Source organism: Mustela erminea, chromosome 10 (assembly GCF_009829155.1).
Source record: "Mustela erminea isolate mMusErm1 chromosome 10, mMusErm1.Pri, whole genome shotgun sequence".
Lineage (NCBI taxonomy): Eukaryota > Metazoa > Chordata > Mammalia > Carnivora > Mustelidae > Mustela > Mustela erminea.
In genome coordinates, this window is record NC_045623.1 from 19,575,116 (window position 1) to 19,863,473 (window position 288,358).

Genomic DNA, 288,358 nt, shown 5'->3' on the forward strand with positions numbered 1-288,358 from the left:
TATTTTGATTCAATATATATAATATATATATACATTTATACACATATATATGTATATATATATTTTGTTACGTCAGATAAAGATTAAATAATAGAGGGAAAGAGAGAGAGTGGAAGAATTAGGTCAGGAAAAAGAACAAAAAAAAAAAATAAGAAAATACATGTTCTAGCTGGTGTAAAACTCAAATATCATCCAAACAAGCTCTATCGCCTAATTTCCCAGTCACCCACATTCTTCATCCAGTAGTCTTTCACACCAGGATGGCTTACATAAGTGCCTATTTAACTGTTAGAGAAAAACAACAAAAAACTGAAAGCCAAGCTTAAGATTTATAATTTGCTTTAATTAATTTAATTTATTATTTTTAAATTTCATTAAATTTATTATTTTTATTTAGTTATTATTATTTCATTTAATTATGGTTGGCTTTATAATTTTGTTTTAACTACTCCTATCAAGCAAGTGTCCTCCTTTTGCAATTAGAAAACAGTATTGGTGCATGTAGGAAATATAGTGTCAAGGGTAAAAAAGCAAATTAAATTATAAGGAAGGTTATTATAAGTACATATGAGGATCTTATACAGTCATCAGTGTTTTTATTTGATTCATCCCAATAGCTATTACCATGGTGATGCAAAAAGGATAAAGCAAGAAGCATGTGGGTTTTCAGGGGCAATTAAAATGGGATCCTAGGGGGAAAAAACAGTGAGGCATTGGAGAAGGCTAACCCTGGGAGAGACTGTGGAAATCACCTAATTTTCCCACCAAATTTACTAATAAGTGATAAAATATGAATGTATACAGTTGCCTCCTACTTCCCAACACTTATACCTCATTTCAGTTCCTTTTCTCTAATTGTTTCATTTAGTATGTTCGAGTCAAAGTTAAATAATAATAGTGACAGCATTTGTTTATATATATGTATATATATAAATGTATATGTATATACATATATATGTATATACACATGTATTTTATATATTTATTAATAATTCTATAAAATACCATTTCAACATCTATGGAGACACTTTTTCCTTTTGTCTATTAACATCACACTAGCTGTATAACATTGATTTAGTAGAGTTTCAGTATTTTCTAAATCTGTCATGCCCTTATTCCCCTTTTTCTTATGTGACTATTGGAAGTCAACAGTTTCAGTAATCTGTCAGGCATATATTTTCATTTCTGCACTGTTGTGAATATTGCCTGTTGGCAAAACCCATAAGGATGAACCAAGTGACTACTGAGGATCTCAGATCTTTGATCTTCTTGGTTTCCATAACATTTTCATCCATCACTCTTCAGCCATAAAACTTGATTTTGTTATCATCAATAATAGTACCTCATTCAAAATCTTAACTTACACCTTCTGATTGTCTTATTTTCTATTTTTTTTTAGCTCAATATTCCAATCCAGCATTTCTTCAACCTCAGTGAGAATCCTTGTTCTCTAACCTACTGGCTTTAACCATTGATCCTTTCCTCACACCGTAACCCCTCATGTTTTCCTGATCTCTCTTCAATTCCATGATCCATCACTGTAAAAATATCTTATAAATGACACTAAATCCTGTATCCTCTTATAATATTTTCCTGGGAGAACAATAGCTCTAATAAGTCCCAAGTACTCAATTATCATATGTATACAAATGCACATATACATATACATATATAAAGTATGTCTTTTTAAGAGCATTTGCACATGTTGAGTGGACTTTAAATTTAGGAACACACATTTCAAATGGGGACCCACACTATCCAATAATCCTACTGGATATCCGAAGAATATTCCCCATCCTAAATAGTAATTCAATACCTCTTTTCTATAGACCTTTATCACTTACCTTCTCCTCAATTTCCGCTGATGATCTAACTTCTTCTTTTTAAAAAATAGAGTAAAAAAAAAAAAAAGTCTTATCTTAGAAGCCTGCCTACATAGGAATATTCCCCTCCTTGCGCCAACAAATATTTCTGTGCTTATCTCAGACAACTCATACTCTCAAATATGCACAGGACCCCACAAACCTTTGCCATTAAAGGAATTTGTACTGAAAATTTCCATTTTTCTGTATCATTAATATTCCCTCTCTCCTGGATTATTCTCATCAACTGCTGTAACAGTTCCTGTTTCAAAACAAACTAATCAGAACTCAAAACAACACAACATATTACCTCCACATTCCTCTACAGCTTTCCCTTCCCAATTTCCTTTTTTCTATTTATTTATTACAAAGTGTTTGAAAGTCTTTCTAAACTAATTGAGCTTGTTTCTTCGTATGTCATTTTCACTTTAACCCACTTCTTAGTCCAACAATTACTTGAAACTACTTGGGTTAAGGCCATCAACATCTTCGATCTTCTGAAATCCTTTATGCAGCATGTGACACTTTTTGATCAATCCCTCTTTCTTGATATATTTCCTTCACTTGGATTCTACGATGACACTGTCTCCTTATTATCTTTTCCTTCTCAGGCTATTTTTCTTATTGTTGTCATTGTTATCCATACAGCCTTTCCCTATCTTTAAAAGGAGCATCCCCCAGATCTTGTCCTCAGTCTTTTTCTCCTATTTGTACTTTATTCCTAAATAATATACTTTAATGGTCTGGGTGTTATATTCCAGTTATTTGTAATGACATCAAAATATAAGTGCTTAGATTAACTCTTCCCTGAGTCCAACTTTACATATTCAGTTGTCAATTTGATAGAACAAGATTAAAAAACTTAACATGGAACATGGTTTCCCAATCTCAAAGATCTAATCCTACAGTTTTCCCAAACTCAATGAATTTGTCTTTCCATTGAAGCTCACTTAAATTTACTCCTTTGTAATCAGTAAGAGAGGTACACATACTAAAATTTTATACTATTTTGTTGACCTTGAGTATTTGTGTCCTTAGAATGCTTTGTCACTTACCTTAGATATATTCAAGATGAATTGCTAAATAGTAGGTAATGCATGTAATAGGCATATAACCAACAAAGATCCCTTAATTTAATTTTTACTGAGTAATTTTTACATCTAGTCTATACAAATTCTGATGACATATTTTGAACATTAACAAATAAAAAGTTTAATAAACATTAATTAACACACTTTTCCCCTTAAAAGTTATCAAGGTTGTAAACAAGATGGCGTCATAGGAAATGGCTCATTTAAGAAAGAATAACCTGGAAATAGTGTGCTGAGTAACTTGTGATAGGAAGTACTGGAGAGGGGAACAGATGGTTATAAATCTATTGAATCCAGGAGTAAGATCACAAAGATTTTTTTCAAAGATGTGGTAATTACTTATCCCATTGCTTGGTTAATAATCTTTCACTGAGTATCTACTATCTGTATCATTATGTGCTACTCAAATTGTGCTACTGAGGATAGGGTTTGATATTTGGCAAAAATGGGATAAAAATTTCACAGAAATCAGTTAAATAAACTATGTTCAACAGAGCCTTTTCTACATGGTAGAGAGCATCAGCAGGGGGTGGGGAAGTAAGGGGAAGCTCTTTGTGTAGGCGATCTTAGCTTCCTGTTTCCTAAATGGACATGGTGTTAAAATTCTGCCTTCAAGAGTAAGACCTCACCAGGCAGAAATTGGGGGCATAACAAAAACCCTCCTATACATCCCAAGTATGTCATCCCAAAACCCCAGCAAAATTACAAGACTTGTTTGCAGAACTTGTCTTTTTTCAAGCCAGAATACTGGATCTAATGTCTGTATCTGAAAAACAGTTTATTATGCTATCAGCATTATCTAGCTACTTTGCTCAACAGTTACATAATAATGACTAAGCATTCGATATACACAGTTGCATCAGGACTATATAAAGATGGTCTGTCTGTAGGCTTGCATAAGCAGTTATTTACAAGGTCTAGAAGCAACTGATCATGGCATTCCTTGGCAGGGCTCCCCTTAGGTAAGCATTTCAGAAATATGCAAATAAACAATTAGAACACAGGTACTAAATTAATGCTCACCAAAGCAAAGATTAAAAAATATGTATAGGAGATACATAATTTTGGTAAAGCAGATATATTCAAAGCATGTTTATTCTCTTAATGTGGTGTTATGAGGATTAGAAACATAGGCTATGTTGTATAGTAGAGGGAAAATTTTATGTCTTGAAAGATGGGAAGCAGCGAGGCAAGTTTTGAGACTAGTGCTGCCTGTTTAGATTTAAACATATTTCATGTCCAGTGTATCTGCAAATTTGAATTAGAAACTCTTACAGAACCTTGATTGCATGACTATAAAACTGATTTATTAATAGATATAAGAATCAATAACTCCTTTTCACATAAGAGCAAATAATATGTGTGAATATCTGAGTGCTATACTTTATGTTTGGAGATCTATCTCACTGCAAACAGTCATACATCTAGAAAGTATTTCTAAGTGCTGAAATTTGCCGTTCAATTATGGAATTAGTTGATATTATGAAAGAGCAAGAAAGAAAGAGAATTCTGTTGAGAATAATCTAAACTGTTTCTTTATATTTTTTATTCAGTGAAATATTGGAAATACCCAAAACTGTGCAAAATATTTGGCTTTCCTTATTTTTATTTTTTTAATGGTAAAAAAAATTAGTAATAGTACTGGTACCATCAATGTCAAGGATACTTAGTACTTAATAAATAACTAATAAAAAAAAGACTATTTCCATTTTTCTTGTTAAATAAAATTTTGGAAAAATCTCCATGTACACACACACGAGTTTCTTCTATCTCCTTCTTTTCCTCCTCTTTCTCCATCTCTCTCTCTCTGTCTCTCTCTCAGACACACACACACACACACACACACACACACACACATTCCATAGGAGGAAGCCAGAAATTCTGGCACTCATGTCCTGGCAGACTGAATCAAGGACTGTGATCCCATAGCCAACTCATACATCATGCCAGGTTAGCATTCCATGGGTTTTCTGATTTGGGGAGAGGGGGAACATGCAATCTATTACCAGATCTGACTGAAAAGTTTTGAGATACAGTATCTCTTTAATGGTAAATCTATTTTTAGCACTATGTTTTTAAGTAGAAAAAAATGTATGTTGAATCAATTCAAAAGCCTTTTCATTAACAAAATATATTAACAATAGTTTCTAGGGGCACCTGGATGGCTCAGTTGGTTAAGCAACTGCCTTTGGCTCCAGGGCATGGTCCTGGAGTCCCAGGATCAAGTCCCACAGGCATCTCCCTGCTTGGCAGAGAGTCCATTTCTCCCTCTGACCCTCACCCTTCTCGTGCTCTCTCTCTCTCTCTCTCTCTCTCCTCTCTCTTTCAAATAAATATATAAAATCTTTTAAAAAACAATAGTTTCTCTACCTTGACATATTGATAGGATAAGTTATATTTTAAAAAGTCATTCTATAAAATACCTTTAAGTTTAAAGACTGAGCTGGACTTGAACATGGTGTTTTACTACTGAGGTAGCTTCAAATTCAATTTGGTAGTATTTTAGATAACAATATTTTCATCCATCAAATTTGTTTGGTTAGTAAGTTTTCTGTTTGTGAGTGCATTCTCTTGTTTTGATGTCGGGATTATGTCAGCATTATTATTAGCTTCACAAAATTAACATTCTATTACATAGGTAGTAAACAACCACTGGATTATTTGTTCAGTCTCTTTCCATTGAACCACTCTCTCGCTTTAGATATGGGTATCAATAACCACATTTGTTTTAGGTCTTAGCTCTGTCCGTAACTTTTTGGATCAAGAGTGTCCTATTCAGATTCTCTCTACTGAAAACTTAGACATGGGGTTAAAGACATTGGTTTTTGTGGTTTCTCAAAATTAAGAAAAATACATTCAGATGTTAAGACTTCACTATTGAGGTAGAAAATACTGGTCCTCATTTTAAAAACCTACCTGCTGTGATCTTTAATACATAAAACAGAAACTCAATGATAACTGAAGCTCTCTCTCAGAGAGAAGCAATATATATTGCTACTGAACTAGAAAACTAGGAAAAGAACTCTAATAATTTGATTCATTAAGAATATATTAGCTTTAGGAGAAAATAATTTTAAGATAAAATTAAGGAATACACACGTAGTGATCTAGTCCTGTGACAGGTGAGATAAAAGTCCATTTATATAAGATTCTACACTGTTTAGGACTATCCAGCTAATATCTCCAACCACAAGCAGGAAAAGATGCTGATTTGGTTTTGTGATAACAGATTTATCTCTTAGCATTGAGAACATTCATCAAAGATGTTTAACGATCTAAGTAAATTCATAAGATTTCATCCCTTGATTAAGAAAAACTACAAGGTATATGAACCCAGAAAATTCACAAAAGGCTATTGTAGGATCAACTAGGTAGTAGTTATCAGGTAGAGAACTGTGTTCAGTTTTCAAAATACCGGACATTCCAAAATGTTAAAGAGTGAATATAACAGCGTCAATCAAGTTTGCAAAACAAGTTTTATTCCCAGGTTGCTAGATGCAAGAGGAAATTCAACTTCTGAAAATGTACTTCATATGATTGTGTTAACAGGATTCCATTTAAATGAATGTAAGCCTACCAGATTACTGGGCAGAAAATAAAATTTAAATATAATTTCTCCATTAAAAAAAAAAAAAAAAAAAAAAAAAAAAAGAAAATACTGGTCCTCACATGGCTGCTTCAGTAAAGGTAATATTTTCCAACCTCCACTGTACCAGATGTGGCTTTATGCTAAATTCTCATCATTGAAATGTTTGTCTTGGTCTTAAGACATTATGTGACCCTGTGCTTCCAGGCATCTCAAATTGTTGGACCATAAAAATACCTACAATCCAGCCTGAACTGTTGAAGACAAAAATTAGAGGGTATATAAAAATTGGAATTTAGAAAAGATCTGGTCTTTGAATGATTGCCAACTTGTGCTATTCACTTTGGGAATTTAATATCTGAGAGGAAAAAAAATCTTTTTTCTAAGCTTCTTTATTTTGGGCCTCTTTTTTAAAATAGCAGCTTAGCATTTATCCTAAGTAGGTCAAGCATATGAAGTAGTAAATACTATAAGATAGAAAGAGAGTAAGAAATGAAGTGAACTGAGAAAGACAGAAGGAGGACTGAGACATACTATCCAAAGTACTAACTTCCATTTTTCCTGTTTCTTATGTAATTATTGATTCTGGAACCAAGTATATTCTTATAAAATGGTTTCCCAAAGTCAGGCTCTGTAGGTTATTGAAGTTCCTCTTTTTCATTTAAGCTAGATTGAGTTCTCCTTCCAAAAAAATCATTAGTAACCTCAATATTTGATCCAAAGCCCGAGATTGCAAGTAACACCCCAGAACCATGCCTGGATAGGGAGTAGAGAGAATGGAGCTCCTTTTACTTTGGCATGTGAAACTGGCTCCATATGTACATTAACTGAGTAGTTTTTTACTACCTTTGGCATCCAGATGACATGCTCTCATAAACTAACATTTTAGGAGACTTAGAAGCCAAATATAGTAAATTGTTTTGATTAGATTTCTACATAATGGAAAATAATACACTTGAAGTCCAAAGCTCCTTTGGCTGGAAATAGCAAGAAAAGTATATCAATGCTTTGATATTACTGAGATCCAAATTAATTTATAATAATTAAATAATTATTTATAATAATTAACTTACAATAATTAAAATAATAATAGCAATTTACATGCATGATTCCTGAGAGCCAAGTAATTTATATGCATTGTTCTATTAAATTTTTGTGCAAATTCTAAAAGGTAGATTCTTTTATCTTTCTTCTTATTTCTCTGAGCTAACTGAGGTCTACACTGTTAAGAAATTTATCCACAGAATTGGATTTGATTCCAGTTCAGCTTTGTGTAACAACCACTACATTTATAACCACTATACTATATTGGACATTATCAAGAAATTAAAAATGTGCTTTGCTGAATTGAAGTGGCTCAATTCCTCCTTCTTTTTGTGCCTATGGTACAGAGTGACTCATGGCTGAAAATGAATAAAATCCTAGAAATATGAAATAATAGGACCCAAAACACTTCCTGTAACTATGTTGAACTCCTCATAGAAAATGTGGAGATTAATCCACTTTCTATTATTAAATCACATTCTACCACTTTACCTTGTACAAGGTTATTTTGACATATTAACTCTGGTCCAGCTACTTGTTTTCCATATACATCTCCAGACTAAAGTTATTAAGGATCACTGAAAGATGTTTTCCAGTACTATGTGGTTTTTAACCAATTAAAAACAAATCCAAACATTGAAAGCTGTTAATATACTAGATGCAATTTTTTAAGCTTATATTTGAAGTCCAATAAGTCAACATACAGTGCAATATTAGTTTCAGGTGTACAATATAGTGAATCAACACTTTCATAAATACCCAGGACTTATCACGAAGAGTGTACTCCTTAATCCCCATCACCTATTTCACTCATCACCCCCCATTCCTCCACTCACTCCAGTAAGCATCAGTTTGTTCTTTATAGTTAAGAGTCTGTTTCTTGGTGTGCCTCTTTCTCTTTTTTCCCCTTCGCTTGTTTCTTTTGTTTCTTAAATTCCACAGACAGGTAAAATCATATGGTATTTGTCTTTCTCTGACTGATTTTGCTTAGCATAATAACTTCCAGTTCCATCTACATGGTTGCCAATTCAAGAGACTTGATCTTAACGTAACTAGGTATTTACCCAAAGCATACAAAAATATTGATTTGAAAGGGGCACATATACCCTAATGTTTGTAGCAGAATTATCAACAACAACTGAATTATGGAAACAGTCCAAATGTCCGTCAACCCTTGGGAAAAATATATATTACATACATATTTTTTGCTTGACTTCCAGTTCAGCAGAGTTCCTTGATTTTCTTTTTTCCCCATTAATTGCTCTTTCTGAATCTCTTTATAACTTGATACTGTATTGTGCATCCCCTCTATTCTGAACACTGTGACAACCAGGCTTATGGTAAATTACTTAATCCCACAAGCCATAGATGAATAGGCAGGAGTCCTTGCCAGACCCCAAATCAGTCATTCAGTCTTACTCCCCAAAATTTAAAATTAGTTTTGAAATGATCACTCCCTACTAGCTGTTTACTGAAAATAAGCTTCACACTTGGGGCCACATTTGTCAGTGTATCTAGTGATAAGCAGAATTTTGAGACAGTTCCAAGATTTCCATTCCCTGATGTGAATGCCTTGTATAACCCGCCCCCACTTTGTAAGTGTGGAATGTGCATGGGGTTGAGAATATGACAGATTTCTTCTGATAATCAGATAAAATTATACTGACAAAGGAGGAAGGAGTTTGCAGGTATAACTAAAGTTCCTGATCAGTTGACTACAAGGAATCAAAAGAAAGCTATCTCTGTGTAGGTCTGGCCTGACTGGTCAAGTTAGTTAAGTGTAGTTATTAGGTGAAGCTACAAAGCAGTTGGCTGTTCCTGAAAGATGAAATGTGAAGGATGAGAGAGTTTCTCCTGTTGGCATTGAAAAATCCTGCTGCCTTGAAGACATGGATAGACATTTCTCTAAAGAAGAGAGAAAGATGGCCAACTGTCCCATGAAAAAATGGACACCATCAATTATCATTAAAGAAAGTCAAATCAAAACTACATTGAGATACCACCTTATACCTGTCAGAATGGTTAAAATCAACAACACAAGGAAACAAAAGGTGTTGGTGAAGATGTGGAGAAAGGGGAACCCTCTTGCTCTGTTGGTGAGAATGCAAACTGGTGCAGCCACTCTGGAAAATAGTATGGAGGCTCTTCACAAAGTTAAAAATAGAACTACCCTTTAATCCAGCAATCACAGTACTAGGTATTTACTCCAAGAGTACAAAAATACCAATTCAAAGAGATACATACACCCCAGTGTTCATGTCGGTATTATCTACAATAGCCAAATTATAGAAACAGTCCTAGTGTTCACTGACTGATGAATGGATAAAGAAATGCAGTCTTACGGGGCCATAAAAAATAATACAATCTTACCATTTGCAAGAGCATGGACGGAGCTAGAGAGAATTATGCTAAGTGAAGTAAGTCAGTCTGAAGAAGACAAATACCATATGATTTCACCCATGTGTGGAATTTAAGGAACAAAACAAATGAGCAAACAGGGGAAAAGAGAGAGAGGGGCAAAGCAAGAAAAAGACTCTTAACTATGGAGAACAAACTGATGGTTACTGGGGTGGAGGGGGTGGGGGGTGCGTGAAACAGGGGATGGGGACTGAGGCATGCACTTGTGATGAGCACCTGGAAGTGCTGAATCACTATATTGTACACCTGACACTAATAGTACACTATATGTTAACTAACTGGAATTTAAATAAAAACTTTAAAAAAGAGAAAAAGAAAAATCCAGCTGTCTTTATTCTTATAGACACAAGGACCTGAATTCTGCAAACAACCAGTGAGTGTTCAAGGGCACCCGCAGTCTCAGCCGACACTCTGGTTTCAGGCTGGTGAGACCCTGGTAGAGAGCCCAGTGAACCTACTACGTCCAGACTCCTGACCTCTGGATACAGTGAAATCATGAATTAATGTTATTTCAAATGATTAAGTTTCTGATAATGTTATTATCAACAGAAAATGAACACATTTTTGCAGAAGTACAGGAAACCAAACAGGAGAGGTGGAAAGAACTGAGGGGGAGAGAGAGTAGTGAGGAGGAAGAGGAAGGTAAGGAAGAGGGAGAATGTGATCAGAGCTAAGAAAAAAAAAAAATCAGCTAGGGCGCCTGGGTGGCTCAGTGGGTTAAGCCGCTGCCTTCGGCTCAGGTCATGATCTCAGGGTCCTGGGATCGAGTCCCGCATCGGGTTCTCTGCTCCGCGGGGAGCCTGCTTCCTCCTCTCTCTCTCTCTGCCTGCCTCTCTGCCTACTTGTGATCTGTGTCAAATGAATAAATAAAATCTTTAAAAAAAAATCAGCTAAACTAAAGAGACTCATAGAAAAACAAAGGGAATATATGCATCTATTTCAGCTGGCTTTTCAGTTCCTGATTCTAGAATCTCAAGAGACTTGTCTGCAATTTTTTTTTTCCTTATGATAATCCTAACTAGCACAGGGAAGTCCAACAAGCACAGACTCCTAAATTAAGCTAGCTTGTATGGGTTTTTATTACTTGGAATTGAAAGGCCTTAACTAAGACCTCATAATATTTTGTTTCATAAAAAGAAATAAAATGGAAATAGTCTCTTGCTGAAAAAGGTGAATTGATAACAGTGCTTCATAAAGTCCGTGTGCGAAATTGGTATAAGTAAATATTAATTCATGGAGTGACTCCATTTATTACATAAATTCTCTCACATGAAGAAGCTGGATTGGTGCTCTCAAAGATATTTTTTGAGGGGGGACCCACTAGCTCTCACCCCATCTGATTCTATCACATTCCTCACATGGGACACTATGACCATTCTAGCAAATAAAAAAGCTAACAAAAACTTTTTCCCTTTCCCATTTGCCTGATTAAAGTATTCAAACAAGTATTTGGTAAATTCATATTTTGTCCCCAAAGGGGCATTAAGAGGTAGCAGATGATGCTTGTGTCAAACACATATCCCCTCAGCCTCTACATAGATAGATACAGAAGTGCTCTGCAGAGAAATTTATCATGCTCCCCCTACAGCCATGGATGAGCACGTTTAGCTCATGCACACAGGGAAAACTGGAAGTCCCTGAGTTTGGTATCTCAGTGACAGATGAGTAATGGTCAATACCATATGTCAAAGTTCTTAGAATAATGCTAAAACACACTCCACAAGGTCTCCCAAACTTGCCAGTTGCGCCCTTACTGCCCACCAAGGAAATATGCTTGATGATGTGTCTTCTGCCTGCCTTCTCTTTACTTCCCCGTTTCCATGCTCTCTTCTGCTGTTCTCCCCCAAAACCTCCTCACAACAAGCTTTTGCCTCTAGCATTTGACCAAAATCACACTTCCATGTTCAGTAATAACATTTCTATTCCTAGATCAGTGAAAACTGGGACTAAGGAGGAAGAAACATTTCTGCAAAGGTTGGAGCCTTGGAGGAGGACTAACCAGCTCTGGATAACCCCCCTCCAAAAGCAGATGAAAAGAGTGAGAAATCCTATGGCTTTTCTTCTCTTTCCATTTTCCAGTCTTCGAGGAGAAACTACCATTGGCAGAAACTGCCAAAATGTATTTTGCAGGGGGAATCTGGGTAATGAAGTTTTCTGCATTTGTGAACAGAGCAGGGGAATCACCAGAAATGTATCTTCCACCAAGCAGGCTGGAGCAGGCAGGAAAGTTCTGAATTCTTCTCAGACCACTGACTGCATGGTCCATAATTGATCAAAATCTTCAGTTTCTGCACTCTGAAGAACATCTCATGGAGCTCACACCTCACATGAACTCCTCCCAACAAATAACAGCCAGTAGCAGGGATATTATGGCAAGCCCATTGCAGGGGTGGGGGGATGGGGAGTGGGGCAACCCTCTGATAGTGACTTTGGCTCATGGGGATTTTAACAAAACTTTCTTAGAGCTTAGAACTACAGCACAGCCAAAGACTTTTCATATTTGTTGTTTCCTTCTTGTTCCTTTCTTCTTCAGTGGGTAGACCTACACCATGGTCGTCCTGGCTTTTCCTACATCCTCAGGTTCATTCCCCGTATTTGCTCATGGTGTTTCCAGTAAATATCTTGCATCTCTAATTCCACTTTGTTCTGTCTGCTTCTTAGAAGGCTCACACTGACACTCAGACTTAGTTACAAATAGAAGATATGTAGCAAACCAGAAGAATGTATTTGTAACATAAAATCAGATCGAGGATGTGAAATTAAAAAAAAAAATAACCCTATAAAAATGAAGAAAAGATATAAACAGAAAATTCAAGAGAATGAATGCAAAATGGCTAAAAATGAAACAAAATATTCCATGTATGGGATATTATCCTGGCTAGTCAAAAATGGAAAACATGAACAATCAATAATGAAAACAGGTTAGTCACTCTCTTATTTCACGGGTAGAAGTGTTAAATATTATAATCTTTCTCTATAAATTTGTCAATAACTACATTTTCCAGGGCCCCCATAACAAAGTTCCATAGACAGGATGGATAAACAACAGAAATTTTTTTTCTCACGGTTCTGGAGGCTTAAATTCTATAACCAAGATGTAGAAGGTTTGATTTCTTCTAAGGCTTCTCTCCTTGGCTTATAGGTGCCTACCTCTACACTGTGTACTCACATGATTGTTCCCAAGTCTGTGTGTTGCCTGTGTCCTATTCTCCTCTTCCCATAATAACACCAGTCATGTTGGAGTACATCCTCCCTGACATGACCTCATTTTTCTTTAATTACCTGTTTAAAGGTTTAAAGGCCTTATCTCCATATTCTAAGGCCTTATCTCCACATTCTAAGATACCATGTGTTAGGACATACAAATTTGGGGGGAACAGAATTCAACCCATAACAACTATGACGTTTATAAACAGACATACCTTTTAACTCAGAAACCCCACAGAAAAACACATTTTTTAAAGATTTTATTCATTTATTTGACACAGAAAGATACACAGAGAGAGGAAACACAAGCAGGGGAGTGGGAGAGGGAGAAGCAGGCTTCCTGCTGAGCAGGGAGCCCAATGCGGGCCTCGATCCCAGGACCCTGGGATCATGACCTGAGCCGAAGGCAGATGCTTAACAACTGAGCCACCCAGGCACCCAGAAAAACACATTTTGTGGTTCCCTTCCTTTGGGAACTTACTCCTAATCTAAATCACAGCAATCTTTTCTATCCTACTGTTTCAGTGGGCATCTCCATGCTCTCCTTCACAATGCTGGGATTCAAGTCAGATTATTCCTCTTCCTTACCCAAAGCTGATTGCTTTCACCACTATATATGACTAGGTGTTATTACTAGATCTTTCCAAACATTCCTAAAAGTTACTCTCTCTTGTTTGGATGTTGACTTGGACAGCTGAATATGATCTTCCTACCATATTGAAAGAAACTATCTCAGCTGACCTAAATAGAGAAAAATGGGAGATATGGATAGATGCCTGATGACACTGTTTAATCCATAAATCTAATAATTCTTGAATTACATGCACCTTTTTGTTTCCTAGTTACATTAACCAGTAAGTTGTTTTTGTTGTTGATCTAATTGAACTGAATTTTTTGTCACATAACCAAGGAGGCCTAACTAACACACACATGTGCTCAAAGATTTAGTTCCAAAAATACTCAGCAAAATATTTTTAAGTTAAAAAGCAGAAATGTTTTGAATTCCTTAAATATTGCAAATATTTAATAAACTGTGTTATAGCTAGACTGTGGAATGAGGTGAATCTATATGCAGTGATATGCAAAATGATAATATATTTATTAAATGAAGAAAGCAATTGTGAAATAAAAGTATGATCCTATTTCTATGTGTATGAATATATATGTAAGTGTATAAAATATGAATATAGTGCTTATTATGGCAGAAGGAATGGGATTGGAGATGTCTTTGAGATAAAAATAAGATTTTCACCACTTATTAGTTATATTTACATTGTTTCTTTATATTTAATGTATGTTCTCATGGTACTTTTCAAATGATACTTTGCACTTCTGAGTTACTCCAGATCACATTATCAGATCATATAGTAAGTGCATAAGTTTATAGGTACACATATTTAAGTTTGTAGGATGCAAAATAATGCTCACCAACCACCATGGCCATTCCTTAATTTGTGAAACTTGGGAATATATGATTTACATGGCAAATGGTATGCATATTTGATTAAGATTAGAGGCCTCGAGATGGGAAGATTATATTGGGTTATCCAGGTGGTCCAAATCCAATCACGTAGGGTCTTAAAAGCAGAGAACCTTTCCTAGCTTCAGAGAACCAGAGATATGACAGCATGATTAGGATTCCATCTACTGTTGCTGGATTTGAAGAGAAAAGAAGGGGGCATAAGCCAAGGAATGTGTATGTTCTCTAGAAGCTAAAAAAGCCACAAGAAGAGAGATTATTCTCTAAAGTCTCCGGAAAGGAATGCAGCTATGCAGGAAATAAATTAATTTAATTAATTTTTAAAATTAAATTAAAAAAACTTTAATTTTTGCTAAGTCAGACCAGTGTTCAGACCTGCATAACTATAAGATACAATATGGTAAGATACGGTGGTCCCCCCTTATCCATGGGTTATATATTCCAAAACCCGCAGTGTGTGCCTCAAATTGTGGATAGAACTGAACTCTAAAACTTAATTTATAAATTAGACATGGTAAGAGATTAACATTAACAATAAAATAAAACAATTATCACAATATACTATAATAGAAGTTATGTGAGTATGGTCTCTCTCAAAATATCTTATTGTACTATACTCATCCTTCTTCTTGTGATGATGTCAGATGATAAAATGCCTATATGACAACATGAAAAGAAGTGAATAATGTAGGCATTGTGACATAGGATTTGGCTACTATTGACCTTCTGCTTTCTACTGTGGTTGACCTTGGATGAAACTGTGGAAAGCAAAACCACACATAAGAAGGACTACTATAATAAGGTTGCATTGTTAAGCCTACAAGTTTGTGGTTATTTGTTACTGTAGCAATAAAAAATCAGTAAGAGTTCAAAATATTACCAGAAATTATATTAAAACTATGGAATTTATCTTGATATAAGCATCACTGCATTCATTTCTTATTTGTATGACTTTTGTAAGCCCAGATACTCCCTATGCCTCATTATTATAGAAAATAGGGATGCCTAGGTGGCTCAGTTGGTTAAGTGTTTGTCTTTGGGTTAGGTCATGATCCCGGGGTCCTGGAATCAAGTCCCATATAGGGCTCCTTGCTCAAGGGAGAGCCTGCTTCTCCCTCTGCCTGCCCTGCCTGCTGCTTCCCTTGCTGTGCACCCCCCCCCAACAAATAAATGAAATCTTAACAAAGAAAGAAAGAAACAAACAAAATCAGTGCCTACAGAAAAAGCAAAAGCACTCTGTTTACTGTACAGAGAAACATAAACACAATATAGGGTAGAAAATGTGTGCTTCAGCTTGAATCTTAGACTAATTAAATAACTTGCATGCTTGAACTTCAAGTTATGGAATATTTCATCAAGAGGGAGTCAAATAGGAAAATGCCCTAGATTTCAAAATGGAACAAGGTCCAGATGGATTCACAGAAAAGTCATAGTTCCCCTCTGAAAAGTGCAGATACAGATTGTTAACTAGATATAAGGGAGTCATTCAATGGAAACTCGAAAATGCATAAAAAAAAAATAAGTTTCAGCCCAAATCTCCTGTGAGCAGGAAATTGTTTTTTAACTAAAGTAACATGAGCTTAGGGAAGAGAAAATTAATTTTGCAGCTGCATTTATTATAACATTGGAAAGAACAGAAACAAACCAATGGCAAATGACTTTATACAGTCTGAGATCATACAGTTGAAGGATACCTACATAAGCAATATCTGTAGCAGATATATTAATGAGATGAAGCAGGTGAGAAAGGGTAGCAAAAGAAGCGAGATAAGGCTTCACTTTCATGGTGAGAGTGTTGAGTAAAAGAATATCAAATGCAAGTATAATAATGGAAATAATGAAAATTGCTGTCTACATTCTCAGATGTGGCATGATCAGTGTACCAAATATTAAGAAATCACACATCTCAATTATTACTAGAACAGGAAGCATATTAATTAGCAAATTAAAATATTTTAAATATATTCATGGATAAGCTGTTGATTCCTGCTATTTTGCTTTAAACTCTACTATATAATTGGAATGTATAAAAGAATCTGTCATTAGTTACCACTATATTACCGTATATGCTAATAGTTCCTAATTATTATTTATTTACTATTTCATTATATACCATAGAGCTTCAGAAATACATATTCTAAAACTTGTTAGCCTTTTGAAATTCCAGAAATTAAGGGTACTTGGGTGGTACAGTTGGTTCAACGCCCAAGCCCTGGTTTGGGCTCAGGTTATGATCTCAGGGTCATGAAATCTAGTCCTGAGTCGGGCTCCGCAAATATTAAAAAAAAAAAAAGAAAGAAAGAAACTCTAGAAATCAAACTTTTTTTCTTCACTGAACCCAGATAACTTTTAGCTTTTCTTTCTGTTCCACATATTTTTCTTTCTTACTCCTTTTAAGCACACACTCTCAACCACTTCCTGTAAAATTGTACTTTTCATTTCCAGCACATGGTTACCTGTTCTCTTCTGATTCTCCTCCCTCTCGTTGTCTCTTCTCTTCTGCATTTGAGCATCTACTGTGTGCCAACGACTACACTAAGCCTCAAGGGCACACAGATGAATAATAACCTCTGTGACCTAGCATTCTTTGCAAGGCATGTAAATAAAACCAAAAATTATAATAGAGGGTTGAAAGTATTATAAGAGAAAATACTATGGGAACACAAAGGAGAGACAGAATACTTGTGGGAGTCGGGCAAAGCCTGCGAATAAGGCTGATGATTGAATTGGGGTTTAATCCACATGAAAGTTTATCAGGTGAAAAAAGAAACATGGCTCTGCTTCTTTGTGTACTTTTTTTTTTCAAGATTTTATTTAGTTATTTGACAGAGAGAGATCACACATGGGCAGAGACAGAAAGAAGGAAGCGGGCTCTCCGCTCTGCGGAGGGGCGGAGAGCCTGACGCGGGGCTCGATCCCAGGATGGGATCATGACCTGAGCTGAAGGCAGAGGCTTTAACCCACTGAAACACCCAGGCACCCCATGCTTCTTTCTGCACTTTTGGCATCTAGATTGTGTGTGTGTGTGTGGTCATCCCAGAACCCTGAAGGAATGAGATACCCACATTTTTTTTTCTTTTGATAGCTATAGAACTCACAATTTTGGTATTTTTTCTGAATATAGTGGGATAAAGGACTCTAAGAAAATATACTGATGGATTCTAAGAAAATATTCTAAAAGTTCTTTCCTTTATTTGCTGTTTTTCTGTTCTGCTTATTGCCACAGAAGTTGAACTTCAGATGCTGAATTCATAGTGGACAACTTCTGTTGCCCCTAGTTTTGTCTAGAAGTTTGGATTCTGATCTAATACAGTGTAAATAATTATGACAGCATGAAATTAGTTAATACATATAAAACATTCAGCACAGCATTTCACACGTTAGTTCTTAATCAGCAAAATAATCTAACTTAGATGAAGAAGGTCTACAGCAGAGAGTAAGAAAGAGATGATAGTTTGCAATTTTAGTTTTGAATATAAAACTTCACCATTTAACTGACCCTTATACCAACAAGAACTTGTATATTCTGAAAAAATATATATGATCTTTCTCCATTACGGGATAAAAACATGAAGTCCTTTTTCTAGAAGTTTGGTTCTAAAGAAAAGACGGAAGTTGAGGATGAAAAGTTGGGGTGAGATAACATGCTGATTTAAAATTTTTTAAAAGATTACATAAAGAATGTTTGTGGATCGAAGGGAGAAAAAGTCAAGGCTATGAGTCAATAATTAGTAACCAACAGATAATTGTTTCAGGAAAACCCAGAGGGAAGGATAGGGTATGTGATCCAGGAAAAACCTCTTATTACAAAAGGGGTAACACCTGTTCTCAGATGGAAAGGATTTAACCTGCCTTTTTTTCTTCCTCTTCTTCCTTTTTTTCCTTTTCTTTTCTTTTTTTTCTTTTTTTTTTTGTAATAACTCATCTCTTAGGGAATTTTTCTTTCTATAGGCAAGATAGCTAATCTATCTAGATTGTGATTCTGTATTCAAAATTCATTATTGACACAGCCTAATTCTGAAGAGGTGCAAAGCTCCAATACAACTGTTGGTTACTCCCACAATCATTTTTGTGAATGATTATGTACCTATGTCACATTTCTAGTTGGGGATATTTCTACTTTATATGAATCTGTATCTTATCACATTTCCTTTGAGATTAAGAATAGAGATATCATTCACTTATTTTTGACAACTACTGATTTCTTTATTCTTGTACTGTTTTTTAAAGTCTTTCCAAAATATGTTCAGTTGCCATGAAGAATTACACAGAACTTAAGTGAGAATTTAATAAATCTGTACAAAGGAAAGTACCTGCCCTTGCTTTATTCTGCATTATTTCCTCTGAGCTATTTCTCACATGCTAATAATGTGCATCTAATTTAGGAAGCTTTTAGGCAAAGTTAATTTTATCATTATTGCATTCCAGGTTTTCTGCCTCCCACCTAGGGTCTATGTTGTGTTTTATTCTACTTTGAAAGCACTCGTTTTTAAACTGTTAAAGTTGAAGTTGTACATAAATTACTTCATTTAGCCACCATCTGTGTCTTCTTATCTGTGCATTAATTCTTAATTTTTTATTATCTGTTAACTTAATCATGATGGAAATTACTGGAAAATAAAAATAAAACATCAAGTTCATAAATTCTTTCCACATGACATATTCCTAATCATACATGTAGAAATCTAAGAAATTTGGAGACTTGAAAATGCTTAAGAACATGTGACAACAAACATGTTCTAACAGAATCAGCCTCTGCAAGACAGAGATTGCCATCTCATGGCCTATAGCCCACATCCTGCTACAGATGCCAACTGTTTATTTTACACAGTATTTTTAAAACATTTAAGGTGTGTGCCAACAACTTAAAATATGAAGTTTACGTGTAATTTTTAAAACTCTAGCTCTTCTTATATTTGTAAATAATGTATCTGATAAGGGGTTGATATCCAAAATACATAACAAACTTATAGAACACTATAAAAACAACAGACCAAACAATCCAATTAAAAAATGGGCAGAGGACCTGAATAGATATTTTTCCAAAGAAGATATATGCTCTCTCTCTCTCTCTTAGGGAAACAAACAAACAAACAAACAAACAAAACTACTGAAATGTTTCAGGCATGATATGATTGAGTGACAGTGGAGATGGAAAAAAATGGATAAATTTGAAAAACAAAAACAAAACTCATGACATGACTCATCAGTGCTCAGTGGGCTGGTTATGTGGGATTCATGACAAATAGGTGAAGAAGGAAAGATAGGGCTGCTTAATGAGATAGAGAACCTTGGAGGAGGACTGGGTTTATCAAAGCAAAGATCCTATGTTAAGATTTGGAAATGATGTGTTTGAAGTCTACTGAAATCCTATTCTCCATGGAGAGGTTTTGACTGGAGACCCCAAAGATAAATACTATGGGGTAGAAGGAGAATGAAAATGCCTGCAAGAGAAGGGTAGCCCAGGAAAGGGAATAAGAGGGAATAAGAGGGAAATAATAAGAAAAATCAGAATAATGAGCACACAGAGAAACTAAGAAAATATATCACTAAAACTGGAATTTTCAGAGTGGTAAATGCTTATAAGATGTCATATAAAATAATGAAAAATGTTCATTGTATTACAGAGATAGAAGTCATTGGTCAAAGTGCCTCTTATAATTAAACTAAAACGCAAAATGAACTCCATAATTTAATACTATAAGGTCCTAATAATAGTTTTGAATTTATTCTTCAATAAAAAATTTTAAAAAACTGTAATATTTTCAAATTTGGTCTGACTTTATTTTATTCCTCTTTTGATTTTACATTTGACTTCAGGTTGGAAATTAAATGGATCAAAACCTTCAAAATTAGACTATTGCTTTTTCTCCAAAGAGAATCCCTATATATTTATTTTATGGTTCATCTATCATTCTTTATCTCATTTTCCCTACTCCCACGTTACCTATAATTTACTGATATCTAATGTAGATCTTAAAACCATTTATATATCTCCTTGTTAAGAGTCATCTTCATGATCTCATATCTATAAAATTACATTAATGTAAATATAGCTGTGGGTTTTTTCCTCTTAATATTGGCTTTTGATCCATCCCGAGGTCTATGTTGATGTATGTAGATGTAATTTATATTTACTGCTGTAAGATGTCTTATTGTTTCTATAGATCACATTTTATTACCTATTCATTTACTGCAGAACATTTTGATTATTTTCCTCCCTTTGCTATTACAAAATAAACACACTTGCATTTGCGCACAGATACACACAGAGTCATGAATATCCTCATATATATGTGTTTCTTTATTTACTTGGCTTACATTTTGCTAAGATACATAAATACTGGGGCATATGGAGTTCCTGGCTGGTAAAATATGTATAATTTAAGATTCATTAAATACTCACAAAATTATTTCCAGAATGGTTGCATCCATTTTTATAAGCTTTCCTGTGCTAGGGCCTGAGGACATTTATTATAATTTAGAGAATATTTGTAGGTTTTACATTCAGAATTTCTCATGGTGTACTTCAAATTTCAAGTCTTTCTTAAAAGATTTTTCAATAGATATGTTTCCGCAGATATGCTCTGAAAAGAATTATCAGATTTCATACATACTAATTCTTCTTATTAAGAATTCTTCCAGATATCTCTTTTATTTTATTTATGTATTCATTAACATAAGTGTTTATCAACTTACAGTATTTTTAGCTTTCCTATCTCTTTCATCGAAGCACTTTGTGCTCTGGTCAGCGCCTCTGAATACCATGGGGTAAGAGAACTGTTTATTCCGATGTTGCTCTCCTGAAACCGATTGGAGAAAAGAAGAGCATGTGTGTTCTTTAAAATGGTGGTGTGTATGGGGATGGTGAAGATTGATGGATGTTTTAATTGACCTATTTCATTACTTATTAATTTTTTTTTTGCCTTGAGATCTCACTTAGAAGGAGACAAGGTACAGAACATCCTATGAAGCTTTTTATTCTAGAATGCACTTTATAAATTGCTGAGAAATTATCTTATACTAAAGAACATTCTGAGATTGATTTATGTTCACAAAAATTTTACATATCTATAATTGAACAACAATAACAACAACATACCCACAGGCAGAAAATGAAAACTGAGTTGATTTCCATTTGTTCCAGTCGCTTCAGAGAAATATTTTTTTGGATGAAACTACTGCTCCTTTTTTTTTTTTCTCTCAGGGGTGAAAATGTTCCCTTACATTTTAGCAGTAAAGTAATGCATAAAAGACATCAAGTTAAGGTGCAGAAAGGCACAGTCTTATCCAATTTTCGTTCCCAACTCTTATTGAAATGACAAGTAGAATATTTAAGTTTGAAAAAAAAAATCTGAAATTCTGCTTATAGTTAGAGAAGGATGCTACCCACATGTAGGAAACAATAAAGAATTAATATTAACTATAGGGCATATAGAACTAGACTTGAGAAGGTCACCAAAAAACACTTTATACTTGCTTCTTTTCCTGAGAAACAGTACCATCCCTGGGAAGTTAGTAGAGAACACCTAAGCGGAAGCCCTTTACTGATTTGTAGTAAGATAAGGAAGCAAGGGAAGTTTTGCATTGTACAGGGAGTTTAGGACCTGAGCATCTTTCCTCCCCAAAACAGTGTAGTGTTTGAAGCCAGTGATTATGTTTATACATCACCGTTTTATTGGTGGCTAAAATAAACAGAAAGGCAGCCAGGAGTAGAGGGGTAACAGGTGTGGGTACAGAAAAGGGTGCAGCAAAACCACAAAGTTGCTTAGTTTGGAGTCTGCCCAGACACAAGATGGACATAATAAATTGAGCACCTTTACTGTAGATTCACCATTCCTAAAGAAGGAAAGAAGACAGATATGAAGTTCCTCTGTTAGGTTACTCTAGATTTTCTCCCAACTAACCTCAGCTAGCTTGATCTTTGAACACATATAACAATTTTACAGCAACCATTTCTCCAGCTCAACTTTTTTTTTTTTTTTTTTTTTTTTACTGGACTTATGTGAGGTTCATCTAATAAGATGAAGAAAAACAGTCTTTGGCTCTGACACATGACTTAATGACATGAACAAAAGATAGAAATATTGTTTACTATAGAGGTGGCAGTCACATGAAATTAAGATACTTTTGCTTTTTCCTTGTTCTAGGTTTTGTATCAGTCTGGACATAGAGACATGTTTTTAGAATCCTAGAGCATAAAATTTTGGGGGTTGGTTTAGGATTCCTTCACACTTTCGGATATATTAATTTAAATAATGTTCAAAACATGGTTCAAAGATAGCAGATTAGCCTATTTGCCACACCAATAGGAAAAATCTACATACCAGTCTTCTAAAATCTTTGGAATCAATCAGTGTAAGCATCTTTTTGGGAATTAAAAAAAAAAAAAGACTACTGACTATTTAATGGTGGTAGTTCTACAGGTTCAGAGCAAGATGAAACACTTGAATATTTCTTCTTCGTCCCACAAAAAGAAACATTCCTCTCTGGTACTCCAGGACATAAGCCCATGAATAAAATGTGTGCCATTCTTAAAAATGCTAAATGTGCACATTCTTTGTCTTTTCTTTTTCTTTTTTGTTAATGAATGTGATAGGACACAATCCTGACCAACGGAACCTTGCTGGGTAACTTCTGGGAAATGTTTTCCTATATAATAAAAAGATAGTCACCAGAGTGCCTACTTCCTCATGCTAAACCACAGTTGTTCCTAAGTACGATGCTAAGAAAGATTGCAGCCATCTTATGTTCAAGAGGGAGACATCACTAACACACTAAAGATTTCAGAGCATCTATATGCTTGATATATGACTGTGTGCATACCTTTAGAACTTCTCACCCTGATCCTTTTGTGACACGAGACAAGACATAACTCTTTATATGCCAGTTTTCTGGCCTCTGCTGATTCCCTGGCAGATGTTGATGCTGAAGCTGAGGAATGTTCTAGTTTTCAATGTTTTCTGAATACATCTTCGCTGTAATTCCAAATGTCCTGTTAATCAGTTACCGGTTTCATTTTTTTGATTTCTTCATTCTGTCATCAGAAACAAAAAATGATACAAATGATATCCCTGAATAGATCTTTCTAGTATTAATATTATAAAATACAGAAGAATAAACCCCCTCATTTTTAGCCTATAAAAATATCCACAATGACAAAAAGGAAGAAAAAAAATGGTTATACCATTCAAGGATAAGAAAAAAAAAAAAAAAAGGAAGCTTTGAAAAAAAAATCTTGCTGTAAGAAAAAGAATAAATGCTAAGAATTTATCTCTCTGTGTTTTCAATGTAATTCAATATAACTTGGATCCTCTGTAACAGATGAAATGTGGAATGATAGACAAAAGATACATGACAAAAGTTCTGACTGAGAGTCTGACTAAAATAAAACAGAGATGGATGAGATAGGAAATATCGAAATTAAATTAAATGCAACAGCAGGGAGAAAAATCCCTTATGCTTTAGGAAAAGGAAATAACAGAGTTGATGCTATAGAAAGTGATATGAAGGGAAAATAAGTCCCAGAATGGGGAGGATGGTGCAAAGGAATGAAAATAACAAGCAAAGAGGGTATGTTTGGAGCACCAAGAATAGAATTAAACCTGGAGATAATTGGTGCTCCCTAGAGAGACCTCAGAGCACAGTGAAATTGAAGCTATAGTAAGAAATACAATTAAAAAAAAAAAAGTCAAAGAATGTCACATGTCTGTAATTTGAAAGGGTTCAGCAGGGTTCCAAGGAAGATTAATAGAACTATATCCCTGTCTACATAAATTATGGTGACTTTCTTTAAGTGTTAAAAATACAGAAATAATTGTATAAAACTCCAATCAGAAAGTTATAAAAAATGAAAAGGGGAAAACCTGTAGGATATCCATAAAGGAAGAATATTAGGGGTCTCTTTAATATTCTTACCTATAACGTTCAATCAAGGAAATACTAAAACAATAATTCATCTACATAGTTTTAAGGAAAAAATTTGAGACACAAGAATTTCATTCCCTGACTGCTTATCACATATTAGAAATGGAAGAGTATTAACAGTATTAAGCTCTATCATAATTACATGTAACTTAAATATATATATGTATACATATATAGATATAAGTAGATATAGATATCTTAGCCTGAAAAATGATTTACGAGCTCTAATAAGGTATGTTATAGTATAAGACATTTGTTTTGGAATAACTTCAAATCACCTGGAAATATAATTAAAACAAAGTATTATAGATACTACTTCAAAGCTCAATACAAATGTCCCCTATTTCTTTACCTCTTTCCCATTTTTCCCCCAATACTATGTCTTCTTTGAACTCTGATCTCCCTGGAAACAACATTGTCTGCTGGTGTTCATTCTAGTGAAGGTTGCTTGTTTTCCAATAGAGAGTATATCCAATTTTCATTTAAAGATTAGGTGTATCTTCTTATTTCACAAATGCCTCCTCTAGTCCAAAAATTAATATTATAACATCATAAACAAATTACTTCTTATTTCAGACATTAACATCTGCTTCTACCACTTTTTTTTAAAAAAAGATTTTATTTATTTATTTTACACAGAGAGAGATCACAAGTAGGCAGAGAGGCAGGCAGAGGTGGGGGGAAGCAGGCACCCCATTGAGCAGAGAGCCTGATGCGGGGCTTGATCCCAGGACCTGAGCTGAAGGCAGAAGCTTTAACCCACTGAGCCACCCAGGCAGCCCTCTACCACTTTCTTTATCTCAAGTCTTGCTATCATCTGGGTGGCTTTACAATTTATAGTGATGACTCAGAAAATACCCTAGTTTCTCAAATCTTTGACTTCCTCATCTAGAAGGGTTTTTTTATCAACACTTTTCTTCTGCCATATGAGACCTCACAGCTCTAATTCTGAAAAAAAAAAAATGTGTCCACTCTTAGACCACACTGAGTTATGATTTTATATCTCCAAATTTGCAAAAAAAAATTGGCAAGGATATAAAGTAACAAAAACTCTTACATAATTAGAGAAAGGATGAAATAGTTCAAGCATGTCACATTGTCTTATGAATTTAAAAATGTGTTAATCCTATTATAGGAATATACACTGGAGAAAACTTTTCACATGTGCCAAAAATAGTCATAACTATGCTGTTTATTTTTCATTAAAATATATTCTGAAAACAACCCAAATGTCCATCATAGAAGATCGGCTCATTATGTTGCGGAATTATGTTGGACAACTGGACATTTAGTTTTAAGATAACTGTCCACAGTCTCCCACCTTTTTCTCTGTAACACATCATATGTCATATGTCTGCTGACTTCTTGGTATGTTTAGCCAATCAGAAGGGCTGGTGATTTGAGACTATGAAGAAGCTTTCTCTAGTCCAAAATATTTCCTCTTCTCTATGTGCTTCCTATGGTATCTAAATAGAAGCTATCTCTAGACCATGACTCAATCTCTCTTTGGCCTTAGGTCTACAAAGCAGTCACAACCAAGGCTCTGGGACCTATTATATCACCTCTTTCCATTATCCCTCCAGCCCTGAAGGTGGCAGTGGCTTCTGATATGCCCCCAAACATATTGTTTGGGTTGCAAAATGACTGCATGAGTTGTAAAACTTAACCACATCTCTTTTATTAAGATGAGGGCATTATCTGGGATGGAATAGGACCCTGAAACTTGAAATATAGAAATTTGGGAGGAACTAGATTAAATGAAGCTGGGAACTTTAGAACCCCCAAATCCCCTTTAATGTTCCTTATCACCAAAAATAGCCTCATTTACCACTATCTTTGGAGACTAGCCTGAAAAACTGTAATGACCTGACTAGAGGCAGCTGCCTCCTAAAAAAGGTATCTATTCTCTCCAAGACTCACCTCCACCAACTTTGTTGAAACTGTCAGAATTTATTACTAAGGGGAGTATCACAACTTGTGCATCATGGAGAAAAAGCTTATTCATCAAAATAACTGTGAGACATTACTGGTTTTAATTGTGAGATATCTGAGAATACACATGAAAACGAATGCTTAGGGTATTAGTCTGGGAAGGATGAATTATAAATGAATTATAACATTGGATCAGACCAAATTTATTCATATTCATTTATATGAGATTTTGGATTTAATGTTCTAGCTTCAAGATGCTGGGAGTGATCTTGGTTGGCTGACTGATGCCTGGTATTCAAAAATGGTCTACATGAAATGAAGTTGGCATGCCACAATCTTTCTAGCATAATATGGAGGGAAATAATTAAAATACTTAAGAAAATAGAAATGTTATATTATGTGCTGCTGCTCATTCTAACCTGTACTGTGTCTCTTAAAAGGGAAGAATAAATGAAACAAGATGGGATTGGGAGGGAGACAAACCATAAGTGACTCTTAATCTCACAAAACAAACTGAGGGTTGCTGGGGGGAGGGGGTTTGGGAGAAGGGGGTGGGATTATGGACACTGGGGAGGGTATGTGCTTTGGTGAGTGCTGTGAAGTGTGTAAACCTGGTGATTCACAGACCTGTACCCCTGGGGATAAAAACATATGTTTATAAAAAATAAAAAATTAAAAAAAAAAAAAAGCGTTTAGAACCCTTATCAGAAAGACACTGAGAAAAGGTTAAGACCAAACCAACTTTCTCAAAAAAGTTATTTTGGTGGTTGTGTTGATAGTAGGAGATGCTGCCAATGAAATGGGCTCCAATGACTTTACTAATGTAAATGGTAGGGAATTAGTTTGAAAGGAGTTGAGACTTGTGATGGTAACATGAGAGGACTTAGAAGATAATTTCTTTCTAAATAAAAGTTGTTTTTGTTTTGTTTTGTTTTTTTATTGGACTGTCACAGAATCTGAAGATTTGGCTATTGGGTCACAGTGATTATGTAACTTAGCTGTCCATTTAAACTAAGTGCTATGTGATCTGCTGAGCCAAGGGTGGAGGGGTGGTGGGATGCAAAAGGAATTCCCTATTAAATGGAAACAGTATATGTTAGATAGTCCTTGAGTAGAGTTTGAAGACACAAAGTAATTCTGACTTCAGTAAAACTACTCCTACACTAATTTCTATGATTTTATGGGCAATTCATTACTTTTGGTTGATGTAGGAAGAAAAATATCTCAAATCTGATTTATAGATAGATTTGTTGGCACTAGATTATAGTATAGCTGACCCTTGAACAACACATGTTTGAACTGTGAGGGTCTACTTATACATGGATTTTTTTCTTGATAAATGCAGTATGGTATTGTAAAAGTATTTTCTCTTCCCTATGATGTTCTTAATAGCATTTGCTTTTCTCTAGCCTACTCCATTTTAAGAATACAGTGTATTTAGGGGCGCTTGGGTGGCTCAGAGGGTTACATCTCTGCCTTCGGCTCAGGTCATGGTCTCGGGGTCCTAGGATTGAGCCCTGCATCAGGCTCTCTGTTCAGCAGGGAACCTGCTACCCCCACGCCCCCACCTGCCTGTGACCTCTCTCTGCCTATTTATGATCTCTCTCTCTCTCTCTCTGTCAAACGAATAAATAAAATCTTTTTAAAAAGTATATAACAAAAAGTGTAAAACAGTGTATAACACTTATAACATACAAAATACAAAATAGTGTTATTCATTCTTCATGCTATTGGTAAGGTTTCTGGTCAACAGTAGGCTAGTATATTTAAATTGGGGGGCAGTAAAAAGTTACTGTAGATTTTACAACTACATGGACATTGACATCCCTAACCTCTATGTTTTTCATGAGTCAGTTGCAGTCTAAAATCATATTACAGCTCTACTCAAAGGTGGCCCTAAAAGACAGTGGCAAATAGAATTTCTTTCAGCGAGCAAAATTTCAGGCAATATATCTTGTGTATCTGATTGTCTCCTTTGCCTGGAAGAAGTGATAGCCAAAGGAATGGGGGTTTTCATGGATTCACGAGCAGTAGCCATTTGCTAATTGATCAGGGACTTGAGACAGACAAGATTTGGTGATAAGGAAGTATTATATAAAAATCATGTGAATTGACTTCTCTAAATGGGCCTAGTCTATGAGTATAGCTTTCCCCTATTCATACTCATCAAAAAGATTTTTAAAAATAACTTTTTCCATCAGATAAAGTGACCCATGTTTTAGATGTCAATTACCTCCATTCTTTAACCATCTACAAAGTGGTCATGATGTAAAAATGCAAACTATGCACAGCCTCAATAACAGAGCTTCCCAACACTAAAGATGATTTCACTGCTCATATCTAAGTATCAAGGCTGCTAAGCACCTGATGTCGTCCTGTTATAGGAAGATCAGTCAGGTTATTGGCGAAAGAATATGGAAGGGATAAGGGATATGAATTTCCTTTTACTGCCGTTTACAATGCTTCTGTCACTACCACTACTCATAGTTTTAGGAAGCCATTTACAATCCTAATACCACAAATTGTATTGCTGTAACCAAATAACACATTTCTTAAAAACAAACAAAAACAAAACAAAGAAACAAAAACCAATGCTCATGGATCCTGGATTTCACAGATTATATCAAATTTACCACCATTAGTCAGCTAACCTAATATAATTATGGAAGATTTAATTATAGCACCTGCGAAAAATAATATCCAGTGAAGTTGGGGTACTGTCCTATACCATGTAGTATATGCTTTAAAACAATGACAATTAGGGTGTTGTTTCTTCTACAGCCAGAATACCATAAGGAACAGAGTGAGTGGTCCCTCTACTATACCATGTAACTATCAGCTTGCAAAACGTTGCTTTTTTTTTCCTACAACCTTAGGCTCTTTTTGTTTAGAGTTCTTAAATCTTAATGGGGGAAAATTTTTCAAAATGAGAAACAACATTGGTTTTCTTTTAAGGTGAGGCTGCCAGACAGCTCCTTACACTCTTGAGCCAATAGACAGAACAGGGTGATCAATTTCGAGTACCAGGAGGAAATAAGGTTGGGGGTTCTAAGTGGAGGAAGGGAAAACTCTGAGTGTAGCCTAAATGTTTTCCTGGCACTTCTTGGTACTTTTTTTTTTTTTTTTTTTTTTTTTTTGACAGACAGTGATCACAAGTAGGCAGAGAGGCAGGCAGAGAGAGAGAGGGGGAAGCAGGCTCCCTGCTGAGCAGAGAGCCCAATGTGGGGCTCGATCATGACCTGAGCTGAAGGCAGAGACTTTAACCCACTGAGCCACCCAGGTGCCCCATTTCTTGGTACTTTTATGATTGAGAGATATCAGTGGAAAAAGATAGTAATTCAATAAACACAAGGTTATAAAGGACTCAAATACCTCAAAAATCAGTTAGATTAGTTAGATTAATAGAGAATCCTAACCAGCTGAGGGTGGGTATAGGTAAAAAAGAGGGAACGATAAATATCATCTAGAAAATTTTGACTAATTACAAAACATGGTCTGCATTATCAGTGTATATGTCTGTTGGATATACATCAAACTAATTTTTATCTATTTATGTGTACGTTTATTTGAGTGCCCCTCTCTTCTTCCTATGTAGAAAGAGAATTTTTAGTGATACTTTACTTTCACAGATCATGAAAAAATCAGTAGAAGTTACACTCATAGCTGGTAAGGAAGAATACATATTCCTTGGAAGCTCTGGAATCAAGATGGCTACGATGGTTCTTAAGATTTCAGATCTACTTTCTTTGTAAAGATAAAGTGTTTCCACCTGTAATAGATATCACCTTATATTAGTCAAAAACATGACTAATTGTTGTTGTATAGTTGAAGGATTAGAATTGATGCAAAACCAAACAAGGGAAATATGCACTAGATATGAATATATATATTTTTTTATTTTTTTATTTTTTTAGATATGAATATATATTTTTAAAAAGCAAGATAATAATAAATGTGAAAGTACAGAAAATACTTCAAGAGGGTACAGGAACAGCACAGAATGGGAAAACATGAATTTATTCAATGATTCTGGTGATGTTCTAATTCTTCTGTTGGATTTTGGGGTTTGGGTTATTCTATTATCAATGCTTTTTAACTTCCATATACACCACATACATTCTATAATATGCATAAAAAATTCTTATCCTTCCTAGCGTTTTTTAACTTTTTCTTATGTTATGAGATTATTTTAATCATCATTTTCTAGGCCCTTTACTCTGTCTCATTTGGCTTCCTATTATCTTCAACTTTTTTGTCCAAAATATTACATTTTTCTTAATTTCAATTTTCATTCTTATTTTTTTACCAATGTTGTCTACTCTGATTTCTTTTTGCATCAACTGAAGTGATACTTACATGTTGACTTCCTCTAAAAACAACAATATAACTTCTTTTCCTATCTCTCCAATGATAATGAAATACCACCATCCATCTACCTCATTACCCACATCATCCTTTATTCCTCTTAATCTTTCAATTTTCCCAATCCTCATATTTGTAACACTGGTTTATCTCTCCAACATTTCTTGTCTAGATTATTGCTACATTTCTCTGTTACAACATGCACTCTTAAGCAAAATCCCATTCTCCAAGGTATATCAAAGTGATCTTTTGAAAATGTACTCATAAACTTTCTTTAATGGTACCTTATAAAATAATTATGATAGAATATTGTGAAATAATTTTAAAAGTTTTATGAAACTATGGAAATATATCAGAAAATATTTAGGATATATTTGAAATTAAATGCATATCACAAAGAGATTATGTAATTTGATTCTAGTTTTGTAAATATAATAGTTATGTGTATGTATAAATTAATCTATCTACCTATCATCTATCTACATCTATTTTTCTTTCAAACATATCTATCATCTTTCCATCCATACACAGAAAATACTGTGAAGAAACACAACAATATATTAAGAGTGTTACTCCCTGAATTAAGGAGTCCAGAGCCATTTTTCCTTTTGTTATCATGTTCCTGCATTTTCCAAATTATCTACAGTTCATGTCTGTACTTTTAATTTTTTTAAAATATGTATCTATTAATAGAATAGGACAAGTAAGTTAAAAATAAAAAAAATATATGATTTCCCCCTTTAACCTTCTAGTTGATAATGAATTTCCCTACTTTTCTTCAAAAACAACTAGAAAACTGAGGGAAAAAAGACACCAATATTAGATCCTATGAGATTCTGTCTGATTTAATCCTTGTTCCTTTGTATGAAGTAAATGTCAGCTAACTTCACTTTGCCAGATGTGAGGCATTTATCCATGAATGTTTGCTCATTTGACAATATTAGCTCTGGCTTAAGTCAAATGTTACTTATAGGGGAAGGGAAAAACACTGATATTTAAAGCAACCACACACATATATATGTCATGCGCACACACACACACACACACACACACACACACAATTTTCTCCTTATCTGCTTAGATTATATCCAGCACTTTTCTCCCTGCTTGCTCTTCAAATATAATTTTGAGGTTCTTCTTTGCAAATTATTCTATATAGATCCTACCACCTAATTATTAGTGAGGTATTACCAAAGTGTGGTAATGTGACCAGCCACCAAAGTTCTAGAAGAGTTTAAAGATCTCTACTAAGAGATGATGGCACTAGACGTTTTTCTCTTTTACATCTCTGTATATTCCCACCCTGCCTCAACCAGCAAAGCTCGAAACTTTGTCCCATGGACAAATGTAGCTTCTAGAATCTTTTAATTGGCATACTTAATAAAGGATGTTTTCCCACTGTTCACATGCTTTAGCCATGTCTATGCTGAGCCCTCTCTTTAAGCACATATGTGCTTAAATGTTTAAATAATGTTTCCACCATTATTGATCCTGGAAATATCATGTGCAATAGGAGAAAACCAAGACCTCAAGGAGCTCTCACTCAACTTGCCTTAAAATAAAACCACTGGCATATCACAAGCAATAGCTTTATATTTATACGCATATACTCATTATTTAATTAAGCCTTCCATTGTTGTGGCTCATGAAAATTTCCTTCTTTCTTCTTCCTTGAAGATTTTTTAAAGGAAATTTAGAATGGCTACTCCAAGCTGATTTTCATGAGAAGAAAGGAAATCTAAATTCATGTTATGCTTACTTTTGCCTAAGCTCTAACATAAAATCCCAAAATAATACTTTTTAAAGATCTGTAGTAGAAGTCATATTTTCATTTGAGAAATATGTGTACCCATATAACCTAAAGATTTATTTTCATCATAAGGACAATGGGGTATCCATCATTACTTAACTTCTGCTTCTATACACAGCTTTAAGGTCCTAGGAAGACTGCATGGGAAATTAAGATTAGAGCAGAGGGTCTGTAGCGGCAATAGTATTCTGTTAACTGGTTGAAAAGGCAATCAATCAAATGTGAGCTTTGAGATCAGACGGACCTAGATTTGAATATCCCCTCTGTTGATTACTCATATATAACCTCTGATAAATTATTTTAATTCAACTGGGATGATAATGATGACTTTACAGGATTTGGAGAAGTATTAAATGGGATAGTATATATAAAGTTGCTATCAAATAAAAATGAAAGAACTCAATTATTGGTAGTTTCTCTCTTTGCTTCTATAATAGCACAGTCCGTTAGGAGGAGCTTACTATTTAAGCGTACAGTTAGGAGGAGCTTTACTGCTTTAGAAGACAGTGACTAGAAGACCCTTCTGAGCTCAAATCATACCCCTTGCCCAGTGATACTTTGCTTTTAGAGATGGTGAATGCATTGAATGAGTTTTGATATATATAAAACAGAAGCTGAAGTGTAGTTAGCAGTATTATTAGTATCATCAGTAGTTAGTATAATTATTATTCTTAGTAGTAGTATATTTAATAAACAAAAGGAGCCCTCTCCAAAATCAATATTATCATCATATTTAATAAACAAAATAGTCCTCTCTCCCTGGAGGTAATCTCTGTGTAGTTGCTATGTCTGTGAATTTGGTAAGAAATTGGATGGAAACAATCCAATTTCTTTTCAATCCTTATGCTAAAGTAGATTAAGAAATCAATCAATATTTATACACAAGCCACTCCCCCTTTATTCAATCCTAGTACTTATTCTTACTTGAAATCTCATGAGAAAACCAAACTAGCTTGTAATTACACAGAGAATTAATTCTTCTGAAACAAAAACAATAGCATAACCAAAACCAGCAAAGATCACCATTACTTCTTTGAATCAGCAGAGTATGCCCTTCCCATCTCATAGATTCCATAAGTATGCATAAGACATTTATAATTGCATAGACATTAATAATGCTTAACAGCATTATTAGCTCTGTTACCTCCCACCCTCTTTCTCTTTTCTTTCCAACCTTCTTACTCATAAAGATACAATTTCTCGAGAATTTCTTGAGTAATTATTTCTTCTCTAAGAGTTATCTTTCAGGCTGCCTACCTCTAATAATTTACTTTATAGCCTCTGATAATTTATAACCTCTGCTGTCCTACTTTAGTGAAGATTTAAGCTAAATAATTTGGCCAAGTAGTTTATTTTTATTTGATAAATCCATAAGAAATATCTTAACATTATTATTATTTTAGATACCAATGGAAAATATATCTGTAAGATTATTTCTTTTTAGCCTCATTTTCAAAATAAGAATTGCAAAAACTTGTGGAAATGTAATATGTCTGTATATAAATAGAATAGAATAGAATAATTTTCAACCAATAATCCTTAAAAATATTTTTCTTTTTCTATACCCTTTAAAGGCTGCTTTAGTAGTTAAATGTATTTTCTAAGTAACAACACACATTGTCAGGAATGGATAAGGATGATGGGGTTTGCAATGTCTTAAAAATGGAGATTAGTTGTGAACACTCGTGTATGCATGTGTGCACACTTAGTCAAATACATTTTTATTGCACATTCCTTACTTCAGCCTAATACTCATCCATGTCAAACTCTTGATTATATATGGTGAGAGGGATGAGATAGATTGCTGGTTGAAGCTTTAGCGGCAGATAGAAGCACAGCACCCTGAGGACTTCAGGAAAGCTTTTTACTCAACTCTCCTCCCTCAGGAGTTTATATTTTCTGTTTTATCTCTGGGATTGAGTTTAGTGACAAGCACACATGGAAAGGCTGTGAGAAATGCCATGGGAACTGCTTAACAGCATTCAGATGAGGGGATGGCATTTGAGTTCCCAGCATCTGGCCTACCTCTTTTGCATTAGAAATCTTAATCAGGTGAACTTATAGGGTAGTTGGAAAAAGAGACCAGCTACATATCTGTTTTCACCAGTAAAGGATGCATCCTATTTTCAAATCAATTCTAAAGGTTAGACACCTGAATAATTTTCATTTGATTGGCATGCTTAAGGTAGTGACATGGCTGGTTCTTTGAAACAATATGTAGAACTCATATTTTTGTACAATTGTTCTACTATATGGGGACCCATTTTATAAATTATATTTTTGCTATAGTCCTCTTCTCTGTAATTCTGGTCAATTTACTCTACATTAGGGCCAGCACATTTCAATTTTTACTATTGTAGTATTTATTTGGAATTTTATGAGAGACAATTAAGCAGCTAACTATGATCTATAACCAACAACCACGTTTTATTATTAATATTCTGTGCTTGAAATGTGTGCACATTTGATGGTAAATTATATGTAATTTAAATCAAATGCTGCAGTGATTTTTCCACCATTAAATATTCCTAGAATTTCAAGTCTACCTGAGCTGCATAATGGTAAGAGCAATGCAGATTATTTTCTCTTCATTCAGTGGTAAATGCAATATAATGCATTCAGTAGTGTGAAATTAAGAAAGGTACAAGAAATGAATAAAAAAGCAAATGACTGAATTGGAAAAGTAATAAAAATGTAATCAGTGAAGTGGTGAGGTAAGTAAGGTACTTTGGAATGTTAGCACTCTGAATTTTTAAAATATAAAATAATTCAATTTTGCATAGTACTTTAAAATTCACATAAAATGACTGATTTAAATTTGAAAAATCTGCAGTACAAAGAATTAACCTCCCCCTCCCGACAAGATGTTTAAGGTTAAATATAACAGAAACATAAATCTTCTGTAAGTCTTATTAAAGGAGAAATAATCTGCAGTATCTGAGTTAGATTTCTTTCAACCCAAAACTCCGATTCTGAAATGCTAGCATTCTGACATGGTGACAAATTGCTGGAACAAATGCTAAATAGTTAAATGGACAGGTGATGGATGGCCTCATAAGCCTTGCAGGGCAGCCTTTGTAAGATACTAATTGGTTCTGTGAAACTGGTTTTAGTCAATAAACTCACGTGAGAGATTTTTTTTGTGCTGGACATCTTTAAAGAATGTGGTACTATAGTGACAAAATACTGGCAACGTATTAGGCCACCAACAACTTTATCTTATCCACTATGCATGATGTCCCTTTCCTTAGACCTAGCTATATTCAAATGCTAAATATTCATTTTTTTATGCTCAGTGAGAAGATTCTTTATGGGTTCTCTATTTCATCCTTTGATTTTTGAGACTACCTATTTTTCTCACTACAATAATTCCTCAATTTTTTCTTCTTACAGGAAACTACTCAACTTGGTCTTTTTCAACTAAAGTTTAAGTTTTAAGAAATAAAGTTTTAAAATTTTTTCAATAGGATTAGAATAAAAAAATTTTCTTATCGTATATGTGAAAAATTAGATCTAATATTTTTAGGACAAATAGATTCTTTTCTTTCCTTTTAAAGATTAAAAAAACACAGATTATTAAATTCATTCTCAAATTTCCAGAATATTGTTTAATGGAAGGAAAGAGGAAAGGAAGGAAAGAAGAAGAAAGGATGGAAGTAAGGAGGGAGGAGAAAAGGATTACCTTCCAGTTGATCCAGTTGACTGGGTCCTTGTGAAGTCATTGAGAAACTAAATCCATACTTCCTAAGACTGAGAGATGAATGCTAACATATCAATCTGTTCCTTCTTTGCAATTGCCCCAGATGTTTTTGTACAATAACAGAGAAAGTTGGTTACCAATTTCCATAGTCTATTGGAGAAGAAAAGTTTTTGTGAACCCAAATTGTTTCCATTTTCAAAATATCCCAGACAATCCCTCTTTCAAGACTGAGCTAGGTATATGAAATGAAGTGATTCCTTGTCCACAAATATCCCATCTATACACAAAGAAAAAAATGAGACACTTTGCAGATGATAAGCAATCAGTTTCTGCAAACGGACTGCATCAGTTTAAACTTAACTCTAGAATCACTGTGTGACAGTGAGCAAGTTACTTTATCTTTTTGTGCCTGTTTCCTCATCTGTAAATGTGGGATAATACTAGTATTAGATTCATAAGTTTGTAATTGATTTATATGTAAATCACTTCCACCAGCATCCAGAACATACTAAACACTCAATAACTTTCAACTATAATTGCTATTATTATCGTTGTTGTTGTTATTAATATCATTGTCTGTATTTGTTTTTTCTCTTTTTAATGAATCTAGCTTTATAAACCTTATGTGAAATAAAGTTTTTAATTGGAGATTTAGGGTTATTATTGTAATCATTATAAAGTGAAAACAAAAGTGAATATGTATATGTTAATATAAATTCTATTCCCCAATGTTAATTGCATACCTATAAAATAATTTCAGTTTTAAGGATACTTCTTTTTAGCACACCTATTCTCTGAATGCATGAGATACAGCCAAATCTATGCTAGCCAAACGAAATGAAAGTTTATTGAATTAACTTAGGAACTTCTGATAGTCTGTTGAAGTATCCTGCTAACACTAATTCTCTGAAATTGAATTAACCTGACTGCTATTTTAATGTTATGAATTTTATAAGAAATCACAGCTTTTTCTGCTTTTCATGAACAGCATAATTTTAACCATAACCATAACACAAATAAAAGGAAATTTGCTCATTGAAAGGAAACAATAAAAAAGTATTACACAAGTTAAAAATACATTTAGCTGTCTGTAACATCAATGTAAGTAAGAATCAATCCTGACTTACCATGTCTTAAATAAAAAGTCAATATTTTTCATATATGAAAAAAAGGAAGTTGGTGGCTTGTGACATTAGTTTGAGCTAACATTTGTAATTATGAGCAGTGATGGATGTTAACTAGATTTACTGTGATGATCATCTCACATTATATAGAAATATTGAATCATGTTGTACACTGGAAGCTAATATAATGTTAAGTGTCAATTATATCTAAAAAAAAATCAGAGAAAAAAGCTCAATGATAATGGTCTCAGAATCTCAGTGTTTCTCTTTTTCTTTCTATCGTGGTGGCACAAAGGCTGCAGCAGCTCTAGGCTTCATGTGAGAGTTTAAAACAAGAGGACAGACATAAATGGCACCAGCCACATCTGTTCCAATGAAAAACATTGTAATAGCATTGTATGATGACAGATGGTAACTACACTTGTGGTAAGCATAGCATAACATATAGAGAAATAGAATCTCTATGTTGTATACCTGAAACTACTGTAACATTTGGTGTGAACTGTACTCAAATAAGTAAAAGATATATAACCCAAGTAAGACTAAACTTTCAAATTAAAAACATTTCCTCAGTAAATGAAATTCAAATGGATAGGCAAGCCAAAACCAAGACTGAATCATCCATTTCTGATGCATTCAATAATAAAATCACTTAAATTTAATTATGGATAATATCAGCCATATTAATGCTAATGGCAGTTCTGATGTATCCTTCCAGAAATTAGCATTGCATATTTTGAATTCTCATTTCATTTTACACATTTATTTATTTACCAAAAACAAAAATAAAGTTGTATTTATGCTAATGTAAGAATCATTTTAAGGGTAGTTGTAGTTCATTCAGTAACTAAAAAAGAATTATAATTTCATTTTTGTGAACCGAATATATTCTAATCTTCTTCTGTCACTTGGCTCTATTACCCTCTCTACTATGTTTGAAATAGGTGAGGGAGGTTAATAGCTACCAACTTCTAGTTATAAATTAAATGAGATGTAGGGATAAAGAGCACAGGGTAGAGTATATAATAAAGTAAATATATATATACAAACATAAGTCATGTAATAATAAAATAATCTATCATAATGATAATAAAATGACATCCCAATTTCTACATATATTCTTATTAAGTGAATATTATGAAAAATAGTTTATGTCACTGGCAAACAATCTAAATTTTTTGTTGATGTTGAAACATCATGTGAGATTTAGCTATCTATCACTAACACAATTTAAGAGAGATGAAATTCATGAGTGAGGTAATGTATCATCTTTGTATTGTTTTTAAGAAAATTAAAGTCACTTTGGCTCTTTATTACAATCAGAAATATAAAGAGAGAAAGCTGATATAAGGATAGTGTAAGTTTTCATCCAACATTGGAATTTTTTTTTTTTTTTGACAGACAGAGATCACAAGTAGGCAGAGAGGCAGGCAGAGAGAGAGAGAGAGAGAGAGAGAGAGAAGCAAGCTCCCTGCTGAGCAAAGAGCCAGATGCAGGGCTTCAACCCAGGACCCCAAGATCATGACCTGAGCCGAAGGCAGAGGTTTAACCCATTGAGCCACCCAGGCGCCCCTGGAATTTTATTTCTATATGCAAATTAATAGTGCTTAAATACAATGCTTTTCATTAAAATTAACAAATTAGTATGAACATCATAATAATTATTATAAAAAAGATTATTTTAAACTTTTGAACATGCAATGCCTCACTGGGAACAGCTAAAAAACAAAGAAGCATAGATAATGGGACAGAATACAAAAAAGGAGGTCAACAAAATTTAAAACTGGTAAAAATTAAGCACTAAGGAATTTCACTCCAGTAGGAGCTGGAGATTATATTCTTCACACATGAAATTCAAATATTATACAAACATCCCTGCCTTTGTGTCCTTATATGATTGTGATTTAGATTCTTGTCTCTAAAAGTTTTGACCACAGTCAAAAATTGGTTCTTTTTTTAAACAGCTTTATTAAAGTATAATTGACATATACATAGTTTAACACATTTCAAGTGCACATTTTGAGGTTTTTATGCATGTTTACATCCATGAAACTCAGCAAAATCAAGATGGTAACTTGTTCAAAAGTCCTTATAGTCCTTCTCTCTTAACTCACCTCTCCTCCTCCAAGCAACCACTTATCTTGTCACTATAGATCAGTTTGCATTTTCTAGAGTTTTATATAAATAGAATCATAAACTATGTACTTATTTTCCCCTGACTTCTTTCTCTCAGCATAATTATTATGAGATTTATCTTGTTGTATGCATCAGTAGTTCACTCTAGTTTACTGCAAGTAATATTCCATTGTATGGATATACAGTGAGTTCTCATTATTCATAGTAGTCATGTGCTATAAAGTCCAAGCAGACTGAATTAGCAAATACTGAGTCACTGCCCCTAGGGAAAATACAGGTTAGGTTCCTGCCAGCCTTCGGTCACAACATTTTCATCAATGAATCAATACATAATTCTGTTTTATGTGAGTTTCTGTTTCAGGGCACCTTATTTAATATATATTTTGATTCATTAACATTGAATTTATGGCACTATAATTCATACTGGAAAGTAACTTAGCTGATATACATATTTTCTCCATGAGGCACGCATCAGACAGCATTTCAGTAGTGTTTGGGGGCCATTTAAACAGCAAAATCACCAACAAAAACACAAAAAATGCAAAAGACATGGCACTAAATACAGAGCAGAAGGTTGAGCTGCTTATATTATGGGAGCTGAAACAAGAATTTGTTCAACCTCAGCTAGAAAAATGAGCTCTTCGGGCAACTCAGATGTTTTCACTGCTCTGTGCTCTCAAATGTCCTTCAGTTCCCATGTAAACGCCAAAAGGATTCATTTGAGGGTTACATATAAATTTTAGTTGGTAGTGGAATTGGCAAATGTGGAATTCTCAATTATAGAAACCACAAATAATGAGGGTTGTCTCTACCATATTTGTTTATACATTCACCCACTGCTAGATATTTGTGTTGTTTTATGAATTTTATCTATTGCAAATAATGCTTTCATGAATACTCATGTACAATTATTGGTATGGATGCATGCTTTCTTCCCTTATAGATAAATGGCCAAGAGTGGAATGGCCAAAAGGTATAGATTGTAGGCTTAAGTTTTAAAAAACTGTCAAACTGTTTTTCAAAGTGGTTGTAAGATTTTACATTCTCACCAGTAAGGTATAAAAGTTTTAGTTGTTCCAGAGCATTGCCAACATTTGGTACAATCAGTGTTTTCAATTTTATCCAACCCCATAGGTGTGAGGTTGCATCTCAAAGAGATTTAATTTGCATTTTCCTAACAACTAATGATGTTGAGCAGCTTTTCAAGTTTTTTTTTTTTTTTTGCTATCCTTAATCTTTGTTGAAATGTCTTTTTAAATTCTCTGCCCATTTAGAATCTTTTAAATTGTTTTCCTATGAAATCTGAGAACTTGACTGTAATCTGAATTCAAGAAATATGCTTAAGTATTATTCTCTCAAACTTGTCTTTTTATTTACTGTCTAAAAACATAAATTTGTAATTTTAGAAAGTGTGTTTCATCAGTGTTTTTCTATAATGAACTAATCCTTTGGTACTTTAAGTTACTTAAGGTACTAAGGTACTTTAAGGTACTTTTAGCATAAACCAAGGTAATACAGCAACAATGTTCTCTTATGTTTTATTTTAGGATTTTTATAGTTTCAGGCTTTACACTTATATCTAATGATACATTCAAAGTTAATTTTTTGTACATACTGAAAGGTACCAATTGAAGGGCTTTGTTTTGTTTTCATTCTTTTTTGGCACAAATTTTCAGTTGTTTCAGAAACGTTTGTTGTGAATAGTTACCTTTTTATTTCTTTTTTTAATAGTTACATCTTTTATATTGAATTGCCATTACAATACATTTACAAATATAAGTTGTTCAGATATAGGTGGGTCTATTTCTGAATTCCCTAGTCTATTTTTTGACTTCTTTGACTGTAATTTTAGCCAAAACCCACATCTTTCTGATTAGTGTTAATTTTAGTCTTTCAATTTTATTCTTTTTCCAAAGTTATTTCAGCCCACAATAGGAAGAAGGACTTTTTCCTTAACATTTAAGTGTTTCTGAAGCATGGCCCACGCAGGGGTTGCCTCCATTTTGAGGAGGTGGATTGTTGCACTGCCTTTGTCTTGTTTTATGTCCTCCAGAACATGGAGACCAGTCTGACCAGCAATTCCACCTCCTGTCAATGGGGACATCTTTCTCATGGGTGACCTCGCAGGCTGTGCTGTGGACTCTTGTAGGACAGATGGACTCACAGCGTGATTCATGTGTAGGTCAGGATGTGCAGAGCCCAGGGCCTCTTCTTTGGCCCAGAGAATTGCCCCAGGTCCATCCCCACCCCTTCGTTGCAGATGGCACCTTCTCAGCCTGGTCCTTCGGTTTTATGCTGCTGGAACTTAGGTGTTCAGGTGGCCGGAAGAGTACAACCTAGCTGCCTATTTTGACTTCTTGGGAGATAGACTGACCCTTGTTCTAATGCTTGGTACACTTCAGTGTAACTATTTCAGCTATTCAATAACATTAGCACTTCCATACAAATTTCAAAAAGTGTAGATTTCTATAAAACAATCATGCTAGGATTATTTTTTAATTAGGATTGTCTTGAATTGATACATTTGGGGAAAATTTGTATCATAAATACTGAATACTCTAAATCAAAAAAAGGTAAAAATCTCACTATTTAGTTGGGTCCTTAAATTATGTCAGTAAAGTTTTATAGCTTTAAATGTGTAAGACACCACATATTTTGTTAGCTTTATCCCAAAATAATATTTTTATCCCACTGAAATACTACTTTAAATTAAACTTCCGATCATTGATAGAATAAAGTTGTAATAGAACTGTTTTTATGTATTTGATGTTATATTGCCAAGTTCACTTATTCTAGTAGCTTTTCTTCAACATAGATCATGATGCTTCATACAAACAAAATTTTACAATTTTTTATTTGCATGCCACTTATTTTATTATATCTTATTTCACTGATTTTAAACTTTGGTACAATGTTAAACAGGAGGACTGAGAGCAAATATCCTTAGACCACTCCTAATCTTAGGCGGAAAGCATTCAGTCTTTTTATTTTTTTTTTTAATTAAGTATTATTTGTTTCAGGGTTACAGGTCTGTGATTCATCAGTCTTATACAATTCACAGAGTTCACAGTAACACATGCCCTCCCTGATGCATCAACCAGCTGTTCCATTCCTCCTACCCTTCTCCACTCCAGCAACTTAGTTTCTTTCCTGAGATTAAGGGTCTCTTATAGTTTGTCTCCCTCTCTGGTTTTGTCTTGTTTCATTTTTCCTTCCTTCCCCTATGATCCTCTGGTCTTGTTTCTCAAATTCCTCACATCAGTGATATCATGTGATCATTGTCTTTCTCTGATTGACTTTTTCACTTAACATAATACCTTCTAATTCCATTCATGTTGCTAATGGCATGATTTTATTTTTGATGGCTGCATAATAGTCCAGAGTGTGTGTGTGTGTGTGTGTGTGTGTGTGTGTGTGTGTGTGTAAAATCACATCTCTAGCCATTCATCTGTGGATGGACATCAAGGCTTTTTCCATAGTGTGGCTGTTGTGGACATTGCTCCTATAAACATTGGCGTTCACATGCCCCTTCGATAACTACATTTGTATTGCTGGGGAAAATAGTAGTGCAATTGCTGGGTCATAGGGTAGCTCTGTTTTCAATTTTTTAAGGAAACTCGATACTGTTTTCCAGAGAGGCTGCACCAGTTGCATTCCCACCAACAGTGAAGGAGGGCTCCCCTTTCTCTGCATTCTCACCAACAGGTTAATTTTGCCATTCTGATGGATGTGAGGTGGTATCTCATTGAGGTTTATATTTGTATTTCCCTGATGCCAAGTGATGTTGAGCACTTTTTCATGTCTGTTGGACATTTGGATGTCTTCTTTGCAAAAATGTCTGTTCATGTCTTCTGCCTATTTCTTGATTGGATTCTTTGTTCTTTGGGTGTTGAGTTTAATAAGTTCTTTATAGATTTTGGATACTAGTCCTTTATCTGATATGTCATTTGCAAATATCTTCTCCCACTCTGTCAGTTGTCTTTTGGTTTTGATGACTGTTTCCTTTGCTGTGCAAAAGCTTTTTTTATCTTGATGTAGTACCAATAGTTCATTTTTGCCCTTGTTTCTCTTGACTTTGGTGATTTTTCTAGGAAGAAGTTGCTGGGGCCAAGGTCAAAGAGGATGCTGCCTGTGTTCTCCTCAATGGTTTTGATGGATTCCTGTCTCATATTTAGGTCTTTCATCCATTTTGACTCAATTTTTGTGTGGTATAAGAAAATGGTCCAGTTTCATTTTTCTGCATGTGGCTGTCCAATTTTCCCAATACCACTTTTGAAGAGACTGTCTCTTTTCCATTGGACATTCTTTCCTGCTTTGTTGAAGATTAGTTGACCAGAGTTGAGGGTGCATTTCTGGGCTCTCTATTCTGTTCCATTGATCTATGGGTCTGTTTTTGTGCCAGTGCCATGCTGTCTTGATGATTACACTTTTGTAATAGAGCTTGAAGTCCAAAATTGTGATGCCACCAGCTCTGGTTTTCTTTTTCAACATTCCTCTGGCTATTCAGAGTCTTTTCTGGTTCCACGTAAATTTTAGGATTATTTGCTCCATTTCTTTGAAAAGAGTTGATGGCATTTTGATAGGGATTGCATTAAATGTGTAGGTTGTTCCAGGTAGCATAGACATTTTCACAAAGTTTTTTCTTCCAATCCATGAGCATGGAATGTTTTTCTATCTTTTTGTGTCTTCCTCAGTTTCTTTATAGAGTATTCTATAGTTTTCTGAGTACAGATTCTTTGTCTCTTAGGTTAGATCTATTCCTAGGTATCTTACGGTTTTGGGTGCAATTGTAAATGGGATTGACTACTTAATTACTCTTTCCTCTATCTTGCTGCTGGTGTATAGAAATGCAACTGAGTTCTGTGCACTGTTTTTATATCCTGACACTTCACTGAATTCCTATATGAGTTCTAGCAGTTTTGGGGTGGAGTATTTTGGATTTTCCAAATAAAGCATCATATCATATGCAGAGAGTGAGAGTTTGACTTCTTCTTTGCCAATTCAGATGCCTTTTCTTTTTGTTGTCTGATTGCTGAGGCTAGGACTTTCAGTACTATGTTGAATAGCAGTGGTGATAGTGGACATCCCTGCTGTGTTCCTGACCTTAGGGGAAAAGCTCTCAGTTTTTCCTCATTGAGAATGATATTCTCTGTAGGTTTTTCATAGATGGCTCTTATGATACTGAGGTATGTACCCTCTATCCCTACATTACGATGAGTTTTGATCAAGAAATGTTCTATACTTTGTGATATTTTTTTTCTGCGTCTATTGAGAGTATCATACGGTTCTTATTCTTTCTTTTATTAATGTACTATTTCACAATGATTGATTTGCAGATGTTGAAGCAAGCTTGCAGTCCTGGAATAAATCCCACTTTGTCGTGGTTAATAATCCTTTTAATGTACTATTGGATCATACTGGCTAGTATTTTGGTGAGAATTTTTGTATCCATTTTCATCAGGAGTATTGGAGTGTCATTCTCCTTCCTGATGAGATCTTTGTCTGGCTTGAGGGTCAAGGTAATGCTGGCCTCATAAAATGAGTTTGGAAGTTTTCCTTCCATTTCTATTTTTTGGAACAGTTTTGGGAGAATATGTATTAATTCTTTTTTAAATGTTTGGTAGAATTCCCCTGGGAAGCCATCTGGCCCTAGGCTCTTGTTTGTTGGGAGATTTTTGATGACTGCTTCAATTTACTTATTCGTTATAGGTCTGTTCAGGTTTTCTATTTTTCCTGGTTCATTTTGATAGTTTATATGTCTCTAAGAATGCATCCATTTCTTCCAGAATGTCTAATTTCCTGGCATATATTTGCTCATAATACGTTCTTGTAATTGTTTTTATTTCTTTGGTGTTGGTTGTGATCTCTCCTCTTTCATTCATGATTTTATTAAGTCTAGGTCCTTTCTCTTTTCTTTCTGACACGTCTGGCCAGGGGTTTATCAATCCTAATGACTCTTTCAAAGAGCCAGCTCCTACTTTCGTTGATCGGTTCTACGGGTTCTTTTGGTTTCTGTTTCATTGGTTTCTGCTCTGATCTTCATTATTTCTCTTCTCTTGCTAGGTTTAGGCTTTATTTACTGTTCTTTCTCCAGCTCCCTTAGGTGTAGGGTTAGGTTATGTATTTGACTACTTTCCTGTTTCTTGAGAAAAGCTTGTATTGCTATATATTTTCCTCTTAGGACCACCTTTACTGCATCCCAAAGATTTTGAACAGTTGTGTTCTCATTTTCACATGTTTCCATGAATTTTTTCAATTCTTCTTTAATTTCCTGATTGACCCAGTCGTTCTTTAGTAGGATGCTCTTTAGCCTCCATGTATTTGAGTTCTTTTCAACTTTTCTCTTGTGACTGAGTTCTAGTTTCAAACCATTGTGGCCCGAAAATAGGATTCAGTCTTTTAACATTAAGCTCAATGTTAGGTTCATTTATTGTGCCCATTACCAGAGAGATGAAGTTCTTTTTTATTGTTAGTTTCTTTTTTATTGTTGTTTGTTTAAAATGGGAATGGATGTTGGATAAGTCCCACCTAATCATAATGCTTTATTCTACTTATATATGATTGGATTAAATCAGCTAGAATTTCCTCTAGAAATTTTACATCTTTATTTACAGAAATTGTTTGTAGTTTTCTTATTCACTGTAATTTATGTGGTTTGCTATCAGAGTGATCATGGTCTCACAGAATGAGTTAGGAAATACTCTTGTTCTTGAATATTCTAAAAGAGTTTGTGTAGAATTAGTATTATTTCCTTAATATTTTCTATTGTTTAATAGAATTAATAAGTGAACAAGTTGGGCTTGTATTTTCTTTATGGCAATATTTTCAACTTAATTTTTTAATGAACATTGGGTTATTCAGTTTATCTATTTCTTCCTGAGTTTTGAGGTTAGAATCTCCCAAGCAATTTGTCCACTCTAAGGTAATAAAATATACTCATAAAAAATTGTCCTAAATATTCCCTTATTATTTTTTAATATATGCAGAACCTCTTGTGATGTCCAGGAATAACCAGTGTTATTCCTGATGTTAATAATTTTGTCTTTTTTATCCTGATCAGTCTGGCTAAGTTTTCATCCATTTTATTAATGTGAGAAAAACAGCTTCTGGTTCTGTTTTCACCAGTATTTTTCTATTTTCTGTTCAATTGACTTTTGTTCAGTCTGACCTTTATCATTTTCTTTGTATTAGTTTTTTTTGGATAAATTTACTTTTTTTTTTTTTAAGGCGGATGCTGAGACCATTAATTTGTGCCCTGTTTACTTTCTAAAACAGCCAGTTAAGGACTATAAATTTCCTTCTGATTGATATGCTTTGTTATCATTGTCATTCAGTACAAAATACAAAATACTTTCAAATGTCCTGTTAATTTCTTCTATGTTCTATAATTTACTTAAAATTGTGTTTTTTGAATTTCCAAATTTTGGGGGGAATCTCCAGAGATCTTTTTGTCATTGATTTCAGATTCATAGAATATATTTTGTATGGGTTGAATCTTTTTTTAATTTATTGAAACTTAATTTATGGCCCAAATTATGATCTGTACTATACTGTAGCTTTTGAGTTGAATGTGTTTTCTTTTTTTGAGTAGAGTGTTCTGTGAATGTCGTGTAGGTCAAGTTGGCTAATAACATTGTTTAGGTATTCTATATATTTAATGATTGTGCATTATTCTACTAATATTTAAAAAGAATTATTAGAAGCTCTAGTATACTTGATAATTTATTTATTCTTTCATTTAATCAGCTTTTTTTTTCAATATATTTTGAAGTTCTTAGGTACAGCACCAAAAATCCAGGATCCATAAAAGAAAAAAAACATAATAAATTATAATTAACAAAATTTATGAACTTCTGGTCTTTAAAATACTCTTTTCAGATAATGAAATAATAAGCCAAAGACTGGAGGAAAGTAATCTCAAGTCACATATCTGATAAGGGACTTGTATCCGGATTATACAGGAAACATAAAACACCTTACTATAAAACAACCCATTAAAGAGGTGGGCAGAAATCTGAAAAGATATTTCATCTAAGAAGACAAAGAGATGACAATTATATGGCAATTACATGGAGAGATCTGAGAATCTCTTATATTTATTCATTGGGAAATACAAAATAAAACACAGTGAGATATCATCACACACCTATTAGAATGGATAAAATTTAAGAGATGTACCAAAGCAAGTGTTGGAGCAACTGGAGCTAGTGGAAATGTAAACTGCAATTCTGGAACACAGCTTTGCAGTCAGGAAAAGACAAATGACATATGATTTCACTCATATGTGGAATTTAAGAAACAAAACAAATGAAGCAAAGGGAAAAGAAGAGAGAGAGAAAGAGAGAGACAAACCAAGAAACATTCTTAACTACAACCTGATGATTACCAGAGGGTAAGTGGGTAGGGGGATGGGTGAAATAGAGATAGGGATTAAGGAGTACACTTGTGATGAGCACAGGGTGATTATGGAAGTTTTGGGTCACTCTGTTATATACCTGAAACTAATATTACAGTGTAAGTTTACTCAATTTAAATAAAAACTTTAAAAAAAGAATTAATTATAAAATTACCAAATGATCCAGCTAATCTACTGCTAGCTACTTACATAATAGGAATGAATGCCTCTGTCCACACAAACTTATGTATGAGTATTTGTAGCATATTTACTTAGAGTAGCCAAACATGCAAAATAATTCAAATGTCCATTGCTAAATAAACAAATATGACATATCCATATAATGCAGTATTACCCAGCAACAAAACAATGAACTATTAAAAAACAGCATGAATAAATCTCAGATATAAAAAGTACATTTTAATGACTACATTTATTTAAATCCCAGAAAATGCAAACTGATCTATATTGACATAAAACAGGTGAGTTGTTGCCCAAGGGTCAGAAGGAGAAGTTTGAGAGAGGGGTTACCTAGGAATATGGGGAAGCTTTTAGGGTGATAGATATGTTCATTATTGGAATTCAAGGGTATCTATGCGTAATCAAACATACCAATTTTTTTTTTTACTTTAGACTTATCAGTTTATTATATGTCAATTATATCATAATGAAACTGTCAAAAGAAAAATTAAGCCAACAAAGAATATAGGACTTAAATGTTATCCCTTTCATAAATATTAGCAACTCTAAGAATAAGCATTTAAGCTTTTAAATATATGTGAAACCATAGTGAGATTATCATGGAAGTATTATAGACATGAAGAATCAGATGCAGTAAGCTTAACCTCCAATTTAGTGAATTAATTCCAACATATACACCTTTATTATTAGTCATTCAATTATTATTTCAATTTTATTTTGCCAAGTAGTTTAATATTAGTGATATATTTTTCTTAATTATTTCTGCTTCCTTATTTTATGCAGTGATAATATTTTCCCAGTTGTCTGCTATATAACTCTAAATTTTATTCAACCAGTATTTCATGTACATGGAGAATGATAGAGGCAATAATATTTTGGCTCTCTCTTTCTATGAATCTGTTCTTCAGTGTCTCGTCCCTTCCCTTCTCTCCCACTCTCCCCATACACACACAAACAAAACAAGGATAGAGAGATTTCTAATCAGATTTGTCACATCTAAGGATATATTTGTATTTTTGCTATTATTATTGGGAATGGCTACTGATCCTTAATAATCCAAACATATGTGATGTGTAGTCATAGTCCTGGTGCTGCTGATTAGATGGTAAGCTCTACCAGTGACAAGAACATAAATAATTATCCATCTTTGGAACTCATTTGTGGACCTGCCACATAGTAGGCATTTTAATATTTTTATTAAATGAATGAAAATAATTTTAACATTCGGTTTTGGTGAGATTATGACAGAACTGATATTTCCACACTGTTATTGCCATAAAGTAGTAGAAGAGTCATCATGGCATAAGCAATATATGGAGGTAAATAAGCACGGTAAATGTGCTCATAGTCACCTCCTTTTTAAAGATTGCTGTTCGAGGATTTTTGCAGGAAGAAACTACTGGGCACCTCCACTGAGACTTTATACACATTGTTGCAGATCCTTGAGCTGGCTGTAAAAAATAGGTAATATTTATATCTCATCCTCCAGGAAAATGAATCCTGGAGTCACAGAATGAGTGGATCAAATATGGATATTTTGAGTATTTGTTCTTTCCAATTATTTTGTATTTAAATAAAAGTAAAAAATGATAAAGGGAATATCGTGTACAATTCTAAATGACCAGGTAATTGGAGACTGAGATATTTTTCAGTGCCACACCACTGGAAAAATTAGTGTATGGGTTTAAAATAGATAGATAGAAAGACATATGAATACATGATTACATCCTGGTTGCAGCCCAGCATTTATGGGACCAAAATAACTGCCCTGTCTGAAATTTTCTTTCTTTGATGGTCCATTCTTTCCTTTCAAGTATTCGTTCCCATTTCTTAGAGCTGAAATTCCATACTTCAAAATAAAGTACTGTGGGCATTGTCTTATGCTCTCTGGGAAACATCCTTATGCAAGTACAATATATCCCAAGTATCATAAGTAGCAGCTTTCCTAATTCCCGGGTTGAGGCTAATCCTGGCCACTTCAGCTCTTATAGCTCCTCAGATCTGACACTGCACCTCCACACCTAGAGCATTTTCTCCTGGACATTAATTGGCATAATAATATGCTTAAATATTAAAGAACTTCAATGTATAGAATTGTGGAATCGTTAGATTTTATACCTGAAACAATGTAATACTGTATGTTCCACTTGAATAAAAAAATTAACAATAAAAAATAAATAATGAAGTAAAGGAATAACTAATCTTAAATAAATGAGCATCATATTTTTCTCAAGTAACCATAATAGACTTTGAGGTAAGCAGACTGTATCTTTCTTTAAATCCAATGATAGCATATATAGTTTTATAAAAGTACATTTTTCAACTGAACAGTCTTATGCACGTTGAAGATGTATAGGAATGAAATTTCAGATGGTAGATTGCATTAATGTGACTCAGAATTGCAAATAATAAATGTCAATAAGAGCAATCTATTCTCATCAAAAGTGCCTTGAATTTAAAATTTGCTATAATAGAATTATTATTCCGTTAAATATCCATATAATTTGCTTCAAAATCAAAGTAAAAGCACACTGCTGACTTCTGTGTATGAGTTTTATATAAATAGGAACTTTATCCTGCAGTTTAGCAGCTAAAGACATATAGTAAATTGAACTGATTTGTAGTTGAGTTTTTAGATACGCTTCTCTTGTTTCATGCGGTGATCAAATAGGGGACACATTATAGGAGTTAAAAGCTAAGCTGTTAAAGAGGACGAGCTGGATTTGTAGCCATCCGAGAGCCCTACAGTACTGCAGCATACTTTCTTGCATTTAATCAGACTGTGGCTCTGCCAGATAGGCCTTGGGTCTCTAGGAACTGATCTATAATAAATATTTTATTTTATTAATACTAAGAATTGTGGCCATACACCAAACTGAACAAACAACTGTTAATGTGATTTCCAATACAATGCTTTATACTTATTTGCCATAAAAGCCAAGGGTAGGCTTATCTACAATATTGACCTATAAAGCTTAACTACTGAGTCAGATAAGGCTGAGAGACAGAAGCTGTCTAACTAAAGTTCAATAATTTTATAGAAACATTTGCTTTAGTTTTTGTTGATTTTATAAAATCTATGTTCTGAACATAGTTTTAAAATTCACACATTCTAACATATACCACAATCTATTCATGCCCAATCATGACAATTATGAAGGTTTGTATTGTCGTGATATATGATGGGTCATTTCCAATTAGCTTTTATAAAACTGGAAGACCAAGTTCCAAAAATGCTATTGTTATTTTTAAGAGTCATACTATAAATATTCTTTTTTCTTTAAAAATTTTTAACAGTTTGGCTCTATTCTCTCTTATTTAATAATTGAGGTCAACTAGTATAAAGCCAAACCCAAATAAGTTAAGGGATCCGGAAAAATTATGACTTTAGCATAAAAACGTAACCAATAAATTTAGGCAATATTCAGTGGCTAGCCTTCATCCATCAGGAACAATGTTTGTGGGTTGTTGTTATTTTTTCAAGATTTTAAGTAATCTCTTCACTCAACATGGGGCTCGAATTTACAACCCTGAGATCAAAAGTTACATGGTCTACTGATTTAGCCACCCAGTCTCCCTGGAGGGTTTTCTTGAGATTAAGCTTATGCTGAACATTTACCAAACTCCAATTAATGTTAAACTTTGCTAGGGATAACAATGAAAATTACCTATAATTTACCATTCTTTTTCCTTCTCACAAATTTTTGAGCCTTTTCAGTTATAATTGCTATTAATTAAGAAAAATCTTAGTACACTTACATTCATTTCAGTGGTTTTTAAAGGAATTTTCAGTTAAAAATGAATATAGGTATCTAAAAAACGATAGTTTTTAAGCTAGAAAGATTAAAAGCTAATACTGCTACTACATTCATACTCACTTACTTTTTTTCTTTCTTTTTTTCTGGTCACTGTAAATGCTTAAGGAAAGGGTAAACCTCTTAATTTTTTTTCATGTTGCTTATTTTTAGCATTCTACTTTTTATTAAAACCATACATAAAATTATAGTTCATATGCAAAAATAATCTCTAAAAGGTAAGTGGTGACATGTTTAACATTTTTAAAGGATACAGAGATATTTGTATATTGCTTTTATATTATAGAGTGGAAAAATCATGCCAAAATCTAGTAAATTGTTCACACATTCTTCATCTTTGTTTTCCAGCTAACATGTTTAGGGTGTTATCAAACAAATTACATGAAGTGGAGGAAATAATAAAGGGATAAATGCTGATGACATGCTTTGGAAGAAAAAGGCCATTTAGAGATCATTTTTTTGTGCTTGTTGTATCAAAGTCCTATCCTTAATTCCTCATCAAATTTACTAATCTCTGCCTATATCATGCTACATCAGAAATCCGAAAGAAATACTATTAGTTGGTGTTATGGTCATTTTTCTTTAACATTTCACTCTTTGTAACTAGAGTGTCTCCTGAGAATGTCAAGCTGAGTTTACTTGGGAGCGTTTCTTAAGAGATATTACAGAGATCAATTGCAAACACTGTGCTGCTGGTCTAAATGTCTCAAAGTCAAGATAAGGAGATAAAGTGTATTTTCCCTCCAGACTATGAGATGTTTGAGGACAGTAACTGTGTCTCAATCCCCTTGAGTCCCCAACTCCTATTCTAGTATCCAGAATGTGTGCGGAGCTAATGTTTGTTATATTTGCTTCCAACTATGGCTTGTGAGATGAAGCCATGGAACAAAGACTGAACAAATGAGTAGACTACAGTGCAAAAGCCCAGGGTAGGGCTAATAAAACCAAGAAGCTGAAATGACAGGAAGGAACTGGCATTGGGGCAGGGCACGAACGCCCAGAATTCTTAACTTGGAATTCAGACAGTAGTAGCATCTCTGCTACAAGGGAATAATGGGATGTTTCAGTGAAGAGCTTCTGATTCTGCTTTTGTCTGTGCTTTAAAGACGAATATAAATCCTGTAAGTACTAATATAATTTCTCTACATTTTCCTCACCATACAGTCCCAACAAAATGTCATGGTCAAGTCAGGCACTATAGTTAACCCCGTAACCCAACGTAATATCCTCACCCTACCTGTTGCATCTGTCTGTTAGAGAAGTTCTTAGCTGCTGGGTCCCCTCCTCCCCACAACTTTTCCAGGCTGGGATCAGCAACAGAGTATGTGTGTGAGCACCAGGAAAAAAAAAGAGATAAAGATGCTGCAAAATGATTAGACTTTCTCTGTGACTGGGTTTAAGGAGGTCTCACTGTTGCCAGAGAAGGGAAATGTGATTCTGGCAAAAGAGGCAGTGGGAGACAGGCAGATAGAAAGCAAGATGGGTAGCTGCCAAGAGTGACCAGCAAAAACAGAGAAAGACAAAGGTTTGGGGACAGGGAGAAAGAAAAATAAAGAGAAGGGAAATCTGTGAGAGAAACTGAGTAAGAGAGGAAGAGAAACATCTTTGGGGACACTTTCAGAGTAATGAGTGTCCCCGCTGCCATTTTCTTTTAGACTTGCAAAGTCTGAGAAGATATTTTTAAAAATTTATCGAGGTAACAATTTACATCTACTAGAAGTAATTTACATCTAACAATTAACATTTACTAGGTAAAAAAATTTACCTTTATCGAGGTAACAGTTTACACCTATTAGAAGTCACTCGTGTTAAGTGTATAATTCTATGATATTTGACAGTATATGGAATCGTGTGACTACCATCTCTACCAAGACATAGAATAGTTCCACCACCAACCAAAAATGGTCCTTATACTCCTTCGCAGTCAATCTCCTCCTCACCCCATCCCTGGTCTCTGTCTTTCTTTTGCTATTAGTAATCCTTTATTATAAAAAAAATTCTCAGCCTCTAAATATATATAAAGAATAATATAAAAAGTTGCCCATAGTTACTGCCTGGTTTCATCACTCTTAGCACTTTATTTCTTGTTTTCTTCTTATAAATAAAATATTACTGATAGAGTTAAGATCCATGCTCACCCCTTTCAAATTCCTCTCTTCCAGGTCCCAATTTGATATTTTTCATTCCCATGCATCTTTTATTAATTTACAATATACCTGTGTGTACATAAGTTACATATGGTCATTTTCTATTTTTAAAGGTGAGTACAGATGACATAATACTGAATATATTATTCTGTTGGTTTTTCTCCTCTTTTGTGTTGAGATATATTAGAGATACCTATTACTAAGGTCATTCACTTTATTCACTTTAGATTATTCTGTTCTATTCCCATTTATTTATCCACCTCACATATGGATAATTCAGATTGTTTCTAACATTCTGTAATTGCAATCTATAAATTAATAAACATTTTCCTATACATATTCTTGTATACAAATACAAGAGTTTTTCTAAGAAACTGTGCATCTGGTGATAAACTACTGACCCACAGAATATACTACACCTGTTAAATGCTTCCAGATATTGGCAAGCTGTTCCGCAAAGCAACTGAAGATATTTATACCAATTCGGAAGTATATAACGGTATGTGTGGTTCCATATACTTAATGATGTTGATGTTAGTAGTGTTAGTTTGAGAGTTCAATAGGTAAGAAAAAGTATCCACTACACTATACTATCTATACACCATTAGTGTCTTCTTCTTTTTGAAAGGCCTTCATATACTTTGCCATTGAATGTATTATCTTTTTTTTCTTTTTTTAAAGATTTTATTTTTTTTATTTGACAGAGAGAGAGACTGAGAGGAGCAGAGGGAGAAGTAAACTCCCCACCAAGCAGGGATCCCGATGAAGGACTCGATCCCAGGGACCCCCGGGGGCAAGACCTGAGCCAAAGGCAGACACCCAACCAACTGAGCCATCCAGGCATCCCGAATGTATTATCTTTTTTTTTTAATTGTCTTGTAGCCATTTTTAAAATACATTCTAGGTACTAGTTGTCTGCTCCTCGTATGAGTGGCATCTGTTTACCTTCAGTCTTTGACATAGATTTTCACTGTAATTCCACTCCCGACCCCCTATGGAATTAAGGGAACTCAGATGATCTTCCCTGGAGGTGGTGGCACCAAGGGTGAAATAACATAAAAATGTTAAGGGGGGAGAAAAAAAAAAAAAGGAAAAGAAAAATATCAAGGAAAACATTGCCACCATTGTTGGCATTGATGCAATTCTGTTAGATTTTATCAGGTTGCAATATTTCTTTTCTTCCTTTCTCTCTCTCTTTCTTTCTTTTATTTTCTTCTTCTTCTTCTTCTTTTTTAATAGGTGTACAAAGAACAGAGTTGATCTCTTGGACCTATTTAGTGGTGAGAAATGCGATATCTGGACTCACCTCTATTTTGTTATTAGAAACTATGATGCAATGAATAACCTTGTGCACATGTCATTTCATGTGCACAGGCAGAGGAATTCATCATTCATGATCTACGTATTACCCTTTGACATGCTTCACCCATGATTTTCTTAATTGTAAAAAAAAAATTAATTTTAATGTATTCACACATAGCACAGTTTTCCTTTATGTATGTTCTTCTAGGGTTTATTTTTAAAAATGTTTTAGTCCTAAACAGCCATAAGAAGTTTCTTCATTTTCTTAAAACATCTTTTATTTTAGGTTGCATATTTTGGTCTTTAATTCAATGGCAGTGCAACTAGGTATATAGGAAAACAAAGGAATTTATTTATTTTTTCCTCATGCAAATAAAAAATTGTCTAAGCACTGCTGATTGAATACTGACAGCACAGTCTTTCCCCACTGAACTATAGTGCTGCCTCTAACCCACACATGGATACTCTTTGCATGGGTCTGATTTGCAGCTCTTCCATTGGCTTATTGTCAAGACCACACGGCCTTAATTACCATAGGATTAGAATAACTCCTGATGTCTGTAGACTAAATCTATAGCTCATTCTTCAGAATTCTGCAAGGTACTCTTAGTCATCTGCTCTTCCAGACACACACTTATAGGTTAGATTTATTATTAGGAATTTTAAAAATTTCACTGCTATTGTATACGATGTTTATTTATAGTTACTATTGCTTTGTTACTATATTTAGATACTGATGCTTTGATGCTGATTTGTAGAACAAACTTTATTATTAATTAATTATTGGTTTTGTTTCAAGAAACCTTGCTGATGTCTATAATAGTTTGTGGTTCTATGGGACTATCTATATGGACTTTCATTTTATAAACAAATAATGGCTCCTTTTCTTCCTTTCCAAATATTGCATACTTTCTTTTTTTCCTTCTTAATGTGTCATTTAGAACCTGCAGGACAAAACTGAATAAAAGTGTTGTTCCTGTCTCATTCTTGATTTTTTTAAAAGATATGTTTCTAATAGTTCTTTGAAAATGAATTTGCTGAGACATAGATGAACTTTACTCAGTGAAATAAATTACTGTCTTTACTAGGTTGCTAAGAATTTTTTTTTTTAAATTCTAAGTTATTGTTAGGGCTCCTGGGTAGCTCAGTCAGTTAGGTGTCTGCCTTCTGCTCAGGTCATGATCCCGGGGTCCTGGGATGGAGTTCCACATTGGGTTCCCTGCTCAGCGGGGAGCCTGCTTCTTCCTCTCCCTCTGCTGCTCCTCCTGCTTGTGCTTTCTCTCTCTCTCAAATTAATGAATAAAAAAAATCTTTAAAAAATTTTTTAAGTTGTGATTGAATTTGTTGTCTCTTCCATTTAAAAGGATGATCCTATATAATTTTTTTTCTTTTTTAAATTGGTACATGTGTGATGTAACTTGATTATAATTGTAAACATTCATACCCATATAAGACTTCCCATTTATATACACATACTTGCATATATGCGTGTGTGTATACAAACATATATTTCTGTATTTGGCTTTCTAAAATTTTGTTTTTAATTTTTGCATCCATATTTACAGGTGATATTGGCCTCTTTCTTCTCATGTGTATGTATAGTACTGATATCAAAATTTCACTATCCCCATAAAAGTGATTTGGAGACTTATTCTCTGAATGAGTTTATATAAGACAGAATTTATATGTTTTAATTAATACTGGTGACATATTACCTGTAATATAGTAAGGGTAAAACAAATATATGACTCTATAATAGAAATCCAAAAACTCAGCAGCCTTAACCTTCTAACCAGGGAACCTACCCTTAATGTTACCAGAAGACTAGAGGGATTATCCTGTCAGTTTCCCTGTGAAGCTCCTTTTGTCATTTTTCTTGGTGAGATTTTATGTATTTCTGGCCTCTTCTGTTTTGGAGTTAATTTCTGCTCCCAGATTAAGTAATTTATAATAACCCACAGTATTTCTGAGGGCTTACTCCAAGAATAGGGAATCAGGCAATTTTAATGGATCCACTTAATTCATGTACCAAGATTATGATAAGTACTTTATAAGTATTATTTCCTTTAAATCTGAAGAAAAAAAATTATGAGGATAAAGAAATTGAGGCACAGAGAAGTGAAGTAACTTCCTAAAGTCACTTAGCTCATTAGTCAGAGACAGGATTTAAACTTCGGCATTACATATCCTGAACCCTGCCTTTATCCACAGTTGATGTTGCCCCCCCCTCCCTGGTTTTTGAGCATTCCCCTAGAGACCCTTACTCCAGTACTTCCTAAAGTAAAATTTTTGATACCTGATACATGTCAGATGAGATACCATTGTGTTTTCTAAATATTCATAATACATATAAGAGCAAGACACTGTATGTTCATAGTGATAAATTTTGGTTAAACTAAAAATGAAAATTTTGCTCTTTGTAAAACCAGAGCACTTAATTGAATGCAGAAAATTAATTGTATTTAGAGCATTCTGAGCTGTGAGAGACTGTTTTTCACACAGGGAGGTATACTGAAGAAATTAAGAAATCAGGTACTTTATATAGAATGCATTGCACATGCTTGTGATTTTGTGAATTCTTATTACTTGAAATGGCAGATAGAGTTTCAAGACCTCTGAAGTTGGTTATTATTAGTTTCACATCTAAATAAACATTGGGAAGAAGAGCCCATGTAGGGTACTCCCAATTTAGTGTGGCCTAGTTCAGTACCATCATCCCCAGAGTCAACTCACTCAATATCAAATGGGTTAAAGAAGCATTCTGTATAGCGGATCCTTTTGGTGCCCAGGTCAGAACCTTTTAGCACTCCCATCCAGGTCAGGCTCCCCTTATCTCCTGTCAGCCCCTGAGACTCTAGGATTGAAGACTTCTTCTCTGTTTATGCACAGACTAGGCCAGAAATGCTGAGGTATTTTACTCTAAGTAGTCCAGTGATAAATGTAAGTCAGAGCTCAAATGTCCCCGGCTTCCTGCACCTTTAGTTGGGGGTTAAGGCAACTCTGAAGCATTTTTTACTCTGCCAAAGTCCTCAAAGAAGACTAGCCACAGTTTTCCACAGTGCTATCCTATTCAATATTACACCCTTTTTTTAGGAGTGCGGGGAGGGTACAACTTTTTTCTCTCTTTTTTCAACTCCCCATTTTGTGTTTCTTGAAGTCATCTCCCAAGTAATCTATGTCCTCTCATTACTAGTATAACTCCCCATAATTATTTTTTTATCTGTAATGTTCAAATTACCACCTCAAGCACAGGGCTGGGTACATAATTTCTGGCACCCATTGCAAAATGAAAACATAAAGCCCCTTGTTCAAAAAGCAAGGAAAAAAAAATGCTCCTAAAGGTCCTAAATGTAAAACCTCCTCTTCTGCTATTTCTCTTTTAATCTGTCAAGGTGTTTTTTTAATCTGCTTTCTAATTTTGCAGAATGCAGATACCCAATGCTACCAGAGAGCTCTCTCTAGGACTCTGCATGTCCACTCATAGTCCACTGATTGCTGGATTCCTCCTCTCAGTAGTCACTGATATGCTATACCCTGGCCAGTGGCAGAGAAGTCAAGCTCCCTTCCCCAAGGCATAGCTGCCCCAACTCATAGTTGGAAGGAAATTACCAAGGAATTACAACCTCTGCAATGGGATGTGTGGGGTATCTGGATTGTGGGTGAGCTAGAGGTGAGCTAGAGGCTCACTCCCACCAAGTTACCCATCAAGTGTGCCATGGTGGTGTTGTAAGCCCTGGATGGGCACAGCCATGCCCAGCTAGCTCTGAAGTGCCATGGGACAGACATAGCCAGCCTTGGAGTTCCTCAAACTCCTCAAACTCCTGCCCTGTTCTCGACCAGGGGTGGAAGGCAGCAGCAATGATTAGATGGGTAAAGGTAAGGGGAGTCCAGGGCCTGGGACATCAGGGGCAGGAGGTGGAAGCTGTCATGGGAGGAGGGGAGTAAACAACGGGGAGGAAGGGGCCAGGAGGGGCACAGGTACTAGGGGTTGATGAAGCAGTTATCACTGAAACTCTCCTAGAAAGATAGAGGGTAGGAGATTAAGTAGGAGGTGGGGTTGGATGTGAGTTGAGGCTTGAAGCTACTGGTGCATGTTCTATTGTGTCATTGGACTTCACTCACAAAACACAAATTCAAAAATTAAATTATTAAGAATTTCATGAAGGTGACCAAAGAGCATTAAATGCCTACCCTCTGAGTAGGAGCCCCTATAGTGACAGCACTAGTCCTAAATCCATGAAACCAGCCCCACTGAGCACAAATCCTTGACCTCATTCTCCCCTAAAACTGCATTCCTTTCTTTCTCAATCCTATCACACTGGACACATCCTTCACCCTGCAAATCTCTTACGTTAAATGTTTTGCATTTCCCACTTTCCAGTGGGTTTTAAAGAAAACATACACATATTATTTAGCTTACATGACCCACTTCCAAATTACTCTTATATCACTTTCCCTCTTTTCAAGTACATGGACCTCTCTTATAATACAGAATTCCATTCTAACTCTAAATGTCTACTAATTTTAAGGTCCTTAAGGGATATGGGTACTGTATTTATAATTTTTTTCTCTATACATCTCCTGACATTATTCTTAGTGCTTCTGAGATACCCGATGGCATCATTATAAAGCTAGATTTCTATGTCAACTATATTTCCATCGAATACCTTCTTCGGTTCACAGCCAGGTCCCGAGGCCAACAATTAAAGCAATGCTCCCATGATCATTCCTATTCTGTTTAAGGTCCTGGACCTGGTCCCTATCATATGCGGGCAGCTCTCATATGGTAGCTCTCTGGGTACTCACCATCAAGAGGACCCTACATTAGCCAACACCGGCTGCACATCTAGGATCGGGAAAGCAGGGTTATTCTGAAAAAGAACAGTCAGTAGGTTTGGAAACCTAGGGAGGATTTTAAAAGGTAGAATTTTATCTGGGTCTTCAAAACAAATCCTCTACCAAAAGATCAAATTCTAAGGAATTTCATAATTCATAATATATAACTCCCATTTTCACTACTAAACAAGGTTGGAGGCAAACACAAAACTGTGCAGACTAGACATACTGCAAGTTTGTAGTTGATTAATACTTGGCAATACTTTTTTTTTTTTTTTTTTTTTTTTAAGAGAGAGCATGCACAAGTAGGGGGTGAGGGGCATAGAGAGAGGGAGAGCAGATTCCCTCTGAAGGGAATCTCAAGATTCCTCAAGAAGATTCCTCCCCACAAGATTGGAGCTCAATGTGGCTCCAGGACCTTGAGATCATGACCTGGGCCAAAATCAAGAGTCAGATACTTACCTGACTGAGCCACCCAGGCACCCCAATACTTGGCAAGACTTTTGCTTATCTGCAAGAGATTCCTTATCCCCAGGTTTTTCCAACCTTTTGTACTCTCATTTCAAATCTCTCCTCTCTCACTTTGCCTAAATAACTACGTGTCCTCCTTTCTGAATCACCTCATTCATCAGCCCACAGAAATCTCCCCTAACATTCATAGGCTAATCATGTCAACTGCCAGTCTGGATTGGACTGGCTGCTTTTTTTAAGACTGTCAATCACTCACTGGGTATGTGTCTACTCTAATGGTCAATACCGTTTGTTAAATGCACACATTTCCTTAACTCAATTATCTCTATCCTCATTTAAAAAATGAATAATTTTGCTCCCAACTTTACTAAGAGTGAGTCCAGGTGACTGAAGGTGCCTAGCTCTGTCCTGCAAGTTCAACTTTTGCTATCTTTAACTGACTTCTCTTCTTCCAGTCTGCAATCTCCTACCCCTTGTCAAGTGAAGAGCAAGTAACCAACCCATCGTCTAGCCCTACAGGAAAGATCAAATTAAAATTGGCTACTACAGATTATAAACTCATCTTTAATCCATTAGGCAGAGGACTGACGTTCATCTCACCTATCGGGAAAAAATTAAATTAAAAATGATTTCATATTATTTAAAAAATTCAGTAATATACCTTTGATGTAAAGAGTTCTAGCACATTCTCGAAGGCATCTTGAATGACACATACTGAGATCTTATTGGTTGATTTAGAAATTCTTCACAAATACCTAAGTATATACATGACTATAGTTAGTGAAATACTGTAACTACTTGGATGCTTTTTGCAGGATCTCTTTCTAGAGTAAATGGGATATTATCTAAAATTCTTTTCCTACTTATTTTGCTCATGTAGCCTACCATTGGGGAACATAGGTAAGAGACGGTGTATGTAACTATTTTGATCATCAAAAGAACAGTGTAAACTTATGGTAAAATTTTTTTCTTTTATCTTTATATATTCCCTGAAGTGAAATGCTAGAGGTGATAAAGTGAGAGAGAAAGAAACTTGGTAATAATAGGAACTCAGCAGACAGCAAAGTTCACACTTTTCCACCTTCATGTTCTAGCACTTTTAGCCTGAGCTGTTAACTGTTCTTACAGCTTAACTCTTTCGTGCCATTAAAAAAAAAAAAAAAAAAAAAAAAAAGGTAATATATGCCCATGGAAAATAATTATCATTATAATCATTATATTTATAGAGCAAGAAAGACTTACAGTTACAAAGTTTTTCTTGTTTTTTGTTAATGAAAATAAATTTTAAAATTCACATACCCCTTTTTTGCTAATATAGTAGTGTGCAAAATGTTTGGAAGTAACTTAAATATTTTTCTTTAAGAGGTGCTAGAAAGATGAATTATGCACACGTCCCTCTTAAATTAACACCATGAAGACTAGAAAAATAACTTTTTTCATAGTATGAACAACTTTTTCAATCTTGGAAATAACGTTCAGAAAGCTGGACATATTTTCTTTGAATAGGAAACAAAACTTCTTTAAAAAGCAGCTTTGATATTGTCAGTGGCTACTTAACGTCTTCATTCTCCTCAAAAGAACCAAACATTTTCTCATTCTGTCTCCTTCCTTCACATCTGACTTTCTTCCCTCTACAGAAGACAGCAGTTAGGACCACTGGAGATCTGCTTTCCTTTATCTGGTCTGCAGAAATGAGTCTGGAGTCTTCACAATCACAGCTTCACACAATGCCAAAGTCAAGGCCCTTCCAGATGGCTGACTGAAGTGGTTTTAGGAAAGACTGGGAAGAAAATTAAGGGCAGTGCTGCAAATTATATAATAGAAGCCTAGAATTTAAGCATATACATTTTCATATTTAGCACCTCTTGAAAGGAAATTTTTATAATAGAACTGCTTTATATTTAGATCTGTATCTTCCTTGGTTGCCTTGTCTTGTTCCATCCTCTGAGAATACTCTATAAATAATAGTGATACAAAAGCCTCAGCATCTTTTGCAGAAGGTAAATGTTCTCTGTATACAAAGCTGTTGTTGCAACTGCCTCATCCTTACTAGAACTTTTACTGTGCCTATTTTTAATGTGTCCTTGTCTTGTGACTTCTGTAATAAAAAGCAGAGGAAAATAGGGATAATTTCTGTAAACATAAAACCCAAGTTGCTGGCTCATTCATCTTTGAATGTCTGGCACATAGTAGGTGATCAATAAATATTTACTAAATAAAGAGGGCTATCATGCTCTGACAAGGTTAAGACTATGGTCTTCTCATTATAGTGTGTTAGGTAATTAGGTTTAAAAACAGATATACCACATTTCTTATTTTACTCTTTTTGATGCTGTCTTATTATTATTGCTATTATCAACGTGCTTATCTATTCCAAAGTAATAGAATGCATTCTCAGTTTCATTCACATACATTCTCACAGAACAATTAACTAATTTAGTTATCTCACAAATACTTAAGTGAGAATCTGCTAAATAAAATGCATGGGGAACATAGCCCAGCCTTTAAAGAGCTTACAGTTCTAGAGGAAAGGAGGTGAATTAAACCATCACCTAACGTATTTTAGTCATAAGTTTTATGAAGGAAAAGTTCAGGTGTTATGAGGGCATTAAATGGGAGAAAATTGCTTTGGCCTTAATATTCTGATTGAATAGAAGCCACATTCATGGACGATATTTACCATTTGATTCACTTTGTACATTTGGGGGTTCAACTTGCTTAAAATACATTTCTGATAACTTTACAGCTCATTCCAGTTGAGGCATTCTTAATCAATTCATACTATTAGTCATAGTATGACTATTAGTTACTATTCAATGGCCATGTGTATATTGTTTTGAATATTTTACAGTAATTAAAGTCATCAGCTATGGTCTTGTCATTTGAAAAGTAAAACCAACTCTGACCATAGCAAAGATGCTCAGTGTTCTTTGTAGCACCCAAGTTAGTCTAGTTACAGATAAGAAAATCTGATTGTTCTCTAACTACCAACCAACTATAAAATGTTCTCTCCCAGAAGGTCAGGTTCTTGACTGATATTTAATCTGGAATCTGGCAAGGTTTCCCCAAATCTTTCTCTCCACTCATGTGTGAGAAAGCGAAGTTTTAGAAAGGCCTAACCTGTTATCTGCTAAAATGGAATTGCTGGTTGCACAATGTCACACGTACTTACTATAAGCAGAGTTTTATTACTTTTATAGCACCTCATGTAGCTTTTAGGATATTTGAAAGTGTGTGCCTTTAAATGACTATCAAGTACTTCTTTCCAAAGAAGAGCTTTTTCAGAACAGCTAAAGAGGAAAAGTTCCCCAGGAATGTCAATTTACATTGTATCTCTTTTACCCACATGTTTTTCCTTCTGTGGAAAACCAGGTCATCATTTAAGAGTTTAATAACTGGACTGCAATCTTCCATCACATTGTTAAAAGACTGCTTCTCCTGGTTTACAAATTCTACAAATATCTTACAACCATACTGTAGAAGAGTGGTTTAAATTCTTCATATACCTTCATGATAAGATAGTAGCCACTGATTACTGAAATTCATACATCTACTATATGACTCTAAAAATTACATAAAAATGCAAAAAATATAAGGGGTTTCAAGAAGTCTATTTCCATTCATTATACTCTTTTTTGCCGGAGAAAAGCCATAGTTAAAACGTGGTATATGCCACTTCAGGCTTCTAGCCTTCTCTGTGTGAGCCTCTGGACTGTGAACTTCTAAGCCTTTCTCAGTTTATCTCTTCCTACCTCCTTAGGGGACAAGATGCTAGGGTGGGATGGAGGGTGGGATGCGGCTGGTCACTTTCCTTCTCCCAGGTCAGTTAGGCTCTGATAATACTTTAGCAGGTTAAGTTTTGGTTAACAAGTTCTCCCTGAGGGCAGGCCTCGTTAAGAACTCAGTACTCAGGGCGCCTGGGTGGCTCAGTGGGTTAAGCCTGTGCCTTCGGCTCAGGTCATGATCTCGGGGTCCTGGGATCAAGTCCCGCATCGGGCTCTCTGCTCAGCAGGGAGTCTGCTTCCCCCTCTCTCTCTGCCTGCCTCTCTGCCTACTTGTGATTTCTGTCAAATAAATAAATAAAATCTTAAAAAAAAAAAAAAAAAAAAAGAACTCAGTACTCTAGGGGCACCTGACTCAGTGGGTTAAGCCTCTGCCTTCAATTCAGTCATGGTCTCAAGGTTCTGGGATTGAGCCCCACATTGGGCTCTGTGCTTGGCAGGGAGCCTGCCCCCCTCCCCACCGCCTGCTGCTCTGCCTACTTGTGATCTCTCTCTCTCTCTGTGTCAAATGAATAAATAAAATCTTAAAAAAAAAAAAAAAAAGAACTCAGTACTCTATATGGTAATGGCACAAAAGTCGATACCTAGATCAAAAGAACAGAACAGAAATAAAACCACCATTATATCTTCAATTAATCTTCAACAAAGTAGGCTAGTACACGGGAAAAAGACAGTCTCTTCAACAAATGATGGGAAAACTGGAGGCTACAACCAAAAGAATGAAACTGGACCACTTTTTTTTTACCATACACAAAAAATACACTCAAAATGGATTATGAACCTAAATGTGAGACCTGAAACCATAAAAATGCTAGAAGAAAAAAAAAATCCTAGAAGAGAGAACAGGCAGTAATTTCTCTGACATTGGCCATAACAACATTTTTCTACATATGTCTCCTGAGGCAAAGGAAACAAAAGCAAAAAAAAAACCACTGGGACTGCATCAAAATAAAAAGCTGCACAGTGAAGGAAATAATCCACAAAACTAAAAGGCAGCCTAAGGAATGGGAGAAGATATTTACAAATGACATATCCAATAAAGGGTTAATTCCAAATATATAAAGAACCTCTATAACTCAACACCAAAACCACACGTAACCCAATTAAAAAATGGGCAGAAGACCTACCATATATTTATCCAAAGAAGACATATAGATGGCCAAAAGACACATAAAAAGATGCTCAATATCACTAATCACTAAAGAAACACAAATACATAGACTATTACTTAGCCATAAATAAGAATAAAATCTTGCCATTTCAACAACATGAATAGAACAAGGGAACATAATGCTAAGTGAAATAAGTCAGTCAGAGAAAGACAAATACTATATGATTTCATGGAATCTGAGAAACAAAACAAATGAACAAAGAAGGAAAAAAAGAGACAAACTAAAATGCACTCTTAACTCAGGAGCATAATCACCTGGAGGGGAGGTGAAGGGGGAAATGGGTGAAACAGATAAAGGCGACTAATAGCACTCTTATCTTTTTTTTTTTTTTTAAAGATTTTATTTATTTATTTGACAGAGAGAGATCACAGTAGGAGAGAGGAAGGGAAGAAATCACAGAGAGAGGAAGGGAAGCAGGCCCCCCCGCCGAGCACAGAGTTCGATGCGGGACTGGATCCCAGGACCCTGAGATCATGACCCGAGCCGAAGGCAGCGGTTTAACCCACTGAGCCACCCAGGCGCCCCGAGCACTCTTATCTTTTTTTTTTTTTTTTTTTTTCTCTTATCTTAAAGAGCACGGAGTAATATATGGAAGTGTTGAACCACTATATTGCACACCGGAAACTAATATAACGCTGTATGTTAACTACATTGGAATCAAAATAAACTTAAAAGAAAAAAAAAAAAGAAAAGAAAAGAACTTCGTACTCTGGACTAGAGGCATCCCCAGCTTTTTGAAAGTTCATATCATACCACTTTATGAAAGACCTACATTAGTACCTGTTTTCATTAACTGAAGGAAATTTGTTGAGGGTTTTCACTTTTGTGGGAAAAAAAAAAAAGTAAAAATAGCATTTGGCACCTGTTCAGTATAAGATACCCTGAACAATGAGAGTGGCCCTGCCAAGCTCCTTGCCCAGGAAACCTCACTAAGCATCTCTGCATCTAGCCACCATAGCTTTGAATTGTGTCCATGAGCATCTGTGCTTTATTTTGAATTATTTTGTGCATTTATTAACAAGATGGGGTGGGAGGTTAAAAAAAAAAAAGGAGCTCTTATAAGATAAAGAATAAAGTATGGAGAATAGACAAATGGAAAATATCTAATGGGCTGGGGCCACACAGTCAACCTGGTTTGGATTGAGAAAGCCCAGAGTTGGTTCTGCATTTGGGGATTGGCTGACTGGATAGTCCACATTTCTGGTCAAGTGGTAAAATATGATTTATTTAAGTTTCAGTTTAACACAGTACCCTGGGCAGAAGTGGCTCCATCTTGGAGCCACTTTTAACACACTCTAACAACGTGTAAAAATCTGAACAGACTTTGAAATTAACAACTTTTTTAGGACCCATAAGAGAGAGGTAGACACAGGGCCAACCACTGGCCTGCAGACAGGGGAGACAAACAGATGAATATAAAAAGTTATGGATTCTCAGAGGAGAAATGACCATAGGAACCAGTGTTGACCTGTAATAGATAAGTTGCTGGTAAAGGAAACCAGAGTATGTCACCCCAAAATATGCCTCTGACATTAAAATTATTTTGAGAAGAAGGTAATTAAGAATCCAGAAAAAGTTCCTCCTTTTGTGCTAAAGGCAGGGTATAAGTTCTCCTTTTCCTGGAGACAGAGTCCTCTCAACCCAGAGAAATAAGTAAAGAAAACTTTACTGCATTAATACCCTCCTATATAATTACCTTCCCACAGTCTGCCACCCTTTTGAAGCCTAAAACTGCTTTCCTTTGTCTTGTCATTTCTTCACAAATTTACATTCTTTGCTGAAGATTCTAGATAAGCTAGACTACCAAACTCCATTTGGAGCTACTTTTCTTTTCTTTTTTTTTTTTTTTTTTTTAAAGATTTTATTTATTTATTTGACAGAGAGAGATCACAAGTAGGCAGAGAGGCAGGCAGAGAGAGAGGAGGAAGCAGGCTCCCTGCTGAGCAGAGAGCCCGATGCGGGACTCGATCCCAGGACCCTGAGATCATGACCTGAGCCGAAGGCAGCGGCTTAACCCACTGAGCCACCCAGGCGCCCCTGGAGCTACTTTTCATTTAGGTTTCTTTCACATGACACACACTGCATGCATTTTTCTCTTATTGATGTCTTTTTGTTAGAGTCCCAGCTGAAAACCTAAGAAGTAAAGTTTTGTCTCCCCTACCACGGAAGCTCAGTGCTGTCAAAAAACAAACTGCGCACTGAACAAAACAAAGCAGAGAGATGAGCTTTTTACAAGGGCTTTGACCTGCAAGCCAACGGGAGCAATGAGTTCTGAGTTGCTTACAAACTAACTGTAATTAAATATTTTTTATCAGCCAAAGTCCCCGCGTGCATAACCCAAACAATATAATTTCCGGTTTTCTCTTTGCATTCATAAAAATGTATAAACATAGCTTTAGCCACAAGGATCCAATTACTAGTATCTATGAGTCTATCCTTTAACTTCACAATATTATCTCCCCAGAATATTGAGTATAGGCTGACACTATTCTCTCAGCTATGTAATTCACCATAGTGTTGACATCAATGATATAGTAATTATGTTATTAATGGACATTTGTGTTGTGAGATCATCCCTTTATATTCCTGAAATAGCTGACCATGTTTTTTAATGGTAACCAAACAAAATAGAAATGCCCTCTGCTGGGATGCTGACGCTGGGTGGAAAGGTCTTTGTCTAATGTGTTATGTGAATTATACAATAGAACACATCTCAGTAGTTTTGCTGTAATGACCTTTTGCTAGAAGAAAGTTTTATAGTAAACTATCTATTTTGGCATTTAGTGACCAGGGCTTTAATTAGAGGTACTGCCTATATTATACAGCATGTGTGGTAAAAAGAAGTTCTACATACCCTTCCTCCCAAAAAACATCACTTTGCTTCACTTCTTTAGAAACAATCATTTTACCAAAATAATTTTCATTAGTTATAAACCCACTATCGGGAATAATTTAAATGTGAAATGAACCCAAACTCACAGTAGCTTAGAATATACATTCCTGAGAACAAGGCAGATAACTGGAGAGAAAGGGATACATGTTTTTTGATGAAGGAAATTGGCAAATATTAATACCTTATTTCAAAATAAGGCATTTACTTCAGGGTAGCTAATTTTGGATATACTTGTTTTACTGTATTTTTTTCCTCACAGAACTTATTATGATTATCTGATATTCATCTTCTATTTAAGATTTTATTTATTTCTATGTCAGAGGGAGAGAGAGCGGACACAAGCAGGGGAGTGGCAAGCAGAGGGAGAAGCAGGTTCCCCGCTGAGCAGAGAGCCCGACCAATAAGGACTTGATCCTGGGATTCTGGGATCATGACCTGAGCCGAAGGCAGGCGGTTAACTTACTGAGCCAATAGCAGGCATCCCTGATATTCATCTTCTAAAAAAAACAACTTGATTTTACCTGTGGGCATGTCTAAATAGAAATATCAAACATTTTGTTCAAGTTTTATATATTTTAGTGTTGAATTTCAGCATAAGCAATTGATGTAATAAATTAAAGCTATTCTGATATAGCATATAGATTCCTCCTTGATGTGATATATGATTTTAGGACATTATACACCTAGGCCTCAAAGTGTCAAAATTAAATTTTACTATTTAATCAAGATGTAATGCTATGGAGAAGAGATAGGCAAAATTTTTCCTTAAAGGGCAGATAGATAATAATAATAAAAAAAGTCTGCATTGAGTAATATAATACCTGTTGCAATGACTCAGTCCTACCACTGTAGGGTAAAAGCAAATATAGGAAATATATAAACATATGTGAATAGCTGTGTTTCAATAGACTTTATGCACAAGAACAGATGACAGGAAGGATTCGGCCATAGACCAAACTTCTCTGATGCCTGCTAGAGCTGAAAGTGAGACTGGGGGTTGCAAAATGGGTGTGTCTGGGTAGAAAGGCATTCTCATCCTAAAATCGAAGTTTCAGGTACATTCCTGAACTGAAATATTTTTACACAATTCTTTCTCTCTTGATTTTAAAATAAACAGTTCTAAAACACTGGCTTCAGATGATAGATAGCACTGGGCCTCAACAGAAATTTTATCTCTATGTTAATACTCTGTGCTGGACTTCATTTTTTTTTTTTTTTTTAGTTTATTTATTCATTTATTTATTTATTTGAGAAGGGGGAGAGAGCAAGCAGGAGGAGAGGCAGAGGGAGGGAGATAATCTACAAGCTGACTCCCTGGCTGAGCGAGGAGCCTGATGCAGGGACTCAATCCCAGGACCCTGAGATCATGACCTGAGATGAAACCAAGAGTTGGCCACTTAACCGACTGAGCTCTCCAGACGCCCCTGTGCAGGACTTCAAAATAACTGGTAAAAGACATATATATTATAATAATAAATAAAGAATAAAAGTAAAAAGTCAAGGAAGAAGTTATTCATTGGTCTCAGACTATTTTACTGAGCCTTGGGAGATAAGATATTCTGAGGTTAACAGTATATGCTGGTCTTCAACCAATTCCAATTCTACTCTCCAAGGGTGGAATATGAATATCCACCTACAACAGATTGTACCACACTCTTAGTAAAGATTATAGTTCTCTACCTCATTAACAACAGGCCAGGACATAGACTTGACTTAGCCTATGATATATGAATGCAAGTGTCATATGCCACTTCAGCGCATACAATGTATGATCTATTAGAAGCCTCTGCCATTGCTTTTTTCCTTCTGTATGAGAATCTTATGTCTCAGGTAGGACCTGCTTCTCTGGCCTACCTCCTAGAAAGAAGACATCGGGAGCAAAGTCCCAGTTGACCTACAGCCAGCACCTAATGAGAATAAGAAATGAACCTTAGTTGTAACTCACTAGGGTTTGCAAGATATTTCCTTCCATAGTATGACCTACTGAAAGATGACATAGAATCTGCTTACAGAAGTTGTTTGCTAGTCTAATACTAAAATGTGAGACTGACCTTAGAGCCCAGTAGGAAGCAACAAAGGCTAGAAAAATAGCAAACTATGCTATACATTTGGAGAGATTTTGATAAAACCATTCCTGCAAGTACTTGAAAGAAAGATAATTTACTAAGCAAGTCAGTGCCTTCAGGCAAAATTGTTGTGAAATGGACTGGTACTAATGTGTGCTGGTAACTGTTGGTTGTACTGACAATATACAATGAGAAAAGAGATAACTATGGAAAGGATTAGCTGGTTTACGACTGCAGAATAGGGAGAATGCAGAAATTTGGGGACTTACAGGATGAAAGAGGCAATTATTTCTCATATATAACTAGTAAAAGATAAAATTAAGAAGTGTTTTAAATGAAAAACAAATAAACAAACAATTTAATAGAACTTTTTGATGAATGACCAGGGGAGGGCTCAGTTTGTTAAGCATTTGCCCTCAGTTCAGGTCATGATCCCTGGGATCCTGGGTTCAGGTTCCATAATCAGCTCTTTACTCAGTGAGGAGTCTGCTTCTCCCTCTGCCTGCTGCTCCCTCTGTGCTCTCTTTTTCTCTCTCTCTCTCGTATATGTGCTCTCACTCTCTCACAAATAAATAAATAGAATCTTAAAAAACAGAGCTTTGAAATAGTTCTTTTCCTGTAATAACATCTATAAATGTTTTAAGGTACTAAACTACCTCAGGTTGACAAAATGACTCAAGAAAAAAAAAGCAACAAAGGTGTGGCTCTGTTATTTGAGGTTGAAAAGCTCATGGTATAGGCAAGATGTCTGGAGAGAGAGGCATAACTGTAAGGTAATTATGGATGTGGCTTTGCACACACTGCTGACTGGAAGCAAAGACATTAAAACAATGTTTCAAGAGAGTCATATTTCCAAAAGAGCTATTCACTTGGATAAAACACAATGTGATTGCTTGGGATTAAAAAAAAAAAAAAAAAGTTCTGAACTTCCTAACTTTTCCATGAGCAGGAAGCAGGGTAAGAGAACTGCTCAGCACTCTCCAATTGTTTCTTCATATATAGCCCCAAATTATAATGGTAAAGTGAAAACTACTCTAAGAATAAACAAAGAACCGTGTGGAATAAATAGGTGAGGAGCTACTCAAAGAACAGACTGGCTATCGCGAGAGAGAGTTTCTTTTTTCTTTTCTTTTCTTTTTTCTTTTTTTTTTAAGATTTTATTTATTTATTTATTTGACAGAGAGAGAGAGAGATCACATAGGCAGAGAGGCAGGGAGAAGCAGGTTTCCCACTGAGCAGAGAGCCCAATGCAGGGCTCAATCCCAGGACCCTGAGATCATGACTGGAGCTGAAGGCAGAGGCGTAACCCACTGAGCCACCCAGGGGCCCTCCAAGAGAGAATTTCTTAATACTGGTAAAGGAACATTTCCCACCTTATGGCTCCTTGCAACATTTATCCAAGTAGGTTTTTGGAATTGTTCTGGATGGAAGTCTGTATTATTATGAGATCCTAGGGTTTCAGCTTCTGTCATGACTGGATGGGTCTGTAGGGAGAATTTCAGCTGAGGGAGGGAGAAAACCCTCTGTCTGTGACCAAGAGGATAAATGATTTGTGACCGAGGTCATAGAGTTGTGCCCAATTACTTTCTGTTCCCCCAGTAACAGAATTACCTTTCTCCAACCTGTTTCACCAGCGTTTGGTATGGCCTTGATTGGGTTAAGGAAGTGTTAGTGGATGCCACTTCTGAGCAGGAGCATTTACAGCTGTCACGTGGGTCCATGGATGTCCCTTCTCCCTGCCATGAGATGCATGAAGCTCCTTTGGCATTTATTAAAAATAATAATAATAAAAAAATAAATAACAACAAAAATAAAGCCCATGTTGCAGTCAGCAGCATGCACTAAGCAACATCTCATGAGCATTTCCATTCTACTATGTCTAATACTGTAGATATAAAATACTGTGGCAATAAAAGAACTTTGTAAAATCTAACAAAATTTACCAATACTTAGTTTTATTAGAAGTTTAACTTTTTTTTTCTGCAAACTTAATATAAATGGTGTGATTTTTTTAAATCTAAGTTATACAATATTAAATCATCATATTAAAGGACATAATAAAACCCATGTTACTAAAGGAAACATTGAATGAGGCACAATTGAAAGTCTTAGAGCATGCTGGTTGATGGTTACGAAGAAAATGTCTTTGTTTGTTTGTCTCTGAGATCCAGGGTGCATAAAAAGACAATCACTTTTTTCTTTATATAATAGTTTGAAATTAAAGCTGCTCTATGAATCTGAATTATTGAATAATTAAACCTATTTAGAGTTCTGAAGGAAGGTAATGCTGACTAGTTAATTGGTGTGTTCGCCTTCTATTTAAAGCTTTGCCAGCCTTTCTCTTTAAGTATTCACATTAGAATGACTCTCAAGCTATCTAAACCTTGTTGTTGTTTTTACAATTGAAGAAATACATTTTTGGAGTGCATGTAGGAAAATAAAGCTTGATAAATTTAACCTGGACAATTGCATAAAATAGAATTGCTTGCACAATTTGCCTTTTCTATATAGTTTTAGATTGCAAATTACATCATGGCTTTTAAGTATTTAGAAACTAACCAAAAAGGTCTCTTTTTATATAAATATGACTTTAAAAAAAATCTGGGATAGAGGCTGTAAGCATAGCTGTTTCCAAAGTCTGCAATAAAGCCACAATTGGAAACTGTTAGCCCGTGTTAATATTCTATTTGTTCATGGCCTAACAAGAGCAGTCAAGTTTATTTATGGATGTGTCTCCATCTCTGCAGTTCAAGTATCTGCTTCTCATTCTTCCCTGCTATCATTAGCTCTTTTTCTGAAAGTTAATACTTTGTCAATATAGCACATTTTTAGAAACTAGGTTTAAAATCTGATCAAACTGGAAGTTGAAACAACACTAGAGCTCTCTTATAGAGGCATTTTCTTTTTTTTTTTTTTTTTTTTCAGAGGTTTATGCCTGGGGATTCTTACAAATAGATCCTTCTAGAACTTGAGGGAGCTGAAGCTAGTACTATATAAAGTATTTTTTATGTGTTGATTTCAAACCTCTTTCAGGTTGAAAACAGCTACTGAGGACACATTTGTTTAATTGTAAGTTCTTATAATTATTTACTTATCTTATGCCATTTGTGTCATGTTCTTGTCATTCCATCCTTTCCTTTCTTGAAAGGAAAGACCTTATTATGATTGTTATTACAAAGAAGGTAGAGTAACCTACCTTCCTTTTTCTCAGTTCACTGACAGATGATGAGCTAAAATGAAAATAAACATTTTTTTTTTCAGAAGATTCAATTTATTTCGGGGGATCATCAGTAATTTAGAATTGAGTAAACTTCTTTCAAATCTTCCTTCGAATCAGCAAATCACTATAAAACAGATAAAGTGAGGAGAAATATTTATTGAAACCATTTACCAAGTAATATTATAGTAAAAGTAGCCACATATTCTAGATTACATCTTAAAGTCATTACCCTGAAACTTTCCAGTTTATAAAAAAAGTTTAAAAATGTAAATAAGGCAAAGACTAAAAGGAAAAAAAGGCAGCATTGTTTCTGCCTTTCCAAAAAGTAGGTTCTGCACATTCAAGGTAAAACATATGGCAGCAAAATTATTTTTTTTCCAGCAATCACAGAGCCTTAACATCATAACCTTATTTTTAGTGGCTATGTCAAGGTTGGTAAATCTTGGAGTAGACATGTATTCTACATTATCTCCATCTTCCAAAAATACTCATGAAGTTTTCTTTTCAAATAAAGACAAAGTCAAATTATTCTTGGGGAGAGAAAAACACAACAAAACAAAAATAAACTTTAAAGAGTCTCAGGGTTATTGTCCTTTATAGAAAGAAGCCTGTCCCGAATGCGTATGGAGACAAGCCTGAGAAGCAGAATTCATTAAAAGCACATATGCCAGTTTCAAAGATTCATGCCTCTGAGGGGTTACAGAAAATAAATGTGAAAAAATTATTTTACCAGTTATGAACATAAAATAATGACATCACGTGAAGTTTACTGCTTCTAAATTTGATATTAAACTATATTTAGAGTCACTGAAAATAGGATTTTCAGGGATTGAAAATAATGGCCAATCCACCATGTTTTCTGTTTTCAGTTAGAAACAGTGGCCATTACAACTTTAATCAAAATACTTTAGAAATCCATTTCTAATAGTAATGAAACAGTTGCTCAAATACTTGAGTTACATGACTTCACTTCAGTTAAGGTATAATTGCAAAGTCATTCATAAGCTGCCTTTTACCGTCACTTATTTTCAGATTGATAGATATGATTCTGACATTTTTATACAGATTTTAAGCCCAAGTAAATCAACTGAATTTTTTTCTGATACACTTGCCCTATTTATATTTCACTTATTGAAACTTAAAACAACTGCTAGTTTATGTCTAATTAACCTATACGAATAAATGACATTACAGGAATGAAACCCACCAGCCTCATTGAGACCTTTTTTAAAATATGCACCTTACATTAGAGAAGATAAACCAGTGAAGTGCTAAGCAATAACAACAACAACAACAACAAATAAAAACCTGTGCATCTTATTTGCATAGAGACCAAGGGAACAACAGTCTTGGATCCGTTGATCAGAATATGCTGCCTTCCCTGTGGAGGTGGAGTAAAGCTTTGCAAAGTGGAACCCACAGCCAAATAACTGAATAAAACATATGGTTCAGGAACTCAATATATACTGAAGCTTTAACTTTAGTACATTGATTTTTAAGCTTCCTCTTCTAAACTTTGGTATAATCTGAGAATTCAAATTCAGAGTTCCTTTTCATTTAATTCTTTCTGGAGAAGGAGTGAGAATTGGTACTTTCGCTTACATTTTTCCCAGACTTTTCAGATCTAATTCTTCTGTCCTTCATGTTAAACATTAGTCCTTGAGGAGGGGGAAAGGTCTGTAAAACATGTAGCTTATCTGTCCTCATGTTATTTATAATAAAAGGATGAGAACAACCACTAGAATGCAGAATCAGAGACAAAGCCGACCGCCTCAGTTTCCTTCTTTATCCTTTATTAGCATGAATTGAAAGGTAGTTTGAAGAGGTTTTAATTTTTGGCTGTGTTAACATAAACCTTGGGACTCAAGCCCAAAATCTAGCATTAAGTGAAATACTAGTTCGTAGGGATATGATTAGCTGCTTCAAAAATAACATAACATAAAATAAAATAAATCTTCAATGTTCAAATTGGTTTGGCAAATGCTGCATGCTAATTTCCCTTCCTGGAGAATAGTGGTATTACTATTTTAAAGGTCTTGCGAAGTCCTTATGCAAGGAAATCAGAGGATCTCTCAGATAAGCATAACCACAACTTCTCAGGGGTGCGGCGGGGGGAGGGGGAGCAGTACTTGTTAAAAGCTTGAGGGTCTGCTATTCACTGTAGTATCATTTGGGCATTGCTACTCTGGAACAATGTAAACATAGGAGCTAAATCTGCTGTCCATCCACCTTTGGAGAGAATCAATATTAGACAATGCCTGGACCACAGTCATGTCTTCGGGATCATTTACTTTATGTTCTGAGCTTGACCTCCTGACATAAAGAAAAATAGTGAAAATTCTCCCCAAACTACACCCCCGATTTGGCCCCGCCACCTTGATTCATGGTCAAAGTTGGGGTGGGGATGAGGTAGGGAGAGGAAAGGACTCTAGGTGACAGATTGAATCACTGCAAATTCCTTGTTGCTATTAAATCAATAATAAACTATGCAGGCCTCCTTTCCCTTCTGTCTCTCTCTTCCTCTTGCTCTCCCTCCTTCCCTTCCCCCCACCCCTGCTCCCGTACGTCTAAAACATCTATAAAAATTACACTATTTGCCAAACTTTGTTGTAGTAAAATGTAAGAGCCAAAACAAATTCCTCTTTGTATGGGATTTTATATTCTAGTAAAGAAAACATTAATGAAATAACCTCAGTATTAAATGTGCCTTTAAGCTGAGTTTAAATTTATAAAGGTAGATAGGAGAATTTGACATTTTTGGACTTTGGATGGGAAGTGGTTAGCGACAGAAAGTAGTTAAATATCAGAGATATGGTTCCCTGAAGAACAACTTTTAAACTGAGATTAGAAGGACTGGTTGCTTTTATAATCTTAGTAACCACTTGAGAGTGAAAAACGAAAGTATAGATTAAACTTACTAAAAGCAGCTTTTCTTTTTTTTTAAAATTTTTATTTGTTTTTAAAAATTCTTTTCAGTGTTCCAGAATTCATTGCTTATGCACCACACCCAGTGCTCCATGCAATACGTGCCCTCGAAGCTTTTCTCTTATATACCTTGAATGAGTTATTTTTAATCAGGTAATCAATAATTTGTTAGTGGATCCAACTATGAGCTCAATACCAGGGGAGATACTGAAGGTGAATAAGACTTGGTCTCTGTTTCGAGAGTCTGCAAGTTAATGGAGGTGCTAAAATGGATATACATGAAATATACATTAGTGTTCATGGACACATTTGGGAACGCATATGAAAGAATTCTTAAATCCCTTGAAAAAATGCATTACCTCCATATCGGTTTATAATTTTGTATGTCCTCTTATAAACTTTAGCTATGTTGAAATTAAATGAATAATGGAATTCTTGAGGGAAAAAAAAAATCACACACGAGCTTCAGAAATCCTTAAGACGCTTTACTAAATCTTGTCGTTTGCAGTTGTTCAGGTTCTCATTTAAGCCTGACAGCTGCTTACTGATGGGGTATAACGCGATCACCAGACCTTTAAAATATTTTCTGAGAAAAAGCATACCTATGTACAGTTTCCTTAATGATGTATGTTGTACTGAAAGACCCGCGGATCCCCTTACCCAAGAATCCAACACTGCCACTGGATGCAAACAGCAAGAGGTTTATTGGGACGCAGGTACCGGCGGGCGGACAAGTCTAGAGAGGACTTGCGCGCCTGGCCTTTGTTCAGGGCCTTTTTATGGGGTTTGGGGAGGCAAAAGCGTACGTACAGAAGCAGAAGCATAGTTATTGGTTAAGTTGAATGTAAAGCATACCTGGTGCCTATTGATTGGTTTTGGGAGAGCCCGCGCGGGAAAGGGAAGTCAGGGTGGGGTTAAGCCTGCGTAATCCTGTGCTTGTAGCTGGGGGTCGGTTCTCTGGTATGTAACTTATCTTGAGCAAACATCCTTTGAGGTGGGGAGGAAGGGTGGGCGTATTGTTCAAACGACAGGAATTTGGCCTTGTGAGGCCCATCTCTCCGAAATGTCCTTGGGTTCTGGTTATCTCCCAGCCTGCTGCCGGCTGCTTGTCCTTAAAATTTTAACAGAAGCTACAGTTATAAGCCAAAGCTAAGCGGTTACAGAAAAGCAAGAGAGCAAGGTTAATTACGGGGGGGCTTTTCTAATGGGGGTCTTACATTCCCCCCTTTTTCTTGTTTATGGATAGAATCCTATATCCATTAGGTTTATTTACCCAATGGGTCAGTTAGCTTAACTGATTGATATTGCTGAGTTAATACCATGGCTAGAGCAAGGGAGATTCCTGTTCTGCAGGATTGCGATCCCTGCAAGTTAACTATTTGTCGTTTTATGGCGATCAGGGGTGCCTGAGGAATGCTACACATATGGAGGGGAGCGGGTGAAGAGGGGGTGCACGGCGCCAGCTTTTGCTTTGTCCTCAGCCAGCCTCCTGCTCCCTCATCATTCCCCCCTGAACAATTTTGACCCTTAAATCTTTAAGGTGGTTGAAGGTGGAAGGTCTCATCTTCTGTAACTTCTTCGTGCTGAATAGGGGCGTAGAGCTGTCCCTACCTGCTCGGGTCAATATTGATCAGGGTAGGAACGTATAGGGGAGTTACAAAAGGTAGAGGCAGCTGAATCCAGCGCTGACAGTGAAGAGGCGTCCTCGCGCGCAACAAGGATTGTCTGTCGTGGTGAAGTCATTGTAGCAATGGGAGTCTCGGCACCAAGTAGAGAAACATGGAATAAAGCAACATATTAAAGTTAATAAGGCGATAAGAATGAGAAGCCCGAAAAGGAGATTTGGCCATAGTCTTCCTTCAAACCAGGAACTTAACCATTCACTGAGAGAGAGAGAAGGATCTTGTAGGGCCTTAATTTGGGTATTCATATCTTTTATCAGGCCTGTGACATTTTTGTGATAGTCTGGAATGTACACACAACATTCTGTCTTGATAATTGCACATGTGCCACCCTGGGCTGCTGTCAGGACATCTAAGGCCATCCTATTTTGTAGGACTGCCTTGAGTATTTGTGAGACTTCGGTATTAAGTAGGGAGATGCTGTTCAGTGAGTCAGTCGTATTTTTCTTAAATCTGGACAAATAGAGTAAGCAAGATCAATAACCTCTTTTGCTCTATAGAGAAAGAAGTACAGGTCAGGTTCAGGCATACAGGTAACTAGGTTTAAAGTTTGACAAAGTTTAAGTATTATTTCTGGCATATCTATAAGTATGGTCCAATATTTAATTAGTTGGCCTCCATCATCCATTGGTGGCCTTTGGCTTCTAAGACAAATCTCGACCTGATGTGAAGTCATTAAAGTCAGGGACTGTTCCCTAGTGAGCTTTGAGGCTCCTTTATGAGGGCTGCTCTAGGTTTTGCTAAAGCATCTATTTGCAATTGCAACTCAACAGAGGTGGCCTCTAGGATAAATATGACTAAGGGATGAAGCCAATAAGAAGACCTTTGAGTGGTCCAGGCTTAACAATATCCTGATTACAGAGGATCACTGGCAAGTGAGAAAATTTGTCAAGAGATAAGGGGAGTTCCCCATGCATCATTCAATCCACTCATAAAGAAAGTGGGGTCATCCATTATCTCCACAAGTCCATAGTTAATCCTATGGAGTGCGACAGGTTGGCTTTTAGGCAATTTCATTATTCCAGTTGTTTAATCATGTGCCGTAGGGTCTGCTAATATCCCCACAAAACAGTAAGATCGACTAAAGAATCTATTGTGTAACTTCTCTGAAGTTTACCTCAAATTGTTTAGCTTAGGTAAACAACATTTAAAGACAATCAAATCTAGAATTTAACACCCATAAAGGTGTGTTACTAAAACATAATTTTTTTCTCTCTAAAATAACCCTCATTTACAGAGATAGCCAAATCAGGACTAATTCACTTGTGAAACAAGTCCAGTTTTAACAAACTCTGCCCATTATTTACATAAGCTCAGCAAGAACAGTGAGTGTGATCAATAGATCTTTTAGAATCTGCTTTGCTGGAACTTTGTATAAGGAATCTCTAGGTTGAACTTTTAGTAGCCTCTCCGGGCCAGAAGCCAAGCCCTGTACTTGCCATGAGGCATGCCTGCAATACCTTTGGGCGAATTCCTCTTCCTGAGACTGCACCTACCAAGGAGTGACATTCTTTACTCACCTGGTGAGGCTGCTGGGAACTCTGTAAGCAAGGTATCAGGCCAACAGTCCCAAGGGGCTTTATGGCTCCAGGTTTCATAAAGTCAACCTTAGTTCCTTTAAACTGTCTGCTCATATCTGAGTCTTTTCAAATATGACATCCCAGTCAAAGCCTTGGTAAAATAACCCGTGTTTCCAATTCTTTCCTGTTACAAGGAGAACAGATTCTTATTGAACTTATGCAAATGACTGATTGCCATGGAAGAAAGAATACTTACTAAGACCTTTTGGTTTCAGAGGGTTCAGATAGAGAGAAAAGCTTGAATGCTTTGAGCACTTTCACATCTCTATAAGTTACAGATAACTAGGAGGAAGTATCCCTAGTCTGGAAGAGCAAACATTAGAGAGAACCAGCAATGTTTAAAGTAAGACAAAACATTAAGAGACACAACACTATAATCTTTTAGGTCATTTAGTCCCATGTTACTAATTCTGGTGAATGCGGCTTTAGTCAGTTTTGGAAATTCTTACCCATTTCAGTTTTAGGATTTTCAAGTACATCAAATATCTGTATTTGTCCTGAAAGTCCTTTATAGGAATCTCCTTGAAGATAAAACTCATTTTACAAGAGAATTAAAACAATTATAAATGACAAAAACTCAGAATGGATATGGTTAGAGCTAAAGAGACACAGGAGTTTACAATTTAGCTGCAAGGAAATCAGGTTATTTCTGTGATACATAACATTTCCATAATTACAGTATCAAGCGATGATCTCTCAAAACGTTAAAACTTTAGGAAGTGCGTAGAATCTCTAGAATAGTTATAGTATTTTCCCAAATGTAACCCAAGGTTTATCACTAGTTCAGTAGTACTTCATGAGCAACTTCACATACCAAGGAAAAGCCTGAGTTAAAGAGATTTACGATTTAAATCTTGTCAACATTTGCTAAAATCTTAGAAAGTTTTAAAGCACATGCCTAAATATAATTAGGGATGTTAAACACCTGATAAAACTGAACATAGAAACTGGTTTTTCTGGGCAGGCAAAGAGAAAACCATTTACATTTTCTCAACAGCAGATTAATTGATCTAAGAAAACATTGTCCTTTTGAACAGAGACAATTTCAGTCTTGTACCAATGTACCTTTAAAACCCATTCATTTCAATCTTAGTTCATTCTTGACCATAGCTAAAATTCCTTTTCTGAAGATTTCCCTTCACAAACCTTCTACAACTTTCCTTTGCATTCAGGTTTTGTCCCAAGCCATTTCCTTCCAAACAACCATCTCATTTAGGACAAAATTACCTTCCTTTACCTTCAACAAAATGTATTCCCATTCCTTCAATCTTTTTTACATATCTCCTATTTTTCTACATACAGAGTTTCCCTTTATTTCCATCAGTCTTAGTTACACTAAGCAGAACTTTGTATTCTTAGAAACACCTTAATCTCTAATGAAGACTAAGTATTAACCAATTGTGAACTGTTACAACAGAATTCTTCAGGTGGCAATTTATGAATCAGTTAAGTGGAAAACAAGTTTACCAACAGATTTAGATTCTCTTAGTTTCTTTGCAGTAAGAAGTCAAAAGCACAAACCTACATCCAGTAATTAACGACTTAGCATTTTATCCTGTTTGGTTAAGACCTAGATGTCCACAATTTAATTCCATTTGTCATCCAAGCAAAACTTTAAAACTTTCAGGTTACCAAAGACTTTGAAAGCTACTTCAGCAATTACCCATTAAAACTTTGAGACAGACAATTAACCATCAGTTTAGTCATTTCTTTGCTAACAAATTTTAACAAGTAACACAAGCTTATCTGACCTTCAGTAAACTTCGAAGTTTCACATTTACTGCTGATAACTTTAAAGACAGATCTTATCTTAATTAAACCAACAAACTTAACTTAGTTCCAATAGTGATTTATGTTCCACCTGGACCCACTCCGCTTTGAATGTTTACCTGAGACATGCGTGGGAAGATCTGGAGTGGGGAGTGTTAGGTCCAGGGGGCTGCTCTTCTTGCTCCTTGACAGTGGAAAGAGAAGGAGCTGTGGTGCATGATCTAGAGGCTAGTCATGCAGGCTGCACGCACCTTGGTGCAGAAACAGAAGGGGAAAACAGGAAACAAAGTGCTGCCAGGAGGCAGAGAAAAGATTCCCGGTTTTAGAGCTCATAAGCCCCAACAGAGGAGCAGACACCATGCTTTCCCATCAGCCAGGGGGGAGGGGTTAGGCAGTCCAAGTCAGGCCAGAGAACACAGGGAAACTTCCCCGAAACAAAGAGTTTCGGCAGCTGCTTGGGAATATTCCTTATGGTCTCTGTCTCGAGTTAGACCAACCCCAGTTGGCTCCAGTTATAGCCATTAACACGGGAAGTGAGTGAGGGAGAAGCCCCCACATCTATTAGGAGTAACAGAGAGAATAAAGCCAGAATCCCCTTTGTTAGGGATGGCCCAGCAACCTGGGTTTACTAGAAGAAGGCTTATTTATGTAATTATCATCGAATATGTCAGGAGAAAGTTTACTAGCTGACTCATTTGGGCAAACACATTCCGCAAAAGCCCCTTAGTCTGGGGTCCCTGATCGAAGACCCGCTCTTTGACCCGCAAAATAACATTAATGTTAAAGGTCCCCTCTGTGGGCCATTCAGAGGTGCAGAGAGTCTGCCATTTTCTTCTTTTGACTTCCACCGATAAGTTGTTGGCTCGGTGCTGAACATCTTTCCAGTGACCTAGAGTGAGGCTTAGAGGGGTGGTGAATGTTTGCCCCATCTCAAAGTCTAAAATAACACCAAAGACAATAAGTAGGACACACAGAACAAATAACAAAAAGGACACTGCGCGATTTCGGCATAATACCGACAGGATGGTTTCAGACGGCCGCGTGGAACTACGAGTTTCCTCTGCGGCCCACAGACGGACGTATCCCTCAGATACTTGTGGGGCCCCAAAGGACCGGGCCCCTATGATCCTTGGGCCGTCCCCCAGGGTGACAGGGGAGGAGTTTCAGGTTTCAGATGGCCGCGAGGTGGAGCTATTGACCTTAGTATTTATTTTTCCCTCCCAATGTACGATGTCGCAGACAAGGGGAGGGGGATCTTTCAGGTGCTGTCCTGCTCGCGTCCCTCGCGGGAGCTTAGGAGCGTCTTGGCTAAGGTCTATCCGTATGAACCCCGGACCAGGCTACTCCAAGGAGTAGATGACCGTTATGCCGTATGACGTTCCGCGAGAATCAGGGTGCAGCCCACTCAGACTCCGTAGCCGAAGCCGTGGAGCCGCACGAACACATTCATACAATCAGGCACTCCTCAGATTCAAACGGGTTAGACACCCTCCCATAAGCAGAATGTGATCTTAATCAAGGCGCAATGTGAAAGACACATAAAACAATTAACGAGCCGGCAAAGACAAAAACCTTGCGGTGCACCGTACAGATTCCACTGGCCTACAGAAGGAGTCTCGAGACCTCCTCTCAGTGGACAGATTCCGTCCAGGGCCGAGGGGTTCCTCTGGAACGGACAGACGGTTTTAACCCTCGGACAGATGAGGAGCCCCAAAAAATTGGGCCCCTCGACACCCTGGAGCGTCCTCCAGGGTCGGCAGGGGAGAAGTCCGAGCTCGTCAGCTCCTTCTCAAGCTGCCTACAGATACAGAGCCCCTACGCGTAGAGGTACAGTCCTATACGAGCGTATAGGCGGACCACGGCCGTACAAGATAGGAGACAGGAGCCGAAACGAGAACATAAAACAGAACAGAAACAGAAACAGAAACAGAAACAGAACAGAAGCAGAAGAGGGCTGGCCAGCTATCTTACCTCCCGGTGGGAGTCCGTTGGATCCCTGGGCAGGAGTCCGATGATCTCGGTGGGACCTCCAAATGAAAGACCCGCGGATCCCCTTACCCAAGAATCCAACACTGCCACTGGATGCAAACAGCAAGAGGTTTATTGGGACGCAGGTACCGGCGGGCGGACAAGTCTAGAGAGGACTTGCGCGCCTGGCCTTTGTTCAGGGCCTTTTTATGGGGTTTGGGGAGGCAAAAGCGTACGTACAGAAGCAGAAGCATAGTTATTGGTTAAGTTGAATGTAAAGCATACCTGGTGCCTATTGATTGGTTTTGGGAGAGCCCGCGGGAAAGGGAAGTCAGGGTGGGGTTAAGCCTGCGTAATCCTGTGCTTGTAGCTGGGGGTCGGTTCTCTGGTATGTAACTTATCTTGAGCAAACATCCTTTGAGGTGGGGAGGAAGGGTGGGCGTATTGTTCAAACGACAGGAATTTGGCCTTGTGAGGCCCATCTCTCCGAAATGTCCTTGGGTTCTGGTTATCTCCCAGCCTGCTGCCGGCTGCTTGTCCTTAAAATTTTAACAGAAGCTACAGTTATAAGCCAAAGCTAAGCGGTTACAGAAAAGCAAGAGAGCAAGGTTAATTACGGGGGGGCTTTTCTAATGGGGGTCTTACATTCCCCCCTTTTTCTTGTTTATGGATAGAATCCTATATCCATTAGGTTTATTTACCCAATGGGTCAGTTAGCTTAACTGATTGATATTGCTGAGTTAATACCATGGCTAGAGCAAGGGAGATTCCTGTTCTGCAGGATTGCGATCCCTGCAAGTTAACTATTTGTCGTTTTATGGCGATCAGGGGTGCCTGAGGAATGCTACACATATGGAGGGGAGCGGGTGAAGAGGGGGTGCACGGCGCCAGCTTTTGCTTTGTCCTCAGCCAGCCTCCTGCTCCCTCATCAGTACTACTTTCTCTCTGTGACACTTAATATTATTATTTTTATTTTTTTAAAGATTTTATTTATTTATTTGACAGAGAGAGATCACAAGTAGGCAGAGAGGCAGGCACAGAGAGAGAGAGGGAAGCAGGCTCCCTACTGAGCATAGAGCCCGATGCGGGACTTGATCCCAGGACCCTGAGATCATGACCTGAGCCGATGGCAGCGGCTTAACCCACTGAGCCACCCAGGCGCCCGACACTTAATATTATTAAGTTAAAACTCTAAATAGATTATTCCTTGCTATGGAAAATGTAGAAGTTCAGTACTGAAATCCATTTTGAAATTTTGAACTTGACTGAATCATGACTGTCTTCTCTTTAAGAATGACTGTTGCCCATAAGTCTTATTTGGATATCCTCTGGTATTTTGGACTAAAGAGAGTTTCAATAGACTCAATTTTCTTTTCTCCAATCTTCCTTTGGTCTTCAATCTGGTTGATTTCATTTTTAAAATTCTGCCTATATCTAATTTGTACTCCAGTCCTTAATTATTGTTTAATTTCTTACTGTTCAGAAAATGTATAGAAAAGATAGTCAATTTTGTTGTTGGCAGGAAAAGGTCATGTTGTCAATTTCATAAAAGGTATGTGCCAAGAGTCACAGATGAAACTGGGTCTGATTCATCAGGGCAAGTGTACATGTCTGTGGCGCAGCAGGAATAGCAAGACAGGGTCTTGACACAGTTAATGGTTTTCAAGGAGCACTTTTCACATTCTCGAGGATGTGGATACTACAGTATCATTTCAGTCTATAATTATAATGAAATATTCCTCATTCAAATGCCAAATGTATCAAAATCTACTTCAAGTTGTAGATACAGAATTGTATTTTCAGTTCACTACTATTGAGGTTCTTTCTGTCATCAAATATTCATGTGTTGATTTACTTAACTATAAATTAAATGATAATAGACAAATTTAACTCTTCCTAAAGATATTTTATCTTGTTTTATAAATAAATAAATAAGTTTATGTTAAGCTACATTGTAGTTTTAGACTAGTACTGCCAGTTTACCTATTAATTTTCAGACAGGAAATGTTCTAGAAGTGTGCTTACTCCTTCTCATTTGAACAATTCCCCAAATCTATCAGCGTAATTACTGAGACTCTAGAAGTTTTGTTTGTGTTAGTTTTAAATAAAGGACCTCACATAGAGGATTAGTTAACTAATGACTCCTAATGAAGGTGTCTAAATAAGAGAATGACTAATATGTTTAAATATTACACGTGTATTTCAGTAAAAATTTATATAATCTATGTGAGCTTACTGTAATTCAAAAATAGGAGTTCTACTGTGAGGCAATTCTTGACTAGTCATTGATTTTCTAATTCTTTTGTCTTTATGCTACTCTGGAAAAACCTATCAAAAAAGCAGAAATAAAGCAAGTCATGAAAACTAAAAAAAAAAAAAAAAACAGAAAGAAAGTGCTGGGCCACAGTAGACCATCAAGTCTTTGATGCATCTGGTGAAATTCAGCTGCAGGAAACTGAAACCAATCTATCCATCTTAATGAAGAAGTTTTAAACACAGGAAATTAGTTTCTTAAAAAAATTAGTTTCTTAAAAAAATCAGCTGGAAAAAAAAAAAAATCAGTTGGACACAAGAGGCATTCTAGGCTGACCTCCCAGAAATTACTCCAGAGCTCCCAAAGCCCAGTAGGAGAGCTGATATCCCTGCCACTGCAGTAAGTGGGGCTTCATGGGGGCTTCTGCTGGAAACTTTCATTCAAAAGGCTTCCTACTGTCCCCACATGTGGAAACTATCCCACCTATGCCCATCTTCTTTAATCTCCCCCTTGGCCACATCTTTTTAAGTCTTCCACATAGCTAATGACTGAGTCGCAGCTGAAAAAATCCAACATATCAGCATCTGTGCTCATCATCAAGAATTGTCATACAAAAAATATATGGCTAAAGCCACATGTTTCCCATTTCTGCCTTCCACATCTCACATGAGTGTATCAAATTGGAGGAATAATTTACATATGGAACACAACTGCTGGAGAGTCTGAGCAATGTAGTTTACTAAGATCTCATGTGTAGTAAGACACATTCAGAGAAGTTGGCAACTCAACATATTCACTACAACACATTTTCTCTCTTTTTTTTTTAATATCTGTTCGTTTCATTCAGAATATTTCAATTCCTTTACCATTGTAATGTAAACTTAACTGTTTTAAACTGCAATTTTAAGGCCCACCAAATATGTTAGGTAATCCAATTCCTTGTATTTAATTAACTAAGTACAATCTCATAGTCATAGTGTTTACAAACTACCTTTAATTTGTTCACCTGGGACTGGAAATGAGCAATCATATAACAGTATATTTTCTTTAGGAAAATTTGCAAGTCATCTGAATCTTTTCCCAGGTTACATAATGGCCATATTTCAAAATACCTTATATTCAATTCACTTGGTTCATAAAATTTCTATTGGAGTCACAGTTTATGCATTGGAAACATTTTCATTTATCAAAGTCCTATTTTCTTGATCATTCCCACCTCTTTTTTTTCCCCCTAAATCCATGCCAAATCACCCAACAATCCAGGACAAATTCAGAAAACAAACACTCATTTAACTAATATGACATATGCTTTCAGATATACAGATGTGTAAATAGTTCACCCCTCCTGCCACAAAGTTTGGAGTTTAACGGAAAGTTTAAAACGTAGTAGCACTGTAAAGATAAAATATAAACTAATGTGTATAAATTAGAATTTCTTTCCTCCACTTTACTTTCTTCACCATATGCTTTGTGGTCTGTACCTCTCTGCCTCATTTTTAAGATCTTATTCTTTAAACTTAAAGGTGCTGTAATCTAATATGGCAGTCAAGACAAGTAAATAAAGCTACACATAATAATAAAAAATTACTTTAACTCAGAGCTGCAGACAACTTTATTGTCTGCAGCCAGAGCTTCAAATTCTCCATTGCTAGTATTTAGATAACAAGCACAGTTGATCTGTTCTTTAAATAATATTACATTGTGGTGTTTTCCTCTTGATGCTGCAACCCTCTCTTTAAGCTCCTCTTTCCCAGCTTTCAGTGTCTATATACATGATGGTATCTGTTTCTGTTTTTCTCTATCTTATCTCTGACTCTACATTCCTTTCTGATATGCATTGCAAATCCTTGTCAAAAAGAATCTTGATCAAATATTACATTGACATCTCCATGTTTGATACTTTTTAGTAGTTTGCTGTTCTTCATTGGGTCAAATCACGGACTTATACAAGGGATATATTAAAATTATTTATCTTGCAATCTCATTTTACGCAAGAAGAAATAAGCTTCAGAGAGTAAGTAATTTTTTCCATCCACAGACCTGTTCATTCAGCATTCATCAAACATTTGTGTGGTGCACAGACTGATTCAGCCAGAACCACACATGTTCATCTTGATCTCCCCCATGCCTACCAGTGTACCTGACTCCTACAATGGGTGCAAGCAATACTGATTGGCTAGATAAATGGGTGTACAAATGGATGAGTGACTGAATGAATGTGGAATATTCTGAGGAACCAAAAACTGCAACAGTCCTGCATTATAACTCAGTACCCGTGGCTCCTCCTACATTTCAAAATAGAACACTTAGTGTTGGGCACTTGCCTGAGGAGGTAAGATAGATGACCGATCTCGAAGCTGCATCTGTACAGCAAACTGCATTTACCTAATTCAGGTTGGTTTAAATAATTTCATGGAACTTAGTGGGTATGTTCTCCACCACTGCCAAAGTGTGTGTTGCCCCGTGTGCTGCCCTTGAAAGGGATACATTTCTAGGATATATTACTCGTATTCATTCATACAATACATATTTGTGAGTGGATAAAAGATTTCTGATCTTCTGGAGATTACATTATAACACAGACATAATAAGGTATTTAATATACCATGTTAGAGGCTGATACATGCTAAAAGAAAAACAAAAACTGGGGGCACCTGGGTGGCTCAGTGGGTTAAGCCTCTGCCTTTGACTTGGGTCATGATCTCAGGGTCCTGGGATCGAGCACCACTTCGGGCTCTCTGCTCAGCGGGGAGTCTGCTTCTCCCTCTCTCTCTGCCTGCTTGTGAGCTCTCTCTCTGTGTCAAATAAATAAATAAAATATTAAAAAAAAAAAAGAAAAACAAAAAGCACAGTAAAGCAAGTTTGATTAGGTGTTCTGGGCAAGTGAGAGGGACTGATTATAGCATTAAACTGTATGGTGAGAGCCAGCTTCATTGAGAAGATGGGAAGTGAGAGCAGAGGCTTGAAGGCAGAAAACAACGTCTCAGGCAGAGGGGAGAATTGAGCAAAGCCTTGAGGTAGGACTTTACATGTAGTGTTTGAGAGAAAAGAAGCAGTGTGGTGGTGCAGCAAGGGAACGAAGTCCAAAGGAGGTCAGAGACAGAACGATAGCTTCCATAGAGTGGAAGCTCATGTTGAGCCTTGAAGAATATTTTACTTTGAGGGAAATAAAGAGTTACTTCAGGGTTTTTAACAGAGCTCATTTTTGCTTCTGTACCATTTATTATGCGGCTCATTCACTCATGTCTTTATTCACTCGTTTTCCATAAGTATGTGTCATGGATTGAAAAACTGAGAAATAGGGAAAGTTAAGGTAATAGATAATTTTGAATGAGAGGAAAAATGTAATAAAAGAATTAAAGTGATGGAAGGATAAGAGTTTGGGGTCAAATGGAGACATTAAAATTTATGATTCCCAAAGCAAAAGGGTTCCAGAAATAACAAGAAATCTTTTCCTGTTTTCTGTTGGTTCGAAGTTGAAATTGTATTGGAGTGCTAAACTCTTGCATTACCTTAATCTAAAGTGAGACTAATCTCATCTCCTCTTCTGTTTTCTTATAACCAGTTTGTAGAGGTGAATTAATTGAATGCAACTGAGTACATTCACTGAGGCTGTGTGATGCACTGCTTAAAGGCTCCGGTTTCCCATGTCAGTCTACCTGCTTTCAAGCATTGATTTTATGATTTATTGGCTATGTAACCTTGGTGAATTACTCCACCACTCTTTCCTCTGTTTCCTGATCAGTAAAATGTAGATAATTATAGCATCATTCTCACAGGGTGTTTCTAAAAAGTAGAATGAGTAAATACTTGTGAAGTGCTTAAAACATAATTCCCTACTGACAACAATGCCGATGACACACATGACCATAATACTTCCATGTTTACTGCAAGTAATTCAGAGATTCCTTAAGAAATAGTCCCAATCTTCATAACATTTTAACCAGTTACCTTGATATAGGCTATCTTATGTTTCATCTCATCTTCTATATGCACAGTCTATCTATTTTCTTAATCAGGTTACATGTTCCATCAGGATAGATACATAATAACTCACATATATATGTATATATACATACACACATAGACATGATGCTTATATATATGTACATATATGCTGTTTATGTATTGTATACATTTATTTATGTTATATATTTATACATTTGGAACAAAATATAAATTAGCTATACAGTGGATTTCTATTAACTTATTTGCTTTATTTGTTTCAAGGTTATTGTTATTTATTCTTTTTTTTAATTGTTATTTATTCTTGAGCTGATTCATGTTTTCACTTCTGAACATCACTGTATCATCCTGAAAGTGATGCTCTGATTATCAGAAACAGAAACCAAACTGCAGTTTCAAACTTAGGTCTTTGGTTTCTCGAATACGCTATGATTTTCTTCCTTTTAAACTACTTGCTCTATCAGGATCCTTGCCCATGGAATTAATCATCAGATCTCCTGAAGTAGACATTTTATTGCTCATTGTCCTTAAATACTTCCTGGTGAATTTTCAGGGGATTTCTAGTAGAAGTGCTACCTCATCTCGGTTCTTTGTGCTGTAATTACTTAATTTCATCACAAACATCTTCCCAGTAGAGTTAACAACCACCTTTTCCCCAAGGCCTATATGTTTTGGGGCTATAAGTACATGAGTATGTATAGACATCATATATATCTTGATTTTTCTATGTTGAACACATTCCCTTCTACTTTCTCTTTATCAGTGTCTTTACATTTAGAAAAGTGTGATTTATCCATTTGAATCACAGACAATGACATAGCAACAATCATAATTTTGCCATGATTTGATCCCTTTGGGTGGCAATACTTAATAACTCTTCTGGTCCAATTATAATATGGAAGTGTTACAAACACAGATTGGCAAAAGGAATAATATTATGCCCGACACAGTGGTAGTGTGGCAATTGATATTGACGGCTTTGCCAAATGGCAGGCTGGCAATTTTAAGAGTCTCTTAATAGCCTTAAAGCTCTCAGTTATTTGCCATCTGAGTCATTTCTAGATTTTATTAGCAAGACACAGTATTTAAATGTCTCTACAAATTCATCAACAGATCAACAATAACTACATGTTAAAATAGCACATTTCTTAAAGGAAACACAGGCTCAATTTAAACTAAACTCTCTGAATGTCCCTGAACAGTAGAAACAAATAGAGTAAAGATACATTTAATAATGCATGTATCATTTTAAACAGTTGCTTAAAATAGAGAGGCTGATGCTATACCTTATATTTTATGAAAAATATTCTACTTCATTGTTTGGTTAGAAGGAAGCATGGAGCATCATCTTGCCAAATATCCCAAGCACCCAGAAGAGTGCCTTGCACAAAGTAAGAACTCCATAAACATTTTGAAAAATTATACGGATTCTATCATTTAATAAGCAATCATTGAGCATTATCTTGCCAAATATCCCAAGCACCCAGAAGAGTGCCTTGCACAAAGTATTCCCTAAACATTTTGAAAAATTTTATGATTCTATCATTTAATAAGCACTCTCTCCCTGTTTTGTGATCAATTTACATATGATTCTTGTTCTTGTCCCATAAATATTATGACCCCAGAATTGACTTACTGCTTATAAACTACATAAAAATATAACACATTTTTGTTTTACAAAACAATTTCATAATTATGTTCTTTGCATGCATTTGCTATTTTATTTAATACATATTTATTGAGCTTCTACTATGGAGTCTTTGCCATACAGAACCTTATTAGTGATGCAGACAGGCAATAACACAACAGGCAGACAGTGTTAAGATAAGTTCATTATGCGGGGCAATGCAGTATAAGGAAGGGCCAAATAATAGAATTTGGGAGGGGAGGATAAAAAGACTCCTAGGAAAAGGAAAAAAAAAAAAAGGAAAGCTAAGATGGGGAAGGTAAGTAGGGGTAAAACAGTAAAGAGGAGGGACTGAGACCATGGTGCTGACAACCAGTTAGCGGAAGCCTGTTGTACGCATTGCCTCCCAACCATGGGATCCGTGACACTAAGTAGTTTAAAACAGATCATGGCAAAAACAAAACCAAACACAAACAAACAAACAAAAAAAACCAACAAACAAAAAAAGGGTGGGGGGTTGTTTGGGGTTTTTTTTGTTAAATTCTCCCCTACCCTATCCCAGTCTACTTCCTGCTGCATCCCTGGTTGTTAACAGGGGGAAAGAGAATTGAGAACAATGCCTACAGAGTGAAACACCAAGCCCAAAGGCATAAAGGCTAAGACCTCATGCCTCCTGGGGAAAGCATTCAATACAGCTGAAGAATGGTGTTTGCCATGGAGTATGTTGAAGCTGGCAAGAGATGTAGAAACCATATCATAATATACCCAGCAAACCATATATTTACTCTTTCTCTCTCTATATGTATATATATAACAAAAAATATATATCTGATATAATTTAGGTAAAAATTCTCCATAATTTTGAGTGTCTGAAAAATATTAACTTGTTCGAGAGAAGCCGAATGTCCTACAACCTTCATTTATGCACCATTCTATTTTTCTCTGAGGAGGAAAGGCAGTGTTACTTCTCTTACCACTTATGACAGGAGTTGCCCTTGGAACTGCGTCTCTAGTATTTTTTATGAAAGTTTCATTACTGGCATTTGTTTAACTTTCTGAATATAAAAACTGTAATTGTCTTTTTGTCTTCATCACTGTGAAGATGATAGCTTCAAATGTTGCCCTTCTGTTACCTATTCCCAGGAATAATTCACTGTTTTTATATAAACTGCACTTTTCTTTCCCTACTATTCCTGCTTTCCCATACAGATGGTAAACGGTGATGAGATTACTTAATTTTCTCATTACCATGACAAAGTCAGAAACCAGAACTTCCTGCACCGAGATAGTTTTGCCTAGAAGAATGTTTTTTCTATAATTTACTGTAGCCATTCTCAAACAATTTGAAGCTGCTTACTACATGAATAGAAAATCACAGTCAAATGCAGATTGTTATTTTAGGATAATTTCCCTTTATAGTGATCTGACTAGTAAGAGTTCCAGCCCAGAGCCTCTACCATTCATGGGGCCAATTACCCTTTGAATTCTACTTAGACACCCAGTATTAACCTAAGGCTGAGCATTTCCTCCTATTAATGAAGACAGTAACATCCTAGTGCTCATAAGAGTCTACTTCTGTATATTTACTGTTCCATTAAGGGTTTCCTGCCCTTTATCCCAATATTTCCAATATTATGGAAAACTTTTTTGTTCCTTATCTGTATTTGTTATCAAAGTTGTTATCTTTGTCTTTTCTATGTGTTTGTTCCTAGAGTTTTCCATCATTCTTACCATTTGTACTAATTTATATTATGGTGTTCACACTTTGTAAACAGTATTTCCCAACTTGAATATTTTAAAACATTCACACAAATTTTAAAAGTTTTATTTAGTATTGTAAAGACTGCATGGCCCTAACAGCAATTATCCATTTCTCTAATACTGACAAAATTTTCATCTATGCACAAAGACAATTAAGAAGAAAGCTACATTTCCAATCTCTTCTTGTAGTTAAGGGTGGCTATGTGTCTAAACCCTGCTCAAGAAAAAGTAACTTGGATATCATGTGCAGCTTACAGAGACTTCCTCAAGAGACACTGTTTCATGTCCACTGCCCATTCTTCTCCACTACTCTCTCCAACCTATTGTTGAAATGTAAATGACTCAATTAGACATTTAAGAATAAGGAATGGAGGAGTGAAGGATTTATGGAGCAGACCCACCATCCAAGCCATAAACTGAAATATCTCCAGAATAAAATTCTAATATGTTTAATCCACTATTAGCTTTTTTTCCTCTGACATTTGAACCTGAACACAGTTTTAATAATACTTTTAGTTAAATGTATTTTTTTCTTTATCAGAGAAAGAAGATACTCCTTTGTGTTCACCTTAAGGCCTTCCACCTCAGTGTCAACAGAACTTTAAAAATCTAAAATTAGTGCGGCACCTGGCTGGCTCAGTCGGTTGTGTCTGCCTTTGGCTCAGGTCATGATCCCAGGGTCCTGGGATTGATCCCCCTGTTAGGAGTCCTGCTCAGCTGGAAGTCTGTTCCTCCCTCTCCCTCTAGCCTCACTGACTCATTCTCTCTCTGTCTTTCAAATAAATAAATAAAATCTTTACAAAAGAAATCTGAAGTATTCAGGCACCTGGGTGGCTCAATATGTTAAGTGTCTGTCTTCAGTTCAGGTCATGATCTAAGGGTTCTGGGATCAAGCACTGCATGGGGTTCCCTGCTCAGTGGGAAGCTTGCTTCTCCCTCTCTCTCTGCCTCTCTCCCCTGCTTGTGCTCTCTCTCTCTCTCAAATAAATAAATCTTAAAAAAAATTAAAAAAATTAAATCCAAAATTATCACACAGTTAGAGGACTAAGTACCTCATTCATTCATTCATTCATTCATTCATTTAAAGAGAGTGTGAGAGAGACCAAGAGAGCACAAGTGAGGGAAAAGGCAAAGAGGGACAGAAGGGGACAAGCAGACTGCTGAGTGCAAAGCCCGAAACAGAGCTCAATCTCAGGATCCCCTGAGATCATGACCCGAGCTGAAATCAAGAGTCAGCTGCTTAACCGACTAAGCCTCCTAGGAGCTCCAAAAATTTTGTATTTTTATTCACTGTGTTTTATATTTGTATTATATATGCATTTATTGGCAGTTTTTTTATACATCAAGTTTTCACAGAAACTGCTGCATCCTTTTTTCCCATTGCCATGGTTTTCTCTGAGTAGAGTGTACTTCCTCACACGGTTGATGTTACAATTAGCTACATGGTTTGCCTAGGCCAATGGAATAGGTTTGAAACCCTAAGAGGTGTCATGTGTTTCCACTCACTTCTATTGCATTTAGCCATCAGAAGTAAAAAGAGCATGATCGAGCTATGAGTCTAATGCACAACCAGAAGCAGAGCCCCCCCAAGACAATCCACAAATACAGGAGAGAATTAAATGTTGTCATAGCAACATTTAGAGGCTTTGAGGTTGTGTTTGTTACATCTATTATCACAGTTCTAAAGTAGTATACAGTTGGCAAATATTTGTGGAAGTACTGGTGATATAAATAGTTTGTGTACAGTGAAAATTCTTTTAAAGGAAATAACATAGGAATGATTATACTTCTGCATTATTGTAATTTTTACCCTAATTTCTGAAAAAAAAAAACTATGTAATTATGTGCATTAATTTACTAGTACTGTTGTAACAAATTACCATAAGTTTAGTAACTGAAAACAAGGAAAATTTATTATCCTGCATTCTGTAGGTCAGAATTCTGACACATCTCAATGGGCTAAAATCAAGATGTTAAAAGAGCTACACTCTTTTTGGAGGCTCTAGAGAAGAAGTGCCCTTGTCTTTTGCCTTGTGGACTCCTTCCTTTATCTTCAAAGCCAGAAATGTCAGGTCAAGCCCATTACACATTAACCTACTCTTCTGCCTCTTCTTCTACTTTTAAGGACCATTGTGATTACATGGGGCCACCTGGATAATCCAGGGTATTCCCAATTCAAGGTCAGTTGATTCCACCTGCAATCTTAATTTTCTTTTGCTTATATAATGGAGTGAATGGCAGCCCCAAATATATGTCCACTTGAAACTCCTATTTGGCAAAAGGGTATTTGCAGATATAATTAAGGATCCTGAGATGAGTTCATTATGGATTAGAATAGGCCCTAAATCCATGACAAGTATTCTTAAAGAGAAGCAAAGGGGAAAAGACACAGAAGAAAAGTCCATGTGAAGACTGAGGCAGAGACTGGAGTTATAAGAGGCCCAAGGCAAAGAGATCATGGAGCTACTGGACACGGAAAGAAGTCAAGAAGAATTTCCCCCTAGAGCCTTCAGAGGGAGTATTACCCTATCAAACCTTGATTTTGGACTTCTGGACTTTACACCTGTGAGACAGTATGTTTCTGTTGTTTTAAGTAAAAAGAATTTATGGTAATGTGTTATATGACAGCCCTAGAAATACTATATCATAGAGAATAGCATAGTGGCAGGTTCCAGGAATTAGGACATGGCATTACTGAGAGCCGTTATTTTGCCCACCACATTATATAACTATACTAAGTATCTGTAACTATACAAAGTAATGTCATCATGCAAAATCATTTTAATTTTAGAAGCCCAGTATATATAACAAGTAATTACTCGAAGTCCAGATTAGTTGCATCAACCCAGAGAAAACAATAATAAAATAATACCATCTTATTTAATTAACATTAATGATAAATTGTACTTATAAAATATTTAAATATTATCTCTTTCATTATATGTTGCTCTCTAACAAACTTCTCCCTGACTTAATGGCTTAAAACTATAGTTGTTTTGCTTTCTTATCATTTTGTGAGTCAGGAACTTGGGCAATGTATGCTTGGGATCATTCAGTTGGTTGCATTCAGCTGGGGGCTTGCTGGACTGGAAGGTCTAAGAAGACTTCCCTTATATGCTTGCACCTCAATATTTACACCTGTGGCCAAACTCTGTGTCCCCCTCTCCCTCTCTATCTGTGTAAGTGGCTAGCTTTGGTTTGCACATGGTATGATAGTCTTAAAGTTAGTTACCTCACTCAGGGCTTGAAGAAAGTGTCACCCTCTTAGGTCCCATCAGTTAATGCCGGCCACAGGCTTACCCAGTGTCAAAGGAAGGAGGAGCTGACATAACATTTTATAGGGGGAATAGGTAAGGAGTCATGTCCTTATTCAATCTACCACACACAGGGCCCTATCTACAGGCATATGACCCGTTTGGCTGCATAGGACTCCACACTCAGAAGGGGACTGACTTGGTTTAATGAATCACTGTGCTTACATCTCTGATAGTTTCTGAACAATGGGCCCCACATCTCCATTTTGCACAAGGCACCAGAAATTATGTAGCCAGTTCTTACCACAAACATTAATTGAAGGGGCTTTACAAAAAAAAAAAAAAAGTATTAAATTTATTCTTCAGGTGAGAAAACAGATTCATAGATGTGAAATAAGTAAATATCACATAGATGTGAAATGTGTAAATTTCCATATATAGCAGCAGCGGGAGAGTAGGAATTCTAATTCTAGATCCTTTGTTCTACCTACTACTCTATTTTACTTGATCTCTTGTTACAGAAATCTATGTGTTTTTTTTTTAAGATTTTATTTATTTATTTGACAGAGAGAGATCACAATTAGGCAGAGAGACAGAGAGAGAGAGGAGGAAAGCAGACCCCCTGCTGAGCAGAGAGCCTGATACGGGACTCGATCCCAGGACCCTGAGATCATGAACTGAGCCGAAGGCAGCGGCTTAACCCACTGAGCCACCCAGGCGCCCAAATCTATGCTTTTTTTAAGTATAAAATAAAAATTTCAGAATTATATCATATGCCTATTATTTGCCAGTCTAGCAGCTTGGAAATCTTATATGTATAAATAACATGATTCTTTATCACCATTACGTTAAAAGGAACAAACCACTCTCTCTTTAGAAGCTACCGCAGATCCCACAAAAAGACCTGGATTGGCTCACTTTGGTTACATGCCCATCCTTGGATCAAACTGTGACCTGTGAAGTAGCATGTTCTGACTGGCCAGGATTGAGTTTCATGCCTTCACAGTGAGAATAGTGCTTGATACTGCTCAAAACTCATGAACTAAAATGGAGGACTACTAGGCTGCTAAAATCATGGTGGATAGGCAACCACAATATTTCTACTAAGTAGTTCAGATGGAATATTAAATCTCATTTATCATATAAAGACCCATAGTCTTTTTAAAACCACAGTGTAGATTTCTGGGGCTAGCTCTATGTCATTACTACTGTATTAGAGTTCAGTTTATTTTCAGTGCTGCTATGTGGAATGATTTGTCCATGTTAGAAAAACTCCTACATGTATATTCATGGCTTAAATATGATATCTTATAGGATATTTACAGAAGCAAATACTGTTAGTAAATGGGCTATCCTAATACCTTACGAGTTTTGATGATATTTGAGGTTAGTCATTTGTAGATTGTATACTTTATGATATTTCTGGGTGGACAGAGTCTGAGATCGTGGCCATTAAGAAAAATGTTGCTGAAATGTAAAAAAAATCAACTGCCACCTTTACCACCCTGCTTTTATATCAGTCTCTATAATAATGTAATTATTGCATTAATTTGTTGCAATTATGTTACTCTCATTTACATATGAAAGCTAGAAATCTTCTTTCCATCATGAAATATTTTGGTTCAAAGCAGTCCTGCAGGTTTTCCTTTCTTCAGTGCAATCTTATTTTTTGCAATTTATAGTGAAATATATAACCTATATAGTCATTTCTTGGGTCGAAATTGACAGACACACTGTGGACATTTTAAGCAAAGTTCTACTTTTGAGATATGATCCACTTGTACTAGAAACAAGTAACAAAAATTGTTGATAAAATATTGAGAACACAGTTACTTAAAACTGATACTAAAGCAGAACCAGAAAACACATTTTTAGACATATCACAGTTGGAAATCATCTCATGTTCGCCATGGTGAACTCCTGAGTTTAACTCTTGTTATTCTTTTTTATCAGAAAGGTAAGTTTTTGCTATCCTTTCAAAATAGTTCAACAACAAAGTAGAAGAACTATTTTACAGATTAAATGAACTTTTAAACCTCTTTATTTATTTTTTTTTTTGAAGAGTTTATTTATTTTAGAGAGAGAGGGAGAGAGCACAAGAGTGGGAAGAGGGGGGATGAAGTGGGGGAAGGAGCAGGGAGAGAATCCCAAGTAGGTTCCCTGCTGAGTGTGGAGCCTGATGTGGGCTTGATCTCACAACCCTGAGATCAGGATCTGCGCTAAAACCAAGAGGCTGATGCTCAACTAGCTGAGCCACCCAGATGCCCCATTAGTCCTCTTTATCTTCTAATAATGGAATTCACTCCTTGTGAATCCAGTAGTATGTACATTCTTCCTACAGTCCTTCTTTCTTTTATTTGAGTGGAGAAATGCAATGATCACAACAAAAACAAATAAATGAAGAGAAATGATCCAAGTCATCTTTTCACATAGGATAGGCAAAAGCTCTTTAAAAGGGAAAAGCTCTTTAAAAGGGATTTACTCACCTGGGGATGGCATCCTTAGTGCTTCTTGCAGGTTGTGCCTAATGGTAAGACTGTCAGTAACTATTGTGTGTCCTCAAAGTTGGAAACTATAGTAATCAGAGAAATAGAAGGACTTCAAGTCCTTCAACTATTTGCCAACCACCATACCAGCCCTGGTCTAGCCACCTCTGTCATTCTTTTATACATGAAATACACAACTTATTTAAGTAACTGAAAGCTTTACCAATTTACTGCTTTATTGCTCCTGGAATGCAATTCCCAGGTTATAAATCTGTTCTCTTTTTGTATCTGAAATTTTATTTTGTTTTTACATATTTTTTTTTCCTTTTTACAATATTCAAATCATCTCTCCACACTAACATCAATAAACCTAATTACTATGGTTTGGTTCTATTCAGATTTACATATTTTTTTCCTTAGAATATAGTTCATGTAAATGTATTGAAAAATGTGTATTGCTTAACTAAATGGATTTGAAACCACTAGTTAATTGATGCTTCAGTAATATATATTTAGGAACATACAAATGCTTTATAGATACTTATGGATTGACTATAATGATTTTTTAAAAAATCTGTGGACTCAGGACTCACAGAAAATCTAAGTTATACTTGCTGTTTGTAAAGAAAAGTATGACAGCCTTAACTCTAGATATACAGGTGGAACAACACTGCTCGGCCACTGAGAGAGCCCTGCTCCCTGAAGCATGGGGAGTCTCAGTTGTGCTCTACCCACTGCTCTTCAAAAGATTTTTGATCCTTAGATAAAGAACTTGTTAATACTTTAAAGTTTCAAACTTAAAATATATAAAGCTTTTTCTTTTTCTGAGTCTGATATGTGATATTTTTACTTAAGCAAAAATAAAACAAAACAAAACAAAAAAAACAATCTACAATATCTAGACCAACACTTAACCCAAGCAATTTTGGGACACTAATATTACAGTGAAAAAATAGAGGAGATGTCTGAAAGAATCTAGCGGAAGATATAAAATAAAAAATAAATGACCTGAAGATTGGGTACTTTATGAATTCAGACTGAGGAAGATTTAATTCTTTTCCTACCCTTAAAACTTCTATTATCATCCCCTCATGGTCTTGTCTAAGTCAGGGTGTAAATTTAATACCATGTTTCATTCTAAAAGTTGTTCTCAATGTCTCTTAATCACAATGAATTTTAACTGTTTTCTTTCTGTCTTATTGCATGTTGGTTTTGCCTTTTCTTTTGGAACCTATCTCATTTTAACTTACATCATTGTTATCTGTGGTTTTCTTTTCTTCCTTATTGGATTTTAAGTTTTTAGAACCCGTCTGTATTTTATTCTTCCTTGTAATCTACCACTCTATTTCTTTCAGTTCTAGCTGTTTAATTAATATGCTTGAGCACCTCCATGAATGACTAAGAGAAACCTCCTCCCATAATACCATAACTGCATCTGGGGAGGAAAGTGTCGTCACAGTATGTGGGGTTGAGAGGGACCATGGGGTTCCCATACGCAAGCACTCAGATAGCATTTGTAGTGCAGGCGATTTCTTCAGACATCAAATAGCTGGGATCGCTCTTTGTTGTGGCACCTACTTTGACTGAGAGATATGAGTGATGACAAATCATTTTTGGTTTGTTTGATCATTCTTCTTTAGGCTTGTGAAGATATTTCTTTAGTACAAATATTCCATCCCCCAACTCTGATTCAGTTATTATGGAGTGAAACCCTGAGATCTGAATGTTTCAAAACCAATTGAGGCAATATTGATGCAGTTGGCCCTTTCTTTGATATATAATGTTCTTATTCTTTTCTTCTTTACATGGTTGGTTGTTAACTTCTGAGCATATCCCAAATTGCCTTTATGTCACTTAAAGAAAAAAAAAAAAAAGAAAGAAAATGGAGAAAAGATATATTTGGCAAAACTTCAATTATAATGGCAGTACAATTATTTGAAAAGACCTCAAACAAAAATCCTAATTTTTTACAACCCAGCTACAAATGAATTACACAAGTGAGCAAGGTAGCATACCTTATTGCTGACATTTTCATAATTGACAACTTTTTTGATGAGGAAAACAATGATGAACTTAATTCTAAATATATAGTTGAAATAATAATGACCAACCACTGGCATTCATGATTTCAACTCAAAATGCCAATGAATTCAGCCTTAGTATAATTTTCTTCACTGAAATTAAAAAAAAAAAAAAACTTGTTTTACAGTGATACCTCGTTTCATGAAATCTAAATCTTCTACAAGAATACTGGAAAAAAATGGAATTCCCATTTCTTGCTTATTTTAAAATATTTAATAATTTTATATATTATAAATTTAATATTTAAAAATAGAAAATTTGGGGACACCTTGGTGGCTCAGTTGATTGTCTGCCTTCAGCTCAGGTCATGACCCCAGAGTTCTGGGATTCAGCTCTGCATCGGGCTCCCTGTTCTTTGGGGAGCCTGCTTCTCCCTCTTCCCCTCCTCTCCACTTATGCACTCCCTATTTCTCCCTCTCTCACTCTCATTCTCTCTTACAAAAATAAACAAAGTCTTTGAAAAATATATATAAAGATAAAAATAGAAAATTTAAAGCAGATACCAGTATCTGCTTAAGAGAACTCTCTACTTCATTTTTTAATAAAGATTTTATTTATTTATTTGACAGAGAGAGAAACAGGGAGAGAGGGAATACAACCAGGGGGAGTGGGAGAGGGAGAAGCAGGCTTTCCACTGAGCAGGGAGCCCGAGGCAGGGCTTAATCCCATGACTCTGGGACTGTGACCTGAGCCTAAGGCAGATGCTTAACAACTGAGCCACCCAGGCACGCCTCTACTTCATTTTTATTTTTATTTTTTTAAGATTTTATTTATTTATTTGACAGAGAGAGATCATAAGCAGGCAGAGAGGTAGGCAGAGAGGGAGGGGGAAGCAGGCACCAAGCAGAGGCCCGACCAACGCAGGGCTCTATCCCAGGATCCTGAGATCAGGGCCTGAGCAGAAGGCGGAGGCTTAATCCACTGAGCCACTCAGGTGTCCCTCTACTTCATTTTTAAGGTGGTTGTATAGGGCTTCATTTTATTTTAAAATATTATTTCTCTTCTCTAACACTGAATTCCCTTCAGTAAAATTAGAATTCATTTGGTATCTCCTGTTGGTTGTACTAGAATATTAAGTATATTTTCCTACTTGTGTCTTGTATGATGTGATATAACAGAAATTTAGATCATTTTCCTTGTGGAAATATTCTATTCTAAAATTTATTCTTATTTAACAGTGATATAGTCATTTGTAGTATAACTACGGAAGTACATTTCATAAAAAAATTTATATCACATATATTCATTTTAAAGATGGTTTTGGTAAAATATTATGGGATACACTGATTGCTAAATTGTTAATCCACTGACTACATCATTTAAGTAGCTACTGTACTTGCAGAGAATAAATTTCTGTTCAATAAATAGAGATTTTTTTAAATTCCCAAATTATTTTCTATATAGGTTTTCCCACTGGTACGTTTTAGTTCTCAAAATATTCCTGAGGTGGAAAAAGTGTAAAATGAATGTATGGTAGAATTAATTTTATTTTCCATGAGAAGCCGAATTTGTGGTTAATGATCAGTATAGCTAAAATTTATTGGCTGCCTAATACGCCAGGCTCTCGCCTAAGAGCTTTACATATATTATTTTCTTTAACGCTTTCAAGAACCTCATAAACAATAAGTACTATTATTAACCCCATGCTACTGATGAAGATGATGGGGTCGACACAGGTAATTCGCTGCAGGACACAGAGCTAGCAAGTAGCAGAGTTAGGATTTAAACTGGACTCCATGGAGTTTACCGTATCTGCAATAATGATGCATATTTGTATACAGCCCATTCATATTATGAAAAGAGAAACTTTCTTGTTTCTGGTTTCTAGTTTTACATTCCGGAGGTATGCTGTCATATTTTGTATTGTTTTGTCACATTTTCTGGTATTAAAAAATGACTCAGAAATACAAGAATTTTGAGAAGAGTAGTTTATGTGAGGAAGAAAATGCAAGTTTCAGGCTTTTGACTCACAGATTAAAAGAAAAATATAAAAGTATCTGTAGACAAAAACAAAAACTTCAAAAGATTAAAAATGTTGCATTACCAGCTGTTCTAAAAAAATGCTTCTTATAGAGATATTACGTTTGCAAATATATGTTCAGATATTTCTATTGCAAAAGCCAAGGATGAAATTATCTTTGTTAGGAAATTTGTAATTTATAGAAATAAAAATTAAGGTTTTATTTACTCTGAGGATGAAAACCAGACAAGGTGACCTATGGGTCTTTTCTTTTAGTTTTTTAACTGTTTCTTTTTAATTCTCAGTGCTGATGCTTCTTTTTTCTCATTTGTGGAATGTTATCTGCATGTCTATTTATAATGTAGGCAGGATAAGAGGTGTCAGTTTTGCTTCCCCGCTAGTGAGCTTCACTAGATAACATAATCAACCATAATGTCAAAATAGAGCCAAATAGAATGCCATTCAGTTTACTGTATAATATGGTCAGAGGCAAACTCAATTGAAAAATACTCTTACTGGCTTCTGGGGTCAATGTCAAAGAGATAATTTATAAAGCTCATGGATCAAAGATAATTCATGAAGTTCATGTATTTAGGGCAATGTTAAGGAATGGAAAAATGGTCCCACAAAAAATAGGCAAAATATGTATATGTAAGACTGACTACAGGGATATTGACAGGAGCTTTTAGTATGGAAAATTAAAGATTTGGAAACTCTGATTTCTGTGGAGATGGCATCCTTCTTTGAATTAGTCACTTGAAATTTGTGATCCCTGATCCTTTGGGCTGCAGTAGTAAGACAGAGAGCCTCTCATTTAACAAGGATAGCCATGGGCAGATGAGACCAGCTCTGGTTTGTGTTTTGGGGGAAACTCCTATTCTACTTTTTCTTGAGGTTGACACCAGATTGACATTATCATCAAAATTCAGTCTCTTAAGTCAGGTGCAGGGGCTCATGGCACAGACACCAGACTAAAGTTTTCTGCCCAACGCTAACTTAAATTATGTGAGTTGCGAGGTAAGCGTATCTCACTAATGTGTGTATCTTTCCCAATCTCAAATCATGAAAAAAAAAAGTCACAAAATTGCAAAAATGTTTTCAGGACAAAAGCAAGAATGAGAAATGCTGATATGTGGAATCAAATAAAATTGTCATGTATGGGAACAGGGACTGGAGCATGTCAGACAGAAGCTCACAGGATCTAATCAGTCACTCCTGTAACTGTTTCTATGCAGTTTGTGTGCACGTGTGATTATGTTTGCTGACAGTGAAAAGTCATTCTTGTAAATAAAATAAAAATAAATTTAATATAATAGGTAAGGTTAATAGGTAATATAGACTAATTAGTAGGTAATATAAATTATATAAAATTAATAGATAATATAAATCTCATGAATGTTGTTCCAAGAAATAAAAAAGTTTTGAAAGCAAAACAAGTTATTAAATTCACAATTATGATGTTTGATTCTGTGCAGTGCTCTAAAACTTGCTAAGAAATCTTAATTGCTATTCAAATACCTAATAATGTTTACTAGTGTTTTCCAGTGTTGAGTTATTCATTATAGGTTACAGTTCTTCGTAAAAACTGCTAATGTTCATCATTCTTCTTTACTAAACAATTCCCAGATATACCTAATAATTCATAAAAAGTATGAAAAATGGTGGAAATGTATTTAAGAAAGATAAAGGAAATTCATTAGCTTATTGCCAGATATGTTTTAAATCATTGTGATGCAAAGCATCATTGACTAGTAGTGCACTTCAAAGGCATTTTGAACATTCTGGAAGCACACAAACACAATTCTGATAATGTTCTTTGAGCCAATGCCTACTGCTTCTTAGAAATCCTGCACAATTTGGTAGTATTTAGAAAACATAGTAAAATGCATTCTGTAGTAGATATTATCTGTAAACACCATCTTAAAGATGATTGAGTTCCAGAAAATTCTCTGGAATTTTGATTTTTTTGTTTCTAAATCCCAAAGATTAATATTTTTTGGAACTTTGGACATACTAGCTAAAATAAAGTAGGTACTGTTTAAGTTAGGTACATGAAAATCTTTGACTTCTAGAATGAACAGAATGTTTATCCAATAGATTCAGGTCTCTGATGCTATTTTTCCAATTCAACTTGATATTTTCTTGGCTATTAAAAAAAAATCTCTTCTTCTATCCTAATATTTGCATTTAAGGCTATAAATTTCCTATAAATATGTATTTTTCAAATCAGACACACTTTCACATATATTGTTTCCACTGTTACTTATTTTGAGATATTTCCTATAATTTACTGTAATATCATCTTTATGTATAAATTTCTTAATCACAAATAATATAAGGAATTTTATAGTTATCTTTTTGTTATTGTTTCTAACTTATGTCCATGATGGTTATAAAGCATACTCTGTATAATTTTAATCTTTTGAAGTTTTTGGAGGCTTGATTAATGGCCCAAGCCATGCTTATTTTTGAGAATGTTCCAAGTATAATTGCAAAGAATATGCATTATTTGTAGGAAGAAGTGACCTATAATATATATATATACACAAATGTATTTCTCTAGCAGTATCCTTTATTCTTGAATTAGACTTTCATTAATCATGCTTATTCTCTAAATTTCTATTTCCTTTTTGATTTTTGTGTAATTATTTATGAGGTATGATAAATCTCCCACTTTGAATGCATATTTGTCTGTTTTCCTTTTTATGTGGGTCTATTTTTGGTTAATATATAATGAAACTATATTATTAGCTACATCCACATTTGTAAATGTTAAATCTTCTCGATAATCTGATCCTTGGAAGAAGTGTTCTCCTTTATGTCTCAGAATACCTTTTACTTAATCTTGCCATTTGTGACAACATGGATGGAACTAGAGCGTATCATGCTTAGCGAAATAAGTCAAGCAGAGAAAGACAACTATCATATGATCTCCCTGATATGAGGAAGTGGTGATGCAACATGGGGGCTTAAGGGGGTAGGAGAAGAATCAATGAAACAAGATGGGATTGGGAGGGAGACAAACCATAAGTGACTCTTAATCTCACAAAACAAACTGAGGGTTGCTGGGGGGAGGGAGGGTTGGGAGAAGGGGGGTGGGGTTATGGACATTGGGGAGGGTATGTGCTATGGTGAGTGCTGTGAAGTGTGTAAACCTGGCGATTCACAGAGCTGTACCCCTGGGGATAAAAATATATGTTTGTAAAAAATAAAAAATTTTTTAAAAAAATCTATATTTCTAATGTAACTTCAGTACCTTTATTTTAATCAGTTAGTTAGTGGTATTATTTCTTCCTTTCTCATTTATTTTACTTATTTATTTTTTTAAATACTTTTTTTTAAAATTTGACAGACGGAAAGCACAGGCAAGGGGAGGGATGGGCAGAAAGAGAGGCAAAAGCAGTCTCCCCGCTGAGCAGGGAAACGGCTGCAGGGCTGCAGGGCTGGATCTCAGGACCCCAGGATCATGACCTGAGCCAATCCAGCTGCTTAACCGACTGAGCCAATCAGGTATCCCTATTTTTTCTTTTTTTAAAAAACTTCCTTCTGTATTCTTGTATTTTAAGTGTTTCTAAGTGTCACATAGTTGATTTTTCAAGAATTGAGACAGACATATTCGCACTTCATCTTTTTATTTTTCTCTTTTTTTTTTTTAAAGATTTTATTTATTTGATAGAGAAAGATCACAAGTAGGCAAAGAGGCAGGCAGAGAGAGAGGAGGAAGCAGGCTTCCTGCTGAGCAGAGAGACCAATGTGGGGCTCGATCCCAGGACCCTGAGATCATGACCTGAGCCGAAGGCAGTGGCTTTAACCCACTGAGCCACCCAGGTGCCCCCATCTTTTTATTTTTAATGTGACCATAGATATTTTGGTTTTAATGTACCCTCTAAGCATTTTTTTGGTATGTATTCCCTTTATTCTATTTTTTTTTCCCTCTCATTTCATTAGTTATTCAGAATGACTGAGCATATTTAACTATTTGTTCTCAACACTCTTTAAATTGCTAATAAATACACTCTTTTATTTATTTAAACAAATTTTAAAGATTTTATTTATTTATTTGAAAGAGAGAGAAAGCACAAACAGGGGGAATGGCAGGCAGAGGGAGAGGGAGAAGCAGGTTCCCTACTGAGCAAGGAACCCATTGTGAGGCTTGATCCTAGGACCCCAGGACCTTGGGATCATGACCCGAGCCAAAAGCAGACACTGAACCAACTGAGCCACCTAGGTGCCCAATATACTTTTTTAATATCCTCCATGGAGTTCTTCTACAAATAATAACCTATGCCCCTCACTTATCAAGCGGTACATAAATTAATATTTTCCCCTTTTCCTTAATAAAGAACAGTTCAACAATTTAAAATAGTTTAACCCCACTTATGGACCTTTCAATTTACCAGGGTTAGGCCTTGTACTTTAATAAGGCATATTTACAACTGCCTATAAGTTATTTAGATTTAGTCCCATATTTACCCTTTTTTGTTGTTGCCATTTGTTCTTACCTGCATATTCTCCTTCCTTTTGAAATTATCACTGTTCCTAAAGAACATCCAGTTTTTAATCTTAAAATAATCTTATTTGACCTCCAATTTTACAGAATCCTTTCACTGAAAATCAAGGTTTCACAGACCTGTACCCCTGGGGCTAATAATACATTATATGGTAATACATTTTTTTTTAAATGTTCCATTGACTTTCATGTACTCCAGGAATACATACCCTCATTATTTTCTGACTTTAGTAGATAGTTCTTTTCACATTCCTTTCATAGTTTATCCTGTTTTACCAAACCTTTAAGTATTAGAGTTCCTTGATTCTTGATCTCAGCCTCTCTACTCTCTTATTCTATTTAAGTTAATTATGAGAAACATAAATTCAAGTATTACCTACTGTTCAAATCCCTTATTTACATCATCTTCCCCTTTACTTTTCTGAGATGAATGTCTATATATGAAAATACCTAAATTCTTTATGAATCTTTTTCCATACATTTTTTTCTTTCACGTGTGTTTACTCATGATTTCCATTTTTACTGTTTCCTTCTCTTCAGGACTTAAAATGCTTCTATCTTAAGAAAACCCATTCTTAACTGCAAGTCAGATTTTAACAAGCAGTCTTTCTCTCTTTCATATTAAGTGTATTGATGAAATTATCTTTACTTATTATACCATTTTTATATTTTTCTCCTCAATCAACTGCTATCTAGTTTTTATCCTGATCACTTTGTGTAAGCTTGTGTACTAACATAAACAATACTCGTTATTAAAATGAATAGGTATATCTGAAATCTTATACTACTTGCTCTAGCTGCATCAGTTTACACTTTGTCAACTTTTTTCATTGAAACACTTTGTTCATTTAGCTTTCTTGGCAATGTATCTGATTTTCTCCTTCCTTATTGGCCACTCTTACTTAGCATCCTTCCTGGATTTCTCTTTTTCTGTCTTTCCTTGAATCAGGTATTCCCAGGGTTCTCAATTTATTCTATTCAAGATAAATTAGGGTGTGTGTGTGTGTGTGTGTGTGTGTGTGTGTGTGACTCAACATTTTCATTGCATACTTTTAAAATGGCTGTGTCAAACTGTACTGGATCTATTCATTTGTCTATTTATATTACCAGATGATAAAATCTTTAAGAAATGATATTGTGAAGTACAGAAAGCTGAATATATCCAATATTGGAAGCATGGTAGAGTTTAATATATATTTGTTTAATGAATGAATGAAAACACTAGTCCAATGAAAAGTCTGACACACTGACATTGTCTATGCCAGGCATAGGTAAAAACTATGCAACCTAAAATTAAATGAAAACTTCTTTCTTTTTGCATGCTTTTAATGTCCCTTAGGTACCAAGGCTCCAACTATCTGATACCACATCCATGGTCCAAATCAGTTCAACAAGTATTTTTTTATTGACTATCATGTATATAGTTCTGCAGCTACTGCAGCTACTTTCATGAGCTGATAATCTATTTGGAGATAAAAGATGCACAAATGCCAAAAATTTGGCTGCAGCATGTAAAATCTACACAAACAGTTTAAAATAACAATGGAAGAGAGAAAATGGTATATCAGTGCTGCCCAACAGAATCTTAATGTAAATGACATACAATTTTCTGTCACATTTAAAAGTTAAAAGAAATAGATAAAATTAAGTTTACCATATTTTATTAAACATGACATACCCTAAAATATTAGCACTTCAGTTTATCTTTCTAAGCCCTTAAAATTTACTGTTTATGTGATAACTACGATAACTACTCAATTAAGACTGAATTTTTATGGTCAATTCATGACATGTATGTAAGTTTCATAAAATTCAGTTAAAAATTAGATCACATACCCATTTTTCTAAGTGTTTTACCTCAATAATTTCTTAAAAAACACAAATCAAGTACCAAAAAATATAGTAGTTTCTTTAATACCTGCATCCTACAAACAAAACTGGTTCTTTTTTTAGATGGATTGATTTGGATTTGAACTAAAAGCATAGCAATTTAAGAACTACATGTGTCCAAGTTGCACAACTTCTCTAATTCTTTTGTTAGCTTAGTGTTGTTTTCATCAAATTCAAAGGGGATGTTGCCTAAACTGAAGAGCAATTCTAACTTCATCAATATGGAAAAAACCCTCTTAGAATTTGTCTTCTTTTTATTACAGGCAGAGTGTATGACTCTGTGGATTATAAGAAAAATCTTTTGCATATTGATTCATGCTAGAAATAAATGCATGGAATCATTACTCTTAATTGTATTATGTTTGGTTCTGATTTTAGCACTATCTCTTGTATTATGCAACTCAACCTGCCTAGTTAGATTACAATAAGCTTTCCATTGCATTGGTTTTGGGATTTTCTTGTTTCTAGGTACTGTGATATCACTGAGGTAATATAAATCGTGCTGTCATTTTTTTGTGTTTGATTATTGAACAACTGGCAATAATTCGTTTTGTTTCATAAAAAAAATCCTGAATTTGAATTGTCATACTAAATCTTTGTAAGACTCCACAACTCAATCAATGAACACTGGAAAGAGACACAATATCAGTAAAAACATTGTCTCTCGTTGTCTTTCAATGGTTCCAAAACCTGCTGATTTTTTTCATACTGTTTGCATGTATATGCTGAAAAAATTCATATCTCTGGCACTTTTTATGCCTTTTACTTTAGAAAACCGGCCACAGACATTTTCAATATGTATCATTCAATGCAATAAAGCAATAAGGTAAACAGTCTCATCTTTTAAAATTCCAATAAACTTGGGGTCTCCTAGATGGCTGAGTCAGTTAAGCAGTTAAGCATCCAACTCTTGATTTAGCTCCAATCATGATCTCAGGGTCGTGATCCCAGTGTTGTGGGATGGAGCTCCACATCAGGCTCCACATTCAGTGGGGAGCCTACTTGGAATGCTCTCTCTCACCCTATCACCCCTCACCATGCTCTCTCTCTCTCTCTAAAATCAATCAATCAATCAATCAATCTTTAAAAGAAATAAAATTCCAATGAACCTTGAACACAATCTTTAGCTGTAATTTTTCTTTCATTTATAGGTACAAATTAAATTAATTAATAAAAATTATTAATAAATTAATAATTTAATAAAAAATAATAAAAACAAATTATTTTCTTTCATTTATACGTATAAATGTAAATTTGGGGAAAAAAGTAACCAAAATATTAATTGGTTAACATCTCTCTTTAGACACAATTTATCCAAACCTAAAATACACACATTTTATGTTTCTGAATCAATCATTGGCATTATTAGAAAGATAATGTGAATGACTGATGATTTAGTTGATAATCTTTCTGTTTTTGTAAAAATGTACTTATTCCTTTCACTCATAAATTTTAAACAAAATTTCCATAACTGAAATAAAAAATATGTATTTTTGCCATCTCTTCATATAATCATAATACCTTACTATTTTGAATGATTTTTGAAGGTCAACCATTTAAATAAAAATAAAATAACTGGAACTGCTTATAACAAAGTTGTTGCTGGAGATATCTGGCATTGAGTTATAAAGAGGTCTTATAATTTGGGTTGTTTATCTTGATTATTTATCTTAGCCTAAGGCTTACCTTATCTTATTTTATCACCTAAGATTACTTAAAGTACCCTATGGTCTACCCTTCAGCTTAGGAATCTCAATAACCATCATCTTTCTGAAACAGACTCATGTTAAGTGACACCGAGAGACCGATGTATTAAACTAGAAATTTTATGCATTTATATTGTCTTAAATGAACTTGTCACATAGAAGAAAATACTGGTTTCACTCAGTGTGGGATTCTAATCTTGTAGTCCAAGTTTTTTGGGAGGATATTATTAGAACAAGATAATTTAAAAAGGGAACCCTATGAGTGATTTCACTTTTAATTGGTCTAATCAATAAAATTAGAAACACTCAAAATGCCTACATCTCCATATACGTCTCATGATACAAAGAGCCACACCATTGGCACAGAAGCCTCTGGTCTTTGTCCTCTCTGTCTGTGTTAGTTCTCTTCCCCTATCATATTTACATCTGTAAATTGGCTGAGAATTTTTGACGACTTAATTTACTTTCCTTCTTCTAGGGCCCAAGGTTGATCAACTCACTCCTACCCTCCAACCTTTCCCCTTCTCCTCACTATTTTTCCATTAGTTAATGTACATTCAACAAGGACAGTTAATTCTTATAAACTTAGGAGTTAGTTTCCTCGAGATGGCTTACTTTGGATATTAATGTATTATTTTTATAGTTTAACTTTTAGAGAATGTTCTTATATTCACATTTCCTTTTTTGTTGTTGTTTTTGTTTGTTTGTTTGTTTGTTTTGTTTTGTTTTTTTGAGAAAAGCCTCACTGACTTCTCCAATCACTGACAAAGGACTGAAGAAGATGTATACAGGAAATGCAACATTTTTCTGTAATTGCTGAGACTACAAAATACATGTATCAGATCTGAGAAATATCTGAAGGAATCACTTGACCAGATCCATTGTCTTTACTTTTACATATAGACCTTTACCTATGAAATATTTTGAGACTGAGAGATCTTTTGAAGAGTTGTTCCCAGGATTTTGGTTTCAGATACATGAATGTGGACGAATGGTCAGAAACCGCCCCCCAGGACTTCAATAAAGATGTGAAACAAAATAAAACAGACTTTGTTCTACAGTGTCTTGTCTTTCTTTTTTTCTCTTTCTTTTTGAGTACCTAATGAGTATTATTTATGGTAGAAGCACAAATGTGATGAAAATTAGTCTTCAGGGGGAATTCAAATCCTGATTTTCATTCATTAGATTTATAACCTTTTAATAAAAGCAGGTTCTTAAAAGCCAGTGTTATTTTTTATGCTACCTCTGTTCCATTATACCTAGTATATTTAATAAATGATTATCATATTTTAAAAATAGTAATGTGTTTTAAGACCCCCCCAAATATATTATGATCTGTAAGAAAAATTATTAGATTCATCATTTTGGGGCTATGAAGAAATATTAATAATATTTCCATATTCTTTAATTTTTTATCAGAGAATATTATGCTAGCAAAATGTAACACCTTGGATTCTTGGCCTGTCAATTTCAAGATTGTTTCCTATACCGTCAGTGCTTTGTTTCCAAGTTATTTTACTGCAGCAGGCAGGACATCTAACTAAATCCATTGCCTCGCTGAAACAGCCTGGACTTTAATTCTGTAACAGTCCTGTTACATTACCATCTTTCATGAGGCCTGTCACTAAGCCATAGCAGTGGGAAAGAGGAGCAGGAAAGGAACATTGATGAAGGCAGTTGCATGCGGGTGATTTCCCAAGAGAAGACAAACACCAATCTACTAAAGGACTTCGGCTGCCAGCAGGTAAAATCAGGACACAGCCTTTATTTCCAGCATATTAGGAATGTTTCATTTCTGCCTTCCTCAGCTCAATGGAGAACATGCTGACAGACCCTGACCTTTCATTAGGAGAATCGGGGAATCTGAAGGTTATTATTATAGGACTACCTACTGACAAATTCATAAGCTTTAAGCTTTCTAAGAATAAAGTATGTGGCTTCCTCATTTAGAGGATGCAACAATCTACTTATTTCTGTTATAATTTCAGAAAAAAATAACATACAACTTACAGTATTTGTTTGCTGGGCTTTTTTTTTTTCCCCCTTTGTCTAAGTGCAGGGGATTACCCTTACTTCAGAAGAACTGCTTTCCTACCTTTCTCATGTATACTGGCCCATTTTACAGCAGGTAAGAAATGAAAAAAATATCATTGATAACCTCGGACTGGGGTATTCTTATTTGTCCATATCCTTGACTGAGGTTTATCACTGTCCAGCTGGTTTCTTGTCCTATGTTCACCTGTTGAGTGTCCTTTACTCCACTGACACTGAAGTTATTCCCAGAATCCATTGTGTGCTTTCTATGCCTTCATGATTTCACTCATTTTTCTTCCCTGCCTAGAACATTCTTCTCATTCTTTGCTTGTTCTATTGGACCACACTTCAATTTCTCCAGGAGCCCTTCTTTAAATATTAAATCTGATAAAGTTAGATGTGTCTCCTTTGTCTACTGAATTAGATTACCTTTTAAATAAACTAATTGTTTATTCCACATGAAGTAAAGATGGCTTAAGTGTCTTTTTGTCTCCAAAACATAGCATACTGCCGAAATAGCACAGGTTTGGAATAAATGCATAATGGTGATTTGCTATTTAATGTTCCTTAAAGAAGAGAATAATTGTTACAACTTCTTCCACTTAATTTAAAGTAGGCCTCATTTCCAATTTTAAGGGTGAGTTTCTTCGAGACAAAATTTCTTTAGAGAAAAGACATATATATTCTTTATTTCCATATTAATAACATGCCCTCTAAGTTTTAGAGAGATTTACCTTCATCACTCTTTAAATCTTCAATTATATAAAAATATTTAAACAAGGTTAAAGTTGTACAATATTTGTTTAATCATAAATTCTATTATTTTTCCACTATCTCTCCCATCCAAGTACTAACCAGGCCTGACCCTGCTTAGCTTCTGAGATCAGACAAGATCGGGCGTGTTCAGGGTGGTATGGCTGTAGACCATTTTTTCACTATTTCTCAATTCCCTTCTATCCTCTGTTCTGTCTTTTCAGGAACACACCCCAAAATCCAGTGCAACTTTTATCCCATTACCTCTACTGGCAAAAGCCCAAGTTTTGTTGAATCTAACCCTGCTAATTCAATTCCATTCAACCGACCAACAGGTCAATCACTGTATCTGCAATTTTACTCTCTTTCCTCCTCTCTCTCTCTCTCCCTTTCTCTACCTTCCGTTTTCTTCACCCCTTTTCTTTTTACCCCTCCCCACTGAATAATTTCTCCTGAGCATGAAAATATGCTCTCCTCAATCTCTCGAAGTATTTTTCCACTCTCTTTATTTTCCTGCTGTTAATTAGTTTATCTTTCCCATTTCTTTTTTCCCCTTTAGATCAAGAACACCTCAGAAGTTGTCTATGTTCATGAATCCAATTCCTTTTCTTCATTCTCTCTTGAGTCTTCTTTGGTCAATCTTCTTCCCATATCACTCAACCTTAACTGATCTAGTCACAAATTGCCTCCATATTGGTGATGACAGAGGTTAATTCTCAGTGCTCATCTCAGTGCTCATTATAATTAACCAGCAGCAGAATTTACATAGTTGAATATGACCTAGTCTTTTTTAAAAGATTTGATTTATTTATGAAAGAGAGAGAGAGCATAGGCATGAGCAGAGGGGAGGTGCGAAGGGAAAGGAAGAAGCAGACTCCATGCTGAACAGGGAGCCACTGGTAGGACTGGGTTCCAAGACCTGGGGATCATGACCAGAACAGAAGGCAGTTGCTTAACCTACTGAGCCACCCAGTCATCCCATTACCTCTTTAAAATAATCTTTTCATTTCATAATACCACATCTTTGGTTTCTAAGAGAGGCATTTGCTCAGGTCCAGTCTGAAAGGTTATGCATTGTTCACAGAGAAGATAAAAATAATGACATAACTTACTAAAATGCTATTTTGATTGTCACAATTTATTAGCAATACTCTTCCCTAAGAATAAAAAATATTTTGTTATGCTGATGTTTAAGAATTGCTATAGCTACTCTAGAATGTTAATAATTTATCATCTTTAAATAAGCAACTTTTCAGCCCTGACTCAGATTCAACTCCAAGCCATTGTTCTCAGAGTAATCTTGTGATAATTCAGAATTATTTGAGTTCTGCACTTCCCTTTCAATTTTTCTGTAAATCTAAAACTTCTCTAAAAAAAATAAAACCTTAAAATTCTCTACTCTAGGTGTCAAATATTCCAGGTGTGCTATTACACACTAATCTGCTTATGCATTTACCCCCATGGTCACACCTCAACCTCATGTTTCTAGTCACATCTATGCAATGTCTTGCAAATTTATACCTCTAGACCCAATTCCCTCCTCTGGATGCCAATTTCATGATTCCAAATGCTTTCTGCTCTATCAGTTAGAGGTATTATAGATGACACAAAAGTAATACATCAAAAACTGAACGCCCAATATTCCTCTATCAAACTTGATCTTCACTCCATTCAATCCATTTAGTAAATTGAAACTCCATTCTTCTAATTACTTAAGCCAAATTCTGGGATCGTATTTGGCTATTTCATTTTCTCTTATAAATCTCATCTGGATTATGAGAGAATCCTGTTATCTCTACCTTCAAATGCACTCCGAATCTGACTATGAAATTACTGTCGATCATGGTCTAAGTCACCATCATCTCCTGTTTGAATATTTCATTAAACTCATATAAATGGTCTCCTTTCTTATACGCTTACCTTTTTGTCCTGGTCTCAACAGAGCTGCCAGAGTTACGTTGTAAAATTTTAGATATACATGAAATTTCTTTCTCATAACATTGTAATGGTTTCCCATTTCCTTCAGAGCAAAAGCCATTGTCCTTAAATTACAATGGCCAACAGGGTCCTGGAATGTCTATTCCTTATTGCTTTCCTCTCAATTCTTAACTGCTCTCACTGCCATTCACCCTGTTTCACATCTACGTATGTCCTTGCTTATCCTGAACATACCAGGCATGCCCTCTCCTTAGGGATTTTGTGCCTGACATTTCATATTTTACAAAGATTTTTTTCTCGAGATATCCAAATATTTTCCTCCCTCTCTCATGTTTTTAATGAGATTTCTATAACCAATTGATTTAAAGTTATAACATTTTCTCCCAACCCTGTTGCTACAATGATGCCCTAATTTATTCTTCTTGTATATTTTATATAGCACTGATTTACTATACAGTTTATATATTTATTCATATTGTTCTATTTCTGCAAAATCTCTGCTAACTCCTAGTATATAAACACTTCAGGAATACTTTTGTCTGTTATTTAAATTCCTTTATCTGCAAGGACTTAGGTGGCACATTGTTAAGTGCTTAATAAATACTGCTGAATGGATTGGGAAAAAATGTGAATTTAGAAACAACATCAAAATTTTGAATAGATTTCAGTTTGTCATACACACACAAACACACATGCACAAAAGTGACAGAAATTCTAGTTAAAGAAACACCAGCTGCTATGACAGATATACCTGAATTGTCAGTTGCTATACTTCAATAGTTTGATAAATGTGTTCTAAGTCAGCAATTCTCCAACTGGTGATTCAAAAGTTTTGACACCTTCCACGGTGTGAATCAACCATTTTCACTTAACAGTTTCCAGGATTATCTTGGAATTATGCTCATTTTGGAAACATTCTGCATATATTTTAAGGGCTAAGGCTTGAATTGATTCACAACATTACTATTTACATTTCATGAGCTAGCCCTCAATATCATGGCTACATTAGTTATGTACATCCAGTCTGAAAAAGAAATGGGTTTGATAAAGAAGTAACATTATCTGAAACAACAAATAATGGGATGGACAAAATAAACATGGGGTGTATGCTTAAATTTGAAGATCTAACAATGCACATTATATTTCAGTGTATTATGAAGACATAGCTATATAATAGCCTTAAAGTATTTTTTAAAAAATTATCTGAGTTTCAGAAATATAGTTTTGGCTATTTTGCTAATAAATGCAAAATTCAAAGAGAAACATGTTTAGTATAAATCTTGCCCAACCAAATATTTGACTTGTTGCGTTTGGGGTTGTTTGAGGTTTCCCTGACAGGTGGATTCTTGAAACTAATGTCGTGTTTTGTTCCTACAGATGTTCCTGTCAACCTGAGCATCTGGTTTTGTAGACTCTACTTTCAAGAAAAATCTTACAGGCTGAGATTCACCCTCGAGAGCACAAATGGCACTCAAAGAACTTTTAGTGAAAACATATATGGAAGCTAAGGAATAAAGGCTAAATGGTTCATTGACTCAACCAGGGGGAAAATGATTTTCTTTGAGAGTATTCTAAGAATTACAATAACTGTTTAACTAGATACTCTGTCTGCATTTCCCAAGTTGTGTTTTACAGAGCAGTAGTTGTGTGACATAACCAACGTGCAAAAAGTTTTGCTCTATGAAAAAATATTTCTAGAAAATATCTCATGCAAGAGTTCTTCTCTAGGAGCATCAGAAAAAAGGTTAATACAGTGAAGTCGCTGAGATACAGTTCAGTTCAATTTAGCTCTGTGTACAAGTATGTTCCTCACTCTGTTCTGACCATGAAACTATTTTCTCACACCAATACCCACTGTATTCGTTTCCTAAGGCTGCTGAAACAAAGAGTCATAGCTGGGGAACTTAGAACAACAAAACTTTTGGTCTTATGGACTTACAGTTCTGGAGGCCAGAAATCTGAAATCAAGCTGGGGCCAGGGATATCTTCCTCTGAAACTTGTAGATAAAGGAGTTTTTGTTGCCTTTTCCAGCTTTTAGTAGCCCCAGACATTTCCTTGGTTTGCAGCAGCAAAATTCCTACGTATGTCTTCCTATGTATCCAAATTTCCCCTTTTAGTCATAATGAATTATGGGCCAACATAATGACCTCATTTTAGTTTGATTACTTCTATAAAGACTCAATTTCAAACAAGGACACATTCTGAGGGACAAGGGATTAGGATCTCAGTATACACTGGTGGGGGCAAGGTACACAATCTAACCCATAACCCTGTATACATGTTTTATGAGGAACACAATTTGGAATATATTCTGCTAACAATTGAATTTCTTATCTATCACAGTGGGAATATATATGTTATATGCCTTTAAAAAAAGGTCCTAAATTTAAAAAACATCAGAGCTAAATACGAAGAGATCAAGTTAATAAGTGTTCCATAACCACAATTTATGTGCTCTGTCTCCATTTATGTCTACTCAACTGTTAATACCATTACAAAAAGTGATTCAAAATTCATAACCTGCTGACAGTTAATTGGCAATATCTAAGTAAAATACTACAAACAAAACACATCCCTTTGTGCTATTACTTGGAATATAAGGTTCACACAAATGTAACACTTGAGAAAGTATATAGTATTTGCATCATTTTAAAAAATTAATTAATTATTTATTTATTTGGAAATTAATGGTAGTTCATTTTTTTTTAATTTAATTTTTTTTTATACAGGCAGGTTGGCTCTGGGCTTTCATTCTTTTATTTTTTCCTCATTTTATTTTATTTCTTTTCAGTGTTCCAAAATTCATTGTTTATGTACCATACTCAGTGCTCCATGCAGTACATGCCCTCCATAATACCCACTACCAGGATCACCTATCCTCCTACCCCCTCCCTTCCAAAATCCTCAGTTCATTTCTCAGACTCTCATGGTTTCTCTCCCTCTCCAATTTCCCCCAACTCACTTCTCTCCATCTCCCCATGTCCTTCATGTTATTCCTTATGCTCCACGAATAAGCAAAACCATATAATCAACTCTGCTTGACTTATTTCACTCAGCATAATCTCTTCCAGTCCTGTCCACATTGCTACAAAAGTTGGGTATTCATCTTTTCTGATGGAGGCATAATACTCCATAGTGTATATGGACCACATCTTCCTTATCCATTCGTCCATTGAAGGGCATCTTGGTTCTTTCCACATTTTGGCAACCGTGGACATTGCTGCTATGAACATTGGGGTACAGATGGCCTTCTTTTCACTACATCTGTATCTTTGGGGCAAATACCCAGTAGTACAATTGCAGGGTCATAAGGTAACTCTATTTTTAATTTCTAGGAATCTCCACACTGTTTTCTGAAGTGGCTGTACCAACTTGCATTCTGACAAACAGTGTAAAAGGGTTCCCTTTCTCCACATCCTCTCCAACACATGTTGTTTACTGTCTTATAAATTTTGGCCATTCTAACTGGCGTAAGGTGGTATCTCTACGTGGCTCTGATTTGAATCTCCCTGCATCATTTTAATCTTTTTTTTTTTTAAGATTTTATTTATTTATTTGACAGAGAGAGAGAGCACAAGCAAGCAGAGCAGCAGGCAAAGGGAGAAAGAGAAGCAGGCTCTCTGCTAAGCAGGAAGCCCAATGTGGGGCTCGACCCCAGGACCCTGGAATCATGACCTGAGCCAAAGGTATTTTAATCTTAATCTTGAGTCAAAGCCTCTCATAAACTAGGATTTTTTTTTTTTTAAGATTTTACTTATTTATTTGACAGACAAAGATCACAAACAGATGGAGAGGCAGGCAGAGAGGGAAGAGGAAGCAGGCTCCCTGGCAAGCAGAGAGCCTGATGTGGGGCTCGATCCCAGGACCCTGGGATCATGACCTGAGCCAAAGGCAGAGGCTTTTTAACCCACTGAGCCACGCAGGCACCCATAAACTAGGATGCTGACATGTACATTGTGTCACTTGTACATTGTCTCATTTGGTGCCTGGTTAGCCCTTAATACTTTTATCTATAATATTCTTTCCCCTAAGCCTCTCTTCCCACCACAACATGGACGTATTGAAACCTCACTCACTATTCAAGCCACACTCAACTGGTAATCCTTTCTGTTGTTTTCCCACTTTTCACCCAGAAAGTACAACTGGTGATTTCTTCTTTGGAGTCTGATCAGACTATAGCTAATAGAAAACTTCTGACAGGAAACATTTTGTATTCTCGTTGTGAATATTCAGGGGGTAATTTTTTAAGTCTTATGGCCATCTTCTTTATCATGGCATCTCCCTGGCCCAGCCTGATCACTGAATGGTGGACCTATGGACAAAGTGAAGTTATTAAAGCTCAAGAGTTTAGCCTTGAGCTCTACGACAGTTTTTTTAAATGTTACGGTGTCTCATTAATATGCACTTTTTAAAATAAGGGCTGACTATGAGGCGCATGAACTTGAGATTCTGACTGAGAAGTCTGTAGTCGGGCCCAAGCTTCTGCGTATTTAACAAGCAGTCACACTATTCTGGTCCAGGTAATCTTAGGATACACTCTGGGAAATGAAGGTCAAATGTAGAACAAATTCTCTGTGCTCCACCTAATCATCCTTCCCCCACACTTGTACCCCTCCTGGAAACCACTGATTTTCAATTGTTTATTTGTCTCTTCTTTCACCAATACCACACTCTCTGGAGTATTGTAACTTTGTAGTGAGTCTTTTCTTAAAGTACAGCATCCCTTCCTGATCAAAACTCTTCACAGTGTAGGGATAGAGGGCACATACCTCAATATCATCAAAGCCATCTATGAAAAACCCACCGCAAATATCATTCTCAATGGAGAAAAACTGAAAGCTTTTTTTTTTTTTTTAAGATTTTATTTATTTATTTGACAGACATCACAAGAGAGCACAAGCAGGCAGAGCAGCAGAGGCAGAGGGAGAAGCAGGCTCCCCACTGAGCAGAGAGCCCAATTCAGGGCTCGATCCCAGGACCCTGGGATCATGACCCGAACTGAAGGCAGTCACTTAACCAACTGAGTTGGGGCCCCAACTTTATAGTAAGTTTTGAAGACAGGTAATGTCCGTCCTCCAGTTTTGTTCTCCTCTGATACTGTGTTGGCTCTTCTGGATCTTCTGGTTCTTTGTATAAACTTTGTCTATATTGATTAAAAACAACAACAACAACAAAACTTGCTGGGATTTGGACTGGGATTGGACTGAATCTATAGATTATGTTAGGAAGTACTAATAGCTTGATAATACTGAGCCTTCCCATCCATGAACATTAAATATCTTTCCATTTATTTAGTTCTTTAATATTGTTCATCAAACTTTTGTAGTTTCAGACTTAGGATCGTCTTGCCACTGTATTTCCTTCAGGTAAGTCAGGAACTGGATCTGAAGGATTTTTTAGTTCTTTTCTGAAATCTCAGATACCAACACAGTACCTCTCTCATTATCTCCATGTATTATTTCTTTCAATCAACCTCCTGTTTGGGCAGTGCCATTATCTTTTTCTTATATTCTTCTTGCTGCTTTCTCATACTTTCTGTCATCACTCTTAAGCTTTGGGGCTGGTGAACACTTGACAATTGGGGGACAATGGCATGATCAGAGAGGGCATGAAAGCTCCACACCCTTTCCAAATACCTTGCTTAAGCATCTGTAACATCTGCTGTTCCTCAGTTATATCTTTTCATAATAAATCAGTAATCTGATAAGTAAAATGTTTCTCTCAGTTCTGTGAACTGCTCCAGAAAATTAATGAAATTGGAGGAGAAGGTCAACGACACCTCTGATTTGTAGCTGGTTGGTCAGAAGTACAAGTAACAGGACTAGACTTGTGATTGGCATCTGAAGCAAGTCGTGGAAGCAGTTTTGTAGAACTGAAACCTTAACTTGTGGAGTTGATGCCTTCTCTGTGTAAAGAATGTCAGAACTGAGGGGCGCCTGGGTGGCTTAGTGGGTTAAAGCCTCTGCCTTCAGCTCAGGTCATGATCTCAGAGTCCTGGAATCGAGCCCCGCATTGGGCTCTCTGCTCCACGGGGAGCCTGTTTCCTCTTCTCTCTCTGCCTGCCTCTGCTTACTTGTGATCTGTGACTGTTAAATAAATAAATAAAATCTTTAAAAAAAAAAAAAAGGTGTCAGAATTGAGCTGAATCGCAGGACACCCAGTTCGTGTCAGAGCACTGCTTGTCTTATGTGACCCATCCCCACACAGATCTAATCACTGTTTCACATTTCAGTATACAAATAGGATACCCTAGGTTATTTCCTCAAATTCCATACAACAAAATATTTTATAATTCTTCAGAAATGAATAGGGCTCTTATTTCTAATGAATTATATCGCTCTTATACTGTACATAGAAGTTCTACGTGCCATTTGGTATGTGTCACCTCGTAAGTATTCTTCAATGTAAGCGATTACTGTTACTCTCACCTTTCTTGTAATCTTAGCCGTGGCCCCTTTTGGATGGTAAATGATATGGGAATTGTGGATTTCCCAAAAGTTGTGATGTGCTTTTCAAGAAAAAAACTTCATAATTTAGTATAGAGGATACAGTAGCTAAAATAAATTGGAAGGAAATGAATAGATAAAGACTGAAAGGAAAATGCTTCTGGCGGGGGGAACTATGCTAAAGAAATAAAATAAAAAAAAATTGATGGGCCTAAATAACAAATTGATAAAAAACAGAATTCAGGGGGAAAAATGGAGGCAATACAATTTCGAAGATGAGAGCAAAGAAGTAAAAATAGGCATTGAATAGATAATCATGGAGCCCAAGTCATTAACGTGGGGATTCTCCTACACAATAATTTCATTGCTCTGTATGGAGTTACTATCAGCTGTTGAAAGTGATTGATTGACAGGTACAGTACGATATTTAAAAACAAGTAAGTTTTTGTATAGTCAATTTGGGTAACAGGAAGTGGAGTTGACCTAAGACCCATAAAAACACAGATATGGAAGACCCTTTTGAAATTGACTACCACTTTTATTTGTGGTTGCTGCAACGTGCAGTTCTGTTGTTCCCTACAAGTGTAACTGCCGGCCATGCAGGTATAAGGAAACTGAATATTTAGATTGATCCAGAATTGTAGATATGAAAGGACACAGCATAGAAGAACTTGAGAAGGCTCACAAGAGAGTGATTAATAAAATAAACCAGCAATTCATGATTAGATAAGGAAGAATGTGAAACCAGGGCGTACTTAGAAAAGAGAAGAAGATGGAAGCATAGTAAGAGGTGGTTAGGATGAGATCAGAAAGTAGCTGAAGTGGAAACAAAGGGAGGTAGTGGAGCGAGGCAAGGCAGGGACTGCTGTCATCTGAGAGGAGTCAAGGCTGTGACATCAAACAATCTCTATGGAAAACAGTGCCCACCACAACATTTGTTCTACTCATCGGAGGTTGAAATGTATAATCTTTAATAATCCTTACAATTCTGATATTATTTTAGAATGGCATTCTCTTCAGGGGTTGAAATAGGTGTTTGCTGGGGCACCTGCGTAGCTCAGTGGGTTAAGCTCCTGTCTTCGGTTTAGGTCATGATCCCAGGGTCCTAGGATCGAGCCCCACACCAGGCTCTCTGCTCAGCAGGGAACCTGCTTCCTCCTCTCTCTCTCTGCCTACCTCTCTGCCTACTTGTGATCTCTGTCTGTCAAATAAATAAACAAAATCTTAAAAAAAAAAAAGGGGGGGGGTGTTTGCTAAAGAGTTATATGAAAAAATGGTGTTTGTAGGCCTGGGAAAACTTGCACTGTTTCCAGACTGGCGACGGTTTCTTGGAGAATTCTTTTCCTTAAGCTGTGAAAGAGCTCCCACTGTTCCCATAAAGACTTTTCGCATGTACCACTCTAAACCCCAGAGGACCCAATCTTCCTGTTGTGTCTACTCCTGTGGTTGGAGTGATAACACATGATGTGCTTTCTTTGTTTTGTTTTAATTTCTCCTAAAGAAGGGCCACACACCTAAATAAGAATATAATACTACTGCAGGGTGAGGCCAGGACAACTTGACCTTCATCATCACATTCAGTCATTTTCTATTTGCACACTCTCTCCCTTTCTCTCATATCACTTTTATATCCATACACTAATATCTCTCCAAGCTCCTACTCATATTCTAAAAATTCTCCAATTTCTCCTTCTTCCTCTGACTGCATTTTTTCTTTGAATTCTTTGTTATTTCCACAATGTATTTGTTCCTTACCTCTGTGTATTCTACAGGGCTATAAATCCTTTTCATTTACGTCTCTGTTCTCAGACTCCTATTTATTTTTGTAGCACCCACCAGAGAAGGAGATTATTAATAAACACTTTAAGAATTGAATCGATTCATTGAGAGGAGTCATCAGTAAGTTTGGGGCCCAGGCATATACAGGAAAGTAAGGCTGCATCTTTAGCGACTAACTTGGTCCACACCACCCTTTTGTTGTCTCTTGTGTTATTCTAGCAATCTCATAGATTATTTGTCTGCATTGATGTTCTGCAAAGGCAATAGGGAGGAATTCATTACGCTTTCAAAGCAGCACATAGTACTAAAGTGGTTACAGGTCACCAATTTTTCCATTATTCTTGGGAGCTCTTAATTGCACACACTATTAGTATTGTTTCTTTTCAGGCAATAGAAAAATGAGTCTTCATAAATGCTAAGCATATCAGTCCATAAATGTGCAAATTGTATATGCTGCTTAATGTAGTGTTGCTGATGTAGCCCAACTGGGTTTATGGCATACATATTCCTTACTCACTAACGAGGCTGGGAGGAATCTGTAAGTATGCGTTTCTGAGTCCTGCTACTGCCTTTACTGCATGAATAGGGTCATGGCCTTGATGAGGTTTCTTTCTTCAAAACAAAAGCCTGGTTTTCCAACATATAAAGTGTAAAAGAAGACACCATTTTATATTTTTACAAAAATTTTTACCAAATTCAGTATTTCTGTAGTTCTTCTATTGGAAAATTAAAAGTACACTGGAAGAACTGAAAACTGTTAATATGCATTCATGAGCAGCTAGTTGATAATTAGTGATACTGCTATTCAATTGAGTCTCTTATGTGTGTTTACCAAATAACAACTTAATTATAAAATCCACCAGGAATGCTGTTAACATTAAACAATCAAGATAACAGTTTCAAGAAAGATGTTTTTAGTCATATTATAATTATCACCAATCTCCCTAAATATATAGTCATATGCATTTCTAATAACATTGTTATTTTCCTAAGAAACTAAAGGCAAGGAAATATGCAGCCACAGTAAATATTTTTAAACATAAATCCTAAAATCTAAGTTCTCTGTTATGAAACCTGTGCTTAAAATAGTTTTATCCACACATCTGATACTCAGTAAATATGTGCTGCCTTCCTGACTGACCATAGTTCTTGGGATAAATCTTAAGTATGTCTTAAAGCAGCTAGTCATAAAATATAGATAAATGATTGGAATGTTTGAAGGTTAAACTCATTTCCAATAAAATAGAAAGTGTTCATATAAAAAGTAAGATAAGTGATGATTTAAAATCATTGCTTTATAAGAATTAAGGAATTTCAATGAAAACAATAGACAAGTATTTCGAATATTTCAGGGGGAGTAATTCCTGTGGCTTCTAAAGAAGGAATTTCTTCTTCAGAACACACCTCCTTATATTTGGAAGAGAAGAGTTGCATCTGCTTTTAGTTGTAAAATATCCTTTCTGCCATTCTTTTCAAAAGACACTGAGTATTTCCAGTTTCAACCTCATCCACATGACCTACTAGAAAGAATTATCATGATCAAAATAATTGTTTTCTCCTCAGCAACAAACTCACTGAATAGGTGACTTGTTTATTAATGAGGGGTCATAGCTTCTAATGGATATAAATTTACTTCATGAGAAGAGAAAATGGACATTTTGAACCTCAGATAATAATATAGTACAATTCTCACAATAGCTAGCGAAAAGATTTGAATGATAGAGTTACATGCAATTTTGTTGAAAGAATTTTACTTTACAGTAAGCTTAGACCTAAATCATAATTTGATACCAAACATGATGTGGCATTGCAAATGTTTCACCATTTTACCTATTTTCAACAAATACAAATCTGTAATGCATTATTTCTACTATTATTTCTACACTCTTCTCTTCCAAATATAAAATACATAGGTGTTATAGGAAAATTCAAGAGTTAGATTTTCAACATTAAGGGGAATTTTTGAACAATACTGAATGTAAGAGTAGACTATTCTTTAGAATTTAACAACTGTCATTTCAAAACAAAGTTTTGTAATCAACTCGTTTTTACCCAAATTGCTGCAACCCAACAATATCTAAACCACTTAGACTAGAGCTTTATAAATATTATGAACGCTGCCATCTTATCCAATGCTATGTTAGTTGGTACAAATAGCAGATTTTACCACCAATAAGTATTTTTCATTGAGACATAAGAACAAATGAGAAGACTGTAATTCACCCATAAGAAAGTAAAAATGAAGGTCATGAGAAATAGTAAAAGTATAGGTGGAGACCAGGAGGTTTGTCTCTTGGATCATATTTTGCCACAACTATGAATCATGTGACCTTAGAAAAAACACTTTCCTCTTTGGGTTTTAGTTTTCTCATCTCTTATATAGGGGTTTATTAGATGATCTCTGATCTTTTTTTTTTTTTAAGATTTTATTTATTTATTTTTAGAGAAAGAGAGATTGCAGTCTGGAGGAAGGACTGAGGGAGAGGGAAGAGAGACTCCCAAGCAGATTCCATGCTGAGCATGGGGACTGATGCAGGGCTCGATCTCATGATCCTGAGATCATGACCTGAGCCAAAATCAAGAGGAGAGGCTTAACCAACTGAGCTACCCAGGTACCCCTCTGATCTTTCTTTTGGCTTTTGTATTAAATAATTATAGAGATTAAAATGTGAAATTCACTGACTACAATATTACATATTATATATAAAAAACTTAATTTTGTAGCCCTAGTCCAGAGTCAATAATGTATAATTCAAAATATTAGTCCTAATGATAGACTTCAATCCAGGAGGGAATATGGAACTTATACTACCCTTATTTCAATCTTAGCTGCTTTAAATATATATGACAACTTACAGCTCTTGGATAATCTCTCTCCTTCACCTTCTAAACTTTCAGTTGTAGATGTGACAAGTTAAAAGGGGTGTTGAATTCAGTTTTTATTCAAATATTTTCAAACAGATTTCACTGGAAAACTTTAATGTTTAATAGTCTGCCACTATGTTCTATGTGTAGTCTATCTGTACAGATCTCAGGAGCTGTCCAACTGCTGAACTATAGCTGTGGTGCTTCAATAATGCATATGGGCCAGGAAGAGCAACTGAGAACTTTTGGTTGGTAAGCAAGAAGGAACTAATGGGAAAACAAGTTTGACCTTTTTTTCTCCTAGAAGGTCATTGGCAATTAATATTTGAGTCTCATTCCAGTTAATAGGACAGCTATGATAGATAAAAATATTTTCATTTATAGTCTAGGCTGTCTTGATTCTTTTCCATAACATCTGTTTTAAGGGAAAAAATTAGCAATAATAATAATAGATAATTTTCACATACTTAGTATATGTATATATAATAAACATATATACATATAAATTCATATGTATATATAATACAGTCAGTACATTATTTCATAGAGAACTGACCAAATGAAGATTTTTATATGTACTTGAAGATATACTGATATGTATGTAGAGGAAATGGACTATTAAGAAATATAATTTTAAATCTCTATATTTAACTTTTTCCCATTTAAAAACATTTATCTTCTCTAAGTTAGTTATAGGAATGTGAAAGATAATAAACATATCTTAATAATAATTAATATTTAAGAACGTAATAAGTCTCAGACCCTGAAATAAGTCTCTAACTAGAATAGCCAGAATTATATGCACATATAGAAATGAGGGTTATTCTTTCACACTAGCAATCTATTCAATGCATTTTTAGTTTCTGAGGTAAGTATCTCTGCTTGTCAAACATCCTCCAGCTAGAATTTTTCCCAGATTCACTTTCAATACATAGAAAACGATTAAGGTTCAGACCAGTTAACTGACCAAGGATATTTTCTTGTCTATAGTCATTTCTCTGGAAATTTAAAATTATGACTAAGGAATTTCATTTTTAACACATGCTTGCCTTTGAAAGAGCAAAGGCATAAAAGCCTGCACGGTTGTCATGCAGATTTAAAGACAGAAAAGTCAGTGCATACAGTCAGAGTAGAATGAAGCAGAGCTGAGTAAAGCAGAAATGAAAGATGGCAATAGTTGTCTTCTTTGGTTTCATGTACTCTCCCTGCATCCCCATAGTAATCTTGATTATCTTGCGCTTAAGCTAGTTTCCACTGGTTTCTCTGACTTGTAAATAATCTTCCTTAATAAATGAAACATCTAACTAAAATTAATAATGGTGACTTGGGACTTTATTCTTTTTGGTATAGAGTTACTTAGAGGATCCAAGCACTGGAGGAAACTCTGTATTCCAACCTCCTTTACCCTAATTAACACAGACTAATCACCTAAGACACATCTTAAAAGAGATCTAACCAGTGAATCCTATGGAGAACAACAACAAAAAAACAAACAAACAAACAAACAAACAAAAAAACAATCAGTTCCACCTATGGTCCTCAAAGCAGAACATTTTCTTGGCCCAGGTATCCCCTCCCAATGGTTATTAGAGGGATGTCTTCTTTTGGACCAAGGTTTGGATCGAGTCCACAATTTTCATTTTTTATAGGAGAAGCAAAATGAGATGGTTTATTTTCAAAGCATCATTCAGATGAGTAAGGTATACACCACAACCCCCTAAGTCAGTGACTAAAAGATCATCTTATTATTGGGATTCCTCCTGAAATTATTTTTCAATTCTTTTTTTTCCTGAAAAAATTTTAATAATATAACAAAAAGTTATTATATATAAGCAATAATTCATTTCTCATGCACTTATTTACTCTAAACCTAACACCTCAGGTAGGGACCTAATTCTTTTATTCAGTGCTTAATTTGTTCAGTGAGAACAAATTTATGCTTTAGTTTGTTCACTGAGACAATAACTGAGTATACCAAATACTGGTAGATATTAGTCAGTAGCTACAATGGTATGACACTGTTACTTTGTTTCTTTGTTTTCAATGTACTTCTAGTTCATAAACAAGCATCACTTACTTTGTTTCCTTATCTATAAAAGAAGAGTTTTTTTTTTTTTAAGTTATTTATTTGACAGAGAGAGACACAGCAAGAGAGGAAACACAAGCAGGGGGAGTGGGAGAGGGAGAAGCACGCTTCCGGTGGAGCAGGGAGCCAAATCCCAGGACCCTAGGATCATGACATGAACCGAAGGCAGACACTTAGTGACTGAGACACCCAGGCATCCCCTAAAAGCAGTTTTAAAACTTTCCTTAACTGAATAACCACTAACAAAGCAAAAACGCAATTTATAACTTCTGAACTTGTACAGTGTGTAGCTCCTGAGCAAAACAGTTTAAAAAAAATCTATTAACACAACCCAAAGCTGGAAGAAAAAAACAAATGAAGGAAAAGAAAACTCACAATAAGACATTATAAATATTTAAATATATTTATATATGTGTATAAAATCACTAAATGCAGTTACTTCTCCTGAACACTATTTGCCCAGTAACTGACATGATTTGATGGATTAAGCAGTCTCAAGATTCTATTCCAAAGTCACCACTTCAAAGAGACTTGCCATCACAGCCTATTACTTTCTTTCTTTCTTTTTTTTTTTTTTTGATATTTTTATTTATTTATTTGACAGACAGAGATCACAAGTAGGCAGAGAGGCAGGCAGAGAGAGAGGAAGGGAAGCAGGCTCCCCACGGAGCAGAGAGCCCGATGCGGGGCTCGATTCCAGGATCCCCGGGACCACGACCTGAGCCGAAGGCAGAGGCTTAACCCACTGAGCCACCCAAGCGCCTCCACACTCTATTTCTTTACACACCTTTATTTTTCCTCATATCAGATGTCACTACCCAATATTACGGAATAATCAGTTTTAATTTTCATTGTTTGACCCAGTAAATTTTAAGTTAATATAAGTTTAATCTTCTCATTATTAAAAAGAATATTTGCATAAATATAGAAATTAGAGTAATGCCTGTAATAGCAACAAGAACAATGTCCTACAATGCTATTAAAATTAATACTAAAGGGGCATCTGGGTGGCTCAGTCTCTGGGCATCTGCCTTTGGACTTGGGTTGGGCTCCCTGCTTGGTGGGGGAAGTCTGCTTCTCCTTCTCCCACTCCCCCTGCTTGTGTTCCCTCTCTTGCTGTCTCTGTCAAATAAATAAATAAAATCTTTAAAAAAAGGAAATTACTGCAAAAATATTTTTAAATAACGCTAATAATTAAAAGGAGAAATTGGCAAATCCACAATCACAATGGGAGTTTTTCACACATGTGTCTCAGAGACTGATAGATGAAGCAATTAAAAATGAGTAAGGTAATAGAATAGTTGTACAAAAATTTAATAAAATCCTTTATTAAATAAAGTCTTAAAGTATTAGCAAGGAAACTAGAGTTAAACAGAAAATTTCATTTAAAAATTTGAAAATTTGATTTTATATGTCTGTGTGTGATTTCACTGACAGATAGCCAGATTGCTCCTCTATCTGAAAATAGGGGCCCCACATACTCTTCTTGCTGGTGTAATAGATAACAAAGGATTTTCATACAAAAAAATCTTAAATGGGTCATTTTTATGCCAATTTCATTGTTTATAAATCAATAAAATCATTAACTAATAATAAAGCAATACCTAAACCTCCGTTTCAATACACTTGAAAATTAAGAACACAGTTTTTGTATGATATGCAAGTCACAAATCTGTACTTCACTACTCTTGAGGTAGGTATCCTGCTCTGCTGTTTAATCAAATTTCTACTTATACCACATGTGGAATACAGTTTCCAGTGCCATGGAATTGTTACTTTTAACCAACATTAGTTGCAGCTCCATTTAGATGTTTTTCATACTAATTACGGTATTTATGTCCTGGGCACAGTCACAATCACAGACTAAAAGCCTAAGTATATAAGTAAATGACACAATAATAAAAGATCTGATTTATTTTGGAGGAAATAAAAAGATAGCAGGGGGCAATCAAATTGCAGCATATCACCTTGAAGTAATACTCAGAGTTCTTGTGAAATCTCTTAAGTATGTTTATTTTCACACCTTTCAGGAAACTGTACAGAATAGAAAGAAGTGCATAAGGAATAAAAAGGACACCTATATCTAATAGGAGCTTCTCTGCTAATGCTGCCCTTTTAATACAAGAAGACAGATGAGTCACTAAGGTCTAACTTTATTATTTCCTGATCAATATTTTCAGTTAGCAAAAAGAAATTGAGGAATAAGTAAGTCTTAGATTGTAACTATTTCTCATCTTACAACCTCTTTTGCTCTGTTAATTGGACATCAAAATAATGTATTCTTTCTTTTCTTATAACTCTTTAAAAAGCTTTAAATATACCATGTATTATGATTTTTGAGCAATAATATGAAAATCATCTAATCAACATAATATTGCTTATTATTTTAAAATAAATACCTGATATAGATGAATACTATAAAACAAGTCGTTTTCTTTATGGCTGGAGTCTAGCAACCACTGTTTCAGCTTTCCAGAGAAAAAATGTACTAAGGGATGATTTATAATTTTTGACCCATTACTAACCCCTTTGTGGAAGGGTTTTTTCCAATGTTTTTAAGACAGCAGAAGTTTAGGACTCCCGTAGACACACACACACACACACAGTTTGCAGGCTTTTCTAGTGCGTAGGATGTAGTCAAGTTCATCCATGGATCCCAGATTAAGGCCCCTATGTGAGTCTCATGTTAATATGATATGCTTCTGTTGTCTTAATAATTGCCTCAAAAATAATAAACAGCTGTTACACTATTACTAGTTTTATTACTCATTCTCTTCTTTTTTAAAAGATGTATTTATTTATTTATTTTAGAGGGAGAGAAAGAGAGTGAGCAGGAAGGACAGAAGGAGAGGGAAAGAATTCAAACTGACTCCCTGCTGAATGCAATGCCCAAGGACACTGGACTCCATTTCAAGACCCTTCCTAAGACCACATCCTGAGGCTGAAACCAAGACTCAAAAGCTTAATGCACTGCATCTCCTAGGCACCCCTACCACTAATTCTTAGTAGTGAAAGTTTCCTAAAGAGACTATTACTATGATCATGTTTAACATAAAGAGAGAGCTGCTTAGTGAACTTGGGTAAAGGGTTTTCAAATTGTGGAAAGCAAACTGCATTTCACAGTGAGAGGACACAGTGAAGAGAACTACATAAATGATAATAAGAAAAAAAACAGCACTGAATGTTAATGACACTGGAATAAAAAATATGTTTTTTAAAGACTTTATTTATTTATTTGAGAGAGCAAGAGTCTGCAAACAGGAGGGTGAGGGACAGAGGAACAGGGAGAAGCCGACTCCCCGCTGAGCAAGAGAGCCCAGTGCTGGTGGATCCCAGGAAAATGACCTGAGCAGAGTCAGATGTTTAACCAACTGAACCACCTATGGACCCCCCAAAATATTTTTCTTTTAAAAGAAAAAACATATTAGGTGAATCTGAAAGCTTAAATTGAACAATTAAGTCCAGTCACTGTATTTTATCCTATAACTGCAGTATAAAGGTAAAATGAGTTTAGCAAAGGCCTATTAATAGGATTAAAGATATTGAACAGGGAAATCTCAGTTGGGTTGAGATTATTAGTTATTGGTTCATTAGTAGCTTTTTTATGAGACATACATAAAAAATTAAAATATGTAATGTTTATTAGGTATATGTCTGGTATTTTCTAGAATAATGTATTTTTATTTATTTACCTGTTTTTAGGAATGCATCATATTATCTTTATAATGATTCTTTGGGGGTGGCTCAGTGAGTTGAGCCTCTGCCTTCATCTGGGGTCCTGGTCTGAGGGTCCTGGGAGAGAGCCCCCACATTTGGCTCTCTGCTCGGCAGGGAGACTACTTCCCTCTTCCCCTCTGCCTGCCTCTCTGCCTACTGGTGATCTGTCTCTCTGTCAAATAAATAAATAGAGCCCTAAAAAAATTGATTCTTTGGAACTCAGAGTATTGTAAATACAATACAATAAGTTACTACTTTAGGATATATATGTTTTGAAATTAGTGGTAGGGAAAATAGTAGCCATGCTTGCAATTTTAAAGCTACTCTGTGTTTGGTATTTTCTCTATTATCTGAGTTCCGTGTTTTAATGATACAAGAAAATTGATTATTAGTATAATAATTATCTAATGACCCTTAATTTAAATGTAAGAATTTACATGCATAGTTTCTTCATATTATTGAAACAGATATCTGGACTTATTTTCTACAGTGTTACTCACTTCTCTATTTTTGATGGTGAAATATCACTTTCATCTGGACATCCTGATTGTTTCCAGAATGAGTGCTTTAGTTTCTAGTTTTTAGGATTTTTAAAAATCTTGTTCAGAATTACTTTTGATGGATAAAAACTATGATTTTGAAAAAAAAAAGCAAAAATAGAAATCATTAGTGAGCCTTCAATTGCTGAAATAATTAAATGCAATAAAATGTTTATTATTCTACATAATATCCAGATGACACAGAGGATTTAGTGAAATCTGACCTAACAATAATAAAATATGACTGAACAAAGCAGGTCATTATTCTGAAAGTGAAAATGTTTATTCCCTTGGTAAAAAAGGATGGCATTTATAATTTTTTAGTCTCAAAAGACAGTATCAGATACAGCATACTAATTAAGGAAAATTAAATCAGCTCTGACTTTAACGGCAGTGATATGTGATAGTTGTTTTCGTTATTAACTATAATAATACTGTTCTAAATGTAGTGTACACCGTGGAATAAAGAGTGGAAAGTAAAAATTCCTAGACCTCAATCAACACTACCCAGACTAATCACTGTCAAAGATTTTTACTGTAGTCTTTCCTAAATTTTCTAGGCAGACAAAATATATGTATGATTGTATTTTATAAATGACTAAAATAATTGAAATTCTCCAGCTTAATCTTAATTTTATATATCATTCTGAAATCAGATTTTTTAATTAATAAAATATTTTGGAAGATATTCATATCTTACTTTGCATTTATTTCACATCCAACAAGCATAGTATTATTACTATGTAATATGTATTTTTTGCTATTAGAAAAAAATCATAGAGATTATTCATATATATTTGTTTTTACACATTTGTTTTTGATTAGAACAAGTTTAAATTCTTACCTAGGGTTTTCTAGGCAAGGATATATATGTGTGTGTGTGTGTGTGTGTGTGTGTGTGTGTGTGTGTATAATATATAATACATATAAAAATTTATATATATATACAAACAGAAGTTTCTCAATATTCCCATCTGACAGAAACAAATGGTAATATTATGTATGCTTTTTTTAACTGCTTAATTATTAATGATATTCATCATTTTTATTGGTCAATATATTTTTAAATTCATTCATGCTAAATCTTGGTAAGCCTGTTTAAAACATTTGAAGCTTATGGTAGAAATATGAGAGTAGATAATTTAAGCTTTTTGAATATTTTTTGATTAAAAATAATATAGAAAATGTAAAAATTGTAATAGAGAAATGAAATCACTGTCCATAATTCCAGAAACCAAGTGTAAACCCCATCAAAGTATGACATATTTCCCATAAGCCATTTCTTCACTACACACAGCTGGACACTGTCTCTTTTTGTTCACATACACCCACACCCACACATGTAAGACAAAATATTTTTCATAATGCAGAGACAAGCTGACATCATTTTTTTACCTTCTTCCATTACAATTCTTCAAAAACTTATTTTTAATATATTTATATTACATCCTATGTCTGCATGCTAACATCTTTCTTTATTGCTATATATTTAGCTGGTTTCCAATTACTTACTATAGTAAATAACACTATTATAAACATATTTGATTGTATCTGTAAAAATACAACTGTCTCTGATGCTTTATTTAGTTGTGTTGTTGGACTTACTATGCAATAGTTTGAAAAGCTGTCTAGCAGGTATCACAGACTAAGCTTACAGCGCTTTTTAGATGGGAGTCGGCCTGTCTTGCATAATGGGATCTTTAGTAAGGAAACTGGGTATAGGAAGGAGGGTAATCTGGTCTTGGGTTGAAAGGAGAACACACAGGGGCACCTGGGTGGCTCAGTGGGTTAAGCCGCTGCCTTCGGCTCAGGTCATGATCTCAGGGTCCTGGGATCGAGTCCCGCATCGGGCTCTCTGCTCAGCAGGGAGCCTGCTTCCCTTCCTCTCTCTCTCTGCCTGCCTCTCTGCCTACTTGTGATCTCTGTCAAATAAATAAATAAAATTAAAAAAAAAAAAAACAAGAAAGGAGAACACACATTTTGGGAATCACTCTTTGAATCTCTACTTCAAAAAAATTCTGTTGTGCTTAAGGGAAGGGAGGACCTCACTGTGGGTAAGAGAAGAGTAAGAGTGAAACATCTCCGTTCGCTGTAGCTGTAGGTAAGTAACTTTCATAAAAATAATACATAATAAAGATTTCTATATTATTCTCCACTTATTTCATTTTTGTTAATCTTTACAAAGTAAGAAATACCTAGATAGTGTTAGTGCATTCATGGGAAAATAAGTGAAGGGTCATACAACATTAGCCAAAGATATAAAAGGCAAAGACTACTTGGCCAGGACCTGAGTGGGATTGACTGTAGTTTTTAGTAAGAAATCATGACTTTGGGGATCGGAATCCAGGCTACAGTTCCAGTTAAAACTCTTTTTTGTGTGTTTTTTTCTACTTCCTCATACAGGCCTGTTGCCTCTATTTTTAAAAATGGTTTCTAATAATGTACAAAAATACTGTGAATAATACCATAGGAGTAATATTTATTGAGTGCTTAACATTTACTGAAAATGTTCTAAGAACTTTATACACATAAATTCTATTAACTTTCATGACAATCCGATGAGGTAAGCATGATCATTATTCCCATTTTACAAATATGTTTAAGTAAGGAAAAACAAGCTTCAGCATGCTACTTGTGGACACAATGCTGATCGGTGAAAAAGAGCTGGGATTTGAAACCAAGTGGTCTGGCTTCAGAGTCCATGCTCCTAACTACTGGTATACCAGCTCTTGGGATAAGGCAAATACAGATTGTTTTTTTCCCATTAAACAAACCATTACTATTCATTTACAAATTACTTTCTATAGAAATATTATGCATACCATTTTAGTTTTCTACCTGCAATGCAATAGGATAGCTCAACACTTTTACCTCTTCAACACTGTGTAGTATGCATTTTACCTAAACCTTGTTAATTTTTTTTTAAGATTTTATTCATTTATTTGAGGAAGAGTGAGAGAGCACACAAAGGGAGAGGGAGAAGCAGCCTCCCCACTTAGCAGAGGGTCTGATGCTGGGCTCCATTACAGAACCCTGAGTTCATGACCTGAGCAGAAGGCAGATGCTTAACCCACTAAGCCAACCATGTGCCCCTAATCCTTGTCAAATTTAGAACTGAAAATTTTATAACGGTTATATTAGATAGTTTCAGCTGCTTCAGATTATAAACACTATTACCATGTCTATTAATTATTTATAGTTCCTTGATGGATTAGCTCTTCTTGTCTCTTGTGTTTTTCCTTTACTTTTTATATATACTCATTTGTGCAGAAGTTAATTTTTAAAAACTGATTTAATCATAACTTACCAAAAATTCTTACTGTTGTATTGAACTCATTTATATTTTACATGCCACTATTTTATTTTTATCCAATATGAATGCATGGCTTCTTAATTTTTTAGCAATATGTTTTCTTTCTAATTATAAACATAACACATATTTACTGATGAAATTTGAAAAAAGGAAAATATAATTTAGTAAATAGAAAAAGGTATGACTATCACCAGCACCACCTACTCTAAAAATGTAGTATATATTATTCCATCAATATCCATATAAAACGCATGTGTATTTATAAAATTTGTATTTTACTCTATATGAAGGTTTACGTTTTGCACTTTTACTTCAATTATATTATTACATACTGTACTTTGTTTCTTAAACTCTATATACAGATAGATAATGCTTTAATACATTTGCTATTTTGAACATTAGGCTTACCTGTCATTTACACAATCATGAATAATGCAGTGCTAAACATTCTTACAATTATTTGAGGGCTTTTATGCTAAGAATATTTCCATTGAAATGTTTCTTAGAGTTACTAGATCTAAGAGTATGAATATTTCTAAAACTTTGTATACATATTGTCATATTGCCCTTTAACTTTTTTTAAGTGTGTTTCTTAACACAATTTCTAAGACTATATATGTGAGGGGGATGATTGTGAAAGTGAGTAACAACAAAAGTATTTTATTATAATTGTTTTACTGATTTTTAGAAGGCTGAGTTTATTTAAAAATACATATTCACCACTGGTATTTTTTTTAAAATGCTTGTTCATGTAATCATATATTTACTTACGATATTATTTATATTAATGACCTGTAGGAACTACTTATATGTTAAGTCTATATCAGATAATAGACCATAAGTAATATCACACTATAAAATATATTCATATTTCCAAAATTTATAATTCCTAAATTCACATAAATGTTGACACTGATTAGGAGGCCTCTTCTGTGCCACTTCTGATCACTCAGTCAGCTCTACTAAATTAATTTCTTGTATAACTATATCAATGAGGACAAGTTGAACTGTTGACCCTCAGGGAATTGTTTATTTCACAGAAGAACCTGAAAAGGCATTTTTACCCACTTCACACTGCATGGTACCATAAAAATGAGGGAGAATATGTTGAAATAACTATATAAAAAGCAAAAAAGGAAAACTATATAATATATATAATAATTAAAATAAACTATAATATATATAATAATATAAAACTATATAATAATCTTTGTGGTAGATATACATATATATATATATATATACACACATATGTACACACAGCAGAATATTATTCAACCATAAAAACGAATGAAATCTTGTCATTTGTGATGACATTAACAAACCTAGAGAGCATAATGTTAAGCAAATAAGTCAGACAGAGAAAGACAAAATCATATTATTTTTGTGAAATCATATGTGATTTTTTATGTGAAATTTAAAAAACAATATAAATGAGCAAAGGAAAAAAGGAGAGAGACAAATCAAGAAAGAGGCTCTCAACCATAGAGAACAAACTGATGGCTTAACAGAGGGAAGGGCGTGGAGGGTATTGGTGAAATAGGTGATGGGGATTAAGGAGTGCAGTTGTGATGAGCACCAGGTATTGTATGGAATTGTTTAATCAGTATGTTGTACACCTGAAACTTGTTTAACACATATGTTAACTACACTGGAATTAAAAAAAAAATAAGATAAAAGGACGATTAGAAAAAAAGTATATTGAAAAAATTAAGAAAATGAACATTTCTGTTGATAACCATTTAATGCTTTCTAAACTCATAAGACTGTTGATTTAAATTAGAATTCACTCTATTGAATTATGCATAGAAAAGAGTATCTGTTCACTTCACTGAATATGAAAAATATGGGAAAATAAGAGAATATTATGTTGATACTATGTTTGCAATTAAAAAAAAACTCTGTCTTGAAAAAAAATGTGTATTTTTCCTGAGACTAACAAAAGGTTAATTATTTAACTAGTATCAATAATATCAAAATTTCATATATTACCTATAATTAGTACTATTAACCATGATATTTGGGTTCATTTTCCATTATAGATTTCTATAAATTATATTCTGAGGTTGAGGAGATAGTAATATAAGGAAGTAAACAAAGGAAAATATAAATGTAAATTCAAACATATTACCTGAACTCTCAGATATAGAGCCTGCCTTTCATCAGCATTTGGATCAATGATATAGCATATTTAGAAAATAATGCCCAGTACCCTTTGTGAAGTAATACTCATTACAAACACTGACAGTTTTTATAATTTCTCTATTAATTAATTAGTTTATTAATCATTCAATGAAGTCAGTATAAGGTATAATTTTCAGCATGTAGGGGTCCTCCTCTACAATTAGCACTTTTTTGAGCACATTCCAAGGTGAATAGAACACAAAGATTCTACCCAATGTAGACACATTTTCTCTCCTTTTTTTTTTTTTTTAAAGATTTTATTTATTTATTTGAGAGAGAGAGAAGAGCACACAAGCCGGGGTACCTATACACGGAGGGAGAAGCAGACTCCCTGCTGAACAGGGAGCCCAATGTGGGGCTCATTCCCAGGATCCAGAGATCATGACCTGAGCTGAATTCAGATGCTTAAACCAACTGAGCCCCATAGAAGCCCCAGACACATTTTCTCCTCTGTCTTCTCAGGTGATAGCTATGGCATTCTAGGAAGATCACTAGACTTTATTTTTGTTTGGATTTGTGCTACGACTTGTCTGTCCAATTACCAGAAGGATAAGCAGATCTCCACATTTTTTGTATCTGTAAATAGATCTCCACATTTTTTGTATCTGTAAATTCAAGTAATAGTCTTCCCACAGATTTATTATGCATATAAAACAATCAGGTATGTAATGTGAAAATTTTACACTACTATAATTAAAAATAATAAATACAAATAGAGATACATACAGAAATGAAGACAAGTAAACCGGACTGAAAGAAATGTTTATTTTTCAGTGAGTAGATATAATTCTGATACCCATGCTTTGAACTGTTTGAGGGGTGCAATATCAGTGGAATGTTCAAAAAGAGTACGTCATAGTTTTGGGAAAGCTAACAAAGCCAAATCAGTAATCCTACCTGAGAGATGGGAGATTTAAAAAAAAAAAGGAAGGAAAGAAGGAAGCAAGCAAAGAATGTTAGGAAGACAAGAGGGTGTAACAAATGGCATTGCTGAAAAATGGGTGTGCAGCAAACACTGAAAATACTGGTGTTTCCTGAATGGACAGAAGGTAAATTATCATCACTCTCCAGCAATAGCAGATTGGAGGTTTTTGGGAATACTTCAGAAAGGGAATTGTTATGGTGAACTGTCAATGATAATAAAAGAAAATTAGAAAGGAAAGAAAATGGGACCAAAAGAGTCATAAATTGAGATTTGAAATCTGTGAAGTGTATAACAACCATTAAAACTCATCTCATTAGTTTAAGTAAAGCAAGTACTATAACAAAATTAAAGCATTAGGTCAGTAAAGCTTCTCAAAAAGTTTACAGTATGGTATGTAAAAACCAAAACAATATAAACATCTAACGTGAATTACAGAAAAAAAAAGTCAAATAACCTTCCATTCATTAAGAGGTTTTGGTTTGAGTTTTAATTTAATAACTGGATATTACCAGAGCAAATTCATCATCTCACATAGAGGTGTAAATTCTATTTTATTTTTGGAAAGTGCAAAAGTTATTTGATATTTGAAAATTTTGTGAGAAGAGTAGATATGTTTTGTCACATAGGGTCTGCTGAAAAAAGAGATTCGAAATAAAAAAAAAAAAAGGAAAAGAAATATAACTTCTAGAAGTGTTCTGAGATCACTGATAAAATGCTTGTTGTCACCCTAGGCCACTTTGAAAGGTTACATTCATATGATCAAGGGAAGGTCTGAGGGAAACAATGCCACTCTTTTTGATTTTTCACAGTTAAAAAAAAAAAAAGTGTGTCACACTTTGGCCTTCGTATTGCCTTTTCTGAGCTCTAGAAGTATTTTATCTAAAATAAAATAGTCATAAAATTAGTTATTTGTTTTAAAACCAAGTCATATATACTTTGTTGAATTTATACTTGAATCGTTTGAACCACAGATCACGTGCAAAATCAGGTTCATCACCAGACATTTTCTTCCAAAATTGCCCTATTTTAATTTTACTTAAAAGATGTGTAAGAGGAGCTACATTTACTGGCCCTCAAGTTCATAAGTACAATTACCAAATACAATATTGGAATATTCAGAATTACCTTTAACTACTTAGAAATACATTTTATTTATTATTAAAGATTTTATTATTTATTTGACAGAGAGAGACACAGCAAGAGAGGGAACAAAAGCAGGGGGAGTGGGAGAGGGAGAAGGAGGCTCTCTACTGAGCAGGGAGCCCAATGTGGGGCTTGATCCCAGGATTCTGGGATCATGACCTGAGCTGAAGGCAGACTTAAGGACTGACCACACAGGCGTCCCTATACAGGTGTCCCTACATTTTATTATCAAAGAACAATCCAACTGTTTTCCTCAGAAAGCAGTTTTTATATATATAAAGTTTATATATATATATATATATATATATATATATATATATAAAGTGAAAAGTGATTGATTGTTATATTATCAATTTACAGTTTATATAATAATAAAGTTTATATATATATCATATATGTATAAAGTTAAAAGTGATTGGTCATTATAACATCTTTGTTATGAAATTATTAGAACAAAACAATAAAATACAGCATGCAATTTAACTCAACAAATCTAAAAACTCTCATGAAAACAGGTACATATGCAGGAACTTAAAGAAAGAATGACAGAACAAAAAAGAAAGATAAACACAACCAAAATGTTAAGAATTTTAGAGTAAATCATGCAATGAGATCAATAGTTATCCTTTTTTCTTTTAGTTTTTATGATAATTTTTTGAAGTAAACTAGGCTATAATCTATTTCTGATTTAGAGTGCCCCACTTTCAAAACAAGTGAACAAAGAGATGCTAGCTTCTTAATTACAGGTAATATTCTAAAAATACTTCTCATAAACTTATTTGCATATAAATCCGAAGTAACACCATTCAAATGAATTTCTGTTCAAACAACTGCTATGTCTATTTTGCATGCTTGAATGTGAGAGGCTGGGGAAGAAGGGGCAGTAGATTTGTTTGGCCAATAGCATTGTTCATACTACAAAAGATCAAATACTGATATTTCGTAAGTAGAGATGCTTCTCTTTTTTTATGGAGAAAGTCATGTTTTTGAAAAACATTTGCAAGATGAGTTGGATATTATAATAAATTAGTATTACATTTTATCACCCTTTATTTTTTCCATTTGGTAAGATAATAAGCAGATCAGAGAAGATATCCTCTATTCATTTAATTTAACCATGGTCATCACTCAATTATTATCAAATCCTCATAGCAGATTATTAAAAAAAATTTAAAAAGGAAAAATGGGGCAATGAATCTGGGAGGGTAGCTGGTATATTTTCTGAGCTGTCACACTGGCTGGCACCTTATATTGTTTTGATTAAATATATACATATAGGGTAAAATATAATCTCTGATCTCAAGATATTATATATATATTTTTAAAACTGTATAAAATGTGATCACTAGTAAAATTAACATTCACTGTGCAAATTTGGGTCATTTTGTTCACGCCTCTCAGAAGGCTGCGCTGGAGCTATTAATATCTCTAACAATTAAAAAAAAAACCTTATTATTTTTAAGAATTTACTTATTTGACAGAGAGAGAGACAGCAAGAGAGAGAACACAAGCTTCCAGAGTGAGAGAGGGAGAAGCAGGCTTCCTGCTGAGCAGGCAGTCCAGTGTGGAGGCTCCCTCCCAGAACTCTGGGATCATGACCCAAGCCGAAGGCAGACGCCCAACAACTGAGCCACACAGGTGCCCCTAAACCCTATTCTTTACAGCAGAATTTTCACAAATGTGGGTGATCCTTTCAGTTGATCTCATTTGTAAGTCTAATTAACACAGTTCTTGTTGATCCATACACATTAAAAACAATCTCCTTTCCTTTTCTGATGAAGGATCAAATTCCTTCATCAAATTGTCTGAACGCTGAACTTAAAAATCAAAGCTCCAGAAAATTTGACATTATCCCTTTACTGTGCATTTGTTTAATTGTTGAAAAGCATTTGTTGAGTAGGTTCTCTGCAGGAGGCATTGGAGTAAGAACAGGGAGCTGAGCAGTGACAATGACAGGCTCTGGCTCTGAACTTCTCTGGTGAACTAGATTGTCATGCAGATTAAAACAAGAGGACAGTATGGTGTGGCTGACATAAAGGCTTAGGTGAGTTGCGCTAGGGTGCATGCAGGAAGAAGCACTATTTCTCTTAAAGGACTTGGGGGGGATGGTAATCAGAGTTTAGTGCAGCGTCAAATCCTTCTTACTGGGCAGCTGTCACCTGTCAGTCAGTGTAAAAGTCGAAGCATCTTTTGGTAAAAGACGGTAAAAATTATATAGAGGTTAGAAGCAGAAACAAAACTGAGATGAGAGTACGACCATACGGAAAGTGGAAAACTACTAGAAAATGTAGTAATGAGGAGGTTCCTACGGATGGAAAAAAAAAAAAACTGCAGAGATCTATACTTTCAACGCAGCTTTGTGGAGAGTGAAAACACACGGGCGGACTTTACAGACAAGCGACATTCTATAGAATGGAGGCAAAATCGAGAATATAAAGAGTAAAGACTGCAGATTGTGACAGGTCAGTTCCAGGACGGTTCCCCTTTCTTCTCTCTGGAATCTACTAGTAATTCCTTTTGAGATGAAAATATTTATAAGTATTGGTTAAAGAAATGTATTGCTGCTGTGCCATTAAAACTGAACTTAAGTAATCAAAATCTAAACCATATATATATTTTTAAGTCTTTATTCATGTAATCTATAAACCCTACATTGGGCTCAAACTCACGACCCCACGATCGATAGAGCTAGCCAGGCATCCCTAAGCCATATTATCTTGAAGGCAAATAATATTTAATGAGAGATTATCATTGAACTAAAAAGTCTGGAAAATAATCAGAAGTTAAAGATTTTGTAGGACATGTATATCTATTCTGTCTTTGAACTGTTGTTGTTGTGTTAAGAAAGCATTCTATTTGAACTGTGTTCAAGCGTAAGAAGCCAGAAAGAGGTTACCTGGAAGGAGATTACCTGATTCTTAAAAATTTATTTAGGAAGTTCTATAGATTCAGATATCACAGTGGTATCTGAAGAGTATATCCACTTTAATGGATATACTTTATGTGTGTATGCACAGTGAGGAATGAGATCAAATATAGTGTCCTAACATAAATGAAATTATAAATTTGAAGGGTAAATAAAAAACTGTTAACAAATGAAGATGCATAGATTAGGTGATGATAGGAATACAAAACACATTGACAAACCCAATTATTTGTAACACATAGGTATTTATAGCGGAAGGGTTTTCTCCGTGTAGTTAGGCAACTCTCAGTGCCCTTTCCAAAGGTCAGCAACTCCCAGGAAGATGGATTATATATAGGTAGAACAATCTGGCATCTGTTATGTTTAAATTCCTGCTAACACTAATAAGATTATCTCTGCCCTTTTCCTCCATTTCCAAATAGTTTTGGAGACCACATTTTAAGAGAAATGTTCAGAGTATAGCTTATTTGCAAAGAATATTCCCCTTTCCTATTATTCGATAATGAGTTCAGATATTTTACAAGAAGCATTAGTTAAAACAAAGCCCTTTTGGAAATGAAGAAAGCACTGGAGTATAAAGGGCATTTCTCAATTTCTAACTGAGCTCCATTATGTTTTGGTTGGAAAAGCATTTGCACAATAGCTATATTAACCTCCTTTATATTTAGAACAGTATAAGTAACTACAAATAATCCCTTTACAAACAAAATAAGGTGCCTTATCAGTAATGTTAGGTTTCCCTAGGTGCTCACTTAGTAGGTGAGACCTGCCATGGACTACTGGTCATGCTTTTATCCTTTGTGAGTTTTTAAGGTACTCTGATTGTGCAATACAAAACAATACATCACTTACAAAAGTGGGCTTGCTTATTGAATGAAAGCTGAAGTGATGACTATTTTCTCTTCATGCAAAAGCTTGGGTTAAATAAAATCATCATGAAAAATTTAGTTAGTAGACAAAAGCCAGTACAATTTCATTTCCCATGTATGTGCAGACTTCAAGTGGACAGAACATTCATTGTGGGATACAGATTGATATTAGAAAGAACGTGAATAGAAAGATCTCTTTTACAGAACACATACTATGAATGATAATGTATATAAAGTGAAATGAGAAATCATAAAGACTCTACTTAATTTACTCCAAGAAATCTTTTTAAACAATTTAAAATAGCAAGTGCTAATTTATCCACTAAGACTATTACACTATCTAATAGCAACCGGTTTGTTGGAAGAAGTCCCTTGAAAATAAGCAAAATCATAACTATATTACTTGCTAATCACTTATGATAATAGTGAGATTGATAATGAAGATATTAACTTAGATAAAAATTATTCTGAATTCTAATTTCATGGTTGTATATTTTAAGCATTGCTGGAAGTAAATTCTGCCCACATTCTTATATTTTTCACTTATATTTTTATAGTAAAATCTTATTTTCAAGCTCTAAATTTTAACCATACTTTGAGGTAATTAAAAATTAACAATGACTTGATTTTTATGGCTCTGATTTCTCCATATGGAGAAGTAACAGAATACAAATTATTATGATGTTATAATTTTACACTTTTATCATCAAAGTAATGCACACTCAAGGGCAAAAAAGAGAATAAAATAAAATGCATTAAAATTTCCACTACTCAGAAACTGGTATTGTTAATCAATCTTATTCTATATAACCTAATCCAGACATTTTTATATACCTAAGGTTTAAAAAAAAAAAAAAAAAGAAGAAGTGTTCAGCAGATTTCTGTACTGTCCTTCTTTCTGCATTTTTATGGTATTTTGATATGTTCTATGTGCCATCATGTAGTCAATCAACATTCTTAATGTAAAGGAACACCTGGGTGCCCAGTCAGTTAAGCATCTGCCTTTGGCTCAGGTCATGATCCCATCAGGATCCCAAGGTCCTTCGTGCACCGCATTGGGCTCCTTGCTCAAGAGGGAGCCTGCTTCTCTTTCTGTCTGTCACTACTCCTGTTGTGCTCTCTCTCTCTCTTCCCCTTCCTCTCTCCCTCAAATATAAATGAGTATAATCTTAAAAAAGAAAAAAAAAGAAGATATTTTTTAAAAACCCATTCTTAATGTTAGCAATTTCAGTAACTTCTAAATCTGGATTTTTATAAATAATGCTGCACGATGCACTTTGTAGCTACACCTTTCCCTTCACCCTTTGTACAGCCTTTGGTATGATGGCCAAATGGCCTTCAGAAAATTCCTGCAAAGCAGGTTATGCAAGTGAATTGTTTAAGCAGTTCATAAGTGGTTTCTTCTTTGCATGCATTAATTATCCTATTGCACATGATTTTGTTTTAATTTGCTTTTCTGATTTTAAAAAGTGGGTAATTTAAATACGCTTATTAGATTTCTAAAAAGAAATTTCTTGTAGGAGTTATTTGTCTGTGTTTCAACTGGCATATTTACAACATTTTGTAACAAAGATTTAGTGTCCTTTACATATTTTTAAAAATATTTTATTTATTTATTTGAGAGAGAGAGAGAGAGATAGATAGTGACAGAGATAGCGAGAGAGCCAAGCACGGAGAGAGAGAGAAGCAGGGACCCCGCTTCTCTCTCCCAAGGAGCCCAGACATGGGGCTCGATCCCAGGCCCCTGAGATCATGACTTGAGCCAAAGGCAGACGCTTAGCTGACTGAGCCACCCAAGTGCCTTCTTTATGTATTTTAATAATGACTTCTGCAAAATTTCTCATTCTGAGCTATGTGAGATATTCAATACTAATTGATAAAATTTGCATTTTTAAAGAATCAGTCATATAACTGACCAACTTAAATGTTACATGAAGACCATTGCTATGGATGGGTTAATGTTAACCTGAAATAATCTAGTGATTATCTGTATCATATAGCACATTATTAAGTCAAATAGCTGAACAAATTACAAAATATGAATGCTGAAAATCAGAGATGCTTGTGCCCTTCTGTAATGTTTAAAATAAAAACTGACCATGTTTAAGAAGAAAAATAATAATATGCTAATAAAATAAATTTAAAGAATAAGTAATGAATAGTATACTACGAGAAGTACAAAGTGACAGGTTATAAAGTTTGGCGGCCTAGTATTTGGGAAAAAAATAATTTTTGTGTCATAGTGGACTGTAACCTTCAAGTGTTTCAATAATAAGGAGTGGCTGGTGATGAAAAAGCGTGACATTCGATAGCATTAACGACTAATGTAATAGGAAATTGATTTCTTAACACCTTTCCCTTTGCATAGTGTCTTTTCCCTTAATTTGAAAGAGAATCAATATGTGAATATCTGAGCATATGAGAGGCAGCCAAGTGCAAAGAAAATGCTCTTCAATTAGCAATTAGAAGATGGGATTTCTTAACCTAATTGCACCACAAATGAGTTGTATGACCTTGGGCAAGTCATTTGGTCTTTCCAAGGTTTACGTTTCTCATCCACAAAAGTAAATGGTATCTAAGGCCCAGGACTAAATTTCTGCAACTGAAATCTGGAATAAATTCAAATCAAAAAAAGAGTATTAAATGCACTAAATGTCCTTTAATGATGTTTCCCAAACCATTTTCTACTGAAGGCCATTTTTCTTTTTGTAATAACTAATCTTTGTTAAAGTTTAATTTGGAGTAAACACTCTTCTTAAGGAATGCTCACAGAACTCTAGAAGACCAGTAGTGCTATTATTTCACATTATAAATGAGAAAAACAATCCAGAGGGAGTCTAAATAATTTGCCTTGGTTTTCTGTGCTAGTGAGCAGTCAAACTAGGACTCAATGCCAGATGGTTTAATAATATGTAACTGTAAGCATTATCCACATTCTAAACTATGTATTTTTGCTGAAATGAACTTGGGAAGCACAGATTTCTATAGAACAAAATCAGTTGGATACAAAATATTTTGGAATATTTAAGATTTATTTTGAATACCCAAGAGGGACATCATATGCAGGACAGCCTACATTTATTTTGACCATGGAAACTGTACAAAAAGGAATAGTGGACATGTCAAAAGAAGTTCTGAAAAACAATTTGGAAAATGTTAATTCTTGACTCTTAGCAGACATCAAATGGTATTTTTATTCAAAAAGACTTCTACAGAAAATAATTTCTTAAGTAATTTGAGCAAGTAGTAGTAAAGATGGAAAAAAAAAAGATCTCTATGGGATTTACTTTTCCATAAAATTCCCACTTTTCATTTTTCCCTTTTTTATTGCATGTTAATGTAAGAAGTCTTACCAGTGAATTAAAGATGTGTTTATCCCTCCCCCAACTCTCTCTCTCTAATAAATAAATAAATCTTAAAATAAAAGAATTAAAAAAAAAAAAAAAGGCGACACCTGAGTGGCTCAGTTGGTTAAGCATCTGACTCTTGATTTTGGCTCAGGTCCTGATCTCAGGGTCATGAGAGAAAGTCCCTGATGGCACTCCAGTGCTCACTGGGGAGTCTGCTTGAGATTCTCTCTCTCCCTCTCCCCTTCTCCCTCCCCCACTGCACATAAACACACACACTCTCTCAAATAAAAGAAAATATCTTTAAGAAAAGGATATGTTCATCAAGGGAAAACTGGTTGGCTGTGAGTTCAATGTTAATGAATCAACAATGCCATACATCCAGCAAAAGAAGACAGATTTTTTAAAAAGTGCAATAGATAACATTTTTGTGAGCTGAAATACAAAGAAATTTATAGACATGCTACCCAGGATAAAGAAAATGTTAAACTCTTCCTGGCTGCTTCTGGTGGGATCCTATGTTTCAAATGGTAATATGGCATAGTGAATGTTAAACTCTCAGGCAAGGCAGGTTCTGCATATTGGGAAGCTATGGAAAAAAATGTAAATACCTTCTAAACGATATGCAGGGAAACAGTTGTGCAGCACAGCAGATTTTCAATGTTGATGAGAATGGCTTGTTTTATAAAACTCCACCAGAGGATTCTGTACTGCAAATAGCATTTCAGTAGACAAAAAGCTGTGACCGGAGGCTCTCAAGAACCTGATCCTGTTTTTTCCTAGAAGGAATAGTTCGCTATTTGCTAATTCAGTGTTCACGGCAACTTTGTAGTAGATAAATACTACAATCAATGAGAATCAACCATATATCTTTTAAAATTTTGTTTTCAGGTACTTCCCTGAAGGTACAAGTCCAGAACAGTAGAAAGAAGCCCTGCAAATAAATGCTGAGGTAATTTTTGAAACCACAACATCACTGCTATAGATTCCCAATGGCGGAAAAAAAAAAAAAAAAAGTGGTATATAGTGTGGTAGGCAGACTTTCCCCATTCCAAAAATGACCTATTTGTAGTAGGCTTTGGGAACAAAGGTGCCACTTCTGAGATCTCAAAGGAAAATTTTGAGAGAAAACCCATGACATAAAAATCGGGATTCTTTAAGTAATGTGAATAGAAAGAAGACTCTCTCCTCCCTTAAGCTTTTCCTGGACAGGAAAGCTCCAATGTGGGAGAATATGACAGGATGGATCTTAAGCATGAATAAGGTACTGAGATTCACCAGACATACTTGGGAAATTTAGGAGCTGAATTTATTCTTTATGCAAATATTCAATAAAGTTTAAATTATTTTCATTCATATGATACAATCAATCATGTTAGCAGGTTCTACACTTTAGGAAAGCTTGTAGAATCTAGGACTATAGCAACAGAAGACATGAGATTTTATGTCATAGAGAGACTGCTATATATATAACCTAGTACTGTAAATGTAAACTTTAAGGAAAAGCAGTTATTTGGAAAAGCATATCTCTGAAAGAAAGGTGTACAGATTTCAGATATACATATGATTATTGACACAGCTATGAAGAATTATAGCTATTAATATATATGAATATATACTATTATATATAATACTTAATATTTACATATTTTATATCTATATATTTATCTATATGAATCACAATATATAGATTTGGTAGTTAGCTTCACATAAGGATTGTTGAACACAAAAGTGTATATGAATCTCCAAGGCAGGATGTATAAGGAATAAGTGTCAGCAGCAATAACTTGGGAAATGTCCACATGTTGGGAATTTGTAGACAAGGATAATTTAGCAAAAGAGAAGCCATATCATAATGCTATGAAGAAAGTAAGGTAGAATGTAATGATGTGACCATGTAGACTAGATGTCATCATTAATGTGATTTTCACATTAACAGAATTAACAGGCTGAAATAAGATGTGTTATATTTAAGACAATCAGCGTGCCTCACAAAAACAAAAAGGAACGAACATTATATGGAACACCTTGATAGGGAGGTGGGTGGAGGAATGAGAAAAAGTGATCTAAGCAAAACCAATCCTCCATGCTTCCACAGCGTATATACTTATACTTTGAAAAAGAATTCCACAGTGCTTGGCACTCAAGAGATTTCATTTATATTAAATATTTTGTTTAGATTATGATAACAGGAAAAAAAAAACTAAGTGACCTAGATAATATCAATACTTATATTACCATAGGGGGAAAAAACCTGAGGAAGAGACACTAAGACACTAAGTGAACTGTTTCAGGATACACAGTACAGCCAGGGTGTGAATGCAAGCCATTTCAAATACTCAGCATGAGTTCTTACTCTGTTTTAAAGCCTACTCATCTAAGTTGGGATATTGGTGTGTAAAATTTCCCCCTCTGAAGACTGATTGATTGACTGATTGAAGTAAATTTTTTTTTTTTGAGTAGTTTCAGGATCACAGCAAAATTGAGGGGAAAGTACAGAGATTTCCTATATAGTCTTTCTCCTTATACACATATAGCATCTCTATCAACATTCTCCACCAGAGTTATAAAATTGTTACAAGAGATGAATCGATACTGACACATTGTTCATATCCAGAGTCCATACTTTACATTAGATTTCACTAGATGTTACACCTTGCATGGATTTGAACAAATATGCAATAGAATATATCCACCATTATAGCATCATATAGTTTCATGGCTCTAACAGTTCTCTGTGCTCTGTCTGTTCATCTTTCCTTCACCTTAACCTTTAGTAATCACTGATCTATTACAGTCTGCATAGTTTTGTCTTTTCCAGAATGTCATATAGGAGAAACCATACAGTATGTAAATTTTTCTGATTGGCTTATTTCACTTACTAATACCCACTCAAGGTTTTACCATGTCTTTTCATGGCATGATACCTCTGAAGAATATTCCAGTCTTTGGATGCACCACAGTTTATTTACCCATTCACCTACTAAAGGACATTTTGGTTGTTTCCAAGTTTTGGCAATTATTAATAAAGCTAATATAAATATTTGGTACTGTCTTTTGTATAGCCAGAATTTTGCAGCTCCTTGGGATAAATATCAAGGAGTGTGATTACTGAATTGTAAGTAAGAGTAAGATTTGTTTTGTCTTCCAAACTGATTGTACCATATTGTCATCCTATCAGCAGTATATGAGAATTCCTATTGCTACACATCTTCACCAGAATTTTGTGTTGTCAATGCTTGGATTTTCCCATTCTCCAAAAGGTCTATAGTAGTATCTCACTATTGTTTTAATTTGTATTTCCCTGATGATGTAAAAAGTGGAACATATTTTTTCATTTGTGTATTCGTCCTTTTTATATAATTTTTGGTAAGTTGTCTGTCAGGGTCCTTGGCCCATGTTTAAATTAGGTTGATTGTTTTCTCATTGTTGACTTTTAAGAGTTCTTTGTATATTTTGGACAACAGTTTTTTATTAGATAAGTCTTTTGTAAATATTTTCTCCCAGTCTGTGGCTTGCTTTTCATTCTCTTGACATTGTCACTTGCAGAGCAGAAATTTTTAATTTTAATGAAATCCATTTTATTAATTCTTCCTTTCATGGATTCTATCTGAAGTTATCAACAAATTCAAGATCATTTGATTTTCTTTTACATTACCTACTAGGAGTTTGTAACTTGCGTTTTACATTTAGGTCTGTGATCCACTTTGAATTTAATTTTTGTGAAGGATATTAAGTTTGTGTGTGTGTGGTTTTTTTTCTTAAATTTATATGTCCAGTTGTTCTAGCACCACTTGTTTGAAAAGACTATCTTTGCTCCATTGTATTGTCTTTGATCTTTTGTCAAAGATCAGTTGACTATATTGATGTGGGTCTACTTCTGGGCTCTCTATTCTGCTCTATTGATTTATTATCCATTATTTTGTCAATATCACCTTGTCTTAATTACTATGGCTTTATAGCATATCTTAAAGTTTTGTAGTATCAGTATTCCAACTCTGTTCTCTTTAATATTGTATTGGTTATTCTGGCTCTTTGTCTCTCCATATAAACTTAAGAATCAGCTTGCCTATATCCATAAAATAATTTGCTGAATTTTTATTGTAATTACACAAAATCTATAGCTCAAGGTTGGAAAGAACTAACATTGACAATATTGAGTCTTCCTACCCATGAATTATTATGAAATATCTATTTATTTAACTCTTATTTTTCATCTGTGTTTTACTATTCTCCTACAGATGTTGAACATATGTATATTTTAATTTATATCTAAGTATTTTGTTTTTGGGGTGCTAATGTGGAAGGTATTGTGTTTTTAATTTCAAATTCCGCTAGTTCATTGCTGGTAGATAGAGAAGCAATAAACTTTTGTGTATTTATCTTGTATCCTGCAATGCTACTATAATCACTTACTTATTTTAGGAGTGTTTTTTGTCAGTTCTTTCAAATTTCCTACATAGTCTATCATGTCATCTGGGAGCAAAGAAAATTTCATTATTTCTTTCCTAATCTGTATACTTTTTTATTTCCTTAGCTAATTGCACTATCTAGGTCTTCTACTACAATGCTAAAAAGGAGTGGTGAGGGAATATTCTTGCCTTACACTGACCTCATAGGAAAACCTCTAGTTTCTCACTACTAATTATGATATTAGCTGTAAGTTTTCTTAGACATTTAAAAAAAAAGATTTTATCTATTTAGTTGAGATAGAGAGCAAGAGAGAGAAGAGTGAGTGCACATGAACAGGGAGGAGGAGCAGAGGGAGAGCGAGAAGAAGGGTCTTCACTGAGTAGGGAGCCCAATGTGGGACTTGATCCCAGGACACTGGGATCGTGACTCAAGCCAAAAGGAAGATAATTAACCCACTGAGTCATCTAGGCACCCCTTCCACATTATTTGTCAAAGTGAGTAAGTTTCCCTTTGTTGCTGATTTATGAGAGTTTTTACATGAATAGGTGTTGAATTTCGTCAAATGCTTTCCTGCATCATGTGAGTTTTCTTTCTCTCTCTTTTCTTAGTCTGTTGATGTGATGGATCATATTAATTGATTTTCAAATGTTGAACTAGCTATACCAGGGATAAATTGTACTTTTTCAAGGTACCTAATTGTTTCTATGTATTGGTGGATTTAATTCATATTTTGTTGTAGGTTTTTTTTTATATGTTCATGAGAGATATTCGTCTGCAGTTTTCTTTTAATGTTTTGATCTAACTTTGGTATTAAGAGTAATGATAGTCTCACGGAATGAGTTAGGAAGTATCCTCTCTACTTCTGTCCTCTGTGAGAGGTGGTGCAGAGAATGGGTATAATTTCTTCCTTAAATGTTTGGTAGACTTCACCAGTGAACTCGTCGTGCCTTGTGTTTTCTATTTTGAGAGGAAATTAATTATTGATTTATTTACTAGACAAAAGGCTATTAAAGTTATCTAATTCTTCTTATGTGAATTTTGGCAAATTCTCAGCCCTCTTTATCCCTGTTAGCTTTTCTTTGGTCTGAAGTCTGCAGTTGGATTCATATCGCTATTCCTGTTTTCTTTTGATGTAAGCATAGCATAACTTTTTCCTTATACTACTTTTAATCCATATGTATCTTTAGAATCCATGTGAGTTTCTTAAAGAAAACATACAGTTGGCTCTTCTCACCAGACCCACTCTGACAATCTCTGACTTTTCATTGGTCACTTAGACCACTGACATTCAAAATGATTGTTGATATTTTTGAATATTTATCATATTTTTTACTGCTTTATATTTGTTTCCCTTGCTGTTTGTTCCTATTTTTGTCTTCTACTCTTCTGTCTTTTGGCATTTTTTATTGGTTTTATTTATTTATTTGAGAAAGAAAGTGAGCAAGCAAGCAAGAGAGAGAGCGAACACATGAGCAAGGGGAGGGACAGAGGGACAAGGAGAAGCAGACTCCCTGCTGAGCGGAAAGTCTGACATGGAGCTCAATCCCAGGGTCCAGGGATCATGACCTGAACTGAAGGCAGAAGCTTAACAGACTGGCTCCCAGGTGCTCCCTGTCTTTTTGGTTTTAAATGAGCATTTTACACAATTTCATTTGCTCTCTTAGAATATTTGTTATACTTATTTCTCCTCATTTATTTTTTGAATCAGCAAATCATTTATTTTTTACAACTAGTATATTATTTATAAATGTATCTTTCTGACTTGTGTATGTAAAAAGGAACACAAGCCCACAAAATCAATGATTTTTAATCATATTTTTCATTAGAAATATTTCATTTTGAACATTCTTCACCCTTCCTTTTGGAATAGATAGCTTTTTTTTAATGTGGTTTTAAAGAGTTTATTTCTCATCACATCATAAAAGTAAGCATTCTCATAGAATTTGTACTTTAATTCAAAAGTATTGATGCCCCTTACTGTGTGTCTGACATCTTACCACCCTCATCTCAAGTATTCATCCATCTGTTCAAACTTCACATGAACATTAAAGCATATGTCTTATTTGATATTTGTAAACTAAATGTTTCTAGGATAGGAAACTTTGGATTATTTCACATTTTATGAAATCATATTATACAAAATAAAAGTCAAAATAAAAAAATAGAAGAAAAATAGTATTTTGTATATCTGACACATTTCTACTGTTACAGTAAATATTGTTCAAATACGATTGGGCTCTTTGCAGTTATGAATGCCTTCATTACTCATTCAGGTTTCCCATTTCTGATACATAATATTTTTTGAACATTCAGGGAATGGGGTGGGTTTTCATTGTATCAGTTTAGCTCTACTGGAACTACTTTCCCCAGAATTCTCTTTCTTTTATGTTACCAATTACGTTAACCACAAGAGACTTTGTGGGAGGGGGTGGGGATATGAGAAAGAGAAAGCAGAAAGAAACAGTTGGCATGCTTTTTCACACAGAAGATAGTCGGTACAGGGCCCATGCTCTACCACTACTCACACTCACTGTTACTTATCGGCTGGCTCACTTCTTTGGTGTAGGGCAGCACCCATGACTTCAGGTCTTCCAGATCTGCCCAGTCTTCTTTCCTCAGTCTCACTGACTCCTTGGTTAGCAGCATATTCAACAAAGGCTCAAATGGCATCAACATTTCCCACAGTTCACCTCCATTATCAGTATTTCAAGTCTGGAGATGGTGACACTCTGACAACTCTGTCCAGTATATTGGATTTTGGATCGCCCTTGCAGATTCCAATTTTTCCTTGCTCCCTCCCACTTCATTCCCATTTTACCTTCCAGACTACCTTATCTTGTGGTTTTGAGTCATCTCCTAATGGTTATGTTTCTGTGCTCAAACCTGAATGAAACAGGCAAATTAATCCATATTTTCTATTTCAGTGGCACTGTGACCATACCTCTATCATAACATTTATCAAATTATCTTGCACTTATCTGTTTGTCTTTTCCAATGCATCTAGTATAATGGTAGGGCCTTTATTTATCTGCCTTTTAATTGCAATAGACCAGTTCTATGCATTGTGCATTAAAAAAATAATACATGCATGCTGAATTGAATGAGATCCTTTCCATATTTCTGTTTACTTAAACATTTCCAAGAAATTATTTTTAAAAATAAAGTACTTCAAGGAAGTCTAATGTTGTTATGGCTTTTATCCTCAAGGGCTCATGTATGTAATAGTAGTAAGGTGAGCAGGTGTTTAATTATAAGGAAGCCTTTAGGTCAATTGCTGATGTATTTAATAAAAACTATTTTCACCCCAAACCATCTGTGAATCCTAGCTTTCATCATTCAAGGACTGTAGGTTTGTTCTTGATTACATTTGGGAATTAATGGTATAATAAGCCATATCATCCTATAAACCTTAATCTATTATAATCCTAGCTTTTATGTTTATGACCAAGGACTCTGTTTTCAAAGCCTGTTATGTCCTGAGCCACTACGACTCTGTTATTTTGAGAAAGACACACTGCTCCAAGTATGTCAGGGATAATATCTATATTACAAGCAGGATTATTATAAAGGATTTAAGAAAGTAAATAAAGTCACTACACAGTCCTTAGCACATAATATTTGTAAAATGAGTATTAGCTATTGTTATTTCAGATTTATTTTTAAGAAAATAGAGAGTAATAACTGAGCACTTTATAGGTGATTATGTAACATCATAGTTTAATTCAATTCTGATATATATACTTGTGTATAAAAAAAGTTCATTGCTCAATTGAAGCTATGAATTTTTCATATCTGTTACCAGAAACTACTAAATTAAGAAATCACTTCTGCCTACAAGTTCACCAATTTTTGAAAATGCTATTCTTAGTTGACAGTGTAACAGCAATATATTAAAATTCTAAAAACACAACTCTTAACATTTATAGGTATAGCTCATAAAACACTACTTACAGTGAGAGCTTGACTCATTGTCTCTCAATTCACTGTTTCATAAAAGAAAAAAATGTTCTCAGCAATGTAGATTGTGGAATTTCTTTTAAATTTGTTATTTCTCTATGTAGCTTTCTGAAGAAGTTAAAAGTTAATGAAAACAATTCCCAAGGAGGAAAATATTTGGCTTTTAAATAGTCATATGTAGTGATATTATATTGGTAATTATTTTGGTATTCATTATAATCTGAGTCTAAATAAATATTGATGATTATATCCTATTCCCAATAATATAGATTCACATTTGGTAAACTGCATAATATCTGCCAAGAGAATCCTGCCCTGTTGTTAGGACACTGATACTATGGCTAAGAGTGACAGCAAATTGTTTCAGGGACTAAACAAATCCCAGTCTCAGGGGTTGCCTTTCATTATTACTATCCATAAACGATGAACTGTCAAATGTATTATGTGATTATAAAAATCATTGTGATTTTAAGAACCAATATAATCCTTTTTAAAGTGCATTATGAGGTATGTGCCTTATAAAGTCATATATATTTGTTGACTATTATTAACAATTATTAATGATTAATTAAATTAACATTTTTTAAAGATTTTATTTATTTATTTGACAGATAGAGATCACAAGTAGGCAAAGAGGCAGGCAGGGAGAGAGAGAGAAGGGGAAGCAGGCTCCCCGTTGAGCAGGGAGCCTGATGTGGGGCTCAATCCCAGGACCCTGAGACATGACCTGAGCTGAAGGCAGATGCTTTAACCCACTGAGCCACCCAGGTGCCCCTTAAACTAATAGTTTTTAAATAATCTGTATTCTGACACATGATGACATATTTAGGGCAATATCATTAAAAGTGGCCAACTTGGGCACCTGGGTGGCTCAGTGGGTTAAGCAACTGCCTTTGGCTCAGGTCATGATGCGGGAGTCCCAGGATAGAGCTCCACATCGGGCTCCCTGCTTAGCATGGAGTCCGCTCCCGCTGACTTCTCTCCTCTCATGCTCTCTCTCTCTCATTTTCTCTTTCTCAAATAAATAAATAAAATCTTAAAAAAAAATGGCCAACTTATAAACAGTCTATCAAACCTTCCTGGAGGGGAGATTTCCTAGGAGAAAGATTTTAAAGCACCCCTCTCCCCAAACAACAACCCCAAAAACCTTTAAGTAGGAAATTGCTCTGGTCAGAATACTCATGTAAAACAAACAAGCACACAGATAATACTTTCTCTACATGTTTAACAGGTGAGGTTTCCCAACTTAGTTCATCCTTACCGCTGTTAAACATCACCCTGAGAATCCGCAGTGCCATTCCGCTCTCATCTGTGAGATCACCATTTATGTGCATCATGATTATAATTCTAAGTAATTAGTTTATTCTAATTATAATCAATACACTAAGGAGAAGTCTGTGACAGCTGATATGATTTATTACCAATTCTAAAAGCATTTGTTTTGCTTTTGGCAGTTGTGCTATCTCTGAAATGCCCCTGCCTGCTTGGCAGCAACCTGTCAGGATCTTTATGATTGCCGGATGCAGGGACATTAGCTGACAGGTCTTCTTCCACTCCTAAGTGCATGCCTGAGGTATAATCACACCCATGTGGTCTTGCTTCAGCATTCATACCTATAGCTTCATCAAATATGAGAATACGTAGCATAAATATATTATGGCCTCCCATATACATGTATCAAACGTAACCTCATACATAGATGACAAGAAGTCTGTGTGATTCTCTCCTCTGAAATACCATGCTACATGAAGCTATCTAGGACATCCGCGGAGACAAAACACTCTTCTTACCATGTTAAGGATACTTGAGTGGTTCTTAAAAACTGATATAGTGGAAAATGATTTCAGAGGCATGAGAGGATTTTCCCTCAGAGCCATATTTAAAAAATCAGTGAATCTGAAATATCATAGTCTCTGTGGAAAGGTGGGAATTTCCTATATTAACTTATTAACAAAGAGTTATATCAGACCTAAATTGAGCATTCAAAGATAGAACTTTCCTCTAATGCCATTCTAGTATATACTTATATTTTAAAATTCCATATTGGAAACTTGACCGTGTTTTTATTGATAAATCTTTTATTCTTCTCTCATGAATTATTCAAGGACTGTGCCAGGCTAGCTTATTTCCAGTGACTGAGAAGGAGAGTCTCAAATCATATGCCATAATTCCTCTCAATAAAAATGAAACTCTTTTTCGATACACACAATTTTATATTGATAAAACTGTGTGTGTTTGATGATTTAACATTCTTTATTGTTGAAATACACATCATAATTTGAAAAGAATTTGATGCATTTAAGTGCAGTAACTTTCTCACACTATTGGACAACACCAAAAGAATATGGCTCTGTTAGAAATGTGCAACTTGGGGCACCTGGGTGGCTTAGTGGGTTAAAGCCTCTGCCTTTGGCTCAGGTCATGATCTCAGGGTCCTGGGATCGAGTCCCGCATCAGGCTCTCTGCTCAGTGGGGAGCCTGCTTCCTCCTCTCTCTCTGCCTGCCTCTCTGCCTACTTATGATCTCTGTCTGTCAAATAAATAAAATCTTAAAAAAAAAAAAGAAATGTGCAACTTGTGCAACTTGTCACACTGATATTCTGGAGTCAGTACTGCTCTGAAAAGAGGAGAGAACAGAAACCACTAACGACTGTGTAACCACATGATACGGAAAAGACAGAAAGATACTCAGAGGTGATAAGAGCTGAAAAATGGCCAGGAATAAGGCACTGATCTCTGGCTTACTGACTTCATATGCATTGAAATAAGAGATAAAAGTTGTCAGATAGGATATATTTTAAAAAGAAAAAAAACTGAATTAGCTTTAGAGAGATTAAAGACCACCTTATTAAGCAGTGGACTTTCACCATAAGAAGTATTTGATACTAAGATAAATAAATGTGAATATTTTACCATGGCACTAGAAGAGGAAAAACAGATGAAAAGATTTTACTTTTCTTTGAAAGTAGAAAAACTTTGTACATTATTTTCTTCATGTATGTATTTGGTTTTTATTTTTATTGAATTTAGACTTTTGGAAATGGAAGGTAACATTAAAACACTCTTACTTTTACAGAGAGAAAACTGAAAAGTCTAAGTGACAATTCCCCAAATCCGTTTGTTATAAGGAGTGCCTAGATTAGAAAGTTTTTGATTCAATTCATATTAAACGTTCTCCATTGTGTTTTTCCTCGTTAAATGTGACTTCTTCCTTAAATATGTAGTAACTATTCATTGTTTAAATATTCTGTATCTTTCTGGGACTTCATGTGTATATAAAGTGTTGGGTCCGTTATCAAAGGAACGAGACTAAGAAAAGTTACGCAAAGCCTTATTCTATGCCAAGCATTAGAAGTTAGGCTGACTGGCCAGGGAAATGAGGCTGAGACCAAGTGAAAGTTATGTAAAGCTTTATTCTATGCCAAGCATTAGAAGTCAGACTGACCGGCCAGGGCCGCCTCCGAAGGGAGCGACGCCCCTTGGTCTTACAGGCTAGTTTTTATAGGGCACAATCGCAGACATCTGCATATGTGGCTTTGGCTGATTGGATGTCTCCTACCTGTGTGTTTTAGTAACGGTTACCAATGGCCTTGTTTTAGGTATGTGTTTTAGTAATAGTTACCTGGAACTGGCCTTGTTTTAGGTGTGTGTTTTAGTAACAGTTACCTTGTTTTAGATGTTATGTTTTAGTAACAGTTACCTGGAACCAAGAGCAGTAACTTTTCTAGACAACAAAATGTCTACCTAGGCAACATGGAGTCACTATGGCTAAGTAGGCCCAGGCAGGCCCTAGGGGGTTAACATGTTTTAACGTGGAATCGACCCCAACAAAAGTATTTCTTTACATTAAAGCCACTACATATTATAATTTTAAAAATGAAAAAATATTATGTATAAAGGATCAGTTATTGGTTAATTTTCTAGTAAATTATGAGAATAATTTTCCTAGTGAATATCTATAGTTCTATGAAGTCACAGTGCAAACACACCTTAATAGTAAGAATATTTGAATTCCAACCACTTATCTATATAGTAAAATTTAATATAACTAAATCTATTTTCCCTTTCACTTCCATTAAATAGACACATCTGCTCTGTATGTTGACCAGAATACACACAGCATTAGGATTTATTTTCTGTAACTCCTATTACAAGGCCAGTTGTATAGATTGCATTAAATGTCCCCTCCTCTATATCCTCTCTTAGAGCAAGTAGATCCTACTGAGAGACATGTCCTGTCCTCCCTCCCCAATTCCTCTAATACAAGTCACTCTTCAGAAAAGGTGAGGGAGAGGAAGAAGGAAGAGGAGGAGGTGGCATGGGAGGAGAGCGGGGGTGAGGAGAAAGAGGGTGAGGTTGAGGAGGACATGTTAAGTGGGGTATTTGATGATTGCTTGCAGCTACACTGTACGTGCTCTTATGTAATTGGCTTTAAAAAACAATGTATGCTCTTGCATTACCATTGTTACCACAATGTTTTTTCCATATTAGCATAATCTCTATTTTAAGAACTATCCAACTCCCATGTGATTTAGGATTATAAACTAATAAATCTAAATTAATTATGGTAATCTCATTTAGACCTCCATTTTGATTTTCATTGGGCCTACCACTTTGGCTTTGTGGATCTGCTAGGAAATGTTTCTTTCTTCATAAAAGAATGATATTAAGAAGAAATAAGACATCTTTATGGAGTTATTTATTTTTTCCCCACGAGTCATATCAGTAACTATTAGTATATTGTGACACACATGCATGACAATGAGAAGACTATGAAGTTGAATTAGAAATCTTGAGGTTGAAGATACTTAATGTGGACAATAAAATATATTTTAATTTATAACTCTCCCTTTTTTTTTCCTATATGTGTTCTCCCCTAATGTGGCACAGTTTTTTAATCCTCAAAATACAGTAGATTTCCATATACATTATGAACAATATATATATAAAATTCCATTAACGACTTTGACAGCAACTTTGAGGCAGGTGTTGAGAATGAGACAGGGCCCTTGGGATCTGGGTGGTGTGATATATAAAGAGAATTTTTTTTATTTTTAATTTTATAATTAAATTTAATTTATTATTTAATTAAATTTTATTTTTTTATTTTTTAATTTAATCTAATTTTTATTTTTAACTTTTTATTCATTTTATTTTATTTATTTATTCGACTCAGAGAGAGAGCATAAGCACAGGGATCAGCAGGCAGAGGGAGAAGCAGGCTTCCCACTGTGCAGGGAGCCCAATGTGGAGCTCGATCCCAGGACCCTGGGATCATGACCTGAGCTGAAGGCAGGTGCTTAACCAACTGAACACCCAGGTGTCCCATGAAAAGAGTTTTAAATGTGTAAGCTGTTGGTATGTATGTTGGTATGTATTCTAAACACTTACCAACCACTGCTCTTCCGTCTGAGACTCTTGATTTTCTCTATCAGGAGCCTTGGAAGGTTTCGTGGTTTGGGATCATGAAAGTATACATAAGGCAAGAGTAAGCACTTCTTTCTCTCTCATTCCTTTCCTACCTTTAAACTTTTTTACCTTCTCTCCTTGCTTAACTTCCTTCCACTTTATTGAAATATATGCTAATTAGATAGGACTTTCCACCATTAAAAGTTTATCATATATTTTTCTTTCTGCTCTACTGCCTGTCATCCCCACTGAATTCTACGCTCCATTAGCCAATTTACTTTCTTAGTTATTATTGTCTCATCTTCATGTCATAACATTCTGTCTCCTGCTAGTAGTCATTTTTAAAAAGTGACATGGATGAATGATTAAATATATGAAAGAAATGTCTTGTAGTAAGTGTACTTCAATTTTTTCATGTTTTAAAGTTATTGTCAAGCAATTATATTACCCATCCTACTAAGTATTACTCTTTGACTAAAATTTTATTCTTATGCTTTAAATTAAACTGGGGGAGCCAGGATCCTTTCTTAATTGAAGTTTTTCCCAGAAGTAGGTTGGCATAATCTTTTTTACAGAGCAAAAAGAACCAAGGAATTGTCAATAACAGGTATCTTAGAAAATCTGGTGGGGTGGGAAAGGTGAGAAACTAAATGTGTTATAAACTTCAAGAATCAATCTAGGAAGAAATATATTTAGGTGGGGGGTGATCAGGTAGTTAAGAAAGGGGAAATAGAATATAACTAGTTTTGCAGCTCATGTTTATGCTGAAAAAATACATAATTAGAGCAAACAATAATCACTGAAGAGAGCTTCAGTGACATTATCAGACTATCTTCATAGATTCATATACTACCAATCCACAGACCTGGTAGCTTTCATGGATCCTACGGAATGAAAGTGGTAAAAAAAAAAAAAACTAGGTAGACACACAGGATTGAAGTGACACAGAGCAAATCTGACTTGCAGTTTCCTTGTAGGTCTTTATATGAACCAAATATATGTAACAAGTTTCAAATAACTACTGCTGTGAGACAGTTATAAAAAAGATTTTACTATTATTTAGACATAGCGATGTTCATGCCTTCAAGTCTTATTTTTATTATACAATTTACATTTATTGACATGTTCTCTTGTTTATTGTACTGACTTTTTAAAGAAAGAAAACAAAAAATATCAAAAAAATTAAGTCAGATCTTAATAACACCACAAAATTTAGAAAAAAGGAAGGCAAAATATCAATGCCCAAAATGTTCCTAGGAAATTATTTTAAATAACAAAATATTCACTAATTAGTTCTTCATGTTGGAAATACTGGATTTGACTGCATAGTTTTTCTTTGTTTTTAGTCATCTGTAGTAGCTAAGGCCAGGAATAGAGTAGTATTTTTTATCAAATTCATTTACATTAGTAAATAAGATGATTTACAGATTATTATCTGTTACCTAATTACTCTTTTTCTTATACAATATTCCTTTGGGAGGATGTTACTTTAGAATGTTATTTTTAAAAAATTACTCATCAGTGTCTCAAATCCTCCTATGTCTCTCATTCTACCAAGTTACTTTTTCTAAAACAGTTCTTGTGATATAGTGGAAAAATCAGAGTGTATGTTACGATGTTTGGTTCTAGTTATTTAGTTTAATCATCCTAAACTATTTTTTCCACATCTATAAGATATTCATTCAAATACTTACCTGATGCACGAATTTACTGTGAAATCAAAGGAGAATAAAATGTGACAGCTCTTTTTAAACTGCTATAAGTATCTTAAGATAACACTAATATTTTATAATTATACATATATAAAAAATTGGAAGCATAAAAATATCTACCTTTGATCATATATGTAGTATCTTAACTCCTAATCCTAACATAAGGCATTGCAAAATCAGACAGTGTCTTTACTTAACATGGAGTAGGAAATTTCTGAAATTTTTAATATCTCATTCATTCATTAACTCATCCACCCACTCATCATCTATCCATTCATAAAACAAATAATTTTTAATATCCATTTATTATCTGACAACCTATGACAGATCCTGATATAGTTGAAAAGTATATGATATGATATACATATCAGTATATGTATATATGTATATTATATATATGATATATCATATATGATATGATATACTTATGATATATATTACCTATATGATATATGATAGTTGAAAAGTATAGTTGAGAAGAATATGATATTAATGTGTCAAAGACATACTGGTCTTGGGTAGATGTATCAGCTATCTATAATGACACCAATGCTACAATAACAGCTAACTTCAAAACCCATGGTGGCATACTACAATAAACATTTATTTGTGTTTATTACTATATAGGTTAGCAAGGTGGTTTTGCTGATCTGAGCCAAGATGAGCTCATCTTAGCTGGTCTCTCCTACATGTTTGTAGTTACTTGGCTAGTGACTTAGGGAACAGCAGCTCTAAAATAACCTTAGATAGGACAATTTGCCCTGCATAAGGTCAGCTCAGATCTTCTAGGAACTAGCCTGGGCTGCTAATGATAGTCTAAGCAGACAACCAAGACATGTCCTCATGGTGAACACAAGCAAGATTAGAAGAGGAAGTATGTAAGGCTTTTTGATAACAAGGTTCAGAGCTTCCTACTTCCTAGTAGCCTCATTCTATTAAACAAGTCATAAAGCCAGTATTCAAAGGATGGAAAATAAACTCCACTTCTTGATTAAAAATACTATTAAATCATATTTAAAGGGTGTGTAGGTGTAGGGTGGGATGGAGAATGAGAGACATCTTTGCAATCAATTTCGTATAGTATGAACACACATAAATGAAATCATAATATAGTATAAGTGCTTCATCTTCTCTCCAGCTTCTGTCTCCAAGTTTCTCTATCTTCTCCATTTGTCCAAATTGTTCTCAATCTCAAGGGTATTTTAAATAATTAATTACTGTCCCCCTTCCATCCATCAACATCTATAAGCAACTTTTCTTTCCCTTCAAGCTCTCACCTCACACCTTTGCCTTTACCATCAAATTCTGGAAAACTGTTCTCAATCGCTGATATTCTAAGTGCAGTTTTCTTTAGATTTGCTTTTCCTGCTTACAAACCTCACATTTTCTCCCCAAGCTGTGCTGTTGACTTCAGTTCCCACCACTCTATGACAATATTTCCAGTGATCTCCACACCCCAGCCTCGGGCTTAAGCTCTGACTGACAAATACCTCTACTTCCTTAAAACTCCTTCTTTTGGTTTTGTACTGTATCTTGTTATTCTATGAGCATTAATTCTCAATCTATCACTTGGCTTTTTCTTATTCTCCAAGTGAAAAGAAGTAATGAAATGGTGGAAGAAACAAGCACAGAAAATATAACTAAGTAACTAAAGTAGCTTGCAATTTACTGATTTTGAAATATACATATTGATTTTGTTTTTCCAAGTCTTTGATTACTTAGTATGCATCAAATATCATAAGGTTCATTTGATAAATTTCAAACTCAAATTTTAAAAAGTTATGGGTTAAAGACTATTAAACTAGAAATATTTAGCAAGAATATGTGTGGCAAGTGCTAAACTGTACGTGAAACAATGAAATAAACAAAAACCTTAATTCTTGACACAGAGATGCTGACAGTTGAGCTGAAAGTACCAGAATATATGCAAAAAACATTTCAGGCTGTGTGCTGGTTTCATTAAATGTTCCATGGATGAATAATTGAACACAACAAATGAGAAATGTAGGAATAGCTGAAGATAGAGTCTGACACTGGAGAGATAAAACTGCTCGTTATTGAACAAGATTCTTTAAAGCCAAACAAACAAACAAAAAGAACCCCACACAACACTGATTTTTGGAATGAAACCATTTAGCCAGGAAAATCTCCAGATTAATAATAATAATATTTCATTCAGTTGATTCTGAATGGATTGTATTCCCTAGGACCAACTGCTCATCTTCTGCCTGCATAGTACAATAAATTTTTGCTTCTTGGTTTATCTGAGTCCCCAGTTCGTAACTAGTTTCCTGGAGTTGCGACTCTCCCTGCTTTAGTCCACTTCGCTTAAGAGGATTGGTCTTGACTCCAGCAATATTCTTGAGCTCACCTTGTTTAGCATGCCTTAAACATATAGGACTCTCTCCTCCTAGCTTAATCCTGGGCTTGCCTGACCCTCCTCTCCAGTCACACTAAAATATCTTTCTGAGACTGACTTGGTACTTGTGACACAAAATGTGGCCCCAGATCAGCAGAACTAATGTATCTGGAAGCTGGAAAAATGAAGAATTTCCGGCCACATCAGAGACCTATTGCATCAGAATCTACATATTAAAATCTACATAATCCTGCTTATTTTTAAACTTTTGAATAAACAGTAATTTATTTTTAATATATGAAGCAACTTGTGACTGACATCTCTTAAGTCTAAAATAATCTTTGGATTTCAAAGAACAGAGCTGGTATATGAAGTTTCTATTCTAGGTGAACAACAGTTTTGGACATCTTATTGAGAAACCGATGTCAGACACACATTTTTAACATTCATTCATTGGTTCTTTCATCAGTCAGCACTTCAGTAAATATTTACTGAGAGGCTACTATGTGCAAATTATGTCTTGGAGGGTTTTACTCTAATGAAGGTGTGATCCACATAAATTTTCTTCAGGGCTACTGTCAGAGAGAGCTAAACTTTAGAGTGACACTATAAAAACTATTATAAAGGGTGTAGTCAGCAGGAAATACATAATATCAAAACAGTAACAACAACAAGAGAAACAAAACTCTTATTTCACTGTCAGTCCTTCCTAGTTCTGCCTTATTGGGGTTACTTCATGGTTTATTTAAGAGTTAACTAAATGTAGGTGCCTTCAGTTCACAAATTAATGCTCCCTAGTGCTCTTCCAATTTGGCAATGTGTGAAAGAATAATAAATGTAATGGATAAAGAAACAAAATCAAAATCAATGAGAAATGAATGCCTTCTCAAAAAGCACCTGAAAGCAACTAGTTAGTCCATTTTGTTTTATACACTCATTTGACAACAGAGACTTTCTAGAAATGCTAATAGTAATGGAGTAAGTAGAACCTTATTTTCACCTAAAGAAGATGTATTTATTTGTCCTAAAACAGCATATTCTATTTATTTGCTTCACATTGTGTGTGTGTGTGTGTGTGTGTGAATGAGAGAGCATGTACAACACAAGGAGAATAAGCAAACTTAAAAAAAGAAAAAAAAACGGGAGGGAAACATATATGTTTTTAAAAAGTTACCATTCACTTAACCAGGCTATAGAAATTTTACATACATTATCTCATTTTATCCTCAGAAGGAGCCTGTGAGATAAACAATACCACCAACCCTATGTTTCAGATGAGGAAACTGAGGTTCAGGAAGGTAAAGCAATTCAGCAAAAGTCATATAGACAGTAAATGTTAATCCAGGATCTGAATTCCAGATTTGTCAGATTCTCACTCTTCTTTCCCAGGAGAAGGATGGGTTGCATTACTCCTTCTCATACGAGATACAAACTACTCATTTTTTACATTGAAGGACACTGAGTTTCACACAGATGGCTCTATGATTAGCAGTAAATTGGCTCTTAATTGGAAAGTTAAAAAATGGTCTGTGAAATCCCATGTAGAAAAATCACTTAATACCAGTCACATTGCTTTCTGGCAAGAGTTAATGAATTAATTATATTTACATAAGCAAAACAATGAAGCAGAAAGTAGTTCCTCAAACTTAAAAAAAAAAAAAGACAGCTTTTTAAATACATTACCCAAGCAGAATCCCCAATGAGAAGATGATCTTGAATACCCCTAAATCAGCAAGTTAGAGTTAAAAGATTTGTTTTAATGTGCTGCTATCTCAATTAACCTTGCACCCACTCTTTTCACTTGTGTAAGTTGAGGATGAAATCTCAAATTATAAAGAAACAAAATGGTGCCATTATCTAAGGATTAAAATTTTTATCTAGTCCAACATATTTAGGCAAGTAGGAAAATGGACATGGCTTATATTTAGAAAGTTATGTGGATGATCTCTGCTAGTAGTAGCCAAAAATAAAAATTAAAAAAAGTTTTGAGAGTAAGCATTCTATAGAAAGGGTAGATAAATAATCGGCATAGCTTGTTAATTTAATAGCCATGTACAGGCTTCCCTGAAATAAGACAATAAATATGACTGGAATTGGCATACCAGTGTCTAATATTTTTTGGTATGGTCACTTGTTTCGACTGAGAGGGACTACAAGGAACTGAGAGAGCATGGTGAATTGAATTATTGAGAAGGATTTAACCAAACACAAAGGGATAGTAGAATCGTATCTTTATGAGTTCCCTTTCTGTAGGAGACCCTTGTAATGTATTTACCACAGCTGAGTGAGCTCACTTGAGAGCCATTTATGATGTGTAATGCTCTGTGTCCTCTGCTGGAACGCTGGATGACAGGTTAATTGAACAGTGGCAGGGCAAGCGATCAGGGTCATGCAAGACGACTGGTGTATTTGATGGCTAAAGACAGTAGTTCATTACTAAAAGGCTTTTATATACAAGTACAATTTCATACAGTTTTTCTTAGAGAAGTATTCATTCATCCCTTTGGAGGTATCCAGAGAGTTATTTCATAAGAATTTCAATAGAAAATTTTTAAATAAACAATCCTGAAAAATGATATGCTTGATTATTCTATACCACTCTCTCAAAACCCTCTATGGTGTTATCAGTTGTATTAAAGCTGAAAGATTAACCCAGGCATGTGTTCCCTTTCTATGAAAAAAAGAAAAAAAATTACTTCATTACTTCATACATACAGACATAGCCACATAGAGTTCTGAGGAAACTAAAACAGAAAACCAATAGACTGCACCAACCATCAATAGTTTCCTATCCAATGGAGTTTTAAAACTTTATTTCTACCATTTCAAACCACTAATCTCCCCAAGCCTACTTCATGATTTATTTTGACATTTATATTCATTCTCTACCAGTATACATTTTTTTAACTTTGAAAATTTTAATGTCAATTGTATACTTCAGATATATTTTTCTTTTCTGTTAAAATCCATTTTACTTTTTGGAAGGGTAGTGAGACTATCCAAAAATCCACTCTTTTGTAAGAGGAATGACAACAATGTCAAATGTCAAAATGATCAATATCAACTTTTTTTGAACTGGAATTCACCAAAGGGTTGCTATCATCTGAGGAGTATTTTCTCAAGGAAAACAACTGAATCTCGGGATGAACAGCAAGTTGTGTGGCATTTTTACTCGCCCTCTCCCATCCTCTTCTCCCAGATGTGAGGTAGACCTGAAAACCATCAAACATATAACCAAGCAAGCTATGAAAATGAATAGTTTAGCGGTGACTGGAGGATGCAGAATGGGTTTGAAGCCCCTCAAAAAGCTCTTATCACCAGAGAATTGTTACTATTTGATCTGCATATTAGTGCTCTGGAGAAGGCCTATTCCCAGGGCTTATCTTTATTTGATCTAATTCAGAGACCACTTGGTGAGAAAAGCCCCATCCCTAGGGGTTTGTTAAAAGAAAAAAAAAAAATCAGCAACAAGGATTTAATATTGCAGCTGCTGAAGGAGGAAATAGCAGCAGTTGGACAATCAAGAAATTTGGCAAAAACTTAAAAGGAACATCCATGCAGTGGGATATCCACAGAGGCTTTGAAAATCTATGACACATTCCTGGGGATCTAGGACATTTACAAGTGCAGGATTGTGTGCATACAGAGGGAAGTACTGAGAAAACTGTGTCTTCTATCCCTGGCTAATCCTGAAGGTCTGCACTATCAAAAGGTAAGAGGTAAGGCAAAGGTACATATTGCTAGTGTTGCTATTGTGTGTCAACATACACACAAGCCCTTAGCAAAGGATAGGAGTCTTACAGATTCAGTGCATTTAAGAAAACACAGGTTTAATCATGGGCTTACCCCAAATCTAACAGACTTCAATGTTCACACACAACAAGGAATTCAGACCTTATAGAATTAGTTTAGGAAAGCAATTAAATCAACAATCAGGAACAGCAGCAATGACAACTTTGTACGGGGGGAAGGGTAATTTAATTTCCAGAGTAGCTACTTTATGTCTAGTTTTCAACAACAACAACAAAAATGACATATGCAAGCAAACAGGAAAACATGACTAGCATGGGGGAGTGGGGAGTGTTAATGGAAACTGTAACTGTCCTTCATAACAACGTACTGCTTAAAATGTAACCTATGGGAAATTATACTAGATACCAAGCATGCTTAGATATAGCCTTAAGAAAAACATGTACTGGGGCACCTGGGTGGCTCAGTGGGTTAAGGCCTCTGCCTTCGGCTCAGGTCGTGATCCCAGGGAACTGGGATCGAGCCCTGCATCGGGCTCTCTGCTCAGCAGGGAGCCTGCATCCCCTCCAACCCCTGCCTGTCTCTCTGCCTACTTGTGATCTCTCTGTCAAAAAAATAAATAAAATCTTAAAAAAGAAAAAAAGAAAGAAAGAAAAACACGTACTGGCAAATGGCTTCTGGGGGAGAGGACGATTGTAGGTACTTGAAGCTGAACAGCTGGGGATGCCCTTCCCGCTCAGGCTGGAACGACACCTGCTTCATTTTTCTGTTATCTCCCCTTCCCCAGAGAGCATCAGAGGTTAGTCAGACAGCCCTTTCCTTTAGGGTTGCTCACTATAGGTCATGTACTACATGACCAGATGTATTTTGCCTTTCTTCTTACATATTTACAAGACTCATGGTCAATGTGTAACTCACTTTCTAATAATATGGGACTGAGAAGTTGTTCAGGGCGACAGTCATTTCTACTGTCGCCCTGCTCCCATTCTCTTGCAACTGACTTGTCTGTGCCTCATTCTTCTCCTGCGCACTATCAGGAGGCGGCAGAAACTATTCCTGTGGAAGCCCAGATGCACTGCATACTACAAAAAGACTTAAGTCAGCTATTATATTTTCAAAGAAATAAAGGAAACTAACACATTTTAAAGAAAAGTATGAGACTGATGTCTGTCCAAATGGAAACTATCAATAAAGATATAGACTTTATTAAAAATACCCAAATAGATATTTTGCAATTGAAAATTTTAGTAATTGAAATGAAAAGAAACACCTGAGAGACTTAGCAGTATATCTGAATGGGCAGAAGAAAGAATCAGCAAATCAGAGATTAAGTCAATCAAGTTTATCTATTCTCAGGAACAGAAAAAAAAAAAAAAAAAGAAAGAGAGAAGAGACACAAAGGGTCTTCAGAGACTTATGGGATACCATCAAGCTACCTACATATGAATTCTAGGATTTTTGGAGGGAGAAGAATATGACAAAGGGGCAAAAGAAAATTTCAAAAAATGATGGCTAAAATAGCTTCCCAAACTTGGTGAAAAATACTCAACTACACATCCAAGAAACACAACAAACTTCGAGTAGCATAATCTCTACGGCAAAATGCATCGTAGTCAAATTTCATAATGTGAAAACGGAATTATGAAGACTTAATCTTGAAAACAGCAAGGAAAAATGATTCATCACATACAAGGAATTCTTAATAAGATTAACAACCGATTTACCAGAAACCATGGTGGCTAGAAGGCAATGCAGTAACAGATCCAAAGTGCTGAAAGAAAAAGAATGTCAAATAAGAATTCTATATACCACAAAACTATTCATAAATATGAAGGAGAAATTAAGACATTTTCAGACAAACAAAGGCTGAGATAAATTGTCACTGCCAGACATACCCTACAAGAAACACTAAAAAAATCCTCAGGTTAAAATGAAATGAAACTACACAGCAATTCAAATCTATGTGTGTGTGCGTGCGCACACACACACATGAACACCTACATATGGTAGAGTATCAGTAAAGGTAACTACAGTGTTAAATATAAAACACACTGAATATGTTTTTATTTGTGACTCTTTTCATTGCCTCATTTAGAAGGCAAATTCAAAGAGAAATAGTTATTAAACAATTTTGATAGATCTGTAATGTATAAAGGTGTTACCTGTATGATAGTACTAGCACATGGAGGGTTGAGAGACCAGAGCTGTATTGGAAAAGTTTTTATACAGTACTGAAATTAAATTATTAACCCAAACTAGATCATTCTAGGTTAAAATGTTGTCTAACTCTTATCAGGCCACCAAATAAAGTATCATAGGATATTGGTATTGTTTAAACAATTGGGTTACTTAAACAACAGAAATTTATTTTCCACAGTTCTGGAGGCTGAGGAGGCAATAATAAGGTACTGGCAAGACAGGTTTTAGTCTGAAGTCCCTCTTCTTGGCTAGTAGTGGCTACCATCTCTCTGTGTGCTTACATGATCTCTCCTTCATGAACACATAAAAGGAATAAGCTCTGGTCTCTCTTGTTTTTCTTAAAAGGACGCTATTCCCATCATGGGAGTCCTACCCTAATGACCTAATCGAAACCTAATTACCTCCCAAGGACTCAACCTCCAAATACCATCATGTTGGGAGATAGGACTTCAACACCTGAGACTGAGGGAAGATCTAAATATTCATTCCACAACAAATACTAATTTAATCCCCAGGGCAACCAACAACAACAAAAAAGAAGTAAGAAGAAGAAATCAATTAGACTGTAAAAGAAACATGGAAGAATATTAAATAGAAAATGTTTACTATAGAATATTTAGCACAAAAGGAGGCAGTAACAGAAGAAAATAACAAGAATGACATAAGACATATAGAAAACAGAAATGGCAGATATCAATCCTACATTATCAGTACTAATAATAAACTTAGTAAACAATCAAAGTGAAGTTTGATGGAATTCATTGCAAAAGTGAAAAAATTCTATGATGTCTACAAAATACATACTGTAAACTCAAATACATAAATACACAAAAGGATGTAAAAAATATATATATATCAATACCATGCAAAAATAGAGTCGGGGTGGCTACAAGTATATTTTTTAAAAAGACTTCCAGATAAATGCTATTTTTAGATAAAAAGGAGGCCATTTCATAATGATAAAAATTATAATCCTTCAAAAATATGTAACAATTATTAACATGCACACCTACCAACAAAGTCCCATATTTAACATAATCCCGACCAATTTTCAAGATGGCTTTGTTTTTTTTTCCAAATATTGACAATCTGACCTTAAAGTTCATATGGACCAAGAATAGCCAAAATACTCTTGGAAAAGCAGAACAAATTTGGAAGACACTTTTCACTTTCAAAACTTACTAGAAAGTAACAGTAATCAAGATATCATACTAGCATAAGAACAGACATATAGATGAATACTTGTTACATCTTGATTCTAGAATCAGATTTTAGGGCTTTTATGATCTTTAGACATATGGTTTTCATAGGCAATATGTTATAGTTGGAAAAATGCAAGACTTTTAATTGAGGAGCCAAGGTTATGAATCCTGCTGACTACTAGCAGGAAGTGCTTAATAGTGACATTGACAATATCAAGAAGAGACTGCAAGAAGAGGCTTAAAAGCAAACATACCAATGTAGGAATACAGAGACATTTACTGTAGGAGCAAAAACCTTACACACCTTTTCACAGGTTTCTGGAGGATATTACCATACTGTGTTGCTATGCAGCTGCTTATTTTAATAACAATTTCTGGAAAAAAACAACTAGATTATCTTTATAATCTGTTCATGAGGAAAAGATGAGATAGTTCAAATTTCACAAATATTTGCATTAAAATGATTAATCAATTAATGCACTGGTCTCCATGGGTATGATTCACTTCTCTAGAAAATGCACTTGGGTGTTTCCTCCCTGAGGCCAGGAAAAATTTAAGATTTCTTTATAGGTGTCATGTAAAATTTTAAAGTATCCAAATTGTTATGTCAAAGGCAGCACTACATATGGGGAATAAGTAGCGTAATTAATTAGGTATAATTAAGATAATATTTTGAAACTATTGAATAAATTAATATACTTTTTTATTCTTCTTTTTGAATCAGTTTTGGAAATCATACTGATGGTAAAGGCCCAAGAAAGAGGAAAGGATGAACGCCACTTGAGCAAGAAGAATCTACTGGCTGAGAAATAGAAGAAAAGAGAAGACAGGCAAGTGTTCTGTAACACGGACTCTATATTCTCTTTCCAACACCCCACGGGGATCTCTGTGGAGACAATTCCACAATGCTACTCAGGGACATGCTATCACAGCAGGTAAAGGAGAATGTCCAGCAGAGTGAAGACGGTGCTGCGGTGAGGAGACAGAGAGAGAATTGGAGTTTCTCCTTTTAAGATTCCTCTTGTCTGGATTTGAATACTAGGAATCCAGAACTTTCCATCTGCCCCATGGGGAACCTAATGCAAACTAAACTGTAGCTTTTGATGCTGAATGGGAACTCATCCTCTAGTGTTCTCTCTACATGGTGTGTAGGCTTGTGTATGGGATCAGGAGTTTGGGAGAGGATTCTGTGGCCTATGGCTTTAAGATAGACAACTAGACACCAGTTTGAGGCTACAGGCAGCCATCAGTGGGCTCTTCAGCACTAGAAGAAGCTACAGTAGTCGAAAGTACAGAAGAGGATCTCCAGGCACTGAAAGACCCAGAGAAAATGATTCACAAACTAAGAAGCAAGACTAGTTCAGTTATCAAAAATACAACAGCATTCTTTTCTTTGCATTTCCAAATTTAAGCTTCAGATTTATCATTTCACTATACATAGATCCACAGCATATAGAAATACACACACACACACACACACGTATGTATGTATATACACACACAGATATACATACATATGTCAAAGTTATTCTTAAGCATTTTAAATTCATGATTGATAGCTGATTATTGAGTCCTTGGAACTTCAGTTGCCTAAATCCAGAGCGCGCTGCTTATCAGCAATTTGCCTTCGTCCTCAGCCCTGCAGGGCTATATATAACATCACAATTATTTCACTGTCCTGCAGACATCTGGTTGTTGACTTCATCACAGAGTGGTTCATTAATTGGGCCAGGCCTTTAAGGACTGACGCTGAAAAACTGCTGTTTAAGACATTGTCCATTATGTAACTCTGTTCCCGATTTAAAGCACCACATGACAACATTCTCCTAGAAATTAGCTAAAACAAAACAAAATTACTCTTGAATAATGGATATTTGTTTTGTTCTAAAAATAATGAAATTTTTAAGTTTTTTATCATTAATATCTATCATTAGTATCTAAAAAAATGGTGGTAAATTTAATGTTTACTTTAGGTTTCTAGAAAATGATTTATTTCCTCACTATGATTATTACTCTCCATTTCTTACTCTTTTTACACATACAATATCTATAGCTAAGTCTTGACACTTAAACCTATACCCCACTCACTTCTGCTTGCACATCTGCACATTCTCCCATCTCCATATCTCATTTACATCTGCTCCAGTTATTACTGCTTTTACTAATTCTATGTCTAGGCCTATTGCCTTTGTACTTGTTTTGATGCGAAAATGGTTTGGCTACATTTTGACTTCAATCTAAGAACTATTGTGGTAGTAACAACTGGCATATATTAAAACAACATCATGTTTTACCCACAGGTTTGCCTGCAGCTTTGCAACAGATAATGGATTTTACAATTCTCATATTAATTCTTAGTCCAAATTTCCTTTGCAAAATCACTTATGTTCTATCTGGCTTACATACAAAACTTGGAAAAGCCATTGGAAATGCCTTACAGAATTAAAGATCTTTAGGACCTAGCAAATGGAGCATATGTTGAAGGCTGGGAACAAATTTGTAGCAGGGAATAGCCAGTTTTCTGAGATGGGGATATTTTTCTTCTCTTTGATGTATGTGCATGATTCTAAACCAATGGTTATATGTGTACATTTGAGCAGTGATCATTTTGTTTAAAGATTTTATTTATTTATTTGACAGACAGAGATCACAAGTAGGCACAGAGGCAGGCGGGGCGGGGTGGGGGAAGCAGGCTCCCGCTGAGCAGAGACCCCCCCCCCAATGCGGGGCTCAATCCCAGGACCCTGAGATCATGACCAGAGCTGAAGGCAGAGGCTTAACCCGCTGAGCCACAGAGACGCCCCTGCAGTGATCATTTTTAAATTTTTTTTTCTTCTTTCTATGTTTTCCTTACATTTCTTAACTCCCAGTAGCACAATTGAAAGTTGCATTATCGGAGGAGGTTTAATGAACAACAAGTTTACTGAATTTAATTAATTTGGGTGCATAATAAGCATTTTTGTCTTTGAGGAACACATTACTGGGCTAAAGAATGAGGAACATGCACACCATTTTTAATCAGATCCTTAGTGAGTAATTTGAAAATAATAAACTTTGCATAAACAGAGAGGGGATTATAATTACAACTAAAACCAGAAGAGAATCCTTGTTTCTCATTTTATAGAATTTTGGAACACATATGTTCCAAAAGAGCAATTCATTTACTGTCATTGAATTTGACTTAGAAGTTTAGTCGGTTTTGCAGATTTTAAAATATTGGTTATAAGTCACATTAATTGATGATAATGACCACAAAACTTGTAATTTTTATTTTGTTTATAAATTTGGAGGTGAAATTAGGTACAGTAACATGCACAGATCTTATATTTACAATTCAAGGATTTTTAACAAATGTCTCCCCACAATATGGAATAGTCCCAACCGTTTAGAGAGAGTTACCCCATTTCCCTTTCCAATAATTCACTACAATCTCCCCGTCTGCCAGGGCTATGGGGACCCACTTTTCTTATTGGTTTCATCATGGGTTTGTTTTTCGTATTTTTGAAATTCATGTAAATGAAATCATGCAGTATGCGCTCACTTGTGGTCAGCTTCTTTTATTCCAGCATAATGTCTATGAGATCCACACAGTCAAGCAAACAGGCTCCAAGGTGATGAATTAGGACAATGAGCCAAATTGAAAGTAAAAACCAAACATTGTATATGTACTTTGACAGTGCAAACAAGAGGCAAACATAGGTCTCAACCTTCTAATATTTCGTTTTCCATTTTCCACTGCCATGGAACCCTGAACAAAAGTCTTTTGCCTCTTTATGGATCATGGTCACAGGGGAGGGAGAAAGGGAAGCCGTAGGAGTAGAAAGGCAGATTCCTAGTGGGAAAGAATGCCTCAGCCAAGGGCCCCATAATGAAGCCTCTGAATGGAGGAAACTGGACCAGGAATGCAGATCTACTGGGCATGGCTGGCCCAGAGATATCTGAGTCCTTAATTCCAACTCCTTTCAGAAAACTGCAGTGCACTGGCTATCCACGAAGTCTGGTGTAAGGAGGGCAGCCCCCACCCCCTTTGCTAAGCCAAGCAAAGCCTTATAATTTCCAGTAGACTGGCCTGAACAATCACAGGTAGGATTTTGGCCTAAAGGCAGACTCCTCATGCTCATGTTGTTGCCCAGATCAGGATCTTATTCCTTTATATTACTGAGTAATGGTCCAGTGTAGAATATACCTCAATTCTCTTTATCCATTTTCTTGTTGGAAGGCACAAGTAGTTTCTCTATTTTGGACAATTATGAATAAAGGTATAGTGAACTTTCTTGTACAAGACTGTAGATAAATGTCTAAAGATAGAATTCCTGGGCCATGGGGTATGTATATGTTTAACTTTATAAGAAGGCCTTAAAAAAAATTGCCAAATGCTTTCCAAGTGGCTATACCACTTTGCACACCCAAAACCAACCTATGAGAGTTCTAGCTGCCAAGATAGTGTTTAGCGACATTTATTGTTTTCAGCCTTTTAAATTTTAGCCATTTTTGTCAAGTCCATAGAGATATCTCAACATGGTTTTAATTTACTTTCCCCAGATAATGAATGATATTGAAAACTTTCTTTTTTTTTTTTTTCCTGTGCTAATGGTCATTTCTATATTTGCTTTGTGACGTATCTGTACAAGTCTTTTTCTTTCCTCTGTTTTTTACTCAGGAGCTCTTCTTTTCAGTACTGAGTCCAATTTGTTCCTCCCCATTCTCCATGAGTTTATAGTTTCTAGATGAAATTATGCTGCACATGTTGGGCTCCCCGCCGAGGGGAGGAGGCGCCCGGGCCAGCCGGAGGCCTCTCCTTGGGGCTGAGCGGGATGGCGAGTGTCGCGAACCCGGAACGCACCCACAGAAGACACCGGGCTCGGGAGGTCTGTCGAAGCAGGATCTCGCTTTATTGAGCAGGGCAGCGGCTTATATGGGGTGAGGGAAGGGAAGTGAGGTCAGCAAAGTGGGGGCCAATGGGGATGTGCCGTGTCGGCGGGAGTTGGGAGAGACACGCCCTGCAGGGGGTGGAGACTCGCGGGAAACGAAACTGATGGGAAACCGAAACCGCCACTTTGGCGCCTTTGTGGTCGGCCATGTGGGTTCCCGATCCGGAAGAGAAGGCCACCCGGCGCCATCTTAGCCTCTTGGGGCCCAACAGCTACATTTTAGCCATCCAGATACTGAATTTTTTTTACATCCCTGAAAACACACAAGCAATCCTGAGATTCCATGCCAGCATGGGAATTTGAACTTCCAGTGCTGTAAGGATTTTGCAGCCTTTGTAAGGATTCACCTGTAAGCTCCTCTTCCTCTCTCATTTATGTTCCAGTTGAAATCCTTATCACCTCTGACCTGTCCCCTTGTTGTGGCCTCCCAACTGATCCTGCTACCTTGTCTCTTGCTCCCCACAGTCCATCTTTCTCGTCTATATTGGAGCGATTTATTGCAACATAAATCTCACCATGCGACTCCCTTTCTCACAATCCTGCTCCTGCACTCCTCGGCAACAGTCCTAAAGTTCTCCAACCACTTCACATCTCACTCCCAACATTCCACTGGTACAAACCAGTTAAAACTATTATTTCTTGACCCTGCTCATTTCTAGTCTATGGAAGTCTACTTATCCATTCATTCAACCTATATTTATATCGTTCCAATTGTGTAAGACCTAGTTTTCAGAAGTTGGAACACATTAGTGAATAAAAGAGAGGGGAAAAACAAAAAACAAACAAACAAAAAAAACCAGATCCCTAGACAGGCTACTTTGCCTGTGATGCCGCTATTTGTCATCTTCACTTGGCTAACTCTTATTTAACCTTGTGGTCTTATTTCAAATTGCAGGACTAATTTTCTCCAAGAAGTCTCCTTTGATAATTTTTTTTCCTAGTCATGCTTCAAACCAGCATGTAATAAATGTCTTCCTAGTTTATTTAAATTATAAGATATAAATTCCTTGAGGGTTAAAACCATGCTTCATATATCCTTGTAACCAGACCACCTAACACAACTGTCACCTAATAATGTGTGTATGTCATGGGAAATGCCCACAGAAAAGAGATGACTCCAGAAAATAACTGAACCTGAATTGTTGGGGAACCATGTCTCATGCCTGTGAATGATTAGGAGCTGACTGTAAAAGGGACATTCACCTGGCTGCCTTCTACATTTTTAATGAAAAATAGTGGCCCAGAAGTGACTCTGGGCCACAGCTCTCTGATAACTTAATCGCCCCCCCTCCGCCCGCCACTATTCCTCTATCCCCTACAAAGTCCCATTTATCACTGATCTACCTTTAATATTGGATTTCAGAATTCAGGAAACTTAACTCTTTAACTTTAGAATATATCAGTTCCAAAAAAAAAAAAAAAAGAAAATTACTGAGGGTCCCTTTTGCTTAAGGGTTCAAAAATTTAGAGAAAATTAAGATTATAATGACTCAAATTCAAATTCAATGAGAAGTGTCAAATATAATACACATGCAAGAATATATGTTTAAGGAAAACATTGTATAGGATCTGAAGCACTTCCCTCACTCTGACATCCCACTGTTTGACATTCCTGTCTCTATGTCCTGCCTCTGATTTTTCTCTTTTCTTTCTCTTTTACAGTAGCCTCTGTCAAAAAAACAAAAAAACAGAAAACCCTCCTATGATACTTTCCCTGATTCTGTCCCCTGATAGAAGTTATTTGTGATAACAACCTCCTAGACATTATCAAAATTTATTTTTATATTTCCCTTTAGGCATTTTACTTTCTTTCTACCATGATTTGAACTATTCTGTACTTTTGAAGAGTCCCCTACTTTGGAGAGGGGTAAGATGTGTCTAATACCACCCACTTTTATAGCATAGGACCTCAATAAATGTTATAAATTGGTTGACCACGAACTAGAATATTTGCACTTTTTTATGAAGTGAAGAATAAAATGGGTCTTCTCATAACAGAAGTGATACACAGAGAATCTCTTCAGGATGACTAATAGGTTAATTATTTTGATAGAAAACTGACTTATGATATTGTGGTATGTAGATAGTTAAGCAAAGAAAGATTCTACTAACTCATTTGTGTTTTAATTCAATAACTATTTATCAAGAGCCCACTGTGTTCTACACTGTTTAGATCTTTGGGTACAGTGGTGCTATGCACTACATGTGTCCTCCAAAATTTGTGTGTTGAAGCCTTAACCATCATGTGACTATTTAGAGTAAGGAAGCACTTAAGGACAGAAGGGTGGTAGCCTAATCCAATAGAATGAATGTCCTTATAAGTGGAGACACCAGAGAGTTCTCTCTCCCTCTTTATTCTGTGAGGACACAGAAAGGAGGCAGCTGTCTACCAGGAACTCTCACTGGGAACTGAATCAGCTGACACCTTAATCTTGAATTTCACAACTTCCAGAACTATAAGAAAATAAATTTTTGCTGTTGTTTAAGCTACTCAGTCTATAGCCTTATGTTAAGCAGTCTCAGCAGACTAAGATAAGCCATCAGCAAGACAAGGTCTGATCCACATCTAGTTTGAGAGACCAGTCTGAATTTTATTAAAATAAATGATACATGAGTGCTAAGTCCCCAACATGTAATTCCATAATCAAAAGAAGGAAAAGGAACAAAGAATCCACTAGAAAAAATATATATATTAAAAGTTTATACACTTCTAAGAAAACTAAGTCAAGGTAATTAACTACTTTCTATGCAGAGAAGGAAGAAGAAATAAAAAGATACATATCACAACAGCTTCTTGAAGGAGGCATGCATAAAGAAGAGATTATGGGGTGCCTGGGTGGCTTAGTCAACTAAGCATCTGTCTTTGGCTCAGGTTATGATCTCAGGGTCCTAGGACTGAACCCAGCATCAGGTTCTGTGCTTAACGGGGAGTCCGCTTACCCTGTCCCTGTGCCCCTCCCCACTGCACATTCTCTCTCTCTCTCTCCCAAATAAATAAATAAAAATCATTAAAAAAAACAAAAAACAAAAAACAGGAGACTGGTATTTGGAGAGGTCTGGGAACCATTGTCTGCTGTGAGAAGATGATACTAAGGGACAGAACTAAAGCACTTTTTGGTTGAGTGGTAAGTAAGGGACAAATACAAAGGAGCCATGAAAGGCCTATACTTTAGGCCACATGAGTGACTTGCTTTGGAGTCCTGAGCTCTCCAGAAATGGTTTCTCCAAAGGATGAAAGGAAAAAAGAAATCTGAGAAGGTTGCCGTAGGATGGATGAGATGGTATAGGTAAGGAAACAATCTGTTCAATTTCTGTCTCTGGAAGAACAGAGATCTAAATTCTCTGCATTCAAGAACAACAGAAAAGACTATAGAGAAAGTAATTTTCAGATAGCAGCATATGTGTGGGAATTGACAGAACTCTAGCAGAAGTACTGCTCAAAGAGTAGAGGCAACGTTATACAATCTTAAAAGATAAAAACATTGGACCTACTATTATCCCAAACCTTTATCCTATACCCAGGATATGTCCTGGAGGAGTAAATTTTTCAATTATTTCAAGAAAATTAATGAATTGTCAAAGTTTCTGTAGTAGATGCTGTTTTTGAGTATTTGGTGGGATACACAGTTCAGAGGACAGATGGGTAGATGAGAGAACACATGAACAATTTGTAATTCTAGTAATTATTAACTTAAGTGTCTTTGGAAACATTATTGGTATTATCATAATAATAGAAGTAGCTAATATTTGTTACATGTTTACCTTGTGTCAGACCCCATATACTACTTAAATTACCTCAAGTGACTCATTCCTTTGGAGTTCTCATATGGTTTTTGCCTTTTCAGTATCTGCTATGCTAATAACCTACACTGCTTAATGAATAAATTATGAATGACTATTTTCACCACTAGGAAATTCACTCATGGAAGGACTTGCACTTTGTTACTGGCTCTCTAGTTTTCGACAGTTTTAGTATTTACTTAAATAAAGGCATAAACAATACAATCATCAGATTTTTAGTTGATGTAGGTCTGAGTGGAAGAGGTAAAGCTGTAATTCACAGGTGACTTTTAAGATAACCTACCTACTCATGATGATGAGTTTAAATCAATATTTATAAAATTAAGTACATTTTTATTATAATTTGTTTTATCATCCTTCTTACTTGGAGGGAAAATGCCTATTTATTTCACAAACTTTGTCACTTACCACATATAACAAGATGCTAATTTGGCACCTTGTAATTGAGGAGCCTGAAGGGCGAAGGTATGCTATTTATGAAACCCTAAACTGAGATGTCAGACTAAGACAAAGATTTCAAAAAGAAAAAAATCTGGTTACTCAATTCTTTTTTTTTTTTTTTAAAGATTTTATTTATTTATTTGACAGGCAGAAATCACAAGTAGACGGAGAGGCAGGCAGAGAGAGAGGAGGAAGTAGGCTCCCTGCTAAGCAGAGAGCCCAATGTGGGCCTCGATCCCAGGACCCTGAGATCATGACCTGAGCCGAAGGCAGTGGCTTAACCCACTGAGCCACCCAGGCGCCCTTGGTTACTCAATTCTTAATCCCTCACCTACATCCAGGCTCTTAAAGAATCATGCTGTTGGTGGTTAATAAAGATTCGAAAGCTCTATTTTGGAGATAACTGTTGATCGACTGTGAGTTTAGTCATTCCCAAGTGTAAAGGGTAATTAATTGATGCCTGACACCTATCCCAAGTTTGGTGAGACTGGCTTCAGCAGAAGTATGTGGAGAGCTTTGACATGAGTTTCCTAAAGTTGGTGTGATATGGTGGACACTGTTGGACTCCTGCAGGTTACTCTAAAAGGGGAGGAGGGGGATGGTGAGCTCTTAAAAAAATGGAAGCAAATAAGAGGGAACTGACTTGGGTTCAGCCTTTATTTTCCAGAGTTTTTCTGGACAAAGAATATGAATGTTTCCCAGAGACCAGCTATTGGCCATGTTGGTAAGAGAGGTGGCCTCCGTTTTCTTGGATCATGTCCAGGAAGACTTTCCATGGACTGGAAACTTCCACAAAGAGAAGCTTTGAATATCAGTGAATTCTTTGGGGGCTACCAAATAAATAGTAGGCAGCAAGACACAGCAGCATTAAGGTAAAAATACATGACAGATCACCAGGGACTGAATCTCTGAAGGACCCATATGTGATAAATTGTTGCGATAACCTGTCACAAATCCTTGAAATCACACCCTGGGGTGGTCCGTTCTCATGCTGACTCTGCATTTTATCACATGATTTATTTCTGTCAGTGGATAGAAGCAATCACACCATAGCAACAATTTGAAAACTTGCCCATCAGAGATTGCCCTCTCCTTTACTGTTCTTTGTACTCTGCCATGCAAAGAGGGCCTGATACCCTCTTTTTAAGAAGAGACACATGGGGGTGCCTGGTTGGCTCAGTGGGTTAAAGCTTCTGCCTTTGGCTCAGGTCATGATCTCAAGGTCCTGGGATCGAGTCCCACATCGTGCTCTCTGCTCAGCGGGGAGCCTGCTTCCCCCTCTCTCTCTGCCTGCCTCTCTGCCTACTTGTGATCTCTGTCTGTCAAATATATAAATAAAATCTTTAAAAAAAAAAAAAAGAAGAAGAAGAAGAGACACGTGACCTAGTTAAACTTGCTATTCCTGCTAACAGTAAAACTACCCCCAAACGTAAGATAAGGCTTTCTGAGACCATCCAGCTCCAAGTTACTATCTTTTGACATATGAGTTAACAATCAAGATAAAACCAACCCGGTCCAATCAGCAGAAGTGCACAGCTGACCAATGGACTGCTGAGAAATAATAGAGAGTGCTATCTTAAGTTACCAAGTGTGGTGAGAGTTTGATCACAGAAAAGGTTAACTGACCCTTCATAAAAGTTTCCTTTGAGAGAAAGGAAGCTTTAGACATTAACCAGGTCTAAAAAACGTAGTGTGAGGCCTATGGCAGTAGCAGTCAAGTAAGAAATGTGCTGTCCTTCTTTATCTGTCTTCACTCTGCACTTTTAATTCCAGAGTGTTCAGAAATACCACAAGCAAGCTGAGCAAAAAGTGGAGAGAGGAGGGACAGCCCCTGGTACTCTGATGTAGGTGGGATTTTTCATTATTTCAATCACTACAAGGCTTATTGTCCTCTTACTTTTGAAACCTGTTGTGATTATATGAAATCTAAAAAATACGTGTATCTCTAAAAAATACAATCACTATGTCTTCACCTATGGTAAGGTTAGAAGTTGTCATTGTTACTGTTAAAATCAAATCCTTAAATCCGATGTGTTTTGAATGAATTCTTAATTCACAATGGAAGTTGCTCACAGCTAAAATGATATATGTTCTGCATTCACTGCTGTTTGTTCTCATAGATTTCTAAATACAAAGATGAAAAGGACAAAAAAGACTTTGTATTTGGTATAACCTTGAGAATCAATCCTAAGAGTTAAATGTCAAATTGTTGAGTTACTTGCTCATATTATCTCCCAACTATTCCACATTCTTTTAATTGATTCAATGTTGTGAACATAAACGCCTTAGGTAACACAGAACATAGAACATAGCACAAAATAATGCAATTTCATAAAGAATCTTCTGTAATTGCTTATCACACATGGCTATGCATGACAGATAGAGACAAATAAAGGGATAAGTGAAAAAAAATTTAGGTCAGACCTTATTGTTGAAATGATTCTGTCAATGATGCTGAGATACTTTTTGATACATTTTGACCAAATGTAAGCAGTGGGATGATTAAATTTCTTAGATGTCCCTGCTTATGCACTGGAAATGGTGGAGAACTGGCAAAAGAGGTTCAACTTACAATTAGGATGAAGAGCAGGTATTTTAAGAAGGCAAACAACTGATTCAAAGTAAAAGCTGGTACCTAAGGAATAAAAAATCAATGAATTTTCTACAGATGTGTCATCAAATGATAAAAGCAAACTATCAAACTTGACCTTGCTATTAGCATAAGGTACAACCAAACCTTAGGCATGAGAAGGATCCCAATCTTTCCAAATGCAGACAGGTGCACAGATAACTTAATATCACTTAGCCAGAACTAAAGTTTAATGGGAAGGATTAAATGGGCAAATGTAAATCCATTTAAACTGACTTGAAAATGTAAAATGTGGAGTTGTTCGCTTATCAACTAAAATTTTCCGGAAAGATACACAATTCCAGAAAAAATATGGCATGCTTTGTTGATGTTTCATTATTAGTGTTTTCATTACACTGTCTTCTGAGGATTCTCTATTCTGCAGATATCATGTGAAGCATTTTAATAATGATTTTATTAACTCTCCTAAATTGACAAATTATGAGAGTAGGATCAGAGAAGTTAAGAAATTCACATAAAATTGATGAAGAGCTCATGACATGGTTAATATAAAACCAAGAATTTTGTTCCTATCCTAGAATTTTTCAAATGTTTCCTAATGGTAAGAAGGTTGAAGGGCATACCTCCAAGGAGTACAGGTGTATGATTTGAATAACACTTGCATGAATATGAATATTTAATTTCTATTTATATTAAAAATATTAAAATTTTACATTCTAATCAGTAATCTTTGTTTTTAGATAAAATTTGTTATAAATCCCCTTAAAAATACTCATACAAACAGAAAATACTTCTTACCTGTTTCATTAAGTGGCCTTTCAATCAAGCTATCAAGATCAGAACCCCAGGTTGAATTGAAAAGAGTTGATATTGAATTTCTTTTTTATTTTTATCAGCTTTGCTGAAGTACCATTGACATATAATATTGTGTAAGTTTAAGGCATACAATATGATGATTTGACACATGTACACATTATGAACTGCTTATCACAATATGGTTAGACAACACATTCCTTAAATTACAGTTACCTTTATGTGTGTGTCGTGAGAGCTTTTAAAATCCACTCTCTTAGCAACATTAAAGTATACCATATAGTTAACTATCATTCACATGTATTCACATTCACATTAGATCCCCAGAATTTATATATCTTTTAATAGAAAGTTTGTACACTTTGACCACCTCCTTCCATTTTCCATACCCCTCCACCACTGGAAATTACCCTTCTGTACTCTGATTCTATGATTTTATTTTAATTCCACATATAAGTGAGATCATACATTATTTGTGTGTATATATATACACACATACACATACATGTATATGTATATATGTGTGCATCATATTTCCTTTATTCATTATTTCTTTATTCATTCTTTATTCATTCAATCACCCATGGACACTTTGGTTGCTTCTGTATCTTTGGCATTGTAAATAATGCTGCAGTAAACAGAAAAGTGAAAATATCTCTTTGTAATGACATGGATGGAGCTACAGTATTATGCTAAGAAAAAAGTCAGAGAAAGACAAATACCATATGATTTCACTCATATGTGGAATTTAAAAAACAAAACAAATGACCAAAGGGAAAGGGGGTGGAAGGCAAACCAAGAAACATACTCTTAACTATAGAGAGAAATTGATGGGTAACAGGGAAGTGGGGCGGTGGGGAAAATAGGTAAAGGGGATTAAGGATGTGCACTTGCTATGATGAGCACTGGGTGATGTATGGAAATGTTGAGTATAACCAAAACTAATATTATACTTATATTAACTAACTGGATATTTTTGACTACTATGTCCAAAGACTATGCTAGACATACTCAGGTTCTCATATGACTTTTTATTTTTTTTAAGATTTTATTTGTTAAGAATTTATTTGTTAGAGAGAGATTTATTTATTTGTTACCATATAAATAAATTTATTTATTTATTCATTTAAATAAATATTTATTTAAATAAATGAATAAATAAATAAATAATTTATTTAATAAATTATTTTATTTATTTATATGATAGAAGCAGGCAGAGGGAGGAGCAGGCTCTCCACCAAGCAGGAAGCCTGATGTGCAACTAGATCACAAGAACCTGGGATCGCGACCTGAGCCAACAGCATATGCTTAACTGAGTGAGCCACCCAGGTGTCCCATTAACTAACTGGAATTTAAATAAAAACTTTTTAGAAAAAGCACAGAAGTACAGATATCTTTTTGATGCCTTTTTTTTTTTTCATTTCTTTCAGATGATTATCCAGAAGTGGTTTGCTGGATATAATAGTTCTCTTTTTAGAGGAACCTCCATACTGTTATCCATGGTGACTGTACTTATTTACAGTACCAAAAGCAGTGCACAAGGGTTTCCTTTTTTCCACACCCTCACCTTATTATCTCATTTTTTATAATAACCATTCTAATGGATGTGAAGTGATATATATTGTGGTTTTGATTTCCATTTCCCTAATGATTACTTATGTTGAACCCATTTTCATGTATCTGTTGGCTATTCATCTTCTTCGGAAAAAAGCCTACTAAGATTTGTCCACTTTTAAGTTGAATTATTTGTTTTTCATTTGTTTTGTTATTGAGTTGTATGATGTGTTTTTAAAATACTCTGTATATTAATAATCCCTTCTGAGATGTGTGGTTTGCAAATATTCTTTCTACCATTAAGTTATTTTTTCATTTTATTGATCATCCTCTTGCTGTGCAGAAGTTTTTTACTTTGATATAATACTTCTTGTTTATTTTCGCTTTTGCTCTTGATACTTTTAGGGCCAAACCTTCTTCTAGGAGTTTTAAGATGTCAGGTCTTACATTTAAGACTTTTATCAATTTCAAGCTAAATTTTATGAATGGTGTAAAAAGGGGTTTAATTTCATTCTTTTGCATGTGAATATCTCCTGTTCTTTCAACACTATTTATTGAGGAGATGATCTTTTTCTCATTGAGTGCTCCTGGCCCCCCTGTCAAATATCAATTTGCTGTATATGTAGAAATTTATTTCTGGGCTTTCAATTCTGTTCTACTGGTCTATGTGTCTATATTTTATGCCAGTAGTATACTGTTTTAATTACAATAGTTTTGTAATATAGTTTGAAACCAGGGAGTGTGATGACTGCAGCTTTGTTATTTCTCAAGTTTGCTTCAGCTATTTAGAGTCTTTTTTGTTTCCACACAAATTTTAGGACTGTTTTTTCTATTTTGGAAAAAGGTACGAGTGGAATTTTGATAAAGACGGCATTAAACACATTGATGGCTTTGGATAATACTGAGGCATTAACAGTATTAATTCTTTTTTTTTTAAAGATTTTATTTATTTATTTGACAGAGAGAGAGAGATCACAAGTAGGCAGAGAGGCAGACAGAGAGAGAGGGGAAGCAGGCTCCCCACTGAGCAGAGAGCCAGATGCGGGGCTCCATCCCAGGACCTTGAGATCATGACCTGAGCCGAAGGCAGAGGCTTTAACCCACTGAGCCACTCAGGCACCCCAATAGTATTAATTCTTGATCTAACATGGGATATCATCCCATTTATTTGGGTCATCAGTTTCTTTCATTAATATCCTATAGTTTTTAATGTATATATTTTAATCTCCTTTGTTAAATTTGTTCCTAAATTTTTTATTGTTTTTAATGCTACTGTAAATTAGATGTTTCCTTTCTTTTTCTCATATAGTTTGTTGTTAGTGTGTGGAAACACAACTGACTTTTGTATGCTGATTTTGTATTCTGGAACTTTACTTAATTCATTTATTAGTCTTAGGTGTCTTTGCTGGCGTTTAGAGTTTTCTGCATATAAAATTAGGTCATCTTCACACGAAGACAATTTTGCTTCTTCCTTTTTAATTTGAATGACTTTTTTTCTTTCTTTTTCTTGCCTGATCACTCTGGCTAGGACTTCCAATACTATGTTGAATAGGATTAGTGCGAGCAGGCACTCTCTTTTGTTATTGATCTTAGAGGGAAATTTTTCAAGCATTCACCATTGAGTATGATAATAGCTGCGTGGTGTTACACACCATTGATTATGATGTTAGATTGTCATGCTGAGATATGCTCCTATACCCAGTCTGTTGAGTTTGTATCATAAAAGGATGCTGAATTTTTCACTGTTGAATTTTTTCCCTGCAACTATTGAGATGATCATTTAATTTGTATCTTTTATCCTATAATGTATAATAATCACACTTATTGATTTGTATATTTTATAATATTTTTGCATTCTACAGCTGAATCCCACTTGATCATACTGTATTATACTTCTAATGTGCCACTGAACTCAGCTTGATAGTATTTTATTGAGAATTTTGTATCTACATTCATCACTGATACTGGCTTTTAGCTTTGATATGCTGTTTCCATTCTTCTTTATCTCAAGATTTATTAATTTAACTTTTGATCTCTTCTTTTGATCTACTGGTTTTTTAAGGAGTGTGTTAATTTCCACATTTTTATCCCTTGCTCAGTCTTAATTGTTACTGATTTCTACTTTTCATATCATCGTGATTGGAAAAGACACTTAATATCATTTCTATCTTACTGCATTTCAGACTTGTTTTGTGACCTTATAAATGATCTAGAAAATATACCATATGTACTTAAGAAAAATGTGTATCCTATTGCTCTTGGACAGAATGTTTTGTACCAGTATAGTAGGTCCATTTGGTCTATGGTATCTTTTTAAACACTGATTCTGTAGTGATTTTCTCTCTGTATGATCTACCCATTGTTGAGAGTGGGGTACTCAAGTCCCCAACTATTACTGTATTGCTATTTATTTCTCCTTTTAGTTCTATTAGTATTTGCTTTACATATTTAGATCTGCCGAAGTTGAATGCATAAATATTTATGATTGTGATATCTTCTTGATGAAATGACTCCTTTTATCATTATATAATGATATTGTATGTCTTGTGACCATTTTTAGCTTAAAATTTATTTTTTTCTGATTAAAGTATAGCTACCTCTGTTTACTTTTGTTTACTTTTACTTTTGCCTACTTTTATATTTGTGGAATATCTTTTTCGATTCCTTTATTCTCAGCCTATGTGTGTCCTTAAAGCTAAGGTAAATCTCTTGTAGGCAGTATAGCAATGGATCTTTTTTTATTCCACAGCTTTTTCTATCTTTTGACCAGATAAGTTAATCTATTGACTTTTCAAGCAGTTACAATAGACAAGGACTTACTATTGCCATTTTATTTATTGTTTTCTGGCTATTTGAAATGATTTGTATTTGAGTTTATTGGTTCGTTCATATGCTGTTGAAATCCTCTACTGAATTCTTCAGGTTAGTCATTATATTCTTCAGCTCTAGGATTTCTGTTTGGATATTTTTGAGGGTTTCTTTTTTGTTTTTGTTGTTCTTATTTTTGTTTTCTTAAACTTCTCATCTTATTTTTGCCTTGTTTTTCTGATTTTGTTTAGTTGTCTCTCTGTGTGTTCTTGCAATTCATGGAATTTCTTAAAAATTATTGTTCTGAACCCTTTGTCACATAGGTCATAAATCTCCATTTCTTTAGGATCAGTTATTGGAACTTTATTAGTTTCCTTTGGTAGTTTCATGTTTGCGTGATCCCTCATGATCCTTGTGTCTTTGTGTTGGTATCTGCACGTTTGAGTAAGTGGTCTTTTCTTCCAGACTTTACAACCATGAATTTCAAGTTCATATTTGAGGTAACACATCTCCTCTTTTTCATTTCCAAATCCAAACATAATACATATAAAATATAGTACAACAGTTTTTTATTGTTTTTTATGTTATATCAGTATAACTAGTAAGTAAAATTGTCCAAATTGTTCCCATCAAATAAGTCACTGTTAAGCTATACAGTTGGTGAAAATTCAATATATTTGATGACAAAAATACATGACGTGTATCACTTGGATGCTCAAAATGGTCACTGACCAAATTGCCAATATCACTTATTGCCTCAGTAAAATATGTGACAGTAGACTTTATAATGAAGAAAACTGTGATCTTTATGCCTTATTGTAATCTAAGCTTGTGGATAAACTCCGTTTCCAAGAAACTCACTGATCTTAAAATATATTCTCTTTATTATTTATTTCCAAGATATCTTTCTTCATATTAATTACCACCACCTATTTTCAGAGCCTTATTTTCCTTGTACAATTGACTCTCCCAATTCTCACTTCACTGTTTTTCACATACATCATCAGCTTTTTTTTTTTTTTTAAAGATTTTATTTATTTATTTGAGAGAGAAACAGTGAGAGAGAGCATGAGCGAGGAGAAGGTCAGAGAGTGAAGCAGACTCCCCATGGAGCTGGGAGCCCGATGCGGGACTCGATCCCCGGACTCCAGGATCATGACCTGAGCCGAAGGCAGTCGTCCAACCAACTGAGCCACCCAGGCATCCCACATCATCACCTTTTTATGGAGAAGTATCACATGTGCTTTCTCAATAAGGCATTTCTGCAACTGCAAAATAAACTCTAAGCTCCCTTGACTGGCATTCAGATACTGCTCCAGTGTGATTTGCTGTACCAATCTTTCCCCTTAGTATCTCCTACCAATATATACTCTAATGCTACAATCACCAATTTCCTATGGGGCGGGGGAGAAGTCTGCTTTCTACCATTTTACAATCTTCTACAGCAATGCTCTTTCCCCCTCCACACATTATAAAGATTAGCTGTCTGCCACTACTCAACTAAATTCTCACTTATTATCCAAACTTTACCTAGTTATTTCAGTTTATGTAGCTCCTTCCCTCTGAAGAGCATTTATATATTCAGTACCTACTGAACAGCTGGCTCAGCCTTAGTTATTGTGGTTCTTCTTCATGGAGACCATGGAGAGTTTTGGTTGCATGTAGGAAGAGGTACAAGGAAAGACATAAGAAGAATATAAGAGTACGCTGCTGTAGAAGAATATAAGAGTACGCTGAGTTGGTGTTAGAGTATAAAAAGGGACTCCTGGGGCACCTGGGTGGCTCAGTGGGTTAAAGCCTCTGCCTTCGGCCCAGGTCATGATCCCAGAGTCCTGGGATCGAGCCCCACATTGGGCTCTCTGCTCAGCGGGGAGTCTGCTTCCCTTCCTCTCTCTGCCTGCCTCTCTGCCTACTTGTGATCTCTGTCTGTCAAATAAATAAATGAAATCTTAAAAAAAAAAAGGGGGGGGCTGCTGACCCTATAATATGAGAGAAAGACATCCTGGAGGTAGAGACGAGTTCTGGATCTTGAAAGACCTGAGTTAGTCAAGTAGGGGTAAGAAAAATATTCAAGGCTGAGGAAATATCATTGCCAAAGCTTGGAAACATGTCCACGTACAATGTGTACTGTTTATTAGGCTCTAAGTATATTGAATGAATGCCTTTCATTCATTCAATAACTACTTGTTAAACACATATAAGTATGTTAGAAAACATAGCTTCCTGGAAAATAAAATGTTAGGAAAAGGATCTTCCTGATGAATTAAAAATTTTAATGTCAAATAAGATTTTTAATATAATGTAGCTTTGAAATGGATAAACTTGGTGGCCTTAACAATGTTAAGTACCAGGATTCACTCCATCACTCTGCCTTACCGTTTCTGTCTAACTTCCTTCATGAACTCAAGAAGGATTCAGAAGAGGTACTGTTTCTTCTCATGTATCAAATTTTAAGAGCAAGGAAGACTTCCCTTGAAGTCCCCCAATAGATTTCAAGTCTCACTGGATAGAATGCATCACATGTAAAGGCCAAGCCAGTCACTTACAAGGGAAACTAGGTAATAATGATTGATTTGATCAATGAAGAATTGCCTTAGGAGCTAAAGTGAAGAGCACAATCCCTTGAGTCATGTGTGGGTAGAGTGTACACCTGAATCAAACTGGACTCTGCTAACAAGAAAATGTGGGAGGTGGGGGGTCAGACAGCCTTCACTATCTGAAGCGAGGTTTTTGTTTGTTTGTTTTGCTTTGCTTTGTTTTCATTGTTCCGAAATTCATTGTTTATGCCCTGTGTCTGCCAGATGTTAGAAAGGTAAGGATTGGCAAAATCCATCATCTCTGACCTCAGGGAGCTTAGCAAATATTGAGTTAATTATTAAATAATCACAGAAGTAATTATAAATAATAGTAAGCTTTTTTTTTTAAAGAAAATGTGCAGAGAGATATTAAGAGCATTTAATAGTAGACTTCATTTAATATGGTGCATCAAGTAAGATTTCCATGAAGATCACCACTTCCTCATATCAGGGAGATCATATGATAGTTGTCTTTCTCTGCTTGACTTATTTCGCTAAGCATGATAAAAGGTAGTTGAGCTCTCAACTCAATTTTAAGTCAGAATAAATTAAATAAAGGTAGACAATTTAAGAGGCAGTATATTCTGGGCAAAGAAAACAGCATGTGCATAGGCTGAGACTAGTTGTAGTATAGTACCTTTGAGTAATGAAAAGCATTCCAGTATGAGTTTTTTAGAATTAGCGGACAGAGAGCATTGCAGAAGTAGCATAGGAGAAAAAGCTGGGCAGGACAGAGTCTGTTCTGTTAGCACATTTCAGATTGGTCTTCAGAGAATGAAAAGACAAAACTGCAAGCTCAGGATATGTGAGGTTTCCAGAATGCTGTAAAATATAAAGATAATATTCAGGAAAACTTTGGAACTGACATAGTGTGTAGTTAGGATGTGTAAGTGTGTTGTTAACTGTAAGTTAGTTTCAAAATCTTGGAGGCGTGCCTGGGTAGCTCAGTCCCTTAAGTGGCCAACTCTTGATTTTGGCTCAGGTCATGATCTCGATGTCCTGGGATGGAGCCCTGTGTCAGTCTCCACACTCAGCAAGAGTCTTCCTGAGGATTTCTTTCTCCCTCTTCTTCTGCCCCCTTCCCCGCAACTCATGTATGCACATGCGCTCTCTCTAAAATAAATAAATAAATCTTTAAAAAAGTATAAATTAAATCACGAAAAATATTAGTGTAAAATCTTCTGGAATTATGACATAATCCCCACATATAAAAGAGAGGATGAAGAAGATACAGAACATTCCTGATCCATCATAAACATACTTTCTTCAGGAAAACTGAACAGAGGTATTAATCTAATGTTTCAGTTGGAGGATGTAGTGGGATATGTGTGGTTTCTTGAAATTTATACACAAACTCCTTATCACATGCATCCTTGATTTCTTCTCTTTCTTATCGTCTTTAATTCCTAGAAGACATGGAGTATTATTGTGCAATCCTCTAAATATTTCTTAAATGCATCCATATCCCTGCATCTCAACTCACACTACTACCATCTATCCCCAATCTCACATCGGGACTATTCTAACGATCTCTGCCTACACTGGTTGGGATATGTCTAGCTGGAAATATAAATAAATAAACAAACAAACAAATAAATAAAGGGGGGAAGAGGTGAGTTGGGGGTTCTCTCCTTATGCCCCAAAGTACAATAGCTAAAGCACAATAAAAGTATCCTATTCTTCATACTGTAGTCCAAGTGGAGTGGTTTTGGTTTGCACACAGCTATTTTTCATGCAGACCTCAGAGACTGAACCTCCTTCCACCTCATGACTCCTAAATGGTATCTACATTTAGCTACCAGAGGAAAAAGAAAGAATTCAGAGGCTCTTTAGTAGCCTTAATCCAGGGATTGCTCACAGAGCTTCCACTTATACATTCTGTTGGCAAGAATTGGGTTATTTGCCTCAACTGACTGAAATAAGGCAGGAAAATATGATGTAGCCAAGAGGAAAGATGACTCATTTTTTGGTTATCAGCTGGTAAATTCTGTCACACCTGCCTCCAGTCTTGTCACCCAAACTGTCCTCCAGACTACCGTAAGAATAATCTTTAGGGCGTCCGGGGTGGCTCAGCTGGTTAAGCGACTGCCTTCGGCTCAGGTCATGATCCTGGAGTCCTGAGATCGAGTCCTGCATTGGGATCCCAGCTCCATGGGGAGTTTTCTTCTCACTCTGACCTTCTCCCCTCTCATGTTCTCTTTCTCTCTCTCAAATAAATAAAATTAAAAAAGAAAAAAAAGAATAATCCTTAAAACAGTTTAATCCGTTTAAATGTTTGTTTATAGCCTTCAAAGATGTCCACTGAATTCTGAACAAAGCTCATGGATGCTGATGTGCAATATTTATCTTATCACAGTCTCAGTTACCAGCCTCACTGCTTGGCAAACTCTCCCTTACAAATTATGCCACAGACTTAACTAAACCCTGGTCTGTAGACATGCTGTATTATCTTGCCGCTAGGCTCTGCAGCTTGGATTCTCTTTCTGCCAATAACATTCTCTCTGCCAATTCGCTTTCCTAAATCCCACATATACTTCACGTCTTAGCTTAAATTTCACAGGCCCATGGTGGCCACCTCTATCCTGATCCAGGGGAGGCACTCCTGCGGGTATTCCCATAGTGCTGTGTCATCTCTTTTAATAAAACCCCATCACATTTAAATTGAGATCTTAAGTTTATACCTCGTGAGGTCAAGTGTGCAACTCTTAACACATATGCATAGCAATTGTTTAAGACTTTCAAATTATAAACAGTACTGTCATGCTTGTTTTTAAAATACATATTGGTTCCAACAGAATTGATATTTTAGGAAAAAAATGAGCATAATGCAAATTTTTCATTTCCTTATATATAGTTTTATCCCCTAGAAACATGAAGGGAACGAAGAAAACTGTAACCAGCTGAACTGTGTTATATAGAAAGAGGCAAAATACACACACACACACACACACACACACACACATACACACAGACACACACACATACCCCTCAAACATCTCCAAGATAATGGGAGTCACCTGTGTGTGGTATGGGCCACATCCAGCCATATTTGGGGTTTCAACTTTCTATCTAATTTCTAAGAATCCTCCTTCTGCCATCTCACACAAAAATGCCCCAAAATCAACCCTTCCGACACCCACTTCCATGGGCCAATGTTGGGTCTTTTTTAGAAGAAATTATAGTATTTATTCTAGTTTTTATGATTCTTAATAATTTAACATGTGAAAAATGGTTCTACCATTTTAATAGGTTTCTATCATCTTTCCTTGCATGTTTTTTATGATTTTTTTTTTTTTTTTTTTTTTTTTACTTTGAGAGAGAACGCACACATGTGCATGAGCATGAGAAAGAGAGAGAGAGAGCAGGAGCAGGGGAAGGGGGAGGAGCAGAGGGAGAAACAGACTCTCCACTGAGCAGGGAGCCTGATGCAGGGCTCAATCCCAGCACCCTGGGATCATGACTGGAGCCGAAGGCAGACAGTTAACCAAATGAGCCACCCAGGTGCCCGCCTTACTTGTTTTGATAGCTGTGCTGCTAACCTCTTTTTTCCCCCTCTTAAACCCTATTGTTTATATTTTGTGATTTTGTATAACATGATGGTTTTTAGGAACATATACTACGTTAAAAAGAACTGATTGTAACTAATGGTGAATTTAAACTAACTGAGCAGGACTGGCAGGGGGAGGGGCTGGTTGTGTGTGTGAAGGGTTGACATGGCTGCAGTCTCCTATTTTGGACAGTATCTGAGCTCACAGGCCTGCCAGATGATACTGACCCTTGGGCCTTCATGCAGTGTGGTTCTCTGACAGTATCACTCAAGGAACTAATTCTTCCTTTCTGTGTCCCAGTGCCAGAGAGGGAGGACAAGTGAGGTGAAAGCACCCGTGTGGGCAGAAGCTCTTTCAGGGTCACCTCCGCCACTGAAAGAAGAGAGGGTGCGTCTGCAGCTTTGAACATTTCATGCATGTTCTGCGTCACTCAGTCTGCCGCACTGCCATCCTGAGATTACCCAACCTGCTCTGTGGCTTGGCTTTCCAGACGAGCTTTTGAGTTGTCGTTGTTTTTCTCTGAGATTTTGCCAGTCACTTCACTTCCACTGGCCTTAGCTTTTTATCTATCAAAATAAGTGACTGAAACAGCTCACCAATAAGATTTCCTCCTTTCCTTATGAAAGCCTTTCCTCTGTGGTCTCACTCTCATTTTACCTGAGCCATATCCAAGCATCAAGGCAATAAGGAAATAGAGGTGTGAATTGAAGAAACTCTGCTGGCAGCATATCCGATTCCTAACCATAAAAGTTATTATACCTTGCGCTCTGTGTCAGCTTTCCACTGATCATTACTCATCTATCGATCAATCTCTGCAGTGATGCTTCTTGGAACATAAAATACCACAAAACATCTGTTAATCTAAAAAATGGAGAGTAGGATTCCAAAACCCAGAATTCAAACTGGGAATAGATGACCCCTCTCCAAATGTTGCTCGGTGTGATCAAGCAGCAGGAACATTTCCTGGTGTCAGTGCTGGATGTGGGGGTTGGGATTGGAGTGTTGCTTTCCACTGTGGATGGTGACCAAGTGTGAGCAAAAAGGGGAGTATCACTGTGTCTTCAGTTTAAAAAAAAAAGATAAAATGCCATGAAAATTGGATGGTAAAACACTCAGAATATATCACAAAGGCTACATTAAAAAAAAAAAAACCTGTTTGCAAAGGGAAAAAAATTTCCAATTTAAAAATAATGTAAAACTGCTTGAATATAAAAATAACACACACACACACACACACACACACTCACACACACATTTTACTTTAAACTTAACTGGAGTGAGGTCGTATTGATATATTCCAATCCTTGATCATTAAATGTAATACTCCTGGCAGAAACAAATGTGTGTAGGGATTATTTAAAAAACGGAGTTTTTCTCAGATCATTTTTATCTTCTGTTGCTTCAGTTTTCTCACCTCATACATGAAGACTTGCAGTTCAAATGGTGATACCAACTTTATGCATCAGAATACAAGATTTCAAGTATTTTAAAATGAAATACAAAGAAGAGAGTGAAATCTTCTTTGATATTATTAGAAACCTACAGTAAAGACCCAACAAAGGAGAATGAAGAGCAGAGGAGATAAAGATGGGATTAAACAAAAAAATCCACAGATGAAGACGCATAATGTCAAGCTTATTCCTGAAATGAGAGTTGACACATCAATATCACTAGAAAAGGTAAAGGTAATTTCAGTGTCTCTAAACATACACAGGCACTGCGAGAACAAAATCAGAAAGATCTCTATCAACAATAGGGGCAGCACTTTGGATGCATTGTGGGATTTTTTTTTTTTTTAAGTAAGTTGATCTAAAAGAGGCCTGCCAGCTATTCACAGTCTCTGTTACATGAGTATCATTTAGAAAAGTAAAATAGGCACTTGGAAGTACTGGTCTCAGAAAACAAGTTTATACACAGATTATCATTTAACTGTCTTTTTCCTCTGCTCCCTCCACATCGCTCCCCCCAAAAAATGAAGCACAGCAGGAGACTGAAGGAAAAAAAGGAATAAAGATGAAATGCTACTGTCATTCAAAGGCTAGATACAGTCAAAATTTCTTGAGTTTCAATATCTAACCTTTGAATTTTCTCTCTACTTTTCCCCTCTGTTTCATTATTAATTTCTAAATAGATTATGATAAGCCAACCCTGATTTTGTTTTTCCTCTTACTATTTCGTCAGAGGAAGTGATGCTTTTTAAGCAGTGATTTTTAAATGGTTATCCTGAACACTTTCAAACTTTCGGCATGTTGAATGAACATTTCACAGTACTCAAATTATTGGGGTTCGGAGTACAGAATTCACTGTTTACCTAACCTTTGTATCGGTCTGGATACAAAGAAATGCAGCAGCAAGATGAGTGGTACAGAATAAGTGATTGAGTATAAGGGTTGGATCTTAAACAACAGTGGGAGTTGGTGGAAAAATTTCTGCACGTTACTGTCTCTGTGTCTAGTGTTAAACCTAAGTCATTGTGACTTAGGCAGACAGTGATAAAAAAGAAAAGCTGGATATAGAAAAAAAAAAAAAAAGGCAAAATGGAACCCAAAAGAATGAAATAGAATTCACACCTGTCTTGTACTAACTCCAACTTTGTGCAATGTGTGACCTATTAAGAAAGCTGCTGCCCCTCACCACAGAGCTACACATGAATTTGGCATGGGACTCAGGGAAGCTGAAGGAAGAGATTTGGCAGAAACTGAAGATCCAGGTGCTTTCTTACACCAACGAGATCAGCCATCCAATCAGTGACAACATGCCAGACCTATTGTGATGTCCAACATAGGTCTTCAGAGTATGAAAAGATATAGTTACTACTTCTCTTTGCCTTCTAAATAGTTATTTTTTTTTTTCTTTTTTCTTTTCTTTCTTTTTTTTTTTTTTTTTTTTTTACAAATAGTTTTTGAATTCTTCTTATGAATGCTAACACAGAACCACACAGTGAAGGGAATTTGGGGTAACAAAGTTCCAAATTAGCTAAATTAATACAGTATGACTTCACTCAAGTCCACTTTTTGGTGAATTTCCATCTACACATTCTTTTAACCAAATGACTTTCACATAAAGACAAGAACAAACCATGACTTTGCCTAACATGCTGAAAGCACTCCTTTCACAACTTAAAATGTGCCAACAGTCTGCCAAAAAGTCAATTTTTTTTTTCCAAAAGAAAAGTTCTTCTAGATGAGTCCTACTATTAGGTACCTTTCAACTTAACACACTGAGATTACAAGAAAAGCTATTATTAATATAACTTATGTTAGATGGTAGGGGGATGGAAGAGGAGAAGAAAAAACGGATTCATGTATGCATAGACATAACATCACATTGAGAAAGAAATACTCAAAATTATTGCAGTGCATGTTTCTGCAACTGATCATGGTCAATGTTCTTCCACCAGCCATTCCATATTCCCTTGACTAGTCAAGGTTTCTTGCATGGTGTGTTGTTCCAAACCTTCATTCCTGAAGAATCTGTGTCATCAGAAATTCCGTAAGATTAGATTGTAGTAGTTTTCTATTAACTTTAATCAGAAGATGTAGAAATTCTATGAAGCACCTTGGGCAATCTCCTGCATTCTAGACATGTCCCTTCTCACCTATATTGTACAGTAGCCACCCAATGCTCCTTTGTAGTCAGGGTAAATTACCCCAACCCTAACTTTCTTCACCTGATTGTTTTCTCTCTCTCTCTCTCTCTCTCTCTCTCATCCAAGACACAAAGCAGCTACTTGAAGTTTCAACTCTAAGTTTAATGAAACCATTGGTTTATCTCCTAAAGGAATTATTTCCCCTTGGAAACTAGAACCTCTAAGACCATTAGAGTTCAGAGTTACATGGATAGGAAACAAACACTTTTACAGGAGCTAAGAGTAAGAAAGACACATTCTAATTCCTGGACTGGAAAGAAAAAAAAAATCATAATAAATTAGTCACTGATTTAAAATGGATTTAAAGTATATATTCTATCCTGGACAACATTACCACAGGTACCATCGTAACTTATATATCAATAGGCCAGTTCACTGTTCTATGAGATAAGCTGTTTTAAGAAGGTAGGTAAAATGAAGTGAATTCTATGGTTATGATCATATTACTGCCCTTCAGTTAGTAAAATTATGTTCAGAGTACCATTAATTGAAGACCATGGACTTGACAAAAGTATCATGGGCAAGGAAGGCAAATCCAGAACATGAGTAAGTATCTATTCCAGTCAGAAAACAAAACAAAATAAAACAAAACAAAATGCCTGTTGCTCTGTCCATGATAGAAATAGTCTAATATAATCAATATGACACATGATGCTTGGCTATTTCTTTAAGAGGATGGAGCCAGGGGCGCCTGGGTGGCTCAGTGGGTTAAGCCGCTGCCTTCGGCTCAGGTCATGATCTCGGGGTCCTGGGATCGAGTCCTGCATCGGGCTCTCTGCTCAGCAGGGAGCCTGCTTCCCTCTCTCTCTCTGCCTGCCTCTCTATCTACCTGTGATCTCTCTCTGTCAAATAAATAAATAAAATCTTAAAAAAAAAAAAAAAAAAGAGGATGGAGCCATAATGGGATCTCAGTGTTGGCCTCTTCTTTTGGCAAGTTGGCCACATAACAATAGGTTGGCTTTAGCAAGTGGAAGATCATGGTTCTGAGACCATATTTACACTCTATCTCTGATGCCATGACTACTTTATTCATGAGCTCAATGGGGAATGACCAGGTTGGCTGACTGGTTACACAGAATAGGTCTTCTTGAGTACCTAATTATATAAATCCTCCTCTGCAAAGAGATTTCTATTTGGTGAGCATTCACAAGCAGCACAAACATCCTCATGCTTTTTGATAATTCAAAGAGATCAACGTACATATTTCCCAGTCAACCATCTCACCAACTTTCAATTACCTTCCTTATAGTCTATGACCATTCAGTCAAACCTCTAGCCACTGCTCATGAATATCTGTTGATCTCTAACTCTGGGCATCTCTTCTTCCAAGAAAAATGAACCAAGCACACTTCTTTAAGTTCTGTCTACTGGAAGGATTTGCCACCATCATTGTCTTCAAGGTCATTCTGCAGTTGGACTTCAGGACAGCAGGCATCTTTTTTTTGTGTAGTAAATATTATCCAGTATCATCTACAAACAAGGATTGAATTCTTTTCTTTCTCAGTCAACTGATAATATTGAACTGCACAAAGGGCCAGAGTATAGGCTAAGAGGTATAAGGCAATGTAGCAGAGCTATGGTCCTACGTGAGATGGACTTAAGCAAAAACTCTCTTAATTGTGACCTCCATAAATCCATATGATGACTAATAGACCACAGTGAAATTTTAGATCTTCTGTTACTAGTGTCAGTTCAAAATTATGTTGGTAATCACCTTAAATTATATTCATGATAATTATGATAATTGCTCAAAGCAAAGACACTGAGAAATGGCTTGGAAGGCATAGGAGAAGGTTAGGAAGAATGTAATAAAGTCTTGGCTCTATAGCATGGTCTTTTCCTCTAAGGACCTGATTCTTCATTTTATTTAAAGGGTTCTGGTCCATGAGATGGCATAATCAAGAAACTGTAGTGATTCAAATAAGATCTCTGTTAACCAGACCTAAAGCTTTTCAACTCATACAAATCAGTGAGATCTTTAGTGGCCTGTCCATCTGTGGAAAGATGGCCCATTAGTCAATACCAAATACCTCTGCAGATAAGACTATTAGATTACTTCTTTTGTCCCTGTTCCCCATTAAGTTAAAAGCACCTATTTGTCTTTGATAATTTATAGCCTCAGCTACAGCCACTTTGGGATCCCATCATCCCTATTGCATTAAGGGACCTTGATTTGAAAACAGCATTTCTTATTTTCATTTCAAGGCTAAAGAGAATAAAAACAACAGCATTTGGGCTGTCTGAGTACCTCAGTTGGTTAAGTGCCTGACTCTTGGTTTCAGCTCAAGTCATGATCTCAAGGGTCATGGGGTAGAGCTCTACTTTGAGCTTCTTGCTCACCAGGTAGTCTGCTTGAAGATCCTCTCCCTCTGCCCCTTTCCCCCACTTGCACATGCATGTTCTTTTTCTCTCTCTCTCTTAAATAAAAAAATAAATAAATAAATAAATAAATAAATCTTAAAAAAACAAGACAAAACAAAAACAAAACCCCAGCTCTTCAATAATAAAGAGCTATAACATAGCTCCTCAAAGCTTTTTTCATGAAGAAGTATTTTCTGGACCTTTCTGGGGGATATACTAAAAAAATAGCAGGCAACTTTTACTTCATAAATCATATCTAACATTCCAGGCTGTCTAAATCTTTGCATAACTTCCTCTGCAGTATACCTAGAAAACTGTGGCATTTCAATTTTCTCTAGTTTAGGCCACATTTGTGTCCATACATCAGTTAACATCAAACTGTTAGAGTCACTCCTTTCTATCTGGGCTAATAATTCAGCTGAGAATCTTACATCAATAGATTCAGCACAATCAAATATTATACTCTTTCCAACTGAACCCAAGACCCGTAGGACCCATTTCCACATATTTTCTCCCAAATTTCTAGCTATATACATTGGGAAAATAATAAAATTATCTTGGTGTATGTCATAGTACTAATTGTTCATCCTTTCCAATTCATCTTTTGGGACCATGCTGGACTTAATTCTAGTTATATATCAACAAGTTATCTTCTGAAGAGGATCAACAATACCTTACCAACAGACATTATGAGATACTCAGGCAAAGACAGACTAACTTCCTAAAATAGAGAGAAGGTCTACTCTTACTGTGAAATAAGGCTCAGTAGAATTTGAAGGACTGAGATCACCAGTTCCATGAAAATCTGCCCACATGTCTCACTCTAATTTTCAGAAACTCTTCCCCAATCAATACCCTTTATTCAATATAAGAGATCCTATAAGCACAGGAATTCAAATTGCATTGTAATTCCACTACCTGCAGGAACAGACTTTTCTTTAGTTTTCAGAAATCTCAACCATGTAGCTATAAGAAATGAGAGTTTCTTACAGGGCAGTCCTGGAGTTTTTCTAATCCCTTGAACTTGAGTGAATGATTTATGACCCTAAGCTCATCATTTCATCTCTACAAGTTCTCCACTGTATTTATAAACTAACAACCAACTCAATTTTACTGCTGATTTTCACCAAAGTATTTCACAATAGCAACTACTTGTCTTCCTAGGTATCTGGATACAGGTATCTACATATGATAATTTTAAGTAACCATGTCACCACTGCATGCCAAGACTACTAATACCTGCTTTACAAATGGAAAAAAAAGAAGATGTAAGCAAAAGAAGATAGAAACTGAAGTAGTTTGGAAAAATCATATTTTAGTGTTTTTGTTCCTACTGTTAAGTGGACCGCAGGAGGTAGGGAGGTAGGGAGCCTTCTAAAAAGCAAAATTGAATTCCTAATTTAGCATTATTCATCCCAAAGGACAACTGACTTAGTGAAAACAGAACATTCAGACAGACTCCTAATTAGTTTAGTTTGCTTTATCAGCTAGAGAGATCAACTTCTGAACATTTATTTTTACACCAGAATAAAGTGTTAATCTTTCATGTGTTAATTTTTATGTCAGCTTGGTCTAAATGCATCATGAAAATTAGATCTTGCATCCTTTACCATTTAAGGAAAAACAAAAGTATGTGGTCTCAAGTATATCTAACTAGCAAGAGGCTGCTAGGAAAGTCATAAAGTACTTCCTGTTAAGTAAAACTGTGTATCCCTATTGCCTTGAGTCATATAGTCATTAAACACTTGCTTTTTCAAATACAGCATTTAGAGAGACCATGGATTTTCAAACTTGGGAATCGCCATAAGTTAAAAACAAACAAAAACAAAACAAAACAGTAACAAGACTGACACCAGTCTGGCAAGTCTTCAAAACAGAATGATCTTTTGGCAGCACTGTGAACTTCACTGTTCTGAAATAAATGGGGGTCTACTGTAAAGATGCGAGAGAAGCATTTCATTACCCCCATGAGTCTTGGATGAGTGACTAGGTTTGTGTGCACAAATTGATGGGTGGAGTACACTGGATATTTCTGTTTATTGTTAAATTTCTAGTGGCATAGTGAAATGCCAGCTACAGAATCTCTGATGTAGCCAGCAGAAAAAGTAAGGATAATTTGGGACACAGAGAAATTCTACTGCCTGTTGTTATTCTCCACTGGCTCAGAACAGAAGAAATCAGTTAGAAGTCACAGAGGGAAATTGAAGTACTAAATTTCATTTGGTTTCCAAGTTGGGAAAAAGTAAAGTGTTAGTCACACAGAGAGGAAGAGCATATAGAATCCAAAGTAGTCACACACAAAAATCTCCTGGAAGATTACCGAGGCCAATGGAGATAAGGGCCACTAGGCACCATTAAGAGGCTATTTTGTCTAACAGTGGAGGTATATAATTTCAAGTGTTCTAAACTTCAAAATAAACTTAAATTTTAGTCTTATGAAATCAAATTCAACTACTGGATCAAAAAAAAAAAAAACCTTTAATATGACATCTCCCAAAGAATATGTACACCAGAAATAACTGAATAAGCAGGTGGTTCCATGCAAGAAACAATATCACATTTTTCGACAGGCAGTTTAAATGTTAAGGTCCCAGATTCTAGAGTCAGCTAATTCTGAGTTGTAATCCTGGCTATATCTCCTATTAGCTACATGACCCAGGCAATTACCTTAACTTCCCTTATCTTCCATTTCCCATAGGAAATACTGGTGGTTAATCGTTATACTGTCCTTTAAGAGTTATTGTCAAGGTTAAATAAGCAAATGTATATAAATCACTTAACGCTGTTCATAGTAAATATACTCTAAATCTTGCCTCTGTTTAGATCTAAACCTTAGTACTTATGTAAGTAGATAGGACTGATTTTCCTGCATTCCTTTTGCTACTAAATCACAAGATTTCTTGGTTAAAATATTTTAGTGAAGTAGAGATTGATGTTATCCTGCATCCTACTAACATTCAGATAAACCTCAAGAGGCACATGCAGAAGCAAACTTTTCAAGAAGTCACTGCCCAGTTACCAGCACTGAAGCTCCCTCTACCACTACCTTAGAAATCTCACATCTCCTCTCACTCAGAAGACATTCAATGTCCTCTCAGGAAATATCTGACACTTCAACAAAATCTCTTCAATTTTGACCTTCCCTTTTGAGAAGCGAGTATTTCACACTGTCTGTGCTGGGGTATAAGATGATTTTTTAATTAGCTTTTTGGAATAAATGTTTGCTGTGCCCACAGTGAGTAAGTTTCAAGGAAGGTATTGGCATGATAATACTAGAGACTCCCCTGGTACCTGAGTATTTACTGGATTGAGTAGTGAGGATTCAAACATTTCAGATATCTATATGTAATACTATCTGAAAAGAATTTTTCAGTCCAGGACTTTAAATATAACACAAGGGTCTACTGATGACTACTGACTCCATACTCAGTCGTAGAATCATATGCTGGGTATACTATGTATACGTACATGTTACAGAGCTGCACTGCCCAATATGGCAGCCACTAGTTCTATGGGACTGTTGAATACTTCTAAAAGTGGCTAGTCCACTTAAAATGTGCTCTTAGGGTGCTTGGGTGGCTCAGATGGCTCAGCGTCCAGCTATAGGTTTCAGCTCAGGTCATGATCTTGTGGTTGTAGGATCAGTCTCCTCATCATGCTCTGCCTTCAGCGGAAAGTCTGCGTTGGATTTTTTCTCCTTCCCGTTTCACCCCTCTCCACCCACTCACACACACTCTCTCTCTCTAAAATAGACAAAAATCTTTAAAAAAAAATGTGCGTGGTGTAAAATACACTTCACATTTTGAAGACGTCTTCCAAAAAACGAATGTAAGGAATCTCAATAATTTTTACTATTTACTGCATATTGAAATAATATTTTCATGAAGTTGGGTTAAAACATGTTGTTAAAGTTAACTTCTTTGTACTTATTCTGTGATGTGGCTACTTTTAAATTTAATAGTATGTATATAGCCATCACTACATTTCTGTTGGTCAGTGCTGTTCTGAAAAACAAAAAGTGGATCCTAACAACAATTATAATTTCTCCTTCACTTAGGGATTTGAAACAATACTGAAGTGGTACAACGAAGAAGAGTGTTTTGATGTCTGATTCTTTCTAACCTGAAAAATCTTTTCTTCCGTCTTTTCTAATCTACATTATCTTTAAAAGGTCAGTTTGTTTTCTGAGAAATAGGTAAAAAAGAAGTGTTTTAAATCTTTACTGGCAGAAAAAAACAAAACAAAACAACTTTATTGGCAGGACAAACTATTTTCTCCTTGAAGTAGGAGCGAAAAACCTACTACTCCCATTTAGGAATACTATGATATTTCTGTAAAACAATAGTTCTCCTTGGTAGATGAAACCTAGGAAGCCTTCTATTTACTATTTCTGTCATCATTGTTACATCCTTGCCATTATAGCTTAATACTGTCTTATGAATGGTAATCCACCTTCCCCAGCCACCTCCCCTCCCACAGGAGTTATTTTAGCTGGGCTTTCTCCATTTCCATCTTACCAAGTAGTCCACTCAGGTCCCCCTGGAAACCCCCCTCTGTATTTCTAGATGTTTACTTTATTTTTGTTTTCAAACAACTAAAAACTTAAAGAAATTTTGTAAGAATAGAACATTTCAATTAAATATTTTTCTGGAGCCTAAATACATACATACATACATACATACATACATACATATATATTTTTCTAGAACCATTTGCAGATAAGTTGCCAACAAAATGTCCCATCACTCCTGAATATTTAACTATTATTTTCTTTATGTCGGGTAATTGCCTTATTAAACTGCAGCACAAGTATCAAAAATCAGTTAATTTTCATTACACATGAAATAGGCTTTATTTTCTAAAGATGACTAAAACCTAATCTCTCTCCCATCTCACATGTTTGTTTTTTAAAGTGAGTCTCACATTCCTCCCACCAAATTTGTGGTTTTAGCCAAAAAAAAAAAAAAAAGAAGGAAGTAGGAATGTCTTTATTTCCTGTCCTTGCATCTAAGTAGGCTCTGTACCTTCTAGGGCTAAATCAGAAATGCTGATAGAACTTCTGTCTGCTTCTCCTGGGATACTCACTATTGGAACCCAGGCACCATATTGTGAGGAAACACACACATCAACAATGGAGGTCTGGGTTCTGAGCCAAAAGCCAGAATCAACCACCAGACATGAGAATATATAAGCCTTCAGATGATTCCTGCTCCAGCCAGCAAGTGTTTTCAGCCGGATACCTCTGATATCATGGAGCACAAAGAAATCATCTCCACTGAGCCCTTCCTAAATTCCTAACCCACAGAATCTGCAAGCATGATAAAATTATTTAATGCCCAAACTTTGGGAGTGATTTTATATGCAATAGACAACTAGAATAACATATCACCATCACCCAGTCCTCAAACCCCATTCAAGTTTTGCCAATCGTCATCCTAAATAAATCTCTTCTAAAAAAAAATTCAGTTTAGAAATACTGTTATAATAAAAATATATGTTTATAAAAAATAAAAAATTTTAAAAAAAGAAATAGTTATATTCATTTATCAACCTCCTTTGATGGAACAATTTTTCAGGTTCTCTTTTCATGATCTTAATGCTTTTAAAGCACTTGGGTGGCTAAGTTGGTTCAGTGTCCCACTGAGTTTCAGCTTAGGTTATAATCTCAGAGTGCTGAGATCAAGCCCTGAGTTAGGGAGGCTCTGAACTCAGATCAGAATCTGCTTGTCTCTCTCCCTCTGCTCCCACCCCTGACTTTTTCTTTTTCTCTCCCCCTCTAATAAATAAATAAATAAATAATACCTTTAAAAAAAAAAGATCACAGGCCCACTATTTTAAGGAATGCCCTTACATTTACCATTTGTCTAAAATTTCCTTTTGATAAGATTCAGATTTTGTATCTTTGTCAGGATTATCGCAGGAGTGATGCTATGTTTTTCTAATTCATTCTTATCAGTTAGTACATAAATTCTACTTGTCCCAATACTGGTAATATTTACTTAGATGCTCAATTAAGGTGATATCAGTAATGCTTCTCCACTCTTTTTTTTTGTTGTTGTTATTGTATTTTATTGGAGGATAGTTTAAGATTATATGAATTCCCTGTTTCTTATCAGGTATGTATTTATCATTTAGTTTTCACATAAGTATGGATCCTGGATTCTTATTTTGTGCTATGGTATGATCTGTTATTTATTTTGATGTCCAAATTGTCCTAGATTTGATCAGTGTGATCCCCTTAAGTGGGTGCTATGCCCTTTTGATGTCTATCATTGTTTATACAGTATTCTTTATTTCTGAAAAATAAAACTATTTTCTACTTTCTGACACAATAAGATATTTAGGCTCACCTTGTGCTTCCCTGCCCTAGCTTTAGAATCAATCATTTCTCCAAGGATTCCAAATTCACTTTTAGTGGAGAACAGTATTTAAAACACCATGTCTGGTCAGTAAGTATGTTTGTGTTTTATGCAAACCCACATGCACAGTATCTTTCCTGGCTTTGGCAATTCTAGCACCTTCCTACTGGACCCTAATGCATCTATCCAAGGCTAAAACAATAGGTATGCATGATGGCATGTTTATTCTTTATCCAGTAGTAAATAAACAAATGGTCCTTAGGTAAGTGAGCATTTCCAATATTTTCTCCCAACTCTGTTAATCTAAAGGAATAACAGTGTTTGTTCACTTAGTTTATAGACACTATAATTCTGTCCAAACCAAACACGCACACACACACACAAATTCTATACCCTAGATAACTTCACTGGCAAACTAAAGAAGAATGTTTGGTTAAACACATTTTGAGAATTGAAATCCCAAGAGAATTGTGCAAATCTGTTTTATGTGATAACTGACTATATGAAATCTGAGCAGTATAGAATGGCATGGAATTTTATTTAGGTACTTCCCAGTGTCAAACTAGAGAGAGTTAGGTTTATCCAATGGAATGTTAATTTTCATAAATATGCATGTTCTCAACTAAGCCATGTTTTCTATTACAGTTCATTCAGGATAGGGTTATGAATACAGATAAAATGGTGAAGATTAGATAAACAGTCAAAGATATATTGAATAAAATTTGGTATCAAAATAGTTTCAAAAAAATAGTTTCAGGTACTGGAGACACAAAGATTAAGACATATCCTCTATTTTCAAAGAGTTTATTGTCTACTGGGAAAGGTAACCATATAAATAATTATAGTAACAGTGTGATAATGGTGACAACGGTGATGAGCACATGGTAAGGGGATGCACAGAAGAGCCTTTCCTTACCAATCAGCAAGAGAGGCATTTGGTAAGAAAGGACTCCTGTCATCTTGCTCCTTGCACCAGGCCAACCAAGGTAAGGAAACACTTACAGAACACACTCTTGTAAGCAGCTTTATATATGTATTCTGTTTGTTTGTTTTTATTTGTTTTGTTTTAACCTAAGGGAACTGATGTCAACATCGCTAAACTGGAGAACCAGCAATGTTTTCAGGAGTAGACAAGTTCACAGCAAAGAGAAAAAATGTCAATGTCTGAGCTAGTCTCCAAGGAGATACTGTTTTCCAATATTTTTTTAAAAAGAGAAATTTGGGGGCACCTGGCTGGCTCAGTGGGTTAAGCCTCTGCCTTAGGCTCAGGTCATAATCTCAGGATCCTGGAATCGAGCCCTGCATTGGGCTCTCTGCTCAGCAGGGAGCCTTTCTCCCCCACCCCCTGACTGCCTCTCTGTCTACTTATTATCTCTCTCTCTCTCTTTCTCTGTCAAATAAATAAATAAAATCTTTTTTAAAAGAAGAGGGAAAAGTTTTGATTCCCTTCAAATTAGAACTCTGAATTTTAAAAATAAATAAATAGCCAAAAATGAAATGATTTTCTTATTCTGAAACAGAGGCTATACTGTAATACTTACTCTTATCTTCTGCTAACATGACACATCTTCAGAACATATCATTTAAAGTTAATTTACTTACATATCTACACTGGCAGAATTTGTAACATATTGTGTTAAAAAAAAAGTAAGTTAAATTTATCCTGCTGACTTTCTATGTTTATGAGATAAGGTGGAGCATTATAATTAACTAGTTCCCCAATTTTCCACTTAAAAAAAACTGTTTCTTTAAACCACTTATGGATTACTTAAAGTCTCAATTTTAAGTTTGTCCTTCTTTAAAAAGTGTTGACTATATTGAGACTGATTATGTTTTCATGCATTCTAGGATAGCAGGAAGCTGTAACATCTTCCACATTGTGTTAAGTCACAAATTTATTCAAGGTTGCAGATAACTTGTTTTAAATAGTTGTTTCATTTCATTTATTCTGAGTCCCGGGGCAAACATCATGAGATAAATATTCTGTAAATATTTACATTTCTTCACAATAATAGGAATCATAAGTCTAAATCCCTATGTATTGCTCTAAATATTTACCCTCCTATGTTAGTAAATGCACTCAAGGACAAAAGCAATCATTCTCAGTGTTCACAAATAAGGGCTGCTTAATCTAGAAAAGTAGGTCCTTCTGTATCTAATAGGAAAATGCAGAAAAAGAAACTAAAGGTCCCATCAAGTATTTTCCCATGTACATATATGTATGTTTGTAATTAATTATATACACAATTATATGTTAATATAATTAATTTAATATATGTATATATATACATATGTGTGTATATATATATACATATATATATATATACATATATAATTTGTACTTTAAAATCACAAGGACTTGAGGAGATCAAAATACAGTTTTATTCCTGCCTCTTGTAAAAGATATGGTAAATAGGAATCAGAAAAAGTATATACAGTCCTTAAAAATGAGAATAGGGAGACTTAAGTCACCCTCAGAAAGTGTCTCTCCCTCCAAGTAATGTCCTGGCAGCTAAGCAAAAAATTCCTTTTCTCTTTTTAATCAGATAAGTGATTAACACTGAAATCACAAAGTCTCTCTCTGATTATATTTACCCTTACAGTTCTTTTGTTATTCCCAGTATACTTGACCTACTCCTTTAATAAGAAGGTTTTCCCTTAAGCCACTTTTTTATTTTTCCCTCCAATCCATTAAGCTCTATTAATTTTCACTTCCATTCCTGTGTAAACTTTATGGACCACCACTTAAAATATTCATTCATGTTAATTTTCCCAAATTTTTATTAATCAGTGTGAGACTAAACATAAACATATCTGGCAGAAAAAGAAAATACAGTGTTGAAAACTCTGTACCTTGAAATATATATTTATAACAATTAAAAGTAGACACAACTCTGGTGCAAGACTATATCCGAATAATAGGGAAGAATGTGTGAAACTGAATATCAAAGACACATAATTTCCAGCAAATGACAGAAAATACGAGGAGAAATCTTTGAATCAGGCTATGATAAAGACTATGTGTATGTGTGTGTGTGCGCGCGCATGTGTGTGAGACATCTGGCTTAAGTTTTCATCAAATGTTTATAAAGAAGAATCTGATATTTTAATCACATCATCTCATATAGTTAAAGCTGAACAGTGTTTCTGCTCTTGTGTGTGTATGCTTGTGTGGGTATGTATGTGTGAATGTGTCTGTGTATGCATATTTATTTTTTCTGAATATGTACTACACAATATATAAATATGCAGTACAATACCTTGAATCATTTTCCAGTATCATCAAGTAGTATTTTTAATCTGGTGAACTCTTTGACTATTTGCACACAAGGTTTTGAGCCCAGGGTTCATGGGACAACTTAGCAGCATTTCTTAAAGTCTATCACTTGCCTCAAGAGCACACCTGTTTGAATGATCCACCCATTATTTTCATATGATGCTTTGATATTATTTTATTATACAGCTTGAACTTACTATGTTGCAGAGTCATTTGGCAGAATATTTGCTCTTCGATTCCTTGGGCAGTTACATATTCCAAATGGTGAACGTGACATTTTTGCCTTAGCTGGCCTGAAGACCAGTTATAAATATACAAAAATATTTAATCTTAATCATAAGGATTAAAACTATCTGTTTTATGTACTTTTATTTGCGTTGGTCTTTTAAGGGACTAGACTATTTCTTTCCATATTTTTATTCCTAGCAATAGGAATAGAATTCCTATTCTTGTGTTATGAAGCATAACACAAGAAATATATTAGGTTCCTAAAACATGATTGCTGAATTGAACTTCACTGAGAACTAAGTTGTTGGTTCACTTTTCTCCATTTATCATTTTAAAATCAATACTATATTGATGTGAAATTGAATAAAATAAAACAATATACAGTGTAGATATTACCATAGTAAATAATTAATTTTTCATTGATTTTTTCCTACCATTATTATAATAAAGCCACAAATTTCTATTGAGTATCTATCTATCTACTTTCTGGCAAGTCCTATTTTGCATGCTGGGATATAGTGTCAACAAAATCCTGGATCTGTGCCCAAGGAGCTCACAAGTCTTAACGAGGGGGTAGAGTTTGAGGGTGATTTTAACTTAATGTTTTGGATTCTAAAATGGAGGTAAGTACAAAAGCATACAAAATATACTCCAATTCATTTCTGGAAAGAGGAATAAAGACTGGTTTCAAAAAGAAGATATACCTAAAGAAACATGTGCTATTTCTGTGCTCACAGTCTAACAAAATAGCCTGCAATAAAGAAACGTTTAATTAGTTGTTGAATCTAAACTAAGTTTTTAGAATACATAATTCCACTATTATTTTCCTCCATGATCTTGATTGAAAAACAAAAACAAATACAAAAATCACCTTCCCCTACACTTAAATAAACCAGGAACCATTTAAATTCAAAACAGCATGTTCTGCCCATAAACTATGAATGTCTTATTTTAAATGTGTAAAATGATTTGCGAAGTAGGTTGGAATTTGAGTGTTTTTTAAAGGACATCTTAAAATAGTATTAGAATGAAGTTAGTCTGAAAATGCCATCATATAGAAATTGCTTAACAAAATGTAAGCATGATGTCATTCATTATTTTGTTAATCTCATAGTTATGGGCATCAATATAAGCAAAACTGAGAAATAATCCTGCCCTCTAGTGGTGCTTAATAAATGTTAAAATATACTGAAAACACCATTTTGTGGCTACAGCAATTCCACATTTACACATATTTGAGGAGAAACACTAAAGTCTTACCTTTGTTTTAACAAATAGACATATTTAAACTAACAGTTTTGAATGTTGTTTGGGACATTTCATTTCCTTAGAAATTTAGTAAAACAAATTTTATTTTACTTGTCACCCTGTCTCTACTGGTGAATGGTATTACCAATATTGTATTAGATTATTTGATGGAGTCTCTTTTCATTTGAATTTTGATGAAAAATTCACCATCTGGGGAAAATTCATAAGCCATCTTCATGTTGCTTATCTCTGCTTAAAGGTTGGAAAACCCACATTTCTCTTTGCTGAGATAGGACTCTGAAGGATCTGTATAAAGAATGCAAATATCACAATTAATAATTTTTATTTTATCTTTGCATTCTCTATATTCTTGATTATATGTTAGATGACTTCTAAAATACATTTATTCCCACAGGCTTCTGCTGCAAGAAAAGCTGTATTTTTTCCAGGTAAACATAGCATAATTGTATACACAGAAATTATATCATAAAAGAGAAGACATATGTGTACTGAAATAGAAAGACAGAAATCCTTAAATTTGGACAATCTGTGTTTTTTAAATCTGCACTGATTTGTCTTATGACTATCATAAAAAATCAAAGCTAACCTCTAGTTATAGAGCCACAACATTAAAAACTATATTAGGTGTTTTAGAAATAACTACTTAAACTCTATTTACAATGAATAAATGTTCAAAAGGGATCTATTCACTTAGGCTGTACAGTTGCTTGGTTGGTTGGTTCACTGAAAGAACTCCATGGCAAAATGTTTTTTACTTATTGTTCAACACTACTACTAACTTACCACCATACCTACAAATATGACTTTCTATGATTCAGAATCTTGTCATGCCTGCCCCCTAATTGAGAATCTCTAAATATGCTACTTTACAGAGTTAAAACAAAGGATTTTTGAGATGGAAAGATTATCCAGGATTATCTGGGTGGGCCCAACATAATCACAGGGTTCCTTATTACAGAAAGGCAGAAGAGTCAGAGTCCAAGAAGCAGATGTGATGACCAATCAAAGAAAGAGATTTGAAGATATTATATCTTGAAGATGCGGCCACAAGTCAAGGAATGCAGTGGTCTCTATAAATTGGAAAATGAAGGAAACATTCTCCCCTGGGGTCTCCAGAAGGTTCATAATCCTGAAACCTATTGTATACCTTTGACCTCAACAACTATAATAAATCTGTGTTGTTGTAAGCAACTAATTTAGCAGTATTTGTTATAGCAACAATAAGAAACAATACAAAACAATAATAACAATACAATACAATAAGAAATAATACAACCCAACTATTATTCTAAATTCTATGAAGTCTGGGATTAGTTCTTCTCTTTTACTTATTCCATTAGTTAGAAGTACGGTGACTGAAATCACAATTTCAAAATCTTCTGAGGACTTATTAACAATGTATATGAAAGCATTCTAATCTAGGAAGGTTTATCATAGATACCATGGGAGGGGCTCAGAAATCTGTGCTTTCAGAAGCCCTGTAGGTAATAAGCGCAAGGTTTGTGAACTACTGACTTACATAAAAGCATATCTTTCACCTAGTACAGGGAGGAACACAGACTGGAAAAATGAACATGTACTTTGACAAATAGAATTGAATTTTAAAACTGATAATCAACACCTTTACACTCACTCCACAATATGATTGATAGATTTATACAATTTAAGTATCTCAAAGACTTTTTCAGTGAAGAAATAGGGAACATAACACCTCCCCACAACCATGTACTTCTCCATTCAAACAGGATATCGGGTAAGAATGAGGTTAGGTTGAGAGGAATTGGCAGAGACGTCTAAATACTTACTAATCTGCCAAAAACAGACTTGAAATGAGCAGAATAGGTAATTTCTTTCCTTAGTTATATATGTCTTTAGTTTGTCAAGTCAATAAATTAATGTTCTAAAGAATAATATAAATTATGTTTTGGGCTCTTTTTCTTAATTACATGGATATATATGAAAATATTCTCTGTAAAACATTCAACCAAAATAAATAGAGCAAACTAATAATGACTCTTGTTACTCGTCACTTTCCCAGAATCCCCACTCTGGCTGTAATCATCCTTAACAGTTTTACAGTTTTGAGTTCATACTTACGGTTATGAATTTACACGAAAGCTCATTCATACATCTTCCAATGACTCTCCCGCCCAAATGAACACACGCAAATTTGTCAGTCTACTATCTCTACATATGTAACATAGACATTATATATGAAAAAAAAACAGAATATGTATATGTGTATATGTGCATATTACTTGCACCCACACACAAATAAGATATACACATCTTTGTCTTGTAGTTCTTTCTATTTCGGATGACTTATGTGTATCTTATTTGATAGGCTATATACTATTAAAAAGAGTGGGCAATCTAAAATCGGTTTTATCAAGCTCCTAATGATGCACATTTACATTTTCCAAGTTTTCATAGCTTTGTTAACACATACACACATATTTACATATACATATACACATATACATTGTACCTATGGAGTGTAATGTGTTAGTGAATTGCTGTGATTAGAATTTTGTCATCAAGTCCTAACATATAATGCCTGTTTAACAAATGTCTTAAATAAATGAAGGGCTGTATGCTCCAACAGTAGCAGAGTAAGGTAGTGTCACCACACTCTTACCAGAATTAATATTAGCGTCCATTAATTTGGCAGATGCGTCATTAACCTAATATTTGGTTTAAATGGATTACTGGTGAGGTTAAGTTTCCTTATGTTTTTGTGTAAATACATTCTTTGTGTCAAACTGTTCATATGTTTAGCCTTTATATCTACTGAGAGTTTATTTTAGTTTTCAGTTAGATTTATTCTTATATGTAATAAACAAATTAGCCACTTAACGTTTTGAGCAATACACAGTCCCTTCAGGAAGTATAAACTGTCTCCTGTTGAAACTGTTCTCAGTAATTGCTGTTACTTTCTACCTGGCACAATGACTTGGAAGATACTTCACATGACTTAGTTTAAGAAAAGAAATACCTAAGATTAGGTAGATATTCAAGCCTCTTTTCTTCACACGTTCCAAAATGAGGACAAATAATTTATTCTTTTTTATTTTGGGAATCAGTCAAAGGTCCAATGAAATAAATATAAGCTGGAAATGTTTCTACTAGGATATTTTAATCTGTAAGGGAACTGAAAGCATTACTTTTCAGTCAGATAAAGACACCTTCAGAAAGATTAAATGAAAGTGAGGGAAAAATGAATTTTAATTACTTGGATTCTGCTACACAAAGAGAGAAGTTTCAGTTGGGGAAGTCAGCCAATATTTTAAAGGATATAGGAAAGTAATGCAATCCACACTGTCATAGATAACGATTTAAAACTGCGAAGCCTCTAAATATGAAACCAAACTAGATGCTATTTGGAAGATGGGCTAATTCAGGAAGGTCTTTTGGCACCATTAGGAGCCATTATTTCTTATTTCTTCAGATCCCATTCCATTAGTAAAGTGTAATTCACATTGTGTTAGCACATTCAAAAAAGCAGGAACTACTGAGGAGAGTGAAAAGTAAATACAAACCATCTGGGTCATAGTTATATTTTCTAAATAATTATGTCTACAGTGGTAGTCACTAAGAAATCATACAGATCCTCCTTGACTTACAAGGGGGTTAGGTCCCAATAAATGCGTCATAAGTGGGAAATACCAGAAGTTAAAAGCACATTTATATAACTAACATACTGAACATTATAGCTTAAGCCTAACCTACTTTAAATGTGTTCAGAACACTCACATAGGCCTACAGTTGGGCAAAACTATCCAATATATAGCCTATTTTAGAATAAAGTGTTGAAGAGCTCCCATAATTTAATGAATACTATATTGACAGTGAGAAACAGAGTGGTTGTGTGGGTATGGAATGGTTGTAAGTGTATCAGTTGTTTATCCTCGTGATTGCCTGGCTGACTGGAAGCTACAGCTGCTGCTGCCCAGCATCATGAGAGATAATTGTACTGCATATAGCTAGCCTGGGAAAAGATCAATATTCAAAATTCAAAGTACGGTTTCTACTGCATGCTTACCACTTTCTCATCACTGCAAAGTCATAAAATTGTAAGTCAAACCATCACGAGTTGGGAACCATCTGTATTTATATTAATTGTATCTTCAAAATCTCTCCTATTTCCAAACAGGAGAGGGAGGACAAAACCCACACAAATTAGTGTCTTCCATTTTTCAGTATCTTTGCATATATATGTTTAAAACCTGTTAACTACTGTGATGTGTTGGTGTACTAAGTAAGTGATACTTAGAGCATTAAAATTCCACTTAAATGGCAAGGCAGCACCAGTTTCTATAAGAAAAAAGCAGGAAAAAGAAGAAGAGAGACTGTATTCAATTCAGGAGTGAAGGAGGAAGGCGTAAATAAGATAAAATTGGACATTTAGGAATAACACAGGTATAAAAGATGCTCTGGCTAATCAGTGTAGTGTGGTTCCATCACTGACTAAGCTCTGTTTTTGCTGACATGTTGAGTGGCCAGTGCCAATTTTTGTCCCTTGTAGTTTTCAATTCATTTATTCAGTAATTCTTACGTGAGTCAATAATTGTGTTCTCTATATATATATAAAAATATATATATAAACACATATATATATAAACACACACACGTATATATAAACACATATAAATATATGTATGTATGTATATATATATGTGTGTGTGTGTGTGTGTATGTGTATATATGTGTGTGTGTGTGTGTGTGTGTGTGTGTGTGTGTGTGTGTGTGTGTGTTTTATATGGTCGGGTGGTTGGTGAAGAAAAGACCAGATAGCCATTCACATTCAGATGATTTTGACCTAAGCATTTTACGTAATCCTTCAAATCTTCTTTTTACTCTTGTGTGAAATGAAGAAAATTATATATTCCATACAGGATTTTCAGAGGATTTAGTGAAATATGTAAAACATTTACCATAGTCATAAGCATATAATAATAAAAAACAATTGATTTCAGATGATGATGAAGATGACGATGATGATGATACTCTACTATGCTGTACTGTAAGTAACTTTCTTATAGTCTATAATTTGTCTATCCATTCTAATAGCATCCATGGAAACTGGAAATTTAAGATATTGATAAAATCCAATTTATCAGTTTGCTCTTCTATGGATCATGCTTCTGATGTTATATTCTAAATATTCTTTGCCTAAGCCAAAGTCACAGATCTTTTCTCCATGTTTTTTCCTACAAGTTGTAAAATTCTAGGTAATTACGTTAGATTAATGGACGTTTCTAAATTATTATTTATGGTGCACAGTTTATATTGAAGTTCATTTTTTAACATACGAATATCCAATTATTCCACTCTCATTTGTTGAAAATACGTTTTATCACTGGATTGCCTTTATACTTTGTTGAGAATTAGCCATCCATACATGGCCAGGGCTATTTATGTATGTTTTATTCAATTTGTCCTTTTTATGCCAGTAATACTGTCTTGGTTAAGGTAACTTAAAATAAATTTTGAAATCAGGTAATGTTAGTTCTTCATCTTAAAAGTAGATTTGGGTATTCTAGGTTCATTTCATTGACCTATGTATTTTAGAATCCATTTGTCAATTTCCAAAAAAATTCTAAAATTAGAATAATTTTTAAAGAGCAATTTTAGGTTCATAGTAAAACTGAGAGGAAGGTACAGAAATTTCCTGTTTACCTTCATCTATACACATGCACAGCATTATCAGCATGTCCCATCAGAGTAATACATTTGTTATAATTGATGGACTTTAATTGACATATTATCACCCAAAGTCCGTAGTTTATATTTAGGGTTAACTCTGGGTGTTACATAGTCTGTGGGTTTTGACAAATGTATAGTGGCTTGTATGTACCACTGTACATCATATAGAATAGTTTCACTGCCTTAAAAATCCTTTGTGCTTTACCCATTTAGCCCTCCCCTTCCCTCTATCCCCTGGCAACCACTGATCTTTTTCCTGTCTCCATAGTTTTGTCTTTTCTAGAATGTCATACAGTTGGACGCACCCATATGTAGCCTTTTTAGATTGGCTTCTTTCATTAAATAATATGCTTTTAAGTTTCCTCATCTTTCATGGCTTAATACTTTTTTTTTTTTTAGTCGTACATATTCCAGGATGTACCACAGTATACATATCCATTCACCTACAGAAGGGTATTTTGGTTGCCTCTAAATTCTGATAATTACAAATAAAGCTGGTATAAACATCTTTGTGTAAGTCTTTGTGTGAATTTAAGTTTTTAACTCATTAGAGTAAATACTGAAGTGTAATTTCTGGGTCACATGGTAAGAGCATATTAAGGATTTCTTGTTTTTGTTTTTGTTTTTCTTAAGATTTTATTTATTTATTTGACAGAGAGAGACACAGCAAGAGAGGGAATGACCACAAGCAGGGGGAGTGGAAGAGGGAGAAGCAGGCTTCCTGCTGAGCGGGGAGCCTGATGCAGGGTGCTTAATGGTCTGAGCCACCCAGGTGCCCCCATATTAAGTTTTGGGTTTTGTTTTTTTTTTTTTCATTTTATTTCTTTTCAGTGCTCCAGAATTCATTGTTTATGCACTACACCCAGTATTCCATGCAATATGTACCATAATACCCACCACCAGGCCCACCCAACCTCCCGCCATCCCTCCAAAACCCTCAGTTTGTTTCTCAGAATCCATGGTCTCTCATGGTTTGTCTCCTCCATATTAAGTTTTGTTAAGAAACTGCCAGTCTCCCTTCTGAAGTGATTGTAGCAGTTTGCATTCCCACCAGCAATGCAGGGGCATTCCTGTTGCTCCACAACCCCAGTCTTAGCATTTTGGCCATTCTATAATAAGTATGTAGTGTATCTCCTTGTTATAATTTGTTATCATGATGACTTTATGATGTGGAACCTCTTTTCACATGCTTATTTTCCAACTGTATATCTTCTTTGACAAGATGTCTGTTAAGGTCTTTGGCCTAATTATTAATCAGTTTTGTTCTATTTTTTTAATTACTCAGAGTCTTTTTTTAAGTTTTTATTTAGGAGAAGGAAAGGAAAAGTGAGTTGGAGGAAATTGAACGGGGAGATGAATGATGAGAGACTGTGGACTCTGAGAAACTGAGGGGTTTGGAGAGGGGGAAGGGGGAGGGGTGAGCCTGGTGGTGGGTATTATGGAGGGCATGTATTGCATGGAGCACTGGGTGCGGTGCATAAACAATGAATCTTTGAACACTGAAAAAATAATTAAAAAAAAAACCTTTTTATTTAAATTCCAGTTAGTTAACATACAATGTTGTATTGGTTTCAGTTGTACAATACAGTGATTGAACAATTCCTTATATCACCCAGTGTTCTTTGCAAATGCACTCCTTAATCCTCAATCCTATCTAGTCCATCCCCCTACCCACCTTCCTTCTGGGAGTTCACCATAGTTAAGAGTCTCTTTCTTGATTGTCTCTCTCTCTTTTTTTTTTTTTTCCCCTTTGCTAATTTGTTTCATTTCTTAAACTCTACATGTAAATGAAATCATATGGTATTTGCCCTTCTCTGACTGGCTGATTTTACTTAGCATTATACTCTCTAGCTCCAACCATGGCATTGCAAATGGCAACATTTCACTCTTTTTTATGGTTGAATAATATTCCATTATTTATATATGTGCATATATAGATACATATAGACACACACACACACACACACACACACCCCTCTTCTTTATCCATTCATCTGTGGATGGACACATAGGCTACTTCTGTATCTTGACTATTGTAAATAACACTACTATAAACCTAGGGTGCATGTAACCATCTGAATTAGTGTTTTGTATTCCTTGGGTAAATACCCAGTAGCGTGACTTCTGGATCATAAAAGAGTTCTGTTTTTAATTTTTTGAGGAACTTCCATACTGTTTTCTACAGTGGCGGCACCTGTTTGCATTCCCACCAACAGTGCAAGAGGGTTCCTTTTTCTCTACATCTTCCCAACACCTGTTGTTTCTTGTGTGGTTGATTTTTTTTTTTTTTTTTTTTTAACTTATTTGATAGACAGAGATCACAAGTAGGCAGAGAGGCAGGCAGAGAGAGAGGAGGAAGCAGGCTCCCCGCCGAGCAGAGAGCCTGATGCAGGACTCGATCCCAGGACCCCGAGATCATGACCTCAGCCAAAGGCAGAGGCTTAACCCACTGAGCCACCCAGGCGCCCCTCTTGCGTGGTTGATTTTAGAGCCATTCTGACAGGTGTGAGGTGATACTGCATTTTTTAAAAAATTTCCCTGTGCATTTTGGTTAATACTCCTTTATCAGATGTGTCTTGCAAATATTTTCTCCCAGTTTGTGACTTGTCTTCTAATTCACTTGACAATGTCTTTCACATAGAACAATTTTTTTAATGTTACTAAAGTCCAGATTATCAATTTTTTCTTTCATGCCTTTGGTGTTTTGGCTAAAAAGTTACCACCAAGCCCAAGCTCATCTAGGTTTTCCTATGTTATCTTATAGGAGTTTTATAATTTTGTATTTTACATTTAAGTCTATGATCTATTTTGAATAAAGTTTTTTCAAGTGTGTAAGGTCTGTCTACATTCATACTTTTGCATATGAATGTCCAGTTGTTCTAGCACCATTTGTTGAAAAAGCTTTGATTCATTGTATCACCTTTGTTATAGATCACTGGACTATATTTTCCCATTATCTATTACTTTGTATTTTATTCTATTGATCTATGTGTTTATTCTTTTACCAATACCACATTGGCTTAATTACTATAGCTTTACAATAAGTCTTAGAGTTTCTGCTAGGATTTTTATTAGAATTGACATGTATCTGTTGATTGATTTGGAGAGAAGTGACATCTTGACAATATTGAGTCTTTGGACACTTGAACTCCTTATAGTCCTATCCATTTAGATCTTTTAAAAATATTCATTCAGTGATATTTTGTGTTTTTCAGTATATAGGTCTTACACAGCTTTTGTTGGATTTACAAATAAGAAATATGTTGAGATAAAGATGAGAAACATGCAAGACCTATATATTAAAAACATCAAAACATTGCTCAGAGAATTTAAGAAGATCTAAATAAATGGTGACATTTTTCCATATTCCTGGTTCAAAGGACTCAATAAGATTTCTTTTTTTTCCTATTCTAAATTATTTTTTATTTTAGCTTCTGATCACTTAATGCTTGTAAATGGACATACACTTTTGTATACTTATATCTTTATTATTTTAGAAGCTTTTTGTAGTTCCCATCAGATTTTGTACTTAGACAATAAGGAAAAAGATGAATTCTAAAACTAAGGAGCTCTGTCATGGATTTGTTATTAATGTAAGATCAGATTCTTTTGGAATTAGAAAAAAAATATGATGAGCAGTAGAAGTATTCAGATTACTACTTTTTTCTGGAACAAGATGCCTTTACTATTGGAAGAATGATATACTAATAGGTCTAGAGAGTCCAGTTAAATAATTATTAACAAAAAATACTTAAATGAGTACTATTTTAGAAAATAAATGAGTATGTAAAGCTCTCAAGGGGATTCTTATAATGGCAGTTCTCCAACCATTCTAATATTGATCTTGAGATGATTTCTCTAGGGAGGAATGACATGTTTGTGCATATGCATTTGTGTGTTTGTGTCTATGTTTAAATTTGCAAGTTTTCTTTTTATAATCTTTTAGTAATAATAATATTATATTAAATGAATTAAGTGCCTAGAGAAGATGTTGCTCAAAAAACAGCTGTTATTATAATATTAGCATTGTAGAGAGTAACATAGTTTATGAAGAGCTATCATATATATATATCACTTCTTATTATCACAAAATCAAAGTAATTGCTTATTTCCTTGTATAAAATAGCAAACTGTGCTTAAGTTACCTGTCTAATATTACATATCATTGGGAGCATATCCAGTATTCAAACTCAGATATGTTTAAGGAATTTTTTAAAATCATGCTGTCAATAGTAATTGCCTTAAAACAAGTAAGAAACAAATCAAAAATGAATATGAATAGTATTTTTATTTAAGCGCATCGTTCTAATAACACACAGACTTTCCTAAACTAATATTTTATTTGGTATCTAACACCCCAAATACAGACTTCAAAGAAAAGTGTTTGTCTTACTGGCAAAGATTTTGTAATAGCAAGGTTTGTTCCAGTATTTTATTTGAAGTAAGTAGTTATGGCTAGCTAAGATGGCCCACAATTTCACAACACAAACAGAATGTTTTCACTGGCTATCTGCCATCGATGCCCTACTTGACTGCATTTTGCACTATGGCACTCCAAGTGTTAAATATTACTGGCAAAATGTGTCATTTTTTTCCTTCTTTAGACTACTATAGAATACAGGAACTGGCATTCATCTGAATATGAGCTCCTCCCTGTCTCCAGGTAAATCCTCATCAAGTAAGGCATTTCATTAGTACATTCACACTCAATAGCTAGTTTCATGTGTTATTAGTCTCGTGGCCATAGATTTAGTACCTGTTGTGGTTGAAGTACGTACTAGTCTAGATATCCACTGTAGGTGTTTTTAACCTCTTTTCATGTTGGACTGCTGAGCTTCTGCTTCAGTGGCATATTCACCTAATTTGATATTTATGTCAGAAATTAAATCTACAAAGTTAAAGATAAAGAGACTTCTCAAGAGACAATTGTATGACTTGAGCATTTGGGTATAATTAGGCATAAGCACCATGAAAGCAAAGTCTTTGTCTTGTTTAAAGCTATTAGGTAGTACCTAAATCAGTGCTTTTTATACAGCACTGAATTAATACCTATTTAATGAGTGAACTAAGTGACAGCATTGACTGAGATAATGACAACGAGGGTTTGGGGGCTTTCTGTAGAATATCACAAGCTGAGGTTTGGATACATTAATTTGAAAATGTTTCTGAATCTTCAGAGTGGAGATATGAATTAATCAGAGTTGAGATATAGAAGAGGGAGCAGTCTAGATAGAAGATAAATATTTAGAATCTCCTGCATCTAGATGGAACATAAAACCATGAATAAAAATGAGAAGTCCATGCTCTCTCTGAATAAAAGAAGAGGACCTATGACATCGCCTGAGAGACTCTACCACCTAGAAAGAGGCTGAAGGAGAAAAGTCTAAAGGACGATATTATCAAGGAGCTATTGCCTACACATTTCCTCAACATGCTAAGGCCATCTACTTCAGAATAAAAAAGACCATGTAAGCCATTAAGAGAACTTCAGAGTGACAGGATAACAGAAAACAACAAAAAGAAAGAATGAGCTTTCTTTCTAACTTGTGAGTAACTGTGTTTCCTGAGCAACATATTATGATGTCTGAACACATATGAGCAGGATTTAGAGTTTTAATCAAATACAATTTACAACAAAATTATCTAGCATATTTAATAATATGACTAATCCTTATTGTGCTTCATGGTAATTAGGCACAATGTTAAGCAGCTTGCATAAATGAATGTGATTAGCATAATGTTTATATAGCTAAACTCAATTGTTTTTTATTGTCAAGTGAAAAATAGGGAGGTAAAAAATGTGGTAAGAAGGATGTTTTTTTGAAGTTCCTTCAAAACTCTTTGATAAATAACCTGGTAATAGCCTTCTTTGCAAAGTAAAGAAACTCCTCAATCAGAATCCTTGGTAATTGCTTTACCAAAAAGCCAGTAAAAATTAGACTCTGAGTTTCATTTACTGTCTTGATTTGAAAATCTGTCATCTCACTGACAACTAAAGGTGCATCAAAGATGAGAAGGATAGTTTAATAGAACTTAAACAAATTAACATCTAGTAAGAGAAAGGTCAGACCAAGGCAGACTAGGAAAAAGCCAAAGACAAATTGGAATGACATCATGATAAAGTAAATGTTAGGTTAAACAAGCAAGATTATGAGAGAAAGTCTGAAATCACTATTTTTTAGTCTTTCAAAGTGCAATTAAGTCCATTTCTGATTTTTCAGAAAAATCAGAGAAAGTTCTATAGCTTTTATCCATACTTTTAGTAAGAAAAATTCCTACAATCATTTTTAGTCATAAAAGTAATATCAAGTCAGTAATTAATAATGTCAGTCCAAATCAATAATTAAAACTTATAAATTTTATTAATGATATAGCTTAGCTTTTACTCTTATCTCAACTTCGGCTCTATCAGTGTATGTACCTCTGTGGAAAAAGGAGTTACAGTACATGTCTTTTTTCCCCAAACTTGCTCTTCCACATTTTTAGTCTTATATGCTAACTGGTTTTTATTCTTTCATATTCAAAGAAAAAAAGATAAAAAGGAGATTTGAAGGCCAGAAAAGTTCTTACTTGTCTAAATATAGTCATGGTCAAATAGTTTTTCTGTTCCCTTGACTTGCACTGTATTTAGAGTTAAATCTATCTTTGTTTTACATACTTCTCCTTCTTTTCCTCCTCCTCATTCTTCTCCTTCTTTCTCCCCTTCTCTTTACTTCTTTCTTCTTTTCCTCTTCCTCCTCCTCCTCTTCTTTTTCTTCTATTTCCATGCTCAGAAATGCTAGCAACTCTTTTAATTCAACTGTCATTTTATTTAGATCACTCTCTTCAGTGGATCATTTCATAATGACAAAAAGAGGTCATTTAATTCAGAGGATACAGTAATATTAAATGGCTAATAATAAAAACTTCAAAATACCTGAAACAAAAGCTGATGTGACTATAAATCACCATATATGGTTGGATATTTTAATATTCCTTTCTCAATAGTGCATGGGATATTTGACAGAAAATCAGTAGGTATAGAAAATAAACAAAAATAAACAACAACAAAATTATTTAACCAACATCACCTGAATAACATTTATAGAGCTACTGAAATTTCCAACTTCTTTTTTTTTTTTAATTTTTTTTTTTTTTTAATTTGACAGAGAGAGATCACAAGTAGGCAGAGAGGCAGGCAGAGAGAGAGGAAGGGAAGCAGGCTCCCTGCTGAGCAGCGAGCCCGATGCGGGACTTGATCCCAGGACCCTGAGATCATGACCTGAGCCGAAAGCAGTGGCTTAACCCACTGAGCCACCCAGGCGCCCTCCAACTTCTTTTTAGGTGCACATGGAACATCTTTCCAGAAGGATTCTCAACTATGGAAAAAGTCTCCGATGAACAATCCAAAAAGGAAATTAAGAAAACAATTTCATTTACAATAACATCACAAAGAATAAAATACTTAGGATAAATCTTAATCAAGAAGGTAAAACACTTGTACAACTGAAGACTACAAAAATTAACAAAAGAATTAAAGACACAAATAAAAGGAAACTCACCTCATGTTCACAGATTGGAAGGCCTAATATTATTGGGCTGTTGATACTGCACAAAGCTATATACAGATTGACTGTAATCCTTGTCAAAATCCCAAGTGTTTTTTATAAAAACAAAACAAAACAAAAAAAAGCAACTTAAAATTCATAGAGTCTCAAGGGATCCTGAAGAATCAAAACAATCTTGAAAAAGAATACAGTTGGAGGACTCATACTTCCTGATTTCAAAAGTAATTACAAACCTACAGTAATCAAAATTGTGTGGTACTGGCATGAAGACAGGCCTATAGACAAATGGAACAGAACAGCAAGTCCAGGAGTAAATTCTTGTATATATGGTCAAATGTTTTTTGTGTGCTAATGTCATTCAATGGAGAGAGAATAGTCTTTTCAACAAATGGTGCTAGAAAAAATTGAGTACCTTCATGCAAAAAATTAAGTTGGATCCTTCTCTTACACCACACAAAAAATAATTCAAAATAGAGTAAAGACCTAAAAGTAAGAGCTAAATTTGCAAAACTTAGAAGAAAACAAGGAGGAATAATTCATAACTTGAATGTTGCAGTGACTATGTGAACATGATACCAATGCACATGTAAGAATAGATAAACTGGATGACATCAAAATTAGAACCTTTTGTACATAGAGAGCACAATCAATACAGTGAAAAAGCCACCTATGGACTGGGAAAAATATATGCAACTCATCTATTTGATAAGGCATTAATAACCAGAAGATATAAAGAATTACTAACCATTAAAAAAAAGAAAATCAAGGGGCACCTGGGTGACTGAGTCAGTTAAGTGCCCAACTCCTGGTTTTGGCTCAGGTCATGGTCTCATGGGTCCTGAGATCAAGCCCCATGTCAGGCTCCATGATCAGTGGGGAGTCTGCTTGGATTCTTGCACTCTGCTCCTCCCCAGCCTTGCTCATGCTCACTCTATTTCTCACAAATGTATAAACCTTTTTTTTTAAATAAAGAAAAAATGCAAATCAAAACCATAGTGAGAGGACCTCATACTATTCAGGATGACTACTCTCATAAAAACGGAAAATAATAAATATTGATGAGAATGTAGAGAAAGTGGCCATGAATGAATAGACAAACAAAATGGGGTATTTACATATAATGGAATGCTACTCAGCCTTAAAAATGGTAGAAAATTATACAATATTCAAAAACATTAATGAAACCTGAGGATATTATACTAAAAAAAATAAGCAAGTCAGTCACAAAAAGATAAATACTGTGTAGTTCCACTTATATAAGGCACCTAAAGTAATCAAATTCATAAAGACAGAAAATAGAATAGCAGTTACCAAGGGTTGGAAGGAGGATGTGATATCATTGCTTATCATTGTTTTGTGAAATGAAAAGTTCTTGAGATTGCACAACAGTGTGAATGTACTTAATGCTACTGAACAGTACAATTAAAAATGGTTAAGATGACAAATGTTAAGTTATATGAAAAAATACTTTAAAAAAGAGATAGTCCCTAATGTATAAAATAAAATTTTAAATTGATAAATTTAAAAAAAATGAAAATCACAAAAGGTATTTTCTCCAATCAAACTATAGTTAAATTTGAAATAAGCAATTGAAAGATTGTTGAAATATCTTCTACATATTTGCAATTGAAATAACACATAACAAATAACCATGGGTTAATGACAAACTAAAATTTTTAAAAATGCAAAGTAAATTTAATTGAATGGAAAATAAAACAAAACACCAAATTTGAGGGGTACAGCTGAATCAGAGTTTATAGTAAACTATATAGTATCAAATACAGGGGAAGAAAGAACAAAATCCCTATCAATTTCTAACTTAAGAAATTATAAAAAGAAAAAATGTAAATAAAACCAAACTGAGGGAAAAATGAAATAATAAAGATCAGAGTGAAAATTAATTAAAAAAAATAAAGAAAATTGCTGAAAGCAAATGCTACTTGAGAAGCTCAATAAAAATAATGTCTCTAGTCAGAGTCATCATAAATAGAGGGAAAACAAATTATTAATGTCAAAAGATGTCATCACTAAAGTTTCTACATATTTTAAAAGATAATAAGTATACTGCAAACTACTTTATGTAAATATATTAAACAGCTTAGAAAATAGAAACAGATACCTTTAAACATAAAAATTGCAGAGCTCACTGAAGAAAAAAGCCAATTACTTGACTAGCCATATATCTATTAAAAAATCAAATCTGTAAGTAAAAATCATTCCACAGAGAAAATTACAAGCACAATCAGCTTCACTGGTGAATTAAATCACCTAAACTATATTTTAGTAAAAATAAATTTTAAAAATATATACAAAGGATCATACATCACAAACAACTGGGTTTGATCCATGGGAGTAAGATTGGCTTAATATTAAAAAATAAATCAGTGGCATTCACTACATTAACAAACAAGTAAAAAGAAACTTAATCATCTCAGTGAATATAGAAATAGACTTTAACAAAATCTGGAATGTATCCCTTCCTGATAGAAAAAAAACTCTCAATAAACTAGAATTACAAAGGAATTTCTTCAACTAGATAAGATTCCTATGGAGTAACTACAGCTAAAATCACGTTTGACTGCAAGTACAGAAAATTTGCCTCTAAGACAAGAAAAAAAAAAATTAAGATGTCCACTGTCACAATCTTCAATCAGTATTATACTGAAGTTTCTAGCTAGAGGAATAGGGCAAATAAAGAAATAAGAGCCATCCATATTGAAAAAAAGAAGAAGCAGATTGTCTTTTACTCATAGATGGAAGATCATCTATGCAAAACATTGTTCGGTTATTTACAAAAAACTGTTAAAACAAGTAAGAGATTAACACGGCAGAATATAAAAATCACTATACAGACTATATGATATTTCTATATCCTATCAATCATCAGAAATTGAAATTTTAAAAAAAGGGATACTCAACATTAGCATCAAATATATGGAATATTTTGGGAGAAATCAAAAGGTCTAAGTTTTACACACTAAACACTATAAAATATGTGGAATTTTTCCCAGATACAATGCAATTCAGATCAAAGCTTCTTTTTTTTTTTTGTAGTGATTAACAAGTTACTTCTGAATTCAAAGGACCTAGAGTAGAATATTTTTTTTAAAGGAATTAAGAGTAGGATGACTACCTATATTCTAACTACAGCAACCATGATAATGTGGTATATGTATCAAATGTATCAAATTGTTAGATAAAGGAAATTTAACAGGGAGTACAGAAATAGATGTACAAATAAATAGTCATTTGATTTTTAACAAAGGTACAAAGGCAGATCCGTGGGAAAAACAATTGTCTTTTCAACAGATGGTGCCTGAAATTTTAGAAATGTATATGCAAAAATAAACTTGTACCTATATTCCACAACATTTACACAAATTAACTCAAATGAGCAATACATTTAAATGTAAAACCAAAAACTATAAAACTTCTAGAAGAAAACATATGAAAAAGTCTTTGTAAACTTTGGTTAGGCAAAGATTTCTTAAACACACACCAAAGCATAATTCATACACTAAAATCCATCTGAGTTAAGAATTTCTACTCTGGGGCACCTGGGTGGCTCAGTGGGTTAAAGCCCAGGGTGCTGGGATTGAGCCCCACGTTGGGGTCTTCTGCTCATCAGGGAGCCTGCTACATGCCCCCCCCCCACCACCCACCTGCCTCTCTGCCTACTTGTGATCTCTCTCTGTCAAATAAATGAATAAAATCTTAAAAAAAAAAAAAAGAATTTCTATTCTAAAAGACACTATTAAGGGAATGAAAAGAGAAGGCACAGACTTGGAGGAAATATACTCTAGTCACATTAAAGGCCATATATTAAAATATCTAGAGAGAACCCAAAACTCAATAAATACAAAGCAAACAAGCCAATTATAAATGAGTAAAGTTTTTTTTTTAATTAACATTTAATCACAGAAAATACATGGATGACAAATAAGAACAGTAAAAGATGTTCCACATTATTAGCTGCTAATAATAAGAAACAAACTATAATGAGATTTCACTACAAACCTATTGGGTCTAAAACTAAAAAAAACCAACTATGCCAAGTGCCACCAAGACAGTGGAAAAACCTAAAGTCTCATATCCTCCTGGGGAAAGGTAAATAATTTGGCAGTTTCTTAAAAGTTAAACACATGTTGACTCCATCATTTATTCCTTGTACTCATTGATGGAATGAAATATTCAGCAAGTAAAAATAATGAACTATTCTTATCCAACCAAATGGATTAAACTCAAAATGATTATGCTTACTTGAAGATGCCAGACAAACAGAGTATACACTGTAAATTCTGTTTGACACAAAATTGTAGAAAATGCAAACTAATCTGTAGCAACTGGAAACATATCAATGGTTGCCAGTGATCAAAGCAAGTGGTAAGAAGCAGGAGGGATGAATGTAAGAAAATTTGGGGCTGATGCAAAATCCATTATCTAGATTGTATACATATGTCAAAACCCATCAAGCTATGTACTTAAACATGCACAATTTATTTTATTCTACTTATAAATCATTTTTTAAAAGATTTTGTTATTTATTTGACAGAGAGAAACACCATGAGAGAGGGAACACAAGCAGGGGGAGTGGGAGAGGGAGAAGCAGGCTTTCCAATGAGCAGGGAGCCGGATACAGGGCTCAAAACCAGGACCCTGGAGCCACCCAGGTGCCCCTAAATCATTATTTTTTTAAACAAAAAAGAAATGAACACCTTTTCAGATAACCAAACACTGATAGATTTTATCACCAGCAGATCTACACTACAAAGCTTGTTAAAAGATTTTAGTAGAAGGAAAATGCTACTCGATAGAATTCATTTCTAAATGTAATGAATAACACTGGAAATGATAAATATGTGATATATATATTTTTTTCTCATTTAAAAATCTCTCTTTTTTTTTTCTGAAAGAGAACTGACTAGATAAAATACAGACAATTGAGTGTATTTGGGGGTACAAGGCATACACGGAAATAAAATATGTAAAAAAATAGCACAAAGAATGGGAGGCTGAAATCAAATTACAGTGTTGTAAAGTTCTTCCAGTGTAATTGAAATGTTATAGTATCATTTGAAAGTAGAGTGTGATAAGTTCATGATATACATTGCAGACTCTGAAGCAACCAACAAAAACAAAACAAAACAAAATTGACAAACAAGTAAAAAACTTGAGTGGTAGCTTACAGGTAACAGTGGGGATAAAATGGAATCAGAAAAATATCCCAAACTAAGGCAGGAAAGGAACAGAAAAGCACTAAAACATAGGAAAAATAATAATATTTAGCTAAATATAGAATTAAACCCCACCAAATAAATAATTAGTTTAAGTGGTATAAGAACTTCATTTCAAAAGTAGAGGCTGAAAAAGTCAATTAAAAACAAAGATCCCACTATATGTTGTCTACAATAAATCCATATTAAATATAAGAATATAGCTAAACTAAAAGTTAAAAGATACAAAAAGACAATAACGTGAAAACTTTTAAAAAATATAAAAAGGTGAAGTGGCTATGTCACTGTAAGGCAAAGGAGACTTGAGAACAAGCACGATAACAAAGATTTGAGATTTGTATTTGTAGTTTGTGGAGTTTCCAATAATTAAAATGAGTGGAATTTTACAGAGTTTTAAGGGATACTTAAAAGTTTCAAAGATACTTCAACTTGGCAACACGATCATACTTTAGCTCAGCCCTTAGCATATCCCCCGTTCTTAAACAGACAAGAGTAAGAGTTCTGATAAAGCACTATGAACCCCATCTCACTTCTCCCAGACCAGATAATCTGATCAAAATAGATCCTTTCAGAGAACAGAAAAATAGATAAACATATACAGAATTCAGAATTCATGCCACGGCAAGGAAAGAGAAGAGCTGATATTCCTCTCCAGGTAAACAAGACATGCAGTAGGACACTGAATTTTGCATGCTGTGTGTCCTCTATCCACCATCAAATGGTGTCAGATACTACAATTACCTTGCCCGTGTTGTTGTTGTTTCTACATGACCATATATTGAATATATATGAATGGTTGTGGACTATTAAGCCACAGGTTTCTGGACAATGATAAACTACATCTGCATCTTATTCAGGGAAGACAAATTGAGTATTCCTGATTCAGAGAACGCTTGTCCCATGACATCAACTTGGGATTTAGCAGATGAGAGTTAAGGCTCTCTAGCATTGGGAATTGGTGAGGACATTTTTTTCGGTATTTAAAATAATCATAATAGCTAGAATATTAATAGCAGCTATCATTTACTGGATTAGCTCTATTTGTCAAGCATGATACTGGCCTTTCAAGTTGGATCATTCCATTTAATCCTTTAGACAATTCCATGAGATAGGCATCATGATTATTTCCATTATTTTTTTAAATTTTTTTTTTTTATAAACATATGTTTTTATCCCCAGGGGTACAGGTCTGTGAATCACCAGGTTTACACACTTCACAGCACTCACCAAAGCACATACCCTCCCCAGTGTCCATAATCCCACCCCCTTCTCCCAAACCCCCTCCCCCCAGCAACCCTCAGTTTGTTTTGTGAGATTAAGAGTCACTTATGGTTTGTCTCCCTCCCAATCCCATCTTGTTTCATTTATTCTTCTCCTACCCACTTAAGCCCCCATGTTGCATCACCACTTCCTCATATCAGGGAGATCATATGACAGTTGTCTTTCTCTGCTTGACTTATTTTGCTAAGCATGATACGCTCTAGTTCCATCCATGTTGTCGCAAATGGCAAGATTTCATTTCTTTTGATGGCTGCATAGTATTCCATTGTGTATATATACCACATCTTCTTGATCCATTCATCTGTTGATGGACATCTAGGTTCTTTCCATAGTTTGGCTATTGTGGACATTGCTGCTATAAACATTCGGGTGCACGTGCCCCTTTGGATCACTACGTTTGTATCTTTAGGGTAAATACCGAATAGTGCAATTGCTGGGTCATAGGGCAGTTCTATTTTCAACATTTTGAGGAACCTCCATGCTGTTTTCCAGAGTGGCTGCACCAGCTTGCATTCCCACCAACAGTGTAGGAGAGTTCCCCTTTCTCCGCATCCTCGCCAGCATCTGTCATTTCCTGACTTGTTGATTTTAGCCATTCTGACTGGTGTGAGGTGATATCTCATTGTGGTTTTGATTTGTATTTCCCTGATGCCGAGTGATATGGAGCACTTTTTCATGTGTCTGTTGGCCATCTGGATGTCTTCTTTGCAGAAATGTCTGTTCATGTCCTCCGCCCATTTCTTGATTGGATTATTTGTTCTTTGGGTGTTGAGTTTGCTAAGTTCTTTATAGATTCTGGACACTAGTCCTTTATCTGATATGTTGTTGGCAAATATCTTCTCCCATTCTGTCAGTTGTCTTTTGATTTTGTTAACTGTTTCCTTTGCTGTGCAAAAGCTTTTGATCTTGATGAAATCCCAATAGTTCATTTTTGCCCTTGCTTCCCTTGCCTTTGGCGTTGTTCCTAGGAAGATATTGCTGCGCCTGAGGTCGAAGAGGTTGCTGCCTGTGTTCTCCTCAAGGATTTTGATGGACTCCTTTCGCACATTGAGGTCCTTTATCCATTTTGAGTCTATTTTTGTGTGTGGTGTAAGGAAATGGTCCAATTTCATTTTTCTGCATGTGGCTGTCCAATTTTCCCAGCAGCATTTATTGAAGAGGCTGTCTTTTTTCCATTGGACATTCTTTCCTGCTTTGTCGAAGATTAGTTGACTGTAGAGTTGAGGGTCTATTTCTGGGCTCTCTATTCTGTTCCATTGATCTATGTGTCTGCTTTTGTGCCAGTACCATGCTGTCTTGATGATGACAGCTTTGTAATAGAGCTGGAAGTCCGGAATTGTGATGCCACCAACGTTGGCTTTCTTTTTCAATATCCCTTTGGCTATTCGAGGTCTTTTCTGGTTCCATAAAATTTTAGAATTATTTGTTCCATTTCTTTGAAAAAGATGGATGGTACTTTGATAGGAATTGCATTAAATGTGTAGATTGCTTTAGGTAGCATAGACATTTTCACAATATTTATTCTTCCAATCCAGGAGCATGGAACATTTTTCCATTTCTTTGTGTCTTCCTCCATTTCTTTCATGAGTACTTTATAGTTTTCTGAGTATAGATTCTGTGCCTCTTTGGTTAGGTTTATCCTAGGTATCTTATGGTTTTGGGTGCAATTGTAAATGGGATTGACTCCTTAATTTCTCTTTCTTCTGTCTTGCTGTTGGTGTAGAGAAATGCAACTGATTTCTGTGCATTGATTTTATATCCTGACACTTTACTGAATTCCTGTATAAGTTCTAGCAGTTTTGGAGTGGAGTCTTTTGGGTTTTCCACATATAGTATCATATCATCTGCAAAGAGTGATAATTTGACTTCTTCTTTGCCGATTTGGATGCCTTTAATTTCCTTTTGTTGTCTGATTGCTGAGGCTAGGACCTCTAGTACTATGTTGAATAGCAGTGGTGATAATGGACATCCCTGCCGTGTTCCTGACCTTAGCGGAAAAGCTTTCAGTTTTTCTCCATTGAGAATGATATTTGCGGTGGGTTTTTCATAGATGGCTTTGATGATATTGAGGTATGTGCCCTCTATCCCTACACTTTGAAGAGTTTTGATCAGGAAGGGATGCTGTACTTTGTCAAATGCTTTTTCAGCATCTATTGAGAGTATCATATGGTTCTTGTTCTTTCTTTTATTGATGTGTTGTATCACATTGACTGATTTGCGGATGTTGAACCAACCTTGCAGCCCTGGAATAAATCCCACTTGGTCGTGGTGAATAATCCTTTTAATGTACTGTTGAATCCTATTGGCTAGTATTTTGTTGAGTATTTTCGCATCTGTGTTCATCAAGGATATTGGTCTATAGCTCTCTTTTTTGATGGGATCCTTGTCTGGTTTTGGGATCAAGGTGATGCTGGCCTCATAAAATGAGTTTGGAAGTTTTCCTTCCATTTCTATTTTTTGGAACAGTTTCAGGAGAATAGGAATTAGTTCTTCTTTAAATGTTTGGTAAAATTCTCCCGGGAAGCCGTCTGGCCCTGGGCTTTTGTTTGTTTGGAGATTTTTAATGACTGTTTCAATCTCCTTACTGGTTATGTGTCTGTTCAGGCTTTCTATTTCTTCCTGGTTCAGTTGTGGTAGTTTATATGTTTCTAGGAATGCATCCATTTCTTCCAGATTGTCAAATTTATTGGCGTAGAGTTGCTCATAGTATGTTCTTATAATAGTTTGTATTTCTTTGGTGTTAGTTGTGATCTCTCCTCTTTCATTCATGATTTTATTTATTTGGGTCCTTTCTCTTTTCTTTTTGATAAGTCGGGCCAGGGGTTTATCAATTTTATTAATTCTTTCAAAGAACCAGCTCCTAGTTTCGTTGATTTGTTCTATTGTTTTTTTGGTTTCTATTTCATTGATTTCTGCTCTGATCTTTATGATTTCTCTTCTCCTGCTGGGCTTAGGGTTTCTTTCTTGTTCTTTCTCCAGCTCCTTTAGGTGTAGGGTTAGGTTGTGTACCTGAGACCTTTCTTGTTTCTTGAGAAAGGCTTGAACCGCTATATATTTTCCTCTCAAGACTGCCTTTGTTGTGTCCCACAGATTTTGAACCGTTGTATTTTCATTATCATTTGTTTCCATGATTTTTTTCAATTCTTCTTTAATTTCCTTGTTGACCCATTCATTCTTTAGAAGGATGCTGTTTAGTCTCCATGTATTTGGGTTCTTTCCAAACTTCCTTTTGTGGTTGAGTTCTAGCTTTAGAGCATTGTGATCTGAAAATATGCAGGGAATGATCCCAATCTTTTGATACCAGTTGAGTCCTGATTTAGGACCTAGGATGTGATCTATTCTGGAGAATGTTCCATGTGCACTAGAGAAGAATGTGTATTCTGTTGCTTTGGGATGAAATGTTCTGAATATATCTGTGATGTCCATCCTGTCCAGTGTGTCGTTTAAGGCCTTTATTTCCTTGCTGATCTTTTGCTTGGATGACCTGTCCATTTCAGTGAGGGAAGTGTTAAAGTCCCCTACTATTATTGTATTATTGTTGATGTGTTTCTTTGGTTTTGTTATTAATTGGTTTATATAGTTGGCTGCTCCCACGTTGGGGGCATAGATATTTAAAATTGTTAGATCTTCTTGTTGGACAGACCCTTTGAGTATGATATAGTGTCCTTCCTCATATCTTATTATAGTCTTTGGCTTAAAATCTAATTGATCTGATATAAGCATTGCCACTCCTGCTTTCTTCTGATGTCCATTAGCATGGTAAATTCTTTTCCACCCCCTCACTTTAAAACGGGAGGTGTCTTCGGGCTTAAAATGAGTTTCTTGGAGGCAACATATAGATGGGTTTTGCTTTTTTATCCATTCTGATACCCTGTGTCTTTTGACAGGGGCATTTAGCCCATTCACATTCAGGGTAACTATTGAGAGATATGAATTTAGTGCCATTGTATTGCCTGTAAGGTGACTGTTACTGTACATGGTCTCTGTTCCTTTCTGATCTACCACTTGTAGGCTCTCTCTTTGCTTAGAGGACCCCTTTCAATATTTCCTGTAGAGCTGGTTTGGTATTTGCAAATTCTTTCAGTTTTTGTTTGTCCTGGAAGCTTTTAATCTCTCCTTCTATTTTCAATGATAGCCTAGCTGGATATAGTATTCTTGGCTGCATGTTTTTCTCGTTTAGTGCTCTGAAAATATCATGCCAGCTCTTTCTGGCCTGCCAGGTCTCTGTGGATAAGTCAGCTGCCAATCTAATATTTTTACCATTGTATGTTACAGACTTCTTTTCCCGGGCTGCTTTTAGGATTTTCTCTTTGTCACTGAGACTTGTAAATTTTACTATTAGGTGACGGGGTGTGGGCCTATTCTTATTGATTTTGAGGGGCGTTCTCTGAACCTCCTGAATTTTGATGCTCGTTCCCTTTGCCATATTGGGGAAATTCTCCCCAATAATTCTCTCCAGTATACCTTCTGCTCCCCTCTTTCTTCTTCTTCTGGAATCCCAATTATTCTAATGTTGTTTTGTCTCATGGTGTCACTTATCTCTCGAATTCTCCCCTCGTGGTCCAGTAGCTGTTTGTCTCTCTTTTGCTCAGCTTCTTTATTCTCTGTCATTTGGTCTTCTATATCACTAATTCTTTCTTCTGCCTCACTTATCCTAGCAGTGAGAGCCTCCATTTTTGATTGCACCTCATTAATAGCTTTTTTGAATTCAACTTGGTTAGATTTTAGTTCTTTTATTTCTCCAGAAAGGGCTTTTATATCTCTCGAGAGGGTTTCTCTAATATCTTCCATGCCTCTTTCGAGCCTGGCTAGAACCTTGAGAATTGTCATTCTGAACTCTAGATCTGACATATTACCAATGTCTGTATTGATTAGGTCCCTAGCCTTCGGTACTGCCTCTTGTTCTTTTTTTTGTGTTGAATTTTTCCTTCTTGTCATTTTGTTCAGATAAGAGTATATGAAGGAGCAAGGAAAATACTAAAAGGGTGGCAACAACCCCAGAAATATACGCTTTAACCAAATTAGAAGAGATCCCTAATTGTGAGGGGGGATAAAGGGGATAAAAAGAGGTTCAAAAAGGAAGAAAGAAAAAAAAAGAAAAAAGAAAAAAAAAGAAAAGAATTAAAAAAAAATAAGAAAAATATAAAAAAGAAAAAATATATATATTAGATCAACTGGTTAAAAAACGTTAAAAAAGAAAAAGGTAAAAGTTAAAAAAAAATTTTACCAGAAGGTGAGGAAAAAAACAAAAAATGAAAAAGAAAATTAAATTAACTGCAAGACTAAAAAAAATCACAGGGAAAAAGCCATGAGTTCCGTGCTTTGCTTTCTCCTCCTCTGGAATTCTGCTGCTCTCCTTGGTATTGAAACCGCACTCCTTGGTAGGTGAACTTGGTCTCGGCTGGATTTCTTGATGATCTTCTGGGGGAGGGGCCTGTTGTAGTGATTCTCAAGTGTCTTTGCCCCAGGCGGTATTGCACAGCCCTTATCAGGGGCCGGGGTGAGTAATCCGCTCGGGTTTGCTTTCAGGAGCTTTTGTTCCCTGAGTGCTTTCCATAGAGTTCCGGAGGACGGGAATACAAATGGCGGCCTCCTGGTCTCCGGCCCGGAGGAGCCGAGAGCCCAGGGCCGCACTCCTCAGTGCGCCCTCAGAGAACAGCACCCAGTTACTCCCGTCTGCCTGACCTCCGGCCGCACTCCGAGCTCACGGAGCCTGCGACCGGTTCAAGGTAACACCGAGCTGTGAGCTTACTGTCGGCTCTGTCTCTGTAGCCGGTTTTCCCGTTCCAATACCCGCAAGCTCTGCGACACTCAGACACCCCCGATCCTTCTGTGACCCTGCGGGACCTGAGGCCACGCTGAACCCGCGTGGGCTTCGCCCCGGTTTAGCCTCTGGAGCGATGTCCCTCAGCGGAACAGACTTTTAAAAGTCCTGATTTTGTGCACCGTTGCTCCGCCGCTTGCTGGGAGCCGGCCCCTCCCCCCGGGGTCTATCTTCCCGTCGCTTTGGATTCACTTCTCCGCCGGTCCTACCTTTCAGAAAGTGGTTGTTTTTCTGTTTCCAGAATTGCTGCTCTTCTTCTCTTCGATCTGCCGATGGATTTTCAGGTGTTTGCAATCTTTAGATAAGCTATCTAGCTGATCTCCGGCTAGCTGAAGTAGTCTCAGCCTGCTAGTTCTCCGCCATCTTGACTCCTCCGATTATTTCCATTTTTATAGATACTTAAATAAGACGTCAGATTAAAACAAAACAAAACAAAAAAACTAGCTCAGGGTTCTATAGTTATGGAAATACCACACCTGGAATATGAAGCCAAGTAGTTCAATTCTCAAATATCATACCACAAATAAATTAGGCATGGATGTTCTTGATTATGTATGCTTGGAAAGAAAGGGGTGTGTGTGTGTGTGTGTGTGTGTGTGTGTGTGTCTGTGTCTGTGTGTATGTGCATGCGTGCATGCATGCGCACGCACCATCTTTCTACCTTGTACAAGAAGATGCCTAATCAACCTACAGTTAGAGCCTAATGAACAAATTTGAACCCTCAGATTCATTTGTGCCTATGTCCTGATGAACTCTTCGCTGTTCAATATTAATCGGGTAATTTCATTTAAGTTACCGTTGGCAAAGTAATATGTAAGGTCTTCAGTTCTTTCCTAATGACAATGAAGATATTACATAGCATCTTTTATTAATTAATTGATTGATTTAACATAAGCTTCACGATCCCTTTCTACTAAGCTAAGGTACTGAAGATTCAATTAACATGAAACAGATTTTAGTTCCACTCTCAAGCTTTATGTGAAGTAAGGCTTTAATGGAGAATCAATAAATGATTGCTAAATAAGTGAATTACATATGAATTTCAAGATTTTTATAGACCAAAAATGTTGGACTACAGTTGGACACATGCCTATAAACTTTGTGTGCAACAAACACTAGAGAAATGATAGAGATTTAAGGACAACCCCCCCAAAAAATATTTACTATTTTGTGTCCTCATTCGTAGCCCAAAAACTGATACAAAGAAAAACTATCTTATTTGAAATTTTACATCTTAAATTTAGGCCAACAGTCAAATAAATGAGCAAAGAAACTTTGAAGCCAAATGGGGCCCAGATTTTCTTTTCTTTTAAGAAATGTCATTCTTTCTCTTTGTTTGTTTGTTTTTTGCGTCACTTAAAACTCACACCTTCCATATCCAGACCAGATAAAATACTATGGAACAGGGATTTACTTACAGAACAGCTCTTTATAGGTCATGATTAACCTCAACTGCAGATTTGACTTCTAAGTTATGCCCTTTCTTTCTTTGCCCAATCACATTGAACATTTCTGAAATTCTGCTCACTGAAGGCTTATATTTTGTGGTGACTTAAAATAAGTATCAGTTGACCTGATTTTTCAAAATATATGAAATCCAGGCAGGTTATGCTATGTGCACTTGTATAAAGTCATGGTATTTTAAAATATATAAAACCATTTGTTTGCATCCATTTCATCACCTCAGGTAACCTAGAATGACTAAGTAGTCACAGACAAAGAGTGGGGTTATTACCTCCTTTTTTTTATTGTTCATTATTAAGTACCTAACCTAATAGGTATATAATATGATTCATGTTTATAAGAGAAATAAAGATAGAGAACCCAGTTACTATGACTTTGAATTTTAGGTAGAGACAAGATACATAATGTTTGTTACAAAAACACTGGCCAACCTACAGAGATAATTGAAATGGAATGAGATTAGGACTGGCCAATAGCAGGAGGATGCAAGTGTAAACCATAAGTTTTACTGCAGAGTGAACTGTAGCACAGAAAATTATTTGGCTATAGAGTTTAAAGGCACAGAAGAATGTTTACTTCATACTTTAATGTCTCTAAAAATCTTCATCATCATCATAACCAACACTTCTTGAGCTCTTGGAATGTTCCAGGCACTGTGCCAAGAGCTTCTCACATATTAATGCATTAATTTTTACCAAACCACTATAGCTTAAGGGCAAACACTGTGCTCATTTTAGAGATAACGAAGCTGAGGCAGAAGATCATATCCAAAGCTAGGAATGTAGCAAATCCTAGAGCTGGGTTTATATGCATTGTGACAGACAAGTGGACCCCTGATCTGACATTTTCACCTTCTTTAGAACAAAACAGTTAGCTTGACAATTTGTTTACACTGTATCATTTTATAAAAACTATTCTACTGTTGGTAACTGTTCTGAAAGTACTATTAAAACATAAATCTCTTTTTGTTTCAAGTTTTTATTTAAATTCTAGTTAGTTAACATATAGGTTAGTATTAGTTTCAGGAGTAGAATTTAGGGATTCATCACTTACATATAACATCCAGTGCTCATCACAACAAGTGTCCTCCTTAACGCCCATCACTCATTTAGTTCATACCCCAAACACCTCCTCTTCAGCAAACTTCAGTTTGTATTACACAGTTAAGAAAGAGTCTTTTATGGTAGGGCACCTGGGTGGCTCAGAGGGTTAAGCGTCTGCCTTTGGCTCAGGCTCTGATCTCCGAGTCCTGGGATTGAGCCCCATGTTGGGCTCCTGGAATCTGCTTCTCCCTCTCCCTCTGCCTTATCCCATGATCATGCTCTCTATCTCTCTGTCTCAAATGAATAAATAAAATCCTTAAAAATGGAGTCTCTTGGGGCACCTGGGTGGCTCAGTGGGTTAAAGCCTCTGCCTTCGGCTCAGGTCATGATCCCAGGGTCCTGGGATCGAGCCCTGCATCTGGCTCTCTGCTCAGCGGGGAGTCTGCTTCTGCCTCTCTTTGACTGCCTCTCTGCCTACTTGTGATCTCTGTCAAATAAATAAATGAATAATCTTTTTTAAAAAATGGAGTCTCTTACGCTCTTATGATTTGCCTCCCTCTCTTTTTTCTTCTCCTTTCCCCTATGATCAACTGTTTTGTTTCTTAAATTCCACATGAGAGAAATAATATATTTGTCTTTCTCTAACATATTTCACTTAATACATTTTAGCTCCATCCATGTCATAGCAAATGGCAAGATTTCATTCTTTTTGATAACTAATATTTCATTGTGTGTACGTGTGTGTGTGTGTGTGTGTATCCATTCATTAGGTGATGGACATTTGGGATCTTTCCATAATTTGGCTATTGATAATGCTGCTATAAACATTGGATTGCACATGTTCCTTTGAATCAGTATTTTTGTATTCCTTGGATAAACACCTAGTAGTGCAATTGCTGGGTTGTAGGGTAATTCTATTTTTAACTCTTTGAGGAACCTCCATACAGCTTTCCAGAGTAACTACAGCAGCTTGCATTCCCACCAACAGTGTGAAAGCATTCCCTTTTATCTGAACCCTCACCAACATCTGTTCCACCCTATATTGTTAATTTTAGCCATTCTCACAGGTGTGAGCTGATATCTCACTGTAATTTTGATTTGTATTTCTCTGATGATGAGTGATGTTGAACATCTTTTCATGTGGCTGTTCAACATTGGTACATCTTCTTTGGAAAAATGTCTATTTGTGTCTTCTGCCCATTTCTTAACTGGATTATTTGTTTTTTGGGTGTTAGATTTGAGAAGTTCTTTGTAGATTCTGGATACTAAACCTTTAACCATTTATCAGATACATCATTTTCAAATATCTTCTCCCACTCTTTTAGTTTTGTTAATTGTTTCTTTCACTATGCAGAAGCTTTTAACGTTGATGAGTTCCCAATAGTTCATTTTTGCTTTTGCTTCCCTAGACTCAGGAGACATGTCTGGAAAGAAGTCACTATGGCTAATGTCAATGATGTTACTGCTTGTGTTTTCCCCTAGGATTTTTATGGCTTCAAGTCTCATGTCTTTCATCCATTTTAAATTTAACTTTATGTATGGCATAAGAAGCTTGTCCAGTTTATTCTTTTGTATGAGACTGTCTTTTTCCCATTGGATATTCTTTCCTGCTTTATTGAAGATTAATTGACCATATAGTTGTGGGTTCATTTCTGGGTTTTCTATTCTGTTCTATCGATCTAATTTTGTGTTAGTATCATGCTGTCCTGATCACTATAGCTTTGTAATATAACTTGAAGTCCAGAATTGTGATGCCTCCAGCTTTGCTTCTCTTTTTCAAGGTTGCTTTGACTATCTGAGGCCTTTTGTGGTTCTGTACAAATTTTAGGATTGTTTGTTGCAGCTCCATGAAAAATGTTGTTGGTGTTTTGACAGGGATTGCAACAAACAAAAGTTTGGGATCAGATGGCTTCACAGGCAAATCCTACCAAACATCTGAAGAAGAGCTAATATCTACTCTTCTCAAACTATTACAAAAAATAGAAAAGGAAGGAAAACTTCAAAATCCATTCTGTGCGGCCAACATTACCCTGATACCAAAACCAGACAAAGATGCCACTAAAAAGAACTATAAGCCAATATTCCTGATGAAAAATTCTCATTAAAATATTATAAATCAGGGCACCTGGGTGGCTCCATCCTTAATTGTCTGCCTTTGGCTCAGGTCATGATCCCAGGGTCCTGGGATCAAACCCCACATCAGGCTCTCTGCTCATCGGGAAGCCTGCTTCTCCCTCTCTCACTCTCCCTAGTTGTGTTCCCTCTCTCACTGTGTCTCTCTGTCAAATAAATAAAATCTTAAAAACAAAATAAAATAAAATATTACAAACTGAATCCAACAGTGCATTAAAAGAATCATTCACCACAATCAAATGGGATTTATTCCTGGGCTGCAAGGGTGGTCCAATATTTACAAACCAATCAGTGTGACATACCACATTAATAAGAGATAGGATAAGAACCATATTATCCATTCAACAGATGCAAAAAGAACACTTGACAAAGTACGGCATCCATTCATGATAAAAACCCTCAACAAAGTAGAAATAGGGAGAACATACCTCAGTATCATAAAGGCCATATACAAAACTCACAGCTAATATCATCCTCGATGGCGACAAACTGAGAGCTTTTCCTCTACAGTCAGGAACAGAGGGATTTCCACTCTTACCACAGCTATTTAACATAGAACCGGAAGTCTTAGCCTCAGTAATCAGACAACAAAAAGAAATAAAAGGCATCCAAATCAATAAGGAACAAGTCAAACTTTCAGTATTTGCAGATGATGTGATAGTGTATACAGATAACCTGAATGATGCCATCAAAAAACTGTTAGAACTGATAAATTCAGTAAAATTGCCAAATACAAAACCAATGTACAGAAATCTTACACATTTCTATACAATATACCAATAATGAAGCAGCAGAAAGAGAAGTTAAGGAATCAATCCTATTTACAACTGAACCAAAAACATCAGGAACAAGAATAAACCTAACCAAAGAGGTGAAAGACCTGTACTCTAAAAACTATAAAACAATGAGGAAAGATATTGAAGATGACACAGAGAAATGGAATAAGTAGAAGATACTGTTAAAATGTCTATACTACCCAAAGCAATCTACACATTTAATGCAATAGCTATCTAGATACTTCTTTACTTTTTTTTTTTTTAACACCTAGCTCAAATACTAGATAATCTGGACAGCTTTTTGAGAATTTAATGGCAAGATGACTTTTTGTTCAACTTTGTTCAAAGTCTTATCATAATCACCTATAGAAGCAGCTGGACAGACCAACTGACCTGATAAATTGACTTTTTCTCAAATATTGGGTATACTCTCAAAAACATTTTTGGGCACACAAATGTAACATTCATTGTGCCGTAAAAAGAACTCAAAGAATCAGTGCATTATATAAATCTCTGTCTTTTTGGTAATACCTAATATTCTGTCTTTAAAATCTTATCAGGTCAACTTGTACATGTGAAATCTCCTTATTATTACATTTAAATTCACTGCTTCTCTACTTTTTCAAGTTTTTTTTTTTTTAATGAGAATAATTACTGTAGACAAAAGGGAACTTGGGAGTAAACCCTAATTCATTATTTACATGAATACATTCTTTTAAGTAGATATAATTAATGCTGAGATCTATATATATTATATTTCCCTAAACACACATAAAGAATACCCTTGAATGAAACCTGAGTAGGAGTATGAATGGTCTTACATGGGAAAGAATTGCACAATTGAGTCACATTTGGGAATACTTAGAAATCATTCATTGAGCATCTAATACATGCATAGATCAGAGCAAAATAAACATACAAGCTAATTTATAATCTAGTGTGGGGATTCAAATGCTATAGAGGAACACATTTTTTTTTAAATAAAAAAAGGCCACACTCATAATTTTCAGCATAAATGAAATTCTCTTAAAAAACTGTAACATGAAAAGTTCCTCTCATGTGTTTACTAGCACTGTATCACAAGTAAATACATATTTGTGTGATTATTATTATTATTACTCTTATTTCAATTACCTATTTCCTCAATATGACTGTAAGTTCTTTGTCTTTCTTGAGAATGATATTCCTAGAATCCAGGCTCCATCCCTATGTTGAGAATGAATTTCCTAGAATCAAACATGGTGCCCTATTTTCAAAGCAATTTTTGAATAGATAAGTTAATTGTACTATCTTCATTCTGTTTCTGAACATATAATAATATATTTAAATTTTCAAATTAGGAGAAAGCCTCCAAATAAAATTAAAAAGAATGATTTTATGCAGCTAAAAGTATTATTGAATTATTGAATGAATATTCTAGCAAGTTTAGCCTCAGACAGAGAGATTCTAACTTGTGTATCTGACAGGCTACTGTCCTGAACACATACAACCTTGATCAGGCTAAAATCCGAGGTAAATATAATTAGTGCCCAAAAAGAGGCATATTTTATTCTATAAATTTAATTCTTCATATAAGAATTATTTCCTGGAAAAATGAAGTAAAAAAAGTAAGGTATCCCAGACAACTATCAATTAGTATGTTATCGTTGTCTGATATGTTAAGCTGCGTAATATATATAAAATATAGTCCATAGGATCATGTATCCCTATTTTTAATCAAAGAATCAAAATAGATCATAAAATGCCATTATATTCAGTGGAATATACTTCAGAAAAATTTTCTCAGATAATGCAATACATTAATTTCCTACCCAGGCAGTTAGGAGATCTGACAATCAAAGGTTGTATTTCATCTTTGTGTTAAAAGGCAAATCATTTCCATACTAAACCACTTTTATTTCTCTAAAGAAGAATCATGACTCTAGACATAATCCTGCTATTTCTCAGACCAATATTTTTGTTTTCATTGATAAAATTTAAGTAAGTTCCACATGTGCAATATTTGTTCTTCAGAGTTATAAATTATTTTCAGGTGCCAAACCTTTTTTTTCGTACCACCTGAATTATTGCTGGTTCTGAATACTCACAAGTAGTGTGCTTTTTCATTTCTGCTTTGAATTCTATCCTTTTATAGCCCAGAAGGATGATTTTATTTTATTTTTTATTTATTTGGAAAGCCTAACAAACAGGAATCTTGGTATTGTATACAACTAATCTTCTTCCTTGCAGGAAATTGCTCTTGAGTAACTGCCATCATTAGAGCTTCTACCAAATGCTAGAAAGAAAGATGGAAAACACAAGAAAGAAAACACACACACACACACACACACACACACACACACAAGAAAAACCTCTTGACCCTTTACATTCCTTCTTTTGTTTGGCACAATGTGATTTGTTCATGTAAATGTGGAATAATAGCAGGTTAGCTAAGAGTTTTCTTCTAGTGTCCTAAGATTTGGTTTAAAATAACGTTTTTGTAATTTTGTGAATCCATGTCAATTTCATGAATCATACTGTTGATGTCATTTAAAATATGCAGGAGTTTATACAAACTATTACTGAAAGGAGGTTAAAAATTCTTCAGCTTAAGAGAACTTGTTATACACTTCCTCTACCAGCACTGTTGTAGTAATGATGGCCCAGATGGGAGTGAACATCATTAGCCTAAACTGGTCCAGCACAGTGGAAAACGACCTAACAAGAAATGATGTTTCCTTAAGCAAAAATGGCAGAAACAGCAATCTGATTTTTTGCTCTTTCAAAATGTTCCAGAATGATCCAGCATCCTATCCTTCCTTTCACTCTGCAACTGCAACTTCCTGCCATCTTACTGTTTAAGTGATGAGCAAAAGTGAAATAGGCTACTTTTCTAAGCTGACTCAGATTTGTTTCCCTTTTTAAATTTTATTTTTAAATGTGTTGCAAAAAAAGGCCATACCACCAAGAGTAAGAATGCTATTTTAATTTGGTCAAACTCCCGTAATTTCCTGTTAGTCTGAGGATTTTTTTTTTTTTAATCTAGTAGAACTCCTAATTTATATCTGAGAAGTACAAAACTTTTCTAGTAGATATACCTGTAGATTTGGAACATTCTTCTTGACACTTAAATTTATGTTAGGACTTAAAAAATTTTATTAAGGATTTTATTAAAGACTATTTAACTCAGCCTCCCTAATCATGATATGAGAAGACTCAGCTTACAGATGGCAAGTCACAATGACTAAACTAGGAGGTTATTGCTCAGAGTCTAATTCTGTCACAAATATTATAGGAATCCTGGTTTTCCCAGTCCATAATTTTTGGAGTTTACTAAAACTTTCCTTCCTAGTAATATCAGAAGAAACATTTGACCTCTCAGTCATAATAAGCCACTGAGCCACATTTGGGAATCTGACATACGGAAACCTAGTATTCTCATTGATTTCCTCTTCAATAATATAGGAGTTACTGAGTTGGATCTTACTGTATCAAGCCTTAATTTTCACGGTTTACTTGGGCCTTTGAGAGGCTGACTCCACTGAGAATGGAGAATTTACCAAAGTTACATACTTCTCTATGTCTGTCACCAAAGGCTTAATCATGTGCCATTCATAAATATGTCCAAATCTCAATACCACAAAACAACAAAAGTATATTTCTTCCTTATGCTACTTGTATATTGTAAGTCAGTAATGGGTAGAGGGGGGACAGTCCCTAATCAGCCACCCAAGAACCAGGCTGACAGAGAACCCTCCATCAAATGCTGAATGCCATTCCAGAGCACATGTTCTGAGGTTTTGAACTGCCAAGAAAACGCCTGGCATGGAAATGTCATACATCACTTGTGTTTATATATAATTCACAGGCCAGAACTACTCAAACATTCCCATTCAACCATAAGCAGAACCAGAAATAAAACCCCACCATTTCCCCACAAAGGGGAAGGGAATAGAGATACTTGTTTTTGTTTTAAAGATTTTATTTATCCATTTGACAGAAAGAGACACAGGGAGAGAGGGAGAACCAGCAGGGGGCGGGGGAGAAGGTAAAGCGGGCTTCCTGCCACGCACACAGCCCCATGCAGGGTTCAATCCCAGAATTCTGGGATCATGACCTAGGCTGAAGGCAGATACTTAAGGTCTGAGCCACCCAGGTGCCCCAAAAATAGAGTTAGCTATTTGATAAATAACATCAATGACTCTTTTCTATCAAAAATTCACCCTCATTCCCACCCTGAAAATCTGTTACCTCCCTCCCCACTTTCAAGGGTTCATACAATTCCTGCACCAAACCAGAGTCCAGGAAGTCAGAAAGACAGATGCTATCTCTATATGAATTCTACTTCCTACTCTATATGTATTCGCTTCCTACTTATAGCTTCTAGCAAGTTCCGTGTAATAACACTTTCACATAGTATTCTGTTGTTGTTGTTTGTTTGGACACATGCTTCTCTGTAACTTGAAAACTTCATGTTGCTTTGGGCCTATCAGTTTTCAGAAGAAAAGTCATACACATACACATTGATGATTACCTTAATAGATAAGAAAAACAGGTAATGTATAACATGTTATCTTGACAATGAGTATATGAGTGTGAGTGTGACTACTATACTTTTGATTTCAGCTATGCAAAGGGTTAAGTTCTGAGCATACTTCGTTGCTCAAAACCCTCTGTTATATTTTACCTGTTAGAGATGTGTGGCAGTTGCCTATTCCAACTCACCTTCTCACCCAATCTCCAGACCTTCTGTTTCTTTTCATTTCTCTTTGTTCCTCTCTTCCTTGCAGTGCTTTGTAAATACAGCCTACAGTAATGAGTAAAAGTTGCTGATATTCTTTTTTTTTAATTTTTTTATTTTTTATAAACATATAATATATTTTTATCCCCAGGGGTACAGGTCTGTGAATCGCCAGGTTTACACACTTCACAGCACTCACCATAGCACATACCCTCCCCAATGTCCATAACCCAACCACCCTCTCCCTACCCCCCACCCCCCAGCAACCCTCAGTTTGTTTGTGAGATTAAGTTTCTGATATTCTGACTTCCTCTTTAGGAATACAACTCTTTAGGTACAATATTTGTCTTTACCACCATTGCAGGCAAATTTTACCAAATGTTTTGCCACTGCATTACAAACTCCATTCTCTAGTCCTTAAATTATAGCTTTTATTCTGTTTGCCAAATGGTCTATAATTGATTTTGTGACAGCAGCATACCCTATCTAGGCACCAATTTCTACATCAGTAAGGATAGGCTGAATTATGCTATAACAGCAAAAAAAAAACTGCAAAATCTTAGTGGCTTACAATAACAAAAATTTATTTCTTGGTCACACTGTACTTATCAAGGATATAAAGAGAATTCTCTCAGGATGATGGAGTAGGCACAACCTTAAACACTGCTAGTTGTCATGGCAAAGGAAAAAAAAAAGATGTTTTAGGAAGACTCAAAAAAGTAATTAAATGTGCAGTCTGGAAGTAACATTCTCATTAACCATAATTAATCGCATAGTTAAAATAATCTGTAAGAAAGCCAGAAAATGCAAGTATAAATGTAACTAGAAGGAGGAAGAATTAGAAATATTTGGCCAATAACCACAGTCACCAATGGAAAGTGGTTTTCAAAATGACTTAAACTGAATCTGGGGACAACCTATATACTGTAGGTGCAAGATACATAATTCACAGGCATAAATTTTAGGTTAAAGCCAAACACATAATGAATCAGCAACATCAGGCTACTAACTTTTACTAAAACTAAAATAGATTTTTTTAAATAGATTTTTAAATACTGACTTTAGACTTTAATTGAAATTTCTCATTTGAATAATGACAAATTACATACTTCCTCCATTTAATGAAATTTTATTGAATTGTAAAAACCTATCTTCTAGAAAGTAGTGGTTATGGAGTAATAAGCCAATTTCTGTATTTAGAAAAAAAATTAAATACGTATTGCATATGTATCACTTACATCCCATTTTAATCATGATTTTTCATATACAGTTCTTTATACATACTATAGATTAAAAATTCTTCTGAGTTATATTTTATATATTTGATTATTTATAATAAAACTTTAATAGATATTAAGAAAACAGTGAAATACTACACGTACCAAAATAATTGTATTAGTTCTCATGCAATGCATGAATCATATTAATGTCTATTAATTTTTAGAACAAGAATAGTTTGAAGTATTTGTTGTTTCTGCACATGCACAATAATACTCTTAATCTTATAATTATATACCATAAGGGCACCTGGGTGGCTCAGTCAGTTAACTGGTTGCCCTCAGCTAAGGTCACAATCCCAGGGTAGTGAGATCGAGCCCCTAATAGGGCTCCCTGCTCAGGGGAAAGCCTGCTTCTCTCTCTCCCTCTGCCTGCCACTCCCCCTCTTCTGCTTGCTCTCTCTCTCTCTCTGCCAAAAAAATAAATAAAATCTTAAATAATTATACTAATAAATCTGTATTTAATATCAGCATTCATCTTTATAAAAATAAATATAATTATTTTTATTTTTGAAGGTGGAATTGTGATTTGACCAAATGTATATGTGATTTTGTTTTTTTCTGAGTCTTTATTTCTTTGTCACTCTTTTTTTTAATTGAAGTAGAGCTGACACACTGTAACAATAGTTTCATGCATACAACACAGCAATTCAAACTCTCTGTACTTTATGCTGTGCTCACTACAAGTTTAGCTACTGTCACCATACAACACTATTAAAATACTTTTCATTGTATTCTCTCTGCTGTATCTTTTATTCCCATGACTTACTCATTCTGTAACTGGAAGCCTGTATCTCCCACTCCCCTTCACCTATTTGTCCATCCCCTACCACTCTCCCCATGTACACAAAAATTTTGTCAGTAATTTAATGTGACCCACTCAGTTCATCCTGGCCATTCTGTATCGATGTTCCTCAGCTTTCTATTCTTGGCTTCCTCTCTTCTAGCTGTACACAACCTATTTGAGAAATCATTCCCATTTAGATCTGTGAAGGCTTCCAATTCCTTAATTTCAATCAAGTCTTTGTTTAGATCTTTAAATACATCTATCATATTTTGATGTTTTAACTCTTGATGTAGGGTTAACATTTTAAATTGAGAAAAAATGTATTCCAGCTTAATGAAATTTTTTACCTCTGACATAAATTGCAGAAATCTTACTTCAGAGGACTAGTTGGTTTTTTTGTTTGTTTGTTTGTTTGTTTTTGAAGAGTATTATTTAGATTATGATATACTTTAAAGTCTTTCTCTAATTTTTTGGAGAATACTGTTCCTTGGGTTTTGTAAGTCCTTAAAAAATAGGCATGTAGTTCAAAGAAAATTATTAAATTACTCATGAAAATGACTTCTTGCTTTATGAATTCAATGGATTCTTTTTTAAAAGATTTTATTTATTTGAGACAGAGAGAAAGTGAGAGAGAGAGAGAGAGAGAGAGGGCACACACATGAGCCGGGGGAGGAGCAGAGAAGCAGACTCCCCGCCAAGTAGGGAGTCCAACAGGGACTTGATTCTGAGACCCCAGGATCATGACCTAAGCTGAAGGCAGATGCTTAACTGACTGAGTCACCCAGGCACCCAATTCGATGGATGCATAAATGTCAAATTATACATTACTGTCCACTGAAGTCCCTGAGTATATATGTGTTCTTCTTGCTCTATTCAGAAATTTCAAGATTGGGTTAAACTTACTAAATATTTACCTTTGCTAGGTCTAGCATCTTCATGTACAAATGAATAACTCATTGATATGTAATAAACTGATGTCAAATATGGATTGCCAACCTTTTTTTAATGATGTGTAAAGATCACCACTTAGAAACATGAAAGTCTTCTTCAGTCAGTGATCAATATTAAATTGTATCCAGCTTATGAAAAGGTATATTTACTTAGTAATTTAAGTCATGATATTTCCTGCCTCTATTTCAATCAACAACATAATCCATAGGTAATAAAAAAAAGAAATGTGTCTTCAGTCATTTTTAGTTTACTGATGAATTAGAGGGCAAATAATCATAATTTTTTTTCAGGGACACAATTAATGAAATCCTTGTCCTTAGATAATTTTGCTCAATGATTAGGAATGTGTATAAAAAATTTTAGGGGCCTTGGGTGGCTCAGCTGGTTGAACGACTGCTTTCGACTCAAGTCATGATCCTGAAGTCCCAGAATCAAATCCCACATCTGGCTCCCTTGTCAGCAGGGAGTCTGCTTCTCCCCCTAACCCTCCACTCCTCGTGTTTTCTCTCTCTCTCTCACATAAATAACATCTTAAAAAAGAAAAAAATTCTAGAATCTAGAGGGTTTGTTGTTGTTGTTGTTGTTTTAGTAATTTACCTTTTTTTCCCCTCCCTTTTGGCCAAACATGAATTCCTATGGTAAAGTAATAAAGATTAAATTGTTTAACTATAAATGACATCAGGAATGGAGTAAGCAAGTGAATTTATTACCTTTTGTTTATTTTCCTAATGCCCTCCACAGACTGACAGACACTTAAACTACCCTCTCTTCTGCCTATGTCCTGTGCCTGTCTCTGTATGAAGTTAGTTGCTTCACTTTATACAAATAGCACCAAGGGCTTCTTTCCCATTTGTTTATGTGTCATGACTTTAGAAAAGACATCTCTGTGAGACTTTGAAATTACTTCTTCTAATCAAATGCTGCATTTAAACATCATGTATTATGAGTTTCTGCAAAAAGCAGTTGCACAAGGGATTCTCAATGAAACTGTTAATGTAATACTATGTACCTATATTTGTTTTCTTTTCATATTTTATATAAATGCTCAGGACTTATGTTGGCTGTATTTTATTTTACAAACATAAACAGAAGTACTCATTTTATCATTTATTCACAGAATGTCTGTTGAACTCCTTTTATGGACTCAGGCACCATTATAAGTAGAGTGCATAGAACTGCGACTAAATCTGTGAAGGCTTCTTGGTAAAATCTTAAATGTGATGTTGGAAAGACAGAAATACATAAAATAACAAGTAAATCAATTACTCTGCATACCATCTGACCTTTAATTACTGTTAGGGATAATATCAGAGTGTCATGGGGACACTGGTTGCTTGAGTGTTTTATAAACAATAAATCTAAGCCTTAACAATTAGGTTCCTTATATACCAATATTTATCATTATATTACACTTTATATGTGTATTATTTATAATTTTACATTTATATAATACATATACAATATTATATAAACTAAACTATTTGAATTTCTGATTTTTTTAAAACACTATGAAAAGTTACAAATTTCACTAATACACTTTTGATAAATTTGAGAAATTTAAAGGGTTTATTCATTTTTTTTCTTTTAAGCATAGTAGAGTTAAACATTATTTCATGTTTTCACTGAGATGATTTCAGAAATGTGTGTGTTTCAAATATTTCTATAGTTGTATGTTTGGGAACTCTGAGATTAATTTTGCAAAGTGATTGATTTTAATTTCACTTTTTCGGTGAATAAACACAAATTATATTGGACAAGATTCCAATCTGAAGATCAGTAAGTCTTAGTTCCACACTACTGGGAGATAAGAAGAGAATTTTGAGAGTCTAAAAATCATTCTGAGAGGAATGACAAGCTATAGACTAATTGAAAGAGAACTTTTGAAGGCAAGTGAATGTGAATAACATTGAAGGGCAATGGGAAAGCTATGGCTTTTCAAGGACAACTGAACCGACATCAGTGTGAGAGAATCTTAGGCACCCAAGAACATGGACATAGTCATCATGCTGTTGAAATATTAATGAATGAAACAACCTACAGAAGTCTAACATTAATTCCCTCTCTCTCTTCTTCCAAATGTACATAGAGGTGTACCCCCCAGACACACCAACATAGTGTAGGAAGAACATAGGGCAAATCAATTTCTTCCACTTAAGACAATATACGCTCTATAAGGGCAGAACTATTGCATACTTTCTATCTCTCTAGTTCCCCATTAGCCCAAATAGTGCCTAGTTCACAATAAGCTGCTAAAGTATTTTTAATGAATAACTGAACCACTTCTGTTTCAGAAGGAAGGAGATCCTAATGAGTATCTCTGTAGTTCTACTATAAGGTACAAAGACAGGTGCTCAGAATCAGAAATAGAAAAACACTGATTTATGACTCAGCTGCTTATTATGTAAGTAACCCTAGCAGTAGCAAGGATTTTTTTCATATGCACACTGTACAGTAGATCATAAAGTGTAACATATAAAATTTATACCAAGCTTGAAATTATAACAAATCTATTAATTTAAAATTGTTTATATTAAATTTTTAGAATAGTTTATAATTCTTTGAAACAAAATAATGTAATTAGGAGATTATAAATTATAATCAGTAAATGTCTGACAAGAAAAGCCTACCTAAAAATTCACTAAGGCAGGATTGGAAGAGAGTATAATGTCATAAAAGGGATCAAGCTTAATGCTTTTATCAGAGTTTTTCCAATAGGGCCTGAGGTGATGCCTTGGAGAATTCTAATCCCCACTTATAGTTGCACCAAAACGGTAAGTTACCTAGGAATAAACCTAACCAAAGGGGTAAAATGTCTGTACTCTGAAAACGATAGAATACTTATGAAAGAAATCAAAGCTGACACAAAAAAATGGAAAAATATTCTATGCTCATGGATTGGAAGAATACTGTTAAAGTGTTTAAAGCATCCAAAAGAATCTACACATTTGTGCAATCCCTATCAAAACACACATTTTTCCCAAAGCTAGAACAAACAATCCTAAAATTTGTACGGAACCACAAGACCCTGAATAGCAAAGCAATCTTGAAAAAGATAAACAAAGCTAGAGGCATCACAATTTCAGACTTCAAGTTATCTTAAAAAGCTGTAGTCCTCAAGACAGTATTGTACTGACACAAAAACAGACACATGGAACAGAACAGAGAACACAGAAATATACCTACAACTACATGGTCATGATATGACATATCAAGTAACAGTAACCAATAGGAAAAAGAAGGTCTCTTCAACAAATTATTTTGGGAAAATTGGATAGCAACACAAAGAAGAATAAAACTGGACCACTTTCTTGTGCCATATACAAAAATAAATTCAAAATGGATGCAAGACCTAACTGTGATATAGGAAACTATCAAAATCCTAGAGAAGAAGACAGGCAATAACCTCTTTCACACCTTCTGCAACAACTTCTTACTAGGCACGTCTCTGGAGGCAAGAGAAACAAAAGCAAAAATGAACAATTGAGACCTCATCAACATTAAAAGCTTCTGGACAGTGAAGGAAACAATCAACAAACTAAAAGTCAATGTACAGAATGGGAGAAGAGATCTGCAAGTGATGTATCTGAGAAAGGGTTAGTCTCCAAAATCTATAAAGAACTTCTCAAACTCAACACCCAAAAAACAAATAATCCAGTTGAGAAATGGGCAGAAGACACAAATAGACATTTTTCCAAAGAAGACATAAAGATGGTGAACAGACACATGAAAAGATGCTCAACATCACTTATCATCAGGGACATACAAATCAAAACCTCAATGTGATACCACCTCATACCTATCAGAATGGCTAAAATTAATAACACACACAACAGATATTGGCGAGGATGCGGAAGAAGGAGGATCCTCTTACAGTGTGGTCGAATGAAAACTGGTGTAGTCCCTCTGGAAAATAAGATGGATGTTCCTCAGAAAGCTAAAACTGGAACTGCCCTACCACCCACCAACTGCACTACTAGGTATTTATCCAAAGGATACAAAAATACTGATTCAAAGGGATACATGTACCCCAGTGTTTATAATAGATTAACAGTAGCCAAATTATGGAAAGGGCCCAAATTTCCATAAACTGATGAATAAATAAAGAAGTGGTGTAAACACACACACACACACACACACACACACACACACACACACAGGAGTATTACTTAGCCATCAAAAAGAATGAAATCTTGCCATTTTCAATGATGTGGATGGAGCTAGAGTGTATTATGCTGAGTGAAATAAGTGAGGCAGAGAAAGTCAAATATATCATATTATTTCACTCAGATGTGGAATTCAATAAATAAAATAGATGAACATAGGGGAAGGAGGAGGAAAAAAAGAAAGAAAGAAGGAGGAAGGCAAAACCTAAGAGACTACTAGCTACAGAGAACAAACAGGGTTGCTGCAGAGGAAGTGGGTAGGGGATGGGCTCAATGGGCAAAGCATGTTAAGGAGGGCACTCGCTATGATGAACACTGGGTATTTTATGTAAGTAATGAATCGCTAAATTCTCCTGAAATCAATATTACACTATATGTTAACTGATAGAACTTAAATAAAAACTTCAAAAAATACAAAAAAAAAAAACTAATGTCAAACTAATTTTCTATAAACTTAAGCGTTTTAATCCACATTTCCTAAATTAAAAGTAAAGAAACTTAGATATGATAAATCTTGTAATACTCTAAATTCTATCAGTAACCAGATAGATAGTTGCTATTTAAGAAATTTATTTTTTAGAATTTTATATCATAATAGAGATGTAAAGAAAGTTATCTAGTTTTCTATTTCAAATAGCCTAGCCTTATTTCATCTAATTCCTCTTAACAGCTGTCTGAAGGTCTGCCAGGTGGTGAGCAGGAGACATTCTGGGCTTTGCTTAATACATGGGGACAGATGACTTCTATAGAGTCACAGAACAAAAAAAAAAAAAAAAAAAAAAAAAAGGGACCTATTGTTCTACTGTGTTTATCTGTTGTCTGTACACAAATTACTTATGACACCTTTGGATGGATTGCTCAGATCCAGCTTCTGAGAAAATAGAGAAATCTGAGCATCTATGGTTCAATGTGGTATTGCTGTAAACTCACAGCAGTAGTGCAGATGACAACTTGGTACGCTTTTTGTAGGAACTAGTTTATACAAAGTGCCATAACTTCAAATAAATGTTTTAAAACCTAAGCTGATTATAACTCCACTTCCATAAACATATTTGAGCTCATTTGTGTATATACAGATACAAACCCAAATGCACAATCTTGTCTCCAGCACTCTTCAATATAGGACATAGGAATCACTTTCCTTTTTCTGTGCAGTATTCCCTCAGCCTGGAATTCACTCACCATTGTTTATATCTTCCTCATGTCAATTATCTGATCTTGCACTGTAGGTCACACTTAAATCTTCCCATGCCACTGTATTTTAAGTTTGTTGATGGACTATCTTACTCACTTTCTATCATTCTGTAACATTCAGATACACCTCACACATGCAATAAGGGACAAAATATGCTTTTAAATTTTTTTTTAAGATTTTATTTATTCATGTGACACAGAGAGAGAGATCACAAGTAGGCAGAGAGGACAGTAGAGAGAGAGGAGAAAGCAGGCTCCCTGCTGAGCAAGGAGCCCAATATGGGCCTGGATCCCAGGGCCCTGAGACCATGACCTGAGCTGAAGGCAGAAGCTTAAACCATTGAGCCTCCCAGGTGCCCGCTTTTAAAATTTTTAATGAGAACTGTATCATTGGACATACATGTCACATAGAACATAATATTCTAGAAAAAGTATAAAATCAGTTTGTTTACATACTATATACATTTGGAGTTATATTAATCTATTCCTATGCTAAGATTTTCAATATTTGACTATTATTTTCATTTATATAATTTTTTATTTCATTTATATTTTCATTTATATAATTCATACAATTGCAACTTTTTATGCTTCAAGGTTATCATTTTACAAACTTGGATACGTGTTGCCCTGTATCTATGTATTATGTAAATTAAGTAGATTCCATATAACTACATTATAGACATGTCACAAGAGGAGTTTCATTTAATGAAGTTATAAATTTCACATTGCAGTGATATGCTATTACTGGCTTTTCATTGTTTTATTAAGAAGGATTTTTCCCCGTGTAATATTTTAAACAGAAACTCTGCAGTTTTTAAATAAATATATAAACACAATTACAAACATTACATATCAAGCACCCTTTAAGTCAGTGGCTGTGACCAGAAAATATTAATTTAATCGCCAACGATTTCCATGTTATCATGAGAATGATGTATTCTTTCAAGTCATCATTTTTAAGGAGCTCACAGTAACATTTTAACTCATTTCTACTTAGTTTTCTTTCTAAAAGTAACTAAATTAGTGACAGTTTTGTCCTTTCCATTTCTGTTCGTGGTTTCATCACTTGGAAATTTGTATGGATTACTCAGCCTTTCCCCAAAGAGTAGTGAGGCTTGAATATAAATTAAGTCCTCGAGCATTCTCTTTCAAGTGTAGGATCACTGGGTTAATCTCTACATGAAACAGTCTGGTTGCAGAATGGAAGATCTGCCATGTGGACTAACGCTGGCAAAGTCAATATATTTTAAGGGATTTATCATGACACACTTTTCAAAAGTTTCTTCATAAGAACCCTGTGTGGTCTACACTAATCTAATGACTTTGATTTGCTTTGATAGTTAATTGAAACACAGCTTTATCTTGTATCTTTATGTTTTCAGGCAAACAAAGAACTAAAGAAACTGATCCCTTTGGACTACTGCTTTTGGCAACAGATCAGACTCAAAGCATGCGCATTATTTCATTTTAGTGTTTGTTTTATTTTAGGTAATAATTGGAAGATGATAACAGATGGGAAATTAGGACGGCTACAGATTAAAGGTTAAAGGATTGGTGGTTAGACATTTTCAAAATAATGCCCACATTAAAAATATCTAATGAATGATGCAGGATACATAAATCCCTCCTTTTAAAATCTCTATCCCTAGATATGAATATTTAAAGAAGCATAAGGATTACAGATAGCATAACAATAGGATGTAGCTTGAGGAATATGTTGGTATATTTAGAAATCCCTATTTGAATAAGATGCTCACTATTTTTCCACATTCATATTGGCATAAATAAAATAGAAAAGACTAGTAGTTGTACCATTTAATATTTCTAGTAATCTTTTAATGTTCGTAGGTAAAGAAAAAATGGTAACTTATGAAGTAATTTAATAATACAACAGTAAAGCAGCCTTAGCCAGAAGTTTTATCTAACACTGAAGGCATTATTTCTTTGTCTATTGCCATCACAGCCCAAATGGTAGTATCTCTCACTGACATCCCCACTCAGAAAAGATTCTTGAAGATTTAAAGAATTAAAAATATAGTGTCGAGTGCATGGGTGGCTCAGTTGGTTAAAGTATCTGCCTTCATCTCTGGTCACGATCCCCAGGTATTGTGATCAATCCCAGCTCAGTGGGGAGTCTGCTTCTAACTCTACCCTTCCCCTCTGCCCGCGATGTCACTCTCTCTCTCTCTTTCACTCAAATAAATAAAATCCATCTCTCTCTCTCTCTCCACACACACACACACACACACACACACACACACACACATACACATACACATATAATATACATTAAATAATACATTATACAATACAATATACAGTATTATATACATATATATGTGTGTGTACACACACATATATATGTATATAGTTACAGAAAGTTTTTCAGCAATGGTTAAAAAGAAAATTCATATATAGAGGGAAATTAAAGAAAAGATGACTTAGGAGAACATAACTTTAGAAGATATTTAATATGATAAGCAGCTTATCTCTTCAATTCTTTAAAACATTTCTCTAGTCCTCTTTCTTCCACTGTGTTTGTGTATTTCTTTCCTGGTTTATGGCTATGTTTCTCTCCCTTTCTGCTTCCTTTTTTCTGCCTTTACAGTTCTGGCTAACCATGCTATACACTAAAAAATGAAAGCATTTTTTGTTTGTTTATTTTTTTAAAAGATGAAATAGGTTTTGTTTTTTAATTTAATAACGTATGTAAGTACCGTATCTCAGTTTAAATAGAATTAGTATTTTTTTTCAAAAACAGTGTTCTTTTGTTGTTTTTCTTTTCTGTATCTTTCTTTTTTTTCTGTTTTTGTCAGTAAAGTATGAAAAACAAAAAAAAGTCCCTACCCTGAACTAGAGCACAGAATAATTATTTAATAGGACTGATAACAGTGATCGTTTTTTCAGGATTAATAACCTACTCAGTATGATCTTCACAAATGTAAGTTTAAAAAACAAAACTTTATTATAGTTTCATAATGTTCTAGCCATTCTAGAATATTAGCATATTAAATAACATAAAATGAATGAAAAAAAACATACATTGAAATAACATTTATATGGTAAATATGGTAATTTAAACCTTACAAATGAGTTATTTACCCATTTTAATAAACAAATCTAATTATTAGTTTGTTGCCAAAAAAAGCACTCTCACATCATATTTTATTATGTAAAATAGCTGTTTTGCCAGAAAATCAAGTCAGAACTGTGAGAAACTTTGCTACCAATGGCTGAACACAGATCACTGGGCTAAATTCAGATGCAAAGTAACTAGGAAGAAAATTTCAATTCTTTTATCTCTTGCATAGAATGCTCTAAGTCATACTTCCAGTTGCAAAGATTCTACAGATTCTGCTGAACAGACACTTCTGATAAGCAAATACTCCTTTTGTTAGTTCTTATGAAGTAGTAGCTCAAAAGCAATGATTCACACTGTTTCTTGACCTGCTTGGCATTTCCTGTCATCTCAGCTTCCCATATCAAGCAATGACTTCTAGTCATACGTCAAACTTTGGTACCTAGATGTTAACACGAAATCTGGAAAACTTACAGAAATCTCTTACTCTATGTATAGGTCTGTTATTTCTCTTACCTTTGATGTGCATAAAAATAGATGACACTTTCCAAATTTATAGCATTGTTATGGGTTGAATTGTGCCCTGCCCAAATGTGGATGTTGAGGTCTTAACCCTCAGTCCCTCAGAATGTGACCTTATTTAGAAATGGGGTCTTTGCAGATGTAATTAGCTAAGATGGAGGGGTCATTAGGCCTTAATCCAAATCCAAACTGTCTGCTGTTCTTATAAAAAGGGGAAATTTGGGAAGAGACACACAGAGTGAACACTATGTGAAGATAAACACATAAGGGTGATACTTCCACAAGCCAAAAAATGCCAAAGACCACAAGTGACCCACCAGAAGCTAGAACAGAAAAATGGGAGATTCTCTCTCACTGCTCTCAGAAGAAACCACCTGTTAGCCTCCAGAATTGTGAAACAATAAACTTCTGTTGTTTAAGCTGCCTACTTGCTGGTACTTCATTACGGAAGCCATCATAAACTACTGTAATCATTTACATTTCTCTTTAATTAAAGTATTAAACAGAACATCCAACATTGTAAAGGACAGCAAAAATGATAGTAGGAATCCATGTTTTATTTCTGATCTTGAAATGTGTCTGTTCTTCCCATTAATTGAGTTTTGCTCTGAAAAGGAAATTTTATTATCCTCCTAGTGTTTTTAGAATTTTAATCTGAATTACATTTTAAAAATTTTCAGATGCATTTTTATAAATATTGAAATTATGACATGATTTTTCCCTCTTTAGAGCATTCATATACTTACATTACTGATATATACATATAAAATTAAACCTACCCATTTTAGTATAAACAATTTATGACTATTTTTTCATTTCCTGGGAAAAATCCTCCCTGATCATGATACATAACTTTTAAGTTTATACTTGAATTTTTGTCATTTATATTAATAAACAGAATAAGTATCTTATTTTTTCCTTGGTACTATCATTGTCTGGTTTAGTCCCAAGGTTTTACTTACTCTATCAAATAAATAGTTGAGTTTCCTGATGTTTATACTTCCTGGAACAAATTTATTTGGAAATTTCATAAAGCTCATATTTATAATCATCTTGGCCTGGGTTGATTTACCTTTATTTACTCGTCATAGGTCTTTTGAAGTTTTCTGTTTTCTTTTATGACATTTCGGTACTTTCTATTTTCTGGGAATGTTTCTGTTGTATCTATGCTTTTAAATTTATTGGTATATAATTGTTTATAAACTTTCATAATTTGATTAAAGTTTCTCTGTTTTCAACTAAATTATATCAATTCACTTTTATTATATAAAAAAATCCCCCCAAACTTACTGACTTAAAATAAGCACCATTTATTCTCTCTCAAATTTGTTGATCAGCTGTGGGTTCTTATGTCTGGTTAGCCAGGGTGATATGTCTTTTGATTTCAAGCATTTGTGGTCAAAGAATAGGTCAGCTAATGTTAGATAATCTCATTCACATGTCTAGAGGTTAACTAGCTGTCATTTAAGAAACTTGGTTTGCCTTCACATAGTCTCTGATCGATCCCCCACTAGGCTAGTCCAAGAGCAAGAAAAGGGCATATTCCAATATACAAGGACTTTTTTAAAATTATTTTTAATTGTGTGAAAATACTTAAAACATAAAATTCATCATCTTACCAATTTTTAAGTGTATGATTCAGTGGTATTAAATGCATTCACACTATTGTGCAACCAAAGGGCCCGAACTTTTGCAATAATTGCTATCATCCTATTGCCCAAAGTGAGTCATATCACCAAGGCCAGGATCAACATGGAAAGTAACTAATCAAGAGGGAAAATACAGGAAGGACATTATCTGAGTCATTTTTGAAGCTGTCAGGCAAATGTATTTTTCTCTTTTTTGTTTTTCTAAATTATTGGTGAATAGATTTATATAATTTTAGTATTTTCATGAAATATACCTAGTGTCCTTTAAAATCCTTTTAGTACAGCTTAGTTATTGGATCATTAAAGAAAATGATGTAATATTAGCACTACTGAAGTTAGTTGGGTTTTTTTTTTTGGCCAACATCATGGTCCAATTTGTGGGGCTTGGGGAAATACATATATATATATATATATATATATATATATATATATATATATAAAATATGTTATATCTGATGTATATTTTATATGGAAGGCTCTGACTTGTGCATTAATACAAGAAAATGAAATAAAAGGCATACGGATTGGGAAAAAAGAAAGAAAACTATATTCACTGATGAAAATATCATGGTACAAAAAATATTCTGAGGAATAGAAAAGCTATGAGAACTAGTAAGTAAATTCATCAGGACTGGAGACTATGAATTAATAACATTAAATGATAAAATAGTATCATTTGTAATAACACACAAAAACATTAAATACTTGGGTATAATTTTACCAAATATATGTAAAGCCTGTTGATATTAGTTTGCTATGACTGCCATATCAAAATACTGCAGACTGGAGAGAAATTTATATTCTTAGGGAAATTTATATTGTTAGATAAATTTATATTCTTACATTTCTGGAGGCTAGAAGTTAAGAGCAAGTTGTAGGCATGTTTGTTTTTTTTTTGAGGTCTCTGTCTTTGGTTTGCTGATGGCTGCCTTCTTATTGTGTCCTCACATGATAGTCTCTTTGCTGTCTGCGTACTAATCTCCTCTTCTTATAAGAATACCAGCCATTGGGGGCCTGGGTAGCTCAAGCAGTTAAGCATCTGCCTTTGGCTCAGTTCATGATCTCAGGGTCCTGAGATGGAGCCCATGTGATGGTCCCTGCTCCTGGGAAGCCTGCTTCTACCTCTCCTTCTGCCACTTTATCTCCCCCTCCTCCTGCTCATGTGCTCTCTCTCTCTCTCTCAAATAAATAAAATCTCTTAAAAAAAAAAAAAAAAGAAGAAGAAGAACACCAGTCATTGGTTTTAACTTAATTACTCATTTTAACTTAATTACTTCTTTAAACGCCCCACGTCCAAATACAATGACATTCTAAGATACTGGGGATTAGGGTTTCAATCTATGAATTTTGGGGAAACACAATTTGGTTCAAAATACCTGTACACTGAAGATTATGAAATAATGCTAGGAGAAACATAAAAGACATAAATAAATGGAAAGATCTACCATGTTCACAGCTCAACGGTTTACACTATCTAGTTTTTAACATATTCATTCTCTCTGAACTGATCTATAGATTTAACAATCTCAAAAATTCTATCAAGATATTTTTGTAAATATTTCAAGCTGATTCTAAAATTTCTATGAGAATGCAATAAATTTAGAATGACTAAATCAATTTTGGAAAAGAACTAAGTTGACGTATTTACACTATCTTATTTCAAGGCTAGCTATAAAGCTATCCTGATCAAGAGAATAGTGTTGGCATTCAGAATTCATACAGAAATTCCAGAAATAGAGTACATACATGTGCGTATGTGTAAAGACATTTTAAAAAGTCTTTTCTTTCTAAAAGACAACATTAAGAAAGTGGAAACACATGCCACAGATGAGAAGAAAAAAAACAACATATCTCTGAAAAAAAATTTTTTTAGAAGACTTAATTTATTTGACAGAGAGATCACAAGAAGGCAGAGAGGCAGGCGGGGGTTGGGGGGAACAGACTTCCTGCTGAGCAGAGAGCCTGATGTGGGGCTCCATCCCAGGACCCTGAGACCACAATCTGAGCCGAAGGCAGAGGCTTAACTCACTGAGCCACCCAGGCGCCCCTCTGAAAATAAATTTTTTTTTTAATTTTATTTATTTATTTGACAGAGATCACAAGTAGGCAGAGAGGCAGGCAGAGAGAGAGAGAGGAGGAAGCAGGCTCCCTGCAGAGTGGACAGCCCGATGTGGGGCTCGATCCCAGGACCATGACCTGAGCTGAAGGCAGCGGCTTTACCCACTGAGCCACCCAGGCGCCCCTGAAAATAAATTTTATCTAGAGTCTATAAAGAACACAAATAATAATAACATACCAATAAGAAGTAAAACAACATAAAAGACTAAAAAAATATATCAATGGACAGTCCCAAAAGAATGTTTGATGGCAAACAAGCACATTATCTACACAAACACTCGTACATTAATATTTATCATAATCTTACTAATAACATTTCCCCAGTTGGAAACAACTCAAATATTTATTAATAGGTGAATGGATAAATATATTGTGGTAATCTATTGTGGAATGAAATTCTTTTTGGCAATAAAATGAATGAATCACTGATTCTGAGCAATAATGATGATTATTATAAAAAATATATGCTGAGACGGGCTCTCTGCTCAGTGGGAAGCCTGCTTCTCCCTCTCCCATGCCCCCTGCTTGTGTTCCTTTTCTTGCTGTGTCTCTCTTTGTCAAGTGAATTAAAAAAAATCTTAATACACACACACACACACACATATGCTGAAGAAAAAAATGTCATTCACAAAAGACTACATTCTGTATAACTGAATTTATTTTAAGCCCCAGAACAGAAAACTAACCTATGCTGACAGACATCAGAGAGTGGTAGCCAGAAACCAGGGGAGCTGTGAGGTAGTAAGAGAGAAATCTGACTGGGAAGACAGATGGTAAACATTTAAGAGTGACAGAGATGCTATGTATCTTCTTTTGGGTGTTGGTTACATAGGTCTTTAATTGTCTAACCTCACTGATCTGAATACTTAAGATATCTATAATAGTATTTATGGATTTGTTGAATATATTAATAATTATATATTTATTCATACTAAACACTATCTTATTTGAATTATGTCCAGTTTTATAAAACTACACATAATTTTAGGTCCAGCTCAAAATCCAGTTGTTTTTGTAACATTTCTAAATACTTGACTTGCAGTAGTCTCTCCTTTCTATATACAATCTATAACATAAAAATCAGCACCTAACAGCTAATGTGATACTATATTTTCAGTAAAACGCCACCAGAAACATAACAGTTTACATTTTTACAATAAAATATTGTGTTACATACAGATTATTGCAATGTGAGTTTACAATAGAATTCATTAAAACATTAAAAGTTAATTAAAATTATCTCATAAAAAGTGATCTATACACATGTAAAAGTTAACACTTATTTTGCAGATTCATCAAAATTTTTACAGATATTCTGTATCATTAATAGTTATAGACCTGACTCTGTATTTCCTTTTTTGATATACTAATCAGTGTCTACTTTAAAGCTGGTTTTTTTTCCCACTGTGTGGTTTTAGGTGTATTTTGGTATTAAACACTTTCAGTCTCTTACTCGTGTTAAGTGTTGAGTATAAGGGTGCCTCTGACTTAAGAAACTGAAAAACTATGAGTGTCCATACTTGTTTAGTACCTCTTAGCACAGACTACAGATCTTTATTGTATATTATAATATTTATGGTAACTATAACTAGTACAATATTTTTTCCCCTTTTTTTTGGGGGGGGGGAGAAGCAACCAAGTTTATGCCAAGAAGTTTTTCTAAAAACCAGGGCTGTTCCCTTGTGTGGATCATTAAGATGTAGGGCCTGAAATCATATCATATTGCACAGAAGGCAATACATAGAGAACATACCACTGCCCCAGAAAAGTGTTTTATTTTTATTAAAATACTACTGCAATAAACATGGTGAATACATTTGTTCTTCCACTAAAGAGAAAAACAAAAAATTGAAACTATATCATACTTAAAGCCAAGATCAATTTACCTTTCGCATTTTAAAAAATGTTCACTAACACATTTACTAATTGTTTCAACATTTCTTTTTACACTATTTAATTTTCCCTAAATCTATCAGTCTTTCTATTTGATTTGACATTATTGTCACAATGTTGAAATTCTGTCATCACAGCAGATGGCATCGTTTAGGGTGTTACCAGCTTCTAATATTTAATTCAGTGAAAAGTCAAGGAAAAAGGATGCAATAAGATAAATTTTATCTTTTGCTAAAATAGCTAAGTATAACTCACTTAAACTTTTATAAAGAGGATTAAAATCATAGTCATGAGAAAACCTAACAATATTTAAGTATGAAGATTTCATACAGACTATTAACAAAATTTTTGGCTAAAATAAAAGCTATTAATTCCAATCCCAGATAATCACCTGAAAAGTATGTGCTAATCCAAAAGAAAATGGTGCAGGGATGTTATTTTTGCTAAATTTCTATCCTGGAACTGACCAGTATTTATCAATCAACAGCACTGATAGAAAATGAAACAATAAAAACATCTGGTTCTTAAGCAAAGTGTTTATCTAATGACTGTTTTACTTAATGAATAGTGATCTTTAAGACTTTGGGGGGGGGGAAGCATAACAAAACATCTAAAACTGCCTTGAGGAAAGGAAAATAAAAGCAAAATGAGTAACTCAAAGATAAACAAAAAGAATAGTGTTCCCTAATATGCTGTCCTCTTGAGAGTGATATGCCTATACCACTGATTGAAGACTGTAATATGGGGGAAGAATAAAGGTACAATAAAACAATCTGCAGATTATTCATCAATATAATCTCCCTCTTCTCAACAAACTTTTTACTCTGTAACACATATGGTGATAGGTTTTGAGAATATAAAGTCAAATAAATAAAGCTCTCATTCTCAATGTATTTACACTCTAGCAGGAGAAACACTTACTGCAAAGATTTAAAATAATTTGACTATGGTAAGGCCCATGACATAGGCAGGCATGGGGGTATTTTGGAAGTTCAACAAAGGAGACTCTATTATCACTCATGAGACATCAAGGCAAACATGTTGGGGTGTTTCCGAAGGCACCGTAGATGTTATTCAGACAAGAAAATTTTAAATGTATTCCAAGTAGAGAAAAGAGCATCATAAAAAGATGTAGAGGTGGTAGTGCCATTCTGCATTTGGGAGACTGCAGGGGCCATCATGTTCTGGAGTGAAGGGTATATAAGACAAGAGTAAGACACCAGAGAGTATGCAGAAATCAGATTATGAAATGCATATGTGCTAAGCCAATATATTTGTACTTACTAACAAATCTGAGAGGTTTAAATCAAAGAGTTACATAATTCTTTTCTTTCTAAGAAATATAACTGGCAATTATGGGAAAGAATGATTAGCATCAGGCTGGAAGAAAAAATTCATTGGGAGGTTGATGTAATGAAGGTAATTGAAAAAAAAAAATGTTGGACTAAGCCCTATTGGAGGAAATGAGACAGTTTTAGCAAAGAGAATCTCAGGATTCATTTATACATTTCATGTCAGAAGTAAAAGAGATAATCTCCCGACTTTCTAGCTTTATTCAGCCACAATGGGCACTGTAGAATACAGATGGAAGAAAGGCAAAATTTGGGGCACCTGGGTGGCTCAGTGGGTTAAGCCTCTGCCTTCAGCTCAGGTCATGATCCCAGCGTCCTGGGATCGAGCCCCACATCGGGCTCTCTGCTCAGCAGGGAGCCTGCTTCCTCCTCTCTCTGCCTGCTTCTCTGCCTACTTGTGATCTCTGTCTGTCCAATGAATAAATAAAATATTAAAAAAAAAAAGAAAAGCAAAATTTATGGTGGGGTTGGAGAACACTTTAATTTTGATGCACTGAATTTGACATGTGTTTGGAACATCTTCAAATGGTGATGTTTGCTGATCTGTTAGATCTTTAATCCTTTTCCAAACACTTTCATACACATGCATACACATATACATGCACGAGGGCATTTAAAGGCCCCACTTTTGGGGTACCTGGGGGTGCAGCTGGTTAAGCATCCAACTCCTGGTTTCGGCTCAGGTCATGATCTCAGGGTGGTGAGATCGAGCCCCACATCAGCCCCATGCTCAGTGCAGAGTATGCTGGAGATTCTTTCTCCCTCTTCCTCTACCCCCTCCAGCTCAGGCCCACTCTTTCTCTCTCTCTCAAATAAATAAACCTTTTTTTTTTTTAGAGTCACATCTTTTGTAATCTTTCCAAAAATTAGATGTCTCAAATAGTACTCTGAGCATCTAAGGGCTTAAGTGGAAGGAATTAGAAAGGGAAAAGAGATCTGTTATACTGTACCTCTTTACATGGAAGGTATCATTATGGCAAAAGATGAAGATGTTGGCCAAAACTCTTAATGCAGCTGCTACAAAAGAAAAATAAGCTTTAAACATTATTTCAAAAACACTGAGGACTGTGGAATCAATGAGGACCAGATAAACTTAGTGCCTGGGTGGCTCAGTCATTAAGCATCTGCTTTCAGCTCAGGTCATGATGTTTCTCCCTTTCCCACTCCCCTGCTTCTTTCCCTCTCTATCTCTCTCTGTGTCAAATAAATAAATAAAATCTTTAAAAAAAAAAAAAAAAAACTGAAGTCACTTGCCATTTCTGAGCATAGGCTGAAAATGCAGCTTGGCCCAGCCAGGAGAGCCTTTACTTTTGGAAAGAAATGATGTTTTGGCAGTTGGTTAGGGCTGGTATGATGGACTGCAACCATTAGAGCCTCAAATTCATAGCTGGGCTTAACAATAACTTCTGGGGGCAGCTAAGAGACTAGCGGGATGAACTGGCAAGGTAGAATGAAGTCCTCCAGAGTCTCGTCACACTTAGGAGACAACTTCCACTAGAAGGAAGGAACCTGTCACAGAAAAAATAACATTTTCCTTTATGACTTTCGAAGCCAGGTAGGACAGAAAGATAAAAAGCTAAGCACAAAATCTTTAAGGGCAGAACTGAAACTCTCGTAGTCTCACAGATCTAATGTGTCAGAGACCCCTTAAAGATCTTAAAAATACCAGGAGGGTCATCTTGAAGAACAAGGAGGACTGGGTCTTATTAAACCAGCAACCTAGCTCTGGTTGGGGTGAGCAGGCTCTCAGCCTCAAAGGAAAACCCTCTTCGGTGGAAGATGTCATTTGTAGCTTCTATAGTTTTTTGTCTAGTCATATAATAAAAAACTATGATGCATGTGAAATGTTAGGAAAATATGACCAAAAATCAAAGGAGAGGTAAAAAGAAATCAAATGCACACATAATCTATTCTCTGCAGATAGCAGACAAGATTTTTTTAAATTCATGATTAATATTTTGAAAAAAATGTATAGGAAAAGAGGTAAAACTACTGATTAAAACTGAGGATTTCAAGAGTGAAGTAAAATAGATTCTAAAAAAACAAATGGGCACTTTAAAACTATTAAATACAACTAGGTGCTTAATGAGTTTATTAGCAGAATATAGAATTTATAAACATAAGCAACTCAATATAAAAACATATAAGCAGAACATGTGAGAAAAAAAGAATGGGGGAAAAAAAGAACAGAGAAAAAATACCTTATCTAGGGGTATTGGTATAGAGGTCAAAATAACTGATTAGCTCTGGAGCCATACTGACTTAGAATCAATAGGAGGGGCCTTGTGTGTTGTGGGAAATGTCCTGTATTTCAATCTTGGTGGTTACTGTACATGTATAACCATCTATAAAACTTAAGTTGTATATTTAAGATTTCTGTTTATGTACATTATGGGTGTGTTTAGTTTGTAACAATACATCAAGCTGAACACTTGTATGTGCACTCGTCTGTCTGTATAATGCAATTCCACAAAGCACTAAAACATATTTTAAGAATATTTTCTTTATTTTTTTAAAGATCGTATTTATTTATTTTAGATAGAGAGCACAAGCAGGGAGAGGGGTCCAAGGAAGAGGGAGAAGCAGGAGCCTGATGTGGAGCTCCATCCCAAGACCATGGGATCATGACCTGGGTCAAAGGCAGATGCTTAACCAACTGAGCCACCCAGGTGTCCCATGAATAATTTATTTCTAATATAAGTATAGTAAGAAAGATTGATTCAAACAACAGATTTCTTAAGTATTGTGTTTGAAATTGTGCTGCGGTCAACTAATTGATAGGTTTAAGATCCAATTGGGTATCTTGGTTCTTTCTGCAGTTTGGTGACTATGGCCATTGCTGCTATAAACATTGGGGTACAGATGTCCCTTCTTTTCATGACATCTGTATCTTTGGGGTAAATACCCAGGAGTGCAATTGCAGGGTCATAGGGAAGTTCTATTTTTAATTTCTTGAGGAATCTCCACACTGTTGCTCTTCAACGGACAAATGGATAAGGAAGATGTGGTCCATATAAACTATGGAGTATTATGCCTCCATCAGAAGGGATGAGTACCCAACTTTTGTAGCAACATGGACAGGACTGGAAGAGATTATGCTGAGTGAAGTAAGTCAAGCAGAGAGAGTCAATTATCATATGGTTTCACTTATTTGTGGAGCATAACAAATATCATGGAGGACAAGGAGTGTTAGAGAGGAGAAGGGAGTTGGGGTAAATTGGAAGGGGAGGTGAACCATGAGAGACTATGGACTCTGAAAAACAATCTGAGGGGTTTAAAGTGGTGGGGGGGTGGGAGGTTGGGGTACCAGGTGGTGGGTATTATAGAGGGCACGAATTGCATGGAGCACTGGGTGTGGTGAAAAAATAATGAATACTGTTTTTCTGAAAATAAATTAATAAAAAAAATTTTTAAAAAAAGATCCAATTGGGTAAAATATGTATGATGATATTAAATATAATGACATAATAGTTTGTTAAACTGTTACAGATATGATGATGTGGAATCAAAAAGAAGAAAGTTATTGATAAAAAGAAGATGAATTTACTTTACCTGGATGGTTTCAAAAAATATTCTTAATCAGAAATGACGGAATTAGCCATTTCCTAAAGCTTTATAGATTTGTGTTAATAAATTATCATATGTAGTACATATTCATATATGATACTTCCTTCTAAATGTTTATCATAGATTTAAAAATTCCGCTTTATAACATATCACTTTGAGTTATTTATTAAAAATATACAAAAAAAAAAAAAAAAACCCTGGGTATATAAAATTTTCCACCGTTACTGGGATCTTTCAACAAACCCTCAGCAGCCTACAGCACTACAGGGATGAGGTGACAGGTTCTGTCTGTCAGCAGTATCTGAGATACATGTCATTTTTAGTGATAGATTCCCCCCACCTCCTCCTTTGGGGGAAGAAGACTACTTCTAAGAATGACAAAACGCAAGGTTTGAAATGTGATAGGCCACTTTATAACGTGGCTTCATGACTGCCTGTAACTAGTACTTTTATGTCACTTTCTGACATACTCTAAAAATACAATTGTTGGAAATGCTAATAATTCAGTTCAGCTGGAGAGTTTTCCTTCTTTTCAAAAAAGTATTACAAACACTTGATTCAGAAACACATGCAAAATACATTATGAAGGGGTTATCAAAGAGAATAATCAGATTTGCTTTAAATGGCTTCTTTATTATTACTTATGAAGAAGAGAGGTAACATTTAATTAACTCTGAGTACACTAGGGAACCCAAAGAGTAAGTCAATTTAAAAACATTCAAAAGTAGAATAGACTAGTTATTGGCCTTTTTTACATGCACTTATTCTAGAATTCTTTAACATATTACTTACATATTTAGGTATAGAGTAGATGACTAGCCCTTTTTATGACTAGGCTTTTATTGATTTTGGTTTAAAAAATACACAATTACAAATGTATGTAACACTGTCCATTAATTACTCTGTATTATGTTTTAATATTTGCACTCTAGGCTTTGAGGTGAGAGCACAGCTTTATTTTGCATCCAATCATCTGTATCTCCTTAATTACCTACCACCTTTTTAACATCTACTTCTCTTTTATGCAACAAAAGTTCTGAGTCATCTCCCACTGGAAGCTCATATCAAAGTTGGGTAAGGGAGCATGAGGCAAGGAAACACAGGTCAAAGATGTAGTCAGGGGTATGTAACACATCTACACTGTTTTGTGATCAGCTGTAGGTCTTATATAAAAAGCTGATTCCTCCAGTTTCTAAAAATAAAATGCAAAATGCCTTGGGAATGAATATATTGAGTAGCTCTCAGACCCTGTTCTTCCCACCCCATCTTCTGAGAATAAAGATCACAGATAGTTCTCTATCCATTATTAGCCATGCTTTCAATCTAGTAACTCCCGTGCCATGGACACAACATACTAGACAAAGTATTTCTCCTAGAAGTTAGAGGCATTCCATGATGCTTTAGTGTCTTCTATAGAGAAATCACTTCGTTAATATTATTATCCATTCGGTAGTGAATCAAGGATTTGTCCAGCCAGAAGTAACAAAAATTGGCCATAACTGGCTTGAACCACAAGGAAATTTATCACTCACTTAAGTAGCTACTTGAGCAGTACAACCACTCAAGAACACTGAAGGTCTAACTACATCGCCGCATGACACCTTCCTCAGCATATTATCGTTAGATCTTGGGCATCAAATGTCACAGTCCTAAGATGGCTGTCATAATTTCAGGAATTCTGTGGTTCCAAGACAGCATGGGGTATGAAATGGAAAGGAACAGGAACTAAAGTGTTTTCTCATGACATTCTCAATTTTTACTAGAAAACAAAACCTTTTTCAGGCACTCTCTAATAGACAACCCCTAATTTCTCACTCACATTCTGTTTCACTGGGAGTCAGACAAGCATAACTGAAGTAAAGTAATCATGAATCATCACCAGAACTGACCACTCATACCTAAACAAAACAGAGCTTCTGATAGCAAGAAATATAAGTGATGGCTATGAAGTAGACAACCAAAGATGTCATCATCTGCCACAGATGATCATTATGCAATCAAATCTCTAACGGAGAGTTTAAACAGGGGGCTAAACAGACAACACAGTGAAAGGAGAAACATGGTTAAGAAAGTGTTGAAAGTAGAAATCACAACAGACAAGGGAGGAAAGAGTCATGAGTGTGGCAGGTTACTAGACCAAAAAGCAATAGATGTCCAATTCAAAGGCAACAACAAAATTACTGGCTTACTGTATCTACTGTCTGGGTCATTAGAGTCGCTTATGGGTCACTGGAGCTACTTTTATGTTCTGAATGGTGATAAATGATTTTCCAGTGTTCTTTGATATCCTGCCCTTTTGATACAGGGTTGGTTTTCTCTCTCCTTCACTTCCCTGTGTTCTCTTAACATAAATACCATCACCTGAGTGGCATGAGAATACCTGCACATCTGGGAAACCGGAAGTGTTGAGAAGAGATACTGTTTAGGTGCCAATTCTTACATGAATTATCCAGTGAGTATGTACTGACTCCTCACTGCACGCCTGACAGTATACGTCTGGTGATAAAGGGTAGACAAGCCAGTCTTTCTCCATCATAGGACTTCATTCTAAGAGAGACACTATCCAACACTACATACAAATCAGTAAAATAATTTTGCAGGTGTGATGTTGAAGACGGCAATGATGATGAACACCACCATGTGCTAAGAAAGATCCTGAATGCTTTTTTGTTGTTGTTATTATTGCATTAGTCACCATTTTAATGTTAACCGGTGTTCTATTTTATAGGCAAGAAGATGAGACAGCGATACAATGTATAAAAAAATAAAAAGGTTAAGGGGATTCTGGGAATGCCGGAAAAAATCACTGACACGTGATTGTGTAAAAGAGGGGAAAAAAACCACACACAAAAGGATGCAAAATCGGGAGAAATATGCATTGGACAGAGAGAAGAGCAAGGCTGATGGCTCTACACCTGCAATTAGTTTGGTGTTTGGAAGAACTGTTAGGAGGTCAAACTGGCTAACGTCCAGTAAGCAAGAACAATAATGCAAGAAAGCAGGCCCCACAGTTACATAGGCAAAGATTATGTAAAGCTTCTTAGGCCATAATAAGAGGTTTAATTTTATTCTGAGAGCACTGGGAAGTTATAAATCGGTTTAAAACAGGGCATGATGTGATTAAACTTCTTAAAAGATCATTCTGGCTGCTGCCTGGAAAATAGAGTGTAAGGCAACCAACTTGGAAACAAATCAATCAGCTAGTTACTAGGGTAGGGCTGGTAATAGATGATGGTGTGAACTAAGGTGGTTAAAAAAAAAAAGGAAAGAAAGAAAAAGAAAAACAAGTAAACAGCAGTAATTAAATTCAGGATATATTTGAAGACAGTCCCCAAAATACTTGTTGTTAGATTAAATATAGGTTAGAGAAGAAAAGAAGCAAGGATAATGCTTTGCTTTGGGCATGAAAAATCGGTGAATAATGGTCCCTTTTACTAATCTGAAAATACTAGAAAACCAGTTTTACTTTTTTTTTCTTTTTAGTGGGAGACAATGGGCAAATGACTAGAATTGAGAATTCCTTTTGAGATATCTATTCAGTGTCTAAGAAAAGTGTCAAATGGACATTTTTTTCTTTATAGAGTCAGTAGAGATGATCTTACTCATTTTTATTCTTTTATCCATTCACTCATTTAAGAAAAAAATGTACAAATTATTTTCGGCCCTGATAGCTTCAGATATTTTTAGCCCTCTTTCCAAATGAGCTTTATTTCACCAACCATCTATAGTACACATTTATTAAGATAATTTACTAAAAATGTGCCAAGCTGGACTTTTTTATACTAATTTGGACCCTCTCTTTGTCCAATGGCAATGTTGAACTTTGTTCAAGCCCTTTGATGCTAGAAAATAGGAAGTGTTAAGAAATTCTCCCAGATTTTGTGTCCCAGAAAATGGCTTACTGCACAGACCACCCATCTCCACATGACTGAGATGAGACCCAAAGAGGCCCGTCATTGTTTATCTGTGGTAAGGCCAGACACAGACCATCCAAATCTCCATTAGTTGCTTCACAAATTATTAGCTTAACTACTCGGTCCCCACTGTTTAATCAGAACAAAAGGTTTATTAACAAAACATTGATTAATATTCTTTCTCCAGATCCCTGCTTTTGTCCAATCTCATCCTCAGCCAACATATACCACTTTACTTAAAGGCCTCTTCCAAAAATAGATTCACCACCTGGTAAAACATGCTCTGATCTACCACTGAATCATGATATTTCTCTCATCCCACTTTCCCACACTCAGTTCATCTAGCCTTGTTCAGCTCCCTCTAGAAAAGAAAACCCATTTTTCCCAACCCTTCGGACATTTGAGACCTTATTTCATTGTTTTCTCTAATGCAACAGTCCTCCCCCAATCCATTTCAATAGTCCCTTCCTCCTTCATTAAGTAATGCTTTTGACTATCTTCCCTTACTATGTCTGCATTTGCTTACTGGACACCACATACTCTGACTTTGGTCTAAAATATTGGGAGCCATCTTTGACTTACTGTATCCAACTGTAATTTCCATATGTTAACAAAATTCTATCTCACTCTGATTCTCCAGAATGTGAACCTTCACCTTACCGTTCTCCACAAGAATTAGATATTACCACAACACAAAGAGCCATAGAACAGGGAACCAGACACTCTAACTAAAGAGTGTAGTAACCATTTTACCCATTGCTCAACATTGCCAGATTTCCCCCTAAACTGTTTACCCTAAATCTCTTCTTCGTGTGATCTACATGTCTAAATATAAAATATTAGGAAAAGAACCACAACAATTGTCTCTCCTATCTAATAACAAATTATTATTTCTCTTCAGGGAAGAGAAAGTGGGTGGGATAAGCTACCTTAGGCTGGGATCTGGGAAACAGCTAAAGGGAGAAGGACTCAGATATATGTTACATCATTTAAATGGATGACCATTAAGGGCCGCCTGGATGGCTCAGTCAGTTAAGTGTCTGCCTTCAGCTCCGGTCATGATGTCGAGGTTCTGGGATGGGGCCCCGTATCAGGCTCCACACTCAGCAGAGAGTCGCTTCTCCCTCTGTCTGCTTGTGCTCTTTCTCTCTCAAATAAATATATTTAATAAACAAATAAATACATAAATGGAAGCTCATTAAGTCTATCCTGAATGAAAAAGAAAATTAGAAGAAAAAAATAAGAGGATTTGAGAGTATGAAATTCTAGTTGAAGAAGGAACACCAAGAAAATAATTTTGAGGATTTCTTGGAGGGAGATAAATGAAGATGGTGACATAGGAGGCTCCAGAACTCCCTTTCTCTTATGGACACATCAAATATACAGCTACACATCAGGCAATTACTTCTGAAAGAAATCCAGAAACTCACTGAATGACTTTTCCACAGTTGGCAAACAAGAAAATATATCCAAAAGTATAGAAGAGGTGGAGAGACAATCTCACTATAAACTCCAACCCTGGCCTCAGGTTTTATGACTGCTCCCCAAGAGATGGGTTCCCAGACTACCTCACTCTGATAGTTAATGGGGTTTTCATTCATGAGACCTAAAGGGCCATAACAAACTAAGGAGTTCTTAACTGATTATCCCCTCAGGGCTCAACTAAGAAGGAAGAGACAGTAATGCTCAACTCCCAGCCTTTCCCTGAAAGAGGATCATTTGCATACTTTTTTCCCCACATTTTTATTTAAATTCTAGCTAGTTAATGTATAATGTAAGATTGTTTTCAGGAGCAGAATTTTGTGATTCATCACTTACATACAACATTCAGTGCTCAACACAAGGGCCCTCCTTAATATCCATCACACATTTAGCCCATTCTGGGCCCACTTCCCCTCCAGCAACCCTCAGTTTGTTCTTTGTAATTAACAGTCTCTTATGGTTTGGGACACCTGGGTGGTTCAGTCCATTAAGTATTTGCCTTTGGCTCTGATCATGATCCCAGGGTGCTGGGATCAAGTTCTGCATCAGGCTCCTTGAGCATCAGGGAGTCTGCTTCTCCCTCTGCCTGATGCTCCCCCTGTTGTGCTCTCTATATATATCTCTCTTACAAATAAATAAATAAAATCCTTTTAAAAAAAGAAAAAAGAATCTCTTATGGTTCGCTTCCCTCTTTTCTCCCCCTTTCCCCGATGTTTATCTGTTTTTTTCCTCAAATTCCACACATAAGTGAAATCATATGGTATTTGTCTTTCTGACTGACTTATATCACTTAACATAATATACTCTACCTAGCTGCATCCGCATCATTGCAAATAGCAAAATTTCTTCTTTTTGATGGCTGAGTAATATTCCACCATGCATATCCTATCTGCATACTTTACATGTTACTGCTTAAGGCTCAGGCTTCTAGTTTAGCACGAATCTAGGGTCTATCTCTGATCCTCTCAGAGAATGAAGAAACCAAGTGACACCTCCCTAGCCACCTCCCTGTACCACACTACAAGATACCAGTATCTCCCTGAAAGGAGCTTGTAATACCTCTGTGCCACAGCTTTTGCAGCTGAGCTGAGGGATGAGTCTCCATATCAGTGGTCTGGAAGCCAATGGGGGATCCCATTTGCAAATTCCACAGGACTGTAGCAAACAAAGAAGCAGCTCCTAACTGGCACAGGTACACTCTGCTCTCTGCCTCCCCTCAACCCCCAGCTTTATACCCTGGCCCAGGGCAGAAGTAACAGAAAGAGTGACCATCTCCCAGGTTCTCCACGGAAGGGACTTAATTACATAATTTCTCAGCTGCTGCCTGATGATCCAACTTCCAATAAGTCTACACTGAGCTGAATGTGATCTTCCCCTTTGGGACACTCAGGGTCTTAGCATATCCTCAACTACTGTTATAGTAGTTGTGAGCCACTAAGAACAAAGAATGTGGTTTGGACAATTACAAAGTTTGAGAGCCAACCCAGAGCTCAGGGCTGGCTGACTGATGAGGATCATTTACTACAGAAGATCACTCTATCAAGAACGAGAAAGGGAGCTGCCTGAGCGTAAAGCACAGAGAAAACATACATATATACGCATATATATGGTGCATGGAAGATAGACAGATAATCCAACCTTAAACAAGAGGGAAATCCTGTCATTTGTGACAACACGGATAAACCTGGAGGATTCACAAAAACAAACACACAAAAAACCCACAAAAATAATTAGCATTATGGGGGCGCCTGGGTGGCTCAGTGGGTTAAAGCCTCTGCCTTCGGCTCGGGTCATGATCTCAGAGTCCTGGGATTGAGCCCCGCATCGGGCTCTCTGCTCGGCAGGAGGCCTGCTTCCCCCTCCCCCTGCCTGCCTTTCTGCCTACTTGTGATCTCTGTCTGTCAAATAAATAAAATCTTTAAAAAAATAATAATAATCATTAGCATTATGCTAATTGAAATAAGGCAGACAGAAAGAGACAAATACTGCATGGCACCACTTATATGTAGACTCCAAAAAATAAAGAAAAGAAGTCAGACTTATACAAACAAAGAGTAGGAAATACTTGCCTAGAGCAGTGGGGTGGGGTAAGGAAAACAGGGAGAGAGATGAATAAAAGGGTACAAACTTCCAGCCAGACCTTATGTATGATATGGTTACTGCAGTTTATAACCCTTCATTGTGTAACTGGAATTTACTGAGAGTAGAATTTAAATGTTCTCATCAACAGGTAAAAAGGGTAACTATATGAAATGGAGGGTATGTTAACTAGATGGGGGAAATCCTTTTGCAATGTATGCACATACCAAACAATCATTCTGTACACTTGTGGGATAACTAGTCTAAAAAGAAGTTTCATATATGGTTCAGAGAAACAGTTAAGGCTGAAGATTCAGGTATATTATTTATCAGCATATATAAAGTTATAATAAAGAAATTAACTCCAAGTCAGCAAATATATTATGCAGTCACTCTGTGCCACATACCATTCTAGAGTTCAGGATACAACAGTAAGAAATATAGACTCACTGCCTTTCCTTTATGAAACTAGAGAATTCCTTGAGAATAAATCCTTATGTCCATGATCAATGGCTTCCTAACATCTAGAATATTATCATTCCAACTCCTATACTGGGCATTTAATTTTTTCCATGACTTGGATGGATGCTTACTTACCTCTTCTTTGCTCAGTGCAGTATGACCCTTCGTCTGGCTACAGCACATGTTTTATTTAAGATCTCTTACCCCAGCCCTCAATCTAGGTGTTTACCTAGCGAGGAGAGGGAGTAACTGACCACATCTGCTGTTCACAGTGGGCTTGTAATTGAAAGCTGACCCATCCGAGCCTTTAATATAGGAAACCATAGCGCAGACAGGGACAGCTGGCCCTAATCACACCATCCAGAGCTAAAAAGGCTTCTGGAGAAGTATGGTAATCCTTGGAAAAGATCATTTCCCTTTTGTAAGTGCTGCTGCTAGGAGTTAGACTGTAGGCTGAAGCTGCTGGAAGCTAAGTATACAATGTAAAGAATCTGCCTGAGAGTATAAAGCACAGAGGAAACTGGCACCAACACAGAGAGACTATGGTGGCTCCACAGTCTTTTTGATGGACTCCAGCTCTACCTGAAACCACTCTGTTTCTTTGATATTTCTAAGTAGACTGGAACAGGGATTTTGTTACTTAAGCAAAATGTTCCACCCTATTTGTAGCACAGATTTAGAAACACAGGTTATGAAATCAGATGTCATCGGATTTAACTTCTTGGTTATTAAATGAATGAAGTTAAGTAAGTTGTTTAGCCTTTCTGTGCCGAAGAGTCCTTATCTGTAAAACAGGGATGATGAAAGTGCCAACATCCTAAGGTTGGTATGGGGACTAAAGGAGATAACAGGTCCTTTTATCAATAGTTGGCGTAAAAGCAAAGCAAAGTAGGACAATGATCATTATTATTGCTGTTCACATGTTTTAGCCTTTAATTCGAAGGGAACAACTCAGTTTCTGAGAGTTACTTTGTACATGCCTGTCTCAATGCCTTTATTATGCTTAATGCTGCATTATTTCAAGTAACAATATTATGCTTTTAGGTAATATGCAAACATACTGCATATTACCAAGCGTACACAGATAAAAACATGTGATTCTTGCTTTTGACATGTTCAAAGTTGAAATGCAAAATAAAATATAATAGCATTTCTATAAGTGTATGTGTGCATGTGAACATACAAATGCCAAAACAGTAGCAAAGTGAAATAACAGAATACAGAAATGAAGCAGAAGGGGGAAATGGACTAAGCACTGAAGTTAGAGGACTGGGCGGATGGGGAGGTTTGTTTGGATTTGGCCTGAAATAATTATACCATAAATTGGTCTTTAAACATATATTCCTAACAATTATGCAGACAGAAACCTATTGCCGAGTTAGGAAAGAGGAGAAAGGCAACTATGAGGAATTGTGATAACGCAGAAATGCCGAATTTCCCAGCTGCTGTTCTATAGCACTTCTCTAAACTCCGCCAGCCCAGGACTGCACCCGACTATACAACAGTGAATTTTTACCTTCTGTGCATCCTCATAATTTAGATTGTTCTATTAGTCAAAAGTCCTAAGGCCACAGAACGATGCAATGGAAGAGTGGGAAAAATTCATACACTTGCTGATAGAAGCTGTGCCCCTCCAGTCCCAACACCCAGAAACTGTCTGGAGCTTTCTAGACTTGCAGTTGTCAGTTTCTATTTCTGAACTATTCTCCTTTAGATATCTGAGATGCTCATTCTCTCTCTTCTCTTTTAAAGTGTCTTCTGAGAGATGATGCCTATCTTCATGTTATCAAAAGTGCCCCACCTACCAACACTTGACATTTTTTCCCATTTTACTTTCTTCTCGAATCCTTCTCATAATCTCATTTATTTATTTTGTCCCTATTTATTTTGTAAGGTAATTAAGCAGACTCCACACCCAGCAAGGAGCCCAACTTAGGCTCGACCTCACAACCCTGACATCAAGAGTTGGATACTTAACTGATTGAGCCACCCAGGTGCCCCTATGTAAAATATTTTATAAAGATATAAAGAAGGGTGCCTTGGTGGCCCAGAGCATCTGGCTCTCGGTTTCAGCTCAGGTTGTGAACACAGGGTGATGAGGTTGAGCCCCATGTCAGACTCTGCGCTCAGTGTGATGTCTGCAGGAGATTCTCTCTCCCCTCTCCCTCCTCTTCCCCTGCATGCTCTCTCTCTTTCTAAAACAAATAAAACTTAAAAAAAAAAAGACATAAAATAATAAATATTATAAACCTATGGGGTTACTACATTTTCAGATTTCATTATATGACTATTACAGATATTTTATGATAATTCAAGAAATAGGAAATAGAAACTATAGGGGGAAAAAAACCCAGAATTTTCTGGTAAAACTCTATAAATATGAATCACAAGGCTTAGATTTGATAAAGTGAAACTATCCCCCCTAATAAATCAAGAGAGCTTCTTTCTAGAATCATATACTTGTTTATTCATCAAATATTCATTTATCATATATATACTGAGCACTTAAAATGTGCCAGGAACTATTACTATAGAGGTTGTATGGCTCAGACAACAAAACAAAAATCTTGTTCTCATGAATGTTCGTTTGTAACTGGAGAATATAGACTCATACACAGATATAGAGAGATGCATACATACTCAAATCAATAAAATATGTACTCTACCGGTGCTGAGTCTGTGGACGGATATAAAGCAGGGAAGACAGGAGAGAATGACCGGACAGTGGAGAAGGGGCAGCTTTAATTTTAATAGTTAATTAGAATGGTTAAAGGAATTCTTCTTTGCAGTGACACTTGTTTAAAAACCTGAAGGAAGTAATCGGTGAACCACACTCTGTCTGTGGGAAAAGCAGGCCAGGCAGGAGTGACTTGAAGCAGTTCTGGGCCTATCTTGTTGGAAAGAGCAGAGCCGGATGGGGGTAGAGAAGATGGTGCTTTGGTTAGAAAAGAAACAGGAAATGAATAATTTAGGGCTCTGCAAGCCAATATGAGGCCTTTGGCCTTCATCTTGAATCTGATAGAAGGAACCTGAGTATTTTGAACAGAGGAATATCATGCCCTTACTTTTGTCTCTGGATCACTCTAGCTGCCAATAAGGACACACGAGACCAGTCAGAAGTTTTAAGGTGCAAAGTATTCTCAAACAACCATCAGTCTGTGAGAGTTGGGAAATTTCAAAAAACAAAAAACAATAACATCAAAACAAAACAACACAAACAAAACCCTTCTCATTACTATCTATATGGAGAACAGTGAGTACCTCAGGAAGCTATCAGTAAGTATTAGGCAGCTGGGAAAAAAAAAAAAAAATTCCCTGGAAGAAAGCTCCAGGCTGCCTCTTGCATCACTGCCATCTTTCACTACATAAAACTTCACACACGTTCTCCTTGACGTGTGGGTAAAACACACGTACTGCTTTCTCTCCATTGTATTCACCTTTTTGTTTAAGCAAGTGGAAGTGTTAAGCTTCAGTTACTCTCTTTTCATCTGTTAAAGCTTTGTGCATTATGAACAAGCCATACTTTATATCATACATCAAAACAATTAATGTACGGTACAGGATTTATAGAGTTGAACATAAAAAGAATTTTATCTCCACTTGATGTACAATGTATGCAAAATTTCCATTTGAATTGTTGGAAGTCATCCTTGAGCTTTGTGAAGATATCATTTTCAAGAGCTTTTAGAAGATTTATCAGAATATGTGATTAACTCAATTTTTCTATGTCTGTTGACTTTATTGTTTAATTGGTTTATAATAGTGCTTGAAATTGACCTGATCAGAAAACTCTTTTTATTTCAATATAAAAGTGTCTTCAGATACAGTATCCGTACAACTAATTGCTAAATGTCTTACTTTTACAAAAATGACTTACCTCTGTTCTTGTGATTTTTCCCCCCTAATCTTCCACTTAATGCTCACAGTCCTCAGATATCTACACACTTTAATACTGTTCAATTTCAATGTCTTCCTTCTAAATGTTAGCCATTTTGGATGGCCATCTACATAAAAGGAACCTTAGTAGGTACTGTGAGACACTTTTAAAAAAAGAGAGAGAGAGAGAGAATACCCACACTAACAGAATTTACACTCAGTTATTTTAATTAAAATCTCAGTATAGCAACTATTAAAGTCAAAGTATGGGCTTACAAATTTTTCTACAACAGATAATCAGAAAACTGGGACTGAAGAATGAGTTCAATAATCAGATAGGATATACTCAGTCATTCCCTACCCTAAAGATAACCGACCCTATTGATACTTTTTGAAATAGTTTTGTTCGGTTTAAACAATCACAAGCACCCTTGCATTTGTAATTCTGATAACAACTTTGAATAAACATTTTCATTTATTTAACACACTTTTGTAGTGCTTATTATTTTGTACTGCTTAAGTACTATTCTAAGAGTTTTACATGTATCCACTCATTAAACACTTGCAACAATTTTCTGAGGTTCTATCTTGATAGCATTTCACTAATGAGTATCTTCTACAGCACATGCTCCACACAGGAAGCAAGCCACTCCGAGAACATGCCTCCCCTGCTTTAAACTCTCCAAAAGCTAAAAGTAAATCTAAATTCCTTACTTTGGTCGATAATACATAACTGGTCTCTGCCTGAGTCTCTGCATTTCTTTTACCATTCCCTTTAATCTGTATGGCCACACTGCTTTCTTTCCGTACCTGTGAACATCAATCTCATTCTCCCCTTGGGGTTTCTGTACTTACTATTTGCTCTTCCTGTAATGTCGTCCTCACACTGTTGTCCTGGCTGTGGCGGCAGCTCTGGAGGTCCTTTGGGAATGCTGCCGCAAGAACTTGAGCTTGATCCGCTTGATCTGTGAGCGCCTGCGCCGAGGAGACTTGCCCTGGCAACCACAATCTGACTTTAAAGGCTAGGCCTTCCCATTCCCAGGAGTGATGCTGGTAAGGAGGCCTCCGTGACCCAGGAGAAAGAAGCCAAGATGGTGCATCTGATGGTCCTTAAGCCCCAGAAGCTCCCACAGGCTGGATGGAAGAAGCAGGACTACCTTCCCAAAGTCAATTATTGGAAACAGAAGCTAAAGACCGCTGTCTTCAGAGGTCTCCTCGGCTTCAGCCCAGAGGTACCAGGGCTCCGGGAGGACTTCTGGTCCCATAGAACAGTGGAAACAGGACCACTGCCCTAAGCAGAGTTCGGCCCTTGCCCCCCACCCAGCTGATGACCACTGTCTGTGCAGTGAGCTGCGGGTCCGCAGTGAGCTGCGGGTCCGCAGTGAGCTGCGGGTCCGCAGTGAGCTGCGGGTCCGCAGTGAGCTGCGGGTCCGCAGTGAGCTGCGGACCTGGGTGAAGGTCCCTCCCCTTCCTGGGAGCCCCTGAGCCTCATGCACCAGTGGGAGCTTGCGGTCCACCTGACTCGTAGAGGTCCGGGCATGCGCACTACCCTCATGGAGTTGCTGCCCAGTTCTGTTCCGGCGCCAGGTGGCAAGAACCCAGGGCAGGGACTGCAACAAATTACTCTCGCAGGAGACCCATGTGAGCCGCCTCTCTGGGGACAGGGGCCGGCACTGGGCCTCTCCACGGACTCTGGCTGCAGAGTTGCCTGTTCACCCGTCCCTGTTGAAGGAGAAAAGACCAGAGCAAAGATCTCTTTTCTCAGCTCCTTAAATTTTAAGAGAAGTCTCTACACCCTGATGCCTCTGCGGTGTGCAGACTGCCTGAGAGTGCTTTTGAGGGGATGTGCCTCAGATCTATACACTTTGACCTGCTGCATGACCGCTTGTTTGGATTATTTAATTTGTCAAAATTTAAGGGAAGTGGGATAATTTGAGTTTAAAATTGTGGATACCACTAAAAACACCACCACCACCACAAGATCTCAGTAAAAGGTCTAATCTGCAGAGAAGTCCTTTGTTTACATAATCTAAGTACACTTCTCCAATTATTAGTCATTTTTTTCTTAAGATTTTATTTATTTATTCGACAGAGAGAGATCACAAGTAGGCAGAGAGGAAGGCAGAGAGAGAGGAGGAAGCAGGCTCCCTGCTGAGCAGAGAGCCCGTTGCGGGACTCGATCCCGGGACCCTGAGATCATGACCTGAGCCGAAGGCAGCGGCTTAACCCACTGAGCCACCCAGGCGCCCCTATTAGTCATTTTTTATTTCATTCTGGTGCATAAAACGCTTCAATATCCTTAAACTGATGGAATATTTCTCATTCCAGTGTTTGTTTCCATAATTCTAGCTGTCTCCCCCACTGTAGAGTTTTTAACTTATTGAGACCAGAGAACTTGTTTATTTTATTCCACAAAATCCCTGTGGTATGAGAGCATCCAGCATAGTAGTATCTTGGTAAGTAACTGCTGAATGACTGAGTGGACATATAAAGTAATACCATCCATTTTTAAAGCTTTTACAACTTTTCACACTTCACAGTTCATAAGCTTAATTTTAAAATGTTTTCTTGAGGGGGCACCTGGGTGACTCAGTCGATTAAGTGTCTGCTTTGGCTCAGGTCATAATCCCAGAGTCCTGGAATGGAGCCCCACATGGGGATCCCTGATCAGTGGGAAGTCTGCTGCTCCTTCTCCTTTACCCTCTGTGTGCTCACTTGCTCTCTCGCTCTCTCTCTCTCTCTCTCAAATAAATAAATAAATAAAAATTTCAAAAAATTTTTTACTTGACTTTGAACCAGTTACGAGTTAACATGCTTCCTGTTTAATAGTATTATATAAATTATAATTTTGTATCTGATAATTATTAAATGGTTGTTATTTCCATATACAGTGCATGGTCATGAATCACTTATTTCTTAAAATTAATTAATTTCTTAATTAGATATTATTGTAGATGAAGAAACTCAGTCTAAGAGAGGTACAGTATTGTCCAAGAGACCACAGACAAATAAGCAGAATTGATGATATTTAATGCATTCAGTCTAACTTTTGAGCCAATGGTCTAGATGACCCCACTTGACTTTCTCTTCGGTGTAAATATTCACGCCCAAGATTTCCTAATATAATTTGCTTTTATTGCTGCTATTGGTGTTCTATGGAAAGGCCCTTAAATATCAAATATACCTACGAGTAGAAGAAATGCATTCTTACAGACTGAGGCAGTCACCAGTTACCCTTATTTTCCTACAGAGAGCCTTTAAGTCCACGTTTTAGAGATGCAGTGGCTTCAAGGAGGAAAACTGCAAAACCGCATCTGACTTTACACTGGCAAGAAACAAGCCTGCATTTTGTCGTGACTGGGATCTCTTGGTTAACTCATTACCACCAAACCACAGCATAAGTTTAGTCTATTAACATTGGTGGATTACAGTTTTGAAAAATATGCAGTTATTTTCCAAAATCTGTTAGGTCTATCTACCTAATAGAGCCATAAAATGGCATCAGCAGATTATAGTTGTTGAAAATATGTGATTATTTTCTGTGCTGTACTAAGAGAGCCACATATAAAGCAGACAAATTCATTAATCAGCATTGATATATATTTCCATTATTCCACTCACAGTCTCTTGGTCAGAATTAGTAACATGGTTCCAAGCTACCTGCAAGTGAAATGTAAGTACACACATCAAATATGCATAGGTGAGAAAAACTTTCTCCTTCTTCCCTTCTAGGTTCTTTGACTGGTCTAACACTTAAATTAACATAAGACAGATTAGCAGGGAAAAAAAACAAATTTAGTTTTGTCTTTACAGAAGCCCCACAAAGACACGAGAGGCTCCCCAGCGCTAGGTAATTGTGGCTTATATACCATTCTGAGCTAAAGAGAAGGTCATAGGAGCCTGGGGTCTCCAAGGAGAGGAAGACAAATCTCAGGAAAATGAGGAAAACACGTTTGGTAAACAAATGTTTGCCAGGCCATTTAAATCATCCTTTCTGATATAAAAAGTTTTCTTTGGTAGTAGCTTTCTTTTGGTATAGACCCTCTATCTAAATGCTTTTAGGCAGGTAAGGGGGAGATTAAAAGCTCCTCTTGAGTCTGCTGGGTTTCATCTTCAGCTTGAAAGAATCCAGATGCCAAAGTGGCACGTTCTGGAGTCATGCATTCTGCTCCCCCTTGAATGTGATGGTGAGCTCTGCCGCCAACACTTCTAACAGTCAGAAAGTTGTATTCTCAGTATATATATATATATATATATATATATATATATATATACACACACACATATATGTATATATATATATATATATACACACTATGAAACAAACAGAGACTCTAATTAATATTTCACTAAGCATAAACCCTTCATGTCAAATCCTAAAATATTTTAAATCATTTACTAGAAAAGTATTTCAGGTAAAAATCTACTTCAATGCTTTCCTAGCTAAGGATTATCCTTAGCTCAACAAGCATTTTAACTATCAGGATTAATAATGTAATAATATAGATAATGAATGAAATACATCTACTTTAGTAACCAGATTTCCAGTAAGAAGTAATTGAAAGGTTGCAATGAAACAGTACTTATAAGGACGCAATTCTCATTATAAGTCAATTTGGCTTGGAATGTAGTACATCTAAAATCATAATTCTATGAATTTAATTATTACCACATGAAAGGGTACAAAATAGTCATACCTTATTAAAATGACATTTTACCAAAGTAAAAGTTTATCTCAATTTTGCTATTTTTGTGCTTATTTAATATATATTGAGCTGCTACAATGTAGCAG

At 35.4% G+C, this 288,358-nt stretch overlaps 1 long non-coding RNA gene across 1 annotated transcript; it reads right to left on the reverse strand.

The window, feature by feature from the left end:
- Positions 1-22,294: 22,294 nt before the first annotated feature.
- On the reverse strand, positions 22,295-116,178 carry LOC116567915. Its single transcript, XR_004276424.1, has 4 exons — positions 116,108-116,178; positions 72,371-72,495; positions 23,515-23,725; positions 22,295-22,527 (listed from the first exon to the last, which is right to left on the reverse strand). It is a non-coding gene; the product is annotated as an uncharacterized LOC116567915 (long non-coding RNA).
- Between the last annotated feature and the right edge of the window lie 172,180 nt (positions 116,179-288,358).